General features: G+C 42.8%; 11 protein-coding genes across 21 annotated transcripts; 6 read left to right on the top strand and 5 right to left on the bottom strand.

Annotated features, from left to right (window-relative positions):
- Positions 1-8590: 8590 nt before the first annotated feature.
- Positions 8591-15679, bottom strand: LOC106582697 (zinc finger and BTB domain-containing protein 18.2). 2 transcript variants are annotated; one of them, XM_014166054.3, is made up of 2 exons: positions 15516-15679; positions 8591-14147 (listed from the first exon to the last, which is right to left on the bottom strand). In XM_014166054.3, exon 2 carries the CDS (start codon positions 14131-14133, stop codon positions 12550-12552), a length of 1584 nt encoding a protein of 527 aa, XP_014021529.1. In that variant the 5' UTR covers positions 14134-14147; positions 15516-15679; the 3' UTR covers positions 8591-12549. The 2 variants fall into 2 exon arrangements, with proteins under 2 accessions (XP_014021529.1, XP_014021617.1); XM_014166142.3 differs by lacking the exon at positions 15516-15679 and adding an exon at positions 14573-14854.
- An 8757-nt stretch (positions 15680-24436) lies between these two features.
- LOC106582637 (RAC-alpha serine/threonine-protein kinase) lies at positions 24437-63950 on the top strand. 3 transcript variants are annotated; one of them, XM_045715535.2, is made up of 15 exons: positions 24437-24617; positions 29175-29382; positions 31876-32037; positions 44179-44307; positions 46887-46998; positions 47226-47352; positions 52714-52845; positions 52984-53049; positions 53665-53733; positions 53879-54004; positions 54778-54906; positions 58232-58446; positions 58568-58655; positions 58787-58889; positions 61503-63950. In XM_045715535.2, exons 3-15 carry the CDS (start codon positions 31992-31994, stop codon positions 61580-61582), a joined length of 1422 nt encoding a protein of 473 aa, XP_045571491.1. In that variant the 5' UTR covers positions 24437-24617; positions 29175-29382; positions 31876-31991; the 3' UTR covers positions 61583-63950. The 3 variants fall into 3 exon arrangements, with proteins under 3 accessions (XP_045571491.1, XP_014021395.1, XP_045571495.1); XM_014165920.3 differs by lacking the exon at positions 29175-29382; XM_045715539.2 differs by lacking the exons at positions 24437-24617; positions 29175-29382 and adding an exon at positions 29394-30462.
- A 10178-nt stretch (positions 63951-74128) lies between these two features.
- LOC106582486 (centrosomal protein of 170 kDa protein B) lies at positions 74129-99628 on the top strand. Of its 2 annotated transcripts, none has more exons than XM_082972828.1 (19): positions 74129-74398; positions 75537-75674; positions 76851-76940; positions 78884-78964; positions 79425-79481; positions 79581-79731; positions 86831-86944; positions 87736-88218; positions 88307-89430; positions 90245-90385; positions 90874-90991; positions 91093-92814; positions 93839-93959; positions 94153-94288; positions 94677-94814; positions 94955-95043; positions 95361-95454; positions 95560-95611; positions 95762-99628. In XM_082972828.1, the coding sequence occupies exons 2-19, from the start codon at positions 75570-75572 to the stop codon at positions 95980-95982; spliced, it is 5037 nt and encodes a 1678-aa protein (XP_082828954.1). In that variant the 5' UTR covers positions 74129-74398; positions 75537-75569; the 3' UTR covers positions 95983-99628. The 2 variants fall into 2 exon arrangements, with proteins under 2 accessions (XP_082828954.1, XP_082828948.1); XM_082972822.1 differs by having other exon boundaries at positions 93734-93959.
- A 153-nt stretch (positions 99629-99781) lies between these two features.
- Positions 99782-104434, top strand: LOC106583826 (5'-3' exonuclease PLD4). Of its 6 annotated transcripts, none has more exons than XM_082972811.1 (11): positions 99782-99895; positions 99972-100044; positions 100167-100336; positions 100493-100676; positions 100774-100894; positions 100998-101131; positions 101224-101418; positions 101642-101781; positions 103423-103588; positions 103683-103779; positions 103913-104434. In XM_082972811.1, the coding sequence occupies exons 2-11, from the start codon at positions 99991-99993 to the stop codon at positions 104116-104118; spliced, it is 1467 nt and encodes a 488-aa protein (XP_082828937.1). In that variant the 5' UTR covers positions 99782-99895; positions 99972-99990; the 3' UTR covers positions 104119-104434. The 6 variants fall into 6 exon arrangements, with proteins under 6 accessions (XP_082828937.1, XP_082828933.1, XP_082828939.1 ...); XM_082972807.1 differs by having other exon boundaries at positions 99972-100050; XM_082972813.1 differs by having other exon boundaries at positions 99798-99895; positions 99975-100044.
- Positions 104435-108018: 3584 nt separating this feature from the next.
- On the top strand, positions 108019-110990 carry LOC106582390 (signal recognition particle 14 kDa protein). The gene is made up of 5 exons (XM_014165500.3): positions 108019-108170; positions 108581-108653; positions 108995-109107; positions 109476-109508; positions 109690-110990. The coding sequence occupies exons 1-5, from the start codon at positions 108147-108149 to the stop codon at positions 109777-109779; spliced, it is 333 nt and encodes a 110-aa protein (XP_014020975.1). The 5' UTR covers positions 108019-108146; the 3' UTR covers positions 109780-110990.
- On the bottom strand, positions 110058-124672 carry LOC106582340 (neuroglobin). Its single transcript, XM_014165382.3, has 5 exons — positions 123736-124672; positions 116615-116722; positions 114223-114343; positions 114039-114119; positions 110058-111359 (listed from the first exon to the last, which is right to left on the bottom strand). The coding sequence occupies exons 1-5, from the start codon at positions 123894-123896 to the stop codon at positions 111255-111257; spliced, it is 576 nt and encodes a 191-aa protein (XP_014020857.2). The 5' UTR covers positions 123897-124672; the 3' UTR covers positions 110058-111254.
- A 232-nt stretch (positions 124673-124904) lies between these two features.
- Positions 124905-189329, bottom strand: LOC106582172 (pleckstrin homology domain-containing family G member 3). Its single transcript, XM_082956558.1, has 18 exons — positions 189063-189329; positions 177988-178055; positions 159816-160324; positions 157095-157195; positions 153674-153743; positions 153515-153561; positions 153248-153398; positions 152874-153005; positions 151845-152027; positions 151665-151757; positions 151493-151579; positions 137619-137652; positions 137263-137370; positions 136976-137008; positions 133857-134176; positions 129029-129139; positions 126696-128178; positions 124905-126572 (listed from the first exon to the last, which is right to left on the bottom strand). The coding sequence occupies exons 2-18, from the start codon at positions 178034-178036 to the stop codon at positions 125770-125772; spliced, it is 4314 nt and encodes a 1437-aa protein (XP_082812684.1). The 5' UTR covers positions 178037-178055; positions 189063-189329; the 3' UTR covers positions 124905-125769.
- A 5240-nt stretch (positions 189330-194569) lies between these two features.
- On the bottom strand, positions 194570-205964 carry LOC100196540 (serine peptidase inhibitor, Kunitz type 1 a). The gene is given in 4 exon segments (NM_001141569.2): positions 194570-194940; positions 202574-202731; positions 205066-205533; positions 205866-205964. Coding segments are annotated over 3 exon segments (588 nt in total). The 5' UTR covers positions 205475-205533; positions 205866-205964; the 3' UTR covers positions 194570-194919.
- A 9794-nt stretch (positions 205965-215758) lies between these two features.
- On the top strand, positions 215759-237176 carry ppp1r14d (protein phosphatase 1 regulatory inhibitor subunit 14D). The gene is given in 4 exon segments (NM_001146491.2): positions 215759-216124; positions 235937-236017; positions 236493-236525; positions 236722-237176. Coding segments are annotated over 4 exon segments (372 nt in total). The 5' UTR covers positions 215759-215935; the 3' UTR covers positions 236791-237176.
- Positions 237177-239174: 1998 nt separating this feature from the next.
- zfyve19 (zinc finger, FYVE domain containing 19) lies at positions 239175-242616 on the bottom strand. Of its 2 annotated transcripts, none has more exons than XM_014164771.3 (11): positions 242381-242616; positions 242122-242243; positions 241951-242014; positions 241704-241867; positions 241475-241617; positions 241224-241329; positions 240826-241053; positions 240537-240613; positions 240176-240277; positions 239900-240063; positions 239175-239768 (listed from the first exon to the last, which is right to left on the bottom strand). In XM_014164771.3, the coding sequence occupies exons 2-11, from the start codon at positions 242135-242137 to the stop codon at positions 239693-239695; spliced, it is 1140 nt and encodes a 379-aa protein (XP_014020246.2). In that variant the 5' UTR covers positions 242138-242243; positions 242381-242616; the 3' UTR covers positions 239175-239692. The 2 variants fall into 2 exon arrangements, with proteins under 2 accessions (XP_014020246.2, XP_014020181.2); XM_014164706.3 differs by having other exon boundaries at positions 241961-242014.
- A 222-nt stretch (positions 242617-242838) lies between these two features.
- Positions 242839-245750, top strand: bub1bb (BUB1 mitotic checkpoint serine/threonine kinase Bb). The gene is made up of 9 exons (XM_014164895.3): positions 242839-242986; positions 243232-243400; positions 243650-243709; positions 243835-243979; positions 244084-244280; positions 244387-244556; positions 244682-244878; positions 244952-245049; positions 245272-245750. The coding sequence occupies exons 2-9, from the start codon at positions 243258-243260 to the stop codon at positions 245540-245542; spliced, it is 1281 nt and encodes a 426-aa protein (XP_014020370.2). The 5' UTR covers positions 242839-242986; positions 243232-243257; the 3' UTR covers positions 245543-245750.
- Positions 245751-252761: the final 7011 nt, after the last annotated feature.

The following is a 252761-nucleotide window of genomic DNA, read 5'->3' as shown; positions in this document are numbered from 1 at the left end:
CAGCCATGCGATCTCCATAGGAAAAACATTGGCAGTAGACTGGCCTTACTGAAGAGCTCAGCGACTTTCAACGTGGCGCTGTCATATGATGCAACAATTCAGTTCATCAAATTTCTGCCCTGCTAGAGCTTCCCCCGGTCAACTAAGTGCTGTTGTGAAGTGGGAAGTCTAGGAGTGACAATGGCTCAGCAGTGAAGTGGTAGGCCACACAAGCTTACAGAATAGGACCGTCAAGTGCTGAAGCGCGTAAAAATCAGCTGTCCTTGGTTGCAACACTCACTACCGAGTTCCAAAAACGTTCGGGAGCTTTATGAAATGGGTTTCCATGGCCGAGCAGCCACATACACGCCTAAAATCACCATGCGCAATGACAAGCGTCTGCTGGAGTGGTGTAAAGCTCGCTGCCATTGGGCTCTGGAGCAGTGGAAATGTGTTCTCTGGAGTGATTGTCGGCTAATGGGGATCCTAATAAATCAAATGAATCATGCTTCACCATCTGGCAGATCGAAGGATGAATTTGGGTTTGGCGGATGCCAGGAGAATGCCACCTGCCCAAATGCACAGTGCCAACTAAAGTTTGGTTCGGGCTAGGCCCCTAAGTTCCAGTGAATAGATCTTAAAGCTACAGCATACAATGACATTCTAGATGATTCGGTGCTTCCAACTTTGGCAGCTGTTTATGATGACAATGCCCTTTCCTGTTTCAGCATGACAATGCCCCTGTGAATAAAGCGAGGTCCATACAGAAATGGTTTGTCGAGATCGGTGTGGAAGAACTTGACTGGCCTGCACAGAAGAGCCTTGACCTCAACCCCATCGAACACCTTTGGGATGAATTGGAACCCGACTGCGAGCCAGGCCTAATCGCCCAACCTCACTAATGCTCTTGTGGCTGAATTGGAAGCAAGTCCTCGCAGCAATATTCCAACATCTAGTGGAATGCCTTCCCAGAAGAGGGGAGGCTGATAGGGCAGCAAAGGGAATACCAACTTCATATTAATGCCCATGATTCTGTTATGAGATGTTTGACTAGCAGGTCTTTTGGTAATACTTTTGGTAATGTAGTGTATCTACCTGAAATGACATTATCTAAGTGATTGATATATTGTATTCAGCAGTCATAAAAGTATGCCTTATTTACTGTGAAGAACTACAAAATAGTGATTCAGACCGCATAGGCAGCAGCTCTATAGAGATGAGATGACTTGGAATGAAATAGTCATCAAATAAAACAAATGTAATATACACAACTAACATATTGGAATAAAGTAATGTGAATCAATTATTGTTAATAAGTGATGAGCAGAAATGGGCAGTCACTACCATCATTGGACTTTTATTGTTTTATTCTGTGTTACAGCATTCAACCCACAAAATGCATTTAATTTAAAAAAATTATTTTGTAATCCAAACTGGGTGGTTCAAGACCTGAATGCTGACAGCCGTGGTATATCAGACCGTATACCACAGGTATGACAAAAACATTCATTTTTACTTCTCTAATTATGTTGGTAACCAGTTTATGATGGCAATAAGGCACCTCAGGGGTTTGTAAACTCAGCAAAAAAAGAAACGTTCCTTTTTCAGGACCCTGTCTTTCAAAGATAATTCATAAAAATCAAAATAACTTCACAGATCTTCATTGTAAAGGGTTTAAACACTTTTTCCCCATGCTTGTTCAATGAACCATAAACAATTCATGAACATGCACCTGTGGAACGGTCGTTAAGACACTAACCGCTTACAGACGGTACAGTTATGAAAACGTAGGACACTAAAGATGCCTTTCTACTGACTCTGAAAAACACCAAAATAAAGATGCCCAGGGTCCCTGCTCATCTGCGTGAACGTGCCTTAGGCATGCTGCAAGGAGGCATGAGGACTGCTGATGTGGCCAGGGCAATAAATTGCAATGTCTGTACTGTGAGACGCCTACAGGGAGACAGGACGGACAGCTGATCGTCCTCACAGTGGCAGATCACGTATAACACCACCTGCACAGGATCGGTACATCCAAACATCACACCTGCGGGACAGGTACAGGATGGCAACAACAACTGCCCGAGTTACACCAGGAATGCACAATCCCTCCATCAGTGCTCAGACTGTCCACAATAGGCTGAGAGAAGCTGGACTGAGGGCTTGTAGGCCTATTGTAAGGCAGGTCCTCACCAGACATCATCGGCAACAACGTCGCCTATGGGCACAAACCCACCGTCGCTGGACCAGACAGGACTGGCAAAAAGTGGTCTTCACTGACGAGTCGCGGTTTTGTCTCACCAGGGGTGATGGTCGGATTCGCGTTTATCATCGAAGGAATGAGCGTTACACCGAGGCCTGAACTCTGGAGCGGGATCGATTTGGAGGTGGATGGTCCGTCATGGTCTGGGGCGGTGTGTCACAGCATCATTGGACTGAGCTTGTTGTCATTGCAAGCAATCTCAACGCTGCGCGTTACAGGGAAGACATCCTCCTCCCTCATGTGGGACCCTTCCTGTAGGCTCATCCTGACATGACCCTCCAGATGACAATGCCACCAGCCATACTGCTCGTTCTGTGCATGATTTCCTACAAGACAGGAATGTCAGTGTTCTGCCATGGCCAGTGAAGAGCCCGTATCTCAATCCCATTGAGCACGTCTGGGACCTGTTGGATCGGAGGGCTAGGGCCATTCCCCACAGAAATGTCCGGCAACTTGCAGGTGCCTTGGTGGAAGAGTGCGGAAACATCTCACAGCAAAAACTGGCAAATCTGGTGCAGTCCATGAGGAGGAGATGCACTGCAGTACTTAATGCAGCTGGTAGCCACACCATATACTGACTGTTACTTTTGATTTTAACCCCCCCCCCCCCCCCCCCTTTGTTCAGGGACACATTATTCCATTTCTGTTAGTCACATGTCTGTGAAACATATTCAGTTTATGTCTGTTGTTGAATCTTGTTATGTTCATACAAACATTTACACATGTTAAGTTTGCTGAAAATAAACACAGTTGTCAGTGAGAGGACGTTTCTTTTTTTTTGCTGAGTTTAGTATATGGCCAATATATCATGGCTAAGGGCTGTATCCGGGCACAACATGCATAAGAACACCTCTTAGCCGTGGTATTTTGGCCATATACCCCACCCCCTCGTGGCTTATTGATGAATTATACCATGGCGTTGTTCAATACTCGTTACTGATTGGCTTGAAGGGAATTCTACAGCGTCCATTATTTCCTTTTAACCCATGGTATATTTGCACAGTAGAATTCAATGGCTATGGTTAATTCTTACATGTTCTATATTTGAGCTGTTTTTGAAGGCAATAGTAGAATTGAAAACATTATTGGCATTGTTGAATTTGATTTTTATAATAGCAAGCCAGGACTGATGGTTTGGTTAGCTAAACTAGCAAGTCTGTTTGTTTGGTTACCAAGGCAACTACTGTCGCTATATAGTCAACTTGCTAACTACTTCAGTGGATATTGAACACATTTCTAGCGGCAAATGTGTTCAATTATAGCCATTATATGAAAGGGATAATCAACTCGTGGCTCTGCGTTCTCTGGAAAATAATGCAACTCCGTGAAAGGTCAGTTCCACTCTGCTAGCGCGTCGTGGAACACACCTTCTACGTTGTTCATTATTTCCATATAACGCATATATCCTCTTGATTATCCCTTACATAATCGAACTGAAAGCACTAATCCCTCAGCACTAGTTAACTCTAAGGCACTGGAGGGATGAACCACTCTTGCTGTCTCTGCCTGGCCGGATCCCCTCCACTGGGATTCTCTGCCTCTGAGTCACTGCTTGCTCACGCTATCCCATGCCGTCCCTAATAGGGTGCATCACTTCATGCCAGGCTTTTTTCGCTATACTCAACTTGAGTGGGTTGAGTCACTGACTTGATCTTCCTGTCCCGGTATGCGCTCCTCATGCTCGTGCGGTGGGGGAGATATTTGTGGGCTATACAAATCCAAATCAAATTTTATTTGTCACATTTAGCAGATGTTATCGGGGATGTAGCGAAATGCTTGTATTTTTAACAAAAACATTTCTGGGCTAATAATGTAAGAAATAACACCAAAAAAACGTAATACTGCAAAGTTGCTTAGGAGCTAGAAGCAGAGCTGCCATATCTGTCTGTGCCATTTTACGAAGTACTCTACCTTGTTTCAGGGCAGTAAGCTTGTGGTCTGTTGACATCCCTTTGCTGGTGTGGGGGCTATGCTTTGGCAAAGTGGGTGGGGTTATATCCTGCCTGGTTGGCCCTGTCTGGGGTAACTTTGGACAGGGGCACAGTGTCCCCCAACCCTCCTGTCTCAGTCCCCATGATCTATTCTGCAATAGTCTACATGCTGGGGGTCTAGGGCCAGTCTGTCCTATCTGGTGTAATTATCCTGTCTTATCTGGTATCCTGTGTGTTCTTAGGTATGCTCTGGCAGTCTCTATGGGGGTGTCACAGAGTTCAATTGTCGGGCCGACTCTTTACTCTGTATATATCAATGATCTCGCTCTTGCTGCTGGTGATTCTCTGATCCACCTCTACGCAGACGACACTATGCTGTAAACATCTGGCCCTTTTTTTAACACTGTGTTAACAAACCTCCAAACAAGCTTCAATGCCATACAACACCCCTTCCGTGGCTTCCAACTGCTTTTAAATGCTAGTAAAACTAAATGCATGCTCTTCAACCGATTGCTGCCCGCACCCTCCCGCCTGACTAGCATCACCAAAGGCCCATATACTACCCACCACTGCGACCTGTATGCTCTTGTTGGCTGGCCCTTGCTACATATTCATCGCCAAACCCACTGTCTCCAGGTCATCTATAAATCTTTGCTAGGTAAAGCCCCGCCTTATCTCAGCTCACTGGTCACCATAGCAACACCTACCCGTAGCACACACTCCAGCAGGTATATTTCACTGGTCATCCCCAAAGCCAATACCTACTTTGGCCACCTTTCCTTCCAGTTCTCTGCTGCCAATGACTGGAACGAATTGCAATATTCACTGACGCTGGAGACTTATATCTCCCTCTCTAACTTTAAGCATCAGCTGTCAGAGCAGCTTTCCGATCACTGTACCTGTACACAGCCCATTTGTAAATAGCACATCCAACTACCTCATCCCCATATTATTATTATAAAAAATGTTTTGCTCTTTTGCACCCCAGTATCTCGACTCACACATCATCATCTGCACATCTATAACTCCAGTGTTAATGTTAAATTGTAATCATTTCGCCTATATGGCCTATTTATTCTTACCTCCCTAATCTTACGACATTTGCACACACTGTACATACATTTTTCTATTGTGTTATTGACTGTACGTTTTGTTTATCCCATGTGTAACTCTGTGTTGTTGTTTTTGTCGCACTGCTTTGCTTTATCTTGGCCAGGTCGCAGTTGTAAATGAGAACTTGTTCTCAACTGGCCTACCTGGTTAAATAAAGGTGAAATAAATAAAAAATGCTCCCTATAATTATCCTGTCTGTCTCTCTCGGTCTCCTCTCCTGGAGGACCTGAGCCATAAGACCATGCTTCAGGCCTACCTGGCCTGACAACTCCTGGCTGTCCCTGTCCCCAGTCCACCTGATTGTGCTGCTGATCCAGTTTCTGCTGTTCTGCCTGCAGCTATGGAACCCTGACCTGTTCCCCCGACGTGCTACCTTGTCCCGGACTTGCTGTTTTGACTCTCTATTTCTCTCTCGCTCGCTCTCTCTACCAGACAAGCTGCCTCGACCTCTGAATGCTCGGCTATGAAAAGCCAACTGACATTTACTCCTGAGGTGCTGACCTGTTGCACCCAATGTAACCACTGTGATTATTTGACCCTGCTGGTCATCTATGAATGTTTGTTCTTCAAGATATTCAATCTGGCCTTAATGGCCATGTATTCTTATAATCTACACCCGGCACAGCCAGAAGAGGGCTGGTCCTCTAGGTTTCTCCCTAGTTTCCTGCCTTTCTAGGGAGTTCTTCCTTGCCACTGTGCTTCTCCATCTGCAACGCTTGCTCTTTGGGGTTGTAGGCTGGGTATCAGTATAAGCACTTTGTGACAACTGCTGATGTAAAAAGGGCTTTATAAAATCTATGTGATTGAATTTGATAGACCAGATGGAATTATCACCATATTGCTTATCAGAGACGACAGTGGTGCCACTTCTGTATAGATTTTTACCTATCTAATCCTTTGTTCACCTCAAGTGCTTTGGGAGTTCATCAGTCGAAGCACATTTGTTGGAAATTAAATCTTCAAAAACTGGCAACACATCACTGGAAGTAGGCTGCTGGGGCTGTCTCAAGTTAGGGGTGGGTCAAATATTAGCCATCCTAGTAAACACATTTGAGAGTGTACATGCCTGGCTGTTATCTGAAACATTTTCTTGAATTATTCCCTGTTCATTTATTATAAGGTGGATGCCAGAGCTGGGGTTATTCTCCCTTTGCTCGCTCTGAACTCTAATTACGTTGTGTTAATGCACTCTTAAAATGGGAACGTGCAGCTGTCAGGGTTCAACACATCCCTACATCTGTCACTCTAATGTAACTCTGAAGTTCATAGTTTGCCTCCTAAGACTGGTCTTCCTCTCCCCCTAGCATATGTATGGGGCCCTATGAGGAGAAGAGGCTGACTGGTCAGGCTTGGACACCAACTGCAGTGGGAGCGTGTGGCTTTGTCTTTCACCCATTCTTTTGGGGACCAGCTGTGCCCGGAGTGCGAGCGCCGAGCACAGCGATGCTACTGCTATAAATATGCGTCAGTGAGTGAGTGACAGCTGTGCAGTGGACCAAGGACACACTGTCTTGGCACTCCACGGACGAGTCACTCCAAACAAGGCAACCCCAGCATGACCTGAACACCAGTGATATATATCCAACTGTCTAGCTAATTGTCATTCATGTATTCAATTTCATAATGTAAGTTATGTATTGCAGAAGCATTTGAATGAAGCCAAACCAATTCTGTGACAAAATAAAAGGAAATGTAACTGAGAAACATTTTATGACAATGTCTATTTTTAAGTAAATATATTGTTACTGTTTCTGAGAGCAGTGTGATGGTGAGTCAATGTGAGTGAAAATAATGTCTATGCCGCAGATGAGTGTCTATATAGAGAAACGAGACTGGGTTTTTGTACCAAGCTGTTTGTTTCTTTGTGTGTGTGCCCTTTTCAAGTGTTACCACCTGTCTTTTGTTAAGAAATAAATAAATAAATAAACATGGACCGCACCAGCTGTCCCTGGCAGTCCGTTCAGAGGTCAAGGGCTCCCACCGCTGGCCTTGTGAGGTGGTGGACACTTACAACTTTCATCTCAACAACTTCCCCCAAGTCTGCCTCTAAACAGGGGAATAAATAAATACAGAGAGTATTGTAGAGGTCCAAAACCATCTAAATGTACCAGGCTTAAAAGCCTTGGAAAGGAATGTTTTCAATATTCCATGATTTAACTCAGAGCCCACATCACAGCCCTGACATCTAGCAGTTAATCCTTATCACATGGACCATACTTTCCATACTCAGGTTTGGTTCATGTAGAAATCCATGTGATGGCCTAGTGCAGATATGACATGCTGATAGTGATGTGAATACCCTGAGAACTGGAGAAATGTTTACAGTGTGAGGTCCCTTATTTACTGGGAGGTAGTGGAGGCCGTTTGGTGTGTTTTTGAATGATCTTGGGAGGACATTGTTTTCTTTGTGCTGTGGCTGGCTGGCCAGCGCGGCAGTGTCGTCTGTTTGTGCATAAAGTTAGTGCTCGGGAGTGGGAGCAGACAGAGGGAGTGCCTGAGCTACTACCCAGTGGCTGGATGAGGCCACGGTTGGGGCCGTAATTCAGGGTTGGGGTGGGTGGATGCTGCCTTGTCTATGCACCACAGAATTGATGTGCTGGGGAGGGTAGTGGGAACTCCCAACCCATCCCCGAATGCATAGCAGAGCAGCTGGATTTTTTTTAAATGTGCAGCGGGGGAATAATACCCCTCCGCAAAGAAAATGACCAGTGAATTGACATGGAGATCCCCAATTAGACACGCATTTTTTTGTTTGTTTGCTCACATATGCAGTTTACATCCATTAAAGAAAATGAAAAGGTGATTAATATGACACAATTGAAAGTATTCAAAGGTATTTTCTCTGCGGACTATTGGCAGCAGCTCCGGAAGAATGACATGCCACCGCTAAAGATCCCCTATCCTTGGCTGCATCTTATGGGTTCAATGGGATAGAGAAGACCCACAGTATTATCACATTGTGTTGTCTGTATACAGTCCTCTCACTACCAACACACTTATCGGGTGTTGCTTGTGCACAGGCAACAATGAAGACTCTCCTTGACAATACCTAAAGGTCGACAGTGGAAAAATCCTCTTTCACCAGTTTGAATGCGTATTACTTCAATTTCCCATGCCAATTATTATATGGATTTATTGCCACAAATCCTGTCTTAGTTTAGTGTCAGATAATTTGGTGTGTCTTGGTCAGTAGAATACAAAACATAGGATTGGACAACTAAATCCCAAAGTGGGAAGAGCTGTGCCCCTACACATGTTAACATGGTAATATCAGGAAACGCACAAGAAAGACATCCACACGAGGCACAGAAAAGTGTTCTGTTTAATCTATGCATAATCTTAATAAAGACCTAACTCAAGACTGTCACATCTCCACAGCACGCACACACACACACACACACACACACACTCTCTGAAAGCGCAAACAAAACAAAAAAAAGCACATACAATTACAGATCAAAATAAATTGCCTCAAGTTCTACACAATGTCAATTCTGAATAAGTTGACCCCAAATCTTTAAACCACTAACACAGAAGCAATTGATTACTATAAAATATAACTTTCTTATTAAAAAATTATATTAAATTCTAATGGCACTTCTACAAATTCTAATATTACCATTGACATTTATCAGCATCTTTCATTTTACAAATCAAAAAATTGAGTCAAATGTTGCACAAGAAACAATTCAATAAATATTTCTCATGATTATACACAATTTCACAGGCTTAACCTGCCAAAGACACAAATTCCAGTATTAAATGTAACCCAATACTCAATTTTAGACTTAAATCCTACAGCATGAATTAGGAAAACAAAACCCCACTGATCAGGAGCAGTAGCATGAGTTTTCATTCGTCATAAATATATCTCTGTGTTTCACATTAAACATGACATCTATGGAAAACAATTAGGTTCATTCCCAAACATGGACTTAGCTTAGAGCCAAACAAAAATACTTGCATTCAGTTTGCTTAACATTAAATTGAATTCCAGATTAAAAACCTTTACAAAAGATTAATTCATTTAACAGTAGCAAACTCCAACCCTGAAACTCGTCTCTAAAAGCAGCAGAAAACGGGCTTAGTTGACATTTTGATAAGGTGAAGAAAAAAACAAACGTAACAGAAATTTGTATAGCCTGAATATCATCACAGCAGTCTGTGGCAAATGTAGTGTATAAAAAGGGCAACTCCAGGTGCAACACTTGTCTGTGTTTCTACAAGGCACATTCTGTAACAATCCTGGAGATATAAATAATGACTGAGAAACCATCAAAACAAGAATTTACTGTTAGTTTTCTAAGCCTGTACAACTACATGTATGCATTAGAGAAAACAATACATCAATGTTTCAACTGCATCACATAAGAAATGTTCCTTTCAAAAGAGTGAGACAAAATATGCAACAAACTACATTCCCGTGTTTTGATTGAAATACCACAAATTGAACACTATATGACATCTAAAACACACAGCTTCATGAAATATTGGGAAACTCATTCCAGGGGGAGGATGGGTATATAATTGGATGTTAATAAATACTACCTACATACTACTAAAGTTCAGATGAATCAGTGTTGTGATACCTCATCTCAAAAAGGTGAGGTATGAAAAGAGAAATATGCTTACAATTATAGTGATTGTGTTGATAAAGACGCTATGGAGTCACTGTAGTATCCTCTCCACATAAAAGAACAATGAAGCACTTATCTAATGCATGCTGGAAATCGAGGGCTGTTCTTCGATGCCTCCAGACAATGCACCTGTTTACCGTCTTCCAGGTCTCCCTTTGCCTAATACATTTCTCGCATTCCAACGGCTCCATTCAATACAAAAAGTGCAAAGAGAGACTCATGGTGCCTTTTTCCCCCCACAGTGAGGGCATACATGCACAATGATCCCTTGAGAACTACCTGGGACAGGAGAACAATGCTTGTATTGTATGACTTCTATAGATATTCTACACCATATCGGTGTGTTTGTTCTTGTGAACAACTGCTTCCTCTGCCGGAACAGCAGTCATAGCGGTATTACTCCCTGTTTTGTTCTGGAGTGAAGACATGGCCTGTGAGACATTACATCTGAAAAGGAAGCCAAGTTCACTGGAGTGAGACAGGAAAAGGAAACCCAAATCACGGTGGGAGGGAAGACATGAAACTCTTACCTAAGAGATTGAAGCCTTAGTAAAACACCTTGATAATCAACTCTACTTGTGTTCTTCTAATACAGAGAAACAGCATACATATTGATAAATAGAATATATATTTACATTAAATATACAAATAGTAAGAAATAGCAGCCTAGACAATATCAGTGTTGAAACTATATGCATGCTCAAAACAAGTGCTTCGGTGAGAATACGCAATTTAAGATTTCTGTGTAAGATACATTAACAGACCATTTCTTTACAGTAACAGGATTTGCAGAAATGAATAAATGACCCCAATATCAATTCCATAGTACCAAGATGACAAGGCATCAAAAGTCTCTAAGCTTAGAGAAATCAGCTCATCTTTACAGATCATACCTAAAGTAAACTCTGAACCAAGTTAAACAAATAAATCCTTCAGATCAAGTCTTCTCAGGACAGATGAAACCAATATCTTGGACTTTTAGTGCTACTCACCTTGTAGGAATCATATGTATAGCATCAAAATGAACCCAACTACAATGAAATCTTTCCAACACACAACAGGCCCATGAAGTCCACATTCTGTCCAAAGATTCGGTCAAGCAAAGTTCCACCAAAGGATTCACTCAAACGTTAAATCAGACATCAGTAGTACTTCGACATGAACAGAAAAATACATAGGATACAGTATAAGAGCAAACACAAGGGGCAAAATAAACTCAGTAGATTTAGCATTTTGAGCTACGTGTTCTGATGTACGGACAGTGTGGCAACAAGACATCCACAGTACACCATCTCCTCAGAGAAGCACTGAGGCACACCGAGAGTATACTTTGACCATCTCTCCCACTCTCTGCCCTATCTATCAGGGCATGTCTCCAGCATTATTATATGGATAGCAAAAATATGCAAACGTGGTTACCCTTTCTTTTACAGTGCTGTAATACAGACAAATAACCCAGAAATTGAACTTACTAAATAGAAGTCAACAATTGTTAATTAATAAAGAGCTTGATTTTAAGCCACATGTATTACATTATTGTAAGTACACTCATGAATCAATTGGCATACAAGTGCCAAGGAGAATCACTGAGTGACCCAAGTTACTTCCTGGTATTAAGGCACTGTAAAGGGAAAGTGCTGATCACGTTTTTGAAGGCCCACAGATTAGTTGTATTGAAGGCAACAGGTCCTATGCTTGTATGAGAACAGGAGTGTCAATAATTTCAGTAGGCACCAGTGTTACAGGCATTAGCTGCTATCTTTAGTAATTACCACCCAACCTGTATATGCATCATGCTAGAGCATAAAGGTGACAAAACAATTCACTTCTAAATGTTCATACAGCAGCCTGACAGCCTAAGCTGAGATGAACATTGAAAGGCCAGTGCAGCAAAAAAGTAATTCCTTCAGGATATGCTCCATCTTACTATATGAAAAAACCTTGCAACTCCTGTATTTATTTTAGTCCTCTATTCTAAGGAAACATTCCGTTGTCTGCTTCATTCCTACCATAAAGAAAATGACAATACTAGCTACCCCAAAACATTATCCAGTAGTCCAACTTCAAGTATTTTTCCACTGCCTTGTGATATTTCTTCCTGTTAAGCAGGTTGACTAATAAATAAGGTTGGATATAAAATAGAATATAGATTGCTAGTCTTGGACAGTTTTAGTTTCCCCTTCCACTAATCAAATGCTGTTAATCCATTCAGGAGTGTGTGCTATAATTCACTTGCAGATATATGCATAGAAATGTGTTTCTATTAGCAGAATACACTCTTCATCTAGCTCAGCAGTTTTGCACTACCAAGACAGAAATAAACAAGTGCAACTGATTTGTCCACCTTCAACATATATCCAGCTTGAGTGGAAAAGCACCCGATCTTATTGTTGTAAAACAAAATTATAAAGTCCAACATCCTTCCAGTGAAGTCCAGTTTTGTGCATTATAAAGTTGCTACACTTTAACTTAAGAAATGCCACATGGATTAGAATTCCAAAAGGATATGTCTTTAACAATTTGTGAATATGTATAACTAGTACTTTACTGTGGAGGTATATGCAGTAGTAGTACTCGAGTGATAAGACGCTACTCTGTCTTATTTCATGGCACAGGTGAGAGGGGTTTATCCAATGGCAAGGGTCTTGACAAGGCCACAGTGGAACTTGCGGATGTGGCGGTACAGGTCCCCAGACTGGGTGAAGCGCCGCTCACACCACTTGCAGGCGTGAGGCTTCTCACGTGTGTGAACCACGGCATGCCGGCTCAAGTTATGAGAGTACTGGAAGCTCTTGCCGCACTGGCCACAGGTGTATGGTTTCTCGCCAGAGTGTGTGCGCTCGTGCCGCTTCAAGGTGTACATGCAGGAGAAGGTCTTGCCACATTGTGAGCAGGTGGGAACAGAGCCGTCGGGGGAGAGCTTGGAGCGCGCCCCGTCCTTCTCGCGGAAATGCGAGCTGAGGTGCAGTTGGAGCACATGGGGACTGGGGAACACCTTGCTGCAAAGTGGACACACACACACCTGTTGCCCCGGGGGCAGGAGCACCCCACTGGAGGTGGAGATGTCTGAGGAGGCCAGGTCGTCCTCCTCCTCACTGTCCCCCAACAGCCTCCCCCTCCTCTCCTCGCCCTCTCTGCCCCTCGTGCCCCCCCTTCCTCCGCAGCCCACCCCCTCCTCCATCAGGTCTTCCTCCTGGGAGAGCAGGGCCGATGTGGAGCCGTTGTTGCCTGGGAAGAGGGCAGCGAACCCTGTCACCACTGAGCTCCTGGAACTATTCCCAAAGCGCTGGCTCTCCGGGCTCATCGCCTCACTGTCCTCCTGCTCTGACAGCAAGTCGTGTTCATCTTTAACAAGTGGCTCAGTGCCCTGCTGCTGGCTGTCGAGGGCCAGCTGTCCCGAGATGTAGGAGGGGTGTATGGGATCTCTGCTAGACAGTGGCTTGAAAGACAAATCCAGAGCGCAGTCCATGTCAACTGAAGCCCGGGACCTCTGGGACAGCAATACTGTGCAACTACTGACATCAGCTTTTGTTTTTCCAGCTGTTTGGACGCAGGGCTCGGCCTCTGCTGACACATAATTGACACCTACAAGGTCCGGGGACCTGCCAGGGTGACCGTTTGCCTTCTGCCTGCTCTGTGCAGACCTATCACAATCTGTGACAGCCAGCCTGACTTCGCAGTTGTCCATGTCAAACTCCTCTGCCGGGGGGGCTCTCTGGGGCAGCTGCTGTGTCTGTCGCCGGCCTGGCCCTGGCTGCTTGCTCTGCAGCTCGCTGTCTGAGGAGCTCTCCTTGTCCAGACAGCTCAGTGCTATCCCCTCACTAACCTTCTCATCCAGGTAGCACAGTTCCTTATCTTTCAGCTTGCTTTTGCACACTTTCACTATATCATACATGTGAAGGTAACTGGCCGCAGCCAGGACATCCTCCACTGGCAGAGTGTTGAATTCCAGCTTCCCCTCATACATAAACTCAAGGAGCAGACTGAAAGCCGGGGCTGTCACAATGTCACTGTTCAGATGCACAACGTCCCTTTTGTCTGGCTGGTCCCTGTAGAAGAGATGGAAGTACATGCTGCATGAGGCCAACACGGCTCTGTGCGCTTTGAATCGTGCATCCCCTACGAGAACAGTGCAGTCACAGAGGAAACCTTGGTGACGCTGCTGACTCAGGCACTGCAGCAACTGGCGGCTATGGTCTGGGAACTCCATTCTTCCGTCATAACCTGATGGAAAAACAGGAAAAACTGGATATTAAATCAACGAAACGCTGCCATATAGAGGGCACCACAGAGCGTCCGCAACACATCTGGTGTTCAAGGAAACTACAAACAAAAGTAAACCAACCCCAAACGAAATGTACAGGAAAAGAATACAACTTGCAGAAAATGCCACAAAGTAGTCTATCAATGCAAACATTAGCAATAAAAATGCGAGACATGCACATAGTTGTTTAAAAAGAAAAGTTTAAGACTACATTTCCATTGAATGTTAAATAGAAGCGCCATCCCTATTACAATATGGTAAAGGCTCCTTGTCATATCGACTTCTTTACGCATCAATAGGGCTACTTAAATCAATATAAATATTGTTATTTTATTCTCGATTAGCCTACAGATTGAGGTGTGTGTGTCCTTTTGGGCTCTCCTACCTTTCTCTCAAGTTACCAACAGCAGTCCGATTAGTCGCACTAGCTTTTGAGCTTCACATGGAAATGCGAAACGGACGGACCGGGTACAGTCGCACGCACGCTTCCACACAGACAAAAACGATCGCTACTCAGCCGTTGTTCGTGTGTACTGAACAATGATCAGGAACCGTTCATTTACCAAGCATGCAAACAGAGACAGGCAAAAACTCAGGCTTGTGGATACCAGCACTCGCCCATCGGGCAAGGTTAAGAAAGACGCCAGGGGAGTGACTAAACTGGTGCTCTGTTAGCTAATTACACTGCAAGCTGTAGAGTCAGCTGCTCTGACATCACCGCAATGGGAACGCTACCTCCAGCTGTGCTCCCCTTTAAGCCATATGTTACTCTGAGTCGAGTTACGTACAATAGACACACAAACTTGTTTCAGAGGTTGCATCAGTCCCAACACTAAAATATTATACACTTCAGAAAATGTATTTTATTTTAGGATTAAAGGACACTTGACAATAGTCGAAATATGGTTAACTTTATAACGCATTGTTGTTCCTTTTACGCACTGGTCAGCCACAACTTTAATGACACATACTTTTGTTCTATTGGTGTAAAAACATTTAAAGTTATTAAAATAACAATGGACCAGACTACAAATAACAAACAAATGTCCCTATGAACTTTTAATTAGGCATAACCAACAATAAACCGAACATACAAATATTTGCTTTTCGCGAACTACTTTGCCCTGTTTTAACGAAAGGAAAACTACAAGCAGAGGCAAGAACGCAGGAAGATAACGCTGCATGGTCGTAATTCATGGTTAGAAGCCTTTACACAGCAAAGGAGCTCAGCAACTGTCGCTGACCAAGCCAGCTGCGCTGCACGGAGGTAGCGCTGGGTATTATAACTTTCGGTTTCAACATTTTCATTGTCAAAACGCATTACTTACAGATATTTTCCTTGTCCCCGTGTTTTCTTAAATGTTCTGACGTCCTTTCATGATGTACGGACAGATGTTCGCTTCTCCTGTCGTTTATTGAGCTTAGTTCGACCCTGGCAGGCAAGCTGCACTCAGTTCTGTGTGTCAAGCAGGTTGTTAATGGACCAGTCTCGCGATAACACGGACCACAATAAATTCTGTACTGCTGCATGAACTCACAAAGTGGCAGCAAGTAGCAGTGTTCTTTGAGAACATAATTTGATTTACCTTAATCTATCTCCCTTTTCTGGAATATGTCCACCAGGGAATTGATTGATGCTTTGAACGATGTCTGTTCGCACACTGCATAATGTGTATCAAATGTTTTGATAATTTTCTTTCTTCTCTTTAATGTATATGGAAAAGACAATTATGCTCCCATTCTATATACAGTATTTTTTTTATTGAGGATGCAGAACAGAACATCTTTTTGATATTCCAGCAGATATGTATTTTTATCTTGTTGCTACAACTTATATTGGGTGAGCCTAGGCTGCAACAAATGGGAAGTCCAAAAGGCAGAAAGTTTATATAAATAAAACAGGAAAATACCTTTAGGGGGGATCGCAACTTGCCATACCCCCAACACTTTGTCACATCTATAATAAAATATACACTTTCTTATTTTCTTTAGGAATGATGGAACCTGTTCAATAAGCATTTATCTATCAAAGAGGAGTTGGTCATAAGGATTCATTATGGAGAGTAATTAAGACCAAAATACAGATGTTTCTCATTTTCACTGCTCGTCATAGATTTCTAATTCCATATTTTCAAAATACATATATTGAGGGAAAGAAGTGGCTTCAAGTTGCAGCTGCTCTTCTTGTGGCCCCCTCTCCACCCACCCTGCAACTGCTTCAGTCACCTTTGCCCTGTGTTCCAGCTGTCGTGTGTTTTGAAAGGGCCATTTGCTGTTACTCTCTGCCCCTTGACAGAGAGGGGAATGAGCAATGTGACGGGAGACGGCAGGCACTGGTCAGAAGGGGACACTGGCTAAAGATCCAATTACTGCTTTATTCCATTTTTAGTCTACCGTTGACAATTAAATCTATAATCACCATGGCATCTTGTCCCAAGCCTTAGCAAAGCTCAAAAGAACAGCAGGTTTATTTTTTTGTGTTCTCTCATCCTGTCGGCCAATATTGATTTTAGTGGTGAAACATATATGATCTATTAAAGTCATGTACAATTTTTCTGTTTGGTCAAAAGGTCCAAATATGAGGAACCAGTAATATAAAATATGCATAAGAAAGTAAGTGTTATTGAGTGAATTTACATCATTTTCAAATACTTATTGCAATAAAAATTATCCAAAATGATTTCTAACATGTATGCCAAATGCCAACAATGTTAGTTATTTATATTTGTTAGGCCAAGCCTTGTAAAGAACAGCTATGTGTATAAGAATGGGACCACTGGCAGCCCCTGGGTCCCTGGCCACACAGACCCAGAAAGCAACCAGTAGAGGACGGGTGGTGGTGGTGTGGTATGTGTTTATGGGGTGAGACAAAGCAGTGGTTGTGCCCAGGGATTGTGGCCTCTGAGAGAGGCTCAGCATGGTCAAGTTTCTCACACAGAGAGAAAGAGAGAGGTATGGAGAGAGAGATGGAAAGGGAGAGCGAGAGAGAGAGAGAGAGAGAGAGAGAGAGAGAGAGAGAGAGAGAGAGAGAGAGAGAGGGAGAGCACTTCCTGGAGGTTCTTTCCACCTCTCTGCAATCATCAATGGCATTCTCCCCCTGACCCACTCTTCGCTCAGATAGACAAAGGCCCTGCATTCCTCTGCAGTCTGACTGCCAGGCCTAGCCAGGTCCAATTTAAGCATATCACTCATTCCCTCTGGACCAATGGGCTCATCAGGGGACTGGTCATTAATGATAATTCACAGGTTTAATGCATTTTAATTGTTACTATTTATATCACACAATTTGTTCTACTGGTTTCCCCCCAATGTATTAAATTGTTTCTAGAATAACATTAAAATGACAACTGTGGTTTTGTTACAGAGTTGAATATATGAAATGTCATACTTTCTCTTCATCTAAGCCTTTGACATAATAAGCTGAACACTTTTATACACCTATACATACAGTACCAGTCAAACGTTTGGACACACCTACTCATCCAAGGGTATTTCTTTATTTTTACTATTTTTTACATTGTCGAATAATAGTGAAGACATCAAAACTATGAAATAACACATATGGAATCATGTACTAACCAAAGAATTGTTAAACAAATCAATATATATTTTATATTCTTCAAAGTAGCCTGGAGGTGTGTTAGGTCATTGTCCTGTTGGAAAACAAATGATAGTCCCACTAAGCACAAACCAGATGGGATGGCATATCGCTGCAGAATGCTGTGGTAGCCATGCTGGTTAAGTGTGCCTTGAATTCTAAATTAATCACAGACAGTTTTACCAGCAAAGCACCCCCAAGCCACCTATTAATTGAAATGAATTCCAGGTGACTACCTCATGAAGCTGGTTGAGAGAATGCCAAGAGTGTGCAAAGCTGTTATCAAGGCAAAGGGTGGCTACTTTGAAGAATCTCAAATATAAAATATATTTAGATTTGTTTAACACTTTTTTTGGTTACTACATGATTCCATATGTGTTATTTCAAAGTTTGATGTCTTCACTACAATGTAGAAAATAATACAAAATAAAGAAAAACCCTTGAATGAGTAGGTGTGTCCAAACCTTTGATGGGTACTGTATATCCTATTCATATTTAGCAGCAGGACATCACGTGTGTCTTCTTTACATTATCTCAGATGTTGAATACAGTTTTCAAACCAAAGTAATTTAGCACCAAACAAATGTAAAGCTAAGCACCGTTAGAGCAAAAGTATTTGAGTAAATACCTATACAGAAACACAAAGAGACAATGTGAGATGGTGGTACACTGTCTGCTTTTCTCTGTCCCAAAATGTGTGGTGTTTATGATCAAATAGAAAGGAAAAGAGAGACAGGCTGTGAAGAAGCAGGATGTATGCTTGTCTGGTAGTAGAGACTGAGGCAAAGAACTAAACATGGTCTTTTGACCTTATTAAAAGAAAGATCAGTTACATCCCAGGGTGCACCACTTCACTACTCTCCACTGGGGCAAAGTTTCAAACCAGGGAGGACGGAGTCATCACCTAAAACATCAACAGCAGGTTATTGGTGGAGAAAAAGGGGGAGGAAGGCGGGGTGCCTTGTAAGAATTCGCAGACGAGTAGGTAAACCGCCACTACCCTCCATATTATTGGCCAATGTGTAATCATTGGAAAACAAACTGGACAATCTACGATTAAGACTATCCTACCAAAGGCGCATTAAAAACTGTAATATCTTATGTTTCACCGAGACGTGGCTAAACAACGACATGGATAATATAGAGATGGCTGGCTTCTCCGTGCATCGGCAGGATAGAGCAGCTACGTCTGGTAAAAATTAGGGGCAGGGGTGTGTGTCTATTTGTCAATAACCGCTGGTGCGCAATGTCTAATATTAAAGAAGTCTCGAGGTATTGCTCGCCTGAGGTAGAATACCTCATGGGAAACTGTAGACCACACTATCTACCAAGAGAGTTCTCATCTATATTATTCGTAGTCATCTATTTACCACCACAAACCAATGCTGCCACTAAGAACACACTCAACGAGCTGTATAAGGCCATAAGCAAACAAGAAAATGCTCATCCAGAAGCGGCGGCGCCAAGTGGCCGGGGACTTTAATGCAGACAAATGTAAATCCATTTTACTTCATTTCTACCAGCATGTCACATGTGCAACCAGAGAAAAAAAACTCTAGACCACCTTTACTCCACACACAGAGACGCATACAAAGCTTTCCCTCGCCCTCCATTTGGCAAATCTGACCATAATTCTATCCTCCTGATTCCTGCTTACAAGCAAAAACTAAAGCAGGAAGTACAAGTGGCTCGCTCAGTACGGAAGGGATCAGATGACGTGGATGCAACACTACAGGACTGTTTTGCTAGCACAGACTGGAATATGTTCCGGGATTCATACAATGGCATTGAGGAGTATACCACCTCAGTCACCAGCTTCATCAATAAGTGCATCGACGATGTCGTCACTGCAGTGATCGTACGTACATATCCCAATCAGAAGCCATGGATTAAAGGCAACATCCACACCGAGCTAAAGGCCAGAGGTGCCGCTTTCAAGGAGTGGGACACTACTCCGGACGCTTATAAGAAATCCCGCTATGCCCTCAGATGAACCATCAAACAGGCAAAGCATCAATACAGGACTAAGATGGAATCCTACTACACCAGCTCTGACGCTCGTTGGATGTGGCAGGGCTTAAAAACTATTACGGACTACAAAGGGAAACCAAGCCATGAGCTGCCCAGTGACGTGGGCCTTCCAGACGAGCTAAATGCCTTTTATGCTCGCTTCGAAGCAAGCAATACTGAAGCATGCATGAGAGCACCAGCTGTTCTGGAAGACTGTGTGATCACACTCTCCGTAGCCGATGTGAGAAAGACCTTTAAACAGATCAACATTCACAAAGCCCAGGGGCCAGACAGATTACCAGGACATGTACTCAAAGCATGCACGGACCAACTTGCAAGTGTCTTTACTGACGTTTTCAACCTCTCCCTGACCGAGTCTGTAATACCGACATGTTTCAAACAGACCACCATAGTCCCTGTGCCAAGAAAGTGAAGGTAACCTGCCTAAATGATTACCGCTGTCAAGGATCCCCCCGGTACTGATGCTCATTCTGTTCACCAGTTCTGGAGGTCTACGTCACCGGCTTTCTACGCTTCACTGAACGGGATTCATTATCATCAATTCCGGACTGTCTTGTCTGATTACACACACCTGGTTCCCATTTCCCCTGATTAGTATGTTATATATGTGCCCTCTTTTCCTTCTTTCTTTGTCAGTTATTGTTCCCATGTCCGTTGGTCGTGTGAGTACCTATGCGTTGGTGCAGCTGTTATTCTGCGTGCTGTATATATTGTGTATTACTGGTATTGTCCTATGTTGTTCAATGAGGATTCCCCTCGCTCTTTTGTTTGGGTACAGCCCAGTGTTTTTGTATACGTGTTTGTTTTGGGTGTATTAAAAACCCCTATTGTGTATTCCTGCGCCTGTCTCCAAATCCTTTATACCAGCATGACAACCGCCATATAGCACTCACGTCGGTAGCCATGAAGTGCTTTGAAAGGCTGGTCATGGCTCACATCAACACCATCATGACGGAAACCCTAGACTTACTCCAATTCGCATACCCCCCCCCAACAGATCCACAGATGATGCAATCTCAATGGCACTCCACACTGCCCTTTCCCACCTGGACAAAAGGAACACCTATGTGAGAATGCTGCTCATTGACTACAGCTCAGCTTTCAACACTATAGTACCCACGAAGCTCATCACTTCAACTGGATCCTGCACTTCCTGATGGGCTGCCCCCAGGTGGTAGGGGTAGGCAACAACACATCTTGCACGCTGATCCTCAACACTGGGGCCCCTCAGGGGTGCGTACTTAGTCCCCTCCTGTACTCCCTGTTCACCCACGACTGCGTGGCCAAGCACGACTCCAACACCGTCATTAAGTTTGCTGACGACACAACAGTGGTAGGCCTGATCACCGACAATGATGAGACAGCCTATTGGCAGGAGGTCAGAGACCTGGCAGTGTGGTGCCAGGACAACAACCTTTCCCTCAATGTGAGCAAGACAAAGGAGCTAATTGTAGACTATAGGAAAAGGAGGGCTGGACATGCCCCCATTAACATTGAGTTTCAAGTTCCTTGGTGTCCACATCTCCAACGAAACTATCATGGTCCAAACATACCAAGACAGTCTTGAAGAGGGCACGACAACACCTTTCCCCCTTCAGGAGACTAAAAAGATTTGGCATGTGTCCCCAGATCCTCAAAAAGTTATACAGCTGCACCATCGAGAGCATCCTGACCGGTTGCATCACTGCCTGGTATGGCAACTGCTCGGCATCTGACCGTAAAGCGCTACAGAGGGTAGTGCGTACAGCACAGTACATCACTGGGGCCAAGATTCCTGACATTCATGACCTATATACGAAATAGGTGGTGTCAGAGGAAGACCTCAAAAATTGTCAAAGACTCCAGTCACCCAAGTCATAGACTGTTCTCTCTGCTACCGCACGGCAAGTAGTACCGGAGCGTCAATTCTATGACGAAAAGGCTTCTAAACAGTTTCTACCCCCAAGCCACTAGACTGCGGAATACTGCTGCTGCTTGCTGTTTATTATCTCCACATAGTCACTTTACAAATTACCTTGACTAACCTGCACCCCCGCACTTTGACTCGGTACCGGTCAAAGTGCCTCGTTATTGTTATGTCATTTTCTTGTGTTACTTTAGGATTATATATTTTTTTAACTTTAGTTTATTTAGTAAATATTTTCTAAACTATTTCATGAGATGCATTGTTGGTTAAGGGCTTGAAAGTAAGCATTTCACAGTAAGGTCTTCACCTGTGCATTCGGCGCATGTGACAAATAAAATATGTTTTGATTTGGCTACAGTTGGTCAGCCCTGTTTCTATTATGTGGAGCAGCATGGAAGTATGAGTTGTGAAGAGCTCATTTACAGTACAAGTGACAATGAGAGGAAATGGCACAGGACTGGAGGGAGGAGGCAGTGGGTCAATATATCTTTCATCAAGGGGAAGGGTTTCCAGCAGCCCCATGCTCCTCCACCCCCCTGCCGTTGTGATATTACTCAATTATTACACAACTTTTCACCAAGTCTCTGTCAAAACAGTGGTGTTATTAGGGACAGCACAGTAACATGCCCAATCTTAAACATACAGTGCATTCGGAAAGTATTCAGACCCCTTGACTTTTTCCACATTTTGTTACGTTACAGCCTTATTCTATAATGGATTAAATAACTTTTTTCCTCATCAATCTACACACAATACCTCATAATAACAATGTGAAAACAGGTTTTTAGAATATATATTTTTTAAATGTATAAAAAAAATATTAAAAAAATACCTTATTAACATAAGTATTCAGACCCTTTGCTATGAGACTTGAAATTGAGCTCAGGTGCATCCTGTTTCCATTGATCATCCTTGAGATGTTTCTACAACTTGATTGGAGTCCAACTGTGGTAAATTAAATTGATTGTACATGATTTGGAAAGACAGGATTGTGTCGGGGCAGAGATCTGAGGAGGGGTACCAAAACATTTCTGCAGCATTGAAGGTCCCCAAGAACACAGTGGCCTCCATCTTTCTTAAATGTGAGAAGTTTGGAACCACCAAGACTCTTCCTAGAGCTGGCCGCCCGGACAAACTGAGTAATTGGGGGAGAAGGGCCTTGGTCAGGGAGGTGACCAAGAACCCAATGGTCACTGACAGAGCTCTAGAGTTCCTCTGTGGAGATGGGAGAACCTTCCAGAAGGAGAACCATCTCTGCAGCACTCCACCAATCAGGCCTTTATGGTAGAGTTTCCAGACGGAAGCCACTCCTCAGTAAAAGGCACATGACAGCCCACCTGGAGTTTGCCAAAAGACACCTAAAGGACTCTCAGACCATGAGAAACAAGATTCTCTGGTCTGATGAAACCAAGATTGAACTCTTTGGCCTGAATACCAAGTGTCACGTCTGGAGGAAATCTGGCACCATCCCTACAGTGAAGCATGGTGGTGGCAGCATCATGCTGTGGGGATGTTTTTCAGCGACAGGGACTGGGAGAGTAGTCAGGATTATTTACAATGACGGCCTACCACAAGGCAAAAGGCCTCCTGTGGGGACGAGCCTGGGATTAAAAATAAATAATCTGCATATAAATGGATGAGAGAACTTCCTACTGCCTGAGCTATGTTGTTGATGTAAATTGAGAAGAGCGTGGGGTCTAGGATCGAGCCTTGGGGTACTTCCTTGGTGACAGGCAGTGGCTGAGTCAACAGATGTTCTGACTTTATACACTGCACTCTTAGTTATCAAACCAGGCCAAAGACCCCTCAGAGACACCAATACTCCTTAGCTGGCCCACAAGAATGGAATGGTCTACCATGTCAAAAAAGGCTATAAAAATAGCAGCACAACATTGCTTAGAATCAAGGGCAATGGTGACATCACCAAGGATCTTTAAGGTTGGAGTGACACATCCATAGCCTGAGCAGAAACCAGATTGCATACCAGAGAGAGTACTATAGACATCAAGAATACCAGTCAGTTGATTATTGACAAGTTTTTTCAACACTTTTGATAAACAGAGCAAAATAGAAATAGGCCTATAACAGTTAGGATCAGCTTGATCTCGAACCATGGTTGCCTTCCAAGCAATGAGAATCTCCCCAGAAAGGAGAGACAGGTTAAAAAGGTCAGAGATAGGCTTGGCGATGATAGGGGCAGCAACCTTAAAGAAGAAAGGGGTATAAACCATCTGACCCAGATGTTTTTTGGGGGTCAAGTTTACATCAGTTAATCATTTACATTTTAGTCATTTAGCAACCTTAAAGAAGAAAGGGGTATAAACCATCTGACCCAGATGTTTTTTGGGGGTCAAGTTTACATCAGTTAATCATTTACATTTTAGTCATTTAGCAGAGCAACTTACAGTAGTGAATGCATACATTTCATTTCATGCATTTATTTATTTAAAAAAAAATTGTACTGGCCCCCCATGGGAATCAAACCCACAACCCTGTCATGCTCTACCAACTGAGCCACAAGTGAAATTATGTGAAGATGAACTCAAACAAACCATATTTTTAATAGGATGGTTTTGATGGCTCATCCTACATAAAATGATTGATTTATTATGAAAAAATATGTAGATTAAACATATGTCCGGAATCTTTATCCGTCTCTGTGTGTAGCCTTCTCTCTGGATCGCAAACAGACCTATCGGCGCTAGGACCTAGGAGATGAGTATGCCACAGAAGCATTGCAGACATAACGTTTGGGAGGTGTTGTAGAAGAAAGGCAAAAGAAACCGAGTAAATGAGAGCACTTTTTGTACAGATTATTGAAGGATTTATCAGCTAAATAAATCGCCGAAACAGCTCATTATAATGCAACGGACACACTATTGAAATCCTGTCCAGGTAAAGGCCTGCATTTTGTTTTTCGTGTTGACTGAGGTCGACTGCTACTAGAGCGGTTAGATCCCATTGTATAAAATAGGATGCGGTTATTCTCACTCAAACTGCCCTGCTAGGCCCCATATCCAGACTAAAATTAAGTGCATTCCTGACATCAGTTTATTCTCGGGTATAGTTATGTTTACTGAAGAAGTTAGTTAAGTGTCCAAACTTTAACCTTAGCAGAGACTGTGCCTCATAAACAAAACTTAAATATCGTATAACATTGTCATTTATTGACTATGCTTTTGAATTTTACACAATGTCCGCCTTTGAGACAGCCTACAGGCGAACATGTTTATGTCGTTTTTACTGTACATTACTTTCATACAATTATAAGTCACCTATATGAACGAACTATACGTTTTAGAAATGAACTTTATGGACATATAAATGCATTTGCAAGGCGTCTTAAAAACAAACTATGATGAGATGTTGCGGGTGGCCGGTTCAACACTGCAACTCTACTCATTCATTTATCTGCACGTTCGTCAACAAGACAATTTATTTCGTTTTCTGATATGTTCTTGTTTGTCTGTATGTCACACAAGATGAAATATCTTTTACTGGCTTCATTCAAAATTCCACGATTTCTAAACCGAATATTTTACTTTTAGATTATCTGAAGGCAGGCAGCCACGTTGTTGCATTGTTGTTACAATGTAGCAATGACTGAAACAGAAATTGATACAAAGTATCCACCTTTTGCTTTGTTATGTCGGACGAATACATGTGTTGTATAGTAGATCTACAGTTGATGACTTTTGAAAGCATACTTCCTTTATTCTTGTATGACAGTTTTATGCTTTCTGGGACATGCCTCAGTAATTTTCCTTTATTTTCCATTAGCACAATTATCCTTGAATAAGCATCCCCCAAATCCCCTAACATTCAATCTCCACTGTGCTCCCAATTTTCCATCTTTTAGATGTAATTTTTCATAACATATTTTACATTTGGACTAAGTGATGAATACTCTTATGATTCACTGTCTACTTTTTTTTGTTTTGGGTAGTCATTTTCAGTATTTTTTGTTGTTGTAATGTGTGCATGTAAAGTAACACTCACACTGAACAGTAGTCATCCCCAAGCATGTTGTGTGCCATGCATGTCTTAAATGTGATAATTTGTTTTGAGTCATGAGACCGACCATAACTAGCCACAGTCTGAATGTGAAGGGACTCAGGCAGGCAGCACAGCAGCAGCATGTGACATTAGTCTGAGGGTGGTTAAGTGATGTGTTTACTGTTTGACTCACTCACCCTGTTCTTCCTGGGAGATGTTGACGTCCTTCGCTCCCATTGGTATGGGAAAGGACTTTGAGATCCTCTGGCCTTGTTGATGCAAATGTGCCACCAGTTGTATGCAGAATCTGAGGAATGCTGTTTGAAATCTGCCCTTACACAGTCAGGCTTATTGTGGCTAATCTGAGGCCTGTACGCCACAGGAGCTAGGAGACTTTATCAGTGTAATGGGTCCACACACTTCCTGGCCCTCCGTGCACATCATATGACTGTCCTCTCCCTGGTCTCTCTGTGTCACAGTCATAGACAGCACTGCTTCCTCTACTGCTGTCCATGTGGCTGCAAGCAAGTTGTTTACATTCTGAACGTCAAGCCCTCAAGTCAGAACCAACAGCATAGATGGAATTAGGGGATGCCATGAACGGATACAAGATGCTGATGAAGTGTCACCAACAGTAATATTTTTGAAGAGGAGACTGGAGAACAATAGGAGGGTTTCTGCCAAGTTACACCATATAAAAGGTGCCTTTTCTATTCAAAACAGACTTTACCCAACTTTATTTCTTAGTATGTATAGATCCATTTGAATGATCTTTCATTTTTTTCTGTCTGGGAATATGTATACAATACCAGTCAAAAGTTAGGACACACCTACTCGTTCAAGGGTTTTTCTTTATTTGTACTATTTTCTACATTGTAGAATAATAGTGAAGACATCAAAACTATGAAATAACACATATGGAATCATGTAGTAACCAATTTTCTTTTAACAAATCTAAATATATTTTAGATTCTTCAAACCCTTTGCCTTGATAACAGCTTTGCACAGTCTTAGCATTCTCTCAACCAGCTTCACGAGGAATGCTTTTCAAACTGTCTTGAAGGAGTTCCCACATATGTTTTCCTTCACTCTGCGGTCCAACTCATCCCAAACCATCTCAATTGGGTTGAGGTTGGGTGATTGTGTTGGCCAGGTCATCTGATGCAGCACCCTCACTCTCCTTCTTGGTCAAATAGCCCTTACACAGCCTGGAGGTGTGTTTTGGGTCATTGTCCTGTTGAAAAAGAAATGATTTCCCGAAGTCCCGGTTGAAGATTTCTCAGAATAAGCAGGAAATCTGTAATTCTCCAACAAGGATTTCTGGAAAACCAGGGAATTTATTGAAATTTCCCAGAATTTTGCAACTCTAGAACCAACACATGCAGAGATAATCTGTTCACCTACTCTGCATCTCACAAAGACACAGCGGTTGGAACCAAAAATCTCAAATTTGGATTCATCAGACCAAAGGACAGATTTCCACTGGTCTGATGTCCATTGCTCATGTTTCTTGGCCCAAGCAAGTCTCTTCTTACTATTGGAGTGTCCTTTTAGTAGTGGTTTCTTTGAAGCAATTTGACCATGAAGGCCTAATTCATGCAGTCTCCTCTGAACAATTGATGTTGAGATGTCTCGCAGTTTACTCTAATGAACTTATCCTCTGCAGGTAACTCTGGGGCTTCCTTTCCTGTGGCGGTCCTCATGAGAGCCAGTTTCATCATAGAGCTTGATGGTTTTTGCGACTGCACTTGAAGAAACTTGGACATTTCTTGAAATTTACCAGATTGACTGACCTTCAGGTCTTAAAGTAATGATGGACTGTCGTTTCTCTTTGCTTATTTGAGCTGTTCTTGCCATAAAATCGACTTGGTCTTTTATCAAATAGGGCTATCTTCTGTATACACCCCCTACCTTGTCACAACACAACTGATTGGCTCAAACGCATTAAGGTGGAAAGAAATTCCACAAATTAACTTTTGTGGACTTCCCTGTGGCTCAGTTGGTAGAGCATGGTGTTTGCAACGCCAGCATGGTGTGTGTAACGCCAGGGTTGTGGGTTCGATTCCCACGGGGGGCCAGTACAAAAAAAAATGCATGAAATGAAATGTATGTATTCACTACTGTAAGTCGCTCTGGATAAGAGTGTCTGCTAAATGACTAAAATGTAAACAAGACACATCTGTTAATTGAAATGCATTCCAGGTTACTACCTCATGAAGCTGGTTGAGAGAATGCCAAGAGTATGCAATTCTGTCATCAAGGCAAAGGGTGGCTACTTTGAAGAATCTCAATTATAAAATATATTTTGATTTGTTTAACACGTTTTTGGTTACTACATGATTCCATGTGTTATTTCATAGTTTTGATGTCTTCACTATTATTCTACAATGTAAAATAAAGAAAATCCCTTGAATGAGTAGGTGTGTCCAAACTTTTGACTGGTACTGTATATTTGTTTATGCTAATGTTAGTTGCTTTATGCTCTTCTCTCTCTCTGTAATTGTGATTGTTCTGCTGGAACAGACACCAAGAACAAACTTGATTGTGTGTGGAGGCATGACTAGTCATTTCACCTGTCTACTTTTTTATTTGTACGTCTTGTTTGAAGGAAAATTGCATAGATGCATATTGGTATTACTATTCAGTAAACATTTCCTTTGATGCACAGTAGTATTGGGACACTGCTTACCTGCACCTTTCTACTAGGACCCCAAGACAAAGCCAATATAGGCACAGAGATGGATTCACGTTGTTGATATAGAAGACAATACAACAAATGATATAGGTCAACCTGCTCCCTCCATACACAGCCTCTTTGCTTGAACCCAGCCAAGTCTCAAGACTAGTCTGGGATGATACCCAATGGACTACATTAATCAACAAGTGTTTCTATGACTGGCTCTGTGTGTGGTTTCCATACTGCATGACACTGATTTGCATTGAGGGGGGCCCTGGAACCAGAGCCAGCATGATGAAAGTCAAGCAGGCAGGGCAGGCAGTCAGGGAGAGACAGAGCGAGAGAGTGAAGCAGGCAGGTAGGGAAAGAGCGAGTGAATCAGTCAGGCAGTGGCCCGGGCCCCTGGACCATGTGACCTGCTGTTAGGGTACTAGGTTCATTCACTGGCTACAGTTCTGGCTGTGTCCTGGCTGCGGCCCAGCTTTTCCACACTGCCCACAGTAGCGACGGCTCGGTCACATTAAACATCAACACTGTGTTGTGACTCCAGAGCCGGACCTGTGTGTGTGTGTGTGTGTGTGTGTGTGTGTGTGTGTGTGTGTGTGTGTGTGTGTCAAAGTCAGAGAGTGCATGCTGAGAGCACAGAGGCTTGGTTTGCGTTTGTGATCAAAGTTTGAATTGGTCTCAGTAGGGTATACAGTGCTCTAGTGGACAGGCCTGCTCAGTCAGTTCCCCAGAGCTCATCTCTCTCTCTCTCTCTCTCTCTACTACTGTGACAGGCCCAGCCACAGCCAGAGATGACTGGAGCACAACACACTGCTGGCCCAGCCACAGCCAGAGAGGACTGGAGCACAATGTGCTGCTGCCAGTACTCAGAGCATGCGGGACCAACTGGCAGGTGTCATTTTCAACCTCTCCCTGACCGAGTCTGCAGTAACTACATGTTTCAATCAGACCACCATAGTCCCTGTGCCCAAGAAAGCGAAGGTAACCTGCCTAAATGACTACCGCCCTATAGCACTCAAGTCGGTAGCCATGAAGTGCTTTGAAAGTCATGGCTCACATCAACACCGTCATCCCGGAAACTCTAGATCCAATTCGCATACCGCTCCAACAGATCCACAGATGATGCAATCTCAATGGCACTCCACACTGGCCTTTCTCACCTGGACAAAAGGAACACCTATGTGAGAATGCTATTCATTGACTACAGCTCAGCGTTCAACACCATAGTGCCCACGAAGCTCATCACTAAGCGAAGGACCCTGGGACTAAACACCTCCCTCTGCAACTGGATCCTGGACTTCCTGACGGGGCGCCCCCAGGTGGTAAGGGTAGGCAACAACACATCTGTCACGCTGATCCTCATCACGGGGGCCCCTCAGGGGTGCGTGCTTAGTCCCTGTTCACCCACGACTGCGTGGCCAAGCACAACTCCAACACCATCATTAAGTTTGCTGACGACACAACAGCAGTAGGCCTGATCACCGATAACGATGAGACAGCCTATAGGGAGGAGGTCAGAGACTGTGTGTTGCCAGGACAACAACCTCTCCCTCAACGTAAGCAAGACAAAGCTGATCGTGTACTACAGGAAAAGGAGGGCCGAACACGTCCCCATTAACATTGACGGGGTTGTAGTGGAGCGGATCGAGAGTTTCAAGTTCCTTGGTGTCCAAGGAACTTGAACAACAAACTATCATGGTGCAAACACACCAAGACAGCCGTGAAGAGGGCACGACAACACCTTTTCCCCTTCAGGAGACTGAAATGATTTGGCATGGGTCCTCAGAACCTCAAAAAGTTCTAAAGCTGCATCATCGAGAGCATCCTGACTGGTTGCATCACCGCCTGTTATGGCAACTGCTCTGCATCTAAGGCGCTACAGAGGGTAGTGCGTACGGCCCAGTACAGCACTGGGGCCAAGCTTCCTGACATCCAGGACCTATATACTAGGCGGTGTCAGAGGAAGGCCCATAAAATTGTCATAGACTCCAGCCACCCAGGACTGTTCTCTCTGCTACCGCACGGCAAGCGGTACCGGAGCGCCAAGTCTAGGTCCAAAAGGTGACTCCTTAACAGCTTCTACCCCCCCAAGCCATAAGACTGCTGAACAATTAATCAAATGACCACCCGGACTATTTGATGACCCCCCCCCCCCCTTTGTTTTTAACACTGCTGCTACTCGCTGTTTATTATCTATGCATAGTCACTTTACCCCTACCTACATGTACAAATTACCTCAACTGACCTGTACCCCTGCACATTGACTCGGTACCGGTACCCCCTGTATATAGCCTTGTTATTGTTATTTTGTTTTACTTTTTATTACATTTTTTACTTTTGTTTATTTAGTAAATATTTTCTTAACTACATTTCTTGAACTGCATTGTTGGTTCAGTGCTTGTAAGTAAGAATTTCACGCTAAGGTCTACACCTGTTGTATTCGGCGCATGTTTTAAAAAAAAAATGTATTTGATAATTGAATACATTTGATTTCCAGTGAGTAAAAATAACCCTGTGTAGTGTTTCCAATTAATATGAGTTCACTCATAACAATTTGTAAACACAATGGATGTTAAAGGCTCCTATCATGCTGGTTTAATGGGAGATGTTAAAGGCTCCTATCATGCTGGTTTAATGGGGGATGTTAAAGGCTCCTATCATGCTGGTTTAATGGGGAATGTTAAAGGCTCCTATCATGCTGGTTTAATGGGGGATGTTAAAGGCTCCTATCATGCTGGTTTAATGGGGGATGTTAAAGGCTCCTATCATGCTGGTTTAATGGGGGATGTTAAAGGCTCCTATCATGCTGGTTTAATGGGGGATGTTAAAGGCTCCTATCATGCTGGTTTAATGGGGGATGTTAAAGGCTCCTATCATGCTGGTTTAATGGGGGATGTTAAAGGCTCCTATCATGCTGGTTTAATGGGGGATGTTAAAGGCTCCTATCATGCTGGTTTAATGGGGGATGTTAAAGGCTCCTATCATGCTGGTTTAATGGGGGATGTATTAGGCCTGGGGCTCTAACTCCCAGCCTGTCAATAGCTACTGCTTCCTGTTGTTTTCCTCTGCAGCCACTGATGAGGTCACATTAACAGGCCTCTCTTGTGATGATGGAGCTCTGGAGGATAAATTGATTTCAGTGGATGGTCAGAGAGAGCCATCCGCACACTGGTCACAGAACTTAGTCATTAGTTTTGAAGTGTTTGGCCCTGTGGTGAGTTTGTGGATACTGTCTTAACTCTTGTTCCTCATTTGGGAGTGATGCCACATGCTCATACTGAACTGGAATAAAACCCATCTGGTGTGTGGAACAACTATTTTCCACTGTCTGGACAGACCACAGAAGTATGGAACCAACGTGTTTCCACTGAGATGCACTGATGTTGACTGGTGAAGTTAATATTCAGACAGGTGGAGAGGAAATGTTTTACTGCCAGATGAGGCTAATTTTTACTCTTCCCTTTACACTAAAAGGAAACTGGTGAAAAGGTGGCTACAGGCTCCTGCCCTGGACTGAGTGAAGGACACTTGGGGAACAGAGCTGTGTCTCTCCCTGTCAGAACCCTGGACACACTAACCAGCCCACCAACATGACCCATGTGGCGATAATGAAGGAGGGATGGCTGCACAAAAGAGGTGAGTGGATTTGGACTATTTCCTGTATCAACAAATGCTTTGCTCCTTATTTGACTACAACATGAGCATGAGTGCTGATGTCATTTTGGTATTATTTGTATAGTTTCCTGTATGTGATTCCTATTTCCTAGTCGACAGTATACCGTAGGCCCCAGTATCCCTCTTGCCCAGCTAGCTACTCTGTGTGGTATGGTGTGGCGCTCTGGCAGGCGTGAGTGCCGTTGTTTGGATGAGGAGGCATTCCTCGAATACCTGCTGGCTTTGAGTGTGTGTGCGTGTGCGTGTGCGCGTGTGCGTGTGTGTGTGTGTATGCCTGTGTGTGTGTGTGCGTGTGCGTGTATGCGTGTGCGTGTGCGTGCAGACTCCTCCAGCACAGAGAGAGAGAGCAGGGGTGTGGTACCTGGGACAGAGGCTCAGGGGACAGACAGACAGGGGGACACGTCACTAGGAGTGGAGAGTCCCAGAGGCTGTAACCCAGGGAACAGCATTCTACTCAGTACGCTCTCCCTCTAAGGCCTCAGCAGGAACACAACAAGGGCTTGTGTCTTAACAGAGTCATCCTGGGTTAGCTACGCAGGCAGACCCAGGCCCACGCAGACTGATGCAGCCCCTGGTCCTCACAACCCTTCCCTGGGGCGGAGAGAGCAATGCTGGGTACTACTGATTGCTCATTTAAAAAATAACCTCAGTGATTTACTTAAAACAGCAGATCGCCCTGGGATTCTTGGTACATGTCTAGAGGCTGAGGAACACATATCAGTCTGATGTTTTCTGATGTAAGTGATCTTTGTCTAAATAACAAGGAAACAGGAAACAGCATTTGCCTTATTGGAAGGAAATGGACCAAAGTTGATCATTTAGAAGAGTTCTGATTTAATAACAAACATGTCAGCTAAGGGGAGGGTCTTTATAAGGGTGTCTAGTTCTTCTGAAACTTTTTTTAAATCATGCATGTAATTTTACCGTCTTTACCTCATCTTATGCATGGTCTGTTGGCACATTTGACATGCAGTATGTGATGCAGTATAACATGCACTATGTCGTCTCCACTACTCCTTGCCAGAGTGATACGAAGGGAAGCAGGAAGGTTTCTGACAGATTGCCAGTGTAAAATGTAATGGTCCGAGGACTGTCAAATAGTGACCAGTGAGAAAAACAAACTCCTTTGATCTCAAGTCACATCTTAACCTTGAATTATTGAAGAACAAAGCCAACACACAAACAGACCGAACAAACAAGCCTTCAGGAATACTGAGTTGGCATGCTGTCATACCCTAGCAGCTGTGCCCGGTGAAATGTCACCCAGAGCAACACTGTTTTGATTGGAGGGCTTCTGCCTGCTTGCTGTGCGTATCTTGACAGGATGGGTTTTAATGTCACGTCACTGTCACCCAGTCTCTGTCCCAGTGCAACAGCACAGAAGGTGAGTCTGCAATAACAATGTTCTGCTGCCCATCACTTCAGCCAACCACCCTCTTCCTGTGAATCTTTTAATTTTAGCCCATCTAACCTCACCACTAAGATTTTGGACTGCAGTCACAGAACATTTCACTGACTGATTGCATTGTGTGTTTGATGGAATGGAATTGAGGCTGGCCTCAGCAGCATTCTGAAGGGACATACAGGTAGGTGGTGGCCTGCCTAGTGCCTCAGAAATGTCCCTGTAATTATGTGCCGTCGTGACTGTATTCCATTCTACAGACACGGCCACGGCTACGGAGGGGAGCAGCTCAGGTCTGGCTGGGAGCTGAGAACGTCCATGCCACCTTTAACCCTCCTAACCCTGATTCCTATCTGATTAGTCATGCAACTGTAAGCTGGTGTTGTGGTATCCTTTTGCTGCCAGACAATGGCAGAGTACAGAAAGTGGAGCAGCAAACTTGGTTTCTTACGTGGACTAAGTCCACCCAGCCTATTCCACAAAACAGCCAGATTCCCAACCTTGGAGTGTTCGGTTCTGTACCTTTTTTCCCCCAGACAGGCCCAGCTGAGTCTGATGATCCTCAACGTCAGGCCACACCTTTCCACTCCATCAGCCTTGTGCTGCTGGGCAGTGGGATCGTCTCAGCCATTTGTCACCCATCATGATATAAAGAGGGTTATCTGTTCAAGGCCAGCTTTGGACTTCCAATACATAGCACTAGGGAATAGGCCAGTAATCCTGTGCTGTATACCAAGCCACCAATGGCTCCTCTGTAGGCCCGTGTGTGTATCTGCGGAAGTGTGTGTCTGCGGAAGTGTGTGCATGAGGTAAAGCATACAATTGCAGGAGTAACAGTGGTTGAATGTTTAAATGTTTTTCCACTGCCCGCATGTACAGGTTGCCTAGCACACTGAGGCTTGTAGTTCAACATCCGCTTGTATCTTGTTGCGTCTGTTACAAACCAGTTGTCATGTCCCTGAGGGCCACACAGACAGTCATCCAGCAACAGATGACTCCCATTGAAAAACCATTGGATCAATCTGGGTTTGATTAATCCGTAAATGTGTTGGGTCTACTTTACACCACCCACACAGTTTACATTATGCCTGCAGCCTCTAGTGGTCAGTCTGTAGTTTATTCCCTAAAGTTTCCATCAAAGGCAGAGCATCATCCAACATCAAAGAAGCAGATTGCAGGTTCTCTAGATTCCATCTGAGTGCTGTGTCCAAGAGCCTAGTGAAGTGCAACAGAACTGTGCTTGTTGGCCCTCTCTCTTCCAGGCAGCACTTGGCCCTCCCTCTTCCAGGCAGCCCTTGGCCCTCTCTCTTCCAGGCAGCCCTTGGTCCTCTCTCTTCGAGGCAGCCCTTGGCCCTCTCTCTTCCAGGCAGCCCTTGGCCCTCTCTCTTCCAGGCAGCCCTTGGCCCTCTCTCTTCCAGGCAGCCCTTGGCCCTCTCTCTTCCAGGCAGCCCTTGGCCCTCTCTCTTCCAGGCAGCCCTTGGCCCTCTCTCTTCCAGGCAGCCCTTGGCCTTCTCTCTCCCAGGCAGCCCTTGGCCCTCTCTCTTCCAGGCAGCCCTTGTTCGTTTGAATCATTTGCTCCCTGACAGGTATAAGGAGCCGGCCCCCTCGTTAGGCTAACGAAGGTTACAACAACTGTTGGATTTGGGTAGCACTCTCAGCTGGCTCGGAGGCAGGAGTGAATGGATGGGGGAGGGAACTGAGAGGAAACAGAGCTCCATGTCTTTGTGATATTCCCAGAACATCATCACTCTGTGTGCAGTCCTTTTCTCACAGACCAAGCCTGACTTAGAAACAGGGTGTTCTGTGTGATGTGTCACTCTGACTAATAGGTTGATGCTTATTGGATGATTTACTCCAAGGGGTCACATGATTAGTCCATGGGGTCATGTACTAGAGGACACCTTTGAGTCATTCCACTGAGAATAACAAAGAGTGCGTGGTCAAAGAGTGTGTGTGAGAGTATGTTTGTTTGTTTGTTTGTTTGTTTGTGTGTGTGTGTTGGTATGCATGCATGCAAGATTTTGAGTACCTAATATAGTTACACCTCATACAATCACATACCATTTTGAAACACCTCTTTTTAAAGATTTTCTCAGTATCAAAGCAGTAAAAGGGAACTGTGTGTGGGAGTTAGATTTTCACTCTTCAAAGGAACCAACCCACCTGATTAACTCTGTCTCATGACACTGCAATGCTGATCGCACAAGGACTTTGTCTGGCTGCCAGCTTTACCGCCAGGCTCGCCTTGCCTCTTTCACACATACCCCTTCACATTAGCTTCTAGCCTGCCATGGACCACACAGCGGCCCTGCTACCACACACACCAACAACCTCACTACAACGGCTCCAGCAGCAGGGGATGCCCCAGAGCCATTATGCCCTGTCCACACTCCCATCGCCCAGCTAACTACATAAAACAATACCAGCAGCAAAACTTTGAGCGACAGAACCAGAGTCACGAGGTGAAGCCCCCAAGGCAGGGCCAGCAGCAGAGGGTGGCTCCCCAGGAGGGGAGGGCTCTGGCTGGTGTCTGGCTGTCAGCAGGGTCCCCTGCTCTCAGTAATGGGAAGCAGCCTCCTGCTAAATGTGGTGGAGAAAAGTAAATTGCCTGGGTGCAGCTGTCGATAGGCAGGCTGGATGGGAGGGGACCAGGAGGCCAGAGAGAGCCACCTCCGTCACTTGTCTCTGCTCGCAGTGAGCCCGCTGTGTGCTTACTTTTCTGTGCAGAATCCTCCTGCTCCACAACTGGCGCTTGGCTGTGCTCCCCCTGCTCCCTACCCCTCTCTCTCTCTCTCTCTCTCTGTCTTTGTCACTTCCTCGCTCTCTTTCTTCAATTCTCTATCTCTATTCCCCTCTTTTTCTTTCTTTACCTCATATCCTGCTTCCTACTCCCACTCTACTCCTCCTCTCCCTCTTTCTTAATCCCCATCTCATTTCTTCTCTGCCTCTGCCAGTCGCCCCCCACCATCTCCTTGCCCACTTTCCCTCCTCCGCTCCCCCCCCTTGCCAGGATAATGACCCTGCTGACAACACCGAGGCGGAAGCTGCTTCCGACTGCCGTGGCGCTCCCAGTCTCAGACATCAATCACATCACTGGCTCTCCCTGGCAACTGGGACAGACAGAGGGGTAGAGAGAGAGAGAGGGAGTGGTGGAGTGTGGACAGGAAGGGGCTGCTCAGCTGTCCATAGAGTCTGACTGTATGTTCAGACTGCTGTCACATTCACATCAGACCATCATCAGGATACACACCCAGATCACACTTAGCCTCTCATCCGGCTCAGGGACAATTTGTCATTATGGATCACAGACAAATATACCAATGTATTTGACTTGGCCTTAACTCTCCTAAAGGTTGAAATGTAATCTTAGGTATATCCCCCTTTTATTATACATGGTTGTATAATTTAAGAATGATCGACTGTTCCCTGGTCGTTTAGTGTTAATTGGCACTAATTTGAACTAAATAATGTGTTTATTTGTTTGTCATGCAGTAACGCAGTTAACTAATCCATGGGCTGCTTGTTTACCGAGAGGAGGGGCCAAATTAATCACACAGAAAAGCAGGGTGAACTTCCCACAGTGTCTCTATGGTAATCAGCAGGTGTCACTCGCTATGGAGAAGAAGTGAGGGCTTTCTTATGAGCGTGAGAAAGAGGGGCTCCACCACCCCCCTCCCCACTGTTCACCCCCCCCCTTTTTTTTCCTGTAGCGGCAGAAGCCGCATCAGCAGAGAGAGAGGGGAAGGGAGGGTGATGGAGAGAAAAGAGAGGGCTGCAGTGGAGGCTGGGGCAGCCCTTCCCTGTGACCTGTTGATGCTGTTGCCAAAGCCCCGGCAGTGCAGTCCCATCCAGCTGCATGAGAGAAAGAGAGACGCCAACAAAAGAGGAGAGGGACAGCAGGAAGAAAAAAAAGAGGGGGGAGAAAAGAAAGAATGAAGAAACCCAAACTCCTGGGCGGTTTAGCCTGGCATGTGAGAGGCCTGTTGTGAGCCTGGGCAGCCTTATATGGTCATGGGGAGAGGGGCAGCCTGGCGGCCCAGTCTGCCCTGAGTCCCAGAGCTGGGAAGGGGATGGGACGGGGGGCAGTATTGGGGTGGTGGTACAGAGTGGTGACCCTTCCATCAGGGAGCCCCCTCTCGTCTGGAGCGGGTGGCGGCACAGAGGCTCATTGAGATGCAGGGCACATGGCGGCAGGTTGCAGCTGCAGGCTACAGGCAGGGCCAACAGAAAAGGGCCGAAGGGGGCAACCGAGGAAAAACTAACAAAATACACTGCCTCCCCTGCTTTGGAGTTTTAATTCCCTAATCCTCAATCCCCCCCTCTCGACACTCTCACACATACACACTCTCACACATACACTCTATCACACAGTTACCACTGGCTCCCTTCCTCCCTCTCATCCCCAAACTATGAATGAGTGGCCAGGCAGAGACAAAACACCACAGCAGCCCTCTCAGGAAGTCCAATCCTGGGCACTGTGCTGAGAAAGGCTTGTTTTGACTGACCTCTTCTCCCCTTCCTTAACATTTTATTTTCTGCTCTCATTCCTCTCTCTCTCTCTGTGTCTGTGTCTCTGTCTGTGTGTGTCGCTCTCTCTGTGTCTGTCTGTATTCTATGTGCCTGTGATGCCAGACAGAGCACAGCGGTTGGCCTCTCCTTTGCAGTGTGATGAATGTTGCATGATGTGTTTATTAAAGAGCTGTGGCAGCTGGGACCTTAGATTCCTGTCGTTGTCACGTAGAGACAGAGAGAACACAACGCTCCTCAGACACACAGGCTAACCTCTGACACACAGGCTAACCTCTGACACACAGGCTAACCTCTGACACACAGGCTAACCTCAGACACACAGGCTAACCTCAGACACACAGGCTAACCTCAGACACACAGGCTAACCTCAGACACACAGGCTAACCTCAGACACACAGGCTAACCTCAGACACACAGGCTAACCTCAGACACACAGGCTAACCTCTGGCACACAGGCTAACCTCTGACACACAGGCTAACCTCTGACACACTCTCTTGCATACTCTCCTTTTTATATTTAATCTTCTTTTTAATGACACAGACTGCCTGGATTCTAAAGCCAAGCTGACTTGCAAATGGCCTCTGTGTCAATTGGTAGTATTAACATGGATCCGAATTGGTCGCATGCTCGTTCTTTTACAACGGACTGACCTTGAAAACCGTAACTAGGTACAGTCTGACCATTGAGTGAATTATTTTAGTCTGACTGCAGACGGTTCGCCTTTGGTCAATCAAAATGCTCTTATTGCCAGTAGAAGTTTTTTGACGAATAAGCTGGTTTTCATGTGTCTGTTGAGAGCTCTATGGAACTACGCTGTCAACTCACAAACCATTCAGACACGTCCAGCTTATTCAGTAATAGCTCCACTTCTGAAGAAAATGACACTCAACACGGTAGCATACAGTATTTGGACAATTGGCCCTCTGCAGCTGTAAGTCATTGAGTGTGTGTGTATGCATATGAGAGAGCATTTGTGCATGTGTGTGTGGAGGGCATGGCACTGGTACAATTTGGCTGTCCACACAAGCCATGCAGCAGTTGGCAAATAAAGATGAATTCTCTTGTGTTTGGCAGAGGCTCACTGTTCATTATTTTCTACTTTGCCCAGTGCGCATCCCAGACCTCAGCAGCTGTTTAACATGTAAAGACACTCTACCAGCCCCTGACAGCTCCTCGCATGGCCCTCGTCTACACACACACACACACACACAAACACAGTCAAAATTGTAGTTGAATTTGCCTATCCCAAAGACTGTTCTGTTCTTGATCTTATCTGCTATGTGGTCAGGTTGTTTCCTGTTTTCTACAATTAAAATGTTCTACTGAGATGAAAAGGGCCAGTTTACTGCAGCTGAAAGACTTTGAAGACGGATGGATGGATTGAGTTGATAGCAGGGGACTTCTGTGTCCCAAGTCCCTTCTGCTCTTAGTCAGCATGTTGTCTTCTCTCTTAATCTGTATTCTGCAATTTGCCCATTTGGTCCAATCTGTCAAAAATATACTGTATCAAATAAGCATATAAATACTTAGTGAGTAATTTGAAATTGTCTACGAATGAGTCTTTTGGCATCTCCTGCTGTTGTCTGTACATCCTCTGCTTCCTATTCCTAAACCTCCAGTTCCTAGTTGTGGAGTATCATGGTAGGATGTCATCATAACATCAGAAGCAGAGTGAGAAAAGTACAGTACAGTAGTGGGCTGGGTTTTTAGTTTCAAGTCTAGTCAATGAGAAAGACAAAGGTCAGGTGAGAATAGAAAAACAAAGTGTTAGTAAATAGGAAAGACATCTGGGTCATGGCTGTGGTTTTCTAACGAAGAGATGGACTGCAGAGGTAGGTGACAGAAATGATAAGACAGATAGACGAGGACGTTTCTTCAGTCACATGACTCTCCATGCCCCAGTCAGGATGACGTTTACCTGGTCAGGATATCCTCTCCAGCCAGACCAAAGACAATGTTCTCAATAACGTAGCTGATAACATGCATACTGCCAATTTCTCCACAGCCATTGTTTTCACCACACCCACATTTTGGGAAATGTGTAACGTTATGCTTTATTTGGAAGAGCAAAAGAAGCACACAGACAATTATGTTCTGACAATTGCACCAATGTCAGTCCTGCTGTGGTCAGAGCATGCTGTGGAGTCTTTAGGGTGGGATTAGGTGGAGGGTTATAGGGGGGTGGAGGGGTATGGGGGGGTAGAGATGTGCCCTAGGTGTCACATTCCACCATGATGAGCTTGCTCAGTTCACTGAACTCTACTCGCTGGTCTTTACAAGCTGTGGTCTCTGAGAGGAAAGGAAACACTATTAAAAGTGTCCTTTACCAATGACATTTGCATTACAGTGCAAGGTGACCATTAAGTGACTGTCCCCATGGCTTTGTTGCTGTGTAGTGACACTGTGAAAGGCTAGCCTGGCTGACGCGACCCACGTGACTCAGTGCAGGGAGATATGTGACCACACTGGTCTGAAAAGTAGACCGTTTGTTAATGCAATATTCGCTTAGAAATTGTGTGACGGGTTTGATTGGTTCTCTCAACCCCAAAACAATCTTCATGAGTTGAGAGCTTTTGTTGTTTGGATTTGAAAATGGATTGGGGCGGTGCCAGGGGGACTGTATGTGGGTGTTTTGAGGAGAGCCAACCAGTAAAAGCACAGCCTCCTTCATTATCGACGCATTGTGCCGACAACATCAAAGAGCCATTCCAGACTCTGAAGTCAGGAGGACTTTGAGAGTTAGGTGTTAGCTAGACTAATGAAAGGGTACAGTGCGTATTCATTGTCACCTCATTGAGAGCCATGTGACAGAGCCCGTCTCTGCGCGGAGGAATGTCTCTGCAGTGCATGCCACGCACGGTGGCATCATCACAAGGCACGGTGGATGCCAACTCTTGCCAGCCTGGGTGGGCTTCGTGCGTCAGAGGGGCTGGCAGGCCAAATCAAATCAAATGTTATCACATGTGCCGAATACAACAGGTGTAGACCTTACCATGAAATGCTTACTTCAAGCCCTTAACCAACAATGAAGTTTTAAGAAAATAAAGTTAAGAAAATATTTACATTAATAAACTAAAGTAAAACATTTTTTTTTTAAATTACAAGAAAATGACCTTACAATAACGAGGCTATATACAGCAGGTACCGGTATATATGATCTATGCCCTCTGTGCTTGAGGAAGGCAAGACCTTTCTGTCGTCAGATATACATTCACACATACACACTGTAGTGTACTTTCATACACGCCAGTGCATATAAACAAACATCTGTCTTTGCTTGTCAGTGTCTGTGTTGGGACCATGGTCTTGATGCCAGTTTGTGGCCTCAACACAATTAACTTAATCAATCAGCCTTTCAGCGTCATTGTTGGAAGCACCAAACATGCGCTTGACCTATTTCCTGAATCTCTCTGTATTCTTCCCTAAAGAGGTGAGCGGAGCGCTGCCAGTGTGTAGGCTAACCTATTTCCCAATTTTTTGGGGGGCTCCAGAGTGGCGCAGCGGTCTAAGGCAGTGCTAGAGGTGTCACTACAGACCCTGGTTCGATTCCAGGCTGTATCACAACCGGCCTTGATTTGGGAGTCCCTTAGGGTGGTGCACAATTGGCCCAGCGTTGTCCGGGTTAGGGTTTGGCCGGGGTAGGCCGTTATTGTAAATAAGAATTTGTTCTTAACTGACTTGCCAGGTTAAATAAAAAAACTAAAAAAGCTCCCTCTGATGTCACTGTGCTCGGATGACACGTGGCTGGAGGTAGGGAGCTTATTATGCTGCCTTTGCATTGTGCACATACTGTCCCCAGCTTGCCCTGCCAGGGGCTCTGAGCCTGGTGTAGGGTGGGGGATATGGGTCAGCCAAGACCTGCAGAAGTAAGGCCTTGATTTGTGGTAGATTGAGGCTGAGGGTGTTCTGTAGATAATGCACCGCAGGTTTAGGATGAGTCTGGAAATGGTCTTGGATATGGAGGCTGGGGTGTGGGTCCCAGTGTTGTAAGCTGTTGGCTTCTCAACCATGAGATTGCTCCTTATAGTAGTATCTCTGTTCCACCTTACCAATGCCCACCACTGTGCTGACGTAACAAGAAATTCAGTCAGTCGTGTGAAGCCGCTGTTGACCCGTAGTTGTAAATCACGTTGATGTTGATTCTCTGGGGACCTGTGTGTGTGTGAGTGTGCGTGCGTGCGTGCATGGATTAGTGCTGTGAATGTTGATTCATGAGCCATGTAGTGTAATTGCAGCATATTGAACAGACATGGGGAAATCCACAGAGCTTTCCTCTTTATCACACTGTGTTTTTTTCAATGAGGACGGTTCGTGCTCGGCTTTGTAGGCAAGCAGTAAGCATTGCAATCTGAAGTCTGACAAAGTCTAACTAATTTCTAAATGAGCTGCGTTTGGTGTAAAAACACTTAGCCAGCGGAATGGAGATGAAAAATCTCCTCCCATGCCGTGATGAAAAATGACAACAGCCGTAGTAACATATTGGACATCTGCTGCAGACTGACATCTAAAGTATACAGTGCTCTGAGACAGATGTTTTCTCTAGTGCTGTGATTTGTGCTGCCACCTCGCTTGTTGCAGTAAATCAGGTGCTTTACTGTGTGTGTGTGTGTGTGTGTGTGTGTGTGTGTGTGTGTGTGTGTGTGTGTGTGTGTGTGTGTGTGGTGTGTGTGGTGTGTGTGTGTGTGTGTGTGTGTGTGTGTGTGTGTGTGTGTGTGTGTGTGTGTGTGTGTGTGTGTGTATGTGTGTGTGTGTTCCTGCTGTAATGGTTGCACCCTGTGGTGTTTGAATGATGTAGCCCCGCTCAGGTGGGATTCCGTTAGTCGGACAGTTGAACCATCACATTGAGGTGAGACATCCTAGAATATGGAATACAAATCCACTTAGTGATTATCTACATAGCCTCTTCTCACTAAGAGGAGTTTATATGAAGTGTGTTAAGTTGACTAGAGGTAAATTAGGTTCTGTTATTGAGGGATTCTGGTCAGTCTGCCTCGTCACAGACAGGTCTGGGATCAGTTTCCTCAGACTGGAGCCAGTGGTGTGCCAGGCGAGGCTTGGGGAGAGGAGGGACACGACCCGGCATTAACTGATCTCCACTTTCCCCAGACTTCTGTGTCGGAGGAAATGGGGCAATTAAGGACAGCTTGCTCAGACACTGCATGGGGTTAATACCCAGCTCTCGTAATTAAAAATAAATGACATTTTTCCTGTATAAATATTCAAGCCCCTCTCCGATCTGTGCTGCTGACTTTTTATGGTGCATAAGCTGTTTTTTCAGATTTCAGGAACATTTGGCATAATGTTTCCTGAACCGTCCGCGGAATAAATAGAGTTTCATTGCCTCTGAGAGATTCATCTGTGGGTGTCTTGTGTTGGAGGAGATAGGCAAGGATGGAGACATGGATTCCTGTATAACCTCTGTATTGGAACGAAGGGGCAAAGGCAAGGGTCCTGACTCCAGCTAAAACAGCCATTTGTCCTGGCTTTGACCTGCTATAGCTGAAAGTGGGTGACAACATGGTCATTTAGGGAATGTTGGTGAACCTCTTAGCAATTAAATCACAAGAAATGGGTCAGAACCGCTGTGAATAAGTGTCAGCGATTGCTAGGAGTGGTGGTAGGAGTCAGGCGCAGAGAGCAGAGGTAAGGAAAAATGTGTTTATTCCTTAATACGAAAACGGTCGACGCCAACACAACCGGCGTAAATAACGAAGTGCCCAAATACAACGGGTCCACAGTACGCATATAAAACAACACATGCAGATCGCCAGCACATCCAACAACAAAAAAGCACTCTGACGAAAATAATCCCGCACAAACCTGGGTGGGCTAAACAGGCTTAAATAGCCATAAATCAAGAGACACAAATAAGGAACAGGTGCAAACAATAAGACATACCAACAGAAAAGGAAAAAGGGATCAGCGGCGGCTAGTAGGCCGGCGACGACGACCGCCGAGCGCCGCCCGAGCAGGCAGGGGAGCCACCTTCGGTGGGATTCGTGACAATAAGGATGTCACCTTGAAGATAATAGCTTTGTGTATCATAAATCATCAAACCGCACAGCTTCATTTTCATAGACCAATCAACAATTTAAAGAATGGAACCTTTTGAAACCAGCACATTATAGTAACCAATTATCCTCATCCCTTTCTCCATCTCTCTTTGCAGGAGAGTACATTAAGACCTGGAGGCCCAGGTATTTTCTACTCAAGAGTGATGGTACATTCATTGGCTACAAGGAACGACCACAAGATGTTGACGCGTTTGAAACCCCCTTAAATAACTTCTCAGTAGCACGTGAGTATCTACTCTTTCAAGAACCTACTATCTACATTACTTCACTCATTAAGATTATACGACACTTTATATTGCATAATCACCAATAGAAATATATTTTCGTTCAGTAGCTCCTATGACAATGTCTTCCCTTAATGGTACACTTCAAAGCCACAAAGTTGTGGTTAGAAACATCAGAATAGAATGGTGGTACATTAGCATTATGCCGGTATTCTCCCTGGCTGTGTGTGAATTCCAGTTTTGTCTATGGGACTACCCCCTACATGACAGGAAGTTGCTGGGACAAGCTCGGCAGATGATTGAACAGAGTAATTAGACAACATACTGTTTGTTAAACAAAATGTTTCCTGACATTCTTGAGTTATAGTGGTTATTAACCATCTGATTTCAATTATTTATCTGTGGGCTGCTCTGTCTCTATCAGCAGTACAGAGAGGGTGGCACAGTTTGTCACTGAGCAGACATGCAGTAGACCCACAGACAGAGGGGCCATGTGATGCTGCTGATATGGCTGATGAGGTGGTGGGGCTGGGTTACACAGCCACACTGACAGGGCCCTGCTGGAGCTCAGTGGTGGCCCAGCCCCATATCTTCCATCTAACAGACTTCCTGACAAACTCTTCCATGTTTCTTTTTGGCATTCGCGGTTTGTTGACTGTGTGAAACAGCTGCACTGGGAAACTGTCTGCTCTCTAAAATGTTTAACTTAGTTTCAAGCTAATTGAAAAATTGAAATTCATTTTATTTTTATGTGAATGTCATCTGTGGCCCATATTATAACTTGGACACATTTTCTGGAATTGACTGAAATGTCTGCCCTGATCACTGCTCACAGGCCCATGTATTGACTAAATCCTGAGGTAAAAATACACTATATATACAAATTAGTGGATTTGGCTATTTATTTATTTTTGTATTTTTTTCTCCCCAATTTTCATGGTATCCAATTGGTAGTTACAGTCTTGTCTCATCGCTGCAACTCCGTGCGGACTCGGAAGAGGTGAAGCCTGAGAGCCGTGTGTCCTCCAAAAGACATCCCAGCCAAGCCGCACTGCTTCTTGGCACAATGCCCACTTAACCCGGAAGCCAGCCGCACCAATGTGTTGGAGGAAACACCGTACATATGGTGACCGTGTCAGCATGCACTGCGCCCGGCCCACCACAGGAGTCGCTAGTGCGCGATAGGTCAAGGAGAACCCTGCCGGCCAAACCCTCCCCTAACCCGGACGATGCTGGGACAACTGTGTGCCACCCCATGGGTCTCCCGGGCGTGGCCAGCTGCGACAGAGCCTGGACTCGAACCCAGAATCTCTAGTGGCACAGCTGCGATGCAGTGCCTTAGACCACTGCACCACTCGGGAGGCCCTGGATTCAGCTATTTCAGCCACACCTGTTACTGACAGGTGTAAAAATTGAGCACACATGCAATCCACATGCAATCTCCATAGACAAACACTGGCAGTAGAATGGCCTTAATGAAGAGCTCAGTGACATTCAACGTGTCACCGTCATAAGATGTCACCTTTCCAACAAGTCAGTTAATCAATTTTCTGCCCTGCTAGAGCTGTCCCGGTCAACTGTAAGTGCTGTTACTGTGAAGTGGAAAAGTCTAGGAGCAACAACGGTTCAGCCACAAAGTGGTATGCCAGACAAGCTCACAGAACGGGACTGCCAAGCGCTGGCTGGAGTGGTGTAAAGCTCACTGCCATTGGACTCTGGAGCGGTGGAAACGGGTTCTCTGGAGTGATAAATCATGCTTCACCATCTGGCAGTCCAACGGACAAATCTGGTTTTGGCGGATGCCAGGAAAACACTTCCTGCCCCAATGCATTATGCCAACTGTAAAGTTTGGTGGAGGAGGAATAATTGTCTGGGGCTGTTTTTCATGGTTCGGGCTAGGCCCCTTAGTTCTATTAGAGGGAAATCTTAACGCTACAGCATACAATGACATTCTAGATGATTCTGTTCTTCCAACTTTGTGGCAACAGTTTGGGGAAGGCCCTTTTGCTGTTTCAGTATGACAATGCCTCCGTGCACAAAGCGAGGTCCATACAGAAATTATGTATTGAGATCTGTGTGGAAGAACTTGACTGGCCTGCACAGAGCCCTGACCTCAACCCCATCGAACACCTTTGAGATGAATTGGAACACCGACTGCAAGCCAGGCTTTATCGCCCAACATCAGTGCCCGACTTCACTAATGCTCTTGTGGCTGAATGGAAGCAAGTCCACTCAGCAATGTTGCAACATCTAGTGGAAAGCCTTCCCAGAAGAGTGGAGGCTGTTATAGCAGCAAAGGGGGGAAAAACGACATATTAATGCCCATGATTTTGAAATGAGATGTTTGACGAGCAGGTGTCCACATACTTTTGGTTATGTGTATTTAGTATGAAGGAAAAGCTGTGATCAGGGTTTCCTCCTCCATCCTTCCCCCATAGTGCAGCTGTTCAGTTCCCTATGTACGGCTGCATGGTGGCTGTCCCAGCCGTGTCTGTTAGGGTGGCGATAAAGATAAATGGCTGTAACTGCGGGTCTCTGTCTCCTCTCCTCCTGGCCCCTCTCTCCCGGGATGTGGCCAGAGTGCCAGCTGATGAAGACGGAGAGGCCCAAGCCCAACACATTCATCATCCGCTGCCTGCAGTGGACCACTGTCATCGAGCGCACCTTCCACGTGGAGACCCCCGAGGAGAGGCAAGCTCAGCCACAACCCCTCCCTTACACATACACATAGTCAAATACACACACACACCACAAGCATGTGCATACACATTGTACACAGTACACTGGTTGTTGGCTGACCCTACAGTCTAAATTGCCTTCCTGTTGATAAGATGACAATTACATGATTGGGCTGAATTAAATCATGTTAAATGAGGTGTTGTAATCTCCCTCTCCTTTCTCTCTCCTTCCTCTCTCAGGGAAGAATGGACGAAAGCCATTCAGGCTGTAGCAGATGGCCTACAGAAACAGGAAGAGGAGATGATGGACTCCTCCCCAGACCCAATGGACATGGAGATGTACCTGACCAAACCCAGACTCAAAGTGGTGGGTCCCCGCCCTCCTCACTCTGCCTCACCCCAACCATGCCCCTTCCTGCCTAACCCTTCCCCTTCCTGCCTCACCCCAAACCTCACCCCAACCCTCACTGCCTCACCCCAACCCTCACCCTTCCCCTTCCTGCCTCACCCCAACCCTCACCCTTCCCCTTCCTGCCTCACTCCAACCCTCACCCTTCCCGCCTCACCCCAAACCTCACCTTGCCCCTACCTGCCTCACCCCAACCCTCACTGCCCACCCCAACCCACACCGGCACTTCCTGCCTCACCCCAACCCTCACCGGCCCTTCCTGCTTCACCCCGGCCCCCTGACACTTTCCTAACAAATAAAATACAATTGTATTTTTGTCACATGCGCTGAATACAACTGGTGTAGACATTACTGTGAAATGCTTGCTTACAAGCCATTCCCAACAATGTAGTAACACAATTAAATACACAAGAATGGAGCTATATTTATTTATTTATCCAGGTAAGTCAGTTAAGAACAAATTCTTATTTACAAATACGGCCCAATAGTCCCCAAGCTTGTCAGCTTGGGGATTTGATCTAGCAACCTTTTGGTTACTGGCCCAACGCTCTAACCACTAGGCTACCTGCCACCCTATATACAGGGAGTACCGGTACCAGATCTATGTGGAGCTACAGTTGAAGTCGGAAGTTTACATACACTTAGGTTGGAGTCATTAAAACTCGTTTTTCAACCACTCCACAAATTTCTTGTTAACAAACTATAGTTTTGGCAAGTCGGTTAGGACATCTATTTTGTGCATGACACAAGTAATTTTTTCAACAATTGTTTACAGACAGATTATTTCACTTTTTATTCACTGTATCACAATTCCAGTGGGTCAGAAGTTTACATACACTAAGTTGACTGTGCCTTTAAACAGCTTGGAAAATTCCAGAAAATGATGTCATGGCTTTAGAAGCATCTGATAGGCTAATTGACATAATTTGAGTCAATTGGAGGTGTACCTGTGGATGTATTTCAAGGCCTACCTTCAAACTCAGTGCCTCTTTGCTTGACATCATGGGAAAATCAAAAGAAATCAGCCAAGACCTCAGAAAAAAAGTACGCAAGTATAAACACCTTGGCACCACGCAGCTGTCATACCGCTCAGGAAGGAGACGCGTTCTGTCTCCTAGAGATGAACGTACTTGTCACGTCCTGACCACAAAAAGCTGTAATTTTCTATGGTAGAGTAGGTCAGGGTGTGACAGGGGGGTTTTCTAGGTAAATTTTTCTATGTTGTCATGTTCTAGTTTTGTATTTCTATGTTGGGTTTTGTTTGGGATGATCTCCAATTAGAGGCAGCTGGTCATCGTTGTCTCTAATTGGAGATCAAACTTAAGTAGGTGTTTTTCCCACCTGGGTTTGTGGGAGATTGTCTTTGAGTTAGTGTATGTTTCACCTCTGTGTCACGGTTTGTTGTTTTGTTATTCAGTTTATTTATATGTATTGCATAGTTTCACAGTGAAAATAAAATATGGAACGACACACACGCTGCACTTTGGTCCGCTCCTTCCTACGACAACCGTGACAGTACTTTGGTGCGAAAAGTGCAAATCAATCCCAGAACAACAACAAAGGACCTTGTGAAGATGCCGGAGGAAACAGGTACAAAGGTATCTATATCCACAGTAAAACGAGTCCTATATCGACATAACCTGAAAGGCCACTCAGCAAGGAAGAAGCCACTGCTCCAAAACCGCCATTAAAAAGCCAGACTACGGTTTGCAACTGCACATGGGGACAAAGATCGTACTTTTTGGAGAAATGTCCTTTGGTCTGATGAAACGAAAATAGAACTATTTGGCCATAATGACCATCGTTATGTTTGGAGGAAAAAGGGGGACGCTTGCAAGCCGAAGAACACCATCCCAACCGTGAAGCACGGGGGTGGCAGCATCATGTTGTGCGGGTGCTTTGCTGCATGAAGGACTGGTGCACTTCACAAAATAGATGGCATCATGAGGGAGAAATTATATATTTATATTTATATATATATATATATATATATATATATATATATACATACACACATACACACACACACAAACAGATATATATATATATATATCTGTTTGTATGTGTGTATATATATATATGTATGTGTGTGTGTATGTATATATATATATATATATATATATATATATATATATATATATATATATATATATATATATATATATATATATATATATATATATATATATATATATATATATATATTGAAGCAACATCAGTCAGGAAGTTGAAGCTTGGTTGCAAATGGGTCTTCCAAATGGACATTGACCCCAAGCATCCTTCCAAATTTGTGGCAAAATGGCTTACCCGAAACGTTTGACCCAAGTTAAACAATTTAAAGGCAATGCTACCAAACACTAATTGAGTGTATGTAAACTTCTGACCCACTGGGAATGTGATGAAAGAAATAAAAGCTGAAATAAATCATTCTCTACTATTATTCTGATATTTCACATTCTTAAAATAAAGTGGTGATCCTAACTGACCGAAGACAGGGAAATTTTACTCGGATTAAATGTCAGGAATTGTGAAAAACTGAGTTTAAATGTATTTGGCTAATGTGCATGTAAACTTCCGACTTCAACTGTACTGTATATACAGGGAGTACCAGTACCAGATCTATGTGTAGCTATATTCAGGGAGTACCAGTACCAGATCTATGTGTAGCTATATTCAGGGAGTACCAGTACCAGATCTATGTGTAGCTATATTCAGGGAGTACCTGTACCAGATCTATGTGTAGTTATATTCAGGGAGTACCTGTACCAGATCTATGTGTAGCTATATTCAGGGAGTACCTATACCAGATCTATGTGTAGCTATATTCAGGGAGTACCTGTACCAGATCTATGTGTAGCTATATTCAGGGAGTACCTGTACCTGATCAATGTGGAGCTACACGACCGGTCAAACGTTTTAGAACACCTACACATTCAAGGTTTTTTCTTTATTTTTACTATTTTCTACATTGTAGAATAATAGTGAAGACATCAAAACTATGAAATGACACATGGAATCATGTAGTAACCAAAAAAGTGTTAAACATATCAATATATATTTCAATATTTGAAATAGCCACCCTTTACCTTGATGACAGCTTTGCACACTCTCGGCATTCTCTCAATCAGCTTCACCTGGAATGCTTTTCCAACAGTCTTGAAGGAGTTCTCACATATGCTGAGCACTTTTTGGCTCCTTTTCCTTCACTCTGTAGTCCGACTCATCCCAAAACATTTCAATTTGGTTGAGGTCAGGGGATTTTGGAGGCTGGTCATCTGATGCAGCACTCCATCACTCTCCTTCTTGGTTAAATAGCCCTTACGTAGCCTGGAGATGTGTTGGGTCATTGTCCTGTTGAAAAACAAGTGATAGCCCTAACCAGATGGGATGGCGTGTCGCTGCAGAATGCTGTGGTAGCCATGCTGGTTAAGTGTGCCTTGAATTCTAAATAAATCACAGACAGTGTCACCAGCAAAGCACCCCCACACCATAACACCTCCTCCTCCATGCTTTACAGTGGGAAATACACATGCAAAGATCACCCGTTCACCCACACCGCATCTCACAGACACAGTGGTTGGAACCAAAAATCTTCAATTTGGACTCCAGACCAAAGGACAAATTTCCACTGGTCTAATGTCCATTGCACGTGTTTCTTGGCCCAAGCAAGTCTCTTCTTATTATTGGTGTCCTTTAGTAGTGGTTTCTTTGCAGCAATTTCACCATGGAGGCCTGATTCACACAGTCTCCTCTGAACAGTTGATGTTGAGATGTGTCTGTTACTTGAACTCTGAAGCATTTATTTGGGCTGCAATTTCTGAGGCTGGTAACTCTAATGAACTTATCCCCTGCAGCAGAGGTAACTCTGTGTCTTCCATTCCTGTGGTGGTCCTCATGAGAGCCAGTTTCATCATAGAGCTTGATGGGTTTTGCGACTGCACTTTAAGAAACCTTCAAAGTTCTTGAAATGTTCTGTTTTGACTGACCTTCATGTCTTAAAGTAATGATGGACTGTCATTTCTCTTTGCTTATTTGAGCTGTTCTTGACATAATATGGACTTGTTATTTTACCAAATAGGGCTGTCTTTTGTATACCCCCCTACCTTGTCACAACACAACTGATTGTCTCAAATGCATTAAGAAGGAAAGAAATTCCACAAATTAACTTTTTAGAATGCACACCTGTTAATTGAAATGCATTCCAGGTGACTACCTCATGAAGCTGGTTGAGAGAATGCCAATAGTGTGCAAAGCTGTCATCGAGGCAAAGTGTGGCTATTTGAAGAATCTGAAATATGAAAGATATTTTGATTTGTTTACACTGTTTTGGTTAATACATTATTCCATATGTGTTATTTCATAGTTTTGATGTCTTCACTATTATTCTACAATGTAGAAAATAGTAAAAATTAAGAAAAACCCTTGAATGAGTAGGTGTTCTAAAACCAGTAGTGTATATACAGGGAGTACCAGTACCAGATCAATGTGGAGCCATATACAGGGTGTACCAGGACCAGGTCAATGTGGAGCTATATACAGGGAGTTCCAGGACCAGGTCAATGTGGAGCTATATACAGGGAGTTCCAGGACCAGGTCAATGTGGAGCTATATACAGGGAGTTCCAGGACCAGGTCAATGTGGAGCTATATACAGGGAGTACCAGGACCAGGTCAATGTGGAGCTATATACAGGGTGTACCAGGACCAGGTCAATGTGGAGCTATATACAGGGAGTTCCAGGACCAGGTCAATGTGGAGCTATATACAGGGAGTACCAGGACCAGGTCAATGTGGAGCTATATACAGGGAGTACCAGGACCAGGTCAATGTGCAGAGGTACTAGGTATTAGAGTCAGTGATCGAGTCAGTGCCGATAGTTCAGGTACCATTACTTGACTATTTAGCAGTCTGGCTATTTAGCAGTCTTATGGCTTGGGGGTAGAAGCTGTCTAGGAGCCAAGAGCCGACGCTCCGGTACCAACATCAGCCCTGGGAGGCTTAGCACCAGATGGCATGTCCACTCTGTTTCATCACCACACATCTGTGCTCTTAAGTCATGACACAAAGGTCTAAGGGCACCGGATTGCATGTCTCCTACACAACCATTTTCAACATTCTCACAGCCCTGAGGGTCAGAGGTTAAACAAGTCACTGCAGCATATAGTCCCACCATTAGAAGAGTGGAAGTTGCAGAGTGGATGAAATGGCACCTTAAATGCTTCTGTGTTGTTGTCAGTGGGATTATATGTCTTGACTAGTTAGAGCATGAATTTGTTATAGTCGCTGTTTGTAACCCAATGCTGCTCCCCCCCGCTCATAGACTATGGACGACTTTGAATACCTCAAACTCCTCGGAAAAGGTACTTTTGGCAAAGTGATCCTGGTGAAGGAGAAGGCCACAGGACGCTACTATGCCATGAAAATCCTGAAGAAGGAAGTGATCGTAGCGAAAGTGAGTAGAGGCCACTAACCGTTAGGAGAAGCATGAGAAAGAGGGAGAGAGAGCATGGGGGCGGTGAGGGGCGATCATGGATACCTAAACGGCAGCCATTGTGGGAGTTGCACAAACACTCTTTGTGATCTCTTTCAGGATGAAGTGGCACACACACTCACAGAAAACCGAGTGCTCCAGAATTCCAAGCATCCATTCTTGACGGTGAGAGACCCCTCCATCCACTTCATCTACCTAACCCAAACTCTCCTCTGGTCACAAAGACTCTGAGGAGCCACTCCACTTCAGCCTGAGAGCTTCCATTCAGGGGGAGATGCTGAATCTGTGTTGGGAGAGTTTGAGCAATGTTTACAAAGACAGCAATAGACTTGGCCTCCTTTGAGGACACTAGACATCTCATTGTTAGTTAACCACCTTTCTCAAAGTCTGCGATGGCTCACAATGCAAAACTCTTCCACATTAAGTGGCTGGAGTAACACATGCATCTTCTGTACATCCCTCTGTGGTGAATGGGGCTAGCAGTTGTCACTCAACAGTTATATCCCAAAGGCAGATATCATTTCAACAAAGACTTTGGTTTCTTATGGAGAACTTGCAATGGCGGGCTTAATTTTTGATCCATTGCAGTTGTTTAAGTTATTGGTGTATATCCCCAGGGTCCCATGTGGCTCAGTTGGTAGAGCATGGCGCTTGCAATGCCACGGTTGTGGGTTCGATTCCCACAAGGCACCAATACGAAAAAAGTATGTACTCGCTACTGTAAGTTTCTCTGGGTAAGAGCGTCTGCTAAATGACTAAAATGTAAATATATATCCCCAGGGCCTGAAATACTCCTTCCAGACCCACGACCGGTTGTGTTTCGTGATGGAGTATGCGAACGGCGGAGAGGTGAGCTTTTTAAGCAGTCAATAACACCTGACACGCAAGATCCAATTTAGCTAGAAGCCAATAATCCTCCCACCCCTCCTTCTGTCTATGCTAACCCTGTTCCCTCTGTCTCTCCTCTCCCTCTCTCTTATCTTCCTCCCTCTAGCTGTTCTTCCACCTCTCCCGGGACCGGGTGTTCTCGGAGGAGCGGTCTCGGTTCTACGGGGCGGAGATAGTGTCAGCGCTGGACTACCTGCATGCTGAGAGGAACGTGGTCTACAGAGACCTGAAGGTAAGGCGGAGGAGCACAGTCTGCGGACCGGGATATAAATAGTGTCCACAGCAGCAGCAGGCCTCCCCCTGATTCAGTCCTCACTGCAGCTGGAGACCTAGACTGCCCCTTTCTACAGCCGGAATATAATAACCACCATCTCCTTCTGGGCAGATGTTAGATTCCTTTATTCATCTTTGTGTTACCATTCATGTAAATAAGCAGTGAAAAATTTGTATTTTAGTATTGACAGTCATATTTTACCCCCGTCATCAAACTTATTCTGTCTAGCTGTAAATTGTTTGTACCAAAAGGAAGAGACTAGTACAGAAACTCAGTGATCTGTATTCATAGCATAAGAGCAGAGGTAGCAGAGGCATGATATGACTGGTTTTAAAGGGGGGGGGGGCATCTGTAGCCCTGTTTCTTCCAGCTGATGAAACTATACCAGCCAGGTCAGCATAGCCTCCTCCCTCCTCGTCCCCCCCTCCCTCTGCTCTCCCCATGGGTTAATGAGGCAGGCTCCCAGCCTGCTAAGGTTCTCCTGAAAATGCCAGGGTAGCAGTATTGGAGGATGTGCTGACTCTGGCCTGCCTGCCTAGTGCTGCTGGCCACGTGTGGGCTACAGTTGCCAGGTGACTTTTACTGAGAGGACACACTGATATTAAAAGGACATGCATTGCTAGCTCATGCCTCTCAGAGCTGAAGCCAAATCAGCTGTGCCTCAATCACACAGTCACTCCCCCTCCTCCTGTTGCTGATACTTCCTGTCTCATTCTGTCTCCTTGTCTCAGCTGGAAAATCTCATGCTGGACAAAGACGGACACATAAAGATCACCGACTTTGGACTGTGTAAGGAGGGGATCACAGACGGGGCCACCATGAAGACCTTCTGTGGGACACCAGAGTACCTGGCCCCAGAGGTAGTGTATTCTCACAGTCCATTCACAATATAGGGGTCAATAAATCTTATCATTTTCTTTACATAAAAAATGGAGGCCTTTGGAGCCCAACCCATGTGACCTTCCTCTTCAGTGCACACTCTTTTGGCATGTACTCATGAGTATTTTTGTCTATTCAAATTTGAGTGTAAATCAACTGAAGAGAATAAAGTCACATAATTGGTAAATAACTGAAAGAATTAACAGACTAAACACGGTTTGAAGAGAGGAACTGTATTGCAGCGAATATATCCCACTACACATATCATCGTAAATGTCTGTTGTCGGGCATATTGTTCAGGCATACAAGCTATGTCACATTTTTTGGGGTGTATTTCCTGTCTAATTTAGTTTAATTTAGTGTAATTAATTGTAAGATGCAAGGCTCCCTTGCAAAAGAGACCTTGGTCTCAATGGGACTCCCTGTTAAAATAAAGGTAAAATAAACTGTTGAAGAGTGGCTTTGGGACAGCTGTTCCTAAATGCCTGTCTAATCTCCAGTATAAGACATGCAGCTAATGAGTCTGCAGTGTGCAGGACAGGCTGTTCCCTGTACACATGCCTTCTCAACCAAAAAATATGGGGTGTGGCTTCTCCCCATTGCGTGCAGGTATGACGTGGGGTGTGTAACACGATAGAGCATTGTACAGTGTGTGTGTGTGTGTGCTAGTCCCCTTGCCTCTTGCTGTAAGAAGGTTTTCTGGGAGAATGGTGCCCATGTTGACACAGTTGCTGACTCGTTGTTTTTAGCCTCCATTTGGAATTTGCTGGGGGGTTTGGCAGTGCCTCAGGAAACGTGAGTTTCCGCCCTGAAGAAAAGGTTACATTGGCTACAGCTGCTCCTGGCACTGAGGGGGCTTCTAGCCGACTGCTGCCCAGGATGCCTATCCTGACCTGGGCAAAGCCAGGGCCACTCTCTGGGCCTGTTGTCCTCAGTTCTCCCCTGTAACAATCTCCCATGGCCTTTTCATCTGACATCTTTATATTCCTCTCTCTTAGACTCTTAGCTATTCATAACTTGTCTGAAATGTCCACATCAACTAGCCCATGTCAGCTAACGTTTTTTTTAAGTTTAGTTTTTTATCCTATAGATATTGTTGACATTTTTTTGTCACTCAAATATCCCATGAATACACATTAGACTGGCAAAATGTATGGAATTTAAAGAAAAAAATTGCTTTAAACCTGTGAAATTTCCTCTCCAACAACAAGAGGGGTGTGGACAGTTTGTCATGAACAGTGCTTGTTCCCATAGAAATAGACGTGGCGTGTGCTCACGCAGGGGGGAGGGCCCAATGCTGGAAGGGGGGCCCCGAGTGAAAAAGTTTGGGAACTCCTGCTCTAGAGGACCATCCTAATTTACGGCATACAGTAGCCATCATCACCAAAGCCAACTAGAGCATGAATTACTATATAACCATCATGTCACGTCCCTCACACTAGGGAAAGCAACAGGCAAATGATCATTAAAAGGAAAGAATCTGTTTGTCATTTTTGTATGTCCATGAGTGGTATGTCATAAATGTGCTGAAGAACAACCCTCCCCCCTCTTTAGCATTCTGAACACAGTAACATAGCTAGTGGCACCATATAACAGCCCCAGCTCTGCTCCTCCTCTGGCAGCAGAGACATCAGGGGGCGTTTCCGTGGAGACGGGGTCGCCATAGAGCGTCTCTATGGGAGCCAGGGCCAGGCAATGTTACAGGTTGTTCTGCAGTAAACAATGATCTTGTTGTGTGTGCTGCACAGGAATGCTGTAACGTCTGGGAATATTCCACAGGCCAGACCCGCTGCCCAGACCAGGGCTGTAAGCCTGCATCTTGCGAACACCCATGGAACAAGTTTCACCTAATCCACTGTGAAATAGAGTCGTTTTATTGAAACATTGGAACGGCAATGAAGTCGATTTGTGAAAGTAATGAACAATGAAAAGGAGAGTGAAGGGCATGTGTTTGGGAGAGGGACAATAGCTGTGTTTGTGTTAGAGGGAGAAAAAGGCCAGAGAAGTAAGATAGAGGGCAGTATCAAGTGGAGGAAAAGTACAGCAAGTGTACGTTTCACTCCTACCTCCTCTCTGCACTGTGCTGTCCTTTGGGCCAGTGTAACAGAGCTGGTCCAGGCAGCCCTGGTTACGTGTGTGAGGGATGAGCTTGGCTCCTGTGGTCCTGGCAGCTCCACAGCTGTGGTACTCTTCTACATATATGGGGCAGCTGCAGGCCCAGCTGTCGTGTGGTGTGAATCACACGACAGCAGTGCTGGAAATAGAGACGGTCCAGTAATCCTAGCACCGTGCCGGCTTCACGTTACCCTGCCCTCCGAGTCCTCCTCGCCCCTAACCGCAGCACCAAGCAGCGTGCCCACAGATGCAGGCACACACCACCCGCCCAAACGCACACAAACACACTCCGGTTTTGTTCCATTTACGGTCACATCTGTCCATCTGTTCTGCCCGCCTCTTCTCTCTAGGTCTGTGTACCTTCATGTCCATATGTAATTCTATTAGGCTGCCCTTTTACCTATGATTCTATTCCTGGACCAATTTATCTCACCTCATATAACCTTGTTTTAAAGAACAGTCTGTTCTCATTGGCTTGATTTCACCTACAATATCCTTCCTGTACTGTTGACCCAACTACACGTCCCAGAAGGCCTTGTTTAGTAACAACTCAAATACTATTGCTGACATTCAACAGGCTGCCCCAGTTAGACAGCACAGAGCCAAATCGAGCCAATTGATTAGAACGTGTGAACACGTCATCTTCCAAGATGTGTGAACCTCCACTTCCATGACTAAGGGCTGTGGCAGTGGTGTGGTGTATGTGGTTGCTGCTATGGGGACTCTGCTTCCACTAACTGGCCCCAGCCTCTCCAGCCTCCAGCCCCTGCCCAGCCTATCCCTCCCTCATGATGGTGTGTACTGCAGACCTCTAGTGCTTAAATATGCAGGGCTCCAGGGGAAACTCTATCCCTGCTCCTAATGTGAGATGTGAGTCAGTGTTGGCTGTGGCTGCTTGGAATCCCAGACCAGGAGAAGGGGGGTGGGGGGTTCACTGGCCTCAGGGTTCTTTATACAGCCTGGAGAGCTGCTGACCTCACTACCCACCTAATGTCCATCCACTTAGCTAATAGCTAGGTTTCAGAGATTTAAACCAACAATGTATAGTATGTCTCTCTTGATGCTGTCATAGGGCCGAATGTTCATTTGAACTCCTGCTAGCCCTTGTCCTGTATGCTTCCAAGTATGACTGTGTAAATGTTCCTAATGGTATTATATTGTATTGAGTTGTGGTTGTCCTGTGTTGTCCAGGTGCTGGAGGACAATGATTACGGTCGGGCGGTGGACTGGTGGGGTCTGGGCGTGGTCATGTACGAGATGATGTGTGGTCGGCTGCCCTTCTACAACCAGGACCACGAGAAGCTGTTTGAGCTCATCCTCATGGAGGACATCCGTTTCCCACGTACCCTGGGTCAGGAGGGCAGGTCCCTGCTCTCCGGCCTGCTCAAAAAGGACCCCAAGCAGCGGTGTGTAGACCCTCTTGCCAGCAGTTATCCACCATACCGTATGTACAGAATCCCGTGGAATATAATGGCATGGATTGATTTGGCCACGTATTTACTTTGTTTTGGTTCCTCTATCTTCCAGGTTAGGTGGAGGACAGGATGATGCTAAGGAGATTATGCAGCACAAATTCTTTGCTGGGATTGAATGGCAAGATGTTTATGAGAAAAGGGTAAATTAGTGTTCCATTTTCCATTACTTCAGTGAACAACCAATAGATTTCACCAGGCCTGCAACTGTCTACAGTCTGATTGACAGGACAGATGTGCCAATGTGCTCATGGTGTCCTCTCTTCTCTCACAGCTGGTCCCGCCCTTCAAGCCCCAGGTTACCTCGGAAACAGATACACGGTATTTTGACGAGGAGTTCACAGCACAGACCATCACTATTACACCACCCGGACAAGGTACTACCTGACCCACTGCGTATTCTGTATCTTTACAGAATACACACACCACACTCAGAGAACAGTATTACACACCCAGACAGATAATCATACTTTTGTATTTCACTGACTCTTTGGACCTGAATGTTTTTGTTTAGTAGGGATGATCACAGTCTGACTCAGGATGAACTGGAAACGCAAGGGGTTCTAAATGTCATTACTGTAAAGAATACATATTCCGTTTCAGAATCTCACATAAATTCATCTGCCCTCTTCAGAGATTTTAACTGAACTTTAAATTATCATTTGGCTCTAAAGGTCAATGTTTATTTTTGGGGTTCCAGAATTGGAGTGTCTCAAACAAAAATCCCCAAGCTGATCTACATTGTTTAGATAGAATTTTGATTGAAGACCGTAATATTCTTCCGCGTTGTCAGGCTCATGAGAGACTGTGCCTTTTTCTCTACTTTAAATGCAGTCCTATCTTTGGCTTACTCTGACTGCCTAGTACTAATTTGTGGGCACTCCCAGTATTTTACTCGCCTATTCATTGAACAAAGAAAAGAAACCATTTTAAAGGTGCACTCGATAAGATTTCCACGTGACCTTGATGTATATGATACATTATACAGTTGCGGACAAATATATTGGCATCCTTGCACTTTTCTTAAATAATTCCCTATTTCTAAAATGAGTTGAAATTGGAAGAAAAAAAAATGTTCTCCACACAATATTGAATTTTCATCATTGTAGATCCAATTTTTATTTTTGTAAACTTAAGTTTACCATTTTTATTTAGAAATTAAATACAAATGGTATGGACAAATGTATTGGCACCCCTTGTACTTGGTTGCACAGCCTTTGGCTAAGATAACTGCAGATAAACCCTTTTTGTAGCAATTTGGCCCACTTTTCAGCAGCAAACTGCTCTAATACTTCAATGTTTGAGGGGTGCCATCCACCAACTGCTTTTTTCAGATCTCATCATAGGTTTTGGATGTGATTTGGACTCATGGCTAGCCACTCTAGAACAGTCCAGCGTTTCTTCTAAAACCATTCCTGGGTGCTTTTGATGTGTATTTGGGGTCGTTGTTAAGCTGGAAGACCCACAACCTTTAACAGAGACAGGTTTTGGACTGAGTTGAACATTGCACTCCAAAACACCTTGATAATCTGCTGATTTCATGATGTCTTCACATGTTCAAGGCCCCCAGTACCAGAGGCAGCCAAGCGACCCCACAGCATTATTGAACCTCTCCCATGTTTGATTGTAGGGAGGGTGTTATTTTCTTTGAGTGCTTAATTTGGTTGTTGGTAAACATAGGAAGACCCACTTCTGAAGGAGACACAAGAATGCCTGATGCAACTTCTCCAAAGCTCACCTAAACAAGCCTAAATCCTGGGGGAAATCTTCTCTGGACCAATTAAACAAAATTAGAGCTCTTTGACAATACAGATCAGCGCTTTGTTGACTGACAACCAAATGAACATTCAATGGAAAGAACAGCCTCCCTACAATGAAACATGAGGGAGGTTTGATAATGCTGTGGGGTTGCTTTGCTTTGCTGTATTGGGGGCCTTGAAAATGCACGAGGCATCATGAAATCAGCAGATTATCAGGTGTTTTGGAGTCCAATGTTCAACCCAGTGTCCAAAGACTGGGTCTCCATTGGAGGTTGTGGGTCTTCCAGCTGGACAATGATGCCAAAATCACATACAAAAAACACCAAGGAATGGTTCAAGAAGAGATGCTGTTCTGGAGTGGCCAGCCAAGAGTCCAGATCTGAATCACATCCAGAACCTATGGTGAGATCTGAAAACAGCAGTTGGTGGATGGCACCCCTCAAACATGGAAGCATTTGAGCAGTTTGCTGCTGAAAAGTGGGCCAAGGTGCAGTAAGATCACTGATGGCTACAATAAGCATTTGTCTGCAGTTATCTTGGCAAAAGGCTGTGCAACCAAGTACTAGCCAATAATTTTGTCCATGCCGTTTGTCATTACTTTCAAAATTAAAAATTCTAAACTTAAATTTACACAAATACAATTGCTTATGCAATGTTGAAAATCCAATAAGGTGTTGAAACCAAACGTTTTTTTCCAATTTCATCTTATTTTAGAAGAAATAGGGAATTAAAGAAAAGTGCAAGGCTGCCAATATATTTGGCCGCAACTTTATATCTGTACTGTAGCACTCAAAGAATTAAATCCCACGAGAAAAAGAATAGATAGTTTTTAACATCATTCAAGGTATAGATTGCACTCTCCAAGGCAAATATTGAAATGATAATGGGGAAGGTCCATCTTCCCAGTGCAATTAATGTGAGGTCAAATTACATAGCGCTTATTCAATTCCTCTGGGGGATTTGTGCCCCCTCCTGGAACGTGTGTGTAACGTCTGTTATTCCATAGTTCACTGTGTACCTCACATGGAAGTGCTAGACCACTAGCAGTGTGTGCCAAACTGCACCCTGGCTATTACTAGGTACATTATGCATTAGGACTCAATCATAAGGGTTTTTGTCACTGAGAGGAAAATATATATTTTGTATTAAAGTGGAAATCAGAACGTATACACTAATGGAGTTCTCTGTGCCATCCCTCTCTCTTTCCTCCCCACTCATTTTGTATTCCAGAAGACAGCATGGAGTCGTTTGACAGCGAACGGAGACCCCACTTCCCACAGTTTTCCTACTCTGCGAGTGGAACAGCCTAAACACACCCCTTTATTCCTCTGGTCCCACCATTTCCCCTCACCCCACCAGACTGCACATCCAACTACCGGGGTTTTCACCACATCCTTTCATTACTTCACCAGTGTTTCAGATAGTATTGTTGAACAGACATTTGCAATCTGCAGGTTCGGTAATTATACGTTGGAAAATACTCCTTACTACACAAATGAAAAACCACTGATTTGTTTCTGTGGCCTTTTAAGACTTTTCTAATGGTGAGAGAGAACACTACAGTGCATTTCCTGCTTGTCTTGACGTGTTCAGTCAGACAAGCTTGATGTTCATAAACCTAATTTATAGGAAAAGCGTGATCATGCAGCGATGTGGTATATGAATTTAGAATGATAAGGCTACACGTTCTTAAACTTTTGTTTGTCTTACTTTTGTCAGCACCTGTTATATTTGTCACATACTATTCACAAAGTGAACGTTTGCCTGGAAAATGTCACGGGACCATAGGGACTATATTGAAATTAGCCATTTAAAATTGAAATGTATTTTGCTGTTCTTTGTTTAAAGGGGCGATCTGCAGTTGTTACATACATTTTTTGACTCATGAATTAATGATATGTACCCATTGATTCTTGAAGAATATAACTTATGAATGCCTAATGAACTTAGTTGAACTGTCGTACCCCATCACAACCCAAAATATAAGATCATTTTTCTCCAATGTTTGTAAACAAACACTATATAGCCTCACACTATGGTTAAAATGATCATTTTTGGATATCATGGCTGGTCAGTCCTTGCATCCATAGCTCTGTCTATGAATTTTAGTGGTTCCATCTCCAACCCCATCCCTCAGCTTTTTACTGAAATAGGGATGGGGAGAACACTTTGTTTCAACTGCTGATTTCCGCTTTAATACAAATAAATATTGTGGCCCAACGGCAATAATAATAGATGACCAATGACTTCATTTTCAATGAAGTGGGAGATTAGTCTGATGTTGATTTATTTTTATCAAGACTTTCACACTATCACTATTTGACCAACACTTTGAATCTCCTTGGGCTGCCAGTATACCGAATCAATAAAATGTATAATTCTGTATATCTAACTGTTCATAGAACATGGTTGATTATTATAGGACTTCCAATGCTCAAAAAAACTTTCTTATCAGAATTTTAAAGCCCCAAAACATTAGAGAACAAGGTGAGAATTATCCAATGGACCACTGTCAGTCTAATAGAGAAATTGTGTAATACAGTGGCAGAAAGGGGATTCGCAGATACTTAAATAATGCTTATTCTGGGGGCAGGCATACTCTAAATAGATTAAAGCTTGCTGTCAATGAATCTCAGAACTGTGTACACATGGTCAATTAGATATCCATTTCCTGTTGTCCAATTGAAAAGACAGAGTTACTCTAAGCCCCCTGGACTATCATGTGCTTGGATCATGGTGCCTCCCTGTCTGAATGTTGTATTCCAAACACTCTAGGCTGCTTCCCTCTGAACTGGCCAGTCAGGTACTGATCCTTTCTGCCCAATCAGGGAATCTTTTCTCTCTTCTGGATTTTCCTCTTCTACAGTATTGGGTGTTTTCCTCCCAGTGTACTCACTGCAGCCTCAATGAGGTCACTATAACAATATACAGTCCTTTAGGACTTACTCCATAAACAAACTGGGCTGTGGTTCAGGGGGAAACAAGTTAAGTCAGCTTTGATCTCTATAGGTAGGGATGTGTTCCATTCCTCTGTACATGGCTCTGAGTTGTTATTTATAGAAAACCAGCAATGAAAATGGATTTGACTGTGCCAATGATATGCACTTTCCTGCCCCAAAGCATGTATGTATGTATTTGTACACTTGTACTTGTTACACTTTGCTGTCAGAAACGACTGAAACAGCACCTCTCTAGACATCAATTCTGAAAGGTGTGAACTATGAAAAGATCGTTTTTGCAATTAACCCCCATATACAGATTGCTGTAGATAAACTGGTAATCTTGAAAATGGAACACAGTTCTCCGATGAGTTTCCAGAAAATTCTGGTGTGTTTTCAGATGACTAATAATCACAATATAAATGTTAATCATACAAATGAATGTAACAGCTTTTTATTTTTATTTTCACATCAATTCCTTTTTCTCAAACAATTCTTAAATTGTTAGATCTGATTGTTGCTTAATCCTATGCACACTCATCCTTTACTGTCACCCTCTGAAAATAGGGAAATGCATTTTATACCTTTTCTTTTTTTAACTTTTTTTGTACCTCCCCTTTCCCTATCCCGAGACTGAGGACACCAGCTTTAGTAAATAAATAATATCAACTTTGTACACTGTTTTTACAGTTTTTTTCTTTTTTCAAATTGATTAAATAAAAGGTCTTAACTAAACCTGCCAACTTGTCTTTCATTGTCTTTTGTTCAGTTGATCATTCAGCCATTCTTACAGACCTCAATAACTTCTCGGATATGCTTTTAACTCACAGTCATAGCACAAGCGTGAGTTGCTAATGCTTTGATCTGACTGAAGTATTATTTTTTTTAAATGAAATAAAAAATAAACATCCTTGAACGAGGCGAACGTCTGAAACATAGGAATATACCTAAATACTGAGTGGCTGGATAGGTTGGACTTCTGTACCTCTACAGGACTGCATAGGTCCATGTCTGTCTGGGACTCTGCAGCTGGTCAGAGCTGGAGGAGAAGCTCCCCTGGGCCAGACCCAGATGGTACAGTCTCCTGAGCAGATGTTGACAGCCAGGGCGCTGTCTGTCTGTGGCCAGCTGCACTGCTCTTCACTGCAGGATCATGGTTGTGCCCAGCGTGGGACTCACCTGACAACCGTTCCTCACCTGGCTCCAGCTGCACAAACCACAAAACACCTTTGTGCTAGCAGTGATTTTCTGCCCTCTTGGGGATGTGTTGTGGGGAACTTGTCAATTACTGACTCCACAGTCTCTACCTCTTTCCCCTCACCTCACTGTACCAATCTTTCCTCTTATTGTCTCTGAAGATTGAGAACCATTTATGCTTTGCATACAGTGCCTAGGGAAAGTCTACACACCCCTTGCACAGTCACATTTTTCTGCCTTAAAATAAAACGTAAATAAAATGTTTGTTTTTTTTCTACTTCACATTTCCAACGTGAGAAAAACATTTCCAAAGTGAGAAAAATTGTATAAAATGGGTGAGGTGACATCATGAAAACGATGTTGCGCTTCCATGGGCAGAAGTCTGTGTGTTGTTGTGATTCTGGATGGCCAGATTGATAGCAATAGCTAGCTAATCAATAACTGTAATTATGTATTTGAGCGACAACAAGTGCTCATTGTGAGAATTTTTATTTTTTTTAAATAACTAGTGCTCATTAAGCAAATGTATTAATGTTTTCAATAAACATTGGAGACGAAATATAGTTTACATATGATCAACAATCCAAGCCAACCCTGTCTGTTCTTCCTCATAGTTAGGCACGTCTCGGTTTTGTTGCTAAACAACCACCGGAGTGGGTGTGTCGAAAGGAATGGGTGTATGGAAAGCGAATCAGCTATTGGGCAGATTTGTTGCCTCTCAATACCGTTTTGCGTGACTGATTGGACTGCACAATGAGTCGATAAACCGGGGACCAGTGCACCGGTGTTGTATGGGACATGCATGCCGACCTGAGACCTGACTGTGATAAGCTTCCTACTGGGTATCAAGGTCGTGTCGCCAGCGGTAGTTACGTGGCCATTTTTTTCCCCTCCCGTGAATTTATTTCATATAGGATAGCAGCCTATAGCAGCCTGATAGCACCTATCAGGGTGACAGTCACAGTAAGCATACACATACAATGCATGAAGCAACAGTTCACACATCATCAGTTCTCTTAATAACAATTATCGTCCCTTTATAACTGAAAATGTACAATTATTTGACTAAAACTAACAGTGAAATACGACTCAGACTCATCCTCTGGCTTCAAAACACAAGTATAAACTCTCACGGTATGATAGATCAATGCTTTGGTGAAGCAATAAGGCACAAGGGGGTATGGTATATTGGCCATATACCACAAATCCCCCGGGGTACCTTTTTGCTATTATAAACTGGTTACCAACGTAATTAGAACAGTACAAATTATTTTTGAGTCATAGCCATGGTATGGTCAGATATGCCACGGCTTTCAGACAATCAGCATTCAGGGCTCGAAGCAGGTTAATAATTGTTAAGAAATCCCCTTTGACCATTTGCATAACTATAAATAAATCTGACAGGAGAGTTTGGGTGATGGAAGTTGGGCAGAGAATCTCTTGAAACACTTGGACGAACATTAAAAAAACGAATGCTAGGCTATTTTCTTGCAATTGTGCTGTTATAATGTGCCAGATGTTAAGACAACAAACCGTTATAAATGGCCCATTTGCGAGATTTACTTGTCATTTCAATAGGCATAGGCTACAGACTAAAATCTGTGTTTATGATTGTAATTTAACTTTGCCAGGGTTTGCTTTGATAAAGGAAGGTAGCCTATAGCCCGAGATAGGCCTACATCTCATTTCAGATAGACTACTGTAGCCTAGACAATATGTAGGCAAGATGTAATCTGAACGATTTAGCAGCTTGCTTAGTTCAAATGAACATTTATTCAACATGAATAGCGAGGCTATTTCGAGGTAAGAAGTGCTTGTGTTTCCCAATAGGCTGCTGGAATAGGCGAGGATGGTTTCATCATTTTAATCACTGAATTAGATATGAATAATATGTATATGAACGGAATATGCTTGTCAACAACATTAAACGTTTTTACCTGTAGCCTAATCTGACTACTGTTACCGTCAACCTAATGCGTTCTAACAACTGCAATAGAGCTTCCAATGTAATTAACTAAACATGTCCATTCATAATTGCATAATAACATAAGGCTACAACAACAATAAACTAAGCTATTTATTAAATTGGTTTGCCAGCTCCAGGTAGGCTACACAAGTGGTAGAAATTTATTTGCAATGACTCCAGTGATATCGTCATTTCAATGTATTTATTGTATCAAATGGTAGCCTACAATATCATATAAATGAATAGGCTAATTGATGGCCAACAGAGACAAATGTATAATTCTCCACATTTAATGGCAGTTTTATTGAGGACTTTCCCCCATAAAATGAACCACGCGAGTTCCATAACTTCCATTTCAAATTTCCACTCTAGCAGCCCCCGAGACGCAAGAACTGAGCATATATAAAACACTGAGCATGCATAAAAGGGTTGGAAATAGGTGCCTTCATAGTAACAATCTAAACAGCCTACCACTGGTAAAAAGTTGTCTCGACGTGCGCGCGTGCTGCGCGTTCTCCTCTCGCTCACCAGATGTATAAATGTGAAACATCCGCTTGGCACTACCAAATAGTGAGAGGAAGCCCAGTGACATGCAGTGGGAGAAGACAGAACGAGATGGATTTTGGCCGACATTCTGCACATTTTCTCAGCGATGAAACATCTGATATGAATATAGTTTTGTTTCCAAAACTAAAATATGTTACGAACAGAGTGAACTAAGTTTTGTAGACATTACCTTTTGCCAAAGTTTTTTAAAATTGCGTTGTTTAGATGGAGTGAAAAGGCGAATTGAGTTATTGCACATGCGCAATTTACGGAGTAGGTGTTCCCTAACGGAAATATGCAAATGCCGCTAAAACGCACCGATAGGATCTCGCTAGCTTGTGCTTGGCTCTGTCCATCTCCTTGCTTGTTCTGCCCACTATGACAAATTTGTTCCCATTTGAAATGACAGGATGTGGTCTATCTTGGTTTAGTTATAAAAGTCTTTGGCTGTAGTGCTCTCTCAACACACACACACACCCCTCCCTGAACACACACACCTCCCTACCACTCACTCACTTAGTAATAGGAGTGATGGGCATTCCGGCTCTTTTCAGTGAAAAAAAAAGGTATGTGTGTGTGTGTGTGTGTGTGTGTGTGTGTAAGTAAAGAAATAAAACAACCGTAAAAAGACATTTGAAAATAACAATAGCAAGGCTATGTACAGACACCGGTTAGTCAGGCTTATTGAGGTAGAATGTACATGTAGGTATGGTTAAAGTGACTATGCATATATGATGAACAGAGAGTGCTATTAAACATTTGCCTTTAAAGTATAACTTTTTAATGTATATTAAACAAAGTGCATATAAATCTAACCATTCAAAACGAATACAATCTGAACAGCATAATAGAATATTGCACCATATCAAAGAAAAATAAATAACAATGTGCAAAACTGCAGCATCCCACATAAAACATTAAACTGGTCCCTCTTTTCTCTCTCTTCTTTATTGCCATGTTATAACCAGCAGCACACAGCAATGCTGACCATATTTTGCTTTTGTGAGAGATTTGCATTCAGAAATGCAAGCTGCCTAACTCTCGAGGGGCTGATACGGTTTCTTCTCTCAGTAATTATTTGTCCCGTTTTCGAGAAGACCCTCTCAGAGGGAACAGATGTGGACACTATGAGTCTCCCTGTCATGACTTTAGTAAGCCGTGGGTAGACAGAGGCCTTGTTCTTCCACCAGCTCAGAGGATCTGCAGATCTTTGGAGGAGCATCTCTTCAGGGCATCTCTTACAATCAGGTTGATTGTGTGGGCAAGACATGGATGATGAGTCCTTTTTAAAATTTTCATGGCTTTGGTTATTTTAGCTGCATTGTCGCTAACACAACAGACCACTTTTCCATCTACTTGCCATTCTCTGGCCACTCTCAACAGTTCCTCTATCAAGTTCTCTGAGGTGTGTCTGTTGCTGAACTCAAAGCAGTCCAGAAGCAGAAGCAGTCCAGAAGACAGTTAGACATCGAAAAATCTTCAATGAAGTGACATGTAACCGACATGTAAGAAGTGGTTACCCTTGATGTCCAGCAGTCAGTGGTAAGGCAAACTGCAGTAGCTTTTTGGACTCTTTCCTGCGCTGAAGCCTGTGTGCTCTCGTACAGTTGTGGAATAAGTGATTTTGAAAGGGTTTTCCTACTTGGAATTGTGTACATTAGATTTCGACTATTGCTATAATTTCTAAAACCTCTGTTCTCCAATATCAAAAATGGCTGGAAATCAGTGGCAATCATTTTAGCCAATGTAATATCAATTTGGCCTTGTTTTGCTACAGACTTTGGCATAAACTGGTCCATAGAAGACTGCGTTGCTGTGGGTCGCAGAGTAGGCCTACTTGACTGAGTGGATACATCTCTGGCTCCACCACTATCACTAGCAGGCCCGTTAGTTTGTCGAAGCTCCGGAACAGCTAGCTTCACAGTTGGGTGCACAGTTCGCATATGCTGGTGTAGGTTGTGCATAGAACTGGCTTTATATTAGATTTTGTTTTGGCAAATTCTACACTGTGCTCTAACATTGTCTACATTATTAAAATGCATCTAAATGCTACTGTGCTTCCGACTCCTTTTCTATCTGTTTTTTTTTTCACAGCTATCTTTCCTCTCTCCTCGGCTGCTAAGTGTGTGACTGTGAGTGAGTTGGCTCGGCTCTCCCTCACGCATCTTTGGTTCATTGGTTGACACTGAGTGTCTGATTGACAGGAACAACAGGTGAGGCTGTTAGTCTGAGCAGACAGTCAGAACGAATGTGTGCACTTGAGCATTTAGGCCTATTATTTTATTTATTTTTCCATTCTTTGAATTAGTTAATTCTATTAATTTAAATCTTTTGATTATTCATATCTTAATTTTTAAAATAGTTTTATAAATAGATTTGGCTCTTCTGATATGCGAACGACCCATCACTAGTAACAGACTGCCTCACTGCCTGACAGTCAGCAGCAGGTCACAGTGAAATATATATTCTTTAAGAGAAATTACATGGCAGCTGCGGTGCAACTTAGAAATAGCCCAAAAACCTGCAACCCGCGACCAATACATTTTCCCTAGCGACATTGTTTTCAAAGTAGCCCAATTTCCCTGAGCTCAATGTATGCAATGTTGTTGATCCCTTTGTATTTTCAAGTATTGTGGTGGCAGCATCATGTTATGGGTATGCTTGTCACTGGCAGGGGCTGGGGAATTTGTCAGGATCAAAATAAATAGCCCAGATAAAAAGTTAGAGGAAACGCTGCCTCAGTCTTCAGAGGAAACGCTACCTCAGTTGTATTTTTCAGCAGGACAACAACACACTTTTTCATGCCAAAGACACACCAGAGAGATGTTGAGTGTTCCTGAATTATCCAGTCTTACTGCTGGCGTACATTTGGTTGAAGATCAGAGACAAAGTTTGAATATTCCATCAATGACTCCCAAACAAATGTACTGAGCTTGAGCAATTGTGACAAAAAAAATGAATAAATGTTGCCCTAAGACTTGTGCAAAGCTGGTACAATCTTATTCAAAATAATGTACAACTAACTGTAATGGCTGCCAAAGGTGCTTCCACCAAGTATTAACTCTGGGATGTAAAGACATACACAATCATGACATTTTCAACAACAAAAAATATTTGTATTAATTTGGAAAATGTTCTACAATTTTTCTTTCACTTTGAAAATGTGGAGTTGGTTTTGCAGATCGTTAGAAACAAAACCCTATGTAGATTTAATTAAGGCAGCAAAAATGTGAAGGCTGTGCAAGGGGACTTTCACAAGCGAGTGTATATCACTAAAGTTGAAGTCTTCCTCCATGTGAGGTTTGCTTGAGGACAACCACGAGTAAAGGCTGAAAAAAGGCCTGAGGCATACATCTTCCTCTCCTCATACCCATGACTGTCAATACCCAACTACTCACATGGCTGCATGTTATTCCCTCAGTGGCTAGAATAGAGGAGGGTGTGATAAGATGTTGAGAGGAAGATGAAAATAAACTGGTGTTCGTAATTGACTGGGACGACAGGTTTCTTTGTCGATACTTTCAAAGTAAGCAAAGCAGAGAAACAGACGGGTTTGCCCTTAGAGAGAGGTCACAATCTCAGAGAAACCAATGTTAAGGTAGGACAGGGATTATACTGTATCTCAATAACAATGGAGTAAAACCCTATTCGCACGGGACTAGTATTACTGGAGAACGTTGGTTATGTAATTATTACCCCAGAATGTCTGTTATTACAGAGGACGATTCGGACGGGATTCGTTTTTTCCAAACTGCCCCCTGTAATTCTTTATATATTTTTAAATAAATTGACATTTATGACGGAAACCTGGAGTTTTTTTTCTAGGCCTGAAGTTAAATTAACAAGTCCAGGCGATAACAGGGCTACACTGATCACACGAACTTGGTTCCAAAGTTTCTAAACCATAGCGTCGCCATAATATTTGTATTGAAGAAGTGTGATCATAATCATTAGGATATTTTTGCGATCCGCTGTAGACGTCCTAAATGCCCCCAACCTTGAGATGTGAGCTAAACAGTGCACTAAGGCTATGGATATGAAAGTGAACATATCATTTCCAAACGTTTAGGTCAGTTGTATGCTGCTTTGAGATCTATTGACAGCAAGGGTTACAATAAATAGGCGCAATAGTTTTTACTGATGCATTTGGAAATATTCAATTCATACGCACTAAACATATGAACAAAAGCATTCACTGTGAAAGTTGATACATGTAGGACCTTCATATATAGGCTATGCGCAACACCTCATTCAATTGATCGAATCAGTTATTGTTTTCTTGCTCAAAACGTGAGAAACATCTGTCAAACGCAGACATCGATTCGCACGGGATTGGTATTATCAGAGGACCTTAGAGTTCTCCAAAAAACAGTAGGTTATTCTGGCTGGAATTGTTACTCTCTCGCCATGTAAAAAGTACTGCCATGGAAGATTTGGGCGGGGACTACAATTACAGATGTGTTGTTTTGTGCTCGTGCACAGAAGTACACTATCGGTCAAACGTTTTAGAACATCTACTCGTTCAAGGGTCTTTCATTATTTTGACCATTTTCTACATTGTAGAATAGTGAAGACATCAAAACTATGAAATAACACATATGGAATCATGTAGTAACCAAAACAGTGTTAAACAAATCCAAATATATTTTATATTTGAGATTCTTCAAATAGCCATCCTTTGCCTAGATGACAGCTTTGCACACTCTTGGCATTCTCTCAACCAGCTTAATCTGGAATGCTTTTCCAACAGTCTTGAAGGAGTTCCCACATATGCTGAGCACTTGTTGGATGCTTTTCCTTCACTCTGCGGTCTGACTCATCCCAAGCCATCTCAATTTGGTTGAGGTCGGGGGATTGTGGAGGCCAGGTCATCTGATGCAGCACTCCATCACACTCCTTCTTGGTAAAATAGCCCTTTACACAGCCTGGAGGTGTGTTGGGTCATTGTCCTGTTGAAAAACAAATGATAATCCCACTAAACCTAAACCAGAAGGGATGGCGTATCACTGCAGAATGCTGTGGTTGCCATGCTGGTTAAGTGTGCCTTGAATTCAAAATAAATCACAGACAGTGTCACCAGCAAAGCACCCCCACACCATAACACCTCCTCATCCATGCTTTACGGTGTAAAATACACATGCAGAGATCATCCGGTCTCCCACACCGTGTCTCACAAAGACACAGCAGTTGGAACCATAAATCTCCAATTTGGATTCCAGACCAAAGGACACATTTCCACCGGTCTAATGTCCATTGCTCGTGTTTCTTGGCCCAAGCAAGTCTCTTCTTCTTATTGGTGTCCTTTTGTAGTGGTTTCTTTGCAACAATTCGACCATGAAGACCTGATTCACAGTCTCCTCTGAACAGTTGATGTTGAGATGTGTCTGTTACTTAGCCCAAACAACTACCTCTTCCCCTACTGTATTTATTTATTTATTTATTTTGCTCCTTTGCACCCCAGTATTTCTACTTTGCCACTCATCTACTGTCAAATCTACCATTCCAGTGTTTTAATTGCTATATTGTATTTACTTCGCCACCATGGCCTATTTATTGCCTTTACCTCCCTTAACTCACCTCATTTGCTCACATTGTATATAGACTTATTTTTCTACTGTATTATTGACTCTATGTTTGTTTTACTCCATGTGTAACTCTGTGTCGTATATGTGTCAAACTGCTTTGCTTTATCTTGGCCAGGTCGCAGTTGTAAATGAGAACTTGTTCTCAACTTGCCTACCTGGTTAAATAAAGGTGAAATACATTTTTTTTTTTAACTTGAACTCTGTGAAACATTTATTTGGGCTGCAATTTCTGAGGCTAGTAACTCTAATTCACTTATCCTCTGCAGCAGAGGTAACTCTGGGACTTCCATTCCTGTGGCGGTCCTCATGAGAGCCAGTTTCATCATAGGGCTTGATGGTTTTTACGACTGCACTTGAAGAAACGTTAAAAGTTCTGAATTATTCCGTATTGACTGACCTTCATGTCTTAAAGTAATGAAGGACTGTCGTTTCGCTTTGCTTATTTGAGCTATTCTTGCAATTCTTGCAATAATATGGACTTTTACCAAATAGGGCTATCTTCTGTACACCCCCCTACCTTGTCACAACACAACTGATTGGCTCAAACACATTAAGAAGGAAAGAAATTCCCCAAATTAACTTTTAAGAAGGCCTAAATGCCCCCAACCTTAATTGAAATGCATTCCAGGGGACTACCTCATGAAGCTGGTTGAGAGAATGCCAAGAGTGTGCAAAGCTGTCATCAAGGCAAAGGGTGGCTATTTGAATAATCTAAAATCTAAAATATATTTTGATTTGTTTAACACTCTTTTGGTTACTACATGATTCCATATGTGTTCTTTCATAATGTTTTCACTATTATTGTACAATTTATAAAATATAAAAAAATAACGAAAAACCCTTGAATGAGTAGGTGTTCTAAAACTTTTGACCGGTAGTGTATATTACCTAACCACCCCAGTAAAACTAATCCCGTCCGAATAGAGCTTTTGGGTTTGGGAAAAGTTTGCCATGTTCTCAGCCCAATCAGTAAGTAGTTATGTTGCACCTACCTGCATGCAGGCCATGGGAAAGTAAATGTAGTGATCTGTTTACTACCGTATGTTAAAGTTGCAAGTGCTTGGTTTCAACTGGAATTTTGAGACTGGCATTTTTTATTTAGTCGTAGATAGAGCACCATCTAGAGGATAGTAGTAGAACATCTATGACAGGTAATTCTCAATAGGCAGTGATTGATGATTACTTACGAAAGCATCGCACGTAAACCAAAGATAACATTATTTCCAGTCTTCTGTGGACTGACAGTGAAAATAACTCCACACCTGTCTGATGTATGCAACATTGTATCCACCAGAAATAACACTGTCATTATAATGAAATCCACTGCATCTGGGAATTTTAAAGGAATGCTGTCTCGATGTGAACGAGTTTCTACGACATTACTGACCGTTTCTGAAACATAATTTCACGAAAACTGTTGTTACAAAAGTTGTATTTACTTTATGGTTTATTCACTCAGATGTAATTACTTATACAAACAAAACCATCACTTACGTTTTGTATTATTTTCCATTCACCAAATTTTAGAGCAAAGTTAGACAATTTCCTGTACTTTTATTTAGCACTGCGATACTTTATTCACGTTTTTTGTGTTATTATTGTCTGTCATGCAGGTGTCAAAGCATTTTATTTGACAATGGTACTGACTGGTACAGTTAGCGTCACTGGAAGAAGTCGAGCTTTGTGCGCGGCAGAGAACGTGAAGTGGAATGTCAGTGTTTTGTCGGCTTGTCAAGTGAATGTTGAAGTGAGGGTGTGTTCGCCATTTACCTGGACGGCCATCAGTGCTCTTGTGACTACTTTACTAAACGAGAACACAGATACAACTGTACATTTGTATTTATTGTGTTAACGCTGGCTACTCTTCTGAAGAAAGCAGGGTCCGGATTAAAGGTATGCTTGTGAAGGGAGGGAGTCGTAAAAACGGCTTTTGTCGTTCGGGAAAACCTTTCCTATTTCCTGTATGATCATGTTTGGCTTTCAGCTAAAATAGTTAGCTAGCTAAAGTTAAGTAGTTAGCCACAGACAGAACGTAGCTACTGTGGCAAACCAGACATTTCCAAATTATTTCGAATTAAGATCATTTAGTAAAAGTGGAGGGTCAGTCTCACCATAAGAATTAACATGTCAACTGCTGGCTAACGTAACAGCAAGTGTTGTTACATTGGAATCTTCAGCAGCATCGTTTTCTATTACCATCACTGACATATTTTTTTAGCTTTACTTGTTTGACAAGTGAGTTAACTAGATATGATGATTTGCATTCATTTTTCATAGAGCTATGTGGGAATTATTGGCTGGTAAAGTGACTGGAGCGCAACTAGTTAGCCTAGCTCACTACTACCACCACAGTACAAGCCATTGATCACAGATATTTCTAACATAGGCCAAGTAATGCGTGTAGTTAGTTGCACCTCCTTCCAAACCAATTTTCTCTTTGAGTGGTATGGTAATGTTATTGTAGCAAATAGAAGTTGAGGCTGACCAAACTGTATGATTGGTTCAGTAAAGATGATCAATACTGAGAATGAGTTGGTTCAGGCACCCAAACAAATCCATTGTCTAGCTTGATAAGATCCAATCATGTTTGTAGACTGTAAGTTACTGTGTTTGCAACATGTCTAACTAAGTGTCTTGCTCAGCTTTGTGGAAAATAAATTGGGGCATAAACATGTAGTCAGTTCCTCCTTATCCTTTTCCATGGGCCAGTATTGAAGGAATCCCTGGGTGTTGAATGCCTTTTTGTTTGGGTGTGGTGTGTGTGTGTGCATGAGTATCACCTGATGACAACGTGACATTCCTAAGAATAATGGACTCAACTGTCAAAGTACATCATCAAATTAGTTGTGTAAATAGATCTGGAAAGACTTGAGTTGTTGGTTGTCCAATTGGTAATCTAGTCAAATAAATAGTTGCTTGGTTAGTTGTGCAGCCACCAAAATCCCATTCAGTGGATTACGAATTTAAATCACAATTACTGTGAATGTGGTGACAACAAGAATCTACTGCTCTACGTGTTGTCCCCTCCCAGGATGTGAAGAAGGCTCTGAGTCGGGGCTCCAAGATGAGTGTGACGTCATGGTTCCTGGTCAGCAGCTCAGGTACAAGACATCGGTTGCCACCAGAGATGATCTTTGTCGGCCGGGAGGAGTGCGAGCTCATGTTGCAGGTGTGTACGACATCTACAGCACCTTGTGTTTACACACCAGACACCATCAATCTGTCATGTGACCCTTAGACAATCAGCTGTCCATTCACCCTCTTGTGAAAGGATGTTGCCTATATTAGGATCATAACTCAAAGAAAGCAAGTTAGGTTAATGTACTAGAGATCTGGTAGGAGTTGACCTGTGTATACATGAGAAGTGTGTATTTGTGAGTGTTTGTGTTACGAGTGTTTATAAGATTAGTGCCTGCTGGGAGAATTGCCTCTGGCAACTGTTCAATGTCAAAGCAAAATGCAACTGATGCTTTCCACCCTGCTGTTTTTCCCCCCAAAATCCTGGTTCTAGTTACTGTTTGGAATTCTTTGGGAGTTTCTCCCTGTGTACTTCTGTCTTGCTTTATCTCTTTATTTAAGCCACTGGGGAAAAATAATGCTTCCTCAGTCTGTGGTTTGTTCAAAATGTCCTTCCCACCACATCTGCTTGCAGATTTGAAAAGCTGCTCTTGTCCACATTCAGGCATCATTGGAAATATTGCTTACTTACAGTGCATTCAGAAAGTATTCAGACCCCTTGACGTTTTCCACATTTTGTTACGTTACAGCCTTATTCTAAAATTGATTCAATAAAAAAGTATTTACAGTGCTGCTACTTGCTGTTTATCATCTATGTATAGTCACTTTACCCCTTCCTACATGTACAAATTACCTCTAACCTGTAGCCATGCACATTGACTCGGTACCGGTACCCCCTGTACATAGCCTCATTGTTATTTTATATATATATAAATAATACTTTAGTTTATTTAGTAAATATTTATATATATATATATAATACTTTAGTTTATTTAGTAAATATTTTCTTAATATTGGTTGGTTAAGGGCTTGTAAGCATTACACGGTAAGGTTGTATTCGGCGCATGTGACAACTAAAATGTTATTTGATTTCAACCAGTGGTTACTATAAGCACCAGGCTTGCATTGGTTAATAGTGATTATTTGCAGGAATGTAAGCAAACTCAAAGGCCTATTCGTTCGGCTATGAGCACACTGTGTATCTACTGTACATGCATGTAGCCTTCATTGCAGATATTTTGTTGCACTGCTTATGACAGTATCCAGTCTGAGGTTTGTTAGCCCGTCAGTATGAGATTCTAGCTTTGTTCTCTGTCTTGTTTTACAGTCGCGCAGTGTGGATAAGCAGCATGCTGTCGTCAACTACAACCCAGCCACAGACGAGCACATGGTGAAGGACCTGGGCAGCCTGAACGGGGTGAGTCCATGTCCCCTGCATACAAGTTGAATAAAGGATCCAGTCAGCCACAGCCCTCCCTGGAGGGTCCAGAGTCCCACTACCAGTCCCCCAGGCCCTAGCACAAAAGAGCCCCCTCTCAATGCCAGAGATGGTTGTTAGAGCATTAATGAGCACTGCATTTTCTGCTGTCCTGGTCCCTTTCTTCTGGTGTCTCTCTCCCGTCTTCTTCTTCTTCTGGTGTCTCTCTCCCGTCTTCTTCTTCTTCTGGTGTCTCTCTCCCGTCTTCTTCTTCTTCTGGTGTCTCTCTCCCGTCTTCTTCTTCTTCTGGTGTCTCTCTCCCGTCTTCTTCTTCTTCTGGTGTCTCTCTCCCGTCTTCTTCTTCTTCTGGTGTCTCTCTCCCGTCTTCTTCTTCTTCTGGTGTCTCTCTCCCGTCTTCTTCTTCTTCTGGTGTCTCTCTCCCGTCTTCTTCTTCTTCTGGTGTCTCTCTCCCGTCTCTTCTTCTTCTGGTGTCTCTCTCCCGTCTTCTTCTTCTTCTGGTGTCTCTCTCCTGTCTTCTTCTTCTTCTGGTGTCTCTCTCCCGTCTTCTTCTTCTTCTGGTGTCTCTCTCCCGTCTTCTTCTTCTTCTGGTGTCTCTCTCCCGTCTTCTTCTTCTTCCGGTGTCTCTCTCCCGTCTTCTTCTTCTTCTGGTGTCTCTCTCCCGTCGTCTTCTTCTTCTGGTGTCTCTCTCCCGTCGTCTTCTTCTTCTGGTGTCTCTCTCCCGTCGTCTTCTTCTTCTGGTGTCTCTCTCCCGTCGTCTTCTTCTTCTGGTGTCTCTCTCCCGTCGTCTTCTTCTTCTGGTGTCTCTCTCCCGTCGTCTTCTTCTTCTGGTGTCTCTCTCCCGTCGTCTTCTTCTTCTGGTGTCTCTCTCCCGTCGTCTTCTTCTTCTGGTGTCTCTCTCCCGTCGTCTTCTTCTTCTGGTGTCTCTCTCCCGTCGTCTTCTGGTGTCTCTCTCCCGTCTTCTTCTTCTGGTGTCTCTCTCCCGTCTTCTTCTTCTGGTGTCTCTCTCCCGTCTTCTTCTTCTGGTGTCTCTCTCCCGTCTTCTTCTTCTGGTGTCTCTCTCCCGTCGTCTCTTCTTCTGGTGTCTCTCTCCCGTCGTCTCTTCTTCTGGTGTCTCTCTCCCGTCGTCTCTTCTTCTGGTGTCTCTCTCCCGTCTTCTTCTTCTGGTGTCTCTCTCCCGTCTTCTTCTTCTGGTGTCTCTCTCCCGTCTTCTTCTTCTGGTGTCTCTCTCCCGTCTTCTTCTTCTGGTGTCTCTCTCCCGTCTTCTTCTTCTGGTGTCTCTCTCCCGTCTTCTTCTTCTGGTGTCTCTCTCCCGTCTTCTTCTTCTGGTGTCTCTCTCCCGTCTTCTTCTTCTGGTGTCTCTCTCTCTTTGTACTATTGCCACTTCATTGCACTGTTATTCCACAGGAATGAGGAGCGGGAAAGACTGCATTTTTCCCTGAAGTGTGTGTTGTGGCACCATCTATTAGAACACCCCCATCTTAACAGACCAGAATATTAGATGTTACTGACATGTATCATGGTGGCTGTTTCTTTTCTTATTTGTACTTTACTGTACAAGCACTGATAGGGTGATACGTGGTTAAACAGCCTGACTGCCTTCCTGAGCCCTACTCAGCATAGATGGCCATTACATAACTGCATAATCTCATTAATGCCTTAACGTACAGGTAGGATAGCTTAACTTTCACTGGGAAAACAGCCAACTGCAAAGCATCTTAGCTTTGGCAAACCCCAGAGGCTGTGTGGAAGGGAAGGACCTGTTGCCAGTGTGACATCTAACTCATTTATCATCAGTATCTGTTATTAGTCCGATGGAATTGAACTAATCAGGATTGTTGTGAAAACAAATCATTTCTGTGTATACATTTTTCTGATGCTTTCAATGTAAACACACAAAAACAAACTGTTTATTTTCTCCCCAGACTTTTGTGAATGATCTGAGAATCCCAGACGAGACTTACATTACCCTGATGCTCTCTGATGTCATCCGCTTTGGATATGATATCCTTTTGTTTATCTGATTATGATTTTGTAATTCTCTCATTGTTTTATTGATTCTTCATTCATTAGGGATTTTCTTGATCGGATCAATAGGATGCATACTTTTTAACCTCTGAGTGCTCTGTTGTAATTATTTCTTACAAACAATTGGATTTCATGAAGTTTTGTCTACACTTGCCATTTAAAACACACATTTTCTTATTCCTCTATGGTTTGTGTGCCAAACTCTCCCAGCATGTTCATTCCTTGTGGTTTGAGTCAGGGGTTTTAGATGTTCAACTCTGGACTGAACATTTCTTGGACTCAAACCACAAGGAATGAACATGCTGGGAGAGTTTGGCACACAAACCACATGAATAGTTAAATTGAGTTTAGATAACAGGGGGAAAATTGTGCATGTGTTATTTATTCTAACCCAGTGGCTCCTGTCAGAATATGCCTTCTTTAACTCTGCTTCCACATTCTCATGTGTACATCCTGGAGAGGAGTCAACACAAGGTGCCAGAGGAGGCTCTCAAAGTAAGCGAGAACTTCCACACATGAACATATCATCTATGAGTATGAGTGATAGTCAGGTAGAGGCTTCTTCATATCCTACTTTCCTCTTGTGTGTATTAGCATGAGAAGTACACCAGCCAGCTGCAGATGAGTATGAAGGCACTGGAGGCCAGGAAGAAGGAGAAGGAGAGGCAGCATGCTAAGGAGAAGACCAGAGACTCATCCTGCTTCCAACAGGAGAAAGTCGAGCATAAAGCTGCCCTCGCAGCAGGTAAAACCCTGTTTAACTCGCAACTTCAACTCTTCCCCAGTCCACCTCTTGTTGTCCTTTTCTTCTAGAGCCCACCCACAGTGTATGTGCTATCCTACATTTTAGACCAGGTCTAGGCATTTTCTCTGCAAGGTCAAAAATGATAGCAATTACAATTGATGAACTTAACTGTTTGTCTTGCCACAAACAGTACCAGCAAATACCAGTCTGTTATGCCTTAGGTAAAAGATGGCTGCTGATGTCGGTTTCAATATCTCATTTACGTGAGGAAAAAGAAGCCTTTTATACCAAAAAGTGTTACAGGATCTGTAGATGCACACAGCTCTCCTTGTTAAGCGAACCCCTAGTGTACGATCAAGTTACCTTGGGAGGGGATCAGGTCAAAGGTTCAATCCAGTAGGGTCAAACGCGCAGCATTACTAGTGTGGAACTCCAGTTGGCAGGATGAGTGAAGTGATATTGGCCTGGCCTGTTGAGCTGGGACACATAAAGCCTTATGTCTGCCTGTCATGCCTCTGGACTGGGGCTCCAGACATAGGGAGTAGTGCTGAACCTACTCCTGGTGGTGCTAGCATGTGCACTAGAAGGATTAGGTGTGTGTGTGTGTGTGTGTGTGTGTGTGTGTGTGTGTGTGTGTGTGTGGCTGTGTGTGTGTGTGTGTGTGGCTGTGTTTTTCTGCTGTTAGGGGGGATTGTGGATTTGCTGTCTCACGCACCGCACAGTTACAGTACTTACAGGTGTCCCTCTGTCCTCAGCTCTGCTCAGGGCTACTTCTTTTTGGATTTCATAGGATTTACAGTGCAGTTAAGTTCCTAAAGCACTGAGGGATGTTCTCAGCAGGGTAATGCAGGGGTGGACCATCACTAGTGGCTTTAACTACTGACAGTCACAAGGTTATGACACGACAGACACCAGCAATGAACACTTCCTTTAGAGGTTTACATTCAGCCTCTTCCTCTGCCTGTATGTGATGGGTTAATATAGCTTCTGACTGATTCCTTATTTCCTACTGAAGCAGCTGGACTGGTGAGGTGACCACAGTGACAGTACAGTGGCAGTGTCCGCACCCTGTTGACAGTTCAGACACTGAGGCTGTGAGCAGGATATGTCTGTTTTTCCTGCTGCCTTGCAAGGTGTGGACTGTGGAGCCTGACCTCTCCTTCTGCTTCCTGTCTGTAAAGCAGTCTGCAGGCTCTCTGAGTGTACAGTATGCCTGGGTGTGACTAGTCTAACCTGACAGGACCTAGGGCTACTCACTCTTTCCACCATAGACGTTACAGTAACTTTCCACTGTTTCCAGATTTCTATGAAATATGACCAATAATGAATTACAATATGAGTAAAAGAGTTTCCTTAATTAAGTATGTTAAAAAGCAGCTTTTCTGTGTTGGAATGGTGTGTGGGTGTATAACAGTCATTAACAATATTAATGAGAGTAGACTGCTGACTGACATCATCCTCTGAGGAAATAGCACATTTTTTTAAACGGTCTGTTTGAGTAGTTTGAGGTGGGTTTTTTTTAAATGTTGTTTTTTTTCTCCAGTTTATACTTTATACTTGGTCACATACAAGTATAGGATGAGTCAACAACATTTTCATGTAGATGGACTTAGAAGCTCAGTTTTGGTGACTTTTTAAAAGAACGTTCTACTCCAAAATGAATGAAAATAAAAGTATGCTGAAGCCATGTAAAATATCATTTCCACATCCAGAAATTAACCCAACAACACATTGTAATTAACAAAATGTATTATTTTATTTTTTTTACATATTGGGCCATATGTATATAGCCTAATCATGGTCCATATTATCAGGTAGGCTATGCCTGTGGCCCAACTGATGTAGCAAAGTGCAAATAAATAGGCTGAAGCATGGTGTTGCCTTTCTGCTTTTACCCTATTTAGCTAATCATTAGCCAGATCCCAAATGTGATCTTTTAACTATTGTAGTTATTACTCTATTGATCCCAGAAACCACTTAATGTCACAATTCCCAGGTTGCCACTACTCTTGCGCAACAAAAAATATCTATCTCATCACAAGTTAAGTCACTCCCCCAAAATGATTTTGAGGTAGAGTGGCGTTGTACTTCAAGCTACCCTAGAATTGACCGGTGTTCCGGTCCCCACTCTCCGCTATGCACTCACTGCAAATTGCTGAGCAGTAACATACTTAACCATGCTGCTGCTAAAAACTCTGGGTTTAAAATGGTGCAGTTTGCATATTTAGGAGTTGAGAAATAAATGAAGTAGGAATGGAAAGCTGGGATCCCCCTCTTTTTAACAAAGGCCATTAACTACTGTTTTCGCAATTGCAAGAATGGTTGTGCATTGACTGCTTGTTAGAATGCATGTTTCCCTCCCTATGGCACTTGTAAGTTGACTGTGCCACGAGAGGAATATTTCTCTCATGTAGAACGTACAACAAGACGACTAGGTACGTAGATAAACTATTCTGCTATGGGGTTGTCTGATTTTTCTGTTCATTACTCATTTTGTTTGCAGAGGAAAAGTAAATGTGGACTGTTCTAGCATCTTCAAAGTGCGCCTCAGCAGAAATATTTTTCATGCTCCAAAATGAGTGCAGCAGAAACACTGAATCAGCTATTCCCAGGCCCTAGACCAAGCAGGGAGAGGGCCCTTCTGTTATAAATGGGGTCATGTGATACACAATCCTTCTGGGAGGAGAATGAGACTGGACACTGCTAATCCTAATCTTCAATAAAGGGAGGAGATGCGGTAATGAAAGTAAAATGTGAAGCTTTTCAAATAACAACACTGGCCTGCAGAGTTTAGTGACCCATCTCTCCAGAGCAGAACATTAAGACAAACTGCAATAACCTTTCATCTACAGTACACTGAGTGTATAAAACATTAGGAACACCTGCTCATACATAAGACAACTTTTTGGACAAGATGGGTCACATTTATGTCTGATGATAACCAAACACTGCATTCCACAGTAAGATCCTCCATACCAACGGTCAAACGTGGCGGTGATGGTTTTGGGATGCTTTGCTGCATCAGGACCTAGACGACTTGCCTTAATAGAAGGAACCATGAATTCTGCTCTGTATCAGAGAATTCTACAGGAGAATGTCAGGCCATCCGTCTGAAGCTGAAGCGCAGCTGGGTCATGCAGTAAGACAGTGATCCAAAACACATAATCAAGTCTACATGAAAATGGCTTGAAAGCAACACATTTGAAGTTTTGGAATGTCCTAGACATAGTCCAGGCCTAATCCCAATTGAGATGTTGTGGCAGGACTTGAAACAGTAGTTCATGCTTGAAAACCTACAAATGTTGCTTTAGTTAAAGCAGTTCTGCATGCAAGAGTGGGCCAAAATTCATCCACAGCGATGTGAGAGACTGATCAACAACTACAGGAAGCATTTGGTTGCAGTCATTCCAGTTGAAGGTGGCACTACCAGTTATTGAGTGTAAGGGGGCAATACCTTTTCACACAGGGGAACTGGGTGTTGGAAAACTTTTTAAATACAATGTGTAAGATTTTTGAGGTTATTTGTAAACTCAGGTTCCCTTTAATATTAAGTATAACATTCAGTATCAAAAATATGCAAACATTTAGAAAATCAGAATGGAAGCAAATATTTTTTCACAGCACTGTACATACATGCATGCATACATACATACATACATACATACATAATCATTTTGATCCATATTGTTTTTATCCATCTGACCATTAAGGGCATTAGGGCAGATTTCCTGTCACCTTCATTGCTGTGATGACGTTTAACAGCTGTCTGGCCAGCCCGGGATGCTAGCCTATGTGGCATAAATCAGATTCTCCACATGCCTGGTGTCTGTGTGAACACTAAACCGCTCCATTGGGGCTCATACACTGGTCTAAATAAACCAAAGCACTACAGCTCCAAAGTGCTGTTTCCCAGGACACACAATAAGACATCAACAGAGAGAGGAAGAAACAGAAGGGCACGTCTAGGGCTGTTGTTGTGACCGTATTACCGTCAGACCGGCGGCCACGAGTCATGAAGGCAGTCAAATTCCACATGACCGTTTAATCACGGTAATTGGGCTTCTCCAAGCTCTGATTCTGCTGCTGGTCATTAGTAGCCTATCAAACTTGCTAACTGCTTGGTACTCAGAACTCTATTGTCCCTCTAATCACTCTGACATCAATCCAAATGTATTCGGAAATCAAATCAAACACTTCATGAGAGCCAATGAGCTGATGTTGCACAACATTTCTATAGGCTATGTAATTGTGGGAGAAAACAGTATGATGGCTGCTAATAAAAATAAAATGAGGATCCCATCAGCTTTCTATAGGCTAGGCCTACTATATTTATTTCTCAACTTTCCTAAAATGAAGCACATTGCTTATCTTTACAACAGGAGTATAGCCTACCTGGCTGGCATGAAAATAAACTATGGGGAAAAGCTTCCTCCATTCACTATTTAAGTGCATAGATTACATGTATTTATTTCCCCCGCTGCCCCTGTTTTGATACAGGTGCATGTTAATGGTAAATTCTAAATCAAAACAAATGTCACATGTATATGTACAGACAAGATTAAATCAAGAATAGTCTGATGCGTGACAATATTAGCCTATCACTTGTGAATGATATATTATCACTTTTGAATGATGCCCAGCATAAGAAATAATGGCTTTTTTCCCCCTAAACTTTTTCTAATCATAGTCGCACAGCTCGTGTAGCCTAGCCCATAGGCCTGTATGTTTAATGTTTGTGTCACAACTAAAGTGGTCAAATAACTTCGTAATTAAGCACATTAATGCACTTTACAAGGGGTGTAGAGCCTAACTGGTGTATATATATATATATATATATATAACATGTGAGTTTCAAGTTTGGGGAAGATCATTTTCACCATAAATGTTCCTTTTATAATAAAAGCATTACATGCATAATTGCATTTTTGGTCACTTTTGATAATGGTGTGTCCCGCTAATGGAACATTCAGGCTTATAGCCTACTACCATGTGTGCATTGCTGTGCTTATAATGTGAAGAAATAGCCTAATAATTGATCAACATTTTATGCTGAACATTCTGATATGTTGGGTCAGCTACACTGCATAATTCTTTATTTATTTTTTATGCTAGTGGTTGAATTAATTTGGGATCTATCACATCCCACAACTGCCCTAGAATATGTTTGGAATATTTATTTATTGCACAGAATAAGTCAACGTTTGTACTATGGGGGATAGTAGATTGACATAGGCTAGTGCTTTTGCTGTTCTTTAGGACTACTCATCTTGTTGACTGACAAAAAGTAAATGTGGACAGTTCTTCCATTATCTTCAATATGCACCTCAGAATTGGATAAGGACGTGCGCAGTTGCGTCCCCGATGTGTCGGTCTTCACTTGTAGCCTGTGAGAAAGACCCGATCACGTGACAGAGAGCTGTGGATTTTTTTGAGGGTGCATTACGGCCACCGTGAAATTCAAGGCATTATCAAGTGCTTGTCAAATTGTGAATGAGAGATTACTGGAGTGTGTACAGCCTGCACAAAAAAACTAAGCAGAGCTCGTGCCTTTTCAAGCAACTTTTTTTTTTTTCAAATCATCGTTAGTCTCATCTTGCAGCATTACAGTGTATTAAAAATCAAAACATCTAGCCCAACGTTTGTAGAACAACTGAAGTTACATTAATAACTCTAAATTAAGCATAGAGTACCTATTTCTTTGTTAAACGCTCAACACAGAATAGCTGCATGTGCGCACTCCCTGAAATCGTTTGGAGAAAATATTAATATTTTATTCAGCTTTGTTCAATTATGTTCTTCATACAATAAAATAATGCCACGGAATTATAATCATATCTTGTCTGCTAAATGAACTAGTGTAGCCCACAGCCATATGGCATTGCCACATCAGGACCTAACATAAGGACAACTCAGAGTATGCTATTATTTTCTTCAGAAATAGACTACATTTTCTTCATATCATGCTTCTTTAGTTATAAAATAAATAATGGATTTATTGTGGAGGTGTAGGCTATATTACATGGATTTATTATACTTTTTAATTGGCTTGTAGGCTATTTGTGAAAGCCAGGAGATGCTAAATCTGTTTGTTAATTAACGGTCAATTACCGTGAGACCGACCGTTATTTGCTTGACAATCACCGGCTGACTACATTTTGTGACCGCCACAGCCCTAGATACTCTCCCCCCCACCAAAAAAACTGTGTGGTAGGGTGACTTAACATTTTTTGATTAAACATATTTTTGTTGCGCAATAGTAGTGGCAACCAGGGAAGTGTTGCGAGAAATTGTGACATTAAGTGGTTTCTGTGAGAAGTACAGGCAGGGGTGTGTTACCCTAACAGGTAGGCCTACAGTACATTATATTCACTGTGTTTATGTACGTTTTCTGTGGCAAAAAATTCATCAATAGGATAATAACTAGTTAAAAGATCACATTTGGGATCTGGCTAATGATTAGCCAAATACGGTAAATGCAGATAGGAAACACCATGCTTCAGCCTATTTATTTGCACTTTGCTGCATAAATTGGGCTACAGGCATAGTCTACCTGATAATATGGACCATGCATAGGTTATTTACTTGGCCCAATATGTTAAAATAATTAAACATATATAATTTTACCAATGTGTTATTGGGCTCATTTCTTGAGGTGAAAATTATATTTAAAATGGTGTCGGCATACTTTTATTTCCATTTATTTTCTAGAATAATGTCCTTTTTTAAAAAGCCACTAGAACTGAGCTTCTCAGTCTTTCTACATAAAAGTTATAGGAGGGACCCCCCCCCCCCCCCTCCCCCCTCCCAGTGCTACACATTTTTCCAGAGGAAATGCTGAGCGGGTTCTTATCAAAGTTAGAAACATTTTCGTAGGACAAAATGCATTATATTATTCCTAATGTTATCTACTGTGACTGTTTTTGTTACGCTGTTTTGTAATGCTTTTGCATTGTACAGATGTTATGGTGTTTAGGCCTAAAGCTTTTGTGCAATCATTCTGCCATAAATAGTAGGAATAACAGTTACATCATTCAGTTGGCGCTATACTAATTCTGTTCTCTGATTTCTTTCACTCTGTCCGTGTGTCTGCTTCTGTTAGTGGCCAGCGAGGCTCCAGTGTCCAGACCCACTCCTCTGTATGGGCAGCCGTTGTGGTGGGGGGAGGATGATGCTGAACACAGTGAAGGACAGCGGCCAGCGGAGGACCCTGCAGGTCTGGAACAAACATTACTCTACTATTACTCTATCAATGAATTTGTTGATCAGGATATGTGAGTGTGTCACTTTGAAAGAGGCCTGGTATTTCAGTTTTCTTATTAGCTGTGCTGGCTCATAAAGGTTACAGCTCTTGTATTTGATTAGAGTGGCAAACATAACACTTTGTTATGGCACCACATCAGTGTTGGATGCAGTGTACTAAGAGATGAATGGTGTTTAGCTCTGGGCAAGCTCTGTAGTGCAAACTGGGGACAGGGAGCGGCCAGTGTCCCACTGAGCCAAGCCAGTCCTGGACCATGTCAGGCCAGCAGCCAGCGCCTCGTGATGGATTACCCTGTAAGCCCAGGGGACGGGGTAGAGAGGGAGGGTGACTGTCAGCCTCATGCTGCCCAGCCTGGCTGGAACAGATTACCTCTCAGCCGTTCTCCTTTGGGACACCAAGCTCCCACAGTGACATTTTTACATGTCCAGCTGGCCTGGCACCCACTGATTGGCTGATGTATCTGTTTGTTTGCTCAGTCTAGCTGCTGGAGCTGTGTTGTTATTTGTGGCTTCAGTTTAAGAGTGAATACTTGACAGAGTTTTAAAAATCTGTTTTCCTTGAATGGTGTAGTATGCCACAGTTGTTAGTACTCCCTTGTAATATTTCATTAGAGTAGTGTCTGATTCCTTCCCTTACCCACCTCACATACTGCATGTCCTTTTGTGCCTGCAATTTACAGTATTGGCCTATATAGTATTGATCTATATAGACCTACTGTCTTCCCACTGTGTCTGCCCTAACAGAGAATACTAAAGAGGGCTCCAGACATGAGGTCAGCGGCTCCCTGTCGGACAGCCAGGCCAAGACGATCTACTCACACCACAGGGAGCCCAGCTACTTTGAGATTCCCACCAAGGAGTTCCAGCAGCAGGAGCTCCATGAGGTTCCCACTAAGGACACTGACCCCCCTTCTGTCCCTGTTCTCCCTCCAGTCCCCACCTCCACACCCCCTGTGGTGCAGAGCCACGCCTCCTTCACCATTGAGTTTGATGAATGCACACCAAGCAAGATCAAGATCAAGGACCATGTGACCAAGTTTTCCCTCCGCCAGCAACGCAAGCTCCCGGGTAAGGAGGTGGTGACAGCGCCCACTGAGGTGATATCAGCGGAGTGCAAGGTGGCTGATTGGCTGGTCCAAAGCGATGTGAGCATGATGAGGTCGTCTCAGACAGAGGACATGTTCAGCTCAAAGAGTGGCCTGCCCATCTGCAACAAGGCTTCCACAGGTGAACTCTGACCATTTATTCACTGAATCCACGGTTACTATCCTCTGTTGCTGTCTGAGAGCTAACGTGTTTGTGTTTTTATCATCAGGCCACCACCATGAGGATGGGACTCGGAGTGACTCTGAGGATCCTGTTGTAAACGGGAAACAGGCTATCCAATTAAAGCCACCGATGGGCCCTCACACGTCTCTACCACCCCAGCTGGCCCTCCCTAGACCCTTCACCAACCCTGACTCAGAGGAGCCTCAGTCTCACTCCCCTCCTCCGAGCCAGGACAAAGCAGACCCCCAGCAGGGCTTTGTCATTGAGTTCTTTGACGACAATCCACGCAAGAAGCGCTCACAGTACTTCACCAACAACACAGGCCAGCTCGACAGCCCGGCCCTCAGGAATAAGCCGGAGAAAAGGTGCGGCCCCAGCACCCCCACCCAGCAGTACACCATTCCCTTGAAGGGCCCGGGTTCTGGAGGCCCCCAGAGGGCCGGCTCCCTGAGGAGGGAGAAGATGGAGGATCGGATCAGTAACGGCATCTCCTCCTGCTCCGTCCCTCCCAGGCCGTTTAGAAGTGTGGGCCGCAGGTCCAAACTGGCCCAGGACTTCACGGCTGAGTTCCTGAGGGAGTCCAGACAGGAGTCTAGGCCGAGCATGAACACAACCTGGGAGAAGAATACGTCACCTGTGTCTCCTACCACCAGCCCACCACCAACAGTAGAGGCAACAGCCCCTCACTCCCACCAGACCACACCAAGCCCCCCTCAGCCCCCTGTCCCATACCTGACTCAGACCTCAACCCGTGCCCACCAGTCTGTGCCCCTGAAAGCCCCTCTGATTCCCATGGACCCACGCAGCCTGGAGGCCCCACGCAGCCTGGAGGCCCCACGCAGCCTGGAGGCCCCACGCAGCCTGGAGGCCCCACGCAGCCTGGAGGCCCCACGCAGCCTGGAGGCCCCACGCAGCCTGGAGGCCCCACGCAGCCTGGAGGCCCCACGCAGCCTGGAGGCCCCACGCAGCCTGGAGGCCCAAAGCAGCCTGGAGGCCCAAAGCAGCCTGGAGGCCCAAAGCAGCCTGGAGGCCCAAAGCAGCCTGGAGGCCCCAAGCCCCAAAGGCCTGGGGAAAGAGGAGGATGATACCTTGAGTGAAGCAGGCACCTATACCATCGAGACAGAGGTCCAGGATAAAGAGGTGGAGGAGGCACGCAGCAAGATAGAACAGGCAAGTCTCTTTGCCTTAATCTCTGTAGTCGTCTGTCGTTTTCTGTAGTCGTCTGCCGTTTTCTGTAGTCGTCTGTCGTTCTCTGTAGTCGTCTGTCGTTCTCTGTAGTCGTCTGTCGTTCTCTGTAGTCGTCTGTCATTCTCTGTAGTCGTCTGTCATTCTCTAGTCGTCTGTCATTCTCTGTAGTCGTCTGTCGTTCTCTGTAGTCGTCTGTCGTTTTCTGTAGTCGTCTGACGTTTTCTGTAGTCGTCTGTCATTCTCTGTAGTCGTCTGTCGTTTTCTGTAGTCGTCTGTCGTTTTCTGTAGTCGTCTGTCGTTTTCTGTAGTCGTCTGTCGTTTTCTGTAGTCGTCTGTCGTTTTCTGTAGTCGTCTGTCATTCTCTGTAGTCGTCTGTCATTCTCTGTAGTCGTCTGTCGTTTTCTGTAGTCTGTCGTTTTCTGTAGTCTGTCGTTTTCTGTAGTCGTCTGTCGTTTTCTGTAGTCGTCTGTCGTTTTCTGTAGTCGTCTGTCGTTCTCTGTAGTCGTCTGTCATTCTCTGTAGTCGTCTGTCATTCTCTGTAGTCGTCTGTCATTCTCTGTAGTCGTTCTCTGTAGTCGTTGTCTGTAGTCGTCTTATCTCTCCAAGTTTGTTTAATATCACACCTTGTCATGCCATGTGCTTCACCATGAGATAACCTGCCTTGTCAAGTATGCGACAATGATGCTATCTAACACAAGCCAACACGAGTGTCAGACAGGAGAGCCAGTGGATGTGGCAGCCTCCAGCCCTGCAGAGACAGCGTTCACACTCACACATCATGCTTTGTTTCTGACAGGTGTTTGGTGTTGTTGAGGGGCCAGAGCAGCCCGACCAGACTGCAGCAGCATATAAGCCTGTTGAGTTTCAGGACAGGGAGGAGCGTAGGGAGAGTAGCTTGGTGGATCTGACGCCAGGGCAGGGACAGAATCTGGTGCAGGTAAACCCCCCCCGGGCTTAGTGTGGTGACACATTCCTACAGCTAACCAATCAACAATCAGTCTGCTGGTTCAATCAGCTATCAGCCTTGGAAACACAATTCTACTTGTTCTGATCTCATGATTCTCCATGGTTCACCTCTTAGATCATTAGTTGTCTCTGTTGGTTTCTGGGGGTGTTGGTGTGGTAGTTCTTTACTTCCGAATGGGTTTGGGTGTGTCCAACTGGTTTTCACTGGTGGTGTCCTTGGTTTCTATCTGGAGAGTGGAATGGGTTTGATTTTTGCTGTCATAAAATGTCATTTTCAGATATAAAAAAATATCCCAACATCCTAAGCTGTTAATGTGTTTCTTCGCCTAATCGGTTTGTCAATCATCAAATATAATTTCTTGAACGTGATTGTTATTTTTTTCCTTTTATTTTAAGCCTGATTTGTATTTATTGACAGCTCTCAAGACATGTGAATAACTAGTGTGATCCTCCCTGCAGGTACCGGGTGGCTCTAAGTGGGTGTCTCGCTGGGCCAGCCTGGCAGACAGCTACACACACTCTGGCCCTGCCTCAGGCCTCTTTGAAATCCCCTCACAGATGGACCTGTCAGGAGGAGGTAAGATACCTGATGGGAATTTGCACAGAATTTGAAATGATAATGAGTTACAGTCCTGATTATCAACTTGATTAAAAATGTATCTTCCTGTTTCCATTCAGTTGGTGGGAGGACCGTCCATCAGGCGACGCTCAGTCGGAACATCAATAGTGTGGAATCGGAAGGCCAGAGTTCCAGAACACAGCGTATTCCTTCTCAGGCACCATCGATGGAATATAATGAGACGCCAACTCCCAGCATTCTTATCCATCAGGACACTTACTCTACCTATGATATCAAAGAGAGGAGCTCCAGAGTCCTTGGACCACAGGAGGACCTCCACAACCTGTCTGTACAGGACGACCTTGACCTAGACAGCCTGAGTGATGCCCTTAAGTCAGACGACGGCTCCATCGTGGAGCAGAGGAAGATGCCCACACCAGAAAGAACAGACAAGATTACATCTCAGAGCAGTGAAAAGGAGAGGGCCACACTCCCAGCCAAGTCTACATCATTCTACATTGGCTCTAAGGAGACTGTGTCCAAACAGGAGCGGGGATCCAGACCCAATACACCCAAGATTGAGAGAAAATCACCACCACCTGCCAACACACCACAGTTCTCCACAGCCACCCTGACCAAACAACAGGGTGGACAAGACTTTCAGAAGACAGTCAAGCTCAACTCATCAGCTCCCAAGCTGGACTACCAGGGCAGAGTCAGCCCTCAGCCCAAGGAGATCTCAGTGTCTCTGGTCAGGCAGGAGAGCTTCATTAAGGACCAGCCAAGTGATGCTGCCCAGGTCACCAGACTCCCACACATCTCCAGCCAGCCTGCTCTGAGTGACCCTGACCCTGCTGAGGCGTTCCAGGGTGTTTGCAGCCAGGACACCCACTCCTACCTCAATGGGACCGAGGACTCTCTGGCTGCCCTGGAGGCCAAGCTCCAGGCCCAGCCGCCTGATGTTGCTCCTCGCCCCATAGAATACTCTCTGTCTGGGGAGTCTGACATGGATTCAGCCAGCACTGCCAGCCTGTGCAACAACCAGACTGCCCCCAAGACCGGATCCAAGAAGCCCTTTATCACTAGTGGCCTTCAAAGGGAGAGGTCCTCTGCCAGCTCCTTCACCCAGGAGCCCAGTCGCCAGCAGTCAGCCCTCGATCGCCTGTCAGAGAAGCGGCGGTCCCAGGGAGTGGACAGCAGCAGGAAGCCTGAACAAGACAGGAGGCTGGGGATGAGATGCTGTGTTGTAAAACATGGCACCATGGACCTGAGTGATGACCCCCAGAGCTTCAGCTTACCCTACTGGCCTGAAACCATCTCCTCAGACCAGGAGGGCTCCCGGCCCGCTGCATGCAAGAAGTACACCGTCCCCCTGCAGAAGGTAGATCCCACTAAGTCCTCCAAAGTGGCCCAGGCCCTAAGCCGATCCAACAGCATGTCTGCCCCACGGCCCACAAGAGCTTCAATGCTTCGCCGGGCTCACCTGGGCGAGGCATCCGACAACGAGGTTACAGAGACGGACAGAATCTCCCTGAACTCCCAGGATACCAGTGGGACCACCAAGGTCTCCCAGGACAGTAAGAAGCAGCTCTCCAGGCTGGACATGTTGGCTCTGCCCCGGAAGAGGACTAGCTCCTTCACCACTCCCAGTGATACAGAGTCCTCAGCACCCAGGACAGGCTTCTCCAACCGTAGCACAGAGTCCAACAGCGGCTCTGGCCTTAAGGCCTCCGTGGCCGGGCCCAGCACTAAGCCTGCACTAGGCAGGGCCTCTGGAGCTCCAGGCAAGCTCATCACCCGCTTCCGCTCCAGCAGTGCCAAATACACCAGCAGCACAGCCAGTGAGTAACAGACACGCATATCAGTCTCCCCTTTGCCTTTAAAATGTAATGTAATGTAGTACTGTCTTAGTAATCATTTATTACAGGTGTAAGAACCTGAAAGGTAAAACTGTTTAAATATGTCTCAGCCGTTCCTGAAATATTACATAAATGTAATGAACCATGAAAATGACTTCTTCTGGATTGGAGGCATCTCAATTTAGGTCTGCGTAAAGGTGTCACGTCCTATCAATTATCTAGATGAATTGGTTCTGAGTGAGTTTGAGATAATTAGTTCAACTAACAAGTTATGAAGGTGCAAGCCTTGGTTTTATTCTTCTGGAGATTTGGCTTTAAGGTCCTCTACTAACTACACTAATGCTGTATTGCTATTTGCAATTGAAATATAATCCCTTCAATCATTTCTACTAGAATACCTGTGGTGAAGGTGGATACCATCTGCACAATGTTCTCATAATCATTATGCAATCTTCAATCATGATAACATAACTGTGTAGAACAATGTTGTGAGAATATTGTGGGTCAGATGTGGAATACCGTACTCTATCCTTTGAGCAATAACCTGTGGTTTAACTACACTTCACTAAGTTATGACTATGGTCTTCAACAACATGACTTTGTGACAGTAGCCATTACTGTTGGGTTGAGTGCTCATTTCTGGTTGTGAATGTTTTTGAATCAAAGAAAATACTAATGAATAGGATATACAGAAAGACTTAAATCTTGCATCAGTATATTTACCATCTGAATGAGCACAAAACTACAAAACCCTTCTATATGGGTCTATGGGGTATAGTTGGGTGTTGTGGGGTTTGTAGTGTTTTTATGGTGTCCTTTCATGGTGTCTCTGTTTTTACCTTCCTTCTCCTCATCCCCCTAACTTTCTAAAACACCCTTCAAACCAATTCATGGCTGAAAGGCTCTAGACGACGACAGAAAGGCTCTGACTACACCTCCACCTCCGAGGAGGAATTTGACTCTAACCAAAGCACCCTTAAACACAAACGCTCACACACACCCTCAGCTTCCCGCTCCCAGCCTCTCATCCCCCCACGCCCCAAACCCCGCTCACGAGACTCGGACCAGGAGAGTCACGAGGGAGACGCCTACCAGAACTGTTCCTCTCACAGTGCTGAGATAGCAAGGTGAATTGAGATGGCAAGGACACAGCATAAGCCAGTTCATGCTATTGCTGAGTGCTTTAATTATTTGTACAGTAATTGAAGTGGTTATTGAGTTCACAACAGTAGTGAGATCATTTGAAACTTCTTGACTTTTTCGCTCTTGGTAGATTTCCTGAGGTATCCATCCCTATTTTGGTCTGTTCTCCCCTTCTAGACTGAGTCAGGGCCTGGCTAAAGATCTGTCCGTCCTGGCCAGGGAGATCCATGATGTGACTGGTGATGCTGATCCTCAGAGCTCTTCTGCAGTGGAGGCCAATACACCTGTTTCTACCATCACCGCCAGGGAGGTGGTATGTTAACCACACTGCCCAGTCACACTGATATTTCCCTTAGCACACAATGCAGTATATCCTCAGCTGTGTTCACTGATTCCTGTTACAATGGCTGGAGAAGACATACACAACATATCAACCAAGAGTTTTCATTATCTCCATGCTGTCAGACAGCACAGCCATCTCCTCAGGCTGCCCAGCCTTCTCAGTTGCACATTTATCAATTAGTTGCTCTCACATCTGTGGCCAATGCAAAACATTAATTTGACTGTCATTAATGGGGTTGTATCCATGAATTCATCTTGATTGCTGTTTCTTCCCTGTTTCCATATCAGCTACCTTATGATTGGCACATATGATAACCATCCTTAACTGTTGAGACTGTCTGACTCATGTTGTATTGCAGTTGGTCCATCCCATCCCAGAGGCTGGTGTGAACTACCTTAGAGTTCCTCCTGGATCCGCTGCAGCCAGGAACCCCGACCAAACCATTATGAATGACCAGGAATACAACTCCAAGCACAGAGGATGGAACCAGGAAGTGGTTAGACCATACTATTATTTATCATACCACTTCAAGCCATTTTTGAGAATGTTGTCTCTTTTATAAGTTGCTGTTCAGCCTTGTTTTTGTAAAATTGAGAGTTGACTGATTGTTTTTGTCTGTGATCTCTCTCTCTCCAGGTTGTTGTGGATGATCTGATGTTGAATCCAGTGTCCCAGATCTCTCTGGCTATTCGAGAAAACACGGAGCAGCTAGCTGAGAAAATAAAGTATGAATTTATACATAAACGTGAAGCATGTTCAAAAGTTCACAATACCTTTTCTGTCCATTCTCCTCACATCTCATATCAGAACCAGATGAGAAGTTTTATTAGTCCTCTGATATGTAGTAATCTCGTTAGCTCTGCGTGACTGTCTGAGTGAGCTCAGCCACTTAGCATGGCTAATGGACTGAGACTGAGTGAACTGTGCTGGGCAGATAGCCTATCCTTAGGTCCTATGGGACCTTAAATATTCAGTATAGGAATTCCTCATTTGATATGTGGTTGCTCTGTCTGTACTCTAGAGTGTGTTTTTGTGCTTGCAGGGTACTATTCCACAACAAAACTGACGTTTGGGGGGAGATTGAATCAAAGCTCAATACTGAAAATGACATCCCCGTCCTGAAAGGCTCAAACAAGGTTGGTATTTCCTCAAGTTCCTCCACTTAGTTTATAGTTGTTTGTGATGATTTGCTGTATGTTTATTTCCCTCAGCAGTGTGGAACATGCCTATTTGTATTTCAGGAAATCACAGCTATTCTGAAAGAGCTCAGAAGAGTTCAGAGACAACTTGAAGGTAAGTGCACATTCATCACAATAATCGAGTAAAACCTCCATGTAAACAAGCATCACTTAAAATGTTTTTTTGCTTTTTGTTAAATAATTTTTTCCCCCTCAGCATTTTAGATGTGTTGACTTATGCCTGATTTCTCTGTCCCCTCCACAGTCATCAACACTATCATTGAGCCCAGTGGAAATCTTGAGCCAGCCAAAGCCTCCACTCCTAGTGCCCCCTCCTCAGCCGGGTTGAAGCCATCCAGGGCCCCTTCGAGATACTGGAGAACCTCAGGTTCCCAGCGGGGTGGGGTTCCCTCTGCCAGCTCCAGGCCCAGTGAGAGTGTCAGGAGATCAGTTGTGGCCTCTGAGGCAGAGAGCTACGTGGTCTGAGGTTTTGGAACACAGTGCCTCCCCTTCACTGCTGCACCACAATTCCAGGTGTTGAGAGAGAGAGTGGATTAGAGAGGGGGAAATAGGCACTGCTAGAGAGAACTGTGGCCCCACCGCACAAAGACACTACTGTACTGTGTGTGCACTACTAGACAACTGGAATGCGCATTGAACTGCCATGGTGTGAGAAAGGGGTTGTACGAGACGCATAAAGCCATGCAGTGGTTAGTTCAGTTGAGGGAAAATAGTAATAGATTTATAGTAATAGATTTATATTCAAATTGACAAAAATAACTTTACACAAACAATTTCTCAAGCAAGAATTTTGCTAGGAGTGTCTGTGAGTGGTCTGAGTGGGGAGGAAAAACTGAAAACTAGCTGTTCTTAGCAGAGGTTTGGAACTCTTTGTTATTGGTCTATTAACCAATGTACCGCATGGTGATGTATCCATGGAAAGCCGAAATGTCCGCCCATGCAAACCTGCTGATTTAGAAGGACCTGTGTAGATTGTATTTTCAACCAGCAACTACCAGGATTAGTGTTAGTTTCATCAGCTGTTGAACAATATGATACAAAACACACACACTGAATTTTGACTACACTGGGCCTTTTAAGACGAGGTCATTATTCTGCCATATACCCTTGTTGATCTCCCGTTCAGGAAACTTAAGCATACTTGCATTTGATTGATTGATTTCTGTAATTTTATTAATTGGGGAAATTTTGCCACAATCAGCTTAGAGCACAGTATATTTAAAAACAGCTTGAGTATATTTTATTTAAGGAAGTGTGTGTATATATATATATTTACTAAAGTAATTAACTAATACAGTTAAAGCATATTTTGACTGCTTGATTAAATGTATGAGTAAAGAATTTATATAAAGGAGTTCTCCAGGATTCCTTGATAGGTTTATTCAAGACTTCATCACTGCTTTCTTTGAATACTCACTTTCTTTTGACCACTTTCTCCCTCTATGGACCAGACCTATTGAAGAATGTCTAAAGTATTTCATTGTAATGATTTATATATTATTAAAGAGTTTAGAAACTGGCACTTGGACACTTGCTTTTGAGCCAATAGAATGTTATTTTTCTGGTCTCTTAGACACTGAGGCATTTTTTAAATGAAACGTAAGAATGTCTCTAGGAGTCATTGCTTTACATGGTATCTCATGTTGCCAGTATAAAGTTGTGCGTATGTATTCTCTAGAGTCAAAGGTAGACATCAGGTCTGCTTCCTCATGCACTATCTGACACTATAGATTTCCTTGTTCTCAGAACTGAAAGTCTGTGTGGAATGTATGGTTGGGTGGGCAGGGCTGGGGGGCTTAGTGCTGGGGTAGAACGTTAGTTTTAATCACCTAGCAACAGCCAACTTTCTGGAGTGTCTGTGTAGCTCAGCCCAGAGATTTTAGGCTTTGAACAGAATAAAACAAAGGACTCATTCAGGGCTTCTACCAGCTAGCGCCATTTGGAAAGTGTGTTTGTATTGCTGATCGGTTTGATTGTCATAACTGGTCAGTTGATTGCACAGCTCTCAATAATGTGGTCAGACATACAGTGAGCTCTAAAAGTATTGGGACAGTGACACATTTGTTTTGGCTCTGTACTCTAGCACTTTGGTTTTGAAATTATATAATGACTATGAGGTTAAAGTGCACACTTAACTTTAATTTGAGGGTATTTTCATCCATATCGAGTGAACCGTTTAGAAATGACAGCACTTTGTACATAGTCGCCCCCCCCCCCCATTTTAGGGGACCAAAAGTGTTGGGACAATTGGTCCCGTATTCCTCGCACGCAATGACAATGATTATATCAAGCTTGTGAATCTACAAAGTTGTTTGATGCATTTGCTGTTTGTTTCGGTTGTGTTTCAGATTATATTGTGCCAATATAAATTAATGGTAAATGATGAATTGTCATTTTGGAGATACTTAAAGAATATAATGTTTCTAAACACTTCAACATTAAATGTGGATGATACCATGATTACTGATAATCCTGAATGAATTGTGAATAATGATGAGTGGGAAAGTTACAGATGCACAAATCATCCCCCGCCCCCCCCCCCCCCCCCAAAGAAAATGCTACCCTCCCCTGATATTGTAATGGTGAGAGGTTAGTGTGTCTTGGGGTATGATAATATCATGGTAGCATCCACATTTTAATGTAGAAGTGTTTTTAGAAACATTATATTCTTATTTACAATAAGTGACAATACAAAATGACACCGTACATTATTTATCATTAATTTCTATTGGGCACAAAATAATCTGAAATCCAACCAAAATGAACAACAAATGGTTTTGGTCCCCTAAAATGGGAGGACTATGTACAAAAAGTGCTGTAATTTCTAAACGGTTCACCTGATACGGACAAAAATACATTCAAATTAAAGTAGTCAGTCTGCACTTTAACCCCATAGTCATTGTATCATTTCAAATCCAAAGTGCTGGAGTACAGAGCCGAAACAACAACAAAAAGTGGCACAGTCCCAATAATATTGAAGCTCACTGTATCTCAGGGCTGTGTACTTTCTGTTCCCTTCTTGATTCCCCTTTGTTGAAATCGTCATCTGTGGCTTCAATTTTGCCAAAGAATACCAATGATACTTGTCTTGTAGAAGTTATTATTAACACTTTACTGACTCAAATTCCCTCTGACAGTTCACTGTCGCTTTCTGGATATATTTTCTCCAGTCTCATTGCTGTACACTCCTTCATTCCATCAATAAGCACACCACACTACATGAACTCCTGTGATGTTCATGCCAGTTTTAAAGGACTGTATCAGGTGTCAACAGCAAGATGCACTTGCTGTTTCTTGTTTTGTTCTAGTCATTCATCATAATTGTGAGCAGAAATGTTGTGCAATTATACATTAAATCAAAATGTCATGTTATATGTACATATCTAAGACTTGTGATCTAGAGATGACCACTCCATCCTGTATTTTGCACTAGTGTAGTACCATTGGGACCCTTTAAGCTTATGCTGAGAAGCTACACATTAAGCCACCTTTTTTACTAAGGGGGTTGCTTTCAATCTGTTAGATTGTATAAATTATATCCTGTCCAGAAGGAAAGGAGACTGAAAATGCAATAAAATAAAGGGACTACAGTCCACCACAAGTGCTTCTCCTTTTCTCAACAGTTTGTGTAGATGTATATGAAATTGTAAAAGGAATTTCCCTCAGTGCCACAAAGCCTTTTGGGATATATGGTTTCATACCACAAAGTACAGTGCTTGTTTACACCCATGTGCTCAATTAAATCTGCCTCTTTTTGAGCTTTTGATTGCTATGACACGAAGTGCTGCTGCTATTCTGCTTTGTGAAAGTTTTATTTCTTACATTTCTCCATCAAAAGCTCCAGTTAAACACTTTAATTGAGAAATATCTTGATGTCATATGTTGGTCAAATGTTGTATACCTAGCTCATATCCCTTTAAAGTCAGTCACCATGGTTTGTTTTTTGGGTTGGTTGGCTCTTGCACCCTAATCAAAGTAATGTTAAGTTCCACATCCTTCAGCATCTGTTATTTATGATGTTTTCCAGAATGAATTTCTTGGAAAGGTTATACATTTTGTGCATAATTTAGAGAATGTGATAACATGTTGTAATAAAGAGATTTGTAATCAATTATATTGTACTGTCATCTTCATTATTTTTATTCCAAAGACACTTGTTTGATATAAGCCTAATATTGTAGCACTCAACAGAATCATGTTTTGCATGTACTTTTATTTATACTGTATATCCTGACCTCTCAAAAAGGGAAATGAAAGAAAAAAACAGGAACTGTGTGTTTTTTCCGGTGGACAGTAAATGTCATACCTAGTTTCATATCAATTTGTGGGGATTGTAACGACAAATCACTTGTAGAAGCCGAGCCGCTTTTCTGTTTGCGTAAGTTGTTGTTCTATGTTAAATGTATGTTTAAAATGATATGCATGACCAATAACATTTTAGGTCTGGATTTCAGCAGTACATCAGGAACATCCATGCCAGAGATGTCCTCTCCTTACAATACTTTACATGGTAGCGATTTTCCCAACGTAAGGGTAAGAATTGCTTATCAGACTTTTCAGTAGATTCCCATCTATGTTGATACAACTGAAGTCTGTTCAAACTTCTGTTCACAGTTATATTGATCACATGGCTGTGTTCATGTTCTCAGGGCTCCAAACGGCTTGTGTCAATTGCTGTGGCAGTGGGATGTTTGACTGCATTCGGGGCACTGCTCTCCTTTTCTATGTATGAGAAGAGCACAGAAGAGCATTTCCAAAACGACAAGATCTTCCAAGAAATAAACACTGATCAAAATAAAATTTCTGAAGAGCAAAGCCGGTGAGCGTCGTATACGTTTTTGCTTTAATACATCGAATTGACAATATAAAAAAACAGTCAAATTCAGTTTTGGCAAGGGAAATGGATGTGTTGTCTCCAGTTTATAATCCTCCCCAAAGACTAGAAATTTAACAGGTCCTGTTGTGAATTCCTCAGTATAATCCTCGTAGAGAGCATTCCCCTGTATATGAAATATGACGACAATGCAACCTTTGGGACCCCAGTGGACAAAGCCTGGAGAGATCTCCTCTCCATGGCAACCTACCAAGTCGATGTGGCTTCCTTCTACTGGACTCTTACTGGTGATGACATCAATATCAACTCTTCCACTGACTTGCCTGTGAGTTTAAAAAGATACATTTGAAATACGTTTCACAACCGCTGTCAACTAGTCATCCCTGTGAATTTTCCTGCACTTTATCTACTGTTATCAACAGGGAAAGAACATACTGGAGCAGTTTGGAGCTTTACCTTCCAGAAATGTGTCAGTGAGAGTTGTGACAAGTATTCCCTCTGTGCTGACAAACTCCACAGATCTTCGTGTTCTGAGAGAGAAAGGTCTGAAATATTAGGAAGGTGTTCTTAATGCTTTGTACACAGTATATTATCCTACTGTATGTTTTATCCTCTAATCTCCTCTCATTGGTTATCTGTACTGCAGGAGTCCAAGTAAGAAAGGTGCCCTTTGGGCGTTTGACTGGGGGTGTACTCCACAGCAAGTTCTGGATTGTTGATAGGAAACACATTTTCCTGGGAAGTGCCAACATGGATTGGCGGTCTCTTACACAGGTAAAGGTCTAGTGATGATATAATAGAACTACCTTAAATAATCTCACTCGTTTTGCTCCTACATGACGGGTAACAATGCACTATCACCTTAGGTAAAGGAACTGGGAGTGGTGATCTATAACTGCTCCAGTCTGGCTGAGGACCTCCATAAGATCTTTGAGTCATACTGGGTGATGGGTCATCACAACAGCTCCATCCCAAACCCTTGGCCCTCCAAGTATGACACTGCCATCAACAAAGAGCACCCACTGCTGCTGAAGACTGATAATGTTTCAAGCAAAATCTACATCACAGTGAGTCCTTTCTGTTTCACTTCCCATTCACTGCTTTCAGAGTGCCCCGGATCATAAAACTATTAGCATCTGAATAAAACCTGAGAGAATTAAAGAGTGTGTCTATTGTCATAAAACAATGACTGGATATTTTTTTTCTCATCTAATGACCATCTCATCACAGTTCCACTCATCACAGCCCTCTCTTCCTTGCAATGTGATGTCTGTACTCTGTCTCTCCCAGGCCTCTCCTCCCTCTTTCTGCCCCGCCTCTCGGACGCAGGACCTTGATTCTATCCTCTCAGTGATCTCAGGGGCACAGCACTACATTGATGTGGCAGTCATGGAGTATTTCCCCACCACACGCTTCATACACCCTCAAAGGTAAACATACTGTCCTACCAGACTCATAGCCTTTTTCAATCCACCATTGAGTTTTACTTACTTTGACTTCTTGTAATATTGAAAGATTAATTGAGTATACACTACCGGTCAAAAGTTTTAGAACACCGACTCATTCAAGGGTTTTTCTATATTTTTACTATTTTCTACATTGTAGAATAATAGTGAAGACAGCAAAACTATGAAATAACACATATGGAATCATGTAGTAACCAAAAAAGTGTTAAACAAATACAAATATATTTTATATTTGAGTTTCTTCAAATAGCCACCCTTTGCATTGATGATAGCTTTGCACACTCTTGGCATTATCTCAACCAGCTTCATGAGGTAGTCACCTGGAATGTATTTCTTAAAAGTTAATTTGTGGAATTTCTTTCCTTCATGCATTTGAGCCAATCAGTTGTGTTGTGACAAGGTAGTGAGGTATACAGAAGATAGCCCTATTTGGTAAAAGACCAAGTCCATATTATGGCAAGAACAGCTCAAATAATCATTAGTCAGTCAATATGGAACATTTCAAGAACTTTGAAAGTTTCTTCAAGTGCAGTTGCAAAAACCATCAAGCGCTATGATGAAACTGGCTCTCATGAGGACAGCCACAGGAAAGGAAGACCCAGAGTTACCTCTGCTGCAGAGGATAAGTTCATTAGAGTTACCAGCCTCAGAAATTGCAGCCCAAATAAATGCTTCACAGAGTTCAAGTAACAGACACATCTCAACATCAACTGTTCAGAGGATACTGTGTGAATCAGGCCTTCATGGTCAAATTGCTGCAAAGAAACCACAACTAAGGACACCAATAATAAGAAGAGACTTGCTTGGACCAAGAAACACAAGCAATGGACATTAGACCAGTGGAAATTTGTCCTTTGGTCTGGAGTCCAAATTGGAGATTTTTGGTTCCAACCGCCATGTCTTTGTGAGATGCGGTGTGGGTGAACGGATGATCTCTGCATGTGTATTTTCCACCATAAAGCATGGAGGAGGAGGTGTTATGGTGTGGGGGTGCTTTGCTGGTGACACTGTCTGTGATTTATTTAGAATTCAAGGCACACTTAACCGGCATGGCTACCACAGCATTCTGCAGCGATACGCCATCCCATCTGGTTTGGGCTTAGTGGGACTATCATTTGTTTTTCAACAGGACAATGACCCAACACACATCCAGGCTGTGTAAGGGCTATTTTACCAAGAAAGAGAGTGATGTAGTGCTGCATCAGATGACCTGGCCTCCACAATCCCCCGACCTCAACCAAATTGAGATGGTTTGGGATGAGTCGGACCGCAGAGTGAAGTTAAAGCAGCCAACAATATGTGGGAACTCCTTCAAGACTGTTGGAAAAGCATTCCAGGTGAAGCTGGTTGAGAGAATGCCAGAGTGTGCACAGCTGTCATCAAGGCAAAGGGTGGTTATTTGAAGAATCTCAAATATAAAATATTTTTTGATTTGTTTAAACCTTTTTTGCTTTCTACATGATTCCATATGTGTTATTTCATAGTTTTGATGTCTTCACTATTATTCTACAAAGTAGAAAATAGTAAAAATAAAGAAAAACCCTTGAATGAGTAGGTGTTCTAAAATGTTTGACCAGTAGTGTACCTCTTTAACTTATCCTTTAGGTACTGGCCAGCCATTGATGATGCATTAAAGAGGGCTGCTTTTGAGCGGAATGTTAAGGTCCGTCTGCTGGTGAGCTGTGGACGGGATTCTGATCCAGCCATGCTTCCTTTTCTTCAGTCTCTAGCCTCCCTAAATTACCCTGCCCAGCGCATCAGCATTCAAGTGGTAGGAAGACACATATAGCCCACTGGTATTATTATTCAACCAATGTGATGGTCTTCTTTTCTGTACTGTAATGCCAGATTGTCCTCTTTTTCAGAAACTGTCCATTGTGCCAGTAGGGAACCAGTCAGAGATACCCCACTCTAGAGTAAACCATAATAAATACATGGTGACTGATAAAATGGCATATATTGGTAAGGGATAGATAGCTGTATCAACAGAACATAGTTGAATATTATAATACTTTGATGTGAACAGACACAGTTGTCTACATGAAAGCATTACAGGTAATGAATAACTTGAATTCCCAATCCTTCTGCCCCTCAGGGACATCTAACTGGTCAGCTGACTACTTCAACACCACAGCTGGAGTGGGGCTGGTGGTTTCCCAGCACGCACCACACTGGGCCTGGAGGACCCAGGCTCTGCAGGGGCAGCTCAGAGCAGTATTTGACAGGGACTGGCAGTCTCAGTTTACAGTACATCTCGCTGACTTGGGTCATCACCCTGACTGTGCCCTCTCTAAAGGATAGGCGCTCTACTTACCATCCGTACGCTCAGTTATAACAATGTTTACTTTAGAAAAGTCCCCAAAGTATTCAGTTATGGCTTAGGGAGATAACAGTAAGCCTGTTGGACTGCTTTTTTTTGTTGTCTTTGGTTGTTTCTATGAGGGGTGTTACAACTGAACACTCATCATTTGCTTCATTATTTGTTTTTACTAGTTACCTTTTTTCCCCCAGTGAAAATGTAATTTTGAATGTTTAATATTTCACTGTCTATTAGGGTACGTTGGGGGAAAACGTACCTTAATACCTTTTACAAGCAAATAAATACTATTTCATGATATATACTTGATTGCTCATTATTTTTGCAACAAAATGCTTTATTATACAAAATAATTCATTTAAAATAAAAGCAGCAAAAGACAGATCTCGGTCTCGTCTATTCAAGTGTTTGTTTGATTTTCTCTACATTAGATGGCAGTAATGTAAATATTCAGTGTGGATGCTGTAACATTAGGACATCGTCGTAAGACATTGGATTAAGGACAGACCCGACGAGGAAGTTTCCTTGATCGGAAATGGCTGCAAGTAGTGTGGACGAAATGGAGGAAATGGAGAAAAAGCTGGTGAAGCAACAACTCTGCTGGAATGAGAACAATATGGGTGTCAGTTCTGATGGTGTGGAGAGGGAGGATGTTGGTCAAGGACCGGAATGGTCAGTAGTGGAAAGACATAGGAAGAAGAGAGGTCATGAAACAGAAAGAAGTGGGGCGTCTAGTAAAGAAAGCATTAAGAGGGCCAAGGTAGGAAACAAGAGTAATGATGTGTGGAGGGGAAAGTGGTGATAGTGTTTGATGAGACCGCAGGGCCTCACTTATCTGACTAACTAATGCTGTAGAGAAAAGTGAAATTAGCCTGATTTATTTGAAATGTTAGATTGTTAATATTGTGTGGTAGCCAGGCTCAAGATTCTGCAAATGGAAAAGCTTAATGGGAAGAAGATTAAAAGCCATGTCCCTGGTGCTTATGCTAGATTGAGGGGAGTCATCACTGGGGTCCCGATATCTATGTTCACAGATGATGTTAAAGACAATGTGAAGGGAGGCAGAGTGAATGGTTGATCAGAAGGAAAGAGGGTCAAAGTGAAAGCTTATCAGAGATGCTGAGGTTTGAGAAAGTCTTGCTGGGAAAAGTACAGATAGGATTCCTCAGTTTCAATGTTAGAGGATATGTCACATATGCACTGCAGTGTTTTAAATGCCAAAGAATGGGACATGTAGCTGCTCAGTGTAAAGGAAAGAAAAGATATGCCAAGTGTGGAGGGGCACATGATTACGGTGAATGTGGAAGCAATGTGAAGGTTAAGTGCAGTAATTGTGGGGGAGAATACAGTGCAGCATTTGGTGGATGCCAGGTACAGAGAGAGGCTCAAAGATATAAGATCAGTTATGATGTATCATTTGCAGAGGCCGTAAAACAGATTGGTAGAACTATAGTGCGGCCTGATGGATCTGACATGGATGTAGCTGTAGTTAGTGGACCTACTGTCACACTGATGGATCTGACATGGATGTACCTGTAGTTAGTGGACCTACTGTTAGACTGATGGATCTGACATGGATGTACCTGTAGTAAGTGGACCTACTGTCACACTGATGGATCTGACATGGATGTACCTGTAGTAAGTGGACCTACTGTCAGACTGATGGATCTGACATGGATGTACCTGTAGTAAGTGGACCTACTGTCAGACTGATGGATCTGACATGGATGTACCTGTAGTAAGTAGACCTACTGTCAGACTGATGGATCTGACATGGATGTAGCTGTAGTTAGTGGACCTACTGTCACACTGATGGATCTGACATGGATGTACCTGTAGTAAGTGGACCTACTGTCAGACTGATGGATCTGACATGGATGTACCTGTAGTAAGTAGACCTACTGTCAGACTGATGGATCTGACATGGATGTACCTGTAGTAAGTGGAGCTACTGTCAGACTGATGGATCTGACATGGATGTACTTGTAGTAAGTGAACCTACTGTCAGACTGATGGATCTGACATGGATGTACCTGTAGTAAGTGGACCTACTGTCAGACTGATGGATCTGACATGGATGTACCTGTAGTAAGTGGACCTACTGTCAGACTGATGGATCTGACATGGATGTACCTGTAGTAAGTGGACCTACTGTCAGACTGATGGATCTGACATGGATGTACCTGTAGTAAGTGGACCTACTGTCAGACTGATGGATCTGACATGGATGTACCTGTAGTAAGTGGACCTACTGTCAGACTGATGGATCTGACATGGATGTACCTGTAGTAAGTGGAGCTACTGTCAGACTGATGGATCTGACATGGATGTAGCTGTAGTAAGTGGACCTACTGTCAGACTGATGGAGCTGACATGGATGTACCTGTAGTAAGTGGACCTACTGTCAGACTGATGGTTCTGACATGGATGTACCTGTAGTAAGTGGACCTACTGTCAGACTGATGGTTCTGACATGGATGTACCTGTAGTAAGTGGACCTACTGTCAGACTGATGGAGCTGACATGGATGTACCTGTAGTAAGTGGACCTACTGTCAGACTGATGGAGCTGACATGGATGTACCTGTAGTAAGTAGACCTACTGTCAGACTGATGGATCTGACATGGATGTACCTGTAGTAAGTGGACCTACTGTCAGACTGATGGAGCTGACATGGATGTACCTGTAGTAAGTGGACCTACTGTCAGACTGATGGATCTGACATGGATGTACCTGTAGTAAGTGGACCTACTGTCAGACTGATGGAGCTGACATGGATGTACCTGTAGTAAGTGGACCTACTGTCAGACTGATGGATCTGACATGGATGTACCTGTAGTAAGTGGACCTACTGTCAGACTGATGGATCTGACATGGATGTACCTGTAGTAAGTGAACCTACTGTCAGACTGATGGAGCTGACATGGATGTACCTGTAGTAAGTAGACCTACTGTCAGACTGATGGATCTGACATGGATGTACCTGTAGTAAGTGGACCTACTGTCAGACTGATGGATCTGACATGGATGTACCTGTAGTAAGTGGACCTACTGTCAGACTGATGGAGCTGACATGGATGTACCTATAGTAAGTAGACCTACTGGTAGTTCAGAATTGGGTAGATCATGATTGATCTTACATTCCAACACAGTAGGTGGTGGCATGCACTTTAAATGTTTATTTGCAGACTGCCATGATATCATAGAAGAAGAAGAATTAGAAGAAGAATATTCTGTGAGTGATGTTAGGATGTATAAGTTATCCTGTACAAGCTTTTATGCCGAATACATTGTTCTTACAGGTGTCAAGCTTATGGGCATGTGACAGCAGTGTGTAGGAGGGAGGTTCCTAGGTGTGAGAAGTGTGCAGAAGGGCATGAGGCAAAGAAATGTGCAGCATTGAGGAAAGTAGAGGTTAATTGTAGGGGTGCCCATGGGGCTGGGGATCAGAAATGTCCGGTGGGAGAGAGTCAGGTTGAGTTTTCCAAGGTTAGTGTGTGCAGAAGTTATCATATGCTTAGACAGTGAAGAAAGTAGAGGAAGATGTGTCAAGGGGGAGGGATCCTTAGAGGAGTGATGTGAGTAGTAGATCTGTACCAGTACAGAGGGATGGCCCAACAAGGTATGCATGTTTCAGTAAGATTGGATTTTTTGCATTTATAGCAATGGTTATCAACTCTACTGCAGGGATGGAACGTTGGCCTAAAGTAGGACTAAATACATTTAAATAGCGGAGTAGGGTGGTCGTTTTTTTGTGTGTGTTTTTTTGTGTGACTGCAGTATTTAGAGTGTGTTTATTTTTTCAAGCAAAGTATAAGGGAGTTATACTCCAGTCTAGTAGGTGGCGGTAATGCAATATTTATTGGATGCCAACCGCCGTTAAACCTCATCGAAGAAGAAGTGCGTACTTGCAAGTTGAAAGGTCACGGGGCGGTGTTTCATGTTGTACTAGCTACGTGTGCTTCTGACGGGCTAGCCAGCAAGCTGAAGCGAAATAATTGCAGTGAACATCATGGTACTACTTGAAAACGACTCGGTAAGTTAATTCTATATTAGTCGATGGGGTCATCTTAGAAATTGACATTATTAGAGGACTGGTTTAATTTGCTAGGTTATTGTGCATTGGCATCAATCACTACTGCATGTTCGCTGACCATACCCAGTAACGTTAGCTAGATAGCTAGGCACATTCGGCTGGCATTTGCTAACTAACGTTATTCGTTTGAATTGCTTCTGTGGTCCGCGTGATAGAAAAAGAAATCCATCTATAAATATGCCAACATTTATTTAGAAGTAACTATCAAGAAAAAAATAATCTAGGTCGTATAGCTAACGTTATCTATGAACTACACAAACGGACATGTTGGCTAGCTAGCTCATTAGCCAGATGGCTACCACATTTTATCCTTTTATCTACAAACCTCAATCGGATTATTTTCCTTCTAGTTTTTGACGGAGCTGACACGGCTGTTCCAGAAATGCAGGACATCAGGCAGTGTTGCCATCACGTTAAAGAAATGTAAGTTCGCACATTTTGTCAACTTACTTATTTGATGGCTACTGGGTGTTCTCTCCTTAACTAAATTATTCCAGGATATGTTAATAATCGGTTTATGTACTGTATTTAGATTTCTGATTACCTGTAATGCAGGTGTCTCCAACACTGTTCCTGTAGGGTTAACCTCCTGTAGGTGTTCACTCCAACCCCAGTTGTAACTAACCTGATTCAGGTTATCAACCAGCTAATTATTATTATCAGGTGTGCTAGATTAGAGTTGGAGGAAAAAATCTACAGGATTGTAGCTCTCCAGGAACAGTGTTGGAGAGCCCGGCTGTAATGTGTTGTCACTAACCTTACAGATGATGGGAGAACCAAACCAGTCCCCAGGAAAGGTCACCCAGGGAATTATGAACCAGCAGACAACAAGTGTCTACTCAGAGCGTCAGACGGCAAGAAGAAAATCAGCACAGTGGTAAGTCTACAGCATCATGTGGCAATGAAGTCGTTGATGATGAAGAGGTTTTCTGCATTATAATACAATTGCATGACTATTTCCTAGTCATGCAATTAGTCCATCTCTACTTAGTAATCCAAGGTTGTCCATTGCTCTAACATTTTAGTAATTTAACAGATGCTCTTATCCTGAGCAGCTTAGTTTGTGCGTTCATCTTCAGATAGCTAGGTGGGACAACCACATCACAGGCATAGACAATGTACATTTTTCCTCAGAGTAGCTATCCATGTTGAAATTCCTTTATGGATTTATTAACTGAAACATTATGTTGATATGCTATACTCTGCAGACAGTAGTGCTAATCAGGGGTTTCCTTGTATCTCCAGGTTAGTAGCAAAGAAGTAATCAAGTTCCAGATGGTAGGTACTCAGACATTGAGGTTTGGTTTTTCTAACAAATGGGTCACTGGAGCACTGAATGCACATTGTATTGTTTGTTTAGATGTATAATGTTAAAAGGTATTATGCAAATAATTTATACTCTCCTCTTGACTTGAGAAATGTCTCTAAAAGTCTGCTCTCCCTCTTCTCAACATGCCAGGCATACTCTAACCTCCTGAGAGCTCACATGGACGGGCTCAAGAAGAAAGACAAGAAAAGCAAAAGCAAGAAAACCAAAGCCACCCAATGAGCAACAGACTCTTTCATAGCATACTGGGGGAACCCAGACTGGCCTGTACCACCTCCAAGGAGCTCCAACTATCACCTCTACCTCTATCCTTCCTGCTCTATGTTCCCTGAGGCCCACCATCCTCCACCTGGGGACAGCTTTGACATCATGCCATTGTTTACACAGCAATGTCTCATCCCTGGCCAGTGAATGGCATCGTCTATATAGGGCGGGAGGAAGGGAGAGCTGAGGATATTTAACACTCAGAGGATACTACAAGGGAGCTGCCTTTTGATTCACCCCCCCCCCCCCCCCCCCCCCAAATCATCTATGGTGTGGATAAAGGTTACACAGAGCTGCTTTCATTTATGGAGTCACTGAAAGGATGGAGCACGTCGATGAAATGCCTTTCAAATCGTTTTAATTTGAACTACTAGGCCCTGTCTCTCTTTATGTTTGAATTATCCCTCAATTTGATTTGCTTGTCAATTTGATTACATTTTCACTAAAGTTCTGATTTACTTTCCAATTGGACCTTGTCTTAACCATTTGTGGATAGATTATTACTGTGTACTGTGAGTGAATATGCCATATACATTTGTTAAGGTTGGGGCTGAATGCTTTTTCTTGCTATTCAAATTAATATTATTTTTATGAGGGAAAGTGAGATCCTGAGTTTTTGTCTTAAGAAATACCAACAAAATTATTAAATGGTTGAGTTCCTTATTGGTCCAATTAAATTTTTCAACAGTCATGTGTCTGTCCACTAAATGAAGTTGGTAAATTCATAGTTGTAAGGCAAGCTGTAGAGGAAGGGCCCCAAAGTAAGCTGACACAATGCTGCTTTGGTACTTAGAAATGTGTCGTTGTTTCCTGTGTTCTAATTTGTGGGATGGATATGTCATGATGGAATATTGAGTGAGGGGAAAGTATTTTGAAACTTAATGATTTAGTATATTTACTGGCAGCTGAAAGGCATTTGATCTATGGATACAGAGAGAACCTTGTACATTAGTGTTTGAGGTTAAAAACTATCACAACACCTAACCATGGAAATGCTCTGTAAGGATTATAATTACTTTCCAGTGAATGTGACAAACGCAGGGCTGACACTTTTGACATAATTCATCTGCCATTTATGTCACTATCAGAATGTCATTTGTGAGGAATACAGCTGATGTTACTGTAAATTGATCTGGTTCTTTTTCAAAATAAATTACAATATGGCAGTGGTTTGTTGATCTAAAGACTGAAATAGATTTTAAATAAAATAAAGAATGAACAGTTTGACTTTACATTGTAGGCTGATCACATGAGCAAAGTAGAAAAAGGTCACTATAAGTAATAAATACACTATATACACAGCTAAGCAGTCCATGAGGAGATGCACTGCAGTATTTAATGCAGCTGGTGGCCACACATGATACTGACTGTTAGTTTTGATTTTAACCCCCCCTTTCTTCAACCATCTCTTGAGTTGAGGCCAGCCAGGTCTCTTATAAGGCTATGTTCCTCTCCTTGGGGGAGGCTCCCACCTGCTGATGTCTGTTCCTCTCCTGGTAGCCTCGGTTCATAAGCCTGGTTAGGTACAGGAATAGGGTCTGGTTCAGAAACACAAAACAGGAAATTATGAGGACACCTTTAAATGTTGAATTATAATCAAGGTTTGTGTGTCTAATGTAAACTCAGTAAAAAAAGAAATGTCAATTTTTCAGGACCCTGTCTTTCAAAGATAATTTGTAAAAATCCATATAAATTCACACATCTTCATTGTAAAATGAAGTTACACCAGGGACACCAGCAACGGCCCGAGTTACACCAGCAACAGCCCGAGTTACACCAGGAACACACAATCCCTCCATCAGTGCTCAGACTGTCTGCAATAGGCTGAGAGAAGCTGGACTGAGGGCTTGTAGGCCTGTTGTAAGGCAGGTCCTCACCAGACATCACCGGCAACAACGTTGCCTATGGGCACAAACCCACCGTCGCTAGATCAGACAGGACTGGCAAAAAGTGCTCTTCACTGACGAGTAGCGGTTTTGTCTCACCAGGGGTGATGGTCGGATTCGGGTTCATCATCGAAGGAATGAGCGTTACCGCGAGGCCTGTACTCTGGAACGGGATCGATGTGGAGGTGGAGGGTTCGTTGTGGTCTGGGGCGGTGTGTCACAGCATCATCGGACTGAGCTTGTTATTGCAGGTAATCTCAACACTGCGTTATAGGGAAGACATCCTCCTTCATGTGGGACCCTTCCTGCAGGTTCATCCTGACATGACCCTCCAGCATGACAATGCCACCAGCCATACTGCTCGTTCTGTGCGTGATTTCCTGCAAGACAGGATTGTCAGTGTTCTGCCATGGCCAATGAAGAGCCCGGATCTCAATCCCTTTGAGCACGTCTGGGACCTGTTGGATTGGCGGGTGAGGGCTTGGGCCATTTCCCCCAGAGATGTCTGGGAACTTGCAGGTGCCTTGGTGGAAGAGTGGGGTAACATCTCACAGCAAGAACTGGCAAATCTGGTGCAGTCCATGAGGAGATGCACTGCAGTATTTAATGCAGCTGGTGGCCACACCAGATACTGACTGTTACTTTTGATTTTAACCCCCCCTTTGTTCAGGGACACATTATTCCATTTCTGTTAGTCACATGTCTGTGGAACTTGTTCAGTTTATGTGTCAGTTATTGAATCTTGTTATGTTCATACAAATATTTACACATTACGTTTGCTGAAAACAAACGCAGTTGACAGTGAGAGGACGTTTCTTTTTTTGATGAGTTTACCAGGTTAGGGTTAGCACTACTGGTCTAAGTAGGCTACATCACTAGGGTTAGGGTAGGCGCTACAGCTGTAAATACAATGTATTACTAGTCTAGTGTTTGGTTGGCACTACAGCTGTAAGTACAATGTATTAGCAGTCTATGTTTAGGGGAGTGCAGAGATGCATTATACTAGGAAATAAGTAGAGCCTGGAATGTTCCTGGTCAGGAAATACTGCGCACTCCACATAAATGATAAGTAGGGCCAGTAGTTTAGCCTAGGCACAGGACCTGATCCCAGGAATAAGGTTGGAGTTGTAAGGGTAGTTCTCCATGAATCCACTAGAGGGCAATACGGACAGTTTCATTGGAACGTTAATGGTAAACTACAGAGCTTCCACTCATTTCATCTAATTTACACTAAACAAAAATATAAAAGCAACATGTAAAGTGTTTGTCCCATGTTTCATGAGCTGAAATAAAAAGAATCCCAGACATCTTCTATACGAACAAAAAGCTTATTTCTCTCAAATTTTGTGCGCAAATTTGTTTACATCCCTGTTAGTGAGTGTTTCTCCTTTGCCAAGATAATCCATCCATCTGACAGGTGTGGCATATCAAAAAGCTGATTAAACAGCATGATCATTACACAGGTGCACCTTGTGCTGATGACAATGAAAGGCCTCTTTAAAATGTGCAGTTTTGTAACACAACACAATGACAAAGTTGTCTTAAGTTTTGAGGGAGCGTGCAATTGGTGAGGAATATTTCTGTCTGTAATAAAGCCATTTTGTGGGGGAAAACTCATTCTGATTGGCTGGGCCTGGCTGCCCAGTGGGTGGGACTAGCTGCCAAGTGGGTAGGCCTATGCCCTCCAAGGCCAACCCGTGGCTACACACCTGTAGAGTCATGTGAAATCCATAGATTAGGGCCTAATTTATTTATTTAAATAGACTGATTTCCTTAAAATCTTTGAAATTGTGACATTTTGCGTTTATATTTTTCTTCTGTATATTTAACTTGGATAGTGCACTCAGTAAAACTTGCCCTGATTTACCAGAGTCCTGTGGTGCATAAAACCAATTTTAAAAAAACACAGTGACTGTCTAAAACACACTATTTACATCATACACGCTAACACACAGTTAAATCTATGTGAGCGCAGTTTTACATTTTACTCCAACTGATATTTCAGTTGATGAGTGTAGTAAAACTTTGCAAATTATGTCAAGTAGTGTTACCACACATGATGCTAACATGTAAAAGATCTTGTAGTAGCCATGATGTGACAGAGCCATGCCATTCTCAATATGGTCATTTCTGGTTCATTTTCATGTCAGTCACCTCTCTCTTCCACTGGTGACCATTTCCATCTTGACATGTGTCATTGGATGTGGAAAACTCTGGCACTGCAGAAAGCCAATGGACCTCTGGGACAAGAATTGATTTCAGATGTATTTCTCATGATTGACACCCACGTATTAAATCAAAGTGGTCGCCGAAAAAGATTGAACTGTGTACCTTCCACGCCTCCTCAAGCTCAGGGGTCCATCTCTCTTTGAGAATGGGTTGGACAGCACAGATGAATTCTGCTCCTACATACTGGAAATAAATCACATCAGAACAGGAAATGATCTATATCAATATCTATAGAAATGCAAACTGTAACTTTGCTTAACATGCATTGTCAGTGTGTGTGTCTTACGCTGTAGTATTTGGGCGGGGCGTTGTAAGGGTAGTGGCTCCTCCCCAGCTCCACAGCCAGAACCTCCAGTCTCTCTAGCTGTTCCAGTCTGGCCACACTCTTCTCAATAAAGGACATCACTCTGAGAGAAAAGGAAGACAGGCCTGGTTATGAAAGACAGCCTGACTGACAAGCATACAGGCATACCTTGGACCATCACTGATCATACAGCAGACACCTATATGGTCCAATTTATTTTGTCATCTTTTATCCTCTCTGCAAACAATTGTTCTACAACATTGAACGCTGAACATGGTTTAATTGTTGCCTACAGGCCTGTATTTTACATTAAAGAGCATTTCACTGTAAGGTCTACACCTGTTGTATTCGGCGCGTGTGACAAATAAAATGTGATTTGATTTGATTTAAAAGGTTAAATGGGTGTGCTCCCTTTTAGCCTGGCCGCCGGTGAGGACATTTGTACTAATGTCCGTGTGAGTGGTTTGAGGGCCACTTGGCCTTCTCCTGGGAGGATGAGTGCAGAGGCTGTGTGGAGATGTTGTGTACATATCCCTGTCTTTCTCCTGTAATGCCACTGCAGCCTCCATACCTTAGATTAAAAAAAAAAAATCTCAATCATGTAGAAGCATTTTTTGGAACAGTGTTGTTGAGTTCAGAAGACACAGAGTTCACAAGACACAGAGTTCACAAGACACATAACTCTGTGGCCTTTTGCAAAACAGTAAATTTGTTTTTAAAATGTATTTGCTTTCAAGTCAACAGTAGCTATATTAGCATTTTTGCGCTTCATATTCAAATCATCTATAAGTAACATCATTGAGTTACACAATGCATTTTTAGATACGTTAGGATGATTTGGACATGAAGTGTGAAAATGCTAATATAGGTACCATTGACTTGCATTGGATTTGTGGCACAAATGCTAAAAAGTTTGTATTTGAAACAGTGGCAAGATAAACAAAACCAAAGCATGGGTTGCTGTCGTACCTTGTACATAAACTGCTTACAGGGTAAGGAAACCAATATGTAATTTTGCAATTTGGGTGAACTATCCCTTTAACATCAAAGGCGGGTTCTTAAAAAATCCCCTAACAGCAGGAACAGCACCATCTAGTGGTCAAATATCAGGATGTAGGATGGGTCCACATAACAAATTCAATAACTAATTTCTCTGAACAGTGGGGGAAAAAAAAACATCAACAAATTCGTTGAGAATAGATTATATAGGATGAAGAAACAATACTTCGAGCCGCAGCTCCATACTGCTTGTCAGACATAGAGAATTGATACTGTAAACTCAATGTTGGGGTGGGATTGGCCAATTTGGGTGCAATGAATTAGCATCATTTCTCAGAGATCAAATTGTATTTCAACAAAATAATGTTGCAGGAATGCTAATCTTATCTGTTTCTAACTACAGAAAGTATTTCAGAACAATCTGAGATGGTGGGTGTTATGGCTTGCTGAAATGACATGGAACGACCCTCGATCTTTCCTTATATTGTACATGGTATGACACTGAGGGGATGATTTAGAGTTCTGTACAGTAGTATTTATTGATTGACAGAAACAGAGAACACAGTTGCACACATTTGTCTTCCGATGAAAACAATGTGTTATATTCTGTGAACAGAATTTTGTATTCACTGATGACAGTTGTATTTAAAGTTTTGCAAAAGGTGGTCTGATGCAAGTCACGTACTAAGGTAAGAAAAAGATCAGAAGTTCTGTAAATGTATTTGAGCATTTGATCATTTCTGTTCTGCTGTAGGTACGTTTCAACACAGATCCCAAAATTGCTTGTACGTGATTGAGAAAAACTGTAAGTGGAGACCTCAGGCTTAGTTAGGTTTATTGGCCTTGGAGAAAAACAAAGAGACTCAGAATACCCAGTGACACAACAGAATGGAGTAATCACACCATTGGAGAACTGCATATGGAGGATAAGAGTGTTCTTCACTGGCAGCAGTGTGTGATAATAGCCAGCCAGACATTGGATATGACAGCTCTTCAGTCTCAGCGAGACAAAAGCTCCCTTGACATTAACACTTATGTGATTATGTGATGTTCATTGTAGTTTGTTCTCATGTTACTGTCGTTTTTACATCTGATATAGGGACACAAACAGTGTTGACAGATCTTTGAAATAGGAAACAAATTGTACAGCATGTCATAAATTCCTTTGTTTCAATAAAATCAGTGATGCTCCATTGTGAGATTTTGACATTTGAAATGTAATAATACCAAATGGCTGTAGTGTATGGAACTTGAGAGTTGTGCAGTGTAGAGACTTTAACGGACTGCTGAATGGAGAGCTGGATGAAAGAGGAACCTCACATTGATATCAATGCAAAATGGACCGAAAAACAATCAGTGTAGTGTGGCGACTGACCGTAGGCCGTGTGCCCTCAGCTCCCGGCTGATCCGTAACCTGTCACGGTCCTCCACGTCTCGGAACAGGAAGAATACATCTTTGCATTCTGGATGGGTCTCAAACAACCTGTTACCAAGACAACAGACATTCGTGAGCCTCCAAGAGCCAGCTTCATAAAGCCTGCCTTAAACCAAACTGACATATTCATTCCCTCACAAAAAAAAACATCCCTCCATCCTCCAAGTTCTCCGACTGACTACATAACAGAGTTCAAGCATGGCTGTAAATAAGGTGTTGAAAGTAATTATTAGTGTTGTAATGCAAGTGTTGAATCATCTGTTGATATTGTGATTTGGTTAAGCCTTGCCTGTCTCTATCCTTGTAAATATCTGTCTTCAAGGTGGCAATACAAGTCATCCCATCTGAGCCACGCAGTGATTTTAAGAACTTCTCCATTAGATGTGATTGTCACTGAGCCCCTTGTAGTTCTCAGTCCTGGCTGCGCTCTCATCATCAGTCCTTCCCTGCTGGGCTCCAGGCCTACTACGGGCTGCAATCACACACAGCATCAAACCACTCAGTGTCAGGGGTGACCAGTATAGCCTTCTCTCCTTCTCCCCTTACAGAGCTGTAATGACTTCCCCTGCCTTCTCAGACCCAGTCATACAAGAGTCAAATGGTACATAAGTTCCAAAAGCCCACAATAAGCTCAGATACAGTGCAGGCACAGAATGTGTGCGTGTGTGTGTGTTTGTGTTTGTGGGTGCGTATAGGTATGTATGTATATGTGTGCCCCATCCCTCCTCCTCAGCCTCTACCTCAATCACCTCCGGCTCCAGTTTACCAAGATATTTCATTCATGCTGCAGTCCTATCAGGTAGCTATTCCAGCAGAGGTGTCTATCTTCAAATAGTCATGTAATCACTAAACCCAATGCCCTGCTGTGGCTTCCATAATGCATACATCACTATATACAGTACATACCATTAAAGCTCTGTAGAATCTATAGGATCCATGCATGAATAACTTGGCTTTATATTGCTAATTATCTCCTCCCCCTTCCCATGTTTGTGTTTCCCCCCCAGCCCTCTGGTCCATCATGTTATGAAGTGGGGTACAAGAGCTTGCACCTACACTTCCATTTCCACCTCTTACTGCCTCTGTGTGAGAGAGAAAATGACCTTGTCATATTCACACTCACAGTTGTATCACAGCCAATTGCCACTGTCATAAACACAAGGCCCATGAAAGACAGATGAATAGGAGCAGAGAAGAGGTGTGTGAGAGGTGATTTCAAAATGGGTCTCTGAATGGTTGCTATGTTTTCCTAGCATTAAGAATAAATTATTTTCTGAATTTTGGCTGATGATACAAGAGACATGTTTCAGGGGACTTAAAATGACACATTCATTACACGGAATTATGTCAAAATTACTAGAACCTTAAAATAATATAATTAATGACAGAAAAGAAAAGTAATAATGCAAAAGAAAATAAACAAAAACATCTTCATATTCTAGACATATGCTGCACTGAATGTAGACCTGAATACATTATATTATAATTCTGTTACTAGGTGAGATGGATATCAAGATAAGTAGATTTCTAGATGAGCCCTATTGTTATAGGACCCAGAATATTCTTCACCGTGAATGCCGTTCTTAATTTATAGTCACGATGTAATTCATACCACACCTCATTGATGTAAGGGAAATTACCCTTGTCTCTGTTGCTCCCACACAGCTACAGAAAACAATAGTTAAAGAGCTTCACACCTCAAACTACAGTACATTCAAATCATAATAATAAATACACAATAATTAATGATAACTTGGATATATACAAGGGGTACCAGTACTGAGTCCATGTGCAGGGTTATGAGGTAATTGAGGTAGATATGTACGTATAACTAGGAATAAAGTGACTTGGCAACAGGATAGACAATTAGCAGTAGCAGCAACATATGTGATTAGTCAAAAGAAGTGCAAAAAGGGTCAATGCAGATAGTTAAATAGTTAACCAAATATCTAACCAGACTAACTATTCAGCAGTCTTATGGCTTGGGGGTAGAAGCTGTTCAGGGTCCTGTTGGTTCCAGACTTGGTGCATCGGTACCGCTTGCCTTGAGGTAGCAGAGAGAACTGTCTATGACTTGGGTGGCTGGAGGCTTTGGCAATTTTTAGGGTCTTCCTCTGACACCGCCTGGTATAGAGGTCCTGATGGCAGGGAGCTCAGCCCCAGTGATGTACTGGGCCATACCCACTACCTTCTGTAGTGCCTTGAGGTCAGATTCCAAGGAATTGCCATTCCAAGTAATGATGCAGACAATCAAGATGCCCTCAATTGTGCATCTGTAGAACTTTTTGAGGATCTGAGGGCCCATACTAAACCTTTTCAGCCTCCTGAGAAGGAAGAGGTGTTGTCGTGCCCACTTCACCACTGTGTTGGTGTGTGTGGACCATGATAGATCCTTAGTGATGTGGACACCGAGGAACTTGAAGCTCTCGACCCGCTCTAGTACAGCCCCATCCATGTGAATGAGGGAGTGCTGGGCCCTCCATTTTCTGTAGTCCACAATCAGCTCCTTTGTCTTGCTGATGTTGAGCGAGAGGTTGTTGTCCTGGCAGTCTCTGACCTCCTCACTATGGGCTGTCTCATCATCGTCGGTGATCAGGCCTACCAGCGTCGTGTCGTCAGCAAACTTAATGATGCTGTTGGAGTCGTCCGCGGCCACACAGTCGTGGGTGAACAGGGAGTACAGGAAGGGACTTGGCACGCACCCCTGATTGAGGGTCAGCGTGGCAGATGTGTTGTTGCCTACCCTCACCACTTGGGGGCAGCCCGTCAGGAAGTCCAGGATACAGTTGCAGAGGGAGGTGTTCAATCCCATTGTCCTTAGTTTAGTGATGAGCTTGGAGGGCAGTCAGGGCACTAAGGTGTTGAGCGCTGAGCTGTAGTCAATGAACAGCATTCTCACATACAGTGCCTTCTGAAAGTATTCATACCCCTTGACCTGTTCCACATTTTATTGTGTTACAGCCTGAATTCAAAATGTAAAAATTTATTTTTTTCCTCTTACCCATTTACACACAATACCCCATAATGACGTGAAAACATGTTTTTAGAATTTTTTTCACATTTATTGAAAATGTAATACAGAAATCTCTCATTTACACAAGTATTCACACCCCTGAGTCAATACTTTGTAGAAGCACTTTTGGCAGTGATTACAGCTTTGAGTCTTTCTGGATAAGTCTCTAAGGATTGGGCAACATTTGTACATTATTCTTTTCATAATTCTTCAAGCTGTCAAATTGGTTGTTGATAATTGCTAGACAACCCTTTTCAGGTTTTGCCATAGATTTTAAAATATACTGCTCAAAAAAATAAAGGGAACACTTAAACAACACATCCTAGATCTGAATGAAAGAAATAATCTTATTAAGTACTTTTTTCTTTACATAGTTGAATGTGCTGACAACAAAATCACACAAAAATAATCAATGGAAATCCAATTTATCAACCCATGGAGGTCTGGATTTGGAGTCACACTCAAAATTAAAGTGGAAAACCACACTACAGGCTGATCCAACTTTGATGTAATGTCCTTAAAGCAAGTCAAAATGAGGCTCAGTAGTGTGTGTGGCCTCCACGTGCCTGTATGACCTCCCTACAACGCCTGGGCATGCTCCTGATGAGGTGGCGGATGGTCTCCTGAGGGATCTCCTCCCAGACCTGGACTAAAGCATCCGCCAACTCCTGGACAGTCTGTGGTGCAACGTGCATTGGTAGATGGAGCGAGACATGATGTCCCAGATGTGCTCAATTGGATTCAGGTCTGGGGAACGGGCGGGCCAGTCCATAACATCAATGCCTTCCTCTTGCAGGAACTGCTGACACACTCCAGCCACATGAGGTCTAGCATTGTCTTGCATTAGGAGGAACCCAGGGCCAACCGCACCAGAATATGGTCTCACAAGGGGTCTGAGGATCTCATCTCGGTACCTAATGGCAGTCAGGCTACCTCTGGCGAGCACATGGAGGGCTCTACGGCCACCCAAAGAAATGCCACCCCACACCATGACTGACCCACCGCCAAACCGGTCATGCTGGAGGATGTTGCAGGCAGCAGAACGTTCTCCACGGCGTCTCCAGACTCTGTCACGTCTGTCACGTGCTCAGTGTGAAGCTGCTTTCATCTGTGAAGAGCACAGGGCACCAGTGGCGAATTTGCCAATCTTGGTGTTCTCTGGCAAATGCCAAACGTCCTGCACGGTGTTGGGCTGTAAGCACAACCCCCACCTGTGGACGTCGGGCCCTCATACTACCCTCATGGAGTCTGTTTCTGACCGTTTGAGCAGACACATGCACATTTGTGGCCTGCTGGAGGTCATTTTGCAGGGCTCTGGCAGTGCTTCTCCTGCTCCTCCTTGCACAAAGGCGGAGGTAGCGGTCCTGCTGCTGGGTTGTTGCCCTCCTACGGCCTCCTCCACGTCTCCTGATGTACTGGCCTGTCTCCTGGTAGCGCCTCCATGCTCTGGACACTACGCTGACAGACACAGCAAACCTTCTTGCCACAGCTCGCATTGATGTGCCATCCTGGATGAGCTGCACTACCTGAGCCACTTGTGTGGGTTGTAGACTCCGTCTCATGCTACCACTAGAGTGAAAGCACCGCCAGCATTCAAAAGTGACCAAAACATCAGCCAGGAAGCATAGGAACTGAGAAGTGGTCTGTGGTCCCCACCTGCAGAACCACTCCTTTATTGGGGGTGTCTTGCTAATTGCCTATAATTTCCACCTGTTGTCTATTCCATTTGCACAACAGCATGTGAAATGTATTGTCAATCAGTGTTGCTTCCTAAGTGGACAGTTTGATTTCACAGAAGTGTGATTGACTTGGAGTTACATTGTGTTGTTTAAGTGTTCCCTTTATTGTTTTGAGCAGTGTAGATTTAAGTCAAAACTGTAACTTGGCCACTCAGGTAAATTCACTGTCTTCCTGGTAAGCAACTCCAGTGTAGATTTCTGCCTTGTGTTTTAGGTTATTGTCCTGCTGAAAGGTGAATTCCTCTCCCAGTGTCTGGTGGAAAGCTGACTGAACCAGATTTTCCTATAGGATTTTGCCTATGCTTAGCTCTATTCTGTTCATCCCCAAAAATTACAAGCATACACATAACATGATGCAGACACCACCGTGCTTAAAAATAGGAAGATTGGTACTTAGTGATGTGATGGATTTGCCCCAAAGAAAACGCTTTGTATTAAGGACATAAAATGTATTTCTTTGCCACATTTTTTGCAGTTTTACTTTAGTGTCCTATTGCAAACAGGATGCATGTTTTGGAATATTTTTTATTTTGTACAGGCTTCCTTCTTTTCACTCTGTCAATTATGTTAGTATTGTGGAGTAACTACAATGTTGTTGATTCATCCTTAGTTTTCTCCTATCACAGCCATTAAACTCTAACTGTTTTAAAGTCACCATTGGCCTCCTGGTGAAATCCCTGAGCCGGTGTCCTTCCTCTCCAGCAACTGAGTTAGGAAGGACGCCTGTATCTTTGTAGTGACTGGGTGTATTGATGCACCATCCAAATTGTAATTAATAACTTCACCATGCTCAAAGGGCTATTCACTGTCGTGCTTTAAAAAAATGTTTACCCATCTACCAATAGGTGCCATTCATCCCTGGTCTTTGTGGTTGAATCAGTGTTTGAAATTCACTGTTCGACTGAGGGAACGTACAGATAATTGTATGTGTGGGGTTCAGAGATGAGGTAGTCATTCAAAAATCAAGTTAAACACTATTATTGCACACAGAGTGAGTCCATGAAACTTACGTTACTTGTTAGGCACATTTTTACTGCTGAACATAAAGGGGTTGAATACTTATTGACTTAAGACAATCAGCTTTTCATTATTTATTCATTTCTAAAAACAAAATTCCACTTTCATGTTACCTAGGTATTGGTGCTGTACTGGAACACAAGGCTACACAAATCTACATTTAATCCATTTGAAATTCAGGCTGTAACAACAAAATGTGGAAAAAGTCAAGGGTTGTGAGTACTTTCTGAAGGCACTATATTGCCCTGATTGGGCTTAGAGCCATCTGATTGGGCTTAGAGCCATCTGATTGGGCTTAGAGCCATCTGATTGGGCTTAGAGCCATCTGATTGGGCTTAGAGCCATCTTCTGTGCTGTGCCTGGTGGTCTCTCTCTCTCCATCAACAGTCATAATGTCAGACTACATTAGCACCAAGCTAGGACTGCATAAACTATTCATTCAGTTGTTTTCTCTCTGCAAACTATTACATTTCACAGGGTGGCTATTGGGCTTGTTGATATGTATTTTCTTTGCTGCGAGTGTCTTCGTTTGTCAATAGATAGGAAGGGAAGGGGCCTGGTGCTGTATATTTATCATGTAATATTGAGACATGATGTTAGATGATGGAAGGGAGGCAACACCCTCCAACCCCTTCATGAAAGTCTTCAAGCCACAAGGCAGAGGGATGTGGCAGATGTTAAAGAATAGGACTAAGTACTGTACAGTTACTTGCTTGTGAGCAGAGATTAGGCACCATGTCACAGTCACATTCAATCATAGAGCCCCAAGAGCCCTCTGTGTTGTGGACTAAATGTCTCTCCCTAAAAATGTCTTAAGAGCTTTTTGTATAAGGCAGCACAAGGAGGGCCAACATTTTATAAGGATGGTGGGGGTAAGTTCTCATTTGTTATATTGTGTATAATAACGTGTTGATTCTACAATTCGATCCTGTTTCCACAGTCATATGTATTGCGGATATAATCAAAAAGACAAACTGTGTAATAACATACAGTTTGAATAATGGGAAGTTGTTGGTACATTTTTTGGTTTATAGTCGTGTCATTAATTATTATAAGTCAGTCATCATGCAGTCCCTGTGGTCATCAACTGTCTTCGATCTACGCAACTCATTCAATCATATATGGAATTTAATGGCTCTGTTATTTTAAGTTGAGAGCAATAGTGTTGAAGATCATGTTTTGCCTCTCTATGAGAGGTACCATAAACATTTATGAAAATATTCAGTCTAATAAAGCAAAAATGTCTATCTTGCTTACAAATAACTAAAACAAAATGAATCAGTACATCTCACCTGACAAACATAATAATTCCAACTTTTGCAATGTCCTCCTCGATAACTTTCCACGACTCTTTGATCATCTCAATCTGCTCCTTGCTGAGATGCACAACAGCGTCCTCCGTCTTACACTCTCCAGCTGTTTTCGGTGCCAGCACTGATATTGCGCAGCCCATTGTTCTTGCTACAGCAAAATTTACTAAAAACTAGTTAAAACACACGGAAAGAAACGTGTGCGGAAAGAAACGTCTGCGTACCTGGGATATGGTTAAGGTATACGCCTTTTGCGCGTATGGCTGTACATGTAGTCTACAGCATCCAGGCATGAATGGGATTCAGTGACATCCAGAGCACCCGAGCACGTCATAAGAGTTAATCCTCTGTAACCTTCAGGGGCGGGGAACCATTTCTTTCCTAGAACAATCGCTAAAAGCGCAACGCTGCCCAGGCCTACTGTAGTAGGCTATGCATATAGATCTAACCGATTTTCCATGTAGGTGAATGACAATTAAAACAATGTGAAGAGATACGATTAATCAATGGCATTAAAAATGAAGTTTTATAATATGTTTATCATATTTGTCACAATGTCCAATAACTAGACTACAACCTTGTGTTTGCACCAACTGGGAGTCTTTAAATCCTCAGGGCAGCTAGGGACTTGCTATTATAACATTCAATTCAACCAACCAAGGGATTGATGATTGGTTGACTCGATCAGGTAGTTGAATCTGTGCTGGAACACAAGGCTACACACCCTGTGGGTCTCCTGGACCAGGATGAAGAACCCTGCATTAAGTCAGTAGTCCTGTAATAAACTATTGGGTTTGATATATCCTGTTTATAATTTCTTCTGAGAGCAGCATTAGTTGTTCCGTTGTCATGTGTTACTGCTGAAACGTCAGGAACAGCATAAACTACCAAGTCTGTTAAACTTTAACCGTTGGTCACTATCAGATAAAGGATCCTCTGTAAACATCTCTGCCTGAATTTCCCCCCTAATATGGTTATACATTATTTCCGTCATTCAGTTATGACCTAAAAAGGGTTTTGCAAAGGGATGTTAGGATATTGCAATAGTAAGACCCAGTCATTCAGAATAATTTAACTCAGCAAGACATGGAATCCATTTTTCATATTTGATTATTTGTCCTACTGACATTAACCACAAATAAATGATGTACTGTAATTTCAATAGCTCAGATTTTATTGAGCATATTTGCCATTTCAAGTATAAAATTATTCTGTGCCGTTTCTGGAATGCAAAGGTCTACGAAGATGAGGATCATTTTATAAATAACAAGAAAACAGAAAACAACTCCAGTGATGTATGGAAACAATCATAGTACTGAGGAGTAGCTAAATATGGCACATTTGGCTGAATAGTAGACAGCACAGACATCTCCCATTTTTAAACAACTGAAGGAAAAACACTTTGACCAAAGGTCAAACAGGGTTGAGTGAATCCTAATGGCTGTAAATCCGCAATAAATAACTTAATTATGGCCCAGCCTTCCAGATTTACTCCCATTTATATATTAAGTCGCATATCTCTTTTCACTATTTCCTTGCTTATGACCCTCACAATTGAATCACAAATAGAGGATGACCATTGCATCGTTACACAGGGGGGGGGGGGGGGGGGGGGGAATTGGGTAATCTGGACAGATCTACTTCAATATGCTGATGTTTTTTCTCCAAACCATTTTTCTTATATACATAGTCATTCTCTTCATGTAAACACATTTTATGATGGTGTAAGAACAAGACACATTTACATCTATTTACACATTTTACAAAGTCACAACATATTCTCCCATGGGGTGCTCTTGATTATTCAATATCCTTAGTAGGTAACACCAGAAGTGAGAAAAGAGACTGATGTGAGATAAGGTGATAATACAGACAAAAAGTAGAAAATGAACATGAAAATGGTACTCCTAACACAGTAGCAGTAGTTACTGCCTAATAGACAGTATTTATATTCATATTTCTCAACGTCAATTGCATATATAGGTAAGAAAAGGCTTATTTCATTACAGAAAGCGATCAAATAGGCGTGGCATTTACAGTGTTTGACCCCAAGTTCTGGAATTTTGCTCGTAGGTTTTTTACCAGACTACTCTCAATCTTTTTGTCTGAAGTCAGTGCAGACCTCTTGGCACAGTACTGGTAGTCGAGGCTTTTTGAGATTTTAAGTTTGGTCTTTCCTTTAGCTCCTTGCTCCTCCACTCTCGTCTTCCCTCCAGTCTCCTCTGGCCCATCGCCAGCAACCCTCTCCACTATAATAACCTTGTGCTCGTTGGGCAGGGTAGCCTGACCAGCCATGTAACAGCTCCTCATTGTCTCCTGAAGGTTCTGCAGCTCCTGTAGAGGCAGTGTTCCTAGCAAGTGATCAAAAGAGTGCCACCTGCAAAGCCGTGGCTGAGCCTCTCCCACAGAATCCCCACCCTGGTGGTCCATGGATGACATAGTTTCAAGTGAGTCTGTTAGTCCACTGTTAGTGTCTGTGGAGCAGTTGCAGCTGGATGAGTAGCCATCGGGGCTCCATGAGGTACTGAAGTCCTCAGTGCAACTCTGCATCCTCTCTGGGACGGAGCAGCTATGGCTGACAGGTGATGGGTGGGAGGAACCAGGGTCCAGCCTGTGGTTAGTGTATTTGGAGCGCAGCTCCTGGACATCTGGCCAGTGGAAACTCTGTGTCTGCACTGGGTTGTGAGGACTGTTGGGACAGGGGGACGTGACCCGTGAGCTAGCCCCAGAGTTGAGACTTGGGACTGGGCTTGGGGTCCTCCGCTCATGCACGACCACCTGCTCATAGGATTTGAGTGACAGTGTCAGGTTAGGCCTACCTGCATACACAGAAAGACAGGGCAGAGATCAGGGACAGCAGTTTGATCATTTTAGCTTTGCAGATTAGAGTATCAAATCATAATGGGTCAGCAAAACATTAAAACAGATCCCTGACAGCTTACCCCAGTCTCTCCTTTGGACCTTCTCCTCATAGACAGCTGGCAGGTTCTTAAGGGCAAGGTGGTTCTCAGCCTCCATGTTTCTCTGCCTCACCACGGGCCTGCTGTTCTTGATGCGCTGGCTGTACTGGCGGGCCAGTTGGAAAACCTTGTTCTTCGTCTTCTCCATATCCTGCAGAATCAGGTCCTCTTCCACCCCTGAACGCAGGCTGATGGTCCTGGGGAGGGGAGCTCTACTGACTGTGCCTCTCTCCCAGGACTTGGGAGTCTTATTCTGGCAGGACTCCTGCCCTGAGAAGGGGTCTGGGGAGGTTGTGATGGGTGATGGGGATTCCTCTGAGACAGCACCCATGTCTGACTCCTCCAGGATCCTCAGGGGCTCGATATACTCAGCTTCAGGGCTCTCGCTGCTGGTTCCCCCCTTCCGGGATAGATGTGATCTGGGATGGACAATGTCCTCTGTACCCTGGATACCATTGGGTTTCCCAAGGCTCCCATAAACCTCCTCCATCTCTATGTCTTGCCACACTTGGACCATGTCCAAGGATGGTCTGAAGAACTCATCCTCGTCTCCAACAGGAGCATCATTGACACTCTGGGACCTGGGCTTGACGTCTGCAGCTTTTTGTGGCTCCAGCACAGGGGTATTATTAGTCCTCTGCTCTTTTTCTAAGCCAGGAAGGTCGAACACTGACCAGGATGTGGGCCGGTTGTTCGGGGAGACCTTCCTGTGGCCTGGAACTGCTTGGTCCTGGGGTTTGCTGTTGAGCTGCCGGCTCAGGTGTCTGACCAGGCCTGCAGGAATATAGGACAGGCTCTCCCTGCGCTTGATGCTGAAGCTGGCATCCTGGTGCTCTGCATGCTCATAGTACCTCCTGATCTTGTGGATGAGTATCCGGTCCTGCTTGGAGAGAGTGGATCTGCGCTCCACCTCCATGAGGTGGTCTGGTCTAGGGGCAGGCGGTGAGGTGTTGCCTTTCAGGAGCAGTGGGTGCTCTGGGGTGGAGTTAACCAGGGTCTGGACCTCCTCCTCGAGCTCGGTGTTCAGACAGGGTGTGCTGCTGCTCTTGCTGCCCAGCTGAGGTGAGGGGCAGCCCAGGGAACACAGATCCTCTGAGACCACCAGGCTGCCGACAAAATGCTCAGTGATTACACTGCCCTGGTCCAACACAGAGGCAGGCAGGATGCGGCTGGTCTCAGTTCCCACCGCCGCACCAAACTCTGAACACTCTCCATTTGTCACTGATGAGTTCATCTCGTCCTGTTGGACAGAGCAGTCACTCTCCTCTTCCTCCCCTCCCGCTTCCTCTACTCCTCCCCCCCAGATACCCCTCTCAGGCTCCAGTGTCTGAGACGTCACAGGCTGTCTGGGAGGCAGGGTCGGCAAAGCATCAGGCTCTGTGTATAGGGGTGGGTTCGCCTCACTCTGTTCCATCACTACTACCGTAGGAGCACTGCTTTGAGGAGGCACCTCCTCCACATACACCTGGATAAGGAGGAAGGAAGATGAATATTAAAATCAGGATGGAATAAAGCAATATGGATATGATAAGCCAACAGGTAGTTATAAATCACCAGTCATTATCTGACATGAGCCAAGTCAAATGATCAGGTTAAATCTGCTACAGCAGCCATGATCTCTGATCCATGTCTGGTAGTGCATGTAGTCGAATATTCTGACAACATGACAGAGTCACAGTAGAATGTGTAATAAAACGATCAGAGCATTTTGATTCCATTTTTATCTTTATAGCCAATTCCTCACAATTGCCACCGGCCATTTCATACGCCTCTGCTGTAAAATGTAGCACTTTAAAAAAAACAGTATAACAGTTTTAATTTCACAGATTTGACCCCAGTGTGCAGTTATAACAGACTAATTTCCAGCTGCAGTCTGGCTGTGGCAGAGTGTGTGTGTGTTGGGGAATGCAGTGGGAGCTGCGGGTAAGAAATAAGAGAGGGATCAAAACAACTTGTTACACTCAGCTTGGAAGCAGACAGAGCACCCTGGATCTATCAAAATGTTCCCTGTCCATGAGAGATGACAGAGGGCAACAGCATGGCGGGGACATTCATTTACAGGGCATAAATACACAACCCCAAAGTTGTATTAGATCAGAAGCATTTTGGACCACCTACCAGTCTTCCCAAATTCCCATCCCCTCAAAAGATTTAAGACTTTTCTGTTAATATCCCCTGTATTTGAGATATACAGTTCGACAAAAGAAAACATTAATCTGTTCAGAATCTCTTGAAGCCTAGTCTCATGTGACAGATTTGGTTCTGGGTGCCAAGCTCACCTTAACTTTGACCCAGCCAGTCCAAACTCTTCATACCTGGTCAGTGAAGGTCTCCTCTGTAGCCAACTCGCTGATCTCCTGGGCTGATGTCTCCATCCTCTCCCCCATTGGTCCCTTCTTAACTAGAACCTCATGGTGTTCTTCATCCTGGGGTAGCAGAACACAACATGAAAGGGACTGCAGCATGCTCAGGGTGAACACTGGGTCTTAGATGGCCAAATCCATACAGCGGAGTATCACAAGACTTCTCTATCATCTGGTTCCAGACAGTCACAAGCTGGGCAGCACTGATTTGCATTTGGTTTTAAAGCATGTGTGACAATACATACATTATATAGACAGCTGACATTCATATTACAGGATGGTCAACATTCAAGCAATTTTAATGCCATTATAGCAATTAACCTTAATAAAGCTCCTCTAAAGTTTGGGGAAAAATCAAAAGGGAAACCTTTTAACTAACGAAGACCAAAGCACATATTATCCTGACTCCCTGATTTGACAGCCAAATTCACCTTTGAAGTCATACATCAGCTCTGTGGATCCACTGACTCAATGCAAATGCACCCATCAAATAAGCACTAGGCTAATTGCTAACTTGTTTCCTCTACAATGTTGATTTTCAAAGCAAATTGTGTCACATGCGCTGAATACAACAGATGTAGACCTTACCTTTTAATGCTTCCTTACAAGCCCTTAACCAACAATGTATACTGCTCAAAAAAATAAAGGGAACACTTAAACACCACATCCTAGATCTGAATGAAAGAAATAATCTTATTAAATACTTTTTTCTTTACATAGTTGAATGTGCTGACAACAGAAATCACAAAAATAATCAATGGAAATCCAATTTATCAACCCATGGAGGTCTGGATTTGGAGTCACACTCAAAATTAAAGTTGAAAACCACACTACAGGCTGATCCAACTTTGATGTAATGTCCTTAAAACAAGTCAAAATGAGGCTCAGTAGTGTGTGTTTGCCTCCACGTGCCTGTATGACCTCCCTACAACGCCTGGGCATGCTCCTGATGAGGTGGCGGATGGTCTCCTGAGGGATCTCCTCCCAGACCTGGACTAAAGCATCCGCCAACTCCTGGACAGTCTGTGGTGCAACGTGGCGTTGGTGGATGGAGCGAGACATGATGTCCCAGATGTGCTCAATTGGATTCAGGTCTGGGGAACGGGCGGGCCAGTCCATAGCGTCAATGCCTTCCTCTTGCAGGAACTGCTGACACACTCCAGTCACATGAGGTCTAGCATTGTCTTGCATTAGGAGGAACCCAGGGCCAACCGCACCAGCATATGGTCTCACAAGGGGTCTGAGGATCTCATCTCGGTACCTAACGGCAGTCAGGCTACCTCTGGCGAGCACATGGAGGGCTGTGCGGCCCCCCAAAGAAATGCCACCCCACACCATGACTGACCCACCGCCAAACTGGTCATGCTGGAGGATGTTGCAGGCAGCAGAACGTTCTCCACGGCGTCTCCAGACTGTCACATGTGCTCAGTGTGAACCTGCTTTCATCTGTGAAGAGCACAGGGCGCCAGTAGCGAATTTGCCAATCTTGGTGTTCTCTGGCAAATGCCAAACGTCCTGCACGGTGTTGGGCTGTAAGCACAACCCCCACCTGTGGACGTCGGGCCCTCATACCACCCTCATGGAGTCTGTTTCTGACCGTTTGAGCAGACACATGCACATTTGTGGCCTGCTGGAGGTAATTTTGCAGGGCTCTGGCAGTGCTTCTCCTGCTCCTCCTTGCACAAAGGCGGAGGTAGCGGTCCTGCTGCTGGGTTGTTGCCCTCCTACGGCCTCCTCCACGTCTCCTGGTAGCGCCTCCATGCTCTGGACACTACGCTGACAGACACAGCAAACCTTCTTGCCACAGCTCGCATTGATGTGCCATCCTGGATGAGCTGCACTACCTGAGCCACTTGTGTGGGTTGTAGACTCCGTCTCATGGTACCACTAAAGTGAAAGCACCGCCAGCATTCAAAAGTGACCAAAACATCAGCCAGGAAGCATAGGAACTGAGAAGTGGTCTGTGGTCCCTACCTGCAGAACCACTCCTTTATTGGGGGTGTCTTGCTAATTGCCTATAATTTCCACCTGTTGTCTATTCCATTTGCACAACAGCATGTGAAATTTATTGTCAATCAGTGTTGTTTCCTAAGTGGACAGTTTGATTTCACAGAAGTGTGATTGACTTGGAGTTACATTGTGTTGTTTAAGTGTTCCCTTTATTTTTTTGAGCAGTGTATATCAATGATGTATGTATAGATCAATGACGGCGCTCTTGCTGCGGGTGATTCTTTGATCCACCTCTACGCAGACGACACCATTCTGTACACATCTGGCCTTTCTTTGGACACTTAAACTTCCAAACGAGCTTCAACACCTTACAACACTCCTTTCTTGGCCTCCAACTGCTCTTAAATGCATGCTCTTCAACCGATCGCTGCCTGCACCCGCCTGCCCGACAAGCATTCCTACTCTGGACGGTTCGGACTAGGAATATGTGGACAACTGTAAATACCTAGGTGTCTGGCTAGACTGTAAACTCTCATTCCAGACTCATTAAGCATCTCCAATCCACAATTAAATCTAGAGTCGGCTTCCTATTTTGCAACAAAGCCTCCTTCACTCCTGCTGCCAAACATACCCTCGTAAAACTGACTATCCTGCCGATCCTTGACTTCGGCGACGTCATTTACAAAATAGCCTCCAACACTACTCCGCAAATTGGATGCCGTCTATCACAGTGCCACCCGTTTTGTCACCAAAGCCCCATATACTACCCACCACTGCAACCTGTAAGCTCTCGTTGGCTGGTCCTTGCTACATATTGATCGCCAAACCCACTGGCTCCAGGTCATCTACAAGTCTTTGCTAGGTAAAGCCCCGCCTTATCTCAGCTCACTGGTCACCATAGCAGCACCCACCTGTAGCACGCACTCCAGCAGGTATCACTCACTGGTCATCCCCAAAGCCAACACCTCCTTTGGCCGCCTTTCCTTCCACTTCTCTGCTGCCAATGACTGGAACGAATTGCAAAAATCACTGAAGTTGGAGACTTATATCTCCCTCACTAACTTTAAGCGTCAGCTGTCAGAGCAGCTTACTGATCACTGCAGCTGTACATAGCCCATCCAACCGCCTACCTACCTCATCCCCATATTTACTTTTCTGGTCTTTTGCACACCAGTATTTCTACTTGCACATCCTTATCTGCACATATATCACTCCAGTATAAATTGCTAAATTGTAATTACTTTGCCACTATGGCCTATTTATTGCCTTACCTCCTTACCACACACTGTATACAGATTTTTATATTGTGTTAATTGACTGTACGTTTGTTTATGTGTAACTGTTGTTTTTGTCACACTGCTTTGCTTTATCTTGGCCAGGTTGCAGTTGTAAATTAGAACTTGTTCTCAACTGGCCTACCTTTAAATAAAAGGTGAAATCTTTTTTTATTTTATGCAGTTAAGAAAATATACATTGCCTCGTTATTGTTATTTTACTGTGTTACTTTTTATTTCATTTAGTAAATATTTTAACCAACAACGCAGTTCAAGAAATAGTTACGGGCTTGTAAGTAAGCATTTCACGGTAAGTTCTACACCTGTTGTATTTGGCGCATGTGACAAATAGAATTTGATTTACTAAATAAACTAAAGTAAAAAAAGTGTCACAATAAAATAACTAAGCTAAATACAGGGGGTACCAGTACAGAGTTAATATGTACATGTAGGGGTGAAGTGACTATGGATAATAATTAATAATAATAATTAACAGATAATTAACAGCAAATAGCAGCAGGGTAAAAAAAAAAATGGCTTGGGGTTAGAAGCTGTTAAGGAGCCTTTTGGACCTAGACTTGGCGCTCCAGTACCGCTTGCCACGCGGTAGCAGAGAGAACAGTCTATGACTTGGGTGTTTGAAGGCTTTGACAATTTTTGGGGTCTGGAATGCCCCGCAACACACGAGAAAAGCATGGTAGTGTGCGTGTTAACCATTAGGGCTGGGAACTGCCAGAGACCTCACCATACAACATTATCACGATACAATACGTATTGAAATTCTCACGATTCTATATGTATTGCGATTCAAAACTGTGATATGATGTTCCAAACATATTGCTCACTATATGTCTGCTGCAGAGAGACAGAGCATGACAACATTTGGTTTGATCAGTCATGGAAATAAAAGTGCTGATAACATGTTGGCTCTATTAAAAAAAAGAGATGGAGAACAAGCTATAGGATGAAAAATACCAGAGTTTTGGCGCAGGTACAACCGACTAGCGCTAGCTAAGGCTACCTAGCAACAAAACAACAATTTAATTAAATCGATACTGAGTCAAGTATCAATATAATATCATCCAAAATTCTATTACGATGTAACTTGATTTTTCCCACCATCACTATTACCCATTCCATTCTAAAAAACTCAAATTCAAACAATAACAGATCTTTTAATAGTCACATTTTCCCCAACATTCAATGAAGTCACAAACATGATGATTTATAAATCTGATCTGTAGTGACCAGTCCATGATACTGATTGTTGTTACCATTCCTGGAAGGTTTAGTCCATGCAGTTATTATGTGAGTGTGAAAACCAGAAGCATTCCATGAGTATGGCAAATGGTAGCTGGGTTTTAGTGAATTGCATCAAGGCAGAGGTAAACAGAGAGGGAGATGGCTGATTGGCAAGCCAGTGAAATTGCAGAGGAAATAGGAAACCCATTGGTGGCAGTGAGCCTCACCGTTGTGAACCGAGCAGAAAGTAAAGCCCTGGCCCTATAGTACCAGCAGGAGATGGCTGCCAGCTTGGAGCTGGCAAAGTCGGCTACCTGGTTATCCTCCATCAGAATATCTGTGTTTATCTCCCCCTTCTTCTCCTTCTCCTCCTGCTGCTCAGTGCCCCCCTGGCAGGGTAAGGACCCTGGCTTAGGGTCCTCACTGGGACTCAGGCCGCAGGAGGGCATCTCCTCCGGGGCTCCCAGCACACCAGGCCTCTCAGCCTCACCTAGACTGGAGCCCAGCATACTGACACTAGCAGCTGACTGCAGGGAACGCCTGTCCCCCAGAAGAGCACCTTCTCTGTCTGCGTGCTGTAGCTTGAAGTCACAGAGAGTTGAGGTGTTATTGCAAGGCCAGCATAGAGATGTTCCTTTTTAATGTAATTGCAAGGTGTTGAAAAGAATGGCATCAATGTGACTGACAGCTTTAGCACGGCGTGAGATATGAAGGTACAACAATGTGATCATGCCAAGCCAGCATGCTGTGAGCCCCACATTGTGGACACATCACTAATCAACACAATCCTGAGACAGAAACCTCTGCCTTTATTAACCTGTTAGGGCTAGGGGGCAGCATTTGCACGTCTGGATAAAAAAAAATGTACCCGATTTAATCTGGTTACTAATCCTACCCAGTAACTAGAATATGCATATACTTATTATATATGGATAGAAAACACTAAAGTTTCTAAAACTGTTTGAATGGTGTCTGTGAGTATAACAGAACTCATTTGGCAGGCAAAACCCTGAGACAGATTCTGACAGGAAGTGGATATCTGATGTGTTGTATTACCTTTAAACCTATGCCATTGAAAAACACAGGGGCTGAGGAATATTTTGGCACTTCCTATTGCTTCCACTAGATGTCACCAGCCTTTACAAAGTGTTTTGAGTCTTCTGGAGGGAGATCTGACCGAACAAGAGCCATGGAACGATGATGTCCCATTAGACACATGGCGCGCGAGTTCATGTTGGGTACCCTCGTTCCAATACGTTATAAAAGAGTATGCATTCGTCCACCTTGAATATTATTCATGTTCTGGTTAAAAAAGGCCCTAATGATTTATGCTATACAACGTTTGACATGTTTGAACGAACGTAAATATATTTTTTCCCCTCGTTCATGACGAGAAGTCCGGCTGGCTTAGATCATGTGCTAACAAGACGGAGATTTTTGGACATAAATGATGAGCTTTTTTGAACAAAACTACATTCGTTATGGACCTGTGATACCTGGAAGTGACATCTGATGAAGAGAATCAAAGGTAATGGATTATTTACATAGTATTTTCGATTTTAGATCTCCCCAACATGACGTCTAGTCTGTATCGCAACGCGTATTTTTCTGGGCGCAGTGCTCAGATTATTGCAAAGTGTGATTTCCCAGTAAGGTTATTTTTAAATCTGGCAAGTTGATTGCGTTCAAGAGATGTAAATCTATAATTCTTTAAATGACAATATAATATTTTACCAATGTTTTCTAATTTTAATTATTTAATTTGTGACGCTGACTTGACTGCCGGTTATTGGAGGGAAACGATTTCCTCAACATCAATGCCATAGTAAAACGCTGTTTTTGGATATAAATATGAACTTGATAGAACTAAAAATGCATGCATTGTCTAACATAATGTCCTAGGAGTGTCATCTGATGGAGATTGTAAAAGGTTAGTGCATCATTTTAGCTGGTTTTATGGTTTTGGTGACCCTGTCTTTGACTTGACAAAACATTACACACAACTCTTGTAAATGTACTGTCCTAACATACTCTAAATTTATGCTTTCGCCGTAAAACCTTTTTGAAATCGTAAAACGTGGTTAGATTAAGGAGATGTTTATCTTTCAAATGGTGTAAAATAGTTGTATTTTTGAAAAATTTGAATTTTGACATTTATTTGGATTCAAATTTGCCGCTCTTGAAATGCACCTGCTGTTGATGGAGTGCACCACGGGTGGCACGCTAGCGTCCCACCTAGCCCATAGAGGTTAACACAATATGGTTCAGCCCAATAAGCTTAGAGTAGCAATTCCTCTATTGGGGTTCATTTCTCTCAGCAAGGTTTTTTCTGCATTTCCTTTCAGAGTCAGTGTCAAACCTGTGAGAACAACATCTCACTGGACCACATTGAACGGAGTCAACCGATTTCCCTTTCCTGCACAGAGGAGAAAAAAACATGGCAGGGAAAAATGTACTTTCATCATTGGGAAGCTTACCTTCAGAATGGCTGCAAGTCAGGAGAAGATAATGAAGAGGAGAAAATATGAGAATGTCAACAATGCTGCCACAACAAGAATGTAGAGTTATATCATACTGTAAACGCACTAATAATATCTGAAAACTGGCAAGTTAATTGGATAAACTGAATGAGAAGTGCCTCCTTTCAGAGACGCAATTAACAAGGACAGTCCTCTCTGAGGAAGATGAAGAACAAGAAAATCACAACGTCATTAGGTTTGTAGCTAAATTGATTTGAGAGGGCGTAAAGACGCCAGAGAGACAAGACAGAGGTACTTCGTTTATCCCTTTGTTGCTCTATATTTAAATCAGCAGAGATAACGAGGCTGACTGCACAGTCATGGCAGACTGACTGGGGAAGACACATGGAGAATTTCCTCCAAAACCCATTAGTCTTTAATAGAACCTAACCACACTTATTTATTTTCTAACTTATTGCTGCTGTTCATATAACCATAACCACCTCCATCTCCCCTTCCATTCTCTCCCATCACTGCGGGTCAATTAGAAGGCATGAGAGCAGCGCGAGCCACAGATCTAAAGCCAGGACTGAATTTGACTATTGAAAAGAGCTTGAGCATGACAAAGCTTTCAGTAATATGGCCCATAATTAACATCATTATGGGTGATCTAGGGCAGAGGGGGGTGTTGGGTTGAGAGAGGAGTAGGGGTCTGGCCTTTTGATCTGGCTGTCCAGGGGTCCAACTATGGCAGAATGACAGCATGGGGTGAATACTGAGACTGAGTATGGGCGACAGGGAACCTGAATCACAGCAGCAGTGGCTCCAGGGTTATGAGCCAGGCCAGCCTGTTAATCTGGTCTCAATCTTCATTTAACATACAAATCTTATCATGATAATGAATAGCCTCTAACAGGGACCTCTTTAACAAGATCGCAATGATAAGTAAATTAGTGGCATCCCTGTTGCCTTACCTTTGGTTGTCCTTACGATCTGTTTCCCTGGTTCTAAAATGTAAAAAAGACAGTTGAAGCATAGTGAATATATTTGTGGCAAACATACAGTATTCTCATGGACTGATATCACAAGCAATGAGCTTTTGAGACGCAACCAAAAACCAAGGAGTCTCGTTAAAAATAGCTTCAGACTGTAGAACTGTGGGGTAAGTGGAACCAATTGAGCCTGAAGAGATGGCTTTGGTGTTGTTTTCCATAAAACAACATTGGTTTTACTATGTGCAGGGGGGAGGGAACTAACTCACCTGATGTCCTGCGTCCGGGTCTCTCCTCTGCGGAAAAGTCTTCAGCCCGGCAGGATCCAGCCTTCTTCAGCCTCTCTGGGCTGTAGCGGTACTTCCCAGACCCTGGGTCTGCACACAGCACAGCAAGCAACACCATCACTCAGTCACTACCGCTCGCTCACTCAAAACCAGGTCAGTGAATTAAAGAAATCGTTCTCTACTCTTCAAATGGGGACGCAACAGTTAATAATTGTTCCAAATTTCCAGTGAAGTGATCCTCTTGCACTCAATGACACCTTTTCTGTTGCTTTGTGAACAGCCACGTTTAGTGCCTTTACCTTTTGTTCATATTAACCATATTTATCTGGAATACTCACAGAGAGAATCCATTTCGAGGATGGCCTCTTTTACCTAGAAGACAGAAATCAAAAGAAAACGGTAGAGTAATTTTTATTAGACTTCAAATTTACAAATGCAGCATTGATACGTTTATTTAATTTTTTTAAACAAAGAACAGCCACCCTTCCTATAAGGTGCATAGGCCTACATGTAAACAACGAACATCAGCATGTCATAAAGGAGATTAAATGGAGATGCACACAAAAAACATTTATTTTATGCAGAAGTGTGTTAACAGACATAGTATTTGTCATAATATAAATGTATAATAAAAAATGTAGGAATAAAAAATAAGAGATAACAGTAGTAGATAATTTAATGAGAATAATTTATTTGGGTAATCTTAGTCAAATTAGAAGGAATAGTATATAGCGCCATAGATGCAGTCTTGGTCAACATCTTAAAACTGTATGGGAGTCAAGTCAAAGGTTAAAGCTAAATGTAATTGTTTATATTTAAGCGTGGTAACTTGTTCATTCAGTAGGAAGGGTAGCGAAATCTTCAAAGAATGAAATAAAGGGTTGTCAAAGGGACAATTTATCTGTATATCCTCTTAAGGTGAATTTGATATTTCCTAATTTAATAAAAAATATATCTTAGAGCCATACAGCTAGGGAGGAAGGGGCAGTGGATTTCCAATTCAGCAGAATCCTGCCACGAGCCAGAAGAGTTGTGAATGGAATAATATGAGCGCTTAGACAATATACGAGGGGGGTCTTCTACAGTTCCAAAAATAGCAACATAGGGAGATGGTTGACGTTGAATAGCTAAGATACAGTGACAAGATTTCAAAAGACGGAAGTCCAGAAAGCTTATCCATTTGGAGAAAGACCAGGACGCGTGTTAGGTTTGCAGGAGACTGAGCACAGCATTCACATTTGTCCTCTATAGATCAGGGTATATGTCTGCTAGTCTGGACTTGCTCATAAAGAACTCGAAGGAGCACCTTGAACTGGATGAGTCCGAGTCAAGCACAGGAAGAAGACGAGTTTACCCTTTTTAATAGCGCCAGTTTAAGTTCTATATTCATCTCATGTTCCCACTTCTCCATAGTTCTGTTAAGGGTGGTGTTGCCGAAGCACATAACATACGAGTAAAATGTATGAGGTTAACCCCTTCTGGCTAGATTTAACATTTTAAGCAGTTTGTCTCATGGCAATGCCTCCGGCAGGTTGGGGAAGATCCTTCAACGTCAACTCTGATTGATCTTATTTTAACGAATATGACAGATAAATATGTTTCTACTGGCGTCTTCGTCCAAGAGATTAGTGATCATTGCCCAGTTGTGTTAGAGATGTGAGAATACAAAAATCTAAGCCTCGCGCCATTACAAAGAGGAACGTCAGTCAACACAATCTTTATTCTAGTGACCTTGATTGTATTTCAGCTATCCCTGAACCTGATTTAGCTTTGCAGATGTTTTCAATACCCTTGTGAATAATCATGCTCCCTTCAAAAAAATTAAGGGTTAAAAAGGTAGATTCAATGCCTAGTACAGGCCGGAATTATCAAAAGTCATTCATAAAAGGGATGATGCTTGGGTCAAGGCCAGAAACAGGCTTAGGCCCGTCAGACAAGCTTTTAAGCAACTGAGGAATCATTGTGTAAAATCTAAAAGGCTAAATCTGATTATTACAAAACTGCTCTTTCAGATTGTAATGGGAACCCGGCTAAATTCTGGAAAACTGCCTCCTCTCTGCCACAACAAATTCATTCATACACTGGCCTCATTACAGAGGAAAATAATGCTGTAATTGATGCATTTCAATCAGCGGGCTCTCTTTGTAAATAGGCATCTAGATGCCTCTTTACAATGATATTGGGCTGGATACTGATAGGGAAAACTTGCTAAATGATCAGAGAAATGATGCTAGCAATAGACAAGAAATCTACTGAAGCCAGCAATTGGATTCTGGTCTGCTTAAGTGTGCAGCACCCATCATTGTTGGCTTAAAAAAAAAGAAGTCATTATTTAACATTGTTTTCAGGAAATATTCCAAAAGTATGGAAATCACCTCGTGCCGCCATGCCATAAGGGCGGGGATCGTAGTAATTATATATTATAATAATAAAATAATTATCGCCTTATTTCAAGGCTTCCTTGTCTAGCTAACATTCTTAAATATTTGGTAAATGCCCAACTTTGCAAAAAAAAAAATCTGAGAAATGTACATTACACCTTTGTTTACAAGGCCCTACTTCATAAACAACTGTTGAAGTATAGACACCCGAGTTGCCTAACCCAGTCACAGGATTGGTTAACTCAAGGTTTCTAGGGTCTCCACAGAGCTAGGTAAATCTGCTTTTAAATTTAATGCACTGTATTGCTGGAACAAAATTCAAAATCCATTTTATCTTCTGGTGCCGTTTGTGCAATTTAAAGTATTGATTGGGGACTTATTTGCAGAGGAATCCAACTGTTTTTCTGGTTGATTTGTGATGTTTTTTGTGCTTACCATGATTATAAAAGTACACAAATTATTTAAAAATAGTATTATACAGGGCACATTTGGAAAGGAGACCTACGTCTCAATGTCTTCTGTCAAAATAACGGTTAAGTAAATACAAAATAAATTAAAGTATAAGTAATATAGAAGCTTTTATAAGTGGAAGGGAACCATTTTCTAAGGAATCACTAAACACCTGCAAAAAAGTAGCCAGTTTATCAGATAATGTTTGGTAAAATTCTGGGGTAGCCGTCAGGTCCCGGAGCTTTGCTACTCTGCATTTACCAAAATTATTCTCGTAATTCTTGCAATGTTTTGCGTCAGATGAGCTGATTGTAGGGGCATTTCAGTTTGCCAAGGAGTCCATTTTAGAGGCAGTGAGTTGGGGATTCAGACGTGTAAAGAGATGAATAGAATGACAAAGGTTTTGTTGATATCGGAAGGGTTCGACAACAAAGTACCATGGGCATCTTCAATATGTGGAATGAAACGAGAAGCTGCATTGCATTTTATCTGATGGGCTAATAGTCGACTGTCTTTGTCACCATACTCATAGAAATAACCTTTGGACTGTAACAGATTTTCAGCTTTGGATGTAGCCAAATGATCAAATTGTGCCTGAAGATCATTGCTTTTTGTATAGCTCAGGATCTGGGTTCATAGCATATTGGTGATCTAGGTCTGAAATATATGTGGTTGTATATATGCGGTGATCTCCATTAGAGATCTTCATGCTTTATTAAGAGTGGCAGAGTAATAGTGGATATTTGGAGACTAAAAAAACCCTCGACCTTGTGAGATATATATACACACTACTGCTCAATAGTTTGGGGTCACTTAGAAATGTCCTTGTTTTTGAAAGAAAAGCTATTTTTTGTCCATTAAAATAACATCAAATTGATCAGAAACACAGTGTAGACATCATTAATGTTGTAAATGACTATTGTAGCTGGAAACGGCAGATTTTTTATGGAATATCTACATAGGCGTACCGAGGCCCATTATCAGTAACCATCACTCCTGTGTTCCAATGGCATGTTGTGTTAGCTAATCCAAGTTTATCATTTTAAAAGGTTAATTGCGCATTAGAAAACGCTTTTTCAATTATAATTGCAACAGTTTTCAGCTGTGCTATGATTAAAGAAGCAATAAAACTGGCCTTCTTTAGACTAGTTGAGTATCTGGAGCATCAGCATGTGTGTGCTCGGTTACATGTTCAAAATGGTCCGAAACAAAGTACTTTCTTCTGAAACTCGTCAGTCTATTCTTGTTCTGAGAAATGAAGGCTACTCCATGCGAGAAATTTCCAAGAAACTGAAGACCTCGTACAACGCTGTGTACTACTCCCTTCACAGAACAGCGCAAACTGGCTCTAACCATAATGGAAAGAGGAGTGGGAGGCCCCGGTGCAGAGTGTCTAGAGTGTCTAGTTTGATAAAGACGCCTCAAGTCCTCAACTGGCAGCTTCATTAAATAGTACCCGCAAAACACCTGTCTCAATATCAACAGTGAAGAGGCGACTCCAGGATGCTGGCCTAGGCAGAGTTGCAAAGAAAAAGCCATATCTCAGACTGGCCAATAAAAAAGATTAAGATGGGCAAAAGAACACAGACACTGGACAGAGGAAGATTGGAAAAAAAGTGTTATAGACAGACATATCTAAGTTTGAGGTGTTCAGATCAAAGAACATTCTTGAGACGCAGAAAAAAATGAAGATGCTGGAGGAGTGCTTGACGCCATCTATCAAGCATGGTGGAGGCAATGTGATGGTCTGGGGGTGCTTTGTTGGTGGTAAAGTGGGAGATTTGTACAGGGTAAAAGGGATCTTGAAGAAGGAAGGCTATCACTCCATTTTGCAACGCCATGCCATACCCTGTGGACAGCGCTTAAATTGGAGCCAATTTTCTCCTACAACAGGATAATGATCCAAAAGCACAGCTCCAAGCTATGCAAGAACTATTAAGGGAAGAAGCAGTCAGCTGGTATTCTGTCTATAATGGCGTGGCAAGCACAGTCGCCGGATCGGAACCCTATTGAGCTGTTGTGGGAGCAGCTTGACCATATGTTTACGTAAGAAGTGCCCATCGAGCCAATCCAACTTGAGAGGTGCTTCAGGAAGCATGGGGTGAAATCTCTTCAGATTACCTCAACAAATTGACAACTAGATGCCAATGGTCTGCAAGGCTGTAATTGCTGGAAATGGAGGATTCTTTGACGAAAGCAAAGTTTGAAGGACAATTATTTCAATTAAAAATCATTATTTATAACCTTGTCAACATCTTGACTATATTTCATGTTCATTTTGCAACTCATTTCATGCATGTTTTCATGGAAAACAAGAACATTTCAAAGTGACCCAGAACTTTTGAATGGTAGTGTACATGGAGACAATCAAGCTAGTCATCTTGACTACTTTGTCTCTTGCATCAAAAGGTTAAAAAAAAAATTATAGGAGAGAATGCAATCGGATCATCATTGGCCTTCACATAACTCTTACAGAATTTCCATGTGGATGGGGATATTGGAAATGTAATCAAAGTTTACTGAGGACAAAATAATTAATAACTGAATTTTTCCAGTATAATATAGGTTCAGCAAATATTGTTTGGGATACCTTTAGGTTTGCACATTTTGGGGAATATTCAGAGGTGAAAACTTTTTGTGGGAATATATGGGAATTAATATTAATACCATTTTGCATTGATATATTTACCATATCATGTGGAGACAGAAACATAAACCTTTTACCTTATCATAAGTAGACAATTGCAAATGATTAAATCCTTCAAACAGAAATAAAATCAATTTAGTTACGAAGTGAACTTTAATTAAATGAGTTGACTCTTCACATGGGATGACTTCAATGAACAACAAAAGTATATTGAATGATCCCAATGAGCCATCAAATCTCCCCAGAAAATGTTTAACATACATCTGTAAAATGATTGTCTAGAAACTAAAGCTTTGGTTGTCTTCCCCTCAGGCTTCCATGTCTTCTCCCTGGACCTCCTCAATGTTGACCTCTTGAACATCAGACTCTGAGGCCTCATCTTCACTGTCACTTTCCAACCTTGTTGAGGATGGCTCATTGTCAGGCTCAAAAAGCCTCAAATTTGCCCGGATGGCCACCAATTTTTCAACCCTTGTACTGATCAGCCTGTTACGTGCATTGGTGTGTGTGTTCCCAAACAAAGACCAGTTGCGCTGAGGCGGTTGATGTTGGTGGGATTTGGAGGATGGTGGCAACAGGGGCTCTTTCCCCTCAGATCCACAAAGTCCCTTCCACCAGGTGGCTGATGAGATATGTTGGCAGGACTGCCATATTCCATCTCCATCCCAAAGCCCTTGCTTGGAAGTGTACTTCGCCAGACTGCCAAGAACCTTGCCTTCATCCAGGCCAAGGTGGCGAGACATGGTAGTGATGACACCATAGGCCTTGTTGATCTCTCCACCAGACAGGATGCTCTTGCCAGCATTCTTGGGGTTAAACATGTATGCTGCGGCGTGTATGGGCTTCAGGCAGAAGTCTTCATGCATTTCAGTACTGCAGTTTCCTCTGCTTGGACCAACAATGAAGTAGGCAGGGCAGTATGGATTTATTCTCTTACATCTACAAGCAGTCTGAACATCAGACAGGATGGCATTGTCTCCCTCAATCCGTGCAATGGCTACTGCTATGGGTTTCAGGAGTTTCAGGCTGCTTACTACTCTCTCCCAAAATACCTCATCCAGGAGGATCCTCTTGATGGGGCTGTCCATATCGACAGACTGATATGGCCATTTCTTGGAGAGACTCCTTCCCCTCCAGGAGACTGTCAAACATGATGATAACACCACCCCAACAGGTGTTGCTGGGCAGCTTCAATGTGGTGCTCTTATTCTTCTCACTTTGCTTGGTAAGGTAGATTGTTGCTATAACTTGATGACCCTTCACATACCTAACCATTTCCTTGCCTCTCTCGTAGAGTGTATCCATTGTTTTCAGTGCCATGTCCTTGAGGAGCAAATTCAATGCATGAGCAGCACAGCCAATGGGTGTGCTGTGAGGGTAGGACTCCTCCACTTTAGACCAAGCAGCCTTCATGTTCGCAGCATTGTCTGTCACCAGTGCAAATACCTTCTGTGGTCCAAGGTCATTGATGACTGCCTTCAGCTCATCTGCAATGTAGAGACTGGTGTCTGTTGTCCCTTGTGTCTGTGCTCTTGTAGAATACTGGTTGAGAGGTGGAGATCATGTAGTTAATTATTCCTTGCCCACGAACATTCGACCACCCATCAGAGATGATTGCAACACAGTCTTCTTTCTCTATGATTTGCTTGACCTTCACTTGAACTCTGTATCCAGCAAATGAGTAGATAAAGCATGTCTGTTTGGAGGGGTGTATGCTGGGTCAAAGAACATTCAGAAATCTCTTCCAATACACATTGCCTGTGAGCATCAGAGGTGAACTAGTTGCATACACAGCTCGAGCAAGACATTCATCAGCATTTCTATGACTACGTTCCGCCATTGTGTAAAAAAAAACAACTTCTGATTCGAGGACCATGAGCTGCTGCTATCGATAAGGTGTCCGAGTCATTATTTTCACCTCGATAGAAGTAGAGGGACTTTTGTCAGAGGTTGCTTGTTGTGAGCACTGAGGGAACTTTATGCACTTAGCCAGATGATTATATATTAAGCCAGATGATTATATTGCATCTTTGTTGCATTCTTCACATATGACTTGGCACAGTACTTGCAAATGTACACAGCTTTTCCTTCTACATTAGCCGCAGTCAGATCATGCCGGTGGCATTTTTCTGTAAAGATTTGTACAAAAAAATTGTAAAAAAAAATTAAAAATACAATTCCATGTACAAATAGTTAACCAGTTAAACAACTCCTTTCTAAGATAAATGTTTTCACGGAAGAATACTGTACCAAGTTAACTAGCGGAATAAACTAAGTTTGAGCCTATTCCTGGAAACATTGAACCACTGTAGTTTACATCAATTTTAATTTCTAGTGGTAGCTAGAAAAGTTATATTTTAGCATTTTAGTGTTTCAGTGAATTGTTAGTGAGGGAGGCCCTGCTCTCTCGCTTCCCCAATTGTTTAGTTAATTTTCATGCCAATCTCCTTTGCATTAGCGTAGCCTCTCCTGTAGCCTATCAACTATGTATCGGCCTATCCCTGTTATCTCCTCTCTGCACAGGCCATACAAACGCTTCACATCGCGTGGCCGCTGCCACTCTAACCTGGTGGTCCCAGCGCGCACGACCCACGTGGAGTTCCAGGTCTCCGGCAGCCTCTGGAACTGCCGGTCTGCGGCCAACAAGGCAGAGTTCATCTCAGCCTATGCTACCCTCCAGCCCCTCGACTTCTTGGCGCTGACGGAAACATGGATTACCACAGAAAACACTGCTACTCCTACTGCTCTCTCCTCGTCTGACCACGTGTTCTCGCACACCCCGAGAGCATCTGGTCAGCGGGGTGGTGGCACTGGAATCCTCATCTCTCCCAAGTGGACATTCTCTCTTTCTCCCCTGACGCATCTGTCGATCTCCTCCTTTGAATTCCATGCTGTCACAATCACTAGCACATTCAAGCTTAACATCCTTACCATTTACAGCCCTCCAGGTTCCCTTGGAGAGTTCATCAATGAGCTTGACGCCTTGATAAGGTCCTTTCCTAAGGATGGCTCACCCCTCACAGTTCTGGGTGACTTTAACCTCCCTACGTCCACCTTTGACTCATTTCTCTCTGCCTCCTTTCCACTCCTCTCTTTTGACCTCAACTTCTCACCGTCCCCCCCTACTCACAAGGCAGGCAATACGCTCTTCACTAGATGCATTTCTTCTACTAATCTCACTGCAACTCCCCTCCAAGTCTCCGATCACTACCTTGTATCCTTTTCCCTCTCGCTCTCCTCCAACACCACTCACTCTGCCCCTACTCAGATGGTATTGCACCGTCGCAACCTTCGCTCTCCCTCTCCTGCTACTCTCCCATCCTATCATCTCTTCCCTCTGCTCAATCCTTCTCCAACCAATCTCCTGATTCTGATACTAACTTAAATGCACTTAATAAATAAAGATCTTTAGGGTTACGGTATATTTTGGAGTGTTATACATTTTCATAAACAATGTGGGATGGCAGTATCAAATGTATGTCAACTGAAGAATATTTACACAAATGAATCCGTCTCCGCACCACGTGCTCTCACCACTGGTGTCCCCCAGGGCTCAGTTCTAGGCCCTCTCCTATTCTCGCTATACACCAAGTCACTTGGCTCTGTCATATCCTCACATGGTCTCTCCTATCATTGCTATACGCAGACGACACACAATTCATCTTCTCCTTTCCCCCTTCTGATAACCAGGTGGCGAATCGCATCTCTGCATGTCTGGCAGACATATCAGTGTGGATGATGGATCACCACCTCAAGCTGAACCTCAGCAAGACGGAGCTGCTCTTCCACCCGGGGAAGAACTGCCCTTTCCATGATCGCCACCACGGTGGACAACTCCATTGTGTCCTCCTCCCAGAGTGCTAAGAGCCTCGGCGTGACCCTGGACAACACCCTGTCGTTCTCCGCTAACATCAAGGCGGTGACCCGATCCTGTAGGTTCATGCTATACAACATTCGCAGAGTACGACCCTGCCTCACACAGGAAGCGGCGCAGGTCCTAATCCAGGCACTTGTCATCTCCCGTCTGGATTACTGCAACTCCCTGTTGGCGGGGCTCCCTGCCTGTGCCATTAAACCCCTACAACTCATCCAGAACGCCGCAGCCCGTCTGGTGTTCAACCTTCCCAAGTTCTCTCACGTCACCCCGCTCCTCCGCACACTCCACTGGCTTCCAGTTGAAGCTCGCATCTGCTACAAGACCATGGTGCTTGCCTACGGAGCTGCGAGGGGAACGGCACCTCCGTACCTTCAGGCTCTGATCAGGCCCTACACCCAAACAAGGGCACTGCGTTCATCCACCTCTGGCCTGCTGGCCCCCCTACCTCTGCGGAAGCACAGTTCCCACTCAGCCCAGTCAAAGCTGTTCGCTGCTCTGGCACCCCAATGGTGGAACAAGCTCCCTCATGACGCCAGGACAGCGGAGTCAATCACCACCTTCCATAGACACCTGAAACCCCACCTCTTTAAGGAATACCTGGGATAGGATAAAGTAATCCTAACCCCCCCCCCCAAAAAAAGATATAGATGTACTATTGTAAAGTGGTTGTTCCACTGGATATCATAAGGTGAATGCACCAATTTGTAAGTCACTCTGGATAAGAGTGTCTGCTAAATGACGTAAATGTACAATATTAAGGTATTGGTTCTTTAAAAAAAAATACAATATTTACATTACCCTGCAGTTTACCTATAAAATGTGCTGCTGTGAAGTAGACATACATGGTATTCATATCACAAAATATATAAATGAGCTCTACAATAAATTTCAATAGAAAACTTGTAAAAATAGACAAGATCCTGCAACCATGGAGGTAAATACCTGTCTTTTTATGGAAAAATTGCCCTGATTAACTCCTTAGTCATATCCCAGTTCACTCACTTATGGCCCTGCCTACTCCTGATGATTCGTTTATCAAATCATATGAGCAAAATATATTTCGCATTATCTGGGACGCTAAACCAGACAAAAATAAAGCGTGCCTATCTATATAATGAATTGGGTGGGTTAAGATTAAATATAAAAGCACTAATCCTCTAGAAGCTTCACTTATTCAAAAGTTTTACTTGAATCCTAAATGGTTCTCAAGTAGATTACTAAGAAAAGCTAATCTATTGTTTAAAAATTGCCTTTGTGCAGATTAATTGAAAAAAGTATATTTTTCAACCAAGCATTGCAGAGCTGGCTACAATTTCAATTTCATACCCCTTAAGACAGAACAAATATAACAACAAATATAGCTGAACTCAAATGTGCTGGTTGATAAAATACCTGTATTTATGGGAAAGATGTTAGAAAAGGGTATTTTGTTTTTAAATTATATTGTAAATTGGAATGGTAGATTTGCCTTTCATGGAGTTATCAGAATTGTATGGGAAGGTCTGCTCAATCCAAGAGTACAACCAATTGATTGCAGCATTACCCCAAAAATGGAGGAGGCAGGTGGCACGGGAGGAGGGCTGGTCTGTCTGCCCAATGTAAAGGATCAAAACTGGCAGAGGAATAAAAATAGCATAAATAGGAAAGTACCAGTTTCATATGAGGATCAGGATGTTGAAAGCTGTGCCATACAGATTGCAAAATAGTTGGGATGAGCTTTTTGATGTACCGATTCCATGGTACAGGGTGTATGAGTTGATATATAAAACGACGCATGACTTTGTGCTTTTCAGCTAAAATTATTAAATAGAATTATTGCCACCAACAAAATGTTGAATATTTGGGGCATTCAATCATCAAAGCTCTGCAGATTTTGTTGTGAGGATACAGAATCAAGACCATTTATTTTGGTATTGCCCTCAGGTAGCCCGTTTCTGGTCTCAGATTCAGGAATGGCTGAAATGCAGAAAGAACATTGATCTAAAATTGACCCTAGAAATAGTACTGTTGGGAGATCTGGAGAGACCGGGTCAGTCAATTAATGATATACTAATACTTTTACTAAAAGTATTTATCTTAAACTCGCAATCTGTAGATTCTATTCGATAGTTTCAATCTATGTTAAACATCACTGCATAGTTGAAAGATACATGTTGCGTAGAAATCCGAAGAGGGTGGCATGCAGAGATAGGTGGGAGGGACTGAGGGAAGCTGAGGGTTGGGATGTGGAATTGGAGACAAGTGGGAGTGGAGTTGCTGTGCGGGAGATTGACCGTCATTCTAAAGTATTTTTTTTTTTTTAAGTATGTCAGAATGACATTGAGGGGCAGTGTTTTTACAGCTAATGCCAGTTTGCCCGAGGCTGATGCGGTGCAGGTGTTTGTACACATGCATATATACACAAATTCTCTTTCAAATGCACACATAACACAGACACACAGGTAAATAGTGCCATACATGCACACAAACAGTTGGCCTTGCGGTTGTGATTTTTGTTGTCCTTTTGCATTTTGTTTTCTGTTTTTCTTCATCTTTCTCGTTTGTTCATTTTGTTGGTGCATGGGGGGGGGGGTCTAGAGGAGGGGAATGGAATAATTTTTTAAAAAGTATTATTTATTTGTATTTCTTCTGGGGGGGGGGCCTTGGAGGGCTGGCGGTTAGGAGCTTGGGCCGGTGGATCGCTGGTTCAGGCCCCTTTTTTTTTTTTTACCTTGTGGGTGATCTGTCGACGTGCCCTTGAGTAGGGCATTGACCCTGGTTGCTTCTGTGTGTCGCTCTGGATGGGAGTCTGTTAGATGACTAATGTGATGTAGTTGAGCGGTTTCACTGCAAGTATATTGTATTAAGCATTCAATAACAAAAAAATTTAAGAGTGGCAGAGTAAGAAATAATTTGAACTCTGAGAAAAAACATTAAGGTTGCCCAAAGGAGAGACTAAGAAACAGTCTGACTTATTTGTTTCAAGAAAATGAGTAAATAGATTGAAATTAAGATGCAGAATGTTTCATCAGAAAGTAGGAAGTCTCCAAAATGGTCGATCCTTTTGACATAGCAAAAGTTTTTATCCAAAAGTAGAGGTGCATGGTCCGAAATGACAATAGCTAAGTATTCGCACGAGTCAACTGCTGGCATGAGTGCGTTATCAATGAAAAAGTAATTATACGGAAGGTGGTGGACATTAAAAAAATGGAAAACTCCTTTGCAAGAGCATTTTGTAATATCCAGGGGTCAGTGCAACCATTACATTGAATACATGTGGAGAACGCTTTGGACATCATTGACTGATGGTTCTAGGATGTGAGCGATCAAATTTTCGATCTATGAAAGTTAATATCTCCTCCGAAGATCAGATAGTGACTGTCCAAGTGGATAAGAGATTGTTAGTAAAGTTTACATAGTCCCAGTTGGGAGCGTAAACATTCAGCAACACCACAGGTGTTTCACAAAGTGTACGGGTTACAATAATGCATCTTCCTTCTGAATCTGCTATGACGTCTGAAGGAATGAAGTGTATCTTCTTATGATTAAGAAAGGCAGGCCATCTGGCCCTAGTGTTGATATTTGAATTATAAAAACTGAACCACCCATGTGCTACGGAGTCTATATATCAGTCTGTAGATGTTTAAGATGGAAGAATCATTTGGATCTCTTGATTGGTCCATTTAGCCCTTCGACATTCCACGAGGTGAGCCTCACTGAGGCACCACTTTTTAAATGTTTTTTAATTTTTATTGAACCTTTAACTAGGCAAGTCAGTTAGGAACAAATTCTTATTTACAATGGCAGCCTACCCTGGGCCAATTGTGCGCCGCCCTATGGGACTCCCAATCCCAGCCGGTTGTGATACAGCCTGGAATCGAACCAAGGTCTGTAGTTACACCTCTAGCACTGAGATGCAGTGCCTTAGACCACTGCGCCACTCAGGAGCCCTTTTGTGTTGGTAGAGTGATAAGTCATTCATTAATGATAGCGAATTTGAATTATCAGATGTCTCACAATCAGTTGTGATGTATTTCACAGAAAATAACTAGGCCAAACCTCAAAAAGTATGTCTATCAGAACGTGACATCTGCCTTCTCTTAGCGTTCAGGCTAGTACGTACCTTGCCAAATCAATGTGTCCATACTAAAACCGGTAGTGAGGGGAAAACTTGCCCCAGGTTCTTAGTGAAAAATTCAGACATGAATTTAATGACCGAGCCCTCTGAATTTTCTTCAATATTTGTGATTCGTATATTTGAACGGTGTGAAAAATTCTATCCTATCTATGGTTTCGGAGAGGAGCTAGTTTTTCTCCAGCGATGTGCACCTTTCTTCCAGTGCAACAATTCTGTCACTGTAGCCAGATGGATAATGGATGTTGAACAAAATCTGTTGGCCATGGCCATCTATGGTTTTGCAACGCTATCGAGAGTAGCTGATATTGAGGCCAAAGCAGCGTCTATTGTCCCTTTGAGTTCTGAGAATCATGAAGCAAAGTTTGTCAAAGACGGTAGGTAGGCCTGGTGCAGAGTTTTAGGTCATCCTAGTCTCTTGTTTTAGGTCATCCTAGTCTCTTCCGCCATAGGTACTGTGGGTGAGTTTCGTTCGGTTTTCTCTTGTTTTTGGGACGCAGTTTATGAGCTATTTTCAAGTAAGAAGTTGCATGAGAGACTTTAGAAAAAAAAATGGTGAACTAGAAAATGTATTTTTTGACTTCGTTGAAAAGAACAGAAGCCACCCTCACATACAACCTTCATTCACATGTTAACCCGGAAGCCAGAGCATTTGTTTAGAGGGAGGGATTAGAGTTGGCTGGTGCAAGACTGTGGGCTAGTTGACAGGAGTGGAGAGGAAACACTTGTCGCTATAGGTTTACCTTCTGTGGGACAATGGTGTGGTGGTTCTCTAGAATCAGTTTCTTGATATGATGAGCCCAGAGGCGCTTCTCCTCAACAGTCTTGGCCTGAAAACGACACTTGTCAATTATACTGAGCTCATACAGAACTACTCTTATTACAAGAGAGGACAGGCTTATGATCCACACTCACCTGCACAGTGTGAGGCTGCTTGGGATGCTTGAAGTGGATCACACTGAAGTGCAGAGGGTCCTTGGCGCTGTCAAGCAGCATCAGGGTCGAGCACTGAAACCACAGGGAGCAACGTTACGCCAACCTAACAGAGCAAGCTCATGGCATTTGGGTTAAGTTCCTCTACTTTTTGCTCATTACCAATATGTGTGTCTTGTAGACATAGTGCTCTCCTCTCTTCTTGGTGATGAGGAGCATCTTGTCAAAGAGGAACAGCATCCTGGTGTTCTTGGCACGTTGGACCTGGAAGGTTCCCTCCAGCACCAGCTCTCCATACGTAGTGAGGTCAGGACCCTTCCAGTTGATCAGGAGAGACTGGATCTCCTGCACACACACACACACACACACCTGATTGTATCTAGGTCTCCTAAACATAGTCTGGGTACACAACACTGACAAAACTGTACATGAAAGCATGCACAAGGGGAGCAAAGTCTGAAGAGAACAGTATTTTTTTAATACGACAACAGAAAACAACAGGTAGGCCAGGAACCAAATCGGCAGTGAACTCACCATCTAATCGAAGGCATAAATTTAAACAAATAGAAAAACCCAGCAGACACTGTGGCCCTGTGGTAGATTTATTGAGTCCCTACGAGGCCCCAAATCCCTGACCAAACTCTAAATAGCATTTAAACAGAGGTCGGGGAGACATGGAGCTTTGAGCCACCTCGGAGGCTTACTGATCAATACCACACGGAGCAGGTTCACACATTTGCTTTGGACCATTTATTTCTAAAGATTTAGGCTTCAGCAAACGTCTTAAGGTTGATTATGGAAGTTAAATTGGCTGCTTTATTGGACCAACAAAGACTGTGCAACTAAACCCCCCAAAAATTGGAATAGCCTGCCCCCACACAGTACAGTAAACTCAGTCAGGAAGTTAATGTGGGAGCAGCAGGACAGTAACCTGGAACAGTTGCTGGGTGACTAACAGGATTCCCCATCAACGCAACCTCTGGCAAGACAGTGAAACAGCATAATAAAGCTATGGCCATGACAGACAGGATAAACTATGAGCAGAGCAAGAGTAGCTACACTTCATTAACTGATAAAACCTATTGAGAAACAATCACATACAAAATTAGCCCAATTAGATACACTATAGTGGTAGGTGGAAAGGGGTGGGTCAAATTCCATTCATCTCTCCCTGAGAGTAGCCACACTGACCTGCAGCCTGACAGCGTGCTCGTGTTTCCTCTTCATCTCATTGATGTACCAGGCCACCCCGGTCATGGTGTCAATGGCCTCCTGCACCACCTCATAGCCCTCCTCCTCAGGGTCAAAGTGCTTGGCGATCTCCTGTTAGAGGGCAAACAGCCAGAACATGAGGAATCAAGACCACCGGAATGAAGTTGAATGTGTTGTTGTATGCTATACAATGCTCCACCATTGCCATCTTACCAGGTAAAAAAAATAAATGAATTGGCCTCCTGTCAAGGGACCCCACAATCAACCTGCAATTGCAGAAGTACAATTCTATACAGCTTACTTAGACCATCTCTACCCATAGAAAAGGTAATATGCAGTGAGGACCAGTGTACCTGCAGAAGCAGGTGGTATTTGAGGATCCTCTGGACGGGTTTGAGCAGGTAGGACCCCAGGGGGAGAGAACGCTTGAGGAAGGCCTGGCGATCCCTGAAGAACTTGGCCAGAGTCTTACTCCTCATGCAGTCGGTCAGTGTACCCACAGAGCTAGAGGGAACACAAGTCAATGGATCGTATCATTTAACTTCCATTGTTATTTAAAGTTACAGATTCTTAACATGTCCCCCAAAGGTTTCAGAAAACCTTTACACTCTTCTACTTACTTGGGGTAGTTTGTGCAGTACTGTGTATAGATTTCAAAAGCGTTACTCTATAAAATCACAAAGGGAGGAAAAACACAAAACCAGATCAATAACACTCCAGCCTGTCCAGCTTCCCGATGATGGGTATCAATTCAGTCTGTGCGAGTGGCCTCCTCTCACCTTGTCCACGAAGCAACTTGCCACAGCAACCGGGTCATTCTCACACATGTCCAGAGACTGCAGCAGCTCACTGTGGAGGAAGACAGACCGACGCAAGACTAGGATAAGGTCTAGGTCAGAGACCGTAAGAGAAATTCAGCGTAAACTACAGTCAGGTACTATGTTAGGTATGAAAACATGTTTATGTTTTGCATGGCACTATGCATTTGTTCTGGTTAACTTCATTCTGCCCAAAGACTCAGCAGGGTCAGGTTTCCCACAGCAGAGTGGACACAAGGAGAGAGGGGTCACCATGCAAAAACATAAAAGGAGTACAAAACCAACAAAAGTTTTTTTTACATGGTCACACATAAAATCAAACACTTTCATAACTTACAAACACCCTTCAGCTGCATGGGCTGATGAAATAAAGGAACATAGCAATATGTCAATATGCTGAGTACAATGGTATGTCTTTATACTTTTTTGTTTGAGGTTTATTTTTGCCTGAAGACAAACATTTGCTTGACAAATCATGAACATGTTCCCAGACATTCTTTCATTAAGCCAATATGTGGCCTACAGTGGCAGGGAAACATTGTTTTGGTTTTGAAATGGGAGCAGTACTGTAGCTTTAATAATAGCATGACTCAGAGGCAGTCACTAGTCAGTCATGCACATCTCTAAACTGAATGACAAGTCTAGGACCGTCTGAAAACCCTGTGTATGAAAATGAACTGTATTAAGGTCTGCTGCGTGAGACATTCATTCTCCAATACAATGACAAAAGAGAATGCCATTTCACATCTCCTCAGAGGTTCATAGAGTTTCTGCTTGAATTAATATGTCCTCCATCACCTGGGAAAAGTGCAAGAGCTGCACATGTTATCAAACCAGTGCTTTAAAAGTATGCTTGGCTCTTGCGGATCAGCTCACCCTGGGCACTTCCTGCTAATTGGCACGACTCAGTCGCAGCGTTTAGCCGAGATGATGGGAAGTGTAACGCTGGCAATGGCACGCATCCCCAGGCTGTAGCAGCCATGTCTGGTTCAGACTACATCTTAATAATCCAGTCTAACTTCATTTACTTTATAAAAAGAAGAGCAAACTCTCCACTCCAGTGTAACACATTGTATATTGATGCTGTAGGAGAGCCAGAGGGATGTACATGAACTCCCCCTGCTTTAGATGTAACAATCACTAATCAAAACCTCTATTTTAGTAGTCTACACTGGTGGAAATACCATACAGTTGAAGTCAGAAGTTTACATACACCTTAGCCAAATACATTTAAACTCAGTTTTTCACAATTCCTGACATTTAATCCTAGTAAAATGTCCCTGTCTTCGGTCAGTTAGGATCACCACTATTTTAAGAATATGAAATGTCAGAATAAGAGTAGAGAGAATGATTTATTTCAGCTTTCATTTCTGTCATCACATTCCCAGTGGGTCAGAAGTTTACATGCACTCAATTAGTATTTGGTAGCATTGCCTTTAAATAGTTAAACTTAGGTCAAACGTTTTGGGTAGCGTTTCACAAGCTTCCCACAATAAGTTGGATGAATTTTGGCCCATTCCTCCTGACAGAGCTGGTGTAACTGAGTCAGGTTTGTAGGCCTTGCTTGAACACGCTTTTTCAGTTCTGCCCACAAGTTGTCTATAGGATTGAGGTCAGGGCTTTGTGATGGCCACTCCAATACCTTGACTTTGTTGTCCTAAAGCCATTTTGCCACAACTTTGGAAGGATGCTTGGGGTCAATGTCCATTTTGAAGACCCATTTGCAACGAAGCTTTAACTTCCTGAGGTCTTGAGATGTTGCTTCAATATATCCACAGAATTTTCCTACCTCATGATGCCATCTATTTTGTGAAGTGCACCAGTCCCTCCTGCAGCCAAGCACCCGCACAACATGATGCTACCACCCCCGTGCTTCACTGTTGGGATGGTGTTCTTCGGCTTGCAAGCCTCCCCCTTTTTCCTCCAAACATAACGAAGGTCATTATGGCCAAACAGTTCTATTTTTGTTTCATCAGACCAGAGGACATTTCTCCAAAAAGTACAATCTTTGTCCCCATGTGCAGTTGCAAACCGTAGTCTGGCTTTTTATGGTGGTTCTGGAGCAGTGGCTTCTTCCTTGCTGAGCGGCCTTTCAGGTTATGTCAATACAGGACTCGTTTTACTGTGGATATTGATACTTTTGTACCCGTTACCTCCAGCATCTTCACAAGGTCCTTTGCTGATGTTCTGAGATTGATTTGCACTTTTCGCACCAAAGTACGTTCATCTCTAGGAGACAGAACGCGTCTCCTTCCTGAGCGGTATGACGGCTACGTGGTCCCATGGCGTTTATACTTGTGTACTTGGCTCTTGCACAGATGAACGTGGTACCTTCAGGCATTTGGAAATTGCTCCCAAGGATGAACCAGACTTGTGGTCTACAATTTTTTTCTGAGGTCTTGGCTGATATCTTTGATTTTCCCATGATGTTAAGCAAAGAGGCACTGAGTTTGATGGTAGGCATTGAAATACATCCACAGGTACACCTCCAATTGACTCAACTGATGTCAATTAGCCTATCAGAAGCTTACATTTACATTTTAGTCATTTAGCAGACGCTCTTAGCTTCTAAAGCCATGACATCATTTTCTGGAATTTTCCAAACTGTTTAAAAGGCACAGTCAACTTAGTGTATGTAAACTTCTGACCCACTGGAATTGAGATATAATTCATTGTAAGTTAAATTATCTGTCTGTAAACAATTGGAAAAATTACTTGTGTCATGCACAAAGTAGATGTCCTAACCGATTTGCCAAAACTACATTTTGTTGAAAGTGGTTGAAAAACAAGTTTTAAATGACTCCAACCTAAGTGTATGTAAACTTCCGACTTCAACTGTAAACCAGAACCATTATTTTCAACCATTTGGTGTTTATGGCATTACGCCATCATTGGGAATCATGTGGGAGGAGCCTTACTGTGAGAGGATAAGGATGTTTATTTTTTCTCTTTTGGCATGAGGCTTGGTGAGCATATGCTGCACAACAGCTTCATATCTCCCATCTAAACATCCAAATGGGTGCACAGAGCAGGTGATCGTCCTGATAACGTCTGGAGCAGAATTGACACATACAGCCATATTGTAATTTGTCTGTTTCTTTACTGATCCCAATCTGCTGTATTGTCCTAGGCCAATCTGCGTTTGGTGTTGGTTAGTCAGTCATTTTTTATTTGTCCTCAAAACAGATTTAGACAGATAAACTCTCCAACACAGCCATAAAACAGATGTCCTGCCAGGAAGCCTTTGAATCTTTGTCAAAAGAACATTCCACTAAAAAGGTCAATATGTCATCTCAATGTCTGCTCGCAGGTTTGAGTGTTAGGTTGAGTTGTTTTTGTGAAGACTGCCTGGAAAAATAAAACAATTACATTTGCAGCTTACCTGTTGAACTCATATATGTCCTCTATATTCCCAAACAGGGAAGAAACCTGGTCTGGATGAATGGGAAGGTTGTCCATGTCTATGATGTGAGCCAGGTAATCCTAGAGAAACAATAACACTGGTTATAATGCACCTACAATCTGCCTAATGAAGAACCATCCTGGAGTGAGTGTTCTGTAAACTACAATTTCTGATTATTTGCAGTAGAGGGAGCTTGTGTATGGATAAAGTTGAACATGCTCAAGCGGTTGCCTCCTTGGTGGATTCCGCTTCAATGTTGTTTCAATTTATTACACATCCTGTTCGCAGGCTAAAAAGACCACATAGGATGAAGTCTATCTGCTGTCTATTACAACAAAACAGTATGACTCATGATCAGTGTGTTCAAATCTAAGTGGTTGAAATGGTCATTAAGGATTTATTACTTGTTACTGTGAGGTCAGTAGCTCTGTAAAAAACAGTCAAACCAGCACAGTGTTCTCCCATGACCCCTCTCTCATCAGGCTGCAAGACTACTCTGGCCTAGACAATATCAACTAAAAACAGAGGCACAGTTGCTCCTCTCACCTAATTACACTCATGTTTGTATACAAACATGCACACACACACACACCCAGTCAGTGCAGAGTAAAGTAGTCTTCACACACAAGAACGTTTCGCATTCGTCTATAGCCTTCCAGACACTTGTAGAATCTATGCCAAGGTGCCACCAGAACAGCCTCAATGCACATCGCCCTATTAAGACACTATGTTGGCATTTCCTTTATTTTGGTAGTTAGCTGTATGTACAGCGTACTATTAGACTGTCAGCACAAGGTTAGGTCTAGGCTTGTGGTTATGGATGGGTAACCCATAAAGGGTAATGCCCTCTAGGGGATGGGAGGGGAAGAGGCATTTAAAGGGTTACAATACTTCTGGGCAGTTAAGTGACAGAGATGGCCTAGTGAGAAATGTTTGGGAAGAAGGCTATGGAACCTAGTAAATAGATATTGACCCTCAGAATTTCAGGACATCTGTCGAGGCAGAATTGGAGGTGTGAGTCCACCTGTCACACAGCTGTCTTAGAGCTGAGATTAAAAGGTTTCTGCTTTCATGATATGGGGGATGAGCATGTTCCTGGATAGTGTCTGCTCTACACAAACTAACAGCTGTCAACTTCATAAGTGACAGTAACAGGACAAAACCAAAAAGGTGCATCAAATACATCACTGAAGTGACAAGTTTAACAACGCTGCTACTGTAACTTCGCACAAGATGCCACTGCAGAGCAAGTCATTGGAATGCTGCATTTAGATTGGAGAGGTTGAACTTTTTGGGGGTTGAGAGAACTGTAGATTTTGTTCAAATTGTTATTGAAAAAATAAAATAAATAAAAAAATGGGCCAGCTTTTTCCCACTGCAACAGTACGTGGAAAAAAAGTTGCTACTCTATGTTTCTTCAGTTGGCATTGTGATGATTGTGTTTTTGTTGGCCGTTGCCTTCTAGGGGCCGGAGGGCTCCGTATCCTAGTTTGGGTCGCAGTGCAGCAGGCAGCTAGGCAGCTAGGCAGCTAGGCAGCTAGGCAGGGCTCACGAAGAAGTTGGAAGTCCAGTGGAAGTGTGAGAGTGTCTGGGGAGCAGGACTGTGTCATTACTCTGGCGGATGCTGTAGCGAGGGCTCGGTAAGGGCAGATCTCCCTTCAACACCTAGGGAAGGCGCCAGCAGCCCAGTCAGACAGAGACTCAGTGAGGAGTGCCAGTAACACACTACCTCTGATCTGTCTGCATCATGCGTTAAAGACATTATAACCTGCACTTAACAGGACTTACGCCACCATGCTCCTGTCAGTACTCATCCAAAGAGGATAATTATTCCAACCTGAAGGGTGCAATAGGTGAGGCTGATCAATCTGCACAGTTGGTAGTTGTTTTCAGACTACAAAGACAGCAGCCATAAGAGACCAGTTGACTTGATTGCAGAGCGGATAATCAGCTCGGTTCCATTTGCCACAACCAGAAGATGAAATCAGTAGCAGCTGTTCAAATCTCTGACCAAGATCATCAGGGGAGAAGTTTCTGCCTTGAGATGCCGTGTCCTGGCCCTGATTCTGCTTTAGAACTAAATACGTGAAAAGATCACAAGATCCCAGTCTCAGCTCTGTATGCTTTCACAGTAATGTAAACATATAGAAAGCATTAACCTACATACAGAAGCTTAACCACATATCAGCTACTCTACAATTCTAATCCGCTGGTCTTACAGGCTATAATGGTTACATACTATGGCATTTTCCATCTGATTATGAGAATGTCATTTAGAGAAGAAAAGCAACTGCTATTGTGAGTTACGAAATACACAGGGAACATTTGTCTGAACCACATCTTTCAAAAAAACTGGAAATCACACTAGATCCTGGTAAAACAATCAACCCTAGAATATGTTATAGGTACCAGAGACATGTGGCTTCAAAGGCAAGCAGTCACTTAGAAAATTGAGAACCTTATTTGCTCTCTAAACCCATGAAGCCCATTCCTTTGTCTCATTACTGGCCAACTCCAATAAATCACCTCCATATAAGGAGGTACAGACATTAAGTCATAACTACATACCATTCCAAAAGAACCACTGAAATTACCTATTAAATGACACCAATCATATGGCCTATAGTGAGAAGATTGCATTGATTAAGATCACGTCCTAATAACCAGAACTGACTGGATGTAACCCTCAAGGCGACTCACCTCCACGATGCTGCGAAGGTCCCTGACATACATGCGCTCTGTCTCAATTATCTCCATGACTACACGGTCCACGTAGCTGAGCTTAGGGTTGGGAGCCATGGCTTCAGTGGCAAAGGGTGCGGTGTGGGTCTGAGGTGCATTAGTCCTCCTGTTGGTGGTGGCGTTGTTGTTGCACTGGGACCTGGTCTGACTGTGGTCCAGCCACTGGTCTCTGGTCCCCCCCTGACTGAGGCCCTGCATCTTGGTCTGGGGCTGCTCCCTGGCTCCCTCTGCAGGGCTGAGCTCCAGGTCAACGTCCGTTCCACTGGGGGGAGGTGGTGTGGAGGGGAGGGCTGAGGTACTGCCGTAGAGGATGTGGCTGTCCCGGGAGGAGACTGAGGACAGAGTGGATACCAGGCTCACTGGATGCTCAGCCTCTCCCGCTGAGGGGTCAGCACAAAGCCGACTGTAGCTGGCTTGTCGCTCATAGCCACCACTGATGGAGAGGGCAGAGTACAACTGAGGAGATTCTGATAGAGAGGAGAGAGAGAGAGAATTTAGTCTCAGGGCACATGGGCAGAAACAGATTGTTAAAACTGGCACATTCCACTACATTTTAGATCCATTTAATCAAATACTGTAGTCAGATGATATGACAGTATGAACCCAGTGTTCAGCGTCCCAGCCTGAGGAAGAGTGCTCTACTGCAAAAGGGGCTCTCTCAAATCCTATGGACATGCCCCAATTACAGCGCTCCACATTCTCTGGAAAACCCAGCCATTTCCTCCAACCTCCCTTACTGGTACTGGCGAAGTCTTGGAAAAACAGAAGGAAAACTGAGGGGGAGACAGGTTGGGAGAAGAGAGGGGAGTCAGAACCAGAGTCCTGTTTATACATCTAATTTATTGAGCTACTTTTCAAATCAAGAGAAATTGATTCCATATTCAGTTTCACATCCTTCCTGCCCAGACAGGGAATGTTCCAAATATATGAAGTCAGAAAGTATTCTGAAGGTCAAAAGGTCAAACCCATTTTGCATTATTAAAAAAATACATATTCTTGCCAATAAACTGCACCTTCGAGAACAAATCCCTTAATTGGCCACAGCAGTGACTAAGCCAGGTCAGGGATATTGCCAAGTGAGGACAGAGAGTTTGAGAGATGGCAGTGGTACAGACATTTCATGGAGCACTCTTCAAAATAGTTTCCAACTACAGCAGTGTTGACACATTCTTAATGAAATCAATAAGGCAGTCATAAAATGTGCGTCGTTAGCAGACACCCCACAACTAATAACATGGACCTGTCACTAGGCAGCTTGGCCAGTTGACTGGACTTGGAAAGCGGGACAGAAATGTCATCTGTCAGCAATGACTTCAGAAGAACGGAGGCCCTTTCTATATAGTAAAGAATCACAAAAGTGATTAGCTATAATGATTGTAAAACAAAAATGATTAGAAATTGTAGATGAAAGATCTTTGAGGTCACTGGTCAGTCATTTGTAGAGTCAACAGATACAGGAAACAAAAACAAGTGTCTCTCCCTCTACAGACCGGATGATGTCAGTGATCTCAGTCTGGGCTACAATCCACTGTAGAGCTCATCTGCAACAACAGACTCACACATGTCAAGTCAGAGGAAGCAAGGGATGAGCCTGCAAGCAAAGGTTGACCTTGACCACTTCTTAGAAGCTGTTTAAAGTAGTTCCAAAACCATGTAATAGTACTACTTACAGGGAGTAATAGTACAGTAGGCCGTTGGTCTCTGCTGTAGTATCTGCGCAGACAGAAGCTCCTCCTTTTCCCATTTAATTTTGGCTGTGAAAATTACTACCTCGCCTGCTCTGAGCGCCAACCGCCAAGGCCTCCCCCTCCCTTCCTAGAACCGCTGTGCTGACGTCAATGCCCAGCCATTGGGAGGTGATACTGGGGGAGTAAGGACAGTTCAAACATACACCCTGATCTCCCGGTCTCCTAACAAACCCTAATGAAGTCTCAAAGGCACTCAGTTCTACAAGTGGAGAGCAAATTATATAACCTGTCCTAGGCTAATAAAATCGTAATATAGTTTTTACAGAATTCTGAAATACATGGTGTGACTCACTCAACATTAGGATCACCACCATCAGGACAAGTCATGGCAGTGAGATTGGTCATAATCCAAATGCTGTAAGGGATGGGTAAGGCAGGAAACATAACTCATGAAGGCCTAAGGCACTAGCACCCAGACATGATATGGGACAAAAACAGCAATCGTAAACCAACACTACTGCAACTTCCCCACCCCTTTCTTTACTCAGATTACCCACTGAAGAGAAAGTACTCTTCTTTGCCTGATACCACACTCCATTGGTTTGAGATCCTCTATGATTTCATCAGCCACACATGGAGCGGCTTTGTTAGATTACTTGCAAATTGTTAGATTACTTGTTAGAGATATTACTGCATGGTCAGAACTAGAAGCACAAGCATTTCGCTACACTCGCATTAACATCTGCTAACCATGTGTATGTGACCAATAAAATTTGATTTGATGTAGCAGGCAATGCTAAGGAATGCAAATTAAATGCCCTGGGCCAGGTTTCCCGAAAGCTTCTTAAGGCTAAGTTCATCGTTAGAACCTTCGTGGGAGCGATTCTTTGGGGAAAACCATCTTTATTAACGTTGCACTTGAAAATGGTTGTAATCTAATGCCTGCCTCAGACCAAGTGCATCGTTAGATGCTTTTCTCCCCTCCCGTGTCACTTTATACACAGAAGCTTTCCGCTAAACATTGATAAACCATGTAATTCTGTCTCTGCGACCACCGATAACATCAGAACAAAGAGGACTACAAAGTTGTCAATGTCTTAGCAATTGAAACAAAACAAGCAACAAAAATATGCTTAAAATTAAAACCGAGAGGATTCCATTAAAATACACAGTACGCTATAGGCCCATTTCAAGCCGTGAAATACATTTCCTGTTGAATCAATTGAGTTCTATTTGGCTATTTGTAGGCTACTGTCTAATTTGTCTCAACATATCCATGTGTAACCTAACGTGCCCAATTGGTGATTGTGAATTTTTATTGGTTAAGCAGCCGTAGGTGGTAATATCTCTATAGGAGATAAACAGTTGTTAGTATTGTGAAATTATTAACTGTTGTTAAGGAAAGATTTGAATGGCGAAAGCTGATCCGAGAGCAGCGCTCCCGTTTTCGATCCTTTTAGTATCAACATCCTTCAACAACGCACTTAGCGACAATTCGCTCTTCGTGGTGTTTTGGGAAATGCATGTTACATCTTCGGCCGTTGCAGGAAAGATGCATCGTTAAAACACCGGTAAGCCTAAATTCCATCACTATCGGGAAACTACTGTAGGCCTAGGTAAACATGTGGCACTGGCAATAAGGTTAGCACTAAGTTAGCTAGCCTACTGTGATGCAGGGCAGAGTTTCTATTGGGCCTCTGTGAACAAGGAAGTCAGACGCAGGATAAGCAGAGAGGAAAGTACACCGAATTATAAGTTCCATCTCCGGTATGTCAGTCATTTACCATGACGGACAAAATAACAAAACAGAAAAGATCTAGACCTACTCTATATCCACAATATTATTCAATCCAAGTGACACAGCAACGCAATCAAAACTCAAACCCTCCAGCTTTAGCTCAGTCACAAACTAAAAGGTTTGGTAAAATTGTTTTAGTCCCATGTCAAGCTCTTTTTGCGGCAGCCATTTCAATACAATCATTAACCCAGCCAAACAGAAGTATTATCCAAGTCAAGGTTACAAAGACCATAGTATTTGGAGTACATTTCAGCCTACACTGCAACGTCAATAACTTAGCGTTACAAAGTATGTTTTCTGTTTCAAATAGTTACAGTATGACAATGGAATAGGTTAAAAAGTCACATTGTAAAGTAAGGTACATGCTCAGGGATTACATCAGATCAACTGCTAATGTCTGAACACAGTACTATGGGCTGTTTTATTAATCACCTTGTTGTTTAGGAAGAATAGTTGGGATTCCTGCTGTATTCATTCTGAACCCTTAACTGTAATTCTTTGAATTCCTAGTTGCTGCTGCCTGTTAAACTTCACAGACAATGTAAATTCCACAAGCATGACTACTTCTGTTAGTTCACAGCCCTCCGGTCCTCTGGGAAGCTCACCTTAGATTATACTGTTGAACAATGTTCTTCAATGTGAATGGGGCCTGCATGTTTTGGACCACTGAACAGACAGTGTCAGACAGTTAAACGAATGAGAACTCCAGGTCTATGGGCCTTCCCTTGAGCCAAGCCAGGTCTAGTTGGAAGAACAGAGCAGGTAATTAACGGAGAGTACATCAGCCCCTGGCATTGAGCAATAGTATAGTATTTCCACAGCCTGAGATGAAGGAAGCCGAGACATTCTAAAGGGTCGCTGAGTAATCAGAGTTTAGAACAGATGTAATCTACAGACGTTTACAATTCAGCCATCATTTCTTTTGAAGTTGACAACATAAAACTGATATTACCATGTCTGCCTATGATGACATGATTGAGGTGAACTACATACAGTACAGTTGACGTAAAGGATGTTCCACGATCATAAAACATCTCGTCTTCTCCACAACGACCATGATGTCCATCTCAGACAGCCTACTGGAATTAGTGACATGTCAAATCAAAGTTTACTGGTCGCGTACAGAGATGTTATCGCAAGTGCAGCAAAATGCTTGTTTCTAGCGCCAGAGCAGTAATACCTAGCAATATACACTGCTCAAAAAAATAAAGGGAACACTTAAACAACACAATGTGACTCCAAGTCAATCACACTTCTGTGAAATCAAACTGTCCACTTAGGAAGCAACACTGATTGATAATAAATGTCACATGCTGTTGTGCAAATGGAATAGACAACAGGTGGAAATTATAGGCAATTACCAAGACACCCCCAATAAAGGAGTGGTTCTGCAGGTGGTGACCACAGACCACTTCTCAGTTCCTATGCTTCCTGCCTGATGTTTTGGTCACTTTTGAATGCTGGCGGTGCTTTCACTCTAGTGGTAGCATGAGACGCAGTCTACAACCCACACAAGTGGCTCAGGTAGTGCAGCTCATCCAGGATGGCACATCAATGCGAGCTGTGGCAAGAAGGTTTGCTGTGTCTGTCAGCGTAGTGTCCAGAGCATGGAGGCGCTACCAGGAGACAGGCCAGTACATCAGGAGACGTGGAGGAGGCCGTAGGAGGGCAACAACCCAGCAGCAGGACCGCTACCTCCGCCTTTGTGCAAGGACGAGCAGGAGAAGCACTGCCAGAGCCCTGCAAAATGACCGCCAGCAGGCCACAAATGTGCATGTGTCTGCTCAAACGGTCAGAAACAGACTCCATGAGGGTGGTATGACAGCCCGACGTCCACAGGTGGGGGTTGTGCTTACAGCCCAACACCGTGCAGGACGTTTGGCATTTGCCAGAGAACACCAAGATTGGCAAATTCGCCACTGGCGCCCTGTGCTCTTCACAGATGAAAGCAGGTTCACACTGAGCACGTGACAGTCTGGAGACGCCGTGGAGAACGTTCTGCTGCCTGCAACATCCTCCAGCATGACCGGTTTGGCGGTGGGTCAGTCATGGTGTGGGGTGGCATTTCTTTGGGGGGGCCGCACAGCCCTCCATGTGCTCGCCAGAGGTAGCCTAACTGCCATTAGGTACCGAGATGAGATCCTCAGACCCCTTGTGAGACCATATGCTGGTGCGGTTGGCCCTGGGTTCCTCCTAATGCAAGACAATGCTAGACCTCATGTGGCTGGAGTGTGTCAGCAGTTCCTGCAAGAGGAAGGCATTGATGCTATGGACTGGCCCGCCCGTTCCCCAGACCTGAATCCAATTGAGCACATCTGGGACATCATGTCTCGCTCCATCCACCAACGCCATGTTGCACCACAGACTGTCCAGGAGTTGGCGGATGCTTTAGTCCAGGTCTGGGAGGAGATCCCTCAGGAGACCATCCGCCACATCATCAGGAGCATGCCCAGGCGTTGTAGGGAGGTCATACAGGCACGTGGAGGCCACACACACTACTGAGCCTCATTTTGACTTGTTTTAAGGACATTACATCAAAGTTGGATCAGCCTGTAGTGTGGTTTTCCACTTTAATTTTGAGTGTGACTCCAAATCCAGACCTCCATGGGTTGATAAATTGGATTTCCATTGATTATTTTTGTGTGATTTTGTTGTCAGCACATTCAACTATGTAAAGAAAAAAGTATTTAATACGATTATTTCATTCATTCAGATCTAGGATGTGTTATTTTAGTGTTCCCTTTATTTTTTTGAGCAGTGTATATTTTGATTTCTTTAAGACTCTTCAAAGTAGCCACCCTTTGTCTTCATGAACGCTTTCCACACTGTTGGCATTCTCTTAACCAGCGTCACCTGGAATGCTTCACGTACTCTGCGTCACAAAGACAAATTTGGACTCATCAGACCAAAAAGGACAGATTTCCACCAGTCTAATGTCCACTGCTAGTGTTTCTTGGCCCAAGCAAGTCTCTTATTATTGGTGTCCTTTAGTACTGGTTTCTTTGCAGAAATTCGAAGGCCTGATTCATGCGGTCTACTCTGAACAGTTGATGTTGAGATGTGTCTGTTACTAGAACTCTGACGCATTTATTTGGGCTGCAATCTCTGAGGCTGGTAACTCTAATGAACTAATCCTCTGCAGCAGAGGTAACTCTGGGTCTTCCTTTCCTGTGGCAGTCCTCATGAGAGCCAGTTTCATCATAGCGTTTGATGTTTTTGCAAGTGCACTTCAAGAAAACTTAAATTCTTGAAATTTTCCAGATTAAGACATGAAGGTCAGTCAAAGTAAAGGACCGTCGTTTCTCTTCGCTTATTTGAGCTGTTCTCAACATAATATGGACTTGGCCTTTTACCAAATAGGGCCATCTTCTGTATACCAATCATACCTTGTCACAACACAACTGATTGGCTCAAAACGCATTGAGTGTGCGGAATTCCTGATCGAAATTCCACACACCTGTAAATTGAAACACTTTCCAGGTGACTACCTTGTGAAGCTGGTTGAGAGAATGCCAAGAGTGTGCAAATCTGTCATCAAGGCTAAGGATGGCTACTTTGAAGATTCTCAAATATAAAATGTATTTTTGACTGGTTTAACACTTTGTTACTACATGATTCCATATGTGCCATTTCATAGTTGATGTCTTCACTTTTATTCTACAAAATGTAGAAAATAGTACAAATAAAGAAAAACCCTTGAATGAGTAGGTGTCAATTTTTGAATGGTACCACCCACACACAAATGTGTATAGACAGTATATGCCTAGAAAAAGGCAGGTACATCAGTAGTTATATAGGATGAGCCATGACTAGAATACAGTATATATATATATACACACATATATACATATATACACATATATATACATATATATACATATATATACATATATATACATATATATATACACATATACATATATACACATATACATATACATATACATATATATATACACATACACATATATACATATACACATATACACACACACGTGGGTAAAACAGTATGTAAACATTAAAGTGCCCAGTGTTCAATGGCCCTGTACATAGGGCAGCAGTCTAAGATGTAGAGTACCGGGTGGTAACCAGCTAGTAACAGTGATTAAAGTTCAGGCAGGGTACTGGGCGGAGGCCAGCTAGTCATGACTGTTAAACAGCTTCCATCTCCAGGCCACTCTTAGACTCTCGGTCCCAGCTTTGATGAACAGGCCGTGGCTCGGGTGGCTGAGGTCCTTGATCATCTTGGCCTTCCTGTAACACCGGGTGCCATAGATGTCCTTAGAAGGCAGGCAACGAGCCCCCGGTGATGTGTTAGGTTGACTGTACCAACCTCGAGAGCCCTGTGGTTGCAGACGTCGCAAATGACATACCAGGCGGTGATACAGCCCGACAGGATGCTCTCAATGGACACATGTAGAAGTTCGTGAGGGTCTTAGGGCCCAGCCAAACCTTTTCAGCCTCCTGAGGTTGAAGAGGTGCTCTTGAGCCTTCACCACAATCTGTGTGAAGGGACCATTTCAGGTAGTCAGTGATTTGCATGCCGAGGAACTTGAAGCTTTTGACCCGCCCACTGCAGCCCCGATGATGTGGATGTGTGCTCTCTGCTGTAGTCTATGATCAGCTCCTGTGTTTTGTTGACATTGAGGGAGAAGTTTTTCTGGCACCACTCCACCAGGGCTCTCACCTCCTCCCTGTAGGCAGTCTTGCCATTGTTGGTAATCAGGCCTATCACTTGTATATTCAGCAACTTGATGATTGAGATGGAGACGTGCGTGGCCACACAGTCATGGGTGAACAGGGAGTACAGGAGGGGGCTGAGCAGTCACCCGTGGGGCCACCATGTTGGGGATCAGCATGGTGGAACTGCTGCCTACCTTCACCACTTGGGGTTGGCCCGTCAGGAAGTTCAGGACCCAGTTGCACAGGGAGGGGTTCAGTCCCAGGTCCCTGAGCTTAGTGATGAGCTCGGAGGGCACTACGGTGTTGAAGGCTGAGTTGTAGTCAATGAACAGCATTCTTACATAGGTATTTCTCTTGTCCAGGTGGGATAGAGCGGTGTGCAGTGCAATGGCGATTGAATCATCTATGAATCTGTTGAGGCGGTATGTGAATTGTAGTAGTCTACGGTGTTGGGTAAGGTGGAGGTGATATGGTCCTTAACTAGCCTCTCAAAGCACATCATGATGACAGAAGTTAGTGCTATGGGGCAATAGCCAAGGTAACTGAACTAAATTACTTTATTGGGTACAGGAACAATGGTGGACAACTTGAAGTGAGGCCAGACATATGGAGACATTGAATATATCCGTAAACACTCCACCCAGCTGGTCTGCACATGCTCCTAGGACGTGGCTTGGTATGCCGTCTGGGCAGGCAGCCTTGCGAGAGTTAACTGGCTTAAATTACTTACTCATGTTGGCCACGGAGAACCAGGGTGCACACAGTCCTCGTGAGTGGCGGGGGCCCGCGTCAGCAGCTCAATGTAATTTTCCTCTAAATAGTCGAAGGTGTTTAGCTCATCCGGGAGCGAGGAGTCGGTGTTCACGACATGACTGGCTTTCCCTTAGTAATCAGTGATTGTCTGGGAGTCCTTGACACATACCTCTCATATCCTTGTCCCTGTACTGTCATTTTTCCACCATTGCCTTAGAGGTCATAGCTGGTCTGTTTGTACACATCCATGTTTCCAGTCACCTTGCCATGGTTAAATGTGGTGGTTCCCGCTTTGTTTTGCAAAAAAGCTCCCATCTGTCCACCGCTTTTGGTTTGGATAAGTTCTAAAATCATCACCATCTTGCACATACTGATAAACCCAGTCACCAAGTCAGTGTATACATCAATACTATTCTCAGGCGACCTGGAAGATTTCCCAGTCCATGTGATCAAAACAATATTGTGAAGACATCCCTCAACTGGACCTTTTCCTGACAATATGACGTGTGGTCAACGAGTGGCAAATCAAAGACAAATAATCTCTCATTTCCCCACCATCCCCCAACTTTGTCTCGTGTGCTCTACAATAGGATTACATCTCTTCATCAGGAAGCTATATCCTTTTTCCAACATCAACTTTTCTTCATAAGACAGAATATGACAAGCAAGCCACAATTGTGTAACTTGTCAGTTGCAAAACATTGAGAGATGTTGCGAGATTGACATGTTCAGGTGGGGGTATGCAAACCAACCTGCCCTGGCTTCCATGTTCATATGTAAATTTGACACTGGACAAAGGGTTGTTGTTTTTGTCCTAGGCTATATTTATGGCCCAGTCAGTCAAAGCAGTTGCTATGGAGAGACTCAGTGCTTAACAGTTCTGTCTAATGCAACACATCCTGCTTTCAATAGGAGGAACTGACTACATGAGCTAAGGACTTCAAACCAAAGTTGAAAATAATAGTAAAACATAACATCAAAGGATCTAAACCCATCCATAGAGATGTTGAAACATGAAAACCCAGCAACAAATCAAATTTGTTGAAATGTTGGTAATACTACCATACATGAAAACTACACCTTGGAATAAATACTCCAATAAGAAAACATTTTCTTAAATCTCGCGAATACTTGTAATAAAAGAGTGCAGTGATGAACATGGTCTTCGCCACCCAGGTGCTCACTATGACAAAGGTGAGAAATTCCAGATGTTCTCTTACTTAGGTCTGAGAAATCCTTCCCTTGGGATGTACTGTACGTATAAACCTCCTCACCTAAAATCTACAAACCCGCAGTAGAGTTTAAGAAACTCCGATTTTTTTTAGATGCATGCCAGCAAAGCCACTACACATGAATTGCACTATAACAATGAAAAACGGTGCCCACAAACTATTAGGGCCCAAATAAAGCTGTCCCAACAGCAGAGCTTTCTTTTCAGCACCATAGAATGACTCCTTACCACTGCTACACCTGGCTATCAGCGGAGCCTTGTCTGGTAGCGAAACAGTTCATTCAGCCCCCCCCCCCCCCCAGAGTTTCCAGTTGTCTGGACCACAGCAGAAGTCATGCTGGATTGACAGCATGGCCAGTGTATTCAACCTTTTTTGGACCATGGTGTTGCATGTGAATGGTTATCCTTAAGCTTGGAAAAGAGACCCTTAAACCCAGACGACACACCCACTCCACTAAATAGCAGGCTTGTGATTGCTTTGCAATGCTTGCAGTTCGCCTCGGATTCCATCAAAACCACTCATTGTTAAAATTTTGATTTCAGACTTGTGTAATGTTTATGTCCAATGAGCACCGATACGTTCTATCTATAATTTCTCTTCATAGGACAAGGATTGAAAAGGATTTTCCAGTATATTGTCAACGTGATGACTGCTTGTATAGCTTGCTAGCGAAGATTGAAAGTATGATGTTGACTTGATCAGTCCAATCAAAGCTACTGTAGATAACATGATTTGGTGTCATTTTATCTGTGGCCAATGACCTTTAGCCTTCTTGGATGGGCACTTCTAATGTAACTATGCAGCACCCAAGAGGCTAGATTTTGAGCTCTACCCATAGACTTGGCGGGGATGTAGTGTCCCCAATGAGTGACAGAACACTGAGCCAATCACGGCGCAACGCTCCGTATTTTCTGCTGGCTTGCCCCACCATAGAAAGCATTGAGCTAGGCTGAAACACCTGCATTTTGGATCCACCTTACTCAAGGCAAAAAAAAACATGTATGCAGCTTTATTAACTCAACGATATATATACACATTTGTTAGCAAACTGATCGGACACATTAAAAATGTAAAACAGGCACCTATGCTCCTCCGCTGCAGCTTATACCCTGACATTTCCTTATGAACAAAAGGTGGACTGTATCAAGGGTACTTGGTAGTCTCATCATAATCCTCATCTGTTTGACATGAAACCCTCTCCATTAAAAAGTGACTGGTCTTCATCCTTTATATGATCCTTGAATGTTTCTAACCAAATCAGAAACTAGCAGAGAAACAAGACTACCTGTCTAACATCCAGCTTGCAAATCCCTCTCCCTCCTATAGTTGCATGGACACTTATGAAAACAAAGGATCATGAATACATCCTCTTTAGAGGCTGAAAGCCAATGAAAGACGACAACCACAGTTCTCCTGAACCCTGGACTTGTTTCCTGTTGCAGGTCTGATATTGGCATGTGTTCACCAGGATGAAAATTAACCATGTATCAAGTCCTTCACTGTGTGAGCAGTGTCCTTCCTCCTAAGCAGGCACCAGCATAGTATAGCCCCACCCATCCTGTTAGTACTGCTGGACATAGCTGTTCTATTCACACAGACTCATGCAACAAATGAAGCTGAGTGATTACTTAAGACATGATCAACTACAGAGCACTCGGCTGGACACAGAATTAATCTTGGATCTCATTCACACTGTTGTGTCAAACAAAAAGGTATTTAGCCTTTTATCGTAAAATTCATAATAGGTATAATCAAAAGATCATTTTGAAAGCAACCTGTAGGAATACTTGAAAATGTACAGTCACGCTATTTACTTTCCTGATTAACTGCTACCAGGGCATTCCTGGTTTCTGTATGTCTCGACTGTGCATTCACAAACCTCAATATTCCTTCTAGCAATGAAGGTGACTTTTTCTAGACACATTTAAAAAAAAAAACACAAGCTGGAAGATCCACCGCTCTAATTGGATGATTAGTACTTTTTGTATACATCCTTCACTTGCATCAAACTCCTGTGGATGTGAAGGCGCCGCTTAATAAGTTAACTTATCCTTTGAGCCAAAGGCTTGGCGTCATGCCGTTGGGGAAAGCCAGGACTTGCACTTTGCTCTACATCTCAAATGAGCGCTTCCTCTTCCCAACATCCCCTCCATTCTTTCCCCTTAAGATAAAATATAAAGGAACAGAGGGTGTAGTCTGGAGTTTATCCCCTTGGGAAAGACTGCTCCTCAGGAGGCAGAGGCTGACGCTAACAATTAGTCAGAGACTACATTATCATGCACCTTACAACCAAACACTGCCCCTAGTCACAAGGTCAGGAAAACCAGCTTCTCAGCCATGAATCGTCGCTAGCAACAAAAATACTGATTATGGTATTACAAGAATCTCGCTTCTAGCCTGTGTTTTATTTACACTTTTCTTTGACAGTTTTGAACATTGAAGGCATTTAGCTTAGAGGCCAGTAAATAAACCTGAATGGCAGCAGTGAATGAGGCTGAGCACACAACCTGAATTCCACAAGATATGTCAAGATTTAGCTAGGTGTCCTGTGCTTACAAGGGAAACTTTGTGGTTGACTTTTTTCCTAAATAGACACAGCTTAGTTGCCATAATGACAATGTGATTGTTGAATATACTGTATAGACGTGTTCTTAATAATTTGTAAGTTCAGCTGTGCACTTGCTTAATGTGCATTCTGCCATTTCCGTTACCTTGTTTCTGGAAAGGAAATCATAATCCCCCCCCCCCCATTAAGTTTTAGAGACCTGATCAACAATTGTGTTAATGAAAAAAACCTTGTAATTTACAGTGATTAAAAACTCACATTTGGGGGCAAGGGAAACATTTATCTGCACATAACCTATTGTACCATCATTCCAATACTAATGAGGGGAAGAAAGTGGTTGAACAAGCGAAAAAGAGTTCAACTTTTTTAAGATGCTTATCTTTTCAAAAGACCCTGATTTAATCTTGTAAGTTTCTACAAAGCAACATTTGAGTGCTGAAGGACCCAGCAGTGCCAATTGACCTCAGTCCACAGGCATGTGATGATCCACTTAAGTCTCCATGCAACACACCCCCCAAAGAGCCTATTCAAAGGTCCATTTCCTCTGGACAACACGCCATCTGACAGCAGTCCAAGCGCATTGTAAACTTTACCACCAGGCTGTGTGTCCACAGATAGGCCAAGGGCCCCGTTAGCACTTCCCTGCAGAGTGAGTCCCACTGAGGAGGGAGGGCAACACTGGGGGACAGCTGGGCAGTGAGGTGGTGTTGAGTCTGGGGACTTCCGGAGTCCATCCAGGATGGCGTATATTAACTGAGGGTCACTGACAAAGGAATTTTTTATTTTTAAATTTTTTTTTTTTAAAACAAGCAGCATCGTATCCAAGGAAACTAATGTGGGGGTTTCTAAATGGAAGGAGATTATCAAGAGCTACTTTTAGACAGGTAGCACAATAAGTGGATCCTCCCCAGATCTGGGAATCAGACAACAGAAAGTCTGACTAATGTGTGTAATCCACTGGAAGAGTTCTGGGAGGAATGTCATTGTAAGAGACAGTAAAATCATTCCTACTAACCAGGTTTCCATTCAACCATTTAACACATGAAAAAAAATAAAAAAAATAAAAAGTCAACCAGGCTGATGGAAACAGGAAATTCCGGTACAATTTAATAAAATGTTAACACAATTTGTTCGACATGGTGGAATCTGTGGGTTGGTAAAATTAATTATGCGAGAAATGGCGGTGGAAATGCATATATATAATAATCATCATATCGAAGTAAACTTTGAGTCACACAACGATATGTTGTCTGGTCCTCCCATTACGACTGGTGAACGCATGCAGTTTATTAGGCTACAGATTCATTCATTTAATGTCAACTTCACAGGGTGCTGAAGGTGATGAGTGTCATTCTTTCCAATAAATATTGAGGGTCTTATTCTAGTGACACGATTGATGCTTGGCTGCCGTTTGACAAAAGAAAAATTCTCGCCCTTATCCATAATAATCTCATCATCATTAGCCTACCCACACTATCTGCGAGCTGTTGGCTAGAGCACACATGCCAAGACTAAAGTGAGCACATTTACCATATAAATGAAAATGTGATGGAAACTGTTGCAACTCTTTACTTATTTGGCACATGGAAATTAAAAAAAAAACAACATTTTTTTAAATGTACACTGTCATCACGCACCACCTTTTATCCGCAATAAGTCAGTTTGACGGAAACATCTCTGATGGGAAAAAGAGCATATTGTTTTAGGCAGATTTTTTTACCTAGCTATAGAAATGTATCAATGTGACTGTGGGGAGTGGGAGGCAGGGTACTGAGCAATGCAGTATAAGGCTGAATGTTGTGCTGTATAAAGGCATTGGCAACAAGAGCTTTGAGCTGATACCTTTCACAAGTTGAAAAACATGAAAGTAGGTTCTGAAAATGTTGAAGACAAGTCAAGTGACTACCCTACAGTTTCCTACATTGTTGCTCAACCTGGTCCCAAAACAAGTTCTTCAGCCAACAATAGAAGTTCACACATACCGTAAAACTTCAATTATAATGCCTAAACGCAGAGGCTCAAATAGCAGCTGTTCCCTTTTAATATAAAACACCCATTTCAAATAAACATTGAGTCAAAATTGTTTGAGGTTTAATGTTTGATTTGTTACATGAAATAATCCAGTATAGCCCCGAAAAAATATTTTAAAAAAAAGTAAGAAATTGCTAGTGATTGGCTGCCAACAGCTGAGAACTGCTAGCAAACATAAAAACAGGCAACAACTTCAGGAGTACAGACCTTTAGTGGTGAAAATAAGAACTGCCAAAAATGAGCAAGGAAAATAATTCTGTCAAGGATTAAAAAAAATAAAATAAAAAAAAAACTTTTTTTTTTTTTTAATAGAGGCATACTAAAAGACAAAATAAATATGACAGTGCAGAAAATTAAAAGTATTAAAATGCTAGAAGTGAATGCTTGAATTAAACAATTAACTACGCAAATGAGCAAAAGTTGTGTGCTTTAAGAAAGACGCCTGGCTCAAATAGAAGGCAGTCTATAAAAAGTGCCTGTTGTGTTCAGTGATTTAAGCAAAGAAACGCTATTAATGTTTTACGGTACATACTGATCGGCAGTGCAGTCAATGGATCTAATGACAAGAGCATTAAAACCCTTACTATGCAGTCTCCACATGCACCTAGAGTGCATGTGACTGGATCTGGTGCAGCCAACCAGCCTATGACTGATAGAGGAGCAGAATGAGGGGTGAAAGAGTAAAGGTCTGGAGGTTCACTTAACAAGCAGCACTTAGAGGACCAGTCATTCCTGCTTGGCAGGGGCGAACTCAGACCAGAAATCACCTGTGGCATTTCTAACACACCATCACATTTAACACAGAAATGCCAGATTGCCCCTACTGCCTGGCCAGATCACCATAGTCTGGAGCCCCATGCCAACACTCAGCTGGAACAGCTGCTGCTGGACTGGGTGGATCCCTCAAATTAGTACAACCCCTTTACAGCGCCATACATTCTGCAAGCACAGCTACTTTCCAATTTCAGCACTCCGACTAAGTAGGTCAGGGGTAGCTCTGATCTTTGGCACCCTGGTCCCGAGGTTTGTTGGTACTGGCTTCAGCCACGTTTCAGCAACAGTTTCACACAGCTGTACATTAGCTTTCCTACAGCACGGACATTGACTAAGTTATTATTATTTTATTTTTTTAGAAGTCAAGGAGTTTGCATGAATGGACTCCTAGATGCAACATTTATCAAAAAAAACAGAACATAAAACCAGAGTAAGGATTTACTTCCTCTATTATTCAACCAACAGTCATTTTGATTAAATGACTCTAGGGGGTACTAATCTATCACAGCCTGCTTATTTTAGAATACTTTTTGTACATGTCTTTATAAAAATAAAAATTTCAGCTGATACATCAAATGAAATAAAGCCCTCTTGGAGCAGTGCCAGACTATTTGACTTCATGACAGCCATAGGTAGACAAGACCTGTCCCATGTTAGCCGTGTCTGATGTTATTGTAACGCTGTTGGCAGTAAAACAAATCCCCTGGCTTTTCTTTCAGCTGAGTGGTCACTTCATAAACCTTTGGGTCTTTTAACCCCATTGATGCATTTGAGCTGGAAAGTCACGACAGCGTCATAGTTTTGTTTACTTTCACACAGAGTGGGATCTTCCTTTCACACATTCCTCTTGGTACTTCACTTCGACCAATTACCTCAGAAAGACAACATTCCCAGCTGCCCGTTAATTTGTCTCCTGTGGCTGGATAAATGTTGACAACGTGTTTCTTTAACTCCTCTGGGTTCACGCGTTAGTTCAAATAAGCCACAAAATGTTAGTTTAACTTCAATTTGAGGGTGAAAACAGTTGGGAGATTTGTTTGAGGCTTCAATTGCTAAAGGCACCTGAATACAGCCTGAGCTATACAGTCAGAGGAAATGAGACAACTCATGAGGACGGCACACGTCCCCCCTCCAAGCCACTGGCCTCTTTTGGCCGTGGTGGTGGCTAAAGGACGGGTGGAGAGGGAAAAGGGAGCCATTGACACATTGGCATTCTTCAGCCAGAGTGGAAGCTCAGCGCCAAATGTGTTCAGTGGAGAAGAGAGGTTGGGGGGGGGAGGGGGGACAATGTGGACACAGGCACAAAGGAGCACTGTGTAGAGTTCTTATTAAATATTATTTGCGAAGAAATGCATACTTAACAAAAACACAACACTTTCAAAGATTTTACCGAGGAAGTCAGTCAATTGAAATAAATTCATTAGGCTTCAAATCTATGGAATTCACATGACTGGGGCAGGGGCACAGCCATGGGTGGGCATAGGCCCACCCACTGGGGAGCCAGGCCCAACCAATCAGAGTTCCTCCACACAAAAGCGCTTTATTACTAACAGAAACTCATCAGCAAACCCCCTCTTTAGACGATCCCGCAGGTGAAAAAGCCGAATGTCGAGGTCCTGGGCTGTTGTGGTTACATGTGGTCTGAGGTTGTGAGGCCGGTTGGACATGCTGCTAAATTCTCTGAAACGATGTTGGAGGCAGCTTACGGTAGAGAAATTAACAATTCTCTGTTGAACATTCCTGCAGTCAGCATGCCAATTACACTCCTTCAAAACCTCCGACATCTGTGGCAGTGTTATGACAAAACTGCACATTTTAGTGGCCTTTTATTGTCCCCAGCACAAGGTGCACCTGTGTAATGATCATGCTGTTTAATCAACTTCTTGATACGCCACACCTGTCAGGTGGATGATTACCTTGGCAAAGGAGAAATGCTCCCTAACAGGGATGTAAACAAATTTGTGCACGACATTTGAGAGAAACAAGCTTTTTGTGCATATAGAACATTTCTGGGATATTTTATTTCAGCTCATGAAACCAACACTTTACATGTGGCTTTTCTATTTTGTTCAGTATAACTTAAGGAAGCACCCCCCCACCATGCAGGTCAGTTACACTGGCCAGGTAAAGCATAGGAACGGTTTTAGAGTCAGACACATCCTGATCTTTGTTTGGGTTTGCACATTAAAAGGGTCTGAGCAATGCAGAAGGGGCAGTCTAGCTCCAGAATCAAAGTTTTTCTGCCAGGCCAGCTCTGTGACTGTGGGCAAGGAATTCATGAGTTTGAGCTCTGCTTTTCCAGATGTTTTTTATTCTGCAGTTGCCAGCCCTTTTCCACTTACCAATGCAGGACTCTGGCTGAAGGCAAATAACCTGTACATTAGAATAACCCATCACTGTTACATTAGTTTGCCGATGTGACTGTAGGACGCCAAACAAACATTACTGCAAAAATCAAGTCAGAGGTTAGTAATGGACTTTCAGCTGTAGACTACCAAGTGATCATCGTTTACCAGTGCATCGGAGAATTCAGATCACACAGCATATAGCCTACTGTCCGACTAACTACATAAAGTCAATAAGATGTTAAAAGGGCTGGTCTTACCTTCCCCCATTGGGCCCTTATGGAGAGCACTGTGGGACTCCTCTGGCATGGCACTCAGGCCTCAGGACCTGCCAAGACAACATAAAAATAGGGTCAGTCTCAAGTCAACTCATTGTAGTACAATCAACAATACATAAGCCTTCACATAATAATGCAAATCTGCTGAAGACAGCAAGAGGACAAAACACACGTTCCGCTGCGGTATGGCCAACGTTGTGATGCCCTGTTGTCAGTCAACTCAATCTAGATTCTGTACAGTACTGAGCTGCAGTACCTGCATCTCCCAGCAGATGAACATCTAGCTTCATCACAGCTTTAAACCTCTCCTTCTCCCATTGCTCAGCTTCCCCAGTGAACACATTTACCTTGTATTATTAAAATGTGCATGTCACACCATCTTCTGTGCCTACATTCTAGACGATGCTAAAGGAACTCATACATTCCCCACTCCTCTAAGCTTATGCATGAGTGATGGAAACTAGCTGGATTCTTATCAGCATTTGAGAAATTCCTCCCATTCCACTGATGACTGCATGGTTAGTCTGCGTTAGCTCGCACCAGCCACTCTCCGACATATGGAGCGCCATAGGCCTGTGTAGATATGTTGTAATCTCAGGACTGAGTTTATACCAGATCAGTGACTGGAAGTCTGCGGCAGTGACATGACAGAGCTACAGGGTCCTAGCTGGGATGAGACAATGGAATTCTGCAGCCACCTGAAGAGTGTGTGAAAGTAATGGTGAAATCCTGTCAAACTGAGGCCTTACAGTAACCAAACTACCACAATCCACACAAATGCCATAGCTAGCTACCCTCTTCTATAATAGTTTCCAATTCAAATCAACAAGGGCTTAATTGAATCAAAAGCTGAGGCATCATTTTTCATAGGCTTCACATGTTGACAGGTCGGGGAGTTCAAACAGTGGCCTGCAGTTAGGTTGGCCCTCATGCCAGAGTACTTTGGTCTTAATGATGTGTGTCACCTCAAGGCCCAGCCTCCCTGCCAGTTTCCCCACATCACTGCTTCTCTCCCTCAAAATTAAATTAATAGTGATGACTGGGCCTGAGAACTCATCTCCTGTGATTTTTAGCGAGCCTCCATCTTTCAGTTGCATTCTTCACACAGCTAGATCAGAGAGGAAGGAATTCTTCAGGGATTAGTGTCGGGCATTGTTCCCGAGTGCAATCTGTGGCCATTGCTACGAGCTGACAGGCTGGCTGGCTGAGGCCAAGCCAAGCCCACTGCCACACAAGGTTTGTCAATTAAGTTGCACAGGAACGCTGGGTGAAAACAAGAGCCCTGCTCAACACATTATGATCATTGGTTTAACAGCAAGCAGTGCTCCTGCAGCTGTGGAGTTGGTTGTGTATTAACACCATGGGGCCTGGGAACCATGCATCAGAGGCATTTTTATTGGTTCTAAAGCATGAAACACAGAATCTCACTGACGATAGATACTCATCATAGTGAGAGGCTGTTCTTTCTCTGGCTAGAACAAAAAAAGCGTTACCTGCCAAGTGCCGACCAGGTAGCGACGAACCTGCCATTTCTACTTGTAGAATCGAAATACTCAGTGGCCAATAACAACTTTGAGCCAATCAGAGAACAAACCCCCACGTGGGGGAGCCATCAGGAGTGACAGAATTTGTTTTATATATTCTGCCATTTTCTACATCCACGGTTAAATGTCATGAGCCAGTTACACTTTATATGCAACGTAGACTTTGGGATGGTAGCTAGCTTAGTGCACAAAACGAAATACTTCAAGCTAGCTAACCACTGTAGTCAGTATTGACAGTCAATTAGATCACAACAGATTCGTTGCCATGAAACAGCAGCCTGTGTTAGCTGTGGAATTAACTAGTTAAGGACGCTAGGCTGTTGTGCTAGCTAGTGAACATGCTAATGTTAGCTAGCTAAACAATTGGTTATAAACTGGCATTGGGGGATTATAGAGAATGAATTAAATGTTTGTCATCTTACTAGGTAGTTATCTAGGCATGGCCATCTGGCTAGTATCAACAAGGACTTTCTACAAAATAGCAACATTGGCGCAGCTAGCTAACATTGGAATCTAGACCATAAATTAAGCAACACACAGACATGCATTGCCAAACAACGCTACTGCCACCTTATGGTTTGGAATATTTTAACAAGGCTGACGAGATTAAGTTCTTTGCTGTGTGAACAGAAAAGTGTGACTGCCAACAACGTTCAGAGGTGCTAAGTACTATCGGCAGGCAAACATGTCAATCCTACTGGGGTGTCTGAACTATAAAAACATGAGTCGAAGAAATATAAATCAATTTACATGCTGTGTTACAGCCAGCTATCAAATTAGGTAACAGGTGCTACATCTAGAAATCATTGCATTGCAGTGAATGAAAGGCTGTAATTAGTCAAAAAAGGTTGCTAAAGCTTCAAGCCTCTTCAAAAAATACCCTTTGACCAAGTACAGCCAATTGATTTTGAAGTGGAGGACTTCACCAAGATTGTTCATGTCTAACACAAGACTTTGAACTCCTCCCCCAGTGCACTGAGCAAGTCCACTTCAGACAGGTCTGGAACTATGACCTCAGAGCTATACCAGCAGAACGAGCACACTAAATCTCCAGTGGTGGAAAAAGTACCCTATTGTCATACTTGAGTTAAAGTATAGATACCTTAATAGAAAGTTACTCAAGTAAAAGTCAACCAGTAAAATACTACTTGAGTGAAAGTATTTGGCTTTAAATATACTTAAGTAAATGTATAAATCACTTAATTCCTTATATTAAGCAAAGCAGATGGCACCATTTTCTTGTTTTTAAAATTTAGAGAGCCAGGTTCACACTCCAACACTTAGATAATTTCCAAAATATGCATTTGTGTTTAGTGAGTCAACCAGGTCAGAGGCAGTAGGGATAGCCACGTGTTCTCTTGATAAGTGCGTGAATTTGACCATGTTCCTGTCCTGCTAAGAATTCAAAATGTAACGAGTACTTTTGGTTGTCAGGGAAAATGTATGGAGTAAAAAGTACAATATTCTCTCCAGGAATATAGTGAAGTAAAAGTTGTCAAAAATATAAATAGTAAAGTACAGACACCCAAAAAAACGACTTAAGTAGTACTTTACACCACTGCTAATCTCTCAGAACCCTTACTGGTCAATGAGCGACTAGACAAGAAATAAGGGCTCAAAAGGTAGTCCTCCATTAAAATGACAGATCCACAAAATAATTTAAATAAAACAAAATCAGAGAACACACTTGAACGGAAAAAGAAAATGTATAAAAGGGTCTTCTAGCAAGAACAAGGTCAGCACAGTAATTTATCACCCCCAACCTACAGATTTACGGCATTTTAAACTTCTGTACCTCATTATCCATCATCACGTTTGCTGAGCTATGAAAACTGAAGTCAGAATCAAAACTTCCTTGAAATCCTTAGGTAACCACTAGCCAGGCTGACAGTTGTGGAGTTGGCCATTTGTGCCGAAGCCAGCCTTCTTTACACACAAATGGAGAGCATTTGTTCCCACAGCTGATAAGTGTGTTAGCCGCAACCTGAACCTCCCTTCTGGAGATCTCGACCTTGTTCTCTAAGTGGACACAGATGCCACCATGGATAATCTGAAGGTGGTTAAGTTAGAGCTGCAATAGATCACTTAGTCTGTAATATCTCTTTCAGCGAAGCAGATAACCCATAAGATCACAGGAACAAGGGTTTTTCCTGATCCAGACTGCCAGAGTTTAAATTCCAACAGGAACCTTTTTCTAACAAATGACAAACAGTTGTTACAGGCAGATGTTGCCATGAGATTATAGACTGTGCTCAGTTGAAGAGAGATTGGGAGATAAGGTAAATTCAAATTGGGTCATTGTGTCCAACGCTCCACCCCAAACGTACACAAACCATAACAAAAGGCTGACCCCGTCCTCCCTGTACTTCAGACCCAAAGCCTGGAATTCTTGACTGAACGGCTCCTTGGGGAGAGATTTGATTACTATCTGGGGAATATCATTCACCACTGACAGCTCCCAGTGTTACGAGGGAAGTGAAACCTTGAACTAACAGAGGGCAGACTATGGAGGGTAGTAAGACAAGCTCAGACCTCTCCTCTGGGGAGACAAGCCACACTCTGGGAAGATCTCAATTGCATATTCTTCACATCCCCTCGCAGTCAAATCAAAACCCATTGGATGAGAAAGCCAGAGGTCCCTCCCCTCTGACCTTCTCCGCCAATGGGTTTTGAGAAAGAGACTCGGAGAGAGGAGTATGCAATTGAGATCTTCCCTCTCTGGAGAGGGTTACACACAGAGGGCACAGACAGCGCAGGAAGGAAGTGACATTTACCAACCAGTGAATTTCCTATTGAGTGCCACAGATAATTATATTGCATATGAAACCTAAGGAATCATTTGGTATGCCTTACTGACTCAGTAGGGCCTGGGGGAGATATCCATCAGAGATAACGTAAATGTGAATAACAGCTGAATGATGGTGAAATGATTGTACTTTTTGCTACCTCTGCATCAGAGCAATTTCCTTGCTGCATATGCATAAGATGTGTGCCTTGTCATTCCCGTCTTGACTCAGCTGCCCAATCATGCAGAGAAGCCTGCTTCCCATTACATGCAACAGCTAACTTAACAAATGAACTGCTTCTGGGTGTGACATGAATCAATGAAGCATTAGATAGCGAGCAGGCTAAGAATAGTGTAGTAGAATATAAGCTGCTCCACCCCACAGTCAGCGAGAGACCACATAACATTCTCTTGTCCTCAAACAGTCTACCCAACAAGACTCAAGGGATTCTGGGAATACTAAACAAGCCTCCGGGATGTCCTCATTCAGACAGGACACGGTCAGGATGTTTATATTCAGAAAGTGAATAATAGAAAGCTAATTGAGCCGACTGACATCCAGGAGGTCTATAGACTGACAGACAAATGTTTTCCAGTGGTAGGGATGTCCATCTTGTCGACCTCTCTTAGCCATAGACATTAAACCAGTAAATAGTGATAGGAATACGTGGATGATGTCAGCACTATGGAAAAATCCCAATGGTGCATAAAGTCTGAAGTATTTCAATTTGAAGCGTGCCATATTGCAGAATGGCACAATAAAACACTTTGGATCAAGTGTCCCCTTTCTTCACATTACTCCTGCACTATGTCCCTGACATAGCCCACAAGAAACCAACAGCCTTTCATTCATTGGAGAAGACAATGAACCAGACACTCCAACTTAACTTCAATTAAACCAGCTCATTCTAGAATAGAATCTCCGCAACCTCTTGTGATTCAGACATTTAACATATGAACTCTTCACTTTGGGCAGCTTTGTAATTACGATTCAGAGCATGCTGCCGAGATGGGCAGATAAAAGAGCTGTCCCTCAACGCCCACGAAGATCGGGCAATGTGTGGGCACAGCACTTACACATTTTAGTCATTTAGCAGATGCTCTGATCCAGAGCGACTTACATTAGTGCATTCATCTTAAGTTAGCTGGGTGAAACATATCACAATCGTGGAAAGTAGTGATGTGACAAATGGAAGAATTCTGATAAAACTATAAGAAAAAAATGGTTTGGCTCTCAGTGTGTATTTTTCAGATGGTGAAGTAATGCACACGTACTACCATTACTGTACCTCAATTCCACCTGGAAAACGTGCATTTCACCACTTTCTCAAAGTATTCCATACAAGACTTCACTGCTATCACTTGCCTTTCTCTGCCATTTTTCCAACTGTTAATGACAATTAAGTAGTGGTGGAGTAGACAAATAGATTTGGCTCGTTCCACGTCTCACTCCCGGTGTCGACATCCATTTCTGTGTGTAAAGACTCCTAAGAGATTAAGTATTTCTGGAACGGGAGGAGACTGATTAGTTGTTGCACTTCCGAGAACAAACACTTTCATCCTTCATATCGAGCTAGTGAGGGACAGAGAGCGGAAGGGCACAGTATAGGCAGGTCGGCCACCAGGCAGAGAGTCAGAACCGTGCACTAGGCCCATCTATCGGTAAGCAAAAGCTGCATCTCACAATGGAATGCTATATCTCACAACTTCAGTAAAGCAGGGCCTAATCAATGAAAAGGCTAGGATATTCTACACGCAACAGACCGAAGACACACTTGCATCATTAACGAAGAGAAAGAGCAGGTGAGCCGGCGTGAGGGAGAGGCTGCAGGCAGAAAGAACCATGGGCATTTCTTGGTAATCTCTCAATGTCGTCTTGCCTGACTCGCAAATTCAACTTACCCCGTGCCTTTATAGTCCATCTTCTAGTTAGGCAAACATGGCAAAGAATCTGATTTATGATAACTGCAGTGGGATTTAAATTGTGGGAGAATTCTTTTTTTTATCCTAGCCGAATTAGCGATCCCAATTTCGTTTAAACATTTACACCCCCTAGAAGCAAGCACATTTTCCCCCATAGTTATAAAAGGTGATTTAGAATGGTCAATTAATATACCTAAGTGAAACGTGCCGTCTCCTTCATTGGCTATTGACAAGTTAACCTTACAGTGCGTTCGTAAAGTATTCAGCCGTGACCTTTTCCACATTGTTACGCGATAGCCTTATTCTAAAATGCTTTAGTTTTCCCCCCTCAATGACAAAGCAAAAGAAATGTTTGCTAATTTACAAAATCAAACCCTTTACTCAGTACTCTGTTGAAGCACCTTTGGCAGGGATTACAGCCTCGAGTATGACGCTACAAGCTTGGCGCACCTGTATTTGGGGAGTTTCTCCCATCCTTTTCAGCGGATCATCTCGAGCTCTGGCAGGTTGGATGGGGAGTGTCACTGCACAGTGGGCTCCCGAGTGGCGCAGCAGTCTTTGGCACTGCATCACTACAGTCTGGTTCAAATCCAAGCTGTATCATATCCGGCTGTGATTGGGAGTCCCCTTGGGTGGCGCACAATTGGCCCGTCGTCCGGGTTTGGCAGTCATTGTAAATAAGAATTTGTTCTTAACCGACTTGCCTAGTTAAAAAGGATAAATAAAAACATTTTAGGTCTCTCCAGAGATGTTTGATTGGGTTCAAGTCCGGGCTCTGGCTGGGCCACTCAAGGACATTGAGACTTGCCCCGAAGTCACTCCTGCATTGTCTTGGCTGTGTGCTTAGGGTCATTGTCATGTTGGAAGGTGAACTGTTGACCCAGTCTGAGGTCCTGAGCAGGTTTTCATCAAGGATCTCTGTACTTTGCTCTGTTCCCCTTCCCCCTCAATCCTGACTAGTCTCCCTGTCCCGGCCACTGAAAAACATCCCTACAGCATGACGCTGCCACCCTCATTCTTACCGTAGGGATGGTTCCAGGTTTCCTCCAGACGTGACACTTGGCATTCAGGCCAGAGTTCAATCTTGGTTTCATCAGACCAGAGAATCTTGTTTTTCCATGGTCAGAGTCCTTTAGGTGCTTATTGGCAAACTCCAAGTGGCCTGTCATGTGCCTTTTACTGAGGTTTGGCTTCCATCTGGCCACTCTACCATAAAGGCCTGATTGGGGGAGTGCTGCAGAGATGGTTGCCCTTCTGGAAGGTTCTTCAATCTCCACAGAGGAACTCCAGAGCCCTGTCAGAGTGACCATGGGGTTCTTGGTTGGCCCTTCTCCCCCATTGCTCAGTTCAGCCAGACAGTCAGCTCTAGGAAGAGTACAAACTTCACCATTTGAGAATGATGAAGGCCACTGTATTCTTGGGGACCTTCAAATGCTGCAGAAATGTTTTGGTACCCTTCCCCAGATCTGTGCCTCGACACAATCCTGTCGTCTCGGAGCTCTACGGAGAAATCCGTCAACCTCATGGCTTGGTTTTTGCTCTGACATGCACTGTCAACTGCGAGACCTTATATAGACTGGTGTGTGCCTTCTCAAATCAAGTCCAATTAATTTAATTAACCACTGGTGTACTCCAATCAAGTTGTAGAAAATCTCAAGGATGATCAATGGACACAGGATGCACCAGAGCTCAACTGAATCTCATAGCAAAGGGTCTGAATACTTACATAAGGTATTTCAGGTTTCTTTTTTATACCTTTGCACACACAAAAAAAAAAAACTCTAAAAACCTGTTTTTGCTTTATCATTTTGGGGTATTGTGTGTAGATTGATTAAATTATAACAATCCTCATCAATTTTAGAATAAGGCTGTAACGTAACAAAACGTAGAAAAAAAGTGAAGGGGTCTGAATACTTTCCGAAGGTACTCAATATAGTTTACATGTCAATTTAAGCCAATCCAGTTTGTTTGGCCCCAAAGTTATACACAACCAACCCAGCAATAGTAGGAATATTTCAGACCCGTTTCAAAGTTGCACTACGCAGAAATCACACCGCCATTTCCTGGTTGCTAAAACAAATAGGTTAGCCTAATTTCAGTTTGTGACTAAATTAGCTAGTACCATCTAAACCGCTGTGAAATACACTGAACACATACATATACAAATTAAATATTTTTTGTTACAGTTCATAAGGAAAATCAGTCAACTGAAATACATTAGGCCCTAATCTACAGACTTCACATGACCGGGAACACAGGTATGCATCACAGATACAAAAGAACTGAAAAATGGTGACCACCATTTTCCTCATGCAGCGGGACACATCTCCTTCGGATAGAGTTCATCAGGCTTTTGGTTGTGGCCTGTGGAATGTTGTCGCACTCTTCAATGGCTGTGCGAAGTTGCCATCACATGTCAATCCAGAGCATTCCAAACATGCTCAACGAGTGACATGTCTGGTGAGAGTGCAGGCCATGTAAGAATTGGGACATTTTCATCCTCCAGGAATTGTGTACAGATCTTTGCAACATGGGACCGTGCATTATGCTGAAACAAGGTGATGGCGGTGGACCAAATGGCACGACAATGGACCTTAGGATCTTGTCAGGGTATAGCTGTGCATTCAAATTGGCATCGATTAAAATACCATTGTGTTCATTGTTCATTGACATCAGCAAAGCACTTCTCCCCCATTGCTCAGTTCGGCCAGACAGTCAGCTCTAGGAAGAGTCCAAAACCGGGCGGCTGGTCTCCAATGATCCTGCATGTGAAGAAGCTGGATGTGGGGGTCCTGGGCTGGCGTGGTTACATGTGGTCTGCAGTTGTGAGGCCAGTTGGACATACTGGCAAATTCTCTAAAACACTGGAGGCAGCTTATGGTAGAGAAATTAACATTCAATTATCTGGCAAAAGCTATGGTGGACGGGCCTCCCGAGTGGTGTAGTGGTCTGAGGCACTGCAGTGCTAGCTCTGCCACTAGTGATCCTGGTTAGAGTCCAGGCTCTGTCACAGCTGGCCGCGACTGAGAGACCCATGGAGCGGCGCACAATTGGCCCGTCGTCCGGGTTTGGCCGGCAGGGATGATCTTGTCCCATCGCGCACTAGCAACTCCTGTGGCGGGCCGGGCGCAATGGTCGCTGACATGGTCACCAGGTGTTTTCTCCAACACATTGGTGCCGCTGGCTTCCAGGTTAAGCAGGCATTGTGTCAAGAAGCAGTGCGGCTTGGCTGAGTTGTGTTTCGGAGGACGCACGGCTCTCGACTTTTGCCTCTCCCGAGTCCATACGGGAGTTGTAGAAATGGGACAAGACTAACTACCAATTGGATACCACAAAATTGTGTAGAAAAAGGGCAAAACTATTTTTTCAACTACGCTATGGTGGACATTCCTGCAGTCAGCATGGCAATTGCACGTTCCCTCAACTTGAGACATCTGTGGCATTGTGTTGTGTGACAAAACTATACATTCTAGATTGGCCTTTTGTCCCCAGCACAAGGTGAACTTGTGTAATGATCATGCTGTTTAATCACCTTCATGATATGCCACACCTGTCAGGTGGATGGATTATCTTGGCAAAGGAGAAATGCTCACTAACAGGGATGTAAGCTTTTTGTGCGTATGGAAATCCTGGGATCATTTATTTCAGCTCATGAAACCAACACTTTAAATGTGGTGTTTATTTTTGTTCAGTGTATATTTTCCATAACCTAAAATATTGTTGTTTCAGCTGGTGTACAAACCCGAAAGTAAGACAAAAACCTGAACGGGAAACATAGAAATAGGTCACATAGAACGTATCTACAGCTTGTTAGACTTGCTTTCAAGTAGAATGATAGGAATGTGAGTTATACTGTAGATCTGTGTACATTTGGTCAGGTTGCCCAAAAAAAGTTGCATACTGCCACTTTAAGTCTCAAAACATCAATCTAGTTTTTAGCCATATTTAGTCTCCCAGGCGACTATCCAGGAAAGGTGATCTCTGCAGCTGATCAAAGTTCAGTCATAGAATGTTCTTTTTTTAGAACACACATAAATTATCAGTACCAAAATGTACTCTTAGCAGGGATCTAAGCTTTTAGCCTGACTCAGTAGAGTTAAAGACCTATGACGGTTTTAGATTATAGGTAATTTAATGGTCAGTGCAATCCAGAATCCTTAAGACATCCCTACCCTTAAACATTTCAACTTCAAAAGGGTAGGGAAGTCCCAAGGATCTCAGATCGCACACCGTTATTTAATCCACATGGAATTTTACTAAATCTCCACATGTAACAGCAGGTCCACCTACCTAGCAATGCAGTAGGCTACCCTGTTGAAGTAGGGGAGCTTAATGGATATTTGACAGTGCCATGTCATGGACAGGAGCCCTAATTTTAACATGTTAAAGAAATAAAAAGCCTAATATACCTACAGGCGACGTTTGTAATTTCAATAGTAAAGGTGCAAGAGCGGTGTGCTTTTTATAGCGTAAATAATACAACATAGCTCTTTAACCTCATCCTGTCAAAACAGGTTGGCATATTTCACGTGTTGTGGTAGGTTCTGGGTGCAGAGTTTGATGGAGTTTCAGAGCAGTGAGGAACATCTCGAGACGCTGATTTACCAAATCAATAACGGCTTTGACTGAATAAATGAATAGGCTCTACACCACAACGCAGCATGAACTCTAGAAGAAAAGCAGTGTTGTATCGACCATGCGTGCACTTCATGCTGTGTAGGCTTTTCATAAGGACATTCGAGAGTCGAACCGTTTCTGATTCACGAATGTTTCCCCGGTTATTAGAGTTCATTACAAACACTTACCAAATGTTTGAGTATGTAGTCGTCTGCCTGTGAACTTCCGAAAGTGTAGATCTAGTTTTTCTGTAGAGTATAATTTCGGTTTTAGTTTTCCATAGATTAACTCACATTGTCAAACACATAAATCCTCCGCACAGCCCAGTTGTCGTCTACTGACTCTACAGCTGAGCCGCACACATATCAAAGTACAGCGAGCAATGGTCAAAGACCGCCTACTTCCAAAGCACGCAATCTAATCGAGTGGTAGAATTTGCTGGCTCAAATTGTCTAATTAAAGTCTGCGTTTAGACAGGCAGGCCAATTTTTATTTTTATTTCACTAATCGGTATTTTGACCAATCAGATTAGCTCTAAAACAAAGATCTGATATGAAGAGATCTGATTGGTCAAAAGACCAATAAGTGGAACAAAAATATCAGAAATGTGCTGCCTGTCTGGTTTATACTGCCTCAAATACTGTCTTTATTTGCCTCAAAGGGTGAGTGAATAATATCCCTGACTTTTTTCTTTATTGAAATAAATGTGTCCTTTTTCAGGTCATCACTGTGTATGGGCATCTGGAAAAATGTCCCAGATTCAAGTTTCTGCCAACCCCCTTTATTCAAATAAACACAAGCAAATATTTAAACTCAGCCCTTATCAGCCCATTGTAAACTAACAAACTTTAGAGCAAATTCAAAATCTTTCTTCCTCTCAATTGTGTGGATTACTCCCAAGGGCCTAGTCAGCCAACATGACAAGCTTATAAACCACTATCATAGTCTTTTTATTTAACCTTTATTTAACTAGGCAAGTCAGTTAAGAACAAATTCTTATTTTCAATGACAGCCTAGGAACAGTGGTTTAACTGCCGGTTCAGGGGCAGAAAAACAGATTTGTACATTGTCAGCTCTGGGATTCAAACTTGCAACCTCTCGGTTACTAGTCCAATGCTCTAACCACTAAGTTACCCTGCCATCTTACAATCTATTGATGAGGGTCTCCGGCCCCTACACTGTCAAAGGTCCCTACAAAGAATGGCAAACAGATAACTGGAGTGAAATAATTGAAGGAACTGTTCTCCTGTGGCTAGTAATAAAGGTAGACTACTATGCTCTGTATTCCCCTCAGAAGTCCCATTTTACTATCAATGGCAGTCACCTCACCTGTCAGACTTTCTTCTATTGATAAACATCACAGAGGCTGCTGCTGAGCTAACCTTCATGATGATGACTGAGGATGGCCGGTCCTAAAATGGACATCTTGCCAGCAGGGACTGTATTACGTGGATAATTATGGGGGAAATAGTTTAGGATGCTCTTGATTAACATGTATGACGGCAACTACGCACAGCCATTGAAGAGGAGTAGGACATTCCACAGGCCACAATCAACAGCCTGATCAACTCTATCCGAAGGAGATGTGTCGTGCTGCATGAGGCAATATCAGAAGTCTATGTTTTGCAGTGAAGTGTCAAAGAGTAATTTTATTCCATTGTGGCTGAGCAGTAGTCAATGTAAAGTCAATATTTCCATCTGCTGGTAGTGGTTGGTTAATGCATGGGAATAACAATAAGCTGTAATGCAGGGCTCTCCAACCCTGTACTTGGAGAGCTACCCTCCTGTAGACTTTTGGTCCAAACCCAGTTGTAATTTACCTGATTCAGTTTATCAACCAGCTAATTATTAGAATCGGGTGTGCTAGATTAGAGTTGAAATGAGAACCTACAGGATGATAGCTCTCCAGGAACAGGGTTGGAGAGCACTGCGAGCAGGGTTGCAAAGGGAGGGTATACAGTGGACATCATAAATATTCATCCCCCTTGGATTTCTTCACATTTTATTGTGTTACAAAGTGGGATTAAAATTGATTTAATTGCCATTTTTTGTCTACACAAAATACTCTGTAATGTCAAAGTGGAATTTGAGGAACATTTCTTACAAAATAATAGAAAATGAAACAATATGCATTACCTAGATTTTAAAAGTATTTGTCCCCCCGAGTCAAAACATGTTAGAAATACCTTTGGAAGCAATTACAGCTGTGATGCTTCCTGGATTAGTCTATAAGAGCTTTGTACACCTGGATTGTGCAATATTTCTTCAAGCTCTGTCAAGGTGTTGGGTGTCCTGGCTAGATAGCAAATTTCAAGTCTTGCCATAGATTTTTTTAAAACTGGAACATTCACTGCCTTCTTGGTAAACAACTCCAGTGTAGATTTGGCCTTGTGTTGTAGGTTATTGTCCTGCTGAAAGGTGAATTCCTTTCCCAGTGTCTGGTGGAAAGCAGACTGAAGCAGGTTTTCCTTTCGGATTTTGCCTGTGCTTAACTCCATCGTGTTTGTTTTTATGATGATAAACTCCCCAGTCTTTGCCGATGTCCAGCATACCCATAATATGATGCAGCCAACACCATGCTTGAAAAGGCAGTTACTCACTGATGTGTTGTGTTGGATTTGTACCAAACAGAAGGCTTTGCATTTAGGCCAAAAAGTGTATTCCTTTGCGGTATAACTTTAGTGCCTTGTTGCATACAGGATTCATGTTGTGGAATATTTTTACTCTGTCATTTAGGTCATTATTGTGGAGTAACTGCAATGTTGTTGATCCAACCTCAGTCTTCTCCCTTCACAGCCATTGAGCTCTGTAGCCGTTTTAAAATCGAGTGGCTAATCTGCCATTGCCTTCCGTTCTGCTACCTAACGTTCAATCGCTGGAAAATAAATGGGACAAACTGAAAGTACGTATATCCTACCAACGGGACATTAAAAACTGTAATATCTTATGTTTCACCGAGTCGTGGCTGAACGACGACATTAAGAACATACGGGTTATACACTATATCGGCAGGACAGAACAGCAGCCTCTGGTAAGACACAGGGCGGGGCCTATTCATAGTTGTAAACAATAGCTGGTGCACGATATCGAAGGAAGTCTCAAGGTTTTGCTCGCCTGAGGTAGAGTATCTCATGATAAGCTGTAGACCACACTAGTTAATCTGTATTTTTCATAGCTGTCTACATAGCACCACCAACTGAGGCTTGCACTAAAACCACACTCAATGAGCTGTAAGGAAACAGGAAAACACTCATCCAGAGGCAGCGCTCCTTGTGGCCGGGGACTTTAACGCAGGGATACTTAAATCAGTTTTACCTCATTTCTATCAGCATGTTAAATGTGCAACCAGAGGGGAAAAAATTCTAGACCACCTTTACTCCACACACAGCTCTCCCTCGCCCTCCATTTGGCAAATCTGACCATAATTCTATCCTCCCGATTCCTGCTTACAACCAAAAATTACAGTAGGAAGCACCAGTGACTCGGTCTATAAAAAAAGTGGTCAGATGAAGCAGATGCTAAACCACGTGACTTTTTTGCTAGCACAGGGATTCTTCCGATGGCATTGAGCACACAACATCAGTCACTGGCTTTATCAATAAGTGCAGAGGACGTCGTCCCCACAGTGACTGTATGTACATACCCCAACCAGAAGCCATGGATTACAGGCAACATTCACACTGAGCTAAAGGGTAGATCAGCCGCTTTCAAAAAGCAGAACTCTAACCTGGAAGCATATTAGAAATCCTGCTATGCCCTCCGACGAACCGTCAAACAGGAAAAGCATTAATACAGGACTAAGATCGAATCGTACTACACTGGCTCCGACGCTAGTCGGTTGTGGCAGGGTTTGCAAACTATTACAGACTACAAAAGGGAAGTACAGCCGAGAGCTGCCCTGTGACATGAGCCTACCAGACGAGCTAAATAACTTCTATGCTTGCTTCGAGGCAAGTAACACTGAAACATGCATGAGAGCATCAGCTGTTCCGGATGACTGTGTGATCACGCTCTCCGCAGCCTGTGAGTAAGACCTTTAAACAGGTCAACATTCACAAGGCTGCAGTGCCAGATGGATTACCAGGATGTGTACTCCGAGCATGCGCTAACCAACTGGCGAGTCTCTTCACTGACATTTTCAAACTCTCCCTCTGAGTCTGTAATACCAACATATTTCAAGCAGACCACATTGTCCCTGTGCCCAAGAACACTAAGGTAACCTGCCTAAATGACTACCAATCCGTAGCACTCATGTCTTCAGCCATGAAATGCTTTGAAAGGCTGGTCATGGCTCACATCAACACCATTATCCCAGATACCCTAGATCCACTCCAATTTGCTTACCGCACCAACAGATGATGCTCTCTCTATTGCACTCCACACTACCCTTTCCCACCTGGACAAAATGGCCACCTATGTGAGAATGCTATTCATTGACTACAGCTCAGCGTTCAACACCATAGTGCCCTCAAAGCTCATCACTAAGCTAAGGACCCTGGGACTAAACACCTCCCTCTGCAACTGTATCCTGGACTTCCTGACGGGCCGCCCCCAGGTGGTAAGGGTAGGTAACACCACCTCCGCCACGCTGATCCTCAAAACGGGGGCCTCTCAGGGGTGGGTGCTCAGTCCCCTCCTGTACACTCATGACTACACGGCCAGGCACAACTCCAACACCATCATTAAGTTTTCTGATGACAACAGTAGGGAGGTCAGAAACCTGAACGTGTGGTGCAAGGACAACAACCTCTCCCTCAATGTGATCGAGACAAAGGAGATGATTGTGAACTACAGGAAAAGGACAGAGCATGCCCCCATTCTCATTGACGGGGCTGTAGTGGAGCAGGTTGAGAGCTTCAAGTTCCTTGGCGTCCACGTCACCAACAAACTAACATGTTCCAAGCACACCAAGACAGTCGTGAAGAGGGCATGACAAAACCTATTCCCCCTCAGGAGATTGAAAAGATTTGTCATGGGTCCTCAGATCCTCAAAAGGTTTTACAGCTGCACCATCGAGAGCAACCTGACGGGTTGCATCACTGTCTGATATGGCAACTGCTTGGCCTTCGACTGCAAGGCAAATCAAATTGTATTAGTCACATGCGCCAAATACAACTGGTGAAATGTTTACTTACGAGACCCTAACCGACAGAGGGTAGTGCGTACGGCCCAGTACATCCTTCCTGCCATCCAGGACCTCTATACCAGGCGGTGTCAGAGGAAGGCCCTAAAAATTGTCAATGACTCCAGCCACCCTAGTCAGACTGTTCTCTCTGCTACCGCATGGCAAGCGGTACCGGAGCACCAAGTCTAGGTCCAAGAGGCATATCTAAACAGCTTCTACCCCCACACCATAAGACTCCTGAAAAGCTAATCAAATGGCTACCCAGACTATTTGCCTTGCCCCCCCTCCCGCTACTCTCTGTTATCATCTATACATAGCCACTTTAATAACTCTACCTACATGTACATCATTACCTTGACACTAGTGCCCCTGTATATGCACATTAACATTGACTCTGTACCAGTACCCCTGTATATAGCCCCGCTATTGTTTTTTACTGCTGCTCTTTAATTATTTGTTATTCTTATCTCTTACTTTTTTTAAAGGTATTTTCTTAAAACTGCTTTGTTGGTTAAGGGCTTGTAAGTAAGCATTTCCCTGTAAGGTCTACACCTGTTGTATTCGTGATTTGATTCTGGGAACAGCATTTTATTTAGGATTTGAGAGCTAATGGTAAAAGAGAAAACTACATACAAAAGTGTTCATGAAAAAGCTGAGTATATAAAATGTATATTTTCCTATAACATGTGACCACCATGATGAGGCACAAACTCACTGTTTTCCCCTCTTCTGTTTCCTTCTGAAATACCAGTTTTAATAATCACAAAATAAACTAGAAAAGTAAAATAACTTGCTCTAACTTCTACCAGTTAAGACAAAGGGTATCAATAATGTACAATATATTTCCAGCAACACATATCTTTTTTAAATGCCTCAAATATGATAAAATAGGATAATAAGAATAACAAATCAATAGTTAGTTAGCCATATTGGAAGGTTTTCAGCTCCCACCATTCCAACAGTTTACATGAAGTCAGATTTGTGGATTTAATTGTAAGTCCATTATACCCTGAGTGCAGAATTGCTGACTAACAATCTAAATTCTGACAGGTTACTGCAAGGAAGACAAAAAGGCAAGTGTAGTTTTGAAGAATTTCTGCCACTTTTGCTTTCCTGAGTGGAGTCAAACTCTAATAAAAAAGCTTAGGCCTACATTACAACAACAAGGTAAAGGTCTTATCAAACAAACAGGCCTATATTTGGGGAAAATAAAACATTATACTGGTACACAAAAACCCTCCAAGGTTCACATAAAATAGAATATTGATCTGAGTTCATGCAAGGATGATGGCTTGCACCTAGGCAGCTTCCGGGGGCAGAGGTTAGGGGTCAGATGGGCTTGGTGGTGGTGTTGTAGACCAGGCGCTCCGTGTCCTCCCTGGTGTAGACCTGGGAGCCGTTGACGGGTACCCGCTGGCGCTGAGTATGCTCCTTCTTGCCCTTCATGAAGCAGTAACACAGAACTACCAGCAGTATTATGATGGCCAGGCCAAGCAGTGCAGCTATCACTATGATTCCTGAGAGATGATGGGCATAAAGAGACACACACACACCATAAGTCAATAACTATATGAAAGGATCCTGCATGTGCAGGGAAGCAAAAACTGTATAGACAGACAATCAATCATGTGCAACATTCACAGTGTTTGAGCAAAGTGAGGAGAATGTGCAGGGAAAAACACAGCTTCATCAATACAAGATCTTTGTGACCAGCTTTGACCCCCAAGTCCCTTAAACTTGATGGGGTGGAATAATTGGTTTTAAAAAGGATTATTGTCAGGGTGTCTTTTCCATGGAGTCCTGAGGGACAAAAGGCTCCATCTTGCAGAATAAAGAAGAGCTAATTACCCATATGGCCGTCAGTGTCCTGGTATTCATATCGGTTCGTTATTTCAAAGACGTCCTTTTCTGAACACATGGTAAGGATAAGAGACAAGTGAGTTGTTACACACAGCTACAGTATTGTTGATACACACAATGTAGTGGTGCTGACATAGGAACATACTTTAGCTCTGTAACATTTCATTATTATGATCTCAAAGGGTAATATAACAGTTAGGGATGCACTCTATATCGGTAAGCATATCGGAATCAGCCAATATTAGCAAAAATGCCAACATCGGCTCTATGTATAGTTTAATGCCGATATGCAAAACCGATGTCAAAGCTCACATGCATACCTGTATAACGTAGGTAGACGACGTAATGACGCATTCCTAACCTAGCCCACAATGTCTGCTGTGTGGATGTATTAAAGTTTCAAAGGAAGATGACAAAAAAGGCCAAATGCAACGTTTGTGCTGCTATTATTTCCTGAGGGGAGAAAGTGCATCACCCCCAGGCATTAAGCGACTACTTAGTACAAAAACAGAAAAAAACAAAAACGCACTTTTCCAACAACGAAACAAGTTCAAGTCGAACGCTCATTTGAATGAGTAAGAATATTTCTGCGAGATAACTCAAAGGCGAAATCCATTAACGCCAAGATAATGGAATTCATTGCCCTTGACAATAAACCGTTCTCTGTCGTGGATGTTGGCTTTCGCCGACTGGTCGAGCACCTCGAGCTCCGGTACACACTACCAAGTAGGCGCCAATCTACAGATGTTGCCCTACCGGAGTTACACAGTATTGTTGAAACGCACATCCATGAGCTACTTGCTATGGGCTACTATTAGCTTCACGATTGACATTTGGACCAGCGACGTCAGCCCCATGAGCATGCTGATTCTGTCAGCACAGTGGGTCGACGAAGATTTCGTACTGAGGAAAGCCGTATTGCATGCTCAAGAATGTGCTGGGTCACATACTGCTGCTGCCATTTCAATGGCATTTGAGAACATGTTTGAAATACCCAAGAACAAAGTACACGCTGTGCTACGTGATAATGCACGTAACATGACAAAGGCTTTGGAAGAATGCGGAGTCGCCAGTTTGCCATGCATGGCACACACGCTGCAACTGGCTGTGAACGAAGGTGTTTTGGCCCAACGCAGCATATCTGACACAGTGGAAACAGGTAGGAAGATAGTGGGTCATTTTAAACACACAGCCGACTAGGAGTTACCTGCAACAATCAGTACAAACCAGTGGACTCTCATTGAAAACATGAACACACTGCTAGCACCATTGGAACAACTGACTTGAGAAATAAGCTCATCAACTGCGTCTGCAGCAGACGTGATACTCTCTGTCATGGCATTGAAACGCTGCTCAACAAAACTGCTGACAGACCGCGGGGTTAAAACTTTCAAAAGTACTCTACTAGAGGCTGTGAACAAACGATTCAGTGGCATTCTCTCTGACCCTCTACTGTGTCGCCACCATGCTGAATGCTAGGTACAAGGACCGCTACTTCGATGCAGACAAGAAACAGGGTTTAGGTGAAATGTTACAGACACAGCTGGACAAGATGGACATGGACACAGTGACAGTGCGCACCAAGGAAGAGAGGCCACGGACAGACAGAGCTGAAACTTCACTGCTTGACATGTATGATGAAATCCTGGCTGAGACTAAACAAATGAACAACGAAACAGCACAGCAAGTGAAATAATTAGGTTTTGATTATGTTTTACTGGTAATGGGGACATACGTGGTCAGTGTGTGTGTGTGTGTTTCAACTGTACTAGAATGCTTAAAAGGCCGCTTTCTTTTTTATATCGGTATCGGGGGGTTTTTGGCTAGGAAAATATTGGATATCGGTGCATCCCTAATAACAGTGCAACAATTTTGAAAATCAGTTCAAAGTGTTGTAATGGCTAAAGCATGCAAACCTACCTGTTACTAGTTTGCAGGTACTCATACAAGCATCCTCAGTGTCAAATCTGTTCTCATTCCCGTAGCAGCCGCCATAGTTGAAACGGAAGCACTTCTGGTAGACAGGGTTGTAGTACCATTTGGTAAAACTCTCCCGACAGTTTCCTGTTTTGGGATGCTCTGTGCAGCGAACTGTGGTTGAAAGAACATGTGTGTGAGAGATCAGCGTTCGTAAGGAGAGCCAGAGTAGGGGTAGGCACCATATGTGACCAGTTAACTCAACAACAAAATCCTAGATTGATCCTGTTATTGTGAACATGTCTCAAAACAGTAAAACCCAACCTTTATGTTCATCCACAGGAATTTGCAGTAGAATCTGGAAGTTCTCATTCACTGATGAAAGGAAGAAAGCAAGAGTTAAATGGATACTTCTGGATTTTGGCAATGAAGACATTTATCTACTTCCCCAGCGTCAGATAAACTCATTGATACCATTTTTATGTCTCTGCATCCAGTATGAAGGATGTTAGAGGTAGTTTTGCAAGCCAATTGTAACTAACGTTAGCATTAACGCTAGTTACCAATTGCGCTAACGCTAATTAGCAACTTCCGTCAAACTGCTCGCAGAGAATGGTATCCACAAGTTCATCGGACTCTGGCGAAGTAGATCAAGGGCTTCATTGCCAAAATACCGAAGTATCCTTTTAAGCAACTTCACATGACAACAACTGAGCACCCCAATAGTATCACTTCATGACTGCACGTGTAATGTAAGGTCAGTGGTAAGGTAAGGCCAATGCAGTGTTGTATGTAAATTAGGGTTGGTTTGCATAGCCTGTACTCACAGTCCTCACAGTTCTCCTCATCTGAGCCGTCGCTGCACTGCTGCTCCTTGTCACACTCCAGGCCTCGGTCAAGGCAACAGCCGTTGGTGCAGGTGAACTGGCCTGACCCACAGGGTACTCCACACACCTCTAAAACACAACACCACACACAGGTGAACTGGGGACCTCTCACACCTCTAAACATAATACACAGGTGAACAGGATACTCCACACACCTCTAAACACAACACAGAGGTGAGCAGTAGAGGTGAGGTAAAAGTGACTTTTACCCGTAGATTCACCTTATAGGGTACACAAGTAATACAGGTAACTGATAAGTCTCAATAGATATGTATCCGCCAACAGATACAGCAAATATATGTATATTTGAACTATGTCAATGACTGGGGGAGGCATAGCCAAAAAGCTGGAGCTTACAAGTACAGCTACTTTCCATAGGCATACACCTGAGGACAATAAATGAAATGTAAGTCAGTCTTACCTCTAGGGGCTGGAAGTGGTCCAGTTCTACCTCTGTGAATAACTACAAGAAAGGAAACACCAATCAACCAACCAATCTTCTCCAAAAACTGTTCTCAGAAAAACAAGAGGGATCTGTATAGTACCTGACACACCATCACAGGCGTTGGCACACTCCTGGAGGGAGAGGTAGTTGTTGAGGTTCTCTCTGCAGCCCCCAAACAGGAACTCCTCACACCTCTCTGAGGCAGCATTGTAGTGCCAACGGGGGAAGGATCCGCGACAGGGACCCACCTTCTTGGGGACCATGCAGTGATCTGAAGGATGAAGTATCAGAAAGTGGGGACACTGGCGATTAGATAAAACATTGTAATAAAACAATACACACAAATGTCATGTGATTGAAATTTTATGTTGTGGTTCAGTGGTGGAAGCCCAGACAGAATCATGTGTAACACTTTTTTGGGAAAAACATTGCTTATAAACTGCTTATTACAGTGCTTATAAACTGCTTACATAATCATAGCTTCAAACAGCTCATTACTTAATGTGCAACGCTTAAAATTATTTTTACATTTTCTTAAACATAACTCATAACATAGAAGTTTATAAACATATCTTCAAATAAAAATTGTAAAAAATTGTGTAGAATATTAGAGAGCCAGTCAATATTTATTTATTTTATCTTTAATTCTGCATTGTTGGAAAAGGACCCGTAAGTAAGCATTTCACCGTTAGTCTACACCTGTAGTTTACAAAGCATGTCACAAATAAAATTGTATTTTTGATTGGACGTGATGTGTTAAATAAAAAAAGGCTAAGTAACTTTCCCTAAAGCCAGGCCTACTTCATCCACTGAAAATAAATGTGGATGGTCTGGCTTGTGAACAGACACGTGGTAAACCCAAAGAAAGCAGACATAACTGTCAGAGGAAGTGGTTTCGCTTGTGCAATGCAAAGCTGTACGCCTCATGACAAGCTAGTTGATGCATCGGGACAACTACCCTGCATTACATTACCCAGCCATTCCAACATTCCAACATGACTGAGTTAATTGAGGCATTAAGAATAACCTTAGGTACAGAACCATGTGTGTACCACAGTCAATGGAAAACGCTAATAGCCATTCACAGTACATATAGTTTGCTGAGAGGGGGTTCATGTTGTCAGGGTATCTTTAATTGTGATTCTACTAGCATTATTCATTGTAATTCATCCAGAATTAAGGCATGCAGCCATTTAGCTGTACACGTGTTGTGTGACTCACATCAGGGGTCTCTATGCATTGGCCTTTCCAGAGGAACATTCCTAACACCATTCAGTAGAGACTAGTTAATGGGTAACTGGATCAATGAATGGTTAATAGTCTCTGCTCAGTCTGAGAGACCAACATGCTCCAAATTGTATAACTGACTCAGAAATAACTTCAAAGTGTTTGAGTATCAAGAGTCTGTGTTTAGAGTACCATGACATTAAAAGGAGTTTGCTTAAGTTTGTGAAACCCAAGCTGAAACCAGACAGACAGGTTTCAAGGGGGAGGGCTGGGTGGGAAGGAAAGAGGGAGCAGAGTGAGGGAGGGAAATCACCACAGCTTTCCTGACTTCCTGTTTCTGCTGATAGCCCAGGAAAAGTGTCTATCCATTCCATACACACTCATGTAACTGGGCATGGCAGAGAAAACCCTTCCATTGTCTGATTTCTAAGTATTCCCTGTTACCCTATAATGAACAGCCAGGGAGCACTGTTGATCTACCAAGTATAAGCCAGTGTGATAATGAGTTGTCATCCTGTTATGAGCCAATACTGTCATTCTTGGAGGACATATGGGTTTTTCAGTCACTCACAGCCATGGAGTAAACAGCTACTAGGAAAAGAAGAATACTAAGCTGTTGTCTCTGGCGATTGAGCCCACATATAGATGTCCAAGCTGAGACAAATCTACTTATGAATGTGTTTTCTTAACTCTGGACATTTTGATTTCATTCTACGGGAATCAGAGGAGCTTGCCTGGACAGGTAATTTTGACAGTATTCTCATGCCATGTCACGTGGCATGAAAAGAAAATGATTATGATATCAAGTCTTGTTGTAATCAACTCAACTTAAACCAGTACAACTGATAAGAGTCATCAGCAAGCATTTGAAAGTCATAAAAATGAGTTATGAACTTAACATGCTACATACACTGAGTGCAGAAAACATTAGGAACACCTTCCTAATATTGAGTTGCACCCCCTATTGCCCCCAGAACAGCCTCAACTCGTTGGTGCATGGACTCTACAAGGTGTCAAAAGTATTCCACAAGGATGTTGACTCCACTGCATTCCACAGTTGTGTAAAGTTGGCTGGATGTCTTTTGGGTGTTGGACCATTCTTGATATACATGGGAAACTGTTGCGAGTGAAAAACCCAGGAGTGAAAAACGCAGTAGCGTTGCAATTATTGACACACTCAAACTGGTGCGCCTGGCACCTACTACCATACCTGTTCAAAGGCACTTAAATATTTTGTCTTGCCCATTCACACTCAATGGCACACATACACAATCCATGTCTCAATTGACTCAAGGCTTAAAACTCCTTCTTTAACCTGTCTCCTCCCCTTCATCTACAGTAAACTGATTGAAATGGATTTAACAAGTGACATCAATAAGGGATCAAGCGTTCACCTGGATTCACCTGGTCAGTCTATGTCATTGAAAGACTTCCTGATGTTTTGTACACTCAATGTATACTTGTAATCGGGTATTTATTTTTCACATCAAAATTCCAACTGCAGAGACAGTTCCCTCAGTTTAGAAGGAAAACATTTAAGTGATTTATATTCCTAACATTGATTCACTTGCATTATGTGTTCAGTGGCCAATATGGTCAGAAGGGCATCAGTCCTTCTCACCTCAGTGACAAAGTTTCTCATAGTATTTCCACATTGTCCCTACTCCAAACATGACAGATCACTCGAATGTTGACCAATTCAAAGATCATTGTCACTTTAGTTTGATTTCATACACAGGCAACTGTATATAAGTGCATTGAAATTCAATAAATACAGCATGTCCCTTCACCCTCAAAACAATTGTGTTAAACTGTGTAGCTAGGTGTGCTTTGCAGGTTTCACATATACTTTAGTATACTCACTCTCAGACTGCTCAGGGGTGAGCACCAGGACAGTGATCTGGGTTTGGTCGGACTGCCCACTGGAGTCTGTGACGGTCAGTTGGAACTTGTACACTCCAGACGCCAGGTTGGACACGATCACCTGATCTTTAAATGTAGTTTTCTAGGAGACAAGGAAAGAAAATGTATCAATGTTTTCTTGTGTGGCAGAATATTGAAAATAGAGAAGCTTTAATTGTGATCCTCATCCTCTGGTGTTCCCAGGGTGACCTGTTCTTCTCATGTATTTTTACACAGTGAAAGAGCAATCACGATTAACTATGATCAGGTAAACGCCCCAAACATCCCAATAAAGCCCGACCAGTGCCCCCTGATGCCCCGGTCATCGTCGCCCACCTCAATGACAGCAGAGGTGTTCCCTGACACTAGCTGCCACTGGTACGTGACATTATCGTGGTCGTCCTTGCTCTCGTTGCCATTCAGAGTTAAACTTTCCTGGGGCTGCACCACTCTGTCCGGACCTCCATTGGCCTCTGGAGGATGGTCCACTTCACCTGGAAGTTGAATACAACCTTCATCACGTTCAATACAACATATTCATACTGAAAATACATGGAGCTTTAAGATATCCCGATAGGTTAAAGATACATAGATCATATAGCTGGTTCAAATTTGACTATGCAGAATTTTTTTGAAGGGTTTTGAGTGTCAACACATTAACAACATAAGGTTCAGGAAATCTATTTGTTTGGTGGTGCTCATGCCCAATTGCTAACTACATCCTGTTGACATACAATATTCACTCAAGTCCGCAATCCATTACTTGACTCACAGCACATTACCAATCTTCCCTGTAAGAAGCTTTCTCAGCAGCAATGAGGTGATAACTGAAACCTCAGACTGTGACAAGGGGCCTTATAATGAGCCATAGAATAAGCCCTATATTGAGCCATGGCATGTGTGGGTAATGCTCTCCTCGAAGCAGGTGGTTTCATCTCCTCCTCCTTGTGATTCAAACCACAGACAGTCCAAGTGTAGTGGGTTGCTTTCTCTGCTCATAATAATATAGCTAAATGGTATGTGTGTTCATGTTACTTTAGTATGAAGTTCAATGGCAACATGAAGTTCATTGGAGACGTAATTAGTTAATTTGATGAGAGTGTCTATGTTGTGATGTGTGAGAGTGATACCTGGGTCTCCGGATTCAACCTGGACTCAGGGGTAGACATAACATAGTAAATGTAAATCCAGGACACTCCGTATTGTATGTATTAATTTGTGGATGTCCATTATCCATTTCGTATGTTTTACGAATTACAATTCGTATGACATGTTACGAAATGAAATTTGTACATGTTACAAATTGCAAAGACCATACCAACAATAACATATCATACTAATTTGAGTATCCCAGTTCCAATTCATCCCAAAGGTGTTCGATAGGGTTGAGGTCAGGGCTCTGTGCAGGCCAGTCAAGTTCCTCCACACCAATCCCCAAAAACTATTTCTGTATTGACTTCACTTTGTGCACAGGAGCATTGTCATGCTGAAAAAGGAAAGGGCCTTTTCCAAACTGTTGCCACAAAGTCGGAAGCACAGAATCGTCTAGAATGTCCTTGTATGCTGTAGCATTAAGATTTCCCTTCACTGAAAGTAAGGGGCCTAGCCTGAACCATGAAAAACAGGCCCAGACCATTATTCCTCCTCCACCAAACTTGACAGTTGGCACTACGCAGTCGGGCAGGTAGCGTTCTCCTGGCATCCGCCAAACCCATCGCGTGATTCATCACTCCAGAGAATGTTTCCACTGCTCTAGAGTCCAATGGCGGTGAGCTTTACAACACTCTAGCCGACGCTAGGCATTGTGATCTTAGGCTTGTGTGCGGCTGTTCGGCCATGGAAACCCATTTCATTAAGCTCCTCGACGTACAGTTCTTGTGCTAATGTTGCTTAAAGAGGCAGTTTGGAACTCAGTAGTGAGTGTTGCAACCGAGGAAAGACGAATTTTACACACTACAGCACTCGGCAGTCCCGTTCTGTGAGCTTGTGTGGCCTACCACTTTGCGGCTGAGTCGTTGTTGCTCCTAGATGTTTCCATTTCACAATAACAGCACTTACAGTTGACCGGGAAGCTCTAGCAGGGCAAAAAAATTTAAGAACTGACTTGTTGGAAAGGTGGCATCCTATGACGATGCCACTTTGAAAGTCACTGAGCTCTTCAGTACGGGCCATTCTACTGCCAATGTTCAAATGTTTGTCTATGGAGATTGCATGGCTGTGTGATCGATTTTATACACCTGTCAGCAACGGGTGTGGCTTAAATAGCCGAATCTACATACTTTTGGCCATGTAGTGCATCTTCTGACCTGGGGGAGATTTCTTGAGAGCCCTGACGTTTTTGGAAGCATAAGGAAACTGTCTTTCATACTAGCAAGAAATACTTTTCAAAGAACTAAAGGTTAAATTCCTAAACACCTTTTTAGGGTTAGTGTACCCACACCACCATATTTCCATGTTACTTTGTGTATTTACAGAAGACAGAGGGACCACCTGTGCTAATTTAGCACGTTAACACCTGTGTGTGTACCTGAAGGCCGCCAGAAACGTGTTGTCACAGGCTGCAACTGTGATAAAGACAGTTTAAACAGTGCAGTAAGTGAATATTTAGCATTTGTGAAATTGTGATATGAAAGTAAAGCTTTATGTTCCTTGAACCGTATCGCATTTGAGAATAGATTCACGTTTATATGGAGTATTTGGCTGTTTTGGTTGCCAGTGCCAGTCTACCTCTGAAAATAGCATGTAAGGTCCTTGGACCTTAACGTAATGGTACGCCCTTTAAAGTTGCATATTGGGCAGTCTAAGTAAGACCAGTCTGCCTGTTTTACCTGGGAGGTTTTTTGTGGCCAGATCACTTTCATACACCGCGTCTCTGATGTAGTTCAGGAATCCCTTCTTCCTGACAAATCGGCAGACGTACTTCTGCTTGTATAGACAGTCAAAGAGAAAGCATGACTTGATCATTCCGTCACCGGACCCATTCTCCATGAAAGCGACATTACAGTTGGGATCTTTGCAGCACGAGCGTATACAGTCATTGGTGCTCTCAACCTTCGGTTTAATGATGAAAGTCGCACCGTATTTCACCGAGTCATCCGTGTCGAGAACGAAATCTTCTTTGCCCTTTTCGAAATTGTCCAAACACTGTTCCCCGAATGGCTGGGCCTCCGCGCGACCCAGGAAAACAATCAAGCACACCAAAGCGCCCAATAACAATCCAATTGGGAGAGTAGTCATTCTACAAAACAGTCCAGGAAAATTATTTCCCACAAATATAGGATAATCCAACAGATGACCTGAAAACAGAGCGATATATAGTAAACTTCAAATAACATATCATGGAATGACTTGATTAAATATACATTATCATTCAAATAAATTGTCGTAACATGATCTAAATAACATACAAAACACCATGCAGGCTATCTTTATACTATACACACACACACCAATCAATTGTATACAAACGTTCAGGCCTTTTGTATATCGCAGTGTCTCTCTGTTCCTCTGATTTCAAAGGTAAGAATTACGTCAAACATACAAATAAATAATCAAAATCCAACTCTTCTGTAAAGATATAGATTCATATTTGTTCAAACAGCACTAGAAATTAACAAAAATGTGTCACCTGTAAAATCTGTATCTGTCGTCGATTATAAAGAAACGACCGAATTTCTTTACAATTCACAGGTGTGTCACTCTTTCTCTTCGGGTACCTGTTACATACAGGAAGTGAAATTCTACTCCCATCTACCCAAAGAGGTGACCGGAGGCGCAAAGCACATTGGCACTCCCATTTCGAGTTGTGTCAGAGTAGAAGACTTCATCAAACATGGGATAATGAGTTGCTTGAATCTGTAGAGTAACGTATATTTCATTGGTTATCTAAATTTCCCAATTCGTTATTATTTATAGACATTACATTACATTACATTTAAGTCATTTAGCAGATGCTCTTATCCAGAGCGACTTACAAATTGGTGCATTCACCTTATGATATCCAGTGGAACAACCACTTTACAATAGTGCATCTAAATCTTTTAAGGGGGGGGGGGGGGGGGGGGTTAGAAGGATTACTTTATCCTATCCTAGGTATTCCTTAAAGAGGTGGGGTTTCAGGTGTCTCCGGAAGGTGGTGATTGACTCCGCTGTCCTGGCGTCATGAGGGAGCTTGTTCCACCATTGGGGTGCCAGAGCAGCGAACAGTTTTGACTGGGCTGAGCGGGAACTGTGCTTCCTCAGAGGTAGGGGGGCCAGCAGGCCAGAGGTGGATGAACGCAGTGCCCTTGTTTGGGTGTAGGGCCTGATCAGAGCCTGAAGGTATGGAGGTGCCGTTCCCTTGACAGCTCCGTAGGCAATCACCATGGTCTTGTAGCGGATGCGAGCTTCAACTGGAAGCCAGTGGAGAGAGCGGAGGAGCGGGGTGACGTGAGAGAACTTGGGAAGGTTGAACACCAGACGGGCTGCGGCGTTCTGGATGAGTTGTAGGGGTTCAATGGCACAGGCAGGGAGCCCAGCCAACAGCGAGTTGCAGTAATCTAGACGGGAGATGACAAGTGCCTGGATTAGGACCTGCGCCACTTCCTGTGTGAGGCAGGGTCGTACTCTGCGAATGTTGTAGAGCATGAACCTACAGGATCGGGTCACCGCCTTGATGTTAGTGGAGAACGACAGGGTGTTGTCCAGGATCACGCCAAGGTTCTTAGCACTCTGGGAGGAGGACACAAGGGAGTTCTCAACCGTGATGGCGAGATCATGGAACGGGCAGTCCTTCCCCGGGAGGAAGAGCAGCTCCGTCTTGCCGAGGTTCAGCTTGAGGTGGTGATCCGTCATCCACACTGATATGTCTGACAGACATGCAGAGATGCGATTCGCCGCCTGGTTATCAGAAGGGGGAAAGGAGAAGATTAATTGTGTGTCGTCTGCATAGCAATGATAGGAGAGACCATGTGAGGATATGACAGAGCCAAGTGACTTGGTGTATAGCGAGAATAGGAGAGGGCCTAGAACAGAGCCCTGGGGGACACCAGTGGTGAGAGCGCATGGTGCGGAGACAGATTCTCGCCACGCCACCTGGTAGGAGCGACCTGTCAGGTAGGACGCAATCCAAGCGTGGGCCGCGCCGGAGATGCCCAACTCGGAGAGGGTGGAGAGGAGGATCTGATATAGGAGGGGACTTTAACATTAATATATATAATTCAACTGATAGATGTCCCCCAGGTAGGCCAATGAATCAGAATTTGGGTTAAATACTTTTTATGGATAAGTTTGATCTTACTGACATATGGAGAGAGAGGTTTCTGGCTGACAGATCATTCACTTGGAATAATAAAACAGGTTCCAGACAGTCCAGAATAGATTTGAGTTTATATCGAAATGTGTCCAGGCTGTGTAAAGGCTATTTGACCAAGGAGAGTGATGGAGTGCTGCATCAGATGGCCTGGCCTCCACAATCACCCAACCTCAACCCAATTTAGATGGTTTGGGATGAGTTGGACCGCAGAGTGAAGGAAAAACAGCCATCAAGTGCTCAGCATATGTGGGAACTCCTTCGAGACTGTTGGAAAAGCATTCCTCATGAAGCTGGTTGAGAGAATGCCAAGAGTGTGCAAAGCTGTCATCAAGTTAAAGGGTGGCTACTTTGAAGAAACTAAAATATAAAATATTGTTTGATTTTTGATTTGTTTAACACTTTTTTGGTTACTACATGATTCCATGTGTGTTATTTCATAGTTTTGATGTCTTCACTATTATGTAGAAAAATAGTAAAAATAAAGAAAAACCCTTGAATGAGTAGGTATGTCCAAACTTTTGACTGGTACTGTATATTCAGTGGCAAGAAAAAGTATGTGAACCCTTATCTGGATTTCTGTATAAATTGGTCCTAAAATTAGATATGATCTTCATCTAAGTCACAACAACAGGCAAACAAATTCTGCTTAAACTAATAACACACAAATTATTGTATTTTTCTTGTCTATATTGAATACATCATTTAAACATTCACAGTGTAGGTTGGAAAAAGTATGTGAACCGGTAGGCTAGTGAGTTCTCCAAAAGCTAATTGGAGTCAGGAGTCAGCTAACCTGGAGTAAAATCATTGAGACGAGATTGGAGATGTTGGTTAGAGCTGCCCTGCCCTATAAAAAACACTCACAAAATTTGAGTTTTCTATTCACAAGAAGAATTGCGTCGAACAAAAGAGATCTCAGAAGACCCAAGATGAAGAATTATTGACTTGCATGAAACTGGAAAGGGCTACAAAAGTATCTCTAAAAGCCTTGATGTTCATCAGTCCACGGTAAGACAAATTGTCTATAAATGGAGAAAGTTCAGCACTGTTGCTACTCTCTGTAGGAGTGGCCGTCCTGCAAATATGACTGCAAGAGCACAGTGCAGAATGCTCAATGAGGTTAAGAGGAATCTTAGTGTCAGCTAAAGACTTACAGAAACCTCTGGAACATGCTAACATCTCTGTTGGTGAGTCTACTATACGTAAAACACTAAGCAAGAATGGTGTTCATGGGAGGACACCACGGAAGAAGCCACTGCTGTCAAAAAAAAACATTGCTGCACGTCTGAAGTTCGCAAAAGAGCATCTGGATGTTCCACAGCGCTACTGTCAAAATATTCTGTGGACAGATGAAACTACAGTTGAGTTGTTTGGAAGGAACACACAACACTATGTATGGAGAAAAAAATGCACAGCACACCAACATTAAAGCCTCATCACAACTGTAAAGTATGGTGAAGGGAGCATCATGGTTTGGATCTGCTTTGCTGCCTCACGGACAGAACAGTTTGCTATCATCGGAAGGAAGGAAAAATGAATTCCCAAGTTTATCATGACATTTTGCAGGAGAATGTAAAGTTATCTGTCCGCCAATTGAAGCGCAACAGAAGTTGGGTGATGCAATAGGACAACGACCCAAAACACAGATGTAAATCAACAACAGAAAGGCTTCAACAGAAGACAATACGCCTGACCTCAACCCGACTGAGATGCTGTGGCATGACCTCAAGAGAGCAGTTCACACCAAACATCCCAAGAATATTGCTGAACTGAAACAGTTTTGTAAAGAGGAATGGTTCAAAATCCCTCCTGACCCTTGTGCAGGTCTGATCCGCAACTACAGAAAATCTTTGGTTGAGGTTATTGCTGCCAAAGCAGGGTCAACCAGTTATTAAATCCAAGGGTTCACATACTTTTCCCACCCTGCACTGTGAATGTTTACACGGTGTGTTCAATAAAGACATGAAAACTTATAATTGTTTGTGTGTTACTAGTTTAAGCAGACTGTGTTTGTCTATTGTTGTGACTTAGATGAAGATAAGATAACATTTTATGACCAATTTATGCAGAAGTCCAGGTAATTCCAAAGGGTTCACATACCTGTTCTTGCCAATGTATACATATATTTTTTTATCATATTATCATATTTGTATGTTTTATCATATTTTTATTGTGTAATAGATCACAATGGGTTGAACAGGTTTTTCTCTCAGACTTAAATAAACAATTCCAGGTTAAAGCCAAAGGTCATAGCTTTCTAGGGGGGAACACTATTACATCAATAAAATATTGCCCTTTTGTTAGATTAATGACTTAAGCCTTAGTGAAATAGTGCAAAACAACTGTCAGCTCAAATCTGTCGTTCTGACCCTGAACAAGGCAGTTAACCCACTGTTCCCTGGTCGGCCGTCATTGTAAGTAAGAATTTGTTCTTAAATGACTTGCCTAGTTAAATAAAGGTTAAATAAAAAATTAAGAAGTCCTGGATGCAATCAGTGATGAAACACAGTCTGGCTTCATAAGAAACAAACATATCTCTAACGATATCAGACTAGTACTAGATATACGTTATTTTATTTTTAGATATTTATAAAGCATTTGAACCAGTAGAGCATCAGTTCTTCCACTCCCTTATTAAGAATTTCAGTAACTTTTTTTGCAGGGCTATTAAGAGTCTATATGAATAGTAACAGCGCTATCAAACTGAAACATGACACCTCACCTAGATTTGAGTTGAAAAGAGGAATTAGGCAAGGTTGTCCTATCTCACCATATCTGTTTTTATTAGTCACCCAACTTCTAACAAATTCTATGAATAATAGTCCTGTACAAGGTATTTCCATAGCTAGTAAAGAAATTATTATTAGCCATCTGGCTGACGATGCTACACTTTTTCTGTAAGATGCTAGTCAGATTCCCAATGTGATAGACAAGATGCTTTGGAAAAGGATTTTATGTCTTAACATTAATACATGCGAACTCATAGCTGTCAAAGATTGTGTGACACCCTCATATTATTGTATTCCAGTGGAAGAAGGACTTACATACAGTATTTAGGCATACCCATTACTAAGGATCAGAAGTCTAGAGGCTTACTAAATGTTAACCCTGTTATTCAATAAACCCAGAAGAAGCTAAATCAATGGCTACACCGGGACTTATCTTTAAAAGGAAGAGTCCTAATAACCAAGGCTGAGGGTATCTCTAAACTAACATACACTGCTCTATCTTTTTAATCTTGACAGTAAAATAAGCAAAGAGATAGACCAGATGCTTTTCAACTTTCTGTTGAGAAACAGTACCCATTACATTAGGGAAACTGTTGTAATGAACACTTATGAATATGGTGTGCTTAATTTTTCTGGACTTTTCTACCTTTAATAATACTATTGAGATCAATTGGATAACACAATTCCTAAAAACACCCACTTCTATGTGGAAATGTTTTCTTCATCATGTCTTCTCTACTTTTGGTGGCCTTAACTTCATGTTGGTTTGCAATTATAATATTGACAGTTCCAGTGAAACTCTCTGCTTTTCATTGGCAGGTTTTCTTGTCATGGTCCTTAATTTATAAGCATAATTTCTCTACATACAGATATTAACCTATATCTGGAATAATCAGGACATATTGTATAAAAATACATCTTTTTTTGTAGAATATTGGTTCCAAAATAATATCCTATTGGTAAGCCAACTTGTAAATGCAGAGGGTCTTTTACTTATCTATGAGGAATTATTATCACTTTACAAGATCCATGTAACACCTAAAGATTTTGCAGTCATTTTAGATACCATTTCCTCAGGTGTTGCTTTATTATTCAGGAACATGTCGAGACCTGACCCTCAGAATTTACCTTTTATTACCCCTGTTGACTCATCAGTAGGAACGATATGTATTTCTTTTGGTCCATACAACAACAATAGAACTACACGTGACCTGTTTCAACATTATGTTGTATCTATCTATACCTTATGTCATGCCTTATTGGAATCGTTTTTTGATAATATCTGTTGGAAAAAATATTGGATGTTGCCTCCCACATACTGTCACGCTCTGACCTAGGAGAGCTGTGTTTTCTCTGTTTAGTTAGGTCAGGGTGTGATAGGTGGGTGGGCATTCTATGTTTTGTTTTCTATGTTTTGGCCGGGTATGGTTTCCAATCAGAGGCAGCTGTCTATCGTTGTCGCTGATTGGAAGCCATACTTAGGCAGCCTGTTTTTCCCTTTGTTTTCGTGGGATCTTGTTTTTGTGCAGCTGTGTGTGAGCAGCCCCAGAACGTCACGTTTGTTTCAGTTTTCACCTGTTTTCTTGTTTCGTTCACAAATAAAAGATGTGGAATTACCGGCACGCTGCGCCTTGGCTAATTTATGACAGGGAATACGAAGATGGCACTCGTGACACATACCTACTTATTAACAAAATGAAGGAAGTTTATTTTTAAATGATTCATAAATATTATCCTGCCAACCACTACATTAAGGAGTTAAAAAAGCCAAACTCAAATTGTACCTTCTGTAAGGACCACCCAGAAACAGTGTTATTATATCTTTGGCATTGTATTCATGTAAAGCGGCTATTCCCATGGGGTATGCACAATGCCGTCAGTAGTACTCCAAATAAAAATGTGATTCACATTTTCAAACAGTCCATTTAGATTTTTCAAAGTGGCTATACATTTGGGTGATGTTTTTTTCTCACCTAAGTAGCCTCGTTTCACTGCCCAAAATAAAATTAAACCATCTAGTGTTCAGTGAAATAACAACACAATGTCAAATACAGGTAGCCTAGTCAAACAATTAACATCCAATCACATTAACCGTCACTCTCTCATGGGAAACCTCCACTCTTGCGCAGACATTTAGAAATGAAACATGCCAATTTGAAAAATAAGCCATGGGAGTTTTTTGATCGAGAATTAAGACGACTTTCGAGTAGTAAGACATGTATGAAAGCAACATATACCATTATTAAGAAGAGGCTAGAAGCATCTTATATGGTGAGCTACCGAGTGGCTAGGACAGGCAAGCCCCATACTATCGTGGAGGACTTAATTCATCCTGCTGCCGCGGATATGGCTGGGACAATGCAGGGGGAAAAGGCCCCAAACAACTATACAGGTGTGTTGGTATCTGTACTGATGGCACAAAATCCATGACAGGGAGACATAGTGGAGTGGTAACGCGCGTGCAAGCAGTTGCTCCCGATGCCACTTGGGTATACACTGCAGCATCCACCGAGAGGCTTTTGCTGCCATGGGAATGCCTGACAGCTTGAAAAACGTTTTAGCCACAGTGAAAATGGTTATCTTTGTTCAAGCAAGGCCCCTGAACTCTCGTGTATTTTCTGCATTACGCAATGATATGGGCAGCGACCATGTAACGGTTTTACAACATACAGAAGAAGTGCACTGGTTATCAAGGGCAAAGTATTGACACTTTTTTAAATTGAGAGACAAGCTTACATTTTCTTTACTGACCATCATTTTCACTTGTCTGACCGCTTGCATGATGACGAGTTTCTCACACGATTGGCCTATCCGGGTGCTGTTTTTTCTCGCCTGAATGGTCTGAATCTAGGATTACAGGGACTCTCCGCAACTATATTCAATGTGCGGGACAAAATTGAGGCTATGATTTAAAAGTTGGAGCTCTTCTCTGTCTGCATTAACAAGGACAACACACAGGTCTTTCCATCATTGTATGATTTTATGATTAACAAGTAAGGTTTTATATGTAAGATGGCTAAATAAAGAGCAAAATTATTGATTATTATTATATTATTATTTGTGCCCTGGTCCTATAAGAGCTCTTTGTCACTTCCCACGAGCCCGGGTTGTGACAAAACTCATTCTTATGTTTAATAAATGTATCGTATAGTGTGTGTGTGGCAGACTTACAATGATGGCAAAAAACAACATTTGAGAGTGCGCTGACCCTGGTGCTAGAGGGGGTACGCAGCTGGAGGTTGAATGTTTGAATGGGTTCGGGACTACAAAAAGTTTGGCAACCACTGATATAAAAAATCTGTGGCAAGACATCAGTTGATTTACAATTGATCATATTTATGAAGATTTTACCCTATTATGGAGAGATGATGTAATGCTTGGATTCTTTACCTACGATATAAATAATTTGAAACAATTTCATGTAATTAATTTCATTATTCTTTTGGCCAAATTTCATATGCACAAATGTAAATTTACAAACAATACACCCATTTTTCTTACCTAACAAAATAAAATGTAAAACCCAAGATGTGAACAAGGTGTGAATGGAAGTAAGCTAGTAAGAATACTTTGACTTAATTACAAACTTTGCTATGATAACATTATATTTCAGTCAAAATGTTCTCACTTTTACCAAATGCTACCTGTTTATATCCACAAGATGGCAGTGTCAGACAGAAGATTATCCAGATCATCTGAATGATCAGTTTCTTGTGTGTGTTCTGAAATATTGTTATCAGAATGTCAATGACTCATGGGCCCCTACTGTCTTATTCCTCTTTACATGAAGCTGATTCTGCATAGTGACTCCTGTACTGAGTCATTGCTGCTGCCTGAAACAAGTAATGTGAAAGTCAATAACCGTTTAAGACACACAAACACGCGCACACTTTATGTTTGTTATTGGCAAAGTGTTATGAGTAACTCACAGTTATATCCACAAGTCTAGTAAACCAGTAAAAACACAAGAGCAGCAGGTGTACATACTACCTCAACTAACCAGTGCCCACACACATTGACTCTGTACTGGTACCCCCCTGTATATATTGTTATTTTTTACTGCTGCTCTTTAATTACTTGTTACTTTTATCTCTTATTCTTATCTATATATTTTTTTAAACTGCACTGTTGGTTAGGGGCTCGTAAGTAAGCATTTCACTGTAAGGTCTACACCTGTTGTATTCAGCGCATGTGACTAATAACATTTGATTTGACTTAAAAACTCCTTTACTAGCTCATACTGGCTTACACAATAGTTGCAGTATAAAGAGAACCAATCAAGAGCCAAGTTCATGTGAGATTCAGCACTTATTTGAGGTGTGTCTAAAATGAAGAGACGGCCAGCCTTGGTCCCCTGATCCATTGGTCCCTAGCCCCAGTCCCCTTTCAGCCAGCCTGGCAATGCAGAACCAGGTTGCAGTGGATGTGATGAATGAATTTGTTTGCCTGGAAAGGTGAGCTGCCAGAGGTGCTCAATAATTCAGTGTTTGTAACAGACTGTGCATCAGCAAGCGAACACATAACGCTACGGCTGATTGATACACTGCCAAATCAAAAAGCAGCGTCTCATTGTTAATATTGTAATAGGATCTATGGAAACTCTATGGTGTACCCTTGTTAGTCCTCTAGTCTCAATTGTACTAGTTTGGCACAGAAAGGACAACTCTGTAGTTTTGATCTTGACTAATTTAGTTGCTGATGATATTTGACCTTGTCAAATGAAATGGGTTAGTTCAGAGCCTTATCACTGGGTTTTGGGTTGTACCCTCTGAGTGATCATTAATAGCATTTACCGGCCCTCTATTTCTTTCATCCATCATTGATGGAGGTGTAACTGAGGATGCCAATTTGGCTTCAAGGCTGATTAAACGTACACCTGATAATAGCTGTTATAAATGACATGGAGGGGAGCTAATGAACACTGGATGAAGTCTGGATCACCTGTCAGGGAGACCCAGGTATTGTGATAAGTGTGGATAAACAGGGGCCCATAGTTTGAACACAGAGTAATACAGGCACTTCCTGATTAGGACACATGGGGAAATTTTAAGCCAAAAATCATTTGTTAGAATTTGGGTCAATAATTCATTTCTGGAATACAAAATTATGAAAATATGATTATTGCTAACAGCTGCCATACTCCTAGCTTTGGTTCCCCCTCAACCCTTAGTCTTTATCACTCTGTAATTGACCTATGCTCTCCCACTTGAGAGAGAAGGATAGCAAGCACACCCAGACACACACCTACTGAGACACACACACACACACACACACACACACACACACACACACACACACCACACACACACACACACACACACACACACACACACACACACACACACACACACACACACACACACACACACACACACACACACACACAGAGGAGTATTTCATTACCATCCTCCACAGGCAGCGAGCTTGCAAAGGAGGGTGGGAGGGAGGGTGTGAGGGAGGGAGAGAGAGGGAAGGAGAGAACGAGAGAGAGAGACGAGCAGACAGAGCAAGCAAGCAAGATAGATAGGTACGAGAGCTAGAGCAAGAGAAGAAGAAATAGAGCGAGCACACAAGAAAGACCGCAAGAGAGAGGGTGGGAGTGAGAGCACCAGAGACAGAGGGAGAGATAGAACGAGAGAGACGGCTCTCTGTTTCCTCAGCTGTTTTCCCGAGGCCATGGCAGGCATGGCGTCGGAGCCAGGCACCCAGTCCAGGGTGATGTTCCAGTCTGCAGACAAAACAGAGGAGCCTCCACATCGCAAACTGGGCAAGCTGACCGTCAAATACAACCGCAAGGACCTGCAGAGGAGGCTGGATATCGAGGAGTGGATCGACGATCAGCTGCACCTGCTCTTTGACTGTGAGGTAGGTCGTGCAAGTCTGTTACAGGCACAGTTAGCTAGGTCCCAGGGGCTGTGTGGGTAGAGCGCAGGGGAGGTATGGAGCAGCACAGGTGCCTGAGGAGGGTTACACAACATGTGAAGCAAAAAGAGAGGGAGAGTGGAGTGTCTGAACAGAGGTGTGGCTGTGTGTGCATTGATCCAGGCTTCATTTACTGGCAGCAAATTATTTTCCCACACTGCTTTGGTGTTAAGCACAGAATATAGAGCTCTGATTGGTAGTTTTCTTGGGGGTTGTGTAACAAACTAGTGATAAGATACGCATTATATTACCATCATATTAGGATGATTATACATCATATTAAATGATTGTATACCCTTTCCTGATCGCTGAATGGACATACATACAGCATTCAAGAGATAACCAAACATTATGTAACATAAATATAGTCATTGGCAGCCTCTGAAATCAGGAGATGAGCATCAACCCCCCCTGTGACATGGGTTCAGACAGGGAGGCAAATCCCTGTTGCCTCTGGCCAGTTTGCTATCAGAACACATCTAAGAACTTCAGGTTTACAGCCTAGATCTCGACAGGGAGGCTGCCTATATAACTACTTAAGGCCAGGACTGCACACCAAAAATGGAGACACTGTGCATTTGCATAATTGATTTAACAGATTATGACTGGGACACCTGTGTGGAGATCGTAGGACCCCCGTGTCATAACTGCACTGCTATTCGGAGGCTGCAACAATTTGCTGGGAATGCCATGGCAACAGAAGTCTGGCTCCCACATGAAGAGGAATGGTACAGCGGAGTCAGAGGAATGTCTTCAGGAGCATGGGCGTCCACCTAATGATGGAGATCATATGACAACACAGCAGTGGTGGAAAAAGTACTAAATCGTCATACTTGAGTTTAAGTAAAGATACCTTTAATAGAAAATGAGTCAAGTAAAAGTGAAAATCAGTTCTCAGTTCTCAAAGTTCTCAATTGTCATACATTAAATTCCACATATTAAAGGCCCAGTGCAATCAAAACGTGATATTCATGTGTTTTAGAAATATTTCCACAATATGAGATTGGAATAATACTGTGAAATTGTGAAAATTATGATAATGCCCTTTTTGTGTAAGAGCTGTTTGAAAAGACCACCTGAAATGTCAACCTATTTTGGTGGGACTTCAGCAGGTGGTAAATTAGTTAATTAGTTTCAAACCTCTCTGCCAATGACAGGTAGTTTTCAGTTTTCCCCTCCCCACTCAGACCACTCTCAGACCATCTTAGCTAAATTCTGGCTTGAGAAATTGCTCTTTGCTAAGAAGCTATTTTTGTTTATTTTGGAGCATTTTAATTTAAAACAATCACAGGAAGGTACCTAATTGTTGTCCAGAAATGATTTGATATTGAGATTTTTTTTTAAATGGCTGCATTGGACCTTTAAGCCAGCCAGACAACACATGTATATATTTTTAGGAACAGACAGTGGCACACTCCAACACTCAGACATAATTTAGAAATGCAGTATTTGTGTTTAGTGAGTCCGCCAGGTCAGAGGCAGTAGGGATGACAACGTGTTATATTGATAAGTGCGTGAATTTCACCATATTGCTGTCCTGCCTGAGCATTCAAAAGTACTTTTGGGTGTCATGGAAAATGTATGGGAGTAAAAAGTACATATTTTCTTTAGGAATGTAATGGAATAAAAGTAAAAGTTAATATAAATAGTAAAGTACAGATACCCCAAACAAACGACTTAAGTTGTACTTTAAAATATTTGTACTTAAGTACTTTACACCACTGTAACAGCCTCTGTTTGAAGCTGGATTGGGGTAGGTGGGGGTGGAGGAGGGTGATGTTTCTCATTTTACTGTCCTGATTGAGGACAAACTGGAGGAGAAACTTGGGCTGGGGCAGTGAGTGACCAAAGATGGTCTGAGAGCCTCCAACCAAAACATTCTCCTCCACTGCCAAAAAATACTCTGCATATGGCTTACTGATACTTCAGGGCATGAGACAGCATCACATGTGAGTGGTGTCCTCATGGAAGTTTTAGTTCCTGAGAATAGCTATATGTAGGGCTAAGAGTTTTTCCTGACCATACTACTTGACCTGGAAAAACCTATAGTCTAGCTCGGGCCCAGAGTTTTTCCTGGTCAGGTCATGTGGTCTGGAAAAACTCAGGGTCTTAGCTATAAAATTGAGATAAGAGGAGGGGAGTCACGGTAATGTAGTGACCTGTTGAGTTTATGGTGAGGTCTAAATGAACATAGACAGCAGCATATCCTCAGTAGCAACACATTTCCAAATAAATGCATCAAAAGTGTATAGTTAGAGGGCAGTAACTGAGGCCTGTGGGCCAGGGCATCAGGTTCAACCAGATCCCATTCAACACATCATTCAATATACTACCCACCACTGCGACCTGTATGCTCTCGTTGGCTGGTCCTCGCTACATATTCGTCGCCAAACCCACTTGCTCCAGGTTATTTATAAGTCTTTGCTAGGTATAGCTCTGCCTTATCTCAGCTCACTGGTCACCATAGCAACACCCACCCGTAGCATGCGCTCCAGCAGGTATATCTCACTGATCATCCCCAAAGCCAACACCTCATTTGGCCGCCTTTCCTTCCAGTTCTCTGCTGCCAATGACTGGAACGAATCGCAAAAATCACTGAAGTTAGAGACTTATATCTCCCTCACTAACTTTAAGCGTCAGCTGTCAGAGCAGCTTACCGCTCGCTGCAGCTGTACACAGCCCATCTGTAAATAGCCCATCCAACCAACTACCTACCTCATCCCCATATTTGTTTTGGTTTTTCTGCTCTTTTGCACACCAGTATTTCTACTTGCACATCCTCATCTGCACATCTATCACTCCAGTGTTAATTTACTAAATTGTAATTACTTCGCTGCTATGGCCTATTTATTGCCTTACCTCCTTACTTCATCTGCACACACTGTATACAGATTTTTCTATTGTGTTAAAGACTGTACGTTTGTTTATCCTATGTGTAACTCTGTGTTGTTGTTTTTGTCGCACTGCTTTGAATTATCTTGGCCAGGTCGCAGTTGTAAATGAGAACTTGTTCTCAACTGCCCTACCTGGTTAAATAAAGGTGAAATAAAATAAATAAAAAAACACTGATATGGGAGGGAGAGACATTTATTACAGCCAGTCTGCACAGGAGGTTGGTGGCACCTTAATTGGGGAGGACTGGCTCATGGTAATGGCTGGAGTGGAATAGGTGGAATGGTATCAAATAGATCAAACACGTGGTTTCCGTGTGTTTGATGCCATTCCATTTGTTCCGTTTCAGCCATTATTATGAGCCGTCCATTATTCCAGCCTCCATTGCCATTCTGGTGGCAGACACCCAGCGTCTCCTCCCAGTGTCTCCACCAGATCTGGCCAGTAGAGAGCCCATGCATGTGAGCTAAGCCTGGGTGAATTTAATCAAACCACTGTAATAGCGGTTGGCATTTTGTAAGGTTTGCATTACCCTTATTCCTAAATATATATATATTATATTTGAGAGTCTTCAAAGTAGCCAACCTTTGCCTTGATGACAGCATTGCACACTCTTGGTATTCTCTCAACCAGCTTCATGAGGAATGCATTTCAATTAACAGGTGTTCCTTGTTCTTTGTTTCTGGCCATTTTGAGCCTGTAATCGAACCCACAAATGCTGATGCTCCAGATACTCAACCAGTCTAAAGAAGGCCAGTTTTATTGCTTCTTTAATCAGTACAACAGTTTTCAGCTGTGCTAACATAATTGCAAAAGGGTTTTCTAATGATCAATTAGCCTTTTAAAATGATCAACTTGGAATAGCTAACACAATGTGCCATTGGAACACGGGAGTGATGGTTGCTGATAATGGGCCTCAGTATGCCTATGTAGATATAATAGTCATTTACAACATTAACAATGTCTACACTGTATTTCTGATCAATCTTATGTTATTTTAATGGATCAAAAACAAGGACATTTCTAAGTGACCCCAAACTTTTGAATGGTAGTGTATATATACTAATATAATATATATATATATATATACACACACAAAGATCCCTGAAATGTGTCATGGTATACTGTCGTGGAATCTCAATGAAGTCAGTCTTGCCTGCTATTTATAATTTTCATGCCAATGTATAGAGTTATTATTATTGTTATTATCATACCATTATCACAAGTATCACGTACAGCAGATGTTTTGAACATATAATCAGTACAAGACCAATGTTATTAGGTTTAACTGTTTGAGTTCCAGACTGTACAAATTCGTTTGGGGGAATCCCTGAGAGAGAAGGCCCTTCATGACTGAGGGATGGGATCCCTGCATGATTGATGAGATGATAACAGACAGTAGCAGTAACAGTACCTCGACAGTACTCCTTTGTTATTGTAGTTATGGGACCTGCCATATGAAACAGACCTGTTGTCTGGTAGATACAGTCTTTGTGGGTTTGTATTTAAATTGTAGCAAAGCCCTGTATGGATAAAACAACATTTAAACAGTATGACTAGGGCCAGCAAGGTTTCCTGGGCAGGTCACACAGTCAGAAAAAACTCATGACCCTAAGTATGTCCTAACACTATGAGGATTTAAGGAGCTATGGTTTTCATGTCGGATTTCAGTGGTGTCTTGACAAACTCCAGTTTGTCTGAGGTGGATTAGTTGTTTGGTAGATACCACCCACTGGTGTGGCTGGGGGAGACATGATTGGTCCATGTGCCTTGGCAAATGGCATTAATTTCGCATGAACTCAGGGTAAGGCAAGTTTCGCTGTGGTTGGGTACTCTGACTCTTCCGTGTAGAAGCATTTACTGTCAGCCCCCTGTGTCAACAGCTGAGTTATTTAGAGACATCTCTAATGTATACAGGTAGCCACCTGCTTGGGTCTGAGTGGCAGTGGCACTGAACCATATTGCTGACTTCACACCTTTAAAAAATATATATTTCATTTTTTTACTTTTTTTATTGGATTTTCAACACCAGCATTTACAAAATAATTGCACTTGTAAGTTATTTGGTAGTAATATAAAACAACAAATCGAAGACAACAATACAGCAAAACAAAGAGTGAGACAGAAATATAACAACACAAGAAACTAAGACAAAAAGTATATTTTGATACAGTTGTTACAGGTCAACTAGCACAGATAATACAGTCCTCCTTAACATCCGAGATACCGTATATACACATACTAGGCCTTTTGCATCACTGATTTATAAATATAAATATATATCACTCTGGAACTGCAGGGAAATGTAGTCATTTAACATATGAAAAAAGGGAGCCCACATTGCATAGAATCTGTCTATAGACCCATTGAGTGTGTGTTTAATTTTTTTCCAACTTTATGCAATTCAAAACAGATTTAATCCAAACCGCATAAGAAGGGGGTACAGAGGATTTCCATCTAAGTAAAATTGATCGTCTCGTTAACAAAGTGACAAAGGCAATTACATCCTTATTCATTTTGGTCAGTTGTAATGTGGGTAAGGAAACCAGAAATAATGCAATAAAAGGGTCTGGTTCGTTCTGTGTGCCGCTTAATTCTGAAAGTGTGTTAAAGATGTCTTTCCAGAAACCAACAAGAGATGGGCAACACCAAAACATGTGTACATGAATAGCAGAAGACTGGTTGCATCGTACACAATTAGGGTTCACATCCTTGTAAATGTTGGATAATCTTGCTTTGGTCCAGTGAGCCCTATGAATGAGTTTGCATTGAATAAGACCGTGCCGAGCACAAATAGAAGAGGTATGTACCCTTTTGAGTGCCCCTTCCCATAGTTCATCAGATATTTTCTCACCCAGTTCCTCCTCCCATGAGGATTTAATATTGTTTAATGAGGTGGTTTGTAGTGAGCAAATTTGACTATAGATTATTGACACGGTGCCTTTCAGAGTAGGAAGTGGGATAAGAAATGTGTCAAACTGTGTTTCACCAGGAAGGGTGGGGAATCGGGGATCTTTGCTTTGGACCTAACTCCGGATTTGTAAGAACCTAAAGAAATTATGTCTGGGGAGACCACATTTAGCTGATAATTGTTCAAACGTACTAAATGTATTGTTAATATAAAGATCTCTAAATCTTTTAATACCAAGACTAGACCATTTCGAAAAAGCACCATCAACCATAGATGGGGGAAAAGCTGGGTTTGAGGCTACTGGAGCGAAATAGGAGGTTGTCTGAAAGTGGCATCTAAATTGATTCCAGATCTTCAATGTTGTTTTGACACATATATTTTCGGTGAAGGAGGAGTAAGGGCCTGTAACGGAGGAGTGAGGGAAGACAATGATGCCGGTATAAATGAGGCGGCCTCCATCTCTAGCAAATTGGGGGTGGGAATATCTCTCTGCTCTGCAACCAGTACAGAATGTTCCTAAGGCTAGCGGCCCAATAATAGAATCTGAAATCCGGTAGTGCTAGACCGCCGTCTTGTTTGGGCCTCTGCAAAAGCTGTTTTCGTATCCTAGGGGGCTTTTGTCCCATATAAAAGGAAGAATTAGGCCGTCGATCTTTTTGAAAAACGTTTTGTGAAGAAAAATCGTTAGGCACTTTTAGAGATATAAGAATTTAGGGAGAGTATTCATTTTAATATAATTATTTATTGTGAGAGGTGTAGCAAAGACCTTCGTTCCAAATCACCCTTAGTACGGGTTAAAATAGGAGCAAAGTTGGCCTGATAAAGGTTTTCAAATCTGATTGTGACATGCAGCCCAATATAAATAAAACTACTGTGAGCAATTTTAAATAGCAAGTTATGTAAAGGGACATTTTTGGCAGCCACATTATGCTGCATCAATTTGCTTTTACTGAGATTCAGTTTTTACCCTGATAAGTGACCGAAGGATGTGAAAGTGGCAAGGGCAGCAAGAACAGAAACAGAACGGTCAGATGTGTATAATAATAAATAAGCTGCATATAAAGACAGTTTGTGTTCGTGTCAGTATCTGACAATACCTTTGATGAGGGGGTTGGAGCGAAGTGCTACTGCAAGGGGTTCTATGGCGAGGGCAAACAGTAAGGGACTTAAATGGCAACCCGATCGTTGCAAAGGGAAGCAATCTGATTGAGAGTTATTAGTCCTGACAGAGGCTTGAGGGGATGAGTACAGAAGTCTTATCCAAGTAATGAATTTGGAGCCAAAGCCGAATTTATTTAGAGTGCAAAAAAGGTATTTCCATTCCAACCGGTCAAAGGCTTTCTCTGCATCCAGGGATATAATGGCTTCAGAGGCATTGGTGACAGAGGGATTAGATATAATATTAAATAATCGTCGAAGATTGAAGAATGAGTGTCTATTTTTAATAAATCCTGTTTGATCCAGAGAGATAATTGATGGGAGGACTGTTTCCAGACTCGTTGCCAGAAGTTGGCTAGAATTTTGTAGTCGACATTTATCAGGCTAATTGGATGGTATGATACACAGTCAAGAGGATCTTTGTTTTTATAAAGAATAAGACAAATGGTTGCCTCAGTGAGAGTCTGTGGGAGAGCAGCATTTACAAATGCTTCATTGTACATTTCAATTAGAATAGGTGCTTATTTGGAGAGAAGCTTTTTATAAAACTCTACTGAGTAGCTGTCAGGCCCTGAGCTTCTCCTGGATTGAAGGGATTTGACAGCATTAGACAATTCTTCAACAGTGATCAGTGATTTTACCAAATCCCGGCTGACAGAAGGCACAGCAAGTGAATGGAAGATATCATCCAATTCCAACATATCCACTTTACTTTCAGAAGTATATAAAGACTGGTAAAATCTCTTGAACTCATCACTGATCCCCCTAGGATCTAATGATATCCCAGACGATTTACGAATTTTAGGAATCTGGTGTGATGATGATAATTGGCGTAACTTGTGAGCTAATAATTTACTGGCTTTATCTCCTTGTTCATAGAGCTCCTGGACTTGACAAGCAGTTCAGTAACCTGGTCTATTAAAAATGTGTCAAATTCTGCTTGCAAAGTTAAACGCTCCTTATAAATATCTTGAGATGGTGAAACAGCATAAATGTCATCTAATTGGGCAATACAGCGTGTTTGTTCTCATGTGCGGTGTAGGAATAATTTCACCTCTGATATAAGCTTTCAAAGTTTCCTAGAGAGTAGACGCAGAGATGTTTTGGGTTCTATTTGTACTCATGAAAAAGTACATTTGACCCAAAACAAAATTGACAAAGTGTTCATTACTGAGCAGTTGAGCATTTAGCCGCCAAGGCGGTCGCAGGTTGTCAACAGTTTGAAAGACCACTTCCATAATAACAGGGGCGTGGTCAGATACATTGGATTATATGAACATGAAGACATGGAATGGAGAAGTCTGTCATCTACAAGGAAGTAGTCTATGAAGGAAAATTGTGGTGAACCGTTGAGAAAAAAAGAGTATGCTTTTCCAAATGGATTAAACATTCTCCAAGGGTCTGAAACTGCGAATTCAGACATAAAGGTTCGGACAACTCTAGCTGATGTTGACAAGGTAATAGGTTTAGTGGAGGATCGATCCAAATGTGGGTCTAACCAACAGTTAAAGTCACCACCTAAGATCAACATACGGGAGGGCATGTCGGGAGTGTAGACAAAACCGATTTGAAGAAATCACCATTGTCCCAACAAGGAGCATAAATATGAACAAGAAGTACATTCGTATTGAGCAGCCTACCACTGACAATGATGTATCTACCATGTGGATCTGCGATCACATTAGAACATGTAAAAGGTACCAATCTGTGAAGTAAAATAGCAACCCCTCTTGCCTTATTCTGAAATGAGTAATGGAACATCTGACCCACCCATCTGCTCCTAAGACTTGAGTGTTGTGATACCTTCAGATTAGTTTCTTGGGGAAAGATGATGTGAGCTTTCAGTTAATGAAGGTGGTGTAGCACCTTACTACGCTTAACTGGGTTATTGATGCCCCTGCAATTCCAAGTAAGAAAATTAAAACCATTCCCTCCAGCTGGATGGGCTACACTAGGCTGAGTCATGTCTTAAGAGAGAGAGGACGTGTAAAGGACAAGGTACAGTGTAAACTAAAGATCGTAGTTGACCCTAATAGCGCAAATTTAAAAAACAAAGACAAGCTACGACGCGCAAAAAAACATTAAAAACTATATACAACCTCCCTTGCCGAAGCATCTCCCCAACTGAGATGTAAGCAAAACTCTAAATACAAAAAAAGTTTAGAGCAAAGCATGATAACTCTTACTCTGTACTACCTGAGATTTGTGACCATTTAACCAGAGTAAACCAAACATGCATAGATTGGTCCCCAGTAGAGTCTAAGGAAAACTAACCTTGGTTAAGAGAGGTTTAAGAGCAATAAAAGTGGTAAAACTGTGACTGAACCATGAAAACAGCCAGATATTGGCAATAGATTTAAAAAAAAGAATAAGATCAAGGCTTAAGGCTTAGATCAAAATAAAATAGTAATGATACAAATTAAAAGCAATAATGTGAGTGGAATAAAGAATATATGTATGCATATCTGCATTGTATCACATTATAGTAGGAAGTCAACTGTATACTCACCAACATGGGTTGGAAATGAAAAAAAAGAACGACTTTCAAGTGTCAATGAACCCAGCAAAGTTGGCTTCGCTAGCCAACCAGTCTGCCATCCGGCCTGCTAACTAGCCTGCTAACAAGACCCGCTATCCAACCATTTGTTCCACATCATGCCGCATCATGACTCACAACAGCCGCTTTCACGTTCTTGTTGATGAAATCGACCGCTAGAGCTGGGTCCTCGAATCTGTGCGTGGAGCCATCCGGTAAAGTCAGACTCAGAACTGCAGGGTAGATGAGGCCGAACTTCACGCACGGGCAGGCGCGTAGCTGGTGTTCACAGCTCCGAAGCTAGCCCGCTTCTTAGCCACAGCCGTGGTGTAGTCCGCAAATATCGAGAGTATTTTACACTTGTAGAGGAGAGGAGATGCTTCTCCCAATCTACTCAGTATGTCATTGCAGATGTGAAAGAAGTGCACCCTGATGACAAATGGTCATGGGGGTTCTCCATCCCGGGGTCGGCTACGCAGGGTGCGGTGGGCCCGGTCTAGCAGCGGCTTCTTCTCCAGGCCGAGCAGCTCCTGAAGCAGCTGGGCCATGAACTCCGTCGGTCTTGGGCCCTCCACTCCCTCCGGTATTCCCAGAAGACGAATGTTGTTCCTCCGCATTCTACTTTCCATATCTTCGCATCTATTGTCAAGGTATGCCACTCTAGTTTTTAATGAGCCAACTGTCGTGTCTTTGGCTATGCCGGATTAAGTGATATGACATGCTATTCTATAAAATCCTTTCTCTGTAATTAATATTACCTGATTGAGCTAATCACGTAAATGTAATTAACTAGAAAGTCGGGGCACCACGAAAGAGTGTTTATAGAGCTGTTATCTTCCGAATAAACTCTGAAAGACCTAGTAATATTTTACATCAATAGCAGTCAATATTAATCGTCCCCTTATTTCAGTCTCATCTGAAAATTGTAAATTCTTCACGAACACTGGCTAACAAGTTGAATCAGCAATACAAAATTGGGTTTAATTATTTATTTACCAAATACCTAAACTAATCACACAGAATTACATATACACAGAATGCAAATTATGTCATACCAAAAACATCCCTGGTGGATGGAACCTGTATGATGACTTGTTACACAAAGAGATGGGGTTGGGCTTGAATGAAAGAGCGGGAAGACTGAGGAACAAAGGGAGAAGCTGTGCTATCGTAAATACAGTATCTTATGCATTCTAAATTACCGCCCATTTGGAAAAGGAAAATGCAATAAATATTTACTCTGAGCTGCGCTTCGGTAGGTTGGTCGTAGATACTGGCCGTGTTGGCCAACAGAGATCTTCCTTTCCTTGGAAGAATGTCTCTGGTGGTAAACTGGATACGTTGTAGTATCTTCGTTGTGTGTTAGACTGGATACGTCATCCGTCCTTTCCTAGCCCACGTTTACAGCTGCTGTTGCTAACTCAACGGCTAGGAGGTCTCACTTCTTTAGTGAATAAGAGTTCAAAGTTCATACCATTCACAACCAAAGCTCACGCTGAGGTTGGCATAGTTCTGTAGTTGACATGTTAGTCCTTTTAACGTATGGACTGTCATCCTATCGTCCTCGGAACAGGAGGTTACATTTTTGTCAAGGGCTTATACAGTGGAGGGAGAGAAGGGTGTGTTTCATGGTTTATAACCCATGTCTCTTCACAGGGGCGGGCCACTGATTGAGCAGGGCTCTAACCTTATGAAAACCCAATTCTCTCATTTGGAAGCTAAAATTACATTTAATCTTATCACAAATAGTTTCATATTCAAACATTTAATTTGCACAACAATTCCATGTAAATCTGATAACTAGAATGTGTAGACTTTCCCAGAAACAGTTTATGTCGTCCTGTCATCAGTCATAATGTCTCAGATGACAACCGAACAGACATCATATACATTAAGTATCAACGCATATTTTCAACTGGTTCTATTACCGAAATATGGTTCCTTTCCCCCCACTTGTTTGATGTTCCCAGACTCTCTATGTTTAACAAAGGCTATTCAAGAGTCCTTCAGTAGAGTCAGAGAGGGAAGGGAGAAAGGTATTTATGGGAGGGTCATAAACCTTACCCACAGGCCAACGTCATGACACAACGTTAGCCTCTAGCTCGCTAGTGCTGTGGTCTGTAGCACCGCGCTCCAGCTCCGATAAGGCAGCTCCGTAGGCGTCAAGCTTATTCCGTATACTCTCTATAGATTTTTTAAGTTCGTCTTTGACCATTGATATCTCTGACCTGAGATTGGTAGATAGAGTCAACTTTGAGGCTGCCCATCACGGATTGTAGCAGCTCCACAGTCAGTGTTCCCGTGGGGCTGACATTAGCCGTAGCATCCGGTGGCGGGGGTGAATCAGGAGAGGGTGCGTGCTTGCTGCGGCCTGCTCTTGCATACTCCGTTTTTGGCCGGGTAGATGACATTACAAACTTACATTTCTCAGACTTGATCTGAATTGTTTAGAGGTCTCTTCAGATGCCTGACCAAACAGAAATATATAACATTTTGCAAGGTTAAATATATACATTTGGTCACTAACTCAGGAACGATAGGGAAACGCGTTCTACACCCTTGGCTTCCAACAGCGCCCCCGAAATAGTTGCTATTCTTATAGGTGTGACAAAACACTCATTCAAGTGTAGGGAAAAAGATACTGAAACACACTTCAAATGAACATATTGTCCTTTACTCTTTATAAATATAATTCAGAGTGCAGTTGGGTCATTATTAATTTACAAATGTAAGTCAATATGGCTTGTATTTCAATGTATACACTACTGAATTCTTGATGCCTCTTTAACTCGTTACAGCCTCTGCACAATGCAGATGACCTCAGATTAACAATATGCGTATGACTTGTGACCCCTCTGTTTTGGTATATTTTGATTGGTCGGCAGCACAAGCCTCTTAAATCAGTCTTGTCTGACTTCCACATCATTCTCTTTTCAGAACAACTTGGTTCCTGGGAAAGGTTTCCTTTAGATCTCTGAGTATTATCAACTAATAACACTGATTGGTTTAGGTAACCTAGTTCTGTCTAATAACGATATGAACATTGGTTTGTGATGTGGTCATAGTGTTTCTGGGATCCAAGCAAAGTGGAAAATGTAACTTGAATGAGTACTACTGGACTATGATGTTTCCTGTTGTCAATGTTTACTTTAAATGGTAATGAATCCTCAATTCCACACATTTTTTCATGAACAACGTAGCTGCCAACATTCATTTTAATGTCAGACTAGTTTTACTAAATTCAAAAGTGCTGTCGAGACATTTTCAGTCCCAGCTCCAGCCCCAGATAAAACATTTCTTTGACTATAAAAAATTACTCAAACGAAAAGCATCAACCACACACAATATGAAACATTAAAGAACTACTAGAAAGGTTGCAAAGGCATTCTCCTGACAATAACAAATTCATAATTTTTCCTTCCCTCTGACGTTTTTGCACTCATTGATATTCTGTTGTACTGTTCGTCTCCCTGTAGTCTCAAGGCAGTCAGACAGAGGGAGGATCACCTCATCAGTGGTTTGCTGGCCCCGCACGGCACGGCCCTGCTTTCGTTGAATAATGGCAGTCTGCAGCAGAATCACAAACAGTCAGACCTGGCAGCATTTATCAATTAGAGGGACACACAGGGGACCCTGGTCTGGGCTGTAGATCTCTTCCACCACTCAGCAATAGCCTCGTTGATGAGCTCTCTCCTCATCCAGAAACCTGCCATCCTCAACAGTCCTGCCTTTAAAACCCCCAACTGGAAAATTATAAAGGGCCCCCACACTATACCTGCTGACTCCAGATATTTTCTTGCTCAGCCATCCGTGGCCTGAAGTGAGTCATCATCATTTCCTCTCAGTAAATGGTCTTCAAAGGGGAGATATCAGCCAGAATATAGATTGATTACCATTACATTAGTGTATGTTTTAGTTATTTTGGTCTGGGAGTGGATTTGCAATGTTTCTCAAAGTTGGCAGACACTCGTATATATTGGGACTGTAATTTGCATTGCTAGGAGATTACTGAATTACATTTTGGAATCTGTTAACACAGTCTACTGAGTTAATAAGATAATTATATTTCCAGATAAGCGTCAAGTTACATTAATCTAAGACAAATAAGGAAATCTGTAATTAATTTAGATGTTTTTGCAGAGGAGATCATAGTTGTGCAATTTTACATCTAGCTAAGGTGTTTGTGCAGTATTTCTCAAGTAAAAAAATATGCATGAAAAACGAGTCAGTGCACTGCATAGTCTATCGAGTCGGGAAAGTATGGCTGTGCACTCAGGACTGATTTCGGAACAATAACATGTCTTCAACTTCATAAAATTGCAAGCTGTCAAACTATCTTAAATAAAGCACAAGCTGCACACTGTTTATCAGGGGCGGCAGGTAGCCTAGTGGTTAGAGCGTTGGGCCAGTAACCGAAAGGTTGCTAGATTGAATCCCTGAGCTGACAAGGTAAAAAAATCTGTCGTTCTGCCCCTGATCTAGGCAGTTAATCCACCGTTCCCAGGCCGTCATTGTAAATAAGAATTTGTTCTTAACTGACTTGCCTAGTTAAATTAAAATTCAATTATTAGCAGGGTTGATTAGTTTACTTTCTAAATGTAATCAGTAACATCATTTTGGATTACCCAAATTTAGTAACGTAATCTGATTACATTCAGTTACTTTTAGATGACTTTCCCCTGAAGAGGCATTAGAAGAAGACTAAAAATGTATGTTACCAACTGAAGGACATCTATTGCAGGATAAATCTATGTTAAAGTTTACATAGCTGGCCATATATGGATGTTACATTTGCTTTATGGGTTGGTTATGTAGGCTTCTTCCAACCCATCACTTCTACTACATATAATAATACAATAAAATTATATATAAGTCTATCAGAATTCCAGTCATTCCTATAAATGTTATGGCCCTTGATCTTCAAGAATAGGACTTGGAAATATAGAAGTATAGATCAGCCAAATTGTTTTACCTGAGCATGACCCCAAAACTAAGGACTTATTAGCCAGCCCCTACTCTGCTGATTATGATTTTGTTGTCATGGAGGACTGACTGGGCTCATGGAATGGCATGCTTTGAGCACTACTGAAAAGTGCTATTTACATGTGAAAAGTGAATGCCATATGCTGCATTTGCTGTAGGCCTATTGTTTACCTTTTTGTTGGTGACACTTTGATATCTTGAAAATGTGCAGCTGTTTAAAGGGCAAATCCACAAATGAAACAATAACAAAATGGTCGCCCCGCCTCCGTTTTGGTAAAAAGTTGAGGGATGGTACTGGATAAATGTAACCACGCTCAGACTAATAGACAGAGCTATGGATGCAAGGACTGCCCATCCATGATATCAAAAGTATTGTTTTAACCATGGTATGAGGCTATACCGTGTTTGTTTACATTTACAATGTTTACAAACATTGGCGAAAAACAAGCTTATATTTTGGGTTCTCATGGAGTGTGACAGTTGGACTAAGCTCATGAGGCATTTAGAAGTTATATTCTAAAAGAATCAATGGATATATACAGCACCAGTCAAATGTTTGAATACACCTACTCATTCCAGGGTTTTTCTTTATTTTTGACTATTTTCTACATTGTAGAATAGTGAAGACATCAAAACTATGAAATAACACATATGGAATCACATAGTAATCAAAAACGTGTAAAACAAATCAAAATATATTTCATATTTTAGATTCTTCAAAGTAGCCACCCTTTGCCTTGATGACAGTTTGCACTGTGATGCAGTGTCTTAGTCCGCTGCGCCCTCGGAAAGTCCCATCCACATAGTTTTTAATGCTTATCAATTGCCTTGCACAAAGTATGAAAAAACTAAAATACTACACATGACTCTGAAATAATTTAAATGTGAATTACATTTTAGAAATCACAGAAACAATGAGAAAAATATGGAAAAAATAAATAAATAACGAAATGTTAATTATATAAAGCAGCCCGTATAATCATCTGCCAGAGAGTAGCCCCAATCGGCCCGAGCCCCACGTAATATATTCGGGCCAGATAACTCTCACTGGAATCGGCCCGAGCCCCAAGTACAGTAATATATACATTTGGGCCAGATAACTCTCACCGGAATCGGTCCGATCCCCAAGTACAGTGATATATACATTTGGGCCAGATAACTCTCATTGGAATTGGCCCGAGCCCCAGGTAATACATTTGTGCCAGATAACTCACACCGGAATCAGCCCGAGCTCAATCCCCACATCCTAGCCATAAGTAATATTGCTAGAAGGTGGCCCAGACTCGGGCCACTTGACGTCGGCGGAGTCTGACTCTCAGCCGAGTGCCCTGACTCTCAGCCGAGTGCCCCGACTCTCAGCCGGAATCGGCCCAGATCCACTGTGCAAGCTGGGTAGCGATTCCTGTGGCGGGCCAGACGCATGCACACTGACACGGTCACCAGGTGTACGGTGTTTCCTCTGACATTAACATTTTTTGGGGGTGAATGGGTATAATTTGAATGCATAAAATGTACAATAGTAATATTTAAAATGACTAAATCGGGTAATTTTGTATACATTTATTTACATTTGCATCGGGCCGCTTTTGGGGGGATTCTGGTAGATGCCGGCAAAGCCGGCTGAATTCCGGTAGACTGAAAGGACCCGATGTACTTGGGCCGATTATGGGCAGTCATTCATTTTTCTTTCCAGGCCAAGTCCGACACCCGATTCCCGGCCGATTTCAATCAGAGGGCTGCTTCTGGGCCGATTCTTCATTGCTAGCTGGGATCCCCAACCCTGTTCATCAGTGCCCAAAATCACTTGCTAGCTAGCTAGATTTCAACTTTGTGTTAGTAAATGAAGCTAGCAAGTAGTAATTTGCTAATCTGATATGATTGTATAGCGCATGCACAGCTGATAGAGCGCAATCAGCACAGCTGCTTCTCTTGTGTCAGTGGGCACTGGACAAGTGGGCATGATGGTAATCCGTATCCAACCCTCTAGTAAATCGAGACAAACTCACTTACAAAACTGGGTTTTGGACGAGACTGACTTATGACCACAATTATCCTATTTACACTTTGTTGTCAATTTTGACACTAGAATTAATGTTTCTGACTCGTATCGATGCCACATAGACAGTTTAAAACCAGATAAGTTGCGGGCAGTTGACCTTAAATACACCATATTATTTCCCATACAGTGCCTTCAGAAAGTGTTCACACCCCTTGACTTTTTCCACATTTTGTTATTTTACAGCCTGAATTTAAAATGGATTAAAATGGATTGTCACTGGCCTAAACACAATACCTCATAATGTCAAAGTGGAATAATATATTTTTTACAAATGAATTTTTACAAATGAATTAGAAATGAAAAGCTGAAATGTCTTGAGTCAATAACATTCAACCCCTTTTTATGGCAAGCCTAAATAAGTTCAGGAGTAAAAATGCTTATTTACAAGTCACATAATAAATTGCATGGACTTACTCTTGTCACGCCCTGACCTGAGAGAGCCGTTTTTCTCTGTTTGGTTAGGTCAGGGTGTGACATGGGGTGGGCATTCTATGGGTTATATTTCTATGTTGTGTTTTTTCCTTTGATTGGCCGAGTATGGCTTCCAATCAGAAGCAGCTGTCTATCGTTGTCTCTGATTGGGAATCATACTTAAGCAGCCCTTTTTCCCCTCCTTCTGTGTGGGATCTTGTTTTTGTCAGCTCAGTAAGCCTGCAGAATGTGACGTTTGTTTTTCCTTGGTTTGTTATTTTGTTTGAGTGTTCTGAGTTACTATAAATATGAGCACTTTCCACGCTGCACCTTGGTCTACTCATTATGATGATCGTCACAACTCTGTGTGCAATAATAGTGTTTAACATGATTTTTGAATGACTACCTCATATCTGTACACCACACATAATTAAGGTCCCACAGTCAAGCAGGGAATTTCAAACACATATTCAACCACAAAGATCAGGGAGGCTTTCCAATTCCTCGCAAAGAAGAGCACATATTGGAATATGGGTAAAAAAAAACAGACATTGAATATCCCTTTGAGCATGATGAAGTTATTAATTACACTTTGGATGGTGTATCAATACACCCAGCCACTACAAAGATACAGGCATCCTTCCTAACTCAGTTGCCGGAGAGGAAGGAAACTGCTCAGGGATTTCACCATGAGGCCAATGGTGACTTCAAAACAGTTACAGAGTTTAATGGCTGTGATACGAGAAAGCTGAGGCTGGATCAACAACATTGTAGTTACTCCACAATACTAAACGAAGGAAGCCTGTACAGAATAAAAAAGATTCCAAAGCATTTATCCTGTTTGCAGCAAGGCACTAAAGTAATGCTGCAAAAAATGGGGCAAAGCAATTCACTTTTTGTCCTGAATACAATGTGTTATGTTTGGGGCAAATCCAATACCTTACTGAGTACCACTCTCCATATTTTCAAGCATAGTGGTGGCTGCATCATGTTATGGGTATGCTTGTAATCAGTAAGAACTGGGGGTGTTTTTCAGGATAAAAAAGAAACAGAATGGAGCTAAGCACAGGCAAAATCCGAGAGGAAAACCTGGTTCAGTCTGTTTTCCACCAGACACTTCACCTTTCAGCAGGACAATAACCTAAAACACAAGACCAAATCTACACTGGAGTTGTTTTTTTGTAGTTTTTTTACCTTTATTTAACTTGTTTACCAAGAATATTCCTGAGTTTCAACTTAAATCTACTTGAAAGTCTATGACAAGACCTAATCAACAACCAATTTGACAGAGCTTGAATTATTTTGAAAATAGTAATTGGCAAATGTTGCACAATCCAGGTGTGGAAAGCTCTTAAAGACTTACCCAGAAAGACACAGCTATAATCACTGCCAAAGGTGATTCAACAAAGTATTGACTCTGGGGTGTGAATAAGGTATTTCTGTTTTTCATTTTCAATACATTTGCAAAAATGTCTAAAAACATGTTTTCACTTTGTCATTATGGGGTATTGTATGTAGGTGGGTGAGAAAAAATATATATTTAATCAATTTTGAATTCAGGCTGTAACACAACAAAATGTGGAATAAGTCAAGGGGTATGAATACTTTCTGAAGGCACATTAGGCCTAGAGACTAATCTGCGCAGGACATTTGCCATATAAAGGAATGAGCTGTCACGTCCTGACCAGTATAAGGGGTTATTTGTTATTGTAGTTTGGTCAGGACGTGGCAGGGGTGTGTTTGTTTAGAGTGTTTCGAGGTTTGTTGGGCTATGTTCTTATTTAAGAGGGGTGTTTGTTTAGAGTGCTTCGGGGTTTGTTGGGTTATGTTCTTGTTAGTCTATTTCTATGTTAGTTCTAGTATGTCTATTTCTATGTGGTGTTTGTTGGGTTGACCTTCAATTGGAAGCAGCTGCTCCTAGTTGCTTCTAATTGAAGGTCCTATTTAAGAGGGGTGTTTTTTCTATGGGATTTTGTGGGTAGTTGTTCCTTGTATAGCTGTAAGCCTTACAGGACTGTTTATCGTCGTTGTTTTTGTATACGTGTGTTTTGTTTTTGTTTTTCCTTCTTTCTGCCTAATAAAAAGAAGATGAGTATACACACTCCCGCTGCGTTTTGGTCAAATCCATACGACACCCGTGACATGAGCCCAGTATAAGGAAGCTGGAACTTTTGCAATCTTATATCATAAACATTTAAACCGGAGTGATTCTTACTTTATTGGTTGAGCAAAATGCCAGCTGGGTAAATCATCCATGAAATTAGATGGCGGTTGCCTATCCTTCGCCCCTGGTCTCTCATTCTTGTCTGAATGCTTCTATCATCAATCTCATCATTGTTAGTAATATAATCATTATTATTTTTATACCACTATGTAATACCTATGTAATAACATCCACAACTAAGTCGTAGGCTTGTTGACTATAGTCTTGTAGATCTACTTAGAATACATTGACGACCTTTAAATGTGGAAAAATTACAATTTGACAATTTTAGGTTACACGTAAATGATTGTTGTAGTGGTACATCATGCATGGCTTTTAAACGTGGTACTTGGAGACTCATTCTCTTTGGTACCGTTAAGAATGAAATATGTTAAACTGGTTTGTAAACACTGTGGGGTGGCAGAGAGCCCCCAGTCATCTATGTCTGCATGGCTGGTAAAAAAACAATGTTCCAGTGTCTGTGGTGGTATGGGTGTGTGTATGGGGCTCCAAAGAGGTTCATTGTCTCTGACCACTTGTTTCTGTCTGTCCCTCCCTCCCTCCTTCCCTCCCTCCGTCTGTCTGTCTGTCTGTCCATCCAGGAGGAGGAGATGCCAGAGTTAGAGATTGACATAGATGAGCTGCTGGAGCTGTCAGACGTGGAGCAGAGATCCAGACTGCAGGTTAGTACACTACAGACAGGTTGCCCTGGGAGGAGCTCAGCTCAGGCACCAACACAGTGTTGTCAGTTAGCCCTGCCCATCATTTACTCCAGAACACAGAGACATCCAATCTGACAAATCCAGAGTCATAGTTATCCAATATGAGATAAGATATTATTTCAGTAACTTGTTTCTGCATACATTTGTCTTGAGCCATATAAAACAATCTCATTAAAAGAAAAACATAGACAGAGAAAAGATACTGTAGACATTTTCCAGTCAAGAGGCCATTTTGTGGGTCACAGTATGAGTCAATACTTACACTTCAGCCATGCCCTTGTTTATACTTTACACATAAACCCAGCAATATTCAACAAAGTAGGGTAATTGCTTTACAAGCACTTGACCCCAGTTGGTGTGCTTGCACAATATTTGATGTGAAAGAGCAATGTCCACATCAGTTACTGAGGCCATGTTTGTTTCTGACCATTTACAGGAGTTACTGCAGGAATGTGGCAAGCCTAAAGAGGTGAGACAACAAGCAATCGTTATAGTCTTGGTCATGTACTCGAAAACGAAACAAAAGTCTGCTAAGTGTACATTTGTTCTCTACAAAGAAATAGTTGCAATTCAATGGTTCACTGCTCCTACACAGTCTCAGAAAGAGTTTTACAGTCAACTGCTTAAACAGGTAGCGTTATCTAGTTTTTTCTTCCTCCCCTCAGGACTTTATTAATGGGCTGCTTTATCGGATTAAGGGCCTACGCAAAATGTCAGGACCCCTAAAGAAATAATGAGAGGTCAAATCAAGAATCAAGACAATATAAAGCTCCCTCGCCATTACCTTGTATTCTGGATGTCTGTCCGTGCAGTTACATGTTGATGGGACCCTCTCTCTGCACACGTGGGTCAATGTTGGTCTGTAAAGAGAACAGTGGGTTTTGATTAGTGTTTTATATAACTATTTTTTTTGGACCGTTTTAACATTTTGATTCCCCTCAATACAAATAATGCACCAGTAACAAAATGTATTGTCTATTACCCACATGGAAAGTTTTTGTGTAAGACTGTATATTTTTGGTTGCCTATTTATGTACATATATTTTTGTTCTGTTAACAGTGTTGTATGTCAATAAAAGTTAACATTTTCAAGACAAGGCTTTGGATGTCAACCTATTGTATATGGCTGACTTGTCATTTTGTAGAAGGATAAAGCTAGTCAGTGTATAATAAACATCAAAACAGCATTGTTCTAAAAGCTACATGCTTCACATTGAAAACTCTATAAGAGACGAGAGAAAGAGATTGAATAGTCAACGGCAGCAGAAGTAGGGCAACGGGAATGGCAGCCCCCACAGCCCTAAGGCAGTTTTGCTACACGATGGTACTGCCAACCTTTCCAATACTGTTTTCACCCATCAAAATATAATTCCACTCAACACCAGTGGATAAATCAGCATTATTGAGGGGCAATGTTACGTTTTAAGCACTCTAAAATCGCTCTAACAATTCTGCATGTTTGCACCTTAACACACTGATGTTTCTACACATATTACACATAAATTCATGTTTTTTTTGTTAAATTACATCACTCTCCCTCCTACACTTATGAAGTCATACAGATTCTCTTTCTCACTGTGAGTCTGAAATTCCTTTTTTGTGATCAGAGGTAGTGTCTAATTGAAACATAGGACTTGACTGAAAATGACAGCATGTCAGCAGCACAGGCAACAACTATAGCATAGAGGTGGTCCATTAGCTCTATCTGCATCCATTATGACTGTCCATTTCCTTCCTGTGGTCACTGTGTGGGATAACCACGGTAGGCAAACACAGAGAGGGCCTTTATCTGGGCCTTAATGGGCTAAATCCCTGGAGGTGAGCTTCATTATGGCTCTCCAGAGTGAGCCAGACAGTAATGCACCCTGATAAAACTGCACTCTGCCCCTCTCTCTCTCTCTGTCATACACTAAAGGTAATTTGGCAAAGGGCTCCATTAAAGTAATTCTCCTGATTTTTCATCCTCCTCTCCAACCTTTCTGAAACTGTGGCTGTCCTAGTGTATGATTGGAGAACACCTAGAGGGGTATGCCCATAGAGATCCTATTAAATTCCACTGAGTATACCAAACATTAGGAACACCTTCCTAATATTGAGTTGCAACTTGATACACACAGGAAACTGTTGAGCGTGAAAAACCCAGCAGCATTTCAGTTCTTGCCACAAACCGGTGCGCCTGGCACTTACTACCATACCCGTTCAAAGGCACTTAAATCTTTTGTCTTGCCCATTCACCCTCTGAATGACACACATACACAATCCATGACTGAATTGTCTCAAGGAATAAAAAAATCCTTCTTTAATCTGTCTCTTCCCCTTCCTCTACACTGACTGATGGGGATTTAACAAGTGAGATCAATAAGTGGATCATATTCTCACCTGGATTCATCCCGGTCAGTCTGTCATGGAAAGAGTTCTTAATGTTTTGTATACTCAGTATTCTAATTCTATGGGTATGCCAAAAGAGTGACAATGTTTAGTGGTTATATTAGTGGTGGGAGAAGTAGGCCACACAGCAAAAATGCCAACAGGAAATCACTGTTCATCAAATCAAACTTTGTCACATGCGCCAAATACAAGCGTAGACCTTACCGTGAATTTCTTACAAGCCCTTAACCAACAGTACAGTTCAAGAAAGAGTTAAGAAAATATTTACCAAATAAAGTAAAAAATAATTAAAAGTAAAATAACGAGGCTATATACAGGGGTACCAGTACCGAGTCAATGTGCGGATGTACAAGTTAGTTGAGGTAATTCACTTCAAATCTCTCAGACATTGTTCACATCCCTTATATCTACATTACACGCAGCTACAGGAAACAACAATAACGTCCGACCGAGACTACCCTGCCTGCCAAAAGAAAACAAAGCCTTCACTAATCCTTTTATACTAACTCCTCTGTGGGCCTCTAGTGAGAAGCTGACATCATCCCAAATGAGAAACTTGTGTTTCTGCGACATGTGTGCATGTTGCTGTCGTGTTATTGTCCCCAACTCAGCATCTATCTCAGTATCATGACAACAAATAAGATATCTGCAAGCCAATTAAAGTGCATTATCAAATCAAACTACACTGCTCATAACTATGCCTCTGAGACAATTGAGGTAGCACAACAAATAGCCCAAACACCTTTATTTAATTGGACCAAAATCCAAAGAGTTAGGGTAACATTAAAATACAATAACGTTTAACAATTGTGAGAGTAAGTTAGACTTACACAACATATTAAAGGGAAATTGATATTACACAGATCCTACATATTATTGGCAACAGTCCACATGTGAATGACTGACATTGCTTAGACATTACATCACATCATGTGAATCTACAATAGTTATTCTGTTGCTATCTTAAGCATTGAATTATGCTGCTGCAACCCCATAATGTTACCCCCTAGAATAGCTACTTTGAAGCAATCTTTAACTACACTTGATAGATTGCTGTGTATTACACTAGATTAGCAACATAGTCAGGGTTTCTTCTTGGTCTCTTTGTAAGACAGGTAGTAATGTTTGGATCAGCCTTCGCTTTGTGATCTTGCAGAATTCCAAGAAAACTGTCCAGCCTCTTAAAGATATAGTACACATCTCTCAGGAGTGACCATCCAGATAGTAGTGGTGCCAGCCCCTGCAGTCTCACGTCGTCTTCTTCTTAGGTGCCGTGTAACTAGCTGTGCGGTGCTCTTTCCTGACATACTTATCATGGCCCTCCCTGGGAAAAAAACATTACAAAAACACCAGGATGAATCGCAGGCAATCTAATTTTCTCGTAAATCACTGCATAGATGTCAATGCAATGATTTGCTTGAGTTATGTGGCCATAGTAGTAGTATTGTGCAGTACCTGAAGCAGCGGTTGCAGTACAAATCCCCACCACAGGTGTGACAGCGGATGGAGGCATCCTGGTTACAGATGCAGCACCAGGGAAGCTCATCCTCGTCACTGTCTGAATCCTGACAGGTTACGACAGCTGCTGGGGTTCTCGACGACGTTGAAGGAACTGGTGTCTATAACATAGATTAAACAAATATATATTTCATTTTGTTCTTTTACTATCTGCAATTTATTTGTGGAATTCTATGAAGTGTGTGTATTCAACGAGGACTGCAGGTTTATTACCGGTTTCTTGCGAGCGTCTGTCTTCTCTATGTTCCTAGGGCCACTGTGCTCAGGAGGTATGTTGTAGCCACTGGCCTCATCTAATGCAGCTTCTTCCGTGAGCTGGGAATGAGTAAACAATGACCACAGTTTGCTTTATCATTCATATTCACCTTTACCAGATCACAGCTTCAATTGTCTCTTTCAATTATGACTATTATAAATAAAATGGTAAAACAGCAGCCCCATGTGGTTATGAAAAGTAGCACTATCTTAAAAGAGGTTGATATGCATTGCCACTATGGGTAGGAATGTAAAAAGAACAAGGACTCCGTTGAGATAAAGTACATATTCAAAGTAGGTTCTGCTTTTAGTTGCAGACCTTTTTCAGTATCCTTGTCATGGCCTCTTCCTCAGTCTCGTCCTCGCTGTCAGGGTGTTGGAAGTCTTCCATTGTGACTGAAACAACATGACAGAATACTGTTACAGCACAACATTACAACACAGATGACACATCACATAAACAAGAACACAGATTTGACCACACTGAAGCATTCCAGTGACTGTTGAAATATGGTTTCCTCTCCTCTCTTTCTCTCATAGCTATGGTGTGATTCTGTATGAAGTATTTATATGGGGGGGGGGGTTAATATCTACATTTAGTAATTTACCCTTGTCAGGGTCCTGTCCCTTGAGCTGGGCCAGCCTCTTGGCCATCTGTAGAACCTGTTCCTGGGAGCAGCGGTCCCGTCTCAGGTCCTCCATGGCGTCTGCCAGCAGGCGGTTCTTTTTATCCTCCAGCTGCCTGGCTGCATCCTGCAGCCCACTCCCATTATCCAGGTTCTCCTCCAGCCTGTCCCCCTCCTGCTTATTCAAGTCGTTCATGGGGCCATCCACACCTGGAATGGAAACATGGTTGGAAAATAGATTCAGCATTTACAACAGCTTGAGTAGGAAGCCATTGAACTGTTATTTTTCAATAAAGACTAATCTACAGTAATGTCTCACATAAGACACAACACTTTTTCATTAAAGTTGGTACAGTTACAGATGGGAAGAATCCAAATACCTTCAGGATTTGGTTGTTGGGTATCTATGACAACTTCCTCTGACAACTGAGTGATCAGGTCATTGGCTTGTTCTGTTGGGGTCCGAACATCAGGGGGCTGGTGTACCTGCACAGAGCCACAAAACTAACTTATTGCAATAATGGGACTTCACTAAGACCTGCAGGATTTGGATACAGTATGAATATGAGGTCAAATAGCAGCAACACAGAAAGTTTTTGCCTAATATGTGTAGTCTAATGCTCAGACTCACAGGTAGAAGGGCTTGAGAGGGAGGAGGTCTTCCCTGTAAGGCTGCCAAGCGGTCCTCCATCTCCCCTGCAGAGGGTACAGGCTGGAGAGGAGCCTTCAGGGCAGCCAGACGGGATTCAATCTCTTTTTCCGACGGGATGGACTCTAAACAAAGGTTGGCCACAGATATAATTTCAGGTATCAGTAAAGATATAGGCCTATTGGAATATAGTGTCTTAGACAATGCTCACTTGGTTTGGTGTCCTCTTTCAGCTTTTGCAGCCTCTCAGCGATGGCCAGGTCCTCTTTACTCAGACGTTTGGTTGGAATGAGGCCTAGTTTGGCATTTCTGCTGCCCCCTGTTTCAGGGGGTGGTATCAGTTGTCCTTGTTTGGCCTCAAGAGCAGCAACACGTCTGCGCAAACACAATATAAAAGGCGTTATGATATCTACCAATAAGCAACACATAGCAAATAGTCGACTGACTCATCAACCCACCTGTACTCACTTTTTGTAGTTTTCTGGAGGGGACCATCTTGCGGCAATATTTTGGTTTTCTCCACTGCCAAAACAGTATTCAGAGAACAAGCAAAACCAGTGCATCAAATACAATGCTATTGAATAGGCATAATGTTTTGGTAGAAAAGCAAAACTACATCATCACTCCACCTTGTGAGATTCCCATGACATTGCTTGCAGACCTTCTGCTGGATGTTGCCACAGCGAGGCACCACTGCGTTGAAAGTCAGGCAACCCGAGCAAAATGAACGCCCACAGTTCTTACAGCCCAACTGTAAAAGATGACAATCAAAACATAAAACAAGGAGTTCGAACCTGTACCAGATGATTTGACAATTATAGGCAGTAAAATATTCAGATAACTACAGCAACTGAAAATGAGTAACGTTACTAGGGGGTAGACACATACCTCCTTCCTGAAGAGAGTGAACTTTGATGCACAACAATAGCAACGGTTGTCCATTTCGCCGCATTTAGAGGAATGTAATCTGGTTGAACAGCCACTACTGCTATCGTCTTGCCATCTACGTATGATACAGTCATTTGTCAAATAAACATAAAACGAACTATTTCATAGCTAGATTTATTTAGCCTATCCCGGAAAAAATCCATTGATCAATCAGGAAGTCCCCCGGAAGTTGCCTGTACATTAAGTCTAGGTTCAAAATATAACTGGCCATCTTCAACACAGCATTCCGTATAAATGTAATGCAAACATATATTTTTATGGAAGATATTATATTTTAGTGGTTTTCGAGTCCACCGTAAATAATATACTATCAACGAAAAATACATTTAATTTTTCAAACGAGTTTCTCGTTTACTAACGTCGTTGGGTGTGACCATCCAATCAGCTTTGTGCAAATCTTCTCGCGGTTCGAGTTCAAAATACACAGAGCAACCAGCATGAGAAGGACAACGACCCACTCCACTGTTGTTTAACTTCGACTAAAAATATACATATTTTGTCAAGAAAGTTGTTGAAGAAAAAATATATATTTAGCGATCTAACAGGGTAAGATATTTTTGATATAACGTTAGCCTAATCCGATTTGGAAACCTAGCTTTGTAGTAGCTAGCTAACTTGGCTAATGCTAGCCACCTAGCTAGTTATTGTTATGTAACTACTGTAGCTTGCGCTTTTGCAAAAATATTTCAACGCGTGATACCTTGCTTGTTACTTGCCTTGTAAAACATTACAAGTTGTCCAAGATATGTACTTGTGTGGCTTGTCATTGTTTGTGTCTGCTGTTATTGTAGCTAGCTAGCTGACTTACAGAACCAAAATGGCAGAAGGTGGAGAGGCAGACTGGGAACTTTGCAAAGAGAACATCCAGCCCTTGAAGAAAGGTCGGACCATATCAGTTTTACACCAGGCACTCAGTCAACAGCAAGAGGGTTCGAGCTCTGCCACCAACCAACACAAACAGTAAGGATGCCTTTATTAAAGTACTTAACTATCTACAAACAGGGATTTGAGTGCCGTGCTTAGGCTGGGAGGGAGAGACAGCATAAAGTGGGACTTTTGCTTACTAGCTACCTAACGTTAAATAACCCATTTTGGGGCAGTTCCAAAAGGCATTCTGGTTCTTGGCTGAATGGTGTGAATTTACAGTGTTGCCAAATATGCAAACAGGCCTATTGTTTTGTGTTCAACCACTGTGTTTGTTGTCTTCAGGGCTTTTGAGTCTGAACTGAGAGTGTATGATGGAGATGACCCCCTTGATGTTTGGGATCGGTAAGATGAAGGATTACTCTGGCCAAGACTGTAATCATACCTGAAGGAATATTACATTGTGAATGTCTTAATGTTCATTGATAATGTCATTATTGTAGCCAGATAACATGGTTCCTTTTGAACAGGTATGTTAAATGGACAGAGCAGACCTATCCACAGGGAGGAAAGGAGAGTAACCTTAATGTGCTTTTGGAGAGAGCTGTGATGCGCTTCACAGAGGAAAATAAATATCACAATGACAGCCGTTATGTTGACCTATGGATCAAATTTGTAAGTAACCCTTGTCCTTTTTTCATACAGCTTTATCATGTGACAAGTGTCAATCAAACAAGTTGTATTCATGACTATGTATGTACTCTGTCTGCCTGTATTAGGCAGAGAGCGGTCATGAGCCTTTGGATATCTACAGATATATGCGAGCCCAGGGAATAGGAGTACAACAGGCTTCCTTCTACATTTCCTGGTCTGAGGAGTATGAGAATCAGGGTAACTCTCGAACAGCAGACAGTGTCTACCAGGAGGGCTTCAAGCGTGGGGCTGAACCTCTGGAGAAACTCCTGCAGTTTCACAAGTATGGATCTACTTTAATCGTTTTTTTTACTGGATCTACTTCCATGCTGTTTGAGGTGGTTTTAGTTTTCCTACCATAAGTCAATGTTTTGTGTCATCTGTTGCAGGGCTTTGCAGGCGCGTGTGTCCCGGCAGGTGTTGTCTGGAATGGTGAATGACGAGGAGGAGGAGGAAGCTGAGGCAGCAAAGCCTGAGCGGGTTTCTCTAGTGGATCTAAAACACAGGGGGAAGAAAAAGGCTGTTGCACCCATTAGTAGAGTTGGTGCAGCACTGAGCAGTAAGCACATGTCTATTTTCAAAATGATAAGTCATTCCAGGTTAAAGTGTCATGTTGGGTTATGTAATGTCATAAAGAAGAATTTATTTATGATTTTTTACTCTATATTACTTGTTTGTTCACAGGTAATTCACGAAGCCTACAGTTAGAAGGCCCACCAGCTCTGGCCAACAGTGGTCAAAACAGTCGCCTTGTGATCTTTGATGAGAACAAGGCTGTCAGTGCTGTGCCCTCTGAACCAAAGTTGGAATCTTGGATGGCCCCACCCCCATCGAGATCCAAGGAGAATGAGCAGAGGCCTGAGAAATGGAGCAACGTAAAGGTATGAGACACACGGTAATGGGACTTAAGGCTTGTTATAATTTATGACTGAATTTGTGTGTGCTCTATTGTAGATGCCAATGAAGTCCAGGTTTGGTCACAGTGTTGTGGCTCTGCCCAGCAAGCCAAACTTCCAGCCCTTTGTGGAGGAGTCGGATCAGCCTCCAGCTATGTGAGTGTAAACTGAGATCATCTTAATCATAACTAACTGAATTAACCACTGCGGCTGGAACAGATCAATTTTTCTATTCAAAGAAATGTAGTTCTAGCAATAAGTTATTTCAAAATTGTGTGACTTAAACCCAGCAGTAACCCTGAGCTGTATGCCTTTGGCATAGTTTGTTTCTGCTCCAGCTGTGTTTTAGTTATTTGTTCTGACACCTTATTCCTCTAGGACACCGTGTAAGATCAACCCAGCAGTGAATTCAGTGTTGTCTGCACGGAAGCCCTGCAGGGATGAGACTCCTCTGAAGAGACTGCAGCAACAGCAGCAGGAAGAGGGGAAAGCTCTGGAGCAGAGCATGTACTGCAAGGAGCTGCTGCTCAGTGGCGCCTCTGAGTTCTGCTTTGAGGAACTGCGGGCTGAGCGCTACCGACAGAAGAAGGCATTGGAGTCAGGGGGCAGTGGCAAGGAAGAGCAAGCGGGCTCTGGTCTTCCAAACTGACACATTTCCACAAGGACATGTTCAGTGTTTTATCATTAGGTAGCAGACTATCAGTGTTATCATGTATGTATTTTAGCGTTTGTGTGTGTATATAAACAGTTTCAAACTTATACCCTGTGGGAGTCAAACCCACAACCCTGGCGTTGCAAGTGTCATGCTCTACTAACTGAGCCAGATGGGACCACTAATAACACACTATGTATCTGTCTTTCCTCTTTATTATTTATTTGCCTACTTCATGTAACCTCCCAGTGGAATTAACCTTTCAGTGGTGTGAGAATGACGGGGAGAAATCCAGAGGTGAGAATGACAGGGTTCAATTCATATCGATGCATAGGTGTGTGTGTGTGTGTGTGTGTACATACGTATGTACATATATACATACATACATACATACAGTACCAGTCAAAAGTTTGGACACGCCTACTCATTCAAGGGTTATTGTTTATTTTTGCTCTTTTCTACATTGTAGAATAATAGTGAATACATCTAAACTATGAAATAACACACATGGAATCATGTAGTAATCACAAAAGTCAACATACACAACAAATCAACATACACTACCATTCAAAAGTTCGGGGTCACTTAGAAATGTCCTTGTTTTTGAAAGAAAAGCAAATTTTTTGTCCATTAAAATTGATCAGAAATACAGTGTAGACACTAATGTTGTAAATGACTATTGTAGCTGGAAACGGCAGAGGTCCATTAGCAACCATCACTCCTGTGTTCCAATGGGACGTTGTGGTAGCTAATCCAAGTTTATAATTTTATAAGGCTAATTGAGCATTAGAAAACCCTTTTGCAATTATTTTAGCACAGCTGAAAACTGTTGTCCTGATTTAAAGAAGGAATAAAACTGGCCTTTAGACTAGTTGAGTATCTGGAGCATCAGCATTTGTGGGTTCGATTACAGGCTTCACAGAACAGCGCAAACTGGCCCTAACCAGACTAGAAAGAGGAGTGGGAGGCTCCGGTGCACAACTGAGCAAGAGCACAAGTACATTCATGTCTAGTTTGAGAAACAGACGCCTCACAAGTCCTCAACTGGCACCTTCATTAAATTGTACCTGCCAAACACCAGTCTCAACGTCAACAGTGAAGCGGTGACTCCGGGATGCTATTTCATAGTTTTAATGTCTTCACTATTATAATGTAGAAAATAGTCAAACTAGAGAAAACCCTGGAATGAGTAGGTATGTCGAAACTTTTGACTGATTCTGTCGGTTTAAATGTACCCCCACAGCTATGTGGTGACAATTGTTTATAAATTAGAAATAATGGTTATGCTAAGCCCTGTGATAATTGTTGCCTGATGACCTGGAGCCTGTCGTATGACTCACTGTCAGTAGAGGGCATGCATGAGGAGTTCTAGACCGCGGAGTTCAAATATGGGCTACTTTGCATGCTTTTCATCTGAGGTTATTTGAACCTCTAATTGAATATGAGATGAGTATTTGTATTTATTTGTTATGGATCCCCATTAGCTGCTGCTACTCTTCCTGGCGTCCAGCAAAATTAAGGCAGTTATACAATTTTATAAACATTACATTCATAACAGATTTCACAACACTGTGTGCTCTCAGGCCCCTACCCCTGTATGCATGTGTCTGTGCCTATGTTTGTGTTGCTTTACAGTCCCTGCTGTTCCATAAGGTGTATTTGTATTTGATTCTACTGCTTGCATAAGTTACCTGATGTGAAATAGAGTTCCATGTAGGCATGGCTCTATGTAGTACTGTGTGCCTCCCATAGTCTGTTCTGGACTTGGGGTCTGTGAAGAGACCTCTTGTGGCGTGTCTTGTGGGGTATGCATGGGTGTCTGAGCTGTGTGCTAGTCGTTTAAACAGACAGCTTGGTGCTTTCAACATGTCAATACCTCTCACAAATACAAGCAGTGATGAAGTCAATCTCTCCTCCACTTTGAGCCAGGACAGATTGACATGCATATTATTAATGTTTGCTCTCTGTGTACATCCAAGTGCCAGCCGTGCTGCCCTGTTCTGAGACAATAGCAATTTCCCTAAGTCCCTCTTTGTGGCACCTGACCACACGACTGAACAGTAGTCCAGGTGTGACAAAACTAGAGCCTGTAGGACCTGCCTTGTTGATAGTGCTTTTTAAGAAGGTAGAGCAGCGCTTTATTATGGACAGACTTCTCCCCATCTTAGCTACTGTTGTATCAATATGTTTTGACCATGACAGTTTACAATCCAGGGTTACTCCAAGCAATTTAGTAATCTCAGCTTGCTCAATTTCCACATGATTTATTGGGAGATTTAGTTGAGGTTTAGGGTTTAGTCAATGATTTGTCCAAAATACATGCTTTTCATTTTTGAAATATTTAGGACTAACTTATTCCTTGCCACCCATTATGAAACGAACTACAGCTCTTTCTTCTGTGTTGCAGTAATTTCAGTTGTTGTAGTAGCTGACGTGTATAATGTTGAGTCATCCGCATACATCGACACTCAAAGCCAGTGGCATGTCGTTAGTAAACATTGAAAAAAGTAAGGGGCCTAGACAGAATTCCTGTTTTGTTAGACGGTAACTCTTTATCCACAAAATAGCAATGAATGTTAAGCCATAACACGTGTTTTCTTTTAGCAGATAATGTCAAAAGCCGCATTGAAGTCTAACAAAACAGCCACCATAATCTTTTTATCATCAATTTCTCTCTGCCAATCATCAGTCATTTGTGTGAGTGCTGTGCTCGTTGAATGTCCTTTCCTATCAGCGTGCTGAAAGTCTGTTGTTAATTTGTTTACTGTAAAATAGCATTGTATCTGGTCAAACACTATTTTTTTCCAAAACTTTACTAAGGGTTGGTAACAGGCTGATTGGTTAGAGATTTGAGCCAGTAAAGGGGCCTTTACTATTCTTAGATAGCGGAATGACTTTTGCTTCCCTCCAGGCCTGAGCACAGTAGGCTTGTAGTAGGCTTAAATTGAAGATATGGAAATATCGTCCGCTATTATCCTCAGTAATTTTCCATCCAAGTTGTCAGACCCCGCTGGCTTATCATTGTTGCTAGACAACAATTTTTTTCACCTCTTCCACACTCACTTTACGGATTTCAAAATTATAATTCTTGTCTTTCTGAATTTGGTCAGATATACTTGGATGTGTAGTGCCAGCGTTTGCTGCTGGCATGTCATGCCTAAGTTTGCTAATCTTGCCAATGAAAATATCAATAAGGTAGTTGGCAATATCAGTTAGTTTTGTGATGAATGTGCCATCTGATTCAATGAAAGATGGAGCTGAGTGCCTTTTTCCCCCAAAATGTTGTTGAAGGTGTTCCAAAGCTTTTATCTTTGTCTCATAGTGTAGTTTCTTCTTTTTATTCAGGTTAGTCACATGATTTCTCAATTTGCAGTACGTTTGCCAATCGGTTGTGCATCCAGACTTTTGCCTCATCCCTCTCAACCATAAAATTGTTCAAATCCTCATTGAGTATACTGCTCTACACAAGCCCTTGCTGGAGGCTAAAGGAGTAAACACTCTGCAACGAGCTGCACTGTCAAACTGCCATAAACTAACTCAGTTCACCATATTTGATGCGGCCACATATATCTTAATTATTCAAATGAAATTATTACATTCTCTAACTGGAGGATGTTCTTGTATTTTTCTGTTATGGAGAACGCCCACAATGATATAGCTACTTGTCATATTGTATCACAGCCAGAATCTTAATTTTAACTTCATATTTTTTTAATTGTCTGAGGGAGGTCCAGTCTGACCCTACTGATATAGTAACAAGTAATCCAGTGTGATGATGGGATACATGGCTGCTCAGAGGGCAGATTTGATGACTGGGTGGGAGATAGGTGACTAATTAGCAAGTTAAATCCAGCCTCCTTAGTTGGGTTGTGTGAGCAGCAGAGCAGGCCTAGTCACTCCCCTGAGACCCCTAACACCAGGCTGCTGCTGCTGCTACACCAAGGAACTAGAGGGAAGGACATCCTAAATCACATTTACTGCTGGAGGAATTCACATAGAAACCCACCCTCAAAACACTGTATGGACCTCACCCTTCATTTTGACTCTTAACTGGTGAGTCCCCAAAAGTAAAATGTTGATTTTGTGAGAATAGATGCACATACAATGTTTAGTGTTATTGCAATTCTGTATCTTAGTTGAATCATTTGTATTCTTACTGGCATGTTTGCTGCAGGACTTATTAAACGCTTATTCCATGAAAGCAGCTACCTACTGATCCAGATAGTTCTTGATGCAGAAAATCCATACCTCTCTCTTAAAGCCAGCTGTGGAGAGGCTACTATCTATTGCTTAATAGGGTTTTGCAAGGCCCTAGGAGGAGGACTTGTCTGGCCCGGTTATTTTGATAGGCAAACACAGTCAGGCTATTTTGACCATGTCTCACAGCTGGTGCTTTTAAGCTATGTCTGGTTTTATTTACAACAGCAGTTAATAGCAAAGTTCCTGCCCAAGCCATTACTTCACTTAGCAGAAGTCCTTGCAAGACCTGGCGTAGCTCATTGTAGGGTTATGCTGAACTAGCCCTAGAAAAGGGACAGGTGTATGACAGCTAATCATTTCAGAATAATGCCATGTCATGCTTGACAATGACATGTTAGGATGTGGGCTCAGAGGCTGCTGCTCACTCTGAGGTCCTCAGGTCATAGAAATGATGTGGGCTCTGACCACTCACCACGGTCAACACTAAAGTCCTAAGGCGCTCTACCCCATTCTTGAATATTGCCCAGGCCAAATCCTGAGTAACCCTACTAAATGTAATTGAAATTGAAATGCAAGCAATTTAAGTTGTCTCTTATGAAGAGAAAGGATTCCATTGAATTACTATACCTACAAAAGGTTAAAAAGGCCTACTTTGCAATGCGTGTATCATTACCCCCAGTTTATCTGGTGACTCAATATTTTAATCAGAAGCAGTAGCAGCCTCCATCAAGCGTGACAATGCATGACAAATAACAATATATGTGTACTGTTCAGCCTCTGGCTAGCACAGCAAGTCACTATCGTTATTGCTTAAATGCAATGTGTCAGTCTCTTTGACGAAAGTCACATTTTGAGGTTTGTATTGCCTCGTGTTTGATTTTGAATTATATTACAATCTTAGCCAGATAAATAACATAGAGGCCATAGACAGAATGCATATTGTTATAAATAAAGGGAGGATTGCTACTCTCTGACTTTTTTTTTTAACCCAATCGAGCCAGGTCCCTCACACTATGCAAGATGTCACACAGAAGGATAAGGGGAACAAGCAAACAAACTGGTGTCTATTAACAAGCAGCAAAAGGACCAGAGACCTCCAGATAGCCTAAGCAAACAGAGGCATTTATTTGTGTTATTGTGGGATATTAGTAGGAGACCTGTACTATGGGATAAGGCTGTATAACTGCCCTGCCCACCCAATATGACCAAAAGCACCACAATAGTACTAACAGAAGAGACCCAGCAGTGGGCAGGCCAATCAATATCAGCAATAACAGCGATGACAACAAAGAGAACAGCAAAGGGGGTCACATCTGCCAAGCCCCCAAGTGGCCATAATCTGGCTCATTGTTATGCAAATTGTTGAGTCTTTTGCCCAGGTTTATTTGATGTGGGGTTAAATAACATTATTTACGGTTGTTATATAGCCTGTGCAAAGGTATTTTTGAATTAAATGACCATGCATTACAGTGTTCTAAATGACCATGTATTAGTGTTCTAAACGACCATGTATTACAGTATACTACATTTTTTATTTCACCATTATTAACCAGGTAGGCCAGATGAGAACAAGTTCTCATTTACAACTGCGACCTGGCCAAGATAAAGCAAAGCAGTGCGACAAAAACAACAACAAAGTGTTACACATAAACAAACGTACGATAAAATGACCTTGTATTACAGTGTTCTAAATGACCATGTATTAAGGTGTTCTAAATGACAGTGTATTAGTGTTCTAAATGACCATGTATTAGTGTTCTAAATGACAGTGTATTACTGTGTTCTAAATGACCATGTATTACAGTGTTCTAAATGACCATGTATTAGTGTTCTAAATGACCATGTATTACAGTGTTCTAAATGACCATGTATTAAGGTGTTCTAAATGACAGTGAATTACAGTGTTCTAAATGACCATGTATTACAGTGTTCTAAATGACCATGTATTACAGTGTTCTAAATGGCCATGTATTACAGTGTTCTAAATGACCATGTATTAGTGTTCTAAATGACCATGTATTAAGGTGTTCTAAATGACCATGTATTACAGTGTTCTAAATGACCATGTATTACAGTGTTCTAAATGACCATGTATTAAGGTGTTCTAAATGACCATGTATTACAGTGTTCTAAATGACCATGTATTACAGTGTTCTGAATTACAGTGTTCTAAATGACCATGTATTACAGTGTTCTAAATGACCATGTATTTCCGTTTTCTAAATGACAGTGAATTACAGTGTTCTAAATGACCTTGTATTACAGTGTTCTAAATGACCATGTATTACAGTGTTCTAAATGACCATGTATTACAGTGTTCTAAATGACCATGTATTACAGTGTTCTAAATGACCTTGTATTACAGTGTTCTAAATGACCATGTATTACAGTGTTCTAAATGGCCATGTATTACAGTGTTCTAAATGACCATGTATTACAGTGTTCTAAATGGCCATGTATTACAGTGTTCTAAATGACCATGTATTACAGTGTTCTAAATGACCTTGTATTACAGTGTTCTAAATGACCTTGTATTACAGTGTTCTAAATGACCATGTATTACAGTGTTCTAAATGGCCATGTATTACAGTGTTCTAAATGACCATGTATTACAGTGTTCTAAATGGCCATGTATTACAGTGTTCTAAATGGCCATGTATTACAGTGTTCTAAATGACCATGTATTAGTGTTCTAAATGACCATGTATTAGTGTTCTAAATGACCATGTATTACAGTGTTCTAAATGACCATGTATTACAGTGTTCTAAATGACCTTGTATTACAGTGTTCTAAATGACCTTGTATTACAGTGTTCTAAATGACCATGTATTTCCGTTTTCTAAATGACAGTGAATTACAGTGTTCTAAATGACCTTGTATTACAGTGTTCTAAATGACCATGTATTACGGTGTTCTAAATGACCATGTATTACAGTGTTCTAAATGACCATGTATTACAGTGTTCTAAATGACCTTGTATTACAGTGTTCTAAATGACCATGTATTTCCGTTTTC

The sequence above is a fragment of the Salmo salar genome, chromosome 01 (assembly GCF_965601325.2).
Source record: "Salmo salar chromosome 01, fSalSal1, whole genome shotgun sequence".
In the NCBI taxonomy this organism is placed as follows: Eukaryota; Metazoa; Chordata; class Actinopteri; order Salmoniformes; family Salmonidae; genus Salmo; species Salmo salar.
This window is presented reverse-complemented; position numbering and strand designations above follow the sequence as displayed.

What these genes read in the sequence shown, in the direction of transcription:
- LOC106582697 (XM_014166054.3), bottom strand. Translation starts at nt 14,133, where the DNA reads ATGGAGTTCCCAGACCATAGCCGCCAGTTGCTGCAGTGCCTGAGTCAG.
- LOC106582637 (XM_014165920.3), top strand. Translation starts at nt 31,992, where the DNA reads ATGACCCATGTGGCGATAATGAAGGAGGGATGGCTGCACAAAAGAG. An exon ending in GTGGAGACCCCCGAGGAGAG is followed by an intron (nt 46,999 to 47,225) that starts GCAAGCTCAGCC and finishes TTCCTCTCTCAG; the next exon opens with GGAAGAATGGACGAAAGCCA. An exon ending in CAGAGTACCTGGCCCCAGAG is followed by an intron (nt 54,907 to 58,231) that starts GTAGTGTATTCT and finishes TGTGTTGTCCAG; the next exon opens with GTGCTGGAGGACAATGATTA.
- LOC106582486 (XM_082972822.1), top strand. Translation starts at nt 75,570, where the DNA reads ATGAGTGTGACGTCATGGTTCCTGGTCAGCAGCTCAGGTACAAGACAT. An exon ending in TGCCAGAGGAGGCTCTCAAA is followed by an intron (nt 79,482 to 79,580) that starts GTAAGCGAGAAC and finishes TGTGTGTATTAG; the next exon opens with CATGAGAAGTACACCAGCCA. An exon ending in CACAGTGCTGAGATAGCAAG is followed by an intron (nt 93,960 to 94,152) that starts GTGAATTGAGAT and finishes CTCCCCTTCTAG; the next exon opens with ACTGAGTCAGGGCCTGGCTA.
- LOC106583826 (XM_082972814.1), top strand. Translation starts at nt 99,922, where the DNA reads ATGTTTAAAATGATATGCATGACCAATAACATTTTAGGTCTGGATTTC. An exon ending in GGTCTCTTACACAGGTAAAG is followed by an intron (nt 101,132 to 101,223) that starts GTCTAGTGATGA and finishes CCTTAGGTAAAG; the next exon opens with GAACTGGGAGTGGTGATCTA. An exon ending in TGATAAAATGGCATATATTG is followed by an intron (nt 103,780 to 103,912) that starts GTAAGGGATAGA and finishes TCTGCCCCTCAG; the next exon opens with GGACATCTAACTGGTCAGCT.
- LOC106582390 (XM_014165500.3), top strand. Translation starts at nt 108,147, where the DNA reads ATGGTACTACTTGAAAACGACTCG. An exon ending in TACTACTTGAAAACGACTCG is followed by an intron (nt 108,171 to 108,580) that starts GTAAGTTAATTC and finishes TTTTCCTTCTAG; the next exon opens with TTTTTGACGGAGCTGACACG. An exon ending in AAGTAATCAAGTTCCAGATG is followed by an intron (nt 109,509 to 109,689) that starts GTAGGTACTCAG and finishes TCAACATGCCAG; the next exon opens with GCATACTCTAACCTCCTGAG.
- LOC106582340 (XM_014165382.3), bottom strand. Translation starts at nt 123,896, where the DNA reads ATGGGCTGCGCAATATCAGTGCTGGCACCGAAAACAGCTGGAGAGTGT. An exon ending in CTGAGGGCACACGGCCTACG is followed by an intron (nt 114,344 to 116,614) that starts GTCAGTCGCCAC and finishes CTTTTCTCTCAG; the next exon opens with AGTGATGTCCTTTATTGAGA. An exon ending in AGCTTGAGGAGGCGTGGAAG is followed by an intron (nt 111,360 to 114,038) that starts GTACACAGTTCA and finishes TTTCTGAACCAG; the next exon opens with ACCCTATTCCTGTACCTAAC.
- LOC106582172 (XM_082956558.1), bottom strand. Translation starts at nt 178,036, where the DNA reads ATGCCAGAGGAGTCCCACAGTGCTCTCCATAAGGGCCCAATGGGGGAA. An exon ending in ACCTTCGCAGCATCGTGGAG is followed by an intron (nt 157,196 to 159,815) that starts GTGAGTCGCCTT and finishes TTGTTTCTCTAG; the next exon opens with GATTACCTGGCTCACATCAT. An exon ending in TACTGCACAAACTACCCCAA is followed by an intron (nt 153,399 to 153,514) that starts GTAAGTAGAAGA and finishes TGTTCCCTCTAG; the next exon opens with CTCTGTGGGTACACTGACCG.
- zfyve19 (XM_014164706.3), bottom strand. Translation starts at nt 242,434, where the DNA reads ATGGACAACCGTTGCTATTGTTGTGCATCAAAGTTCACTCTCTTCAGG. An exon ending in CCTCCAGAAAACTACAAAAA is followed by an intron (nt 241,868 to 241,960) that starts GTGAGTACAGGT and finishes GTGTTTGCGCAG; the next exon opens with ACGTGTTGCTGCTCTTGAGG. An exon ending in TGACAAGGATACTGAAAAAG is followed by an intron (nt 240,278 to 240,536) that starts GTCTGCAACTAA and finishes ACTCATTCCCAG; the next exon opens with CTCACGGAAGAAGCTGCATT.
- bub1bb (XM_014164895.3), top strand. Translation starts at nt 243,258, where the DNA reads ATGGCAGAAGGTGGAGAGGCAGACTGGGAACTTTGCAAAGAGAACATC. An exon ending in AAACTCCTGCAGTTTCACAA is followed by an intron (nt 244,281 to 244,386) that starts GTATGGATCTAC and finishes CATCTGTTGCAG; the next exon opens with GGCTTTGCAGGCGCGTGTGT. An exon ending in AGTTGGTGCAGCACTGAGCA is followed by an intron (nt 244,557 to 244,681) that starts GTAAGCACATGT and finishes GTTTGTTCACAG; the next exon opens with GTAATTCACGAAGCCTACAG.